This window comes from Tetrao urogallus (genome assembly GCF_951394365.1).
Source record: "Tetrao urogallus genome assembly, chromosome: 1".
Taxonomy (NCBI): Eukaryota; Metazoa; Chordata; class Aves; order Galliformes; family Phasianidae; genus Tetrao; species Tetrao urogallus.
Window position 1 is genome coordinate 92,514,266 of NC_136813.1, and position 264,275 is coordinate 92,778,540.

At 40.1% G+C, this 264,275-nt stretch overlaps 1 protein-coding gene across 5 annotated transcripts; it reads left to right on the forward strand.

The window, feature by feature from the left end:
• Positions 1-22,478: 22,478 nt before the first annotated feature.
• APP (amyloid beta precursor protein) lies at positions 22,479-225,021 on the forward strand (the record flags this gene model as incomplete). Of its 5 annotated transcripts, XM_079537866.1 has the most annotated exons (17): positions 22,479-22,535; positions 65,314-65,481; positions 93,233-93,362; positions 121,086-121,198; positions 122,837-123,030; positions 140,216-140,418; positions 150,090-150,257; positions 163,904-164,037; positions 170,607-170,681; positions 171,736-171,894; positions 180,794-180,922; positions 182,918-183,017; positions 201,629-201,850; positions 205,872-205,925; positions 214,548-214,648; positions 217,670-217,816; positions 224,920-225,021. In XM_079537866.1, 17 exons carry the CDS (start codon positions 22,479-22,481, stop codon positions 225,019-225,021), a joined length of 2,256 nt encoding a protein of 751 aa, XP_079393992.1. The 5 variants fall into 5 exon arrangements, with proteins under 5 accessions (XP_079393992.1, XP_079393993.1, XP_079393994.1 ...); XM_079537867.1 differs by lacking the exon at positions 205,872-205,925; XM_079537868.1 differs by lacking the exon at positions 150,090-150,257.
• Between the last annotated feature and the right edge of the window lie 39,254 nt (positions 225,022-264,275).

Sequence of the window (264,275 nt, forward strand, 5' to 3'; positions counted from 1 at the left end):
TATTGCTCTCTACAGCCTCCTGAAGGTTGTAGTGAGATGGGGGTTGGCCTCTTCTCCCAAGAAACAGTGATAGCATGAGAGGTAAGGGCCTCAATTTGTGCCAGGGGAGGGTCAGGTTGAGTATTAGGAATAATTTCTTCTCAGCAAGAGCAGTGCTGCAGTGGCACAGGCTGCCCAGGGAGGTGGTGCAGTCACCGTCCCTGGAGGTGTTCAGGAGCCGTGTGGATGTGGCACTGAGGGACGTGGGCAGTGGGCGTGGGGGGGGTGGGCTGGTGGTTGGGCTGGGGGATCTGAGAGGTCTTTTCCAACCTTCATGATTCTGATTTTATGACTCAAAGGCATTGACTTAGGCAACTCCACCACATGTCAGAATTCCCTAAAGCAGAGCAAATGAAGAAGACAGAGGTGTGAAGATAACACCAGCTCTTAGGCGTTAGGACCCAGCTTAGGAACTCCAAGTGCAGAACTGTATTGTGAGCATACTGTTCAACAACAGATCTGAGTACTAAGGTACAGATGCTCTGCAATGACATGTGGGTAGAGTTGTCTGAGCTTGTCCTGGAGTTGTCTGAGCTGCAGAAGGGGCTTTCTTCTTGGGGATTGTTGATATTCCAGATCTAGAGAGGAAGGACACCATGTTCTCTAACTTTCCCCAGCTGTCATCTTTGGGGAGCAAGATTGGTCTTTCTGTATTGTACACTGTATCACTGTCTAAACTTAACTTGTGCTGTTCTTGGCACAGGATAACATTAGCAAAGCACTTGTAATTCTTATCTGGTCATCTGAATGCTGGAAGTTTCTAAACCAGCCAGGCAAGAGGGAGGAAGTACTGAGAAAACAAGTGGAAGAATCAAGTTGTGTTTCAGAGATACTACTTATTGAATACACTAACAAAGAATCTTAAATCAGAAAAAAAAAAAAGAAATAAAGCATAAACTGCCACTGTAATCCTTACTGCCTCAAGGCATAGAGTTGCTTTTTGTTTTGTTCCTTTTACAGAAAATTCAGTTCAGTATGCCAAATTGAATTTGTGAGAATTTAGGCTAAGTGGTACTTTGCCATAAAAAATCAACCAATATTATTTATTGAAAATGAAATATGTCTTCTGAGGAGAAATCATTAAAGAATAAACATCTGGAAAGAGGATATTCTAAGGCTGCCATAGCTAAGAAAATTTTGTATTCTTGGGGAAAGGAGACCTATGCTTCTTGTTTTCGGCAGAAGATACTTCATATCTCTGTTGAATTTGTAACAATACAGGTGCTCTGTGTGTAGCAACCTGTGACAACTCATATATGGATTTATTCGTAACAGCTTTAGTGTTTTCTTCTGTTTATCCCCATTGAAGATCATGTCTCTTGACCTTGCTAACTGGAAACAAATACATGTTTGCGCAGCATCAACGCTTTAGATTTTGACAACAGAAGTTCTCAGTCATATCAGCACTAGGATGAAAAGCACCCTACACAGTCTTGTTGATCAAAAAAATTTTTTTCACTTCATTCCAAAATAAAAGATGAATCCTTGAGACACACAAGAAAATGCTTTGTCATTCAATTCCTTTGACTTTCCAATATGCACCCAGGTAAAAGGCACACACAGATTTACTTTCATTGGCACTGCTGCTGTTAATGTTCTGACTGCAAGCTCTGCTTATGCATTCTTTTAAGTGTGGTATCTCTCCTTTTTAAAATTCAGCCTTGCATTTGGATGAACACAAGTTGAAATTCGCTTATGATACAGAAAATTGTTGTGACAATTAATCTAAAGATAAACTAAGCAAACAAGTAAGAGCATGAAAGATGAAGGGTTAAGTGATTATGTGAGCAGAAGCTGGGCTCGGTATTGTAGCTGTTATAAATCCAGAAAACAACATACCTGCAAGGTGTTTTATGACTTGAAAAGCTATTCATTCTTTACATAGCATTACCATTAGTTACCTATGTAGGTTGTATTAAAATAAAGCCAGGAGTTAACTGAACCTTACATTTTATAGGTGCACGTTTAATTAAATTGTAAGTTTTATCTGAAGTAATAAAATACGAAAGTCATCTGAGTTAACACACAGCTTTACACTTTTAAGGCCTGAAATATCTCCAGCATCTCCATTCCAGGCTGTTTGGTATATGAGCCATAACATCCACTGGGGGAAAGTGCTAATCTCTGAACCTTTTCATTTGCAGCTAGGAAGCTATCCCGCTCATCATGCTGCTGCTGTATTAAGTGAGTAAATAAAATGGCTTCCTGTGCTGGAATGAAGTGAACCCACAACCTCAGAAGAAAATTCTCATAATCATTGCAGAGCACTCAGCATTGCATATTATTTAACTTTAAAAGCACCAATACAGGACGGTATTATAAAAATATATTCAAGCTGTCCTGAAGGATGCACAAATGTTTCCTGTTGATGTTGGAGGACAGAGGAAGACACTTTTACATAGGGAAACATTACATGAAAAGCCTTATTTAACCACATGTATGGTTTTTGCAGGGCTTTGTTTCTAGACTTTGTTTTTCATGAATAATTTTTCATTTCCCTCCCTGTTATAACAGGTTTTGCTAGAACTTTATCTAGCCCAGATAAAGGCTAGATAAAGGCTAGCCCAGGGAAAGGCCTCAAAATAGGCATCAGTACATCCCATACCTACTACTACAGTATTGTTTACAGAAAAACTGAACTTTTGCTCAATGTGTATTTCTAGGCTGTGATTTTGCCAACTCAATTTAGGGAAGTTCAAATAGTAAAGAAATTCAAGTAGTAGGAAAACGGATGACCTGATCTGTCACTGCTCCCTTATCACAGTTCAATCACTCATCCCTTGATTTTTTTGTGAAAAATCTAAGGGATTTAGCTTAGTTCCCATTTAAACTTCTGTGAATCCCCCCTGTAGGGGGTTAACTAATGAGGTCTGGCAAAACTCTGCATTCATTCAGCTCTGCAGTATTCTGGTGGTACCACTGTTAGGAGACTGGGAAGTTGTGTGGACTACCTGCTGTCTGTCTTGCATATCTGGGGAGCGTGAGCTAGACAGGCACCTACCAGGCCCTGTCTATCATTCCTTTGGTCATGGCTGACACCAGGACTGCTCCTACCTCCAAGAAGGGTTTGAACTCAGAAAGTCCGCTGGTGGGCACAGCTGTGCCATGTGGAGCCCGTTGCTATACATCCTCTGCCTAGGCTGACCATCAGAGAATGGGGATGCACCACATGTAATGAACATCTCAGAATAAAAACAGAGTTGAGCCTGTTTTCACTTATCATAGAATCATAGAATCACAGAATCATAGAATCATAGAATCATAGAATCATAGAATCACCAAGGTTGGAAAACACCTAAGAGATCATCCAGTCCAACCATTCACCTATTCCCAATAGCTCCCACTAAACCAGGTCCCTCAACACAACATCCAGCCTTTCCTTGAACACCCCCAGGCTCGGTGACTCCACCACCTCCCTGGGCAGTCCATTCCAGTGCCTGACCACCCTTTCTGAAAAGTAATACTTCCTCATGTCCAGCCTGATTCTCCCCTGCCGTAGCTTGAAGCCATTCCCTCTGGTCCTATCACTAATGACACGAGAGAAGAGGCCGACCCCCAGCTCACTACAACCTCCCTTCAGGAAGTTATAGAGAGCAATGAGGTCTCCCCTGAGCCTCCTCTTCTCCAGGCTGAACATTCCCAGCTCCTTCAGCCTCTCCTCATATGGCCTGTGTTCCAGACCCCTCACCAGCTTTGTTGCCCTCCTTTGAACACGTTCCAGGGCCTCAATGTCTTTCTTGCAGTGAGGGGCCCAAAACTGGATACAGTACTCGAGGTGCAGCCTCACTAGTGCTGAGTACATGCACATGGTTGTGCATGGACAAGTCAGGACTCAAAAATGTATTCATGTAATGCTACATTATCAATCTGTCAAACTCTGACAGCAGAAACTGTGCAAAATTTTTAAGATAGAATCAGATATGGTTGAAACTTATTTATCTTTGACCTAGCCAAATGTTTGTGAGTGAAGAATGATCTGGACAGAACACATCAAGAAGCATTTCTACTGAAATTAAATACAGAATTTCTTTTGCTAATGTCCAAGATGATTGTAATCAAGAGGATTACAAGGACGGGTTCAACTGAAACCAAGTTACTTCACTTTCTCTTCAGGGTCTGGTGTATTTTGTGTATTTTTTGACTGAGTGGGAGAAAAAGAAAGATATAACTTTTTTTTATTGCTCTCTTACAATTAATTTTCAAACTATGATGACTGTGCAGTCAATTCACAGCACTCGTAGCTGCTGACTTCCCCACAACCCAACAGAGACAACAAAAACCTCTACTGAAAGAGATTATCTGTATCCTGGAGATCATTCTTGATTAATAACAGTAATGATTTCTGTTCATCATAAGACAGAACACATCTATCACACAGATAAACAATCTGTTCTTCCTCTCTGAAGCACTGCTTGTAGGTGTGAAGGAGACTGTTGAGGATTCTTGTTTTGAAAAGCTTGGACAAACATGTCTAGCTGAAGTATAAGACTTCATCCCTCGAATACAAGTTTCTGTTGCCTTGGCTTATTTACTGCATAGACAGGAAAAAATTCATAGTTCTGCACCCTTGGCTGCATCAGAATCTCATAATATGCATCAGAATCTCGTAATCAGTGGGAGGCACTGCTGATTATTTAACTTTGGGGCAGTGAAAATGTAACTTTTGGCAATTCTTTCTAAGATTATTAGCTCTGTGAATCCTTAGATAAATAAAAGTGTAAGCTGACTCTTAAACAGCCACAGTTTGCTTAGCAAGCAAATACTTTGCACGATCATTCCCGAGAGAAATAGTATTACACTGTAACAGGAAATCACAGGTCATTTGTGTGAAAGTTCAGTTCTTGACTGCAAATTCTTTCAGAAAAGATAGTATTCTGTCATATATCAGTAATTGCATCCTGGGTTTGAACTTCAGAGTCCAGGTGTTCCAGTAATGTGTGTCTGGAATAATAATGTATTGCAGACACATTTTCTCGGCAAAGTTACATCTGGAATTTGCATGGATTTCTGTTTAGTTTATACTGCAGAAGAAGAGAGGAAGCAAGGACTATCTGAAGAAGAAATATGCTGTTATCGTGCCTGACCAGCCTACCTTCTCACTGGCAGAGATCAGTGGCTCTGCAATGAAAGAGAGAGCACAGGGTGTTGTATAACAGATCTGGATTGGGTAAATGGACAATAAGGTGGGTGGAAATTTGGCAGGATAACTGGGCTCAGAGGGTGGTGATGAGCAGCACAAAGTCCAACTGGCAGCTGGTTGCTAATGGCATGCCCAAGGGATTGATACTAGGGCCAAGGATGTTAACGGCTTTATTTACAATTTGGACAACAGAATTAAGTGTGTGGTTAACATGCTCCTTCCAGTGTAAATTATTCTAATGGTTATTTTTATTTAGGGATTCACAAAATAGGTAGGGCTGGACACAAGCAGATGAGGCACGGTGAATGTGTTAAGTCTCCTTCCTTGTAAAAAATGCTTATTCCTCAGCAGTGACTTGACAGTGTAAAAGTGGATTCAATAGCATGCCAACTTCATACAATCACAGAATCATAGAACTGCTCAGGTTGGAAAAGACCTTAAACATCATGGAGTCCAACCGCAACCTAACCATATTACCCTAACTCTAATAACTCTCCACTAAATTCCATTCTGAATTGGCATTACTACTGTTGACTGAGTTACTGCTCCAGGGACTGCCTTTTACATGTAAAAAGAGTCACTAAATAATGGCATTTTCTCTTTTATCTGAAATCGTAAGAGCCAACAAGATAGATAGCCTTAGTGCTGTTTCAGATGCTACTTTCATGTGGTTCAGCATCTCCTCAAGAGCTCTTCTTACTCTTCCACTGGCCAATGCACTCTTCTCTAGCACTTGCTTCAAAGCCCACATCTGCCACTTTTTCTCAAAAGTGACATAAATACCACTGCTGTGTATGATGATAAAAATACTGCCCCGTGGTAGATGAACAGTTTAGCATTTGCCCAGATTAAAAACAAATTTTGAACATTCAGGGGACAGCTGTCAGCTGGATTGCGTTTTTAATATTCTGAGGTTTGGAATCATTTTGGGGGGTGGGTTTTGTGGAACTCTGTACAGAATATCAAATCATAACAAAACAAAATCACAACAACAACCAAAAGAAACCCCACCAAAACTCAACAAAAATAAAAAAGAAGAAAAAAGAACCACTTTGGCTAGTTATTTCTAGATGCCTATTCCCACACTCGTCTTCCTATTTTGCTGTTCATATCTTCTGTTTTCAGTGTGCCTGACGTACACGATATGAGTCATCCCCATCACTTACGTTTCCTGACTAACAGCAGTTTGGGATGAGACTTTTTTTCCTTTCCTCTGACGTTTTCTTTTGGAGTAAGGGGCAGGGAAATATTTTAAAGTAAATCTAGTATTTAAAAATGTTGCCAAGCTAGCGTGGGAACTTTTCAGTGAAATCCAGAAAGGAACATATTGTCAGTTTCCTGCTGGGATTTGATTCTTCCATCCCAAGAGGAAAAGCTTTGAGGAGTACAAGGGCATTTCATTTTCCATACCATCCAAATTAGCCACAGTAACTTTTCTTTGTCTTCGCCATTCAGAATTTTACTCATGATGTTACTGTATTTTAAAATATCTTGAGCATTCCTTCCATTCACCTGCCTGGCCTCCTTCCTGTATGTTTCCTCCATGCTCCATTCTAATTTCTCGGCTTCCTTCTACCTGCTCCTGATTCCTTTCCATCTTCCTTGGGTGCCAAGTATCTAAATTATATGCTGAGAGAAAACAAGCATCTCATTGCATTGTAGAACCACATCGTCCTTAATGCCTACAGGAAAAATACAATTACGCAAGCACTCTTTTTATTCACTTGGAGAATTTTCCCCATACATATCTGTGTTTGGTTTTTTTTTCCCATTACATTTTTAGATGGAGAAGTGAGATCAAATCAATGTAATCTACAGAAACAACTGTAGATACAGATTCACAGCATCAAATCCTTGTCTTCTTATCTGGATTTTCTTTTGTTTTCAGATGCAGCTGCAGCTGAGATGAGACTGGAGCACAAAACCCACAGCAGAGAACAGATATAATTCACCTCAAAACAATGCAAGGCAAACATATTTGTTAATCTTTATGACATACAGGAAAACACAACTTTTATCACTCCATTTTAGTCACTGTCTCACGTTTTCAAAGGCACGGTCCACAGCAAAGACAGTGTTCTCTTTTAGATGTCAGGGAGATGGCTCATTAAGCGCAATCTCCTAGCAGCCACCTGAAGAAGCTTTTCCTTGTCACATCTGATGATGTTCAGTGCTTCCAGTTAAGTAATGCACAGTCTTATACCAGAGCAATATTTTTTCCCATAAAAAGTACTTCCATTAGTATTTTCTTTCCCATTCCTATTATAATATACACATTTTTTTAAAAGAGCAAGGTTGGGATTTTCTTTTTTTCCTTAAGACGTGATTAAAATTCTCAATTTTTTTTTTTTTTGGCTTCTTGCAGAGGCAGAGAATCAATAATCACCTTCAAAAAGAATGCGCGTCAGAACTTGACAGAGTACAATGCATCCCTATCATGCATGTGTGCCTCAGACTGACTCCACATGACTACTACTGTCCCTTGTAGCTTAACAAAAGTTAAAAAATAGAAAGGAAAGGAAGGGAAGGGAAGGGAAGGGAAGGGAAGGGAAGGGAAGGGAAGGGAAGGGAAGGGAAGGGAAGGGAAGGGAAGGGAAGGGAAGGGAAGGGAAGGGAAGGGAAGGGAAGGGAAGGGAAGGGAAGGGAAGGGAAGGGAAGGGAAGGGAAGGGAAGGGAAGGGAAGGGAAGGGAAGGGAAGGGAAGGGAAGGGAAGGAGAGAGAGAAAAGAATTGAAATACAAAAATTCTGAGTATAGGGCTTCTGATGTACTTTGAAGTTAGCAGTTCATTAAGTGTACCATTCTGGTGCTGAAACAATTCATAAAAGATTTATGTTCTCCAGAAGCATTTATCATGTAATGACAAGAACAATGAAATGTCCCCTTTTTAAGAATGTCATAAAAGATGAGTTTTCTCTTCAGCACCCAACTACAGTGAAGCTTTATGATACAGATGTTGCAACATCAAATAAGGAATTGCCAAGTGGACAACTGTGTCTTGATTTGTATAAAGGACATTCTACCCACAAATTCAGTTTGCTGGGATAGGAATTTGAAGGTTTTAGCTGGACTTTACAATTCATGCTAAGCTCTTGTTTCAGTCATGCTGCTCATCTTAATAAACCCAGTAGCCAGTTAACTATATAACCTAGAAAGTTTTTACTGGGGGGGGGAGTTCCTTGTAGGATTTAAAAATATATATATTAGCCACAGCAGTTTAGGGGGAATTTTACTGAAACTGTTGTACCTTTATAGTCTCAGGGAGGGGCAGAGATGTTGGTAGCCTCTCCTCCCAAGTGCAAGCAACCTTACTGAGGTCAGCAGAGCTCATTGTTTCATTGCTCAGAGATATGTACTACTTGAAAAAAAAAAAAATCTTCATTTCAATGCATTTATTCAAGTACTTGGAGTTGTGCACTCCCTTAGAAGCCTTCCTGAATGAAAATTTTGAGATGACATTCTTTTGGTTGCCTCTGTCATTTTCTACTTGGCACTCCTCTTCCTCACGAAAATGATTGGGTTTGCTCTCCATCATCTCGATGAGTAGTTATAAACATATCCACAAGTCTTTGGATGCCAATACAAATGCCAAAAGTGGCAAAATAATGGTACTCCATACTCCTTTAGATGGCATTTTCACTTTTATTGACAAAATCTTGCTCTTTTCATCAGCCACACTTGTCCATTTTGATTTATTTTTATATGCACAGCTTTTAGCATCATAATGAAATATTATTTACAAAGTTAGATCCAACTAAACATAGGTGGAAGTATCTAGAAAGCAGGAGCACTATTCAAAGCACTGACTTTAAAATATTTATTATTTGTGAAACATATTCATTATTCTTGGCTTGTCTCTGTTCACTGCTGTTATTTATCTTAACACAGCCCTCACTTCAGTGTGAACTCAGTCTGCCCTATAGAAAAAAAATCTAAATGCTTTAAATCACAATCTCACACTAACAGTAAAAGATAATATCTCCAGTTTGTTTCGCCTGCAAAAACGTCTGGGCCAAGAGGACTGCCAAAACTCATAAAGCTCTTACGTTACCTATTGATTTATTGGCATGAATCTATCATATCTTTATATGACGTTTACTGGTGTTGACTCCAGTTCATGCCAACATTAACTTCCTTTAATTTTAACTCTCTGTGTGTACTTGGATATCTTTTGGTAGTGGAGATTTTTTTTTAGTTTGGTATGTTTATTTTTTTTGCTGTTGTTTTGTTTTTTGTTTTTTTAAAGGAAATTGTATACAAGTCTGTCTTCAAATTTGGTGTACAGAGAAATGGAAGATCTGCTCAGGTTGATAAGAATCACGGAATCACAGAAACACCAAGGTTGTAAAAGACCTACAAGATCATCCAGTCCAGCCATCCACCTATCACCAATAGCTCTCACTAACCCATGTCCCTCAGCACAAAATCCAAACATTCCTTCAACACCTCCAGGGTTGGTGACTCCACCACCTCCCTGGGCAGCCCATTCCAGTGCCTGACCTCTCCTTCAGAAAAGTAATATTTCCTAATATCCAGCCTAAATCTCCCCTGGCACAGCTTGAAGCCATTCCCTCTAGTTCTACCACTAGTTACACAAGAGAAGAGGCCGACCTCCAGCTCACTACAACCTCTCTTCAGATAGTTACGGAGAGCAATAAGGTCTCCCCTGAGCCTCCTCTTCTCCAGACTGAACAATCCCAGCTCCTTCAGCCACTCATAATGCCTGTGCTCTTTCTGTTTTCAATATTGAGATTAATGCAGACTTGAGCCTAAAGAGATATGTCCCAGTATCTTCTTACTTGACACTGTCATTACTTCAGACAGTCTTTTTTTTTTTTTTTTTTTAAATATAAAAACAGCATTGAATCTCTTGCTATAATGAGACCAAGCTCTTTATAGTACAAAATGTAATCAGCCAATTTCCATTACTATCGTGTGTGACAGTATGACTTCATTCCTAACACAATTTACTTAAATTGAACATTTTGGCAGATGTGTGCATGAGACTAGAGGAGCATAACTTCTATTAAATCATATCCTGAAACAATAACAGATTGTGTTGTAGATCTAGCTATGGAGAAGTTTCCAGCTCTGCTCATAACTTATTACACGTTATAAAAGACATTAGGAAAGTATACCCAGCAAAAGACTGAAAAACACTCCATAATCTGAACAGAAATGACATGCACAGATAAACAAGGTGATTTGTGATGAAGAGGCTTACATAGCATTGCTTTGTAGTCAATAAAGGTCAGTGAACATGTCCTCTTGTAGTGATTTCAGAGACACGGATGAGAGGAAATGAACAATCCTTTGGTGAAAAAATGTCTTTTTCTTCTGCTTTTCTGGACTCATATACTGTCTTCCTTCAGATAAACGATAAACACAAAACACGACTGTTGTCTCCGCAGATAGAGAACTGTGCAGTCACTGTGGTGTTTTTACTAATTATTTGTGTATGTGCAAATGAGTTAGTGTTTGCTGTGTAGTACTGAATACAGGTAAAAGAAATAATCCTAGCCCTTGGACTATAGTTGTACAAATGTCTGAGAAATCTTCATTTGATTCATTAATAATCCATTAATCTGTGATTCATTAATAACATGCTCCAACTCTTGCCTAAACACAGGGGTACTTACATGGAAGAATGCACTTGAAGATGAAGCAGAACTGTCAACCACAGACCAACATAGGCAGGCCAGCCTATGCTGGGTTGAGGGATGAGTGCTAGAACTTAAAATAATCTGTGGAAAGTCAGAATGACTAAAATCTGCAGTTTTCACAAAGTTTATTTGAACTTTATTTTTCATCTTCTCAATGGGATTGTCTGGTCTAAATCTAACAGATTTCATCTGGGTTCTTTCAACTTGAACTGTGTCAACTTTATACTACCAAAGGGCAAAATTATTGCAAGTGCAGTATTAGATGTGAGGCTTTCTGTACTTTTGACAGTTGTTGGCACAAACCTAAAAGCAGAATTGGTAAAGCTCTTGGAATGAGTCCAGAGGAGGGCCACTAGGATGACTGGAGGTCTGGAGCATCTCTGCTATGAAGAAAGGTTGAGGGAACTGGGCTTGTTGAGCTTGGAGAAGAGAAGGCTTCGGGGAGACCTCATTGTGGCCTTCCAGTACTTGAAGAAAGCGTATAAACAGGAGGGGTAATGGCTGTTTATGAGGGTGGATAGTGATCAGACAAGGGGGAATGGTTTTAAACTGAGACAGGGGAGGTTTAGGTTAGATATGAGGAAGAAGTTTTTTACACACAGGGTGGTGACACACTGGAACAGGTTGCCCAAGGAGGCTGTGGATGCCCCATGCCTGGAGGCATTGAAGGCCAGGCTGGATGTGGCTCTGGGCAGCCTGGTCTGGCGGTTGGCGACCCTGCACACAGCAGGGGGATTGAAATTAGATGATCACTGTGGTCCTTTTCAACCCAGGCCATTCTGTGATGCTATAAAGCATTATTGGTTCTTCAGTATCTGGAGGGAAACGTAAACAAACAAACCAACAAATAAATCCGCCACCACGGCAAAGCTAATTACATTCTCTAGACCTTGATTCTGTAGTAAACTTCACTATTCAAAAGTGAGCCTTCAGGAATTGAAGAGCATTGAGTCAACAATGTCCTTGTGTAACTATTTAACTTCCAGCACACCAGAGGCCTCTCTGAAATCAGGAGGGCTACTTGTATGTTAAATATTGGCCACAGTCGATGTATTGTTGACTGAGAGCCAAAGGACATCTCACACATGGTTATTCCTTTAAATAAAGCAACTGGATTTAGCAGCCAAAAAAAAAAAAAAAAAAAAAAAAAAAAAAGAAAAAAAAGTCTGCTTTGGGAAATGATGAAGTAGAAATCTACCTGAATGAAATCTACCTTGGCTGATAAAATAATTTCTTTTGGGAGGGGGTTATTACTTATAGCTTGTAACTTATAGGCACTTCCATTAGAGTTCTCGTCTACCTACTGAGAGTGTGAAATGCCATTCATATAGGGTCAGTGGTGTCTAATGACCTCAGAAATTCCATAGCTGTGTCACCTGGAGCAACTGAGCTGTTCTCCATCACAAAGTGTTCAAATTTGCCTAGATGTTTCTTGCGTTTTAGATTTCTAGTGGAGTAATTCTTATTTAACTTTAGTTTTTAAAATTAATTTTTTTTTTTTTTTTCCACTTCCATTTCTACTAACAGCCCCTCTTCATTTGAATAAATATACAGATGGAAAGCTATTTTCAGAAGTGCTCAACATTGGCTTACATTCTGTGGAAGTCAGCAGTAGAACTCCTACTGACTTTTACTTGGGAGTGGAACTATGTCAACACTGAATGGTTTTGAAAAGCACAGCGTGTCATTTTGACTAATGCTGCCCAGGTATAATGTGAATATATTAAGTCAAAACATGTATTTAAATATGTCACAATATTTTCTGTCCACATTTTCTCCTTAACATGGATGCCTTGCCTGCACAGGCAGAGGCATACCACAGAATAAGTCGAATACTTCCTATAGATACTGCTGCTTAATTCAAGCTGCTGTTACAACATGTTATATAGCTTACAAAGTTTAGCTAAAATGTGTTTGAAGTATACTAGCCATGTGCATTCTCGCTGCTATACGTAATTTCTTTCCTTTTGTGTTTTTTCTTAACATAGATGCCTGAAGGAATTTAGGTAATTTGTAATTGATCTTGAACAGTATACCATTAACATCTGAATAATAATAGTAGATAGTGCTGTTCCACAGGAACAGGATAAAAACATCCTTAATATGGTGATTCCCATGTATATATGTATGTATTCACATACATGTGTATGTATATATATAAATATGTATGGTGGTAATTTCAGCACATTGATTTTTAATGCCTCTTCCCATCTAGATTCCGAAGAATGAGGCTGCGGTTCCATGACAATTGAAGCCTACGTAGATTGGGATGACTGCAAAACCAAATCTTATCCCTGAAAAAGATACATATTTCCACCAAATCAGCTTCTGAGAGGACTCATTATGTAAGTACTGGTGCTGGAGTATGACAGAAGATGGAAAAGCCTGGGTTCTTGGGTCACTTGCACAATGGTTGGTTTAGAGGGCTGTGCAATAGCACCAGAATATCTTCAGCATTCCTTAACACGAATTGGAGACCTGAAGATTGTTCCCTGAAAAATCTGTCCGATATCTGCTAGTTCATAGAAATGTGATTGTTTGATGATGATGAGAGAGACTTGGATCAGTCTGTAAGCATGTAATAAGAACAAGTCCTTTTTTCTTAGACTTTTTTCTTACAATTAAGTGATCAGGATGGTTCAGTCAGTTTTGAATGTCACCAATGTTGTTACAGTAGTAACATGTGGGTTCCATCAACCCATGTGGTTAATGGGAATCAGGATCTGTTTTTCTTATCTAGATGTATAATTATGCCTACAACTGCCTCAAGAGAAAAACAATTAAAAATATATATGCAATAGAAAGTGTGTATTGCATACAGATTTATATAAGTACGTACTATCTATTTAATATAATTACATATGTAACAAATTTCTCAGTATAGATACAATATTTAAGTGGAAGGAGGAGAAAAAAGAAATACATGCTTTCACAATGTGACAATAAGCATACTACATTTGCTACAAAGGCATAAGAAACCAAGTGAAACAACTTAGAAATTGTAGCCAGTAATGTTGGATTTATCTGCTTACTTTTCTCCTTTTTTTCCACCAGATTTTGGAGATTGGCCATCATAATTTATGCCCGTTTATTACTTTCAATATGTTTAGGATTGTAGCCATGCTATTATATATATATATATATATATATATACTGTATGGTTATTATGATAGAAATATTTGCTGTTATGTTTTTAGATGTTGCTATTTTCAGTATAACTTTTCATTAATTCTCTGCCATAAGAATTTCTTTCTATCTCGTAAAACAGAACATCTGTTACATGCACTCCTGAGAGTATCACATTCCACATTCAAAGCGAATGACATATATTTGCCACTTCACCTATGCTGTACAACCATTGCCACCTTTTAAAAAATGTGGCTAGCGGTTCTGGCTATTTAATATGAGAAACAGTTAAGGCTCCATTTGGGGCAATGAATGGGCAAGTCAAGTCAGGTGACATACTCAAAATAACCTCAGAGATTTCAGAATAATTTCTCACATTTTCAAAAATCACTTTAAATGAAATTAAGTCAACTTCAGGCAAATCACTGTTGAAAACAGGACTAGGCAAGCTTTACTGGATATTAGCTTTTACAGTTTGTTGTGACTCACTCTATGATTATGCAGTGCAGTTGTTCGCAATCAGCTGAATTGAAAAGTTAGTTCCCAGGGCGGTCTTTCTTTTGTGTACAAAGATAAGCTTGCATATGCAGGTGTCAGAACCTGTTCTCTCTATCACACTGTATTGATGTTTGGAGGGGGAAAAAAAAAAGTCTGACATGACACTGATCATCTTTAACTCTGCATATTTCTGTGCTATTATAAAAGCAGCCCTATCACTCTCAACACTTTGCTGGTAGCTCATTATAAAAATGCAAAGAATAATGTCAGCATCTCTGTTTCCATGAATATTTTGACATTCACACCTCCGCTGATGGGTGCCTGAATAAACAAGCCACGTGAGCTGCACAGGTGTCTGGGACCCAACCCTAGCCCTAGGGCTCCTGCTTCATTGAGTGCTGAGGTGGAAGGTACAGCAGGTACAAGCTTTGTGCAGTAGGTGTGATCATGTTGTGACACAGGGTCTGTGTGTTAGCAACTGAGGAGAGAAGCCTTGCTTTATCTTATCAGCATGCATAGTCTGGTTTTAAAGCTTTTTCAGTGGAACCAAAATTGTTCCAATGAGTGCCTTTCACAAATGCAACTGCATGGGAAAAAAACTTCACTTACTCCCCTACTCTCAACATGTTTTGGAGTCTCTGCTCTAACTCAAGGAATAAGGCAGACATACATCAAATTAATTTGAAGAAATATTTTAAAATTGTGTTGTTGAGAGAAACAGTGAGGTGATTACAAAGCACAGAGGATCTAAGAATGGCAGTATTTTTGTATACAGAATGGTCTACAGCTCTTCATTGCAATTCCACCCTTCCCACCCCTCCCCCCATCTCCTTCAATACAAAATCATCCATTGCAAAACTACTCCAGTCACTGATTTACATGCTTGTGATCAAACTTTCCTGCTTCTAGTACTGTGAGCATTTTATAAAGGATACTTGCAATTCCTAGATGGACTCAACGTGTCTGCTCCCATGCTGCTCTGCAGCTGCTTTATTATGCTTCTGGCTTCTCAAAAGTGATTTCAATTATAGGACGAGACTATAGAAATTGAATCTCTTAGAAGAGCTCACTAATATTTTGATGATCTAATCTGCTTAGCTGCACTGTGCCTTATGCTTTGTGGAAATGCCCATATCAATGTTAGTAGATACAGCTAATTTTTCAAGGCAAGGTTAGATGATACTGGTCCTTGCCCCAGAACAGTATCAACTGTCCCACCAAGCTGCCTGATTTGTACTGTGTCATGTGTGCTTGTTAGCCTAGACATATGATGTGGGGTATCACATAGAAGATGAAATATGCCATGTTCTGTAGCTGCATGCACTTTTTATGAGGATACTTTTTTTTTTTTTTTTCCAGCTTGTTTCCACTTTTATAACAATATCCCACAGCTAGGCATTACACAGGCTATTCCATGATATTCTTTCTCAAGCTCCTAATATGAATTTACAAATGGAGAGCTAGGAGAGTTACAGATGCACTCTTTTCCCCCAGCCTCCTACTCCTCTTGCTCAGAAGTGGCATAACAAATGCTGCTATGGCACGGTACTGGGAATGCAAACATATTGATATTGTAGTGGAAAATTGTGGCAGTTGCAAGAGTGAAAGCCCCAGGTAGTTTTCTGGAGCTAAAGCACAGTCGCAGTCATTTACAGCTCCATTGTTTGACCCTCAGCAGAACCCATGGCCATTCAAGGGCTTTCTGTCTTACAGACAGCTCTTCAGGGAGTGAAGACACAGAAACCAGTGGCAGCTATGCACTATCCCTGTACCTGTGTAACAGTTTCTTGGATCGGCTGCTTTTTGCCCGTATTTGAAGTTCAGGCTTATAGCTTGAGAGACTTCCTTGTAGCTTGTTGAACATTGATAGAGTTGCGTTCTAACCAAATTTGTTATTACGTAAAGGCCTCAGACTTCACTTCCTCTAAATAGTTTCTGTTTACTGCTTCAGATTTTCACAGCCTTCAGAAGAGCTGCTCTATTTTTTCTCCAGGGACAGCTGAGGAAAGTCTAAGTTATGTGGTGAAGCTTCCTATACAAGCAAGGTGAGGAATGAGGATGCTTTTATTAAAGTTTTTTTTTTACAAGGTTGTTGTGTGTTAAGTGGGGCCTGCTACTGTTCTTAAATTTATAGTTTTTGTTTTACCTATTGCATACTAGCTGAGGCTGTCAAAATCAAGCTGAGCATTGTATTCAGATCCACAGGTGGTATGATGGTCTCCAAACATCTCAACCTGTTGTGTTAGCAGGCTGAAAGCATTTCAGGATCTAAGATACTATGCTGAAAGAACCAAAATAACAATGTATTTTTTCATTCTGTACAAAAGTGCCCGGTTAACTAAATTCAGAATCTTAAGATACATTTTGCAAATGTGTATCCACGTACATATATCTGCTAAATTCCCTGTTTCCATTTTTTATTTCAATTTCAAGACAATTTTGAAATAAATTTTTGTACAAACATCTCGTTGTGCCTAGCCAGAGACCACTTCTTAACTTGAACTCCATTTGGGCATACGTGGAAGACTTGTATGGCCTGGAAAAAGCCATTACAAAAGCTCTAAGCTCTTTGTTTAATAACTTCGCTACGTTCAAGAACAGTTGATTGATTTACCAGCAGCACCCTTCTCTCTTGTAAAATGTCTGTAAAAGGAATAATCAGTATACTGATACGTTCAGTCATATAGTATGGAGGAGAGGAAATAACTGGAGCCCTACAGCTGAGGGGAGTGTTGGGAATTCCTGGTCTTTGGAGAGGGACAGGCAGATGGCAACAAGAAAGCTCTGGCCAAAGCTGCAGAAGGGCCAGTCCTTTAGAGGAGAATCTGACATGGACAAAGCTCTATAAACCTTTGTCTATGGAGACAGGGGCAAAGCATGATGGAAAAACAGGAAGGGACAAAAAAATAAAAATAATTTAAAAAAAAAATCTCTGAGAGACAGAAAATTACTTAATGACTTCTGCATACTGCTAAGTGCAATCAAAGATTGAGAGAAATTAAATACAGCCTGTTAATTGACTCTATTTTAATTAAATAATGATTTGGGACATTAGCACCATGAACTGCAATGTTGAGTCTGAGTGGACAAAATCATAGTAGAATAAGCTGCTGAAAAGAGACTGAGAGAACAGTAAGTATTTCATTTAGCAACCTTCCCAACATGTACAACAAGTTACATCCAAACTTTTGGTTGCAGGGGTGCAAATTGCTAAATGTTATTTGCATAGTTGCTGTGCAGTTAGATGCTCTCAAGGGTTTGCTTTAGTCATTCAGAAATGCTTATTGTTCTCTGAACAATGAGAAATATGACTTGCCTGAAAAGAAATTTGCTTCTTGTACAGTAGGGTGAATTTTTTATTTATTGGGAGAGAGCTGTTTGTACTGAGTTTTTTGGATGTAGGATAGTGAAGAAAAATCACACCAGAAAGCCTGCACCTGCAATAATATCCTGGTAAATTGCCCACACAAAGGCATGGGACCAAAAATATCTAGGAAGGTTCAGGGTAAGCACTGGGAAAAAAGAAAAAAAAAAAAGAAAAAAAAAAGAAAGAAGTTAAAGTTAAATCCAGATTCTTCTAGGAACATTTGCATCATATAACAGTTGAGTAAACAAAATAAAGGAGACTGAACTAATTGAAGAAGCAGCCATTCTGAACACCACCTCCCTATTGACACCACCAGCAAGCAACAAAGGGAGGAGCCATAATAGTACTGTGTTTGTTTGGCACGGAGTGGTGGCTATATGTGTTCACATCCTAATCGCTAGAGCAATCGTTGTTGTTCGCAGCTCCATTTCATTTCCTTGGCCGAGCACTCCTGGGATTTTGGACTGTGATCTCATTATTTGCTTGGCTCTGCCATTCGTTGCATTATGTACCTGCTCCAGCAGATATCACCAACTCCTAATACTTCTGTGCTACACAGAACAAATCATTTGCATTTGAGTAGGTCGCTATGGCTACTGGCTACCTACATCTGTACAAGCCAAAAACTAAAGGTGCTCTGCAGAATTCAGACAAGGATCGACTGTTCAGTCTTTGAGATCCTATCCGCACCTATTGTTATTGCCAACAGCACATACTTGTGTAGGCTTGATTAGGCTCAATCTCTCTCTTCCCATTTTGGATTAATATTTAGAGACTCTTTCTCAGGGCTGCCAGCTGACTCAAAAGGAAAGACTGTCTCTAGAGGACACTTGTATGACAGTAAGCAGATTAATTATACCTGCAGTGGTTGAAGGTGAATCATGAAGCCTAAAGGTTTGCCATTAAAATTAATTCCATGCTATTAGAAAATACAAATTCCTGCTGGAGTTGTCTGGAACAAATTGCTAATTTATGTGTAGAAGTTCCCAGAGTACAGAAGAGCTCCTTAGCTGGGACCAACGCGGAAGGTGCCTATTCAGTAAAATTCAACTCCTCGGCTTCCAAAGGTTCGCTCAGAAATACTAACCTTAGTGCTTTGTTCTGTTCCCTGCATGAATCACAAAGGCAGGGAAACAGTGTTATCCACGGTGAAGAAAATGTGGAGACTGAAGTGAAGTGACTCCAGAATGAGACAGTGAGTCAGCATTAAAGGCTGGACCAGAACTCAAGTCTGCCAACATGCAGCAGTGAGAACAAAAGAAATCATCCTAGTGAAAGCACTGGCTGTAGTGTTATCCTGAAAGAATCTGACTGAGGAATCGTCCTTAGTATGAATAAGATACAGCAGAGGCTGATAACAAGAATTTTGCTGGTGTGCATGATAAGAAGTCTCCATGATGAGAAACTCAGTGAACATTAAGAAATGGCATGTATTCTATAAAACCACTTGCACACATGAGGAGACATCTGGCAATGCTGTGAATGCATCCGTGCCACAGGCTGTCTGTTTTCTGTTTAGGACTTGTGTAGGAGTCCTCCAATTAGAACCATGGGAGCATTAAGGGGAAATGTGTTGCTTAAAATTATTTGAATGTTCAAAGTCTATACTGCTTTTTCCTTCCCCAGTAAATACCTTATCTTAGCTATTATGTTGGGAGGGGAGTTGGAGAATACTGAAATTTCCCTGTGTCCCCTCTCCCTTATGAATGGACTCTATTTGGTGAGAAAGTATATGTCTGATCCAAAAGCATGCTGCTTTGGTAATGGCAGCAAGGTATTGGTGCAATGGAAAAACAATTTATTTATTTATCACTGTATTTCATGAGGTTATGAACCAGACTATGGTATTTTGTTGTCTTTTTGGGAATAATGTCGGCATTTGTAGGTAAGATCAACTTACTTCATGGGTGTGCTCATAACAAATTGTCTAGATTAACAATGATTACATATACATCATATATTAAAGGTAAAAGTCTGTATAATAATATTTGGCATCATTTGCACAGAAAGATACAGAGGCAGAGCACAAAAGTGGCGAAAAAATGAAGACTGATGTGCATGCTTGGTCATTGTTTTGAATGCTATTACATTCAGATTGAATAACAGAAATCACATCTGGATATAGTTTGCAATTGTTTGCTCAGATTATCTTATGTACCCCCTATCATTCTGTTATCCAGCCTGTACTGCCCTCTTCTTTGGGAATATATACTCATTACTCATCCTGCTGTGCAGTGGTAGTGGTTTTTGTAGCACTCCAGCTATGACTAATTCCAAGGCCTGGTTATTTCAATCCCAAGAATTTCTATCCAAATAAGACAGGTTAGAGAAAGCAAGGCAAAAAGCACACTGGACTTTCTGTATAGATACTGAAAGAGGAAAGAGAATGGAATATAGGACACAATTTCTTTGTTTTCTATCAGCAGATCATCTCTTGATTTTGTAGACCTTGCAAATGACTTTCAAAGGGGTCTTTAGTTATGGCCTTGGCAAGTCTTGTCACTGGTTTGTATTAATGGGCTGAACCTACATCTTAGGCCTTCCTGAACCTTTGACTTTTCCACACATTTTCACTTGAGCCTGTACCACCCTGAGGTGTGCGATCTCGTGGCTCTGCCCTTCTCCCAGTGAAGGGCAGAAGGGGCCCACCACGAGGGAGGATGTAGGCTTGGCTCATCCAGAGAAACTGCAGTTGAAATACTGTTGGGATTCAGAGCTAGGAAGAAGTGCTTGCAAAGAGCTACCAAGCCAATAATATATATAATAGAAGAGTGACATGAATCTATTTTGGTCTTCTATCCATGTGGAAGCTGGATTCTTTTTTTTTTCTTTTTTTTTTTTTCTTCTTTTTTTTTTTTTTTTTTTTCAGAACTTATAAAGAGCTTCCTTCTGATTGCCTCCATTGTTTCTGGGAAGAATTGTTTTTGAATGACCTCCATCAGCTCCAGCAGGATGTTGCTGATTTGCAACCACTGCGCTGCCTTTCTTCTGGCTGGGTTTAGAAGCCAACTGGTTGGGAACATTTGCATAGTAAATCCTTCCCTAACCCCTTAAAGCCATACAATCATTATCCTAACAAGCAGATAACAATATTCAATTATTACAGCTAAACCTGCCATTGTTGTTATTTAACCAATTTTAATTTGCAAGTTGTGTTGTGTCATGGGTCTATTTCTTAAAAGCACCTACTTAATTACACTGGGATATACTTCACATCTGTACACAGGGGGAGGGAGGGGCCTCAGCTGTTAGTTGCCAGAGACCGCTCAAATTCATTGAGTGTGACTCAAGCAATTCCCCAAAGCCAGTGTACACTGTCAGTTCATTCATTTGTATGAGAAATGTCATATTTGCATGAGAATGATCTTCTGAATCTAGAGCTTGCCTATGGGGGTAAAATGCTGTGGAGCTGAGGTGCCTTCCCAAATATTTCAGCCCGCCTGACCCTGCAATTGTCTGCTTCAGTCCCATAAACGTCCCTCTGAATCAGATGAAGCTTGGACTGAGTCTCAGTGGATTTCTGCTTTGACTTGAAAAGAACATGGACATAAGTCTGCTGGAGTTCAAAATGCATTTGGACAATACTCTCAGGTGTAGGTTTGGTGATCTATGTGTGTCTCTTCCAACTAAGTGTAATCTGTGGTTCCACAAGAAGAGTGCTGAGGACGATGCAGCCCAGACTTCCGTCCCCAAACCGCATGCTTGGGAGACTTCACTTGTCCCTTCTGTGACCAGGCTGAACTTCCCTGTTGCACAGGAGGTCTGTTAACAGTGTTCTTGTGGGCCTTAGTGGGAGTAGAGAGCCTGCCATAAGGTCAGCAGTTCAGACAGAACATTCCAGGTAACATCAAACTGGATTTCATAGAATTATAAAATATTCCAAGTTGGAAGGGACCCAGAAGTATCACTAAGTACAGCTCCTGGCTCCACACAGTGCCACCCAAAGACTGTATGTCTGAGAGCATTGTCCACACGCTTCTTGTACTCCAGCAGCTTGGTGCCTGTTTCAGGGCCCGACAACCCTTCTGCTTGCAAGCCACGTGAAAAAGGACTGAAGTTCGATTTCTTCCTCGTTCAGCTGCTGTGAGACTTAGTTCAGTCAGTGCTCCTGTGTGCATTACTTCTCAGTGACTTCCACAAATTTTGCATTGATCTTGCAATTAGCAGTAAGCAAAGCAATGCCGGGGGTCACTGCTATCTTGCCAGCAGGAGGCTGAGGCCTCAGTTGTGCGCTCAAGTGTTTTGGACACAGATTATGTATTGTGTGAGAGGCTGAGCAGGCAGACACTCCACCTTCAAGACATTCTAAGGTCTGCCCGGTTCTCCGTAGGACAGAGCCCGGCCCCGAGGTGCTTTCACCGCACAGCACCGCCCCGAGCCGCAGCGGGCCGGTGCTGCTCCGCCCGTGCGCGGCCGCTAGGGGTCTCAGCGGGGCGGGAGGGCCGGGCCGGGCCGCGCCGCACCGCCCGCTCGGGGGCGGGCCGGGCCATCAGCTGACCGGCCCCGCCGCGGCGCTCAGTGGTGCCGCTGCAGCTCAGTCGCTCTCCTCGGCAGCGGCGCGGCCCCGCGGATTTACTGCTGTAGCCCAGCGCGTCCCGCCGGCCGGCCGCCCTTCTCCCTCCTCCCCCTCCCCTCTCGGCCGCCGCGATGCTGCCCCACTTAGCCCTTCTGCTGCTGGCCGCCGGCGCCGCCCGGGCCCTCGAGGTAAGCGGGGCAGGGGGCGGTCGGGCGGGGGCTCGCTCCCGCCGTCCTCCTGCGCCTCCCGAAGGCTTTGTCTGCCCGGAGCCGCCCCTGCGGCGGGGCTCGGCGGAGGTCCCCGGTGCCTGCCCGGCGCCGGAGCGTCCTTCCCCGGCCGCCGGCGAACAATAGGGCCGCTCCCGCCGAGCGAGGGGGCGGCGGGGGCAGACCCGAGGCAGAGAGAGAGGTCGGCGGCTCTCGCGCATCGCTGCCACCCGGCTGCCCGCGCCCACCGCTGCCTTCGGGCTTTTCGGGGGGACGGTGCGCGTCCCCGGGGGTTCCTCCGCCGATGGTCGGGGAAGGGAAACTTTGCCGTCCGGGCGGGGGGCGCGGGGCCTCGGGGGGCGGCGGGCGGAGCGGCGGGCGGGGGAGGCACCGCTCCCGCCCCGTCGCGCACCACCCTCGCAGGTGCGCGGGGCGGCGGCGAGGAGCCCCCGGCGGGGCTGGCGGGGCTGGCGCGGCAGCCGGGCGGCGGGGACTCGGGGCGGGGGCGGTGTGCCGTGCCGAGCCGAGCCGTGCGGAGCCGCGGGGCGGGTTTCCCTGCGGCGGGGCGGGCTGGGGCTGCGCGGCAGCGACGCGCGAGAAGATGGCGCCGCTGCAGTGCAGCAGAGGGGCGCCGTCATGCGAACGGCGGACGGCCCGGCCGTGGGCGGCATCGCCCTCTTCTTCTCCTGCCCCGCTGCCCCAGGGCAGCACCGGCCCGGCGGCATCCTCCGCTGAGGTCCCGGTGGGGCGGGGGCGGGTGGGCTCCTCTTGTCCCCCCAGGGCTGAGCGCAGAGGGCAGCCGGTGCCGCCCGGTGAAGGTGTGCGGGGAGCCCTCTGCTCCCAGCCTCTTCTGCCCCACGAAGCCCGCGGGACTGGCACCCGGCGCTCAGCCGGGACCCAGAGCCCGGAGCTCGGCTCGCTGCCGGGCGGAGAGCCGCGGGACCCGGTTATTCTTGGGGACCTGCCCGTCCCTGTGCCCGATGCTGCTCTTCCAGACACGGGCTGGGAAACGCTGAGCAGGGTTGTGAAGAGGCTCAGGGCTTTATGGCTTCCAGTTATAAAACTCGTTTGGGTGTTAGCTTGATGCAACCGTTTGTTGCCTGAAAGTAACAGAAGGAAATCTCTGCCTTGGGTGCTTAGATGGAGCCAAATAAAGGAAAACAGAATTGGAACAGTGCTTTAGGTAGCAGTGCCCGTCGCTGTGTGGTCCATTGGATCTCTCTGTCCCTAGCCTTAGATGTGTGTGGATATATATATCCATATATATATATATATGTGGAAAAAGGTATAAAGTTGGAGGCACTGTATAAGCACTTACAAGAAGGAGGGCTTGGGTTTTGCATCAAAACCATTCTGAGGAGAGCCTGCATTCATCTGCAGCCCCATCCTTTCCGTGATGCCTGCTGGAGTAGCATCCAGAATTTTCAGAGACGTTCTTTGCCTTGAAGTAGTTGTTTAAATGGGCAGCAATGTTTGTGCAGAAGCTTTCCATCTTGTTCTGCCAATTCATAACAGTGTTTGTGGCTTTGCAGTTTTCCCCTTTTTTTCCTGTTTGGTGGTGGGTTAGTTTCTAACATCTGGTAATCTTGTGATTAATCTTGGTTCTTTGTATCTTGATACACTGAAGGTTGATGATTTGAACAAGCGGCTGCTTTTATAATATTTAAATATTTCATAACAGGAATTGCATGCACACATTTACCGCACTTGCATTGTCTTTGTGTGCTAAAGTGTGAAATTTTTGTTTGAATTAGATTTGAGATCTCATCTCCAGACTCAACCGTTTCTCCTGCCATTTTAACAAACGCCAAATGCATTTTGGAAAGCAGCAGAAGAACCTATCTGTGTTTTCAGAGGGCGTGTGGTAGAAGGAGAAGGGAAAACAAGAACAAAATTAAAAGCCTTGCAATATTACACACAAGAAATTCCATTCTTAAATTACGGGTAGATTAATATTCTGCATCTCTGAAGGAAATACACCATAGTGATGCTACAGCGATGTCGCAGTTGCTTAGCATGCTACTTGCAGCCAAGTGAATCATACTTGGAGGGGGTAGGAAGCCACTGGGCAATTGTTACCATTTAATTTCATCCTATGTATTGTCTGATTTCAGTAGGTAAATGCAGTAGACAGTAGCTGTGTATTTGAGTGAACGATCTCAGTTTAGCATGTTGAGATTTCTTCTAATTAGCACACAATTGGGGTGTCGATTTGTCGTGCCTAGTACTGCTGTAGATCCATGTTTATAAACGGGACTCTCGTGCCAGCAAACTGAAATGGAATTACTAAGATACTGATAGCATACAAGCAGGCCCTCAGGAAGTAAGCTCACAAGAAGCATATTGCCTGGCAGCTTTTTTATAAAACTGTCTAATGCTGTGATTTCTAAGCTTTTATTTTTTTGTCTCTTTTTAAATGGAAGCTCCAAGTACTCGTTTCTAAATTGTTCAGTTTTAAGTAGATCTTTGAAAATGACTTCCCGTAACATGGGCAGTAAAGGAAGCTTTTCTTTTGCCTCCATTACAGAATTTGAGTTCTTTCTTCTGCTTCAGTGTTGATTCTTCTCTGGGAGATGGTTTTGTTTTTTTTTTTGTTTTTTTTTTTGTTTTTTTTTTTTTGTTAAGAGATCCCCTTTGAACTTCCTCCTTAAAATTCTGCAATGGCAGGGCAGGCATTATGGATTCCGGTGCATTGGCAGTCAAATGGATAAATTAAAGGAGGGAAGAAGGGAGCTTCTCCCTCACTGCCCTCCTTGTCTTTTAGGTTAATGAGCAACAATTTCTAGACTTTCGTTCTCTTTAGATGTGTTTTCTGAAGGGAAAAGTCATCAGCTGCCATACTTCTCATAGAGCATGTATGAAGGTGACAAGATTGTGAAGATTGTGAGATTTTTTTTTTTCTTCTCCTCTCCCCCTCCACCATTAGCTATTTATGGGACAAGTGTGGGTGACCTTTCTTAACTGCTTTAATGAAGCAGTATTCTGATTTGCAGGGGAAACCAGTGGGAAGTGGAGGTCAACTTCATGATGGCTTTTCTCTTGGCTTGTGTTTAAAAACTGTTGGGGACAAATAGTTTGTATGTTTTGCAAAGAAAAGGTACAAAGATTCCTTCTAATTGTCCATCCTTTTAAAATACAAAGCTTGGCAATGTACTTTCAGAGCATAAATATTTCATTTAACTGTTTGATGAACTGGCAGGTGTTTTTCTCAACAGAGTCATTTCTCAGTGGCTCAGTAAAATAATTAATGCAAGCTGTTGAGTATGGAGAATTGTTCAAGAAATTAGTTGATAGGATCACAGGATTTCTCAGGATGACTCTGGTTCAACCTCCAAAAAAGGGTCAGTTCTGGATGCTCAGCCAGGCTACCTGGGGCTTTCTCCAGGCAGGTCTGAAGATAGAGTTCCAAAGGCAGAGCCTAGGGAACCCTGATGAGTCCATGGTAAGGTTGGCTTATCTCTGGATTGAGGTGTTCCTCTAGGCTGTTGTGTATTTATTTTTTTTTTTAAGGCATTATCTCTAGGCTTAACTTACATACTTGATCCTCAAAACTTATGACGCTGCACTTTAATAAAGTCTGTCATAACTAGTAGTTGGGTAAAAAAAAAAAATGTTTGGTTAAAAGTCTGTTTGTTCATGTAAATGTACATGCTTGCATCATGTGTACATGTGCACATTAAAATCACCTAATATGTCAATGTAATATACACAAACGTGTTAAAGACCCCTTATGTTAGCATATTTCATGTATGACATTAACATTGTTGTGTGTGTATGTACATCACATTTTTGTGTTGGCTGTATTCGGACAATCTAGGCAATGAAGAAACAATTATTGGCTGCTACTGGTAAGCATATAATAGGGTTTGTGTATGGTAATATGTTCATTGAAGTTGTTAGGTGATCTATCTAGTACGGGTTTAACGCGTAAGTCAAGGGCTGTGCGTTATTGGATTTAAACTCAGGGGATTTTGGAAAATCCTGTGGTGTAAGAAGATTAAAAGTAAAGCGAATTGAAAAAGTACCGAATGACTTTCTGTAAGCTTGGTTAACTGTTAGAACATGTTCTTGTGGTGAGAGTTCACAATGATCATTGACAGGCTGAGCGTTGCCAAGAGCAGTGTTGATAACAGGCGTGAGCCTGGGCTACTTCTTAGAAGGGACTGTCAAAAGAAGACGAAGTACTGCTCTAAATTTATTTTTGAAACAGGATGCAGTCAGTTTGAGGAGCCTTTGCTCTCAGAACTTGGTCTGGAAACTGCCCTTCTTGCCTAACTTTCCTTCAGAAGTATCCTACAATTGAGGCACACTTTCTATCCCTTTCAATGATGTAGGGCCAGCTGAGAGTACAAACCAGTAATGCCTGGTGCATAACTTTGAGATTTCAGCTCTGAATAGGTCATGCACGTCCCATTGACTGTTTTGGGATTTAGTTGTGAAGCTTAAGTATTTGTTTTTATGAGTTAAAAAAAAAAAAAAAAAAAAAAGCCTTCAAAAAGCTACTTTGTTTCTTTAATGTTGTGATCTCAAGATGCGTCGAAGTTCTGAAAATATCTACCACTTCATGTGAGAAATTAATCCTACAGAAAATAAGCCAAATGAGAATAATGGCCTGCATTCACAGGGACCAGATGGGATAGCAGCCAGTTGGTGTGTGTGTACATAAGTGTTTAGCTCCCAGTGTAACAGCACTGTAAGCACTGTGGTTTCCTCAGCTGTGAAGTAGGACTTCTGGCTTGCTGTGTTTCTCCCTTGTCCATGCAGAAAGTTCAGGAGAACCCAGTCTTCTCTTGAGGACTTCATATTAAAGGGGAAGTGTAGACTGCGCTTGTTTAAGAGGCTTCCCAAGGGAAGCCAACGTTCTAGTCAACTGCTCACCGATTGTGAGACAGCCAAGCTTTAAACGTAGGAGCATGTGAGCCAGTGCACTTTGTGGTTTGTAATCCACTTGGCCTTTTCAGGCTGGAGTTAAACTCTGCTGTATGGCTGGCAGAGGACCTAGTTCAGGAGCTGGCTGCTTCAAGCTGCTTATTTTGCTTCCACCAGTGGTTTCTGCTTTCTAAAGTCAGCCCGTTCAGCTCTCACTGACGACTCCCTGCTGGTTTCATGACCCTGTGCTGTGTTGAAACAAACAAGCTGTGTGTTTTTTTGGTATGTCTCTTTTTCTGGCAGATGCTTCTGAGACCTGAGTTAGAAAATGGCCACAAGCAGTTGAACTGGCCCAACCAAAAGAGCAGGCAGATGCTCTGGGAGAAGAGCCCCGGCCTCTGAAACCACATTTTCTGAAGTTGATGGAGCAGTGTTAATTAAGGTGTTGGTCTCTTTGCCTCCCTCTGGTGACCTGTGGCAGGACATGAGCAGTCTTTTCGCACTTGACTTCTCTTTGGTTCCTGATTGTTAAAAGTTAATGTCAAGTCATTGTGAAAGGCAAAAGCTCCTAGGAGCTACATTCAGGGATGGTTAGTTCCATTCAGTTCCTACTGACCCATTTTGAGCTAATCTAGATAGGAATTCCTTGTTCACCCTTCTCTGGTTTATCCTTCCCCAGAGTAGAGCTTATCTATTCAACCACAGCAGATAGCATGTGACAGGAATGGGGCAAAACTGGTTGTACTAGCTCGTAAAAGCATTTCAAAATTGCTCCCTTTGAGAGCATGCCATTCTTTAGATCCAGTATGGCAGTTACTATTTTTTTATGTAATTTCTTTAGGATTTCATAAAACACATTGCACGTCTAACAGGAGCTTAAGATAAGTGAGCAATACACTGTATTTTGTTTTGGAAACTATGTGAAGTTTAGACTTTGATTTCTTTGGAGCTATGAAACAGGGACTTATATATACACACACATACAGTATGTATACTTATATATACAATATACACAATTCAGGTTTAGGTAATACAGTTACTTGGTCTTAAAATGGGTTGTCTTTATTTTTCTTATGGTGAAGATGAGAATTGTCTCCTCACCCATCTCTAAGATTTAGAAATAGTATTCATTTGATGCAGATGACATAATAGAGATGTAGGGGCAGAACTTGGAAGTTACTTCCAGTCTCCTTGACATGCCATTACATCGTCTCTGTGCCTGCAGCAAACATTGTCAGCATGTCTTAAAGATTGCTCATTTTGAAGCTTTAACCCTGTAAATTGAGGCCCTGCAAAATGCTCTGTCTTTTCATCCATTTTTTTCATACACAGCAATATAACTTTGAGACAATTGACTTATTCTTGTTATGGTTAGTTGTGTAAACTTATTTGTCACTGGAGTTTTAAACTGGTTTGGAATATGGATTACTGAGCTAATAGAGTAGTTCACTTTTCCTCATCAAGGGTCAGGCTGCGTGTAAGGAAAAGGTTCATTACCAGAGATCATAGAATCACTAAGGTTGGAAAAGACCTAAGAGATCATCCAGTCCAACCGTTCACCTATTCCCAATAGCTCCCACTAAACCATGTCCCTCAACACAACATCCAGCCTTTCCTTGAACACCCCCAGGCTTGGTGACTCCACCACCTCCCTGGGCAGTCCATTCCAGCGCCTGACCACCCTTTCTGAAAAGTAATACTTGCTAATGTCCAGCCTGAATCTCCCCTGCCGTAGCTTGAAGCCATTCCCTCTGGTTCTATCACTGATGACATGAGAGAAGGGGCCAGGCACTGGAACAAGCTCCCCAAGGCAGTGGTCATAATACCAAGCCTGCTGCTGTTCAGAAGGCGTTTGGCCAATGTCGGATGTAGGGTTTGAATTTTGGGTCGTTCTAGAGTTTGACTTGGTGATCCTTGAGAGTCCCTTCCAACTCGCGATATTCTGTGATTATCCAAAAGGTAGCTTGAAAAACAGTTTGTTCCCTGTGTCCTGCCTTAAAATACAGGTATTGGAATTCTGATGTTCTTTCTTGATAAAGTTTTGATAGTATTCATGTACTAAGCTTCTCATAAGCTTGATTCTTGGCTTCAATTTTTTTTTTATCATGATAAAAGCTTATTTTTATACACATACAGCACCTATATATTTATTTACACTGGGAAGGATGGTTATTATTTAGGGGAATTTAAACTGAATAAAAGGAAATGTCTTTTTATAGTATTTAGCAGCCATTTACTTTTAAATGGTGTTCAGCATTTTGGTATTTTATTTTCTTACAAGCTTTGTAAATTTAAATATAATAATTGATTAATTGTAGTTGACGAGTAGTTACAGTATGGGAATTAGTGATTCATTTTTTTTGTGTATGTGTAGTGTTAGTAAGCATCTAGGCTTGCAGAATATGTGGTAAACTGTGGGGTACTTTTGAAACTTATTTGATATTTTTCTGCAGCTCTGCTGTGTGTGCTTTTTCTGTCTTCTGGCCAATTCTCTTAACTAGGTGATGGAATAAAACTGCTTCTAATGACTTGACTTTCATCATTCTAATTCCATTGCTGTTTACTTTCACCAGTTCTACCTTCAGTTCCATTAAGTCTTGGAAGAATAGTACTGATCTGAAGTTGTTTCACAGAATTTTAAAACTTTTTGTTTCACAAAATTTTAAAACTTGAGGATGTTGAAGTTCTCAAGCTGTTCTTTCAGTGTTGCTTCTAGAACTTAACTGCAAGCAGCTTGCAGGTGAGGACTTGTCTATAATCTTGACATCCAGGAGAACGTGACTAATCATGAAAATGACACTCTGCGTTGTGGAGAAAGCAAACAATAAAAACCCCAAACCCTCAGAGTTCATTGTCTGAATTTTATTTGGAATATTAAAAACTGAAGTTGCAAAAACTAAAATGTCAAAGAGCAAGTGTGGGACCCAGAGCATCCATATGAGAGAGAGTTGAGGGGAACCTCTGGTAGTACATTTTGCCTGGACAAGGAAAGGCTGTTTAACTTCTGTTAAGATTTTTCATTTCTTTTTATTTCTTACATTGGCAGTACTTTTTTTTTTTTTTTCCCCTGCTAACCTGAACATTGAAAAGCCAGTTTCTCATCTTTGATGTGTAAGGTATTCTTGGTCACAACAACTTGGAGCTGTTGAGGTGAAGTGTTTCATCTTCCTGTCATGCCTGTGTGGATCCATGTGAAGATGACATCTCTTTTAAAACCAGCACAAAGATTTGTTTATTTGGGCTGTAACCTTGCTTCAATGCATGGCCAGCAGGAGGTGTTGGCAGGGTCAGGAGGCAGCTGCAGATCTGGGCCTGCATGGCACCCTGCGCAGAGCCACAGGCTCACTGAGGCCCGTAGGTGTTGTTAAAGCCCTGTGATGGTTAGGGGGCTTCCTTAGAGCAGAGGATCTAAAGTCTTTCTGAAGGCATTCAGAAGAAAATCCTGGGTACAGCTGAGCTTTGAGAGAAAGTCTCTGATAAGCAGCAGGGTGAAATTAAAGTGTTTCACTTTAAAATAAGTCTAAACTGTTTCTAAAGAGATAGGATTTGTGCAACAACTCTAGATTGGTGTTAGTACTGTAGTTATACACGAAATTACCAAGTTCCTGCTTGAATTTAACAAAACTTGCATGGGCAGCAGATGGAAATGCTGAAAATCAACACCCAGACTGTGAAAATCCAGGCTGCCCTGTGTGGTGTGGTCTCCTAGGTGGAAGGTTAGGTGCAGGGCTTTGCCACGAGGGACAGTGGGGACTCAGCTGCATGGAGAACTTGAATGAGTATAGCATGGATTTGAGTTGACCTTTTGTAGCGTTAGTTGAGAGCTTGGGGCTTCTGAGCCCAACCCTGAAGAGAGCCCATCTTCTCCAGGGAAGGGCTGACAAAGTGGGGTTTGGTTTAGATGCTAGCAGTTCTGAGGGATGGAAGCTACTTCATTTACTTGTTTAAACGTTAGCTCTGGAGGTAAAACCAAAAGAGAAAGATAACCTGTAATTTATTAGAAGAAAGATTGAGTAGTGCCTTAATTGCCTCCACAAAGAGGAAATAGCAGGAAAAGAAAAGCCTGTCAGCTAGTGCTGTCTGGAAGGCATTCAAATAGGAAATCATGGACGTGTTTTTAATAGTACTGACTTGTGGTGAGCTGAGAAAGGAAATGCGTTTTTTGCCTCCAGACTGGTGGCAAAGTAAGAGTAAAGACTGAGTGACTGATTTTTCCAAAGGGGTAAATACAGGATATTGGGCTGCATCATGGCAAGCAGAAGTGCAGTAACCAGTGAGGCACAGGAGATGAGAGCAGGCCTCTACGTGGTGGGATTTAAATTCTGTGTTCACTTGAAGATCCCACTAACTTGAAATGCACAAATGCACCCTTGGGGAATATGGCAGTGTCCTGTTGTGGAGCACTTTTTGGCTTGCAGGCACCAGCATTGATTGCAGATAACTGTGTAAGTTATTTGCTTGTTGATTTTAGGGTATGAGCTTTGGTGTTACCAAAGTGCAGGTACAGCTAAGTGCTAGACTTTATATATATATATATATATATATGTATAAAAATAGATATTTAAACCTGTTGAGCCACCATTTCCTGAGGGAAACTGCATAGCATGGTTTGGATTTCAGAGGTGTTTGTGCTAATATTTACGAATCTCCTTGAGAAAAAACTTATAAGTGTCTGCTCATAGTGTTAAATTATGATTTTAAAAAAGTGATATGTTGAGCTTTCTCAGTTCTTTAAACAGTTGTTACTGGTCCTGCTGAAGCAAGAGATGCCAGAGTAGAACTAAACACAAGCAAACTGGATTTCTCTGGTGCTTTTGCCACACCTGCTGACAGTGCAAAACAGGTTTGGAATTGGATCTCTTCATTCTGTGTGTTCAGATTGCCTCCATAACTTCACTAAGCGAGTTTTAAAGAAAAATGGAAACAAACTGTGGGCAGTTTCCTGGGGTTGTGAATGACTGTGTTGGCTGAAAAGTACTTACACATTTTACAGGATTCTTGACTTTTAAGTGTCTGTTGCTGCAAAAGATAAAAATCTTGGGAGGATTATCATTAAATAGTGTATCTTGAGTGATATGTCCCAAATATTTAAAAAAAAAACTGAGAGCGATGCAAAAGGCTGCAAGAAGTTTTAGGGAATACATTCTTTGAACTGGATTGCAGGCTCTGTGTGTCTATAAAATACTGCTTTTTGATCACAGGGAATAGCTTGGTTAACAGAAATTCTTAGAACTGGAGAAATGTGGCTGGCACATCAGAAACTTTTAAGTTAAATTTTAGTATTGTGCCCTTCCCTCTGGGATCTGAGAGATTTGGGGCATCTTTAGAAATGAAAATTCTTGTTTGTACTGGACAGTCAGAGTTGTCCTTGAGTCAGTACTATCTTTGTCAGATCTTTTTAGGTATACAGCTGCTTGTCTTAGTCTAACTTCCTGATTTCTTGTTTGAGTAGAAACAGCACAGTACACGGTTAAACAAAAAAACCCTTCTGTATTCCTTCTCCAGCATCTTGGCTAAACGTACAGTGTCAATGGCTTCTAATGGAAAGGCTGTTCTTAATCACGTCAGCAGCCAAATAAATAGGTGGTCTGTCTGAAGATGGTCTGCAAAGGAAGAAAAAAGGCAGAGTTGTTAGGCCGCTTTGTGATGCGTGCTATGAAGAACCATACTAGGTGGCTTTCCCAGGGTGATGGGGAGAAGTGGTGGATGGTATTGGTGAGCTAGTGAATTGCCTGTGAGAATCAAGAAGAAGAGCAGAGAGGGAAGGCCTTACAAATACTATTTAATCTTTGTGAGAGGTGGGGAGGCGCGGTAACTCTTCCTTGTTAAAATACCTCTAGATTTTTACCTAATGCGTACCTTGTAGACTCAGCCTTCCATTTGCTTTGTTTGAATTTACAGTATATGTTAGAAATTACCAATTGTTCTTGCTAAACCAGATGGTAAAGAAATTTAGAAGTTATGTTCTTTGGAGTCAAAAGGAGTAGAAAAGAATATTTCTAGCCACCTGTTCCTGTGGTTTCAATTGTGTGTGCGTAAAAAGCACATAAAATTTCCTTGGGGAAGTGCCATTGCAGTATCAGTCCCACTTGGTCAAATCTCTTACAGTACCTAAATTGGTATAGTGTTGAGAATGCCTAAGGTTTTGTATTCAGGGGATGCATTTCCTTTGCCTTTCTGCTTGTGCTATAAATGAGGAAACTGACCTAAAGCAGGAGTGGCATGCAGTGCCTGCCCTGTTAGGTTTTAGCTCTTCTGAGTCTGTATGAGGATCTTTGCTGGGCATGGTCATTACTTTTTTTTTTTTTTTTTTTTTTTAGCTAAGTGTTACTTAGTTAAGGTTTCGTATTTTGGCAACACCTTTAGGTCTTTCAAAGAGAGCTCACCTATGTAATCAGTCAATCTAAGTATCAAAAATAGTGGAAAAACATAGAAATGAAATAGATGAGCACCTACAGGGTTTCATCTTTGCTAACAGATTTTTATACACCATGCTAGTGATTTGTTTTAGTCTGCTTACAAACTTTTCTCCCTCTCTTTTCTTTTTAAAAAAGTGTTTCTGGTGCCCAAAATAGTAAATGTGCTTTGCTGTCTTTTTCTTTTCAGTCTTAACCAACGCCATGTGCCGTACGTAGATTTGACTGTGTGCAATGCTTAGATTTGTTTTAAGCATGCTAACCTGATTCCCTTATAAGCAGTAATAAAGGGCAAGTGGTGTGTGAACTGGCAATGGAAAAGTGAATTGCATGAGTTTCAGTATAGCTTTTTTTTTAATAGAATGCACTGGTTTTATTTTCAAAGGTAGCACTCTGATTATGAATTTCTGTTGGCAGAACAGAGTAAGTAATGCAATTGTACAGCTTGCAATGTTTTGATTAGGTGTTCAAAATGCTTATAAGAATTGCTGGGTCACCAGAACTTGCAACAAGGCAACAGGGATTTTTTTTTATTTTTTATTTTTTTTTTGAGAAATTGCTTGCTTTAGAGCTTACAGCAGAAGTATTGGAAAATATAAGGTGTTTTTTTTTTTTTTTTTTTTTTTTTTTTTTTTGATGTAGCTAAAAATGCTGTATTAATGGAGGAGAATTTGTCATATGAAATAAGAGAGCTTCATCTCAGTGAGTTCTCAATCTTTGGTAAATTTTTAATTTTGTAACTGATTTCCATGCTAATGTAAGGAAATTTCATTATTTCATGAGGAAAAAAGCCAGTTTTTTTTTTTTTTTTTTTTTTTTTTTTAAATGTATGAATAGATACTGCATGTGTTATTTAGGCAGGTTTTTACAAATCAGTTCCCCTCTCTGTGGGTTGTTAGATGCATGTACATAAATCCTTAATGCCTTCCCCACGCTGAGATGTTCAGGAGCTTACATTACCTGTAGATATCATTCTGAGTTGGATCATGGGTTTGGTTGCCTGAAAGCGTTTGAAATATGCAGCTTGGCTGTACTTGAAAGTACTCATGTAACAAATACTTGGTTAATGTTGGGTTAGCTGACACACCCATGGCTCAGAGTGGTTTTCTGTCTCTTCCCAGTTCTTAATGATGGGAGGATATGGGGAAGATGCTTTAAAAATATATGCTTTTTTTTGCTCTAATTACCACTAGGAAAGGTGGTGCTTAGTATGCTCCTGTGCTGACAGTGATACTGGGAAGTCTTTCCAGCTTGGACTTGATCTTCTTGGGGTGTCCTGTGTGTGCTGTCATACCTGCTTGGTCTTTGCCTCCCTTCTTTGGCCCTCGTCTGCAAGGATGTGGTGGATGACGTTTGTGCTATCTTGCTTTGAGTCTTGGTTTGTGACAGCATGTGAGCATACTTGACATGGCTTGTTGTTTTCCATTCTCTGGAAGTGGACGTGTGCAGTTCCCACACAGGTTATTTTCCTGAGGTGTCAGGAGGAAATAATTTTCTCTTGGTGAAGCTTGGCTCTCAGGATGTTCTCTTGAGGTAGGGGTGACTAGTACTGGCTGGTAGCCGTCTGGCAAAGTGCTACCTGCCCAGAGAGTAGGTTTGGCAAAGCGCTGTCCTTCTGCTATTAGTCACATCTTTTCCTCAGCTTTGCCTGTGTCATTAGAAAGGAAGGTATTCCTGATGGTTCTTAGCAATTATGAGCGAGAGATTTTTTTTTTCCCCCTAATTTATACTACACATCTGTTCATACTACAAAGCAGTGGCTGTCAATTTGCCAAGTTTGTAGACTATTTCTAATAATCTGTTTCTTGTTGATACTGGTGGCTTCCTGCTGCATCTGTGTTGGCATTTAAGTTTGTCACATTGGTGCATGAGGTACCTACCGACTGACAGTGCAGGGCTTGGTGCAGTGCTGTGGGCTTAGATCTGTGGCATGGAGCCCTCAGCTTTGCTCTCTGGGTTGTCCCATATCCTCTAGCTGCTTGCTAACATAATGATAGCCAAGGGGATGGCAGGGCTGACCAGGTCTTGCAACTGCTTCGCTAGAGGCCCGCAGTTGGACTAAGGTAACACAGTGGACTGTGGTCATAAATGTGAGCATCAAACTACTTTGAAAAGCACTTTCCTTGTGACTGGTGAACAAGGGATTTCCAACTCTTATGATTCCTAGCACTACTTGTCCAAAAAAGGCACTGGAGCTGCCACGCATGGCCAGGTGTTGAGGTTATGCCCCATGTCCAGCTGCTTCTGTTAGGGCTCAAAGGGAAGGAGGCGGGTAGAGGGAGAGGGGGAGGGATGGTGTTAAACAGATGTTTACAAAAAGGGAAATCATGAAAGTCATTGCATTTATACCTCTCCTCTTTTTGTAGGCACTTTTCTCCACTTTTTTGAAAGTGGTACTTAGCCATTTGGGAGAGACTGCTTAAAGCAATCCCTGCTGTAGGTGAAGTCTGAAATGGCAGGGCAGGCTGCTGTGGTTGCTGTGTTTGTGTGTTGATGCATATGCACACACGAGCGTGTACTAAAGTTAAGCAATGCTAATGATGGCTAGCTCCAGAGTTCTCATATGAGGAAAGAATCAGGTAGGCAGTGCTCATTAGGATCTCTGAATTTGTGTTTGCTTACTAGAGTGGAAAATAAGTCTGGGGTTATCTTTGACAATGCCTCTCATGTTTCCCCCCCAGTTAATAAATAGTACATTGCCTCTTCTCCTGCAAAGTCATTGTTTACATTCATCCTGCTAATATTCTGGAGTTTACTTTTAGACTAATAAAATCTGTTCAAAGATGGAGTGCAGCAGCTTAGTCAATACCGTGTGAGAAGCTTTATCAGCTCTGTGGCATTGAGAGAAATCACAGGAAGACAGTGTGCATGTCTACAGTTGAATGTTTCAGTTCTCAACAGGAAACCCAATAAATGAGAACACCCCTGGAAAATCTGTTTGTTAGGATTTTTTTAGCAGTCTAATTTGAAACTATTTGAATTGCAACTTACCTGTTCTTCTGTTGCTATTAAGATAAAACTAACCATATACTATCCGTTGCAGATTCCCAGTAGTCTTTTTTTTTAACGTTTTATTCATTATTATTTAAATTTAGAAGAAATACAGCTGTTGTAATCTAATTTCAAAACCTTTTTTTAATGATCAATTACTTAGGACCCTAAGCATTTTGTAGCAAGACATAAAATTTTACACTCTACAGCCTTGAAATGAGATTTGAACAGAACCATGGTGTCCTATGGCAACTGCTATAGGTATTTTGCAACACGATGCTTGGAAATGCAAAAGGTAAACAAGCGTAAAAGCCGTGGTCAGTCATCGTCTGGGCAGTAGTCCCAGTGTGATATTTCAGGGGTAGATGCATGTTTGTTTATTTATTTATAAAAGTCATCTGGAGAGCTTCAATTTTTAGTCTCGTCCTGGGAATAAGGTATAAATGCACACTGTGTGAGGGCTGTACCCTTTAAACAAAGGATATTTCTGTTAATTATGTACTGGGTGTGCCAATGTCAGATGCTTTAAAGCAGTCAAGTTAAATGTGTACCTGTTACAGATCTGGTCTTGCAGGTGGAATAAATGAGTGGGTGTACCTAAAGGATATTCTGCATTGACTATACGTGCTGTGTTTTGAAACGGAGTGCACTTGCAGACATTGAATGCATGCAGTGTGCACACATCTCTTCTCACCAGTGGTTTTCAGCGTGCCTTGCTCAGTCCCGGTTCCTGCTGGAGGAGGCGTTCTGTCCTACCTGCAACTACAGATAAATGGGGCTGCCAGCGGTGCTGCCAGCTGGGCTCTGCTGCATGTCAGGGCCTTAAGCAAGGAGAGAGTGTTGGAGCTGTAGGAGTATGAAGAGGAACAGCTGGATATGGCAGCTCACACTGAGTGGCAGGTTTCCTCCTGCAGGAAGAAAGTGATGTTTTCAGAAGTGTAATACATCTTAGCAGATACAATAACATTGCCACGGAAGCATATCTTTTACTCGTGGTTTTAAGGTGGAGTTGCAGTTTGTTCTGCGTGTAGGTTGGCAGTGGAGGGGAAGCGCATGGAAGTGACTGACAAAATGCAAATGTCAAGTCTCCAGTTCTTTTCATAGATGAAATGCTGAATCTTCTGTCCATCTTGGAGGGAGATGTGTCAAGTTTTGTAAGCTGCGCTACTGGTTTAGTCAAAACATTCCCTAAAGGGTGATTTTTGGTTTCTGGAAATTAATGGGAACAGAAATTCTTCTAACCGTTATGTTGGTGTGTTATGAATAGAATGAAGTTAGTAAGGTTCAATATTGATAGATGGTGATGTATTATTATAGGAATGAAGGGACAAGCGAGATCTTATTTCAGTAGTCAGGAGCAGTTATATATAATGGTTCTTGCCACTGTCCATCTTGCCCGGTTGATTTGAAATGTAGTCTGAGGTTGGTTGTGCTTATAGGTACAGAAAAAAAACAGAACTGAGATTGGATGGCATAAAAGTAGTGCTTTATTCTATTTAGTCAGACTCCCAAATCTAAATATAAAAATAAATAAATAAAAATAAATAAATAAAAAATAAATAAATAAAAATAAATCTAAATCGGAGTCATCACTCCGACATGAGCACACTTCCTATTTATATTTGGTTTCAGACTTTCTGCATCACACAGGAGTGTCTGTTTGTGTCTTGAGCACTTACAATTTATTGAGGCTGTTGTTCTGCATTTTATGGTGATACCAAGGGAGGCAGATGACCTCGGTCCTGCACTCCAGGGTGCCTGATTAGGTGTTTCCGGCCTGCTCAGCATGCATGCATTTCTTCACAGTGCTCTGCTGTTCACAACATGCAGAGTGATGCATCCAAGCCAGCCAGGGTAGTGTTCATTGCAGGCAGCTGGTTTGGGGCATATGAAATAAATAAGCAAGTCATTAAAGACTGGCAAGGATCCTGTCAGCTTGGAGCCATCCTTTTCAGCTCTCCTGTTAAGTCTTTCTGACATGCGGGGGAGGGGCTGCCCTTTGCACAAAGCCAAGGGAGCACTGGTGTGAGATTGTACTGTATTTGGTCTTGAGAGCTCTTGGGCCCCCTCGGGTGTGGTCCTTCAACAAGAAGAAAAACTCAGAGTGGTTGAAGTACTGGCAGGCAGTGTGCAGGCAGCCCAGTGGGTCTGGTGTTGCCCTCAGAGATGTCCATCTGTGTGGAACAAAACTTGCTTGGAGAAGTGAGCCTGACCTGTATTGAGGACGCTGAGAGGCTTAGGTCTCCATTTGCTCTGCACCATCATTTGAAGGGATGGGGCTGCAGCCTGTTCTCTTGTTGCCCTGCAGTCTGTGGGCTAATTTGATGGATTTATTAAATTTTCTACACATGTATTTCCTCTTCCATAGCTATGCAAGCACAGAGTCTGCTAATCTAGGCTGTTGAGCATTCAGAGAACCTGAATATGTTTGCTGAAATGCATCAAAACCTTGGATGGTGACACTGCGCCCAAAGTGTTTTGGCAGTAGTGATGTGTGAATGGAAATCCCAGTGCTGGGTGGGATGCCCTGAGGCTGGTGGGGCAGTTCCAGCCTGGCCTGCTGTGTCTGGGGACTTGCAGTGGCTGGGCTGGCAGCTAGCAGGGAGTACTGCAGTGGGAAGATGTGGAGATGGATCTGTTCACCTTCCCACGGCCATGGGTTTGCTTCAATTTTGAGGTTCCTATTTATTCCAAAGTTCTGGTTTTACTGTGCTACACAGGTCTTTGTTTCTCCCTCCTTTTGCTCTCATCCTGGCTGAAAGTGGATGTTAATTAGTCTGCTGTTGCCTGTCGCTTGTGCACACGGGCTGCTCTGCACAGGCTCTCGTGGTGCTGTGGCTGTGCTGCTAGCAGCTCAGGTGTGGGAGCTCACAGGTGCCTGGATCAATGCGGCCTTTGTAAGCAGATAGTGTCACCCTGTGTGATCCTCTTGCACTTGTGTCCTGGAGATGACTGCAAGCATCGATGCCTGCCTGACCGCAGACAGGTCTGTTGTCTGCTTTTTGCGATTGGCTGGTTGATAAGCTGAATGTGGAATTGGAAGATACAGTTATTTATCTGTAGGAAAAAAAAAAAACCAACAACAAAAAAAACAACTGCTGATGATGCCAGTGTATGTGTGCTTGGGTTACAGTTCTGTAGTTGCTTGGAATCGGCTGCTGCAGCATTTCAGAGGCTGATGCTGAAGGAGTGGCCTCCCTTGTTTGCATAGCCAAACTGCTTCAGCATCCTGATGTAGGCTGCCTGGTGGCCAGTGCTGTTCCTCAATGCAAAAAGTGAAGAATAGAAACACTACAGAGTTCTGTCTTAGGTTATTCCAAGGTCTGTGAGCAGCCTGATGCTTCATGGCTGACATGGGAGGCTGGGCACTGCCCCAAGTGTCCTGCAGCTGTTCTGTATGAGGAGATGGGTGGAGTGGTGTCCCTGAATCTTACATGGGCTGTGTAGCACCACATCTCAAGTTCTGCTTTATAAAATTTTTAAAATAACACACCTTGTGTACGTTCTGACTTTCATCCTTGGCAAAATGGCAGGAGATCTGTACTTCCCAGAAGATTTGGCTGAGGTGTTGTAGGATCACAGAATCATTAAAGTCGGAAAAGACTTCTGAGATCATTTCATCCAATGGTCCACCTACCGCCAATGTTGCTCACTAAATTCTGTCCCTGATTACCACATCTACGTGGTTCTTGAATGCCTCCAGGGATGGTGACCCCTTCCCTACGCCAAGCTGACGGATAGGTATCTCAGGCAACATATGCACTGTGAGGAATAATGCTGCCTTTGATTCTTCAACTTTGTTATTATTAAAAGTAACTAACTTTCATATATTACGTGTTTCCCTCCTCATCCTTGTCACTGAACGTTTTGAACAAAACCTTTTCTGTAGCTGTTCTTTAGAAATATTTTCCTTAAAACTTTTAAAGAGGATTTAATTAATAGCCATTTCAAACTAGATTTGGTTTTGTAGCCTTGAAAAGTTTGCAAAAAGCTCTCAGTTTAGGAAGGAAATTATTTTGGTTAGTTATATTAAGGTCAGATTTGATAGATGAATTAATATGGAGACATGTCAGCATTGATGACAATACTATGTTCCTTTCCAATCTCTTAATTCTGAAAATTGATTTAAAGGAATAAGACAAAGAAATAAAACTGGGAAACAAATGCTTTCTGCAGTGAGGTTCAATTGCTGTTAGAGAAACTGGCTTTTGGTGGTCTACTTCATTCTACTTCTTGCATTTATTTTATTTCTCTAAAGCCTGATAAACACTTAATCTGGTGCTGATTTTGTGGTTGTTCTGCTTGGGTGTGCTGGTTCATAACAAAAGCTTTCCAGAGTTGAATACAGTATTATAGAACAAATAGTTGTAAATAATTTTGATAATCTCTAGCCTTTTTTTTTTTTTTTTCCAGCTTTTTAAGAGACAACAGAAAGTTTGAAGGTAAGGCAGGAGGGAAGGGGGAGGAAATAAAAAGGGAAGTTCTATATAGGGAAGGAGAGCATGATAGCTCATGGTTTCAAGCATTCAGTGCTGAGGAAGGAAATGGCATTCCAAGTTGAGATGTGAGCAGAAGCTGGGAGATATCTGTTGCATGCTTAATGCTGCAGTGCTGTCTTTAGTTCAGTAATATTACGTTACTTAACCGGTTATTTGTAGCTGCTTGCGTCCCAGTTCTGAAGTCCCTTCAGAGCCTTTTTCACCTCTTCCTTATTGCGTTTTCTTTCTGAGCAGAGCCTGAATATCTGTGGCTTCTCAATGGACCTATTGTTGTAAACAGTATTTTTGTTACAGTTGTTCCCTTTCTGTTGAAGGTAAGAGAAGAAACGGTCCATTATGTAGAATGGCTCCATTTTTGATCCATTATAAACTTTCCTTAGTGAAGAGAGTGGAAAGATTTCTCATGTTTCATTTACCCATGTGCATTTTTTTTTAATATGATAATATAGTAAACAATTAGTATGTGCAAGTTCAGAGTTAAAAAGTCAGATGTCTAATGGTGGTCTGTTCTGAGAGTAAATACTTGTTTTATTTATACTGTGCCAGAGACCTAGGAGTCCCAGAAGGCTGAACGGGAGCTGGGGTGATGAATGCTTCACTGCTGTAGATTGTTTGAGTAGAATACAGAACAAGAGAACAAGTTCTTTGGCAGTGGTCTGAAGAAGCCATTTGGTAAACAACTGATTTGAGGCGTGTGATTTTATAGTCGTTTGCTGTATAGTAAAAACAAATTTCATATCTCCAAGTCTGGGTTTATGGAAATAGTTTTGTAAGATTTTCAAACTCTCTAGTTAAGCTTTCTGTCTTCAGTGGTGTCATTTGAGTGAGGTGATGCCGACATTGCGCAAATCACAGCGGGTTTAAGGTGGTGATTATTTTTAATAAGCTTGTCACATTAATACAGAAAGCAAAGAAATGAAAAATTGCTGCCATGCATTGTTTGAAGTCTGAGAATTTTTATCTACTATTTCTACATGTCCTTTAAAAAAAATTAATTGATGTTAATGTTGTCTTCCAGTCTACATTTGTACAGATAAGTGTTATCATAGAATCATAGAATCCTTAGAGATGGAAAGGGGACCTGTGAAGGCCATCTAGTCCAACTCCTCTGCAGTGAACAGGGACATCACAGCTAGATCAGGTTGCCCAGGCCGTGATCCAGCCTTGCCTTCAAAGTCTCCAGCGTAAATGACATCTCTGTTCTGTTCCAGTGCTTCACCACCCTCACTTTAAAAGATTTTTTCCTTATATCCAACCTAAATCTATCCTCTCTGAGCTTAAAGCATTTTAGACAAAATACACACTGCACTTACATGTACGTTCATAGAAGGTTGCACGCCTCTTCCTTGACACATAGGCAGCATCTTGAAATGGAGCCTGCAGCTCATTCGATAGAAGAAGAATGCCTATAAAAGTTATTTGTCTCATTTGCATTTGTACTATATTTTCAATGTCCATTTTCGTGAAATTTCAAGTGTTATATTGGAGAATTGGACTGTAAGTACTGCAAGATGCCTCCGGAGAACCAATGCAGCAATGGGTTGCTTCTGGCCTGTTCTTTTTGTTTTTAACATACTGAGATACGTACTGTATGTATCAGCATACAGCTGGCATTCTTCTGTGTAACCTGACTTTAGGACAGTGATCTCAAATTGCAGTTTGTCTGAAAGGTAAAGTGCACAGAGGAGCAACTGTAATGTAAACTGTTCAAACAGGGATGGTGTTTCAGTGAACTTGCTGCTACTGTTCCATATTTGTTAACTAAGTTCTGACTTCAGGATCAGAATGTGAATTACAGCTGATGATGTTTAACAAGTATGTAAAAGCTATATCCTTGTCTCTGTAGATAATAAGGAGAAGGAAGTGCTTTACCTAATGTCTTCTGTTCAAAAACCAGCAGTGGGATGTAAAAACAAACAGAACCACTCAGCAGCAATAATCTAAGGAGGAAAAAAAAAAAAAAAAGCATTGCAAACCCATCAGTTTCTCTTGTTTTCCTGTTTAGTCTAGGAAAGAGTACAATATCCCAACAGTCTCTCTCCTTTGTAAACTAGATCTGACAGGATAAGCTGGGCCCAGTGCAGCTGCAAGGGTAGCCAAGCAGCTTTAGTGGGCACACAGTGGATTTGTGGGATCCCCCCCAAGCCCCTCTTCACAGCTGCCTCCAAGAACCTCTCCAGATTGCTATTCCTGTGGCTTGTTACTTTGTGCTGCAAACCCTAGTGCAGGAAATCAAGCAGTTTATAGTGCTTCCATTGTTGCTATCTGTACAATCATACACATACTCTGTATGATTGTTGAAGTGGATCTGTGGTGTCTGTTTATTCAGGCTAATTGCCTTTGACAGACTTTAATAAGAAGATAGTTTTGAATCAAGAGTGGGTAGGTGTGTTGGGCGACTTGTATCTTAGCAATAAGAAAGCTGTCTGAGCTAGAATGTAATATATGTGTGAGGAAAAAAGGTTTTTCAAGCAGGCCAAAAAGATCTTGTGACATGACTATCCTGTAACTTTCTGAACGTCAGTGAAATGGTGCAAAATGCCCTTCTACCCTTCTTTTTTTTCCAAAAGCTTGACATTTAAAACAAACCTACATTTAATTTATTCTTCTCCATAGTATAGGAAGAAAGGTATGTTGTAGACTCTATGGGTGAATGTATTCTGAAGTTTGCCAAGAAGATGAAAGGGATGCATATGAAATGCAATTCAGAATCAATGTGTAAGGACATAACCTGGTGAATACAGTAACTCACACTTAGCTTTTCTGATTAGAAAGTGAGAAATTGGTTTAGATAAGTTATCATAGTAGTTTGCAAGTGGAAATCAATAGAGTAGCAGGTGTTTTCTTAAAGTGTTAAGATGGTGAGGGGAAGAAAATTTACCAATACTTAATAGGACTTTTCTGAAATATTCACTGAAGGTCAAGGATTGGAAGGGACCTTGAAAGATCATCTAGCCCAATCCCCCTGCTGGAGCAGGAACACCCAGATCAGGTCACACAGAAACTTTTGATGGCTTTTGATGTCTCTAAAGGAGGAGACCCCACAACCTCTTTGAGCAAGCCTGTTCCAGTGCTCTGTTATCCTTACTGAAGTCATTTCTCATATATATGTGGAACCTATTCCAGCTTGCACCTATTGTCCCTTATCCTATCATTGGATGTCACTGAGAAGAGCCTGGCTCCATCCTCCTGACACACACCCTTTAGATATTTATAAACATTAATGAGGTCACTTCTCCTCCAGCTCCCTCAGCCTTTCCTCATAAGGGAGATGCTCCACTCCCTTAATCGTCTGTGGGGCTCTGTGCTGGACTCTTTCAAGCAGTTCCCTGTCCTAATATTAGTAGTCCTTAACTGTTGTCACACTGTCTCTTCTCTTAAGGTTACTTTGTTTAGATTTGATACTTATTTTTTGCCTGTATGTAACAAGAGTATTATCTGAAACTAAGTATGTGCAGTTCTGAATATATGTTTGGTTTCCTTGAAACTATTTCATCTCTCAATATAATTGTAACAGGGAAGGTTTTTTTGGTTTTTTTGTTTTTTTTTTTAAAGAAAAAGTTGGTGTGGACAACTTGCTTGCTGTTTTGTTGGCAGAGGAAGGAACCACACAGTATATACTTGCTTTCTGGGGTCAGCCAGGAAAAAGGGTAACACCACTGCCTCAACAGAATAAAATAATGTACCAACCAGATCATTGGTTGGAATGAGCAAGTTTAAGGACCTCCTATTTCATATTCAAAGTAACGTGATTGTGAAAGACTTGCTAATTTAAAGCTATACCATCAATAAAGGTGCATTAATACATTTAGCTTGCTTAAGCTTAGGTTGAGTGCAAGCAGGAGAGCTGCTGTGCCTTCTTATGAGTGTTGCCAGGGCTTCTTTAGCCAACCACTATGCTGCTTCGGTGCTGCTTAAGATGAACCCTCCTGATGTCTCAGTGAAGCCTTGCCTGCCCTCCTGAATCTATGGGAGAGAATTAGAAGGAATGTGGGACAGCTGTAGGAAAGCTTCTCATCTTCTCTTGCTGTGAGCTTCTGGTAGGTTACCAGCTGGAAGCAGAATGATCCCAAACACACAGAATCAGAGAAGGGCCTGAGTTGGAAGGGACCTCAAGGATCATGGGTCTCCAACCTCCCTGCTACAGGCAGGGCCACCAACCTCCCCTTTTAGTATTAGACCAGGCTGCCCAGGGCCCCATCCAACCTGGCCTTGAACACCTCCACAGCCTCTCTGGACAGCTTGTTCCAGCACCTCACATAGTAAAGAACTTCTCCCTGACATCCAACCTAAATCTTCCCTCCTTCAACTTAAAACCATTTCCTCTTGTCCTGCTGTTATCTACCCCGATTCCCCTCTTGTTTGTAGGCTTCCTTTAGGTACTGAAAGGCTGCAATGAGGTCAACCCCCAGCCTTCTTTTCTCCAGGCTAATCAAGCCCAGCTCCTTCAGTCTATCTTCGTGGGAAAGGTGCTCCAGGCTTCTGATCGTCTTTGTGGCCCTCCTCTGGACCGTCTCCAACAGCTCTCTGTCCGTCTTGTATGAAACTGTTCAAGTCGCTGATCTTTTCAGCTAGCTCATGTTGAAAACACCAGGTAATTCTTGGTGACCGTGTTTAAGAAGGCAGTAGTTGAGACAGTCCCAAAGCTGACGTGAAATGGGAGACATTGGACATTATGGCTCTGTGACATACTTTCAGGTTTTCTTTTTATTCTTTTCTTGCTTGTCTCATGGCATTTCCAAGGAAATCTGCCTAAATTATTGCAACTGGTATTCTAAGCTGCTGCTTTCAGCAATTGAGCAGAGCTGAAAATAAGAAGGAAAATGTGAAGTGAGCCTTTGAAGGAGGAAAATAGGAAGACAGCTACAGGTTGCTGTAGAGTTTTTTAGCCCGTATATGGAATAAGAGCAGAGTTTCAAGGCAATACTTCATGTCAGCCAGGAAAGACTCCAGGATTGTGCTGTATTTTTTTAGTGGTACTATTTCTGTCAACCTTTCAGCATAACCAGTGAAGTGACTCAGTTATACAAGATAACACGTTGGGTTGAGTGTGTGAAAACAAACGTGTGCAGCTTTCAGAGAGTGTGGTCTTCGAAGGTGAAAAACACAAAGAGGAGGCAGTGCTGCAGGTTGGGGCAACAGTTCTGTCAGTGTAGGTTACAAGTGATTTTTAACATCATCTATGAGGAAAATTTGAGGACATAAATCACTTGCGTGTTGCTGCTGAGTAGAATTCAGGTCATGGATAGTTTGTGTTCCACCTCTAGTACTCTGAAATTCCTGGTGAGGGGTCAGTATCACTGCTTAGAGTCTTCGGGTGTTGTATCAAGTGAAATAAATGTTGTTTCTGCTTTCTTGCATGTTATGACCTAGTCTTGTAATAAGAAGTGACAGCCATCATGCTTGTTAATCAATTACTAAGTGGAAAATAAAATTTCTTGTAGTCTCCTTATAAGGCACCATTACTGTTCAGTAGGACTTTGTATTCTGGTGCTCCAGGCATGGTAATCAAGCACAGATTTTTCTTCCTCTGTGTGGCTGCAGAATGCATGACATCCTTCTCATTGTGACTACTCCTTGTTACGTCTTAGTAAGGCAACAAGTGAGGAGTGGGAAAGCATCGTATTGCTTCTTCATTTATGGCAGCAATTATCAGGATGCTGCAGCTGATGTGTTCTAAAACACAACGTTTTATTAATCTTCCAGATTATTCAATTAAAACGCAAACAAAAATCCCCACAAACAAGCCACTGTTTGAAGGATTTATGTTCAAAGTGACAGTCATATAATGGAGGTATTGACAAATGTTAGATTTTCATCTTGCAGTATGTGGTTCCAAAATGATTTAAAAAACTGGAGGTTTTTTCCCCTTAGGAGAAGACTAATGCTTTGGTTTTTTTCTGCTTAATGATCTGTGGTTTTAGTCCACTTATTGGTTAAGAAACAGTACTTCATCTTTATTAAGTCTTCCTATTTGGATCAGTTCTTTCTTATCTGATGACAGTAGTTAACAATGAATAATTTTTTTCATGTATCTGCATTTTTTGAGGATCTAAAAGTGCTCTGAAATTTCATCTTTCATAAGTCTGTTAAATTCAATTAGTGTGAATTTGAAACGGTATTTAAGGCTATTTCTTTTGGATGCAATACTTGTCAAGATCCTTCAAATTAATTGCGCATGAGTATCTTCTTTTCCTACTTGTCAGGACTGAGCACAGCTGCTGTTAGTGATTAGACCCAGCAGAGCTTCTGAAGTTCTTTATTTAAAAAGAGAGGGGAAAAAAAAATAAAGCAAACAGCCCGCCTCAGCATCAACAACAAAAATAAAAATAACCCTGAATTTTGCCATCTAGTTCACCTCTTCAATCAGTCGTTTTCTGTATCCTTGTGTGAGTTGAACATCGTAGTGCAAACTCCTGATGACTGTACCTATGTGTTTGTTTTGTGTAAAAGTAAGAGCTGTTTTTTCATGTTTGGTTTTCTTTTTTTCCTTACGTTTTTCTCACTTCAGAGTAGTTTCGCGTTAACTAAGCTTCTAGACAATCCCTACTACTCTCTTTCATTCAGAAGCGATAAGAACAGTGCTCTGGAAGAAAGCCCTCAGACTGTAAGATTTAGTCCCTCCCTAAGCCTGAGCAGCACAGATGTATGTAGGTCACGGTGCTCAGTAGAGCTTGGTAAAGTTGGAAATCCAGAACCCACAGTGCTCATGTGTGATATAAATTGGAAAGGGAAAACCGACAGTGTCTTGTGCTGTGTTTTTCAGTGTTTGGAGCCACAATAAAAAAAACAGTAAGGATTTTTGTGAAGACAAGGTATGGAAGAATTTAAGTAAATCCTGTGTCTTTGATGCACGTATGTATATACGTGCTTTTAGATGCAAAATGTTTTTGGACTATATCATAAGAAAGCTAGAAAACTGAAGTGCACAAGTCAGAAAAAATTAAACACTTCCGTAGCATTTGTCTTAAAGTATGGCTGTCAGGCTTGGATTTTTTTTCTTTTGTTCCTTACTGCTTCCCATATATTATTTTTTGTTTTGTTTATCTTTTTGAATTTTATCATGAAGTTTATGAAGTCAGAGATTTTATCTTAATTAGCTTTCTCTGTGATTGTTGTGTCAACAGAGGCTAATTTGATTCTGGCCTGATAGAACTTCAGTTGAGGGTGGGTTTGCTTAGTTTATCAGGTTAAGCTGTAGACCAATTGGCTGGTACAGTAGTTCCTTCATTTTATTATTTCCAATAAGGTTAAGACTCCTGGTTTATGTGATTTGCCCTTGTAAGTCTATCATGACCGTGCAGATGTTGAGTAATCCCTGTGCTGAAGGGAGAATTTGTGATGTGATTCATTGTGCAGCACATAGCCTAGCCTACTAAACTAAGTTCTTTTCTCTCTATCTTCATTTGCTGGTTCACTTCCTTTCCTCCTATTTTTGCTTGCTAGTTGTTGGAAGTAATAGGTACTTCTGAGTTGGAACAGAATGATGTGAAATCCATGCCTATGGCACATACAGTATAGTAGCATTTCATGTAAAAACGTGCAAATTGTAGAAACCTGAAATGTGCATTCTTGAGATGATGGCAGATATTTTGATTTTGTCTTCTTTCTCAAAATCTTAAAAACCTTTGTTTTTCTCTCTTAAGCAACTCAAAGTCTGTTTCCTTATTACTTTCATATTTTTCATGAATATTTTATGTATACAATAATGCTGGACTTCTCTTTGTTGTGCTAGTTGAAATTAAATACGCAGTTTCTGTCAACTAGAGCCATAATGGAGAGTAGAAGAGAAATGGTTTCATCTGCAAGTGCAGGAGAATTGGGCATAGTGATGGTTGAAGGCCAAGTTTTCTTTTTAAAATGCAGCATAATTATTACAAAAAAAATACCACTATACTGATAATTGCTGTTAGGGAAACCTGTACTGAAAGCAGCTGCTCAACAAGAGCAGCTGTAGAGAATAAATCTTGTGTCTAGTGGGACAGTAGGGCTAGGGATTTTTAAGAGTAATAGATAATGGTGAAGTACCCTTTAATATGGAACAGGATCTTTTTTGGCATGAGATGCCTGTCAACGGTTTATGGGCTGGTCCGGCCCAGTTCCGTGACCAGCAGGGCGGAGGGATCTGCGGATCCGCGCCTCTGGGAAAGGGGAAGCAGGGGACCCCAAAATACTTGAAAACAACAGCACTAATCTGAGGTGGAACAAATGATTTTACTAAATATAGTATTAGTAAAATACAATGAGAGAGAGAGAGAGAGAGTCTGTTTGAATTGTATAGACCTCACCACAATGCTGGGGTGAGAAGTGCAGTCCAGTTGAGTGACTGAAGTACAGATGGCAAAGTGCAGATGGCGAAGCGCAGGCAGCGAAGAGCAGGCGAAGAAGAAGGATCAGGTGACCTTGCATGGAGTTATATCCCCTTGCTGACCGCAAAGCCTCCTGGGGAAATGTAGTTCTTCTCCGTCGGACGAACATTCGGCAGATATCAAACCCCACCCCCAGTGCATTACATGATGTTATGGTGTGGAATACTGATGACCAAAAATCATAAAACCATGACAGATGCCAAGTAATGCTTTACTAGTTTCCTTCTTGTCACAGTACTGATGTTATGGAGAAGCAGAATTTCATTCCATTTTTATGGAGTGAGAACTGAAGGTCTGTCTCAGCATGCAACTCAATCTCATGGCAGCTAGTGTTAGGCTTCCATACGTGTCTTGAAAGTAGTCCAGGTAATTCACTATGTTGTTTAATCCTAGTGTTGACGGATTAGTTCCTTCTGGCTTGTTTATGTTGGTGCTCTTGAGAGCTAAAAAAAGACCTCTCTAATTAGAGACATGCTGGCATCCTGGGTAGCATAGTATCTTGGGAAGGATCTTATGGAAGTGCTCTTCGTTGAAACAGTCATTGACTCCTCACCTTGCCAGAAGCTGGCGGTTAAAGCCAGCAAATGCCAGAAATATCTTTATTCATCTTCCTGTTGTTTGTAGAACGAAGTTAGGAAATCAGTGATAATTTTAGTAAGCCAACTCGTAGGACAACTTGCAGAGAGGAATTAGTGTCTCAGGCTGTAGTAGTCCTGCGGCAGGTGAAGGCGAGGGGGACATCTGGCGTATTTGTGGAATGCTGTAGCAGTGCAAAACAGCTGACAAATGCTGTGCGTTTAAATTGGCCAGTTACATCTGGCTTCTCACGTGGCTGTGTTCAGGTGCTTGCAGTTCATCCAAATGGCAGCAAAGGGGGTTATCATTCTGGGTATTTTGAAGAATGCTGTTTGCAGTGTGGTCCGTGGAGCAGTTACTTCAGCAGTGTAAGTGTGTTGAGGTTAGCTAACCAACTATGTAAAAGAGTAATGAAAATAAGCTATCACCTTATTTGTTGTACAGTTGATGCATAGAGTAGGTCCTGGGTCACAAACAGAACGCCAGCTCTTTTGGTTATTGGGAATTGCTGAATAGTCAGACTGCAACAGGAGAAAAGTCTGCTGAGTAGGTGGGCTGTGCTTCTCTTACTTCCTGGAGGAGTTTGCAAAGTGAGCTGTTTATTCCACTGCAGTTATCTGTAGATCTAGAGCAATTAGTTTACTAATTCAGTGCTTCTTCCTACGCTAGGGAAACTCTGTAAGCCTGCAGTTTCTTCCAAGTCTGTAAAATGTGGCATCACTTTTTCAAGGAAGTTTGTTTCAAGAAAGTTCTTGTGCTTTCTATACTTCAGCTCATTTTAACTAACATGTTGCAAAAAATACGGAATTTGTGTAATATGTCAGCCATAGGAGAGTCATAATTGGAAGTGCAACTTGGGTAATTTGTTTCCCTGCTCTTCCTTTCCTTTCCCTTTAATTCTGTGAGCTGTTGAGTATTAATTCATTTTATGGATTTGAGGTAAAATGTAATTATCCTTCAGATTAGCATCCTCTTATAATCTGTCCTTTTGCAGCCCAAGTTTTAGCAGCATGAGTTGGGAAAAAAAAAAAAAAAAACAACAGTATTGGGGGAAAAAAAAAAAAAAAAAAAAGAAAAAAAAAAAAGTGAAGATTCCATAGAGAAGAATTGTTCTAGCGTGAGATGCTTACTCAAAGTGCTGCAAATGTGATGGATGAGATGTGAAACTGTGTTTTTAAGTCAACAGCTACTTCAAATGAATTCTCGAAAATGGAAGACATTCTATTAAAAATAAGTCAATAAGTTACTGAGCACTGACATTTGAGCTATATAGCTCATTTGAGGAACTGACATTGCACAAATGTTAGCTTGTTTATCAAATTTGCCAAACCAGAATAGTTCCTCATACACTTTTTGATCTGACAGGTGCAATTTAAATTCATTCAATGATAGAGTGGTTCTGCATAGTATTTTCCTTTTTACATGCATCCCGTGCACACGTGCACAAAAATAGTTTTATTATGTAATTTAGACTAATTTAAGGTACCGTTTTGTGAGGGGAAAAAAAGGGCTTTAATATAGATGAACACTAGATCTTAGGGCTCTTCTATGCTTGCTTTCACTTTGTAGTTTAAACTGGACAGGCTTTCTGGTGATCAGTTTAAATTCAATGTCACAGCATTTCTGCAAATGTAGGTATGCCAAAAGAATTAACATTTGTTATATGTTTGTTCATAGAATCACAGAATCGTTATGGTTGGAAAGACCAATAAAGTCATCTTGTCCAACCATCGACTCTTGTATGTGACCACTCATAATCAACCAACTCAGTTGATTAGGATAAGTAAATGTGTCTTTCCTCAAACTTGTGCATCTGTTGGATTGCATGTCTTTTTTTTTCTTTTTTCTTTTTCCCTATGCAGTAGAACACATGGAGGACCATGTGGCTTTTCTCACTGGGTCCCACGTGCATGAGGTGAGGGCTGGAGGACAAGGCCTGGCCTGCTGTCCTGTGCATTGTGTTGCTTGCATGGTCCTGGAATCACAGAATCATTAGGGTTGGAAAAGATCAGCCTATCCCCACCATGCTCACTAACCATGTCCCTCAGTGCCACATCCTCAGTGTTCTTCAACACTTCCAGGGGCAGAGACTCTATCACCTCCCTGGACAGTCTGTTCCAGTGCATCATTATTCCTTCTAAGAAGAAATTTTTCCTAATACCCAATCTGAACCTTCCCTGGCACATCTTGAGGACATTCCTTCTTGTCCCATCACTGTTATCTGGGAGAGGAGGCTGACACCCACTTTGCTACACCCTCCTTTGAGGGAGTTGTAGAGAGTGATAAAGTGTCAGTTCAGCTGTGACCTAAGTTGCACGGAGATGAGTGAAGCATGTTTCGTGGTAATTTTTTTGAGGAGATAGGCATTTCTGTAGGGATGCTGGGAGACTCATTGACATTGTACTTGTTGACAAATCTATGCTAAGTATATCTTTTCTTTTTAATACATTCATAGAACTGGCACAAAAATCTAACTTAATCTAACTTGTGTGACTTGCTGGGAATTCCTGATTCCCTTCTTTTCCTTGTCTATGCTCAGGGATGTTGATTTTTTTTTTTTTTTTTTTTTTTTTTTTTTTTTTGTAGCTAAAGCTTAATTTGTAAGCCTTTCTCTCATGAGTATTTTTCTGCAGAGGGGTGTGAACTGAGTCCTTGCTGCACTCATTCTCCTTCATACTTTCTATTGCTTTCAACTACTCTGAAGAAATCCTTCAATTCGTAGATATATGCTTCAACTTGCATATGCAAATTTTTTTTTTTCCTACCTGAGGAGGGTTTAAACCTGATCTGGAGTAAACATAATGTATGCCTCAGGAACCTGTGAAGGGTAAAGGTGAGGAGGGCAGTCAGTTGCCAGAAGACAGCTCTGAGGAAAACATCCTCTGTGGCCTTAGGAACAGTCTTGTTTTGCGTGTATTTGTGGAGCGGGCTGCTCTGAAACTGCTGCAGAGGAGTGGGCAAAGTGCTGTTACAGTGTTTTTTTGGGCTATTTGTGAAGTAGAAGAGCAGTACAGAGGTGTTTACACTTGGCTTAAATAGGATATAGTTACGGCAAATAAAAGCTCTGGTTTGCTAGGAGCTTTTTGGTAAAGTCTCTTTCTCAACCAAGTTCCTAGTGCATTGAACTTCTGAAAAGCTGGTGAGTTTTTTGTAAAGCAGCTGGGAGTCTGCAGCTGAGAGGCAGCCCTTTTGTTTCCTCATGGCTGGAAACATTTGTCTTCCAGGAGGGAACAGTTGTGTGTGCAGTTCTGCTGAGCAGTCAGTAGAGTGGTTTTTTGACCTATTAACTTCCCACTGATTGGAAAAGGGGAAACATAACCCCCATTTTCAAGAAGGGAAAAAAAGATCCATGAAATTACAGGCCAGTCAGTCTCACCTCTGACAGATCCTTCTGAATGCCCTACAAACTAACATGGAAAATAAAGATGAGGTAATTGGTAGTAACCAACATGGCTACACCAAGAGCAAGTCATACCTGGCAAACTTGGTGATCTTTTATGATGGAATTACAGTGTCAGTAAATAACGGAAGAGCAACTGATGTCAACTACCTGGACTTCTGCAAAGTGTTTGACACTGTCCTCCTGCATGACATCCTGGTTGCCAAATTGGAGAAAAATGGATTTGGTGAATGGACCACTCACTGCATAAGGAATTGTCTGGATAGTTGCACTCAGTCTGTTGTGGTCAATTGCTCAGTGTCCAAGTGGAGACCATTAATGACTGATGAACTTCAGGGGTTGGTGCTGGGGCCAGTGTTATTTAAAATCCTTGTAGGCAACATGAAAAGTGGGACCAAGTGCACTATTAGCAAGTTTGCAAAAGATACCTAGCTGAGTGGTGTAGTTGAAATGTCATCCAGAGTGACCTGGACAGACTTGAGAGGTGAGCCTGCACCAACCTTGTGAAGTTTAACAAGGCCATGTGCAAGGTCCTGCACTTGGGTTGGGGCAATCTCAAGCACAGATAGAGGTTGGGTGGAGAATATCTTGAGAGCAGCTCTGAGGAGAAGGATTTGGGAGTGTCAGTTGATGAAAGATTGAATATGAGCCAGCAGCATGCACTTGCAGCCCAGAAGACCAACCATATTCTGGGTTACATCAAGAGAAGTGTGACCAGCAGGTCAAAGGAGGTGATTCTGCCTCTCTTCTCTGCTCTTGTAAGACCCCACCTGGAACACTGCATCCGGTTCTGGGACTCCCAAAACAAGAAGGACATGGAGCTGTTGGAGCAGATCCAGGGGAGGGTCACGAAGGTGATCAGAGGGCTGGAACACCTCTCTCTGAGGACAGGCTGAGAGCTGGGGCTCTTCAGCCTGGGTAAGGGAAGGCTCCTAAGAGACCTTATAGCAGCCTTCCAGTAGCTGAAGGGGGCCTACAGGAAAGCTGGGGAGAGACTTTTTAAAGGGCAGGTAGTGACAGGATGAGTAGAAATGATTTTAAACTGGAAAAGGGCAGATTTAAACTAGGCCATAGGAAGAAATTCTTTGCTTTGAAGGTGGTGAGACACTGGAACAGGTTGCCCAGAGAGGTTGTGGATGCCCTCTCCGTGGGAGCACTCAAGACCAGTCTGGATGGGGCTGTGAGCAACCTGCTCTAAAGAGATGCGTCCTTGCTTGTAGCAGGGGGATTGGAACTAACATGATCTTTGACATCCTCTTCAACCCAAACCATTCTATGATTCTATTTTTGTAGTCTGACAACAGTAATTACTGTTTCTATATTAACATTATACAATGAAAACTGTTCCTAAATTATTCATGCTGATGTTGACAATCTCTTTCTCTTGTGATACTGTCTCTAAAGAAAATTTGACAGATGGAAAATTTTCCTTGCTTTTAAAGGCAAAGCGACGCCTTTAAGCTATGGGGAAACAATAGTTTGGTATTTCCTCCTTTTTAAATTTGGATTCTTTATTTATTTTTGGCTTGATATCCTTTCCTTTCTTCTAGAAGTTATTTCCATTACGCATCTGAGAAATCTGGCTATTGAAATAGCTTTTTAAGTGTTTATGTTCCACATGGTTGCATAAAAGTCTAGGAGGAACATCACTATCATGAAAGCTTAAATAATAAGTCTGGTAGTCCATGTGCTGTGAGCTTGAGAAAAGTTGGTAGTTTACCAGTGGACAGGAAGTGATTAATTCCTGTTGGATGACAAGAGCCTGTGTTAGAACTGTGGATTTCTGAGGTTCAGCAGCCATCGTCACTTGTGGGATGCAGAGCTTTGAATGTGTGCAGCCATAGCACATCAACAAGGCTACCTCCTGTTTTGCCTGCTAAACATGTAAAGGAAGGTAGAGAGTCTTATTGCACACTTCATTTTTGTCTTTATTTTTTTTCATAATAATGATGAGCACACGCTTCAAAGATAGGATTTATTTTAGTTTTTTAATAGTCGTAGAGGAAGCACATTGCCTTGCATGCGAGTTGGTGCTGTGAACTTTTCATTTCCTGAATGTGGTCCAAGTTCTTGGAGGAAGTGCAGGCATCGTTTCCAAGGGTGATGTGACTTGAATGTGCTTGTTCTTCACAGTATTTAGATTCCTTTTAGGTTTTTATCTTCAACAGGTACTCAACTACAATACAGAATACAGAACTGCAATGGTTGACTTCTCGATTGAAGGGCTGGAACTGCTATTAGCGTTAGAAGTAGGAAGCAGGGAGACCTTATTCTAAGCACCTTCTCTAATGAGAAGGTTATTTGTTGTTCTTGAATAAGCTGTAGATATGGAGGTTGTTACTGTGTCCTCACTGTGAAAAATAATTGCAATTGGAACAAACTAGTATAAACTAAATATGCTTTAAAGGCTTATGGTAGTGGCTTTGAGTTAGTATTTGCAGAATGAATGATTGCAGCCTGTATCAGAGAAGCCCTTTTAAAGAACTCAGGAATGCTTTTTGATGTTTTAGAGTCTAATAAATAGTACACACAAGGTCTGATGCTTATTTTCATGTTCTATTGTAGTCCTTCTTAATTATAAATGAATAGCAGGGTTCTGTCTCTATTGAAGTATTGTAATTTCAGTCTATTGATGGAAAACCTCTCAAGGTAAAACCTTGCAGTCTGTATTTTTTGAGCATAACCTTAGTTGTGAACAAAGACAGTGCTGTTGTTGAAACTGGGATTATGGAGAGCTGTTAGCAAATACATTAATTACTTTCATAGTTGCAGAAAGCAGTGACGCTGAATGAATGAGAGGGCTATACTTCCTCTTAAATAATAGTGCTTAATTGGAAAAGCTTTTGCTGTTCAGATACAGAGTGAAAAAGAAATCCTAAAATTACTTCTTTTAAGGACCTTTAAGGTTTATTGTTTGTGTTTTTTGTCTTTTTTTTTTTTTTTTTAATTTTATTTCTTTTGTAATGAGTTAAACTTCTTTCAGTCCTCTGTTCTCAGCTACAAAAAGCCTTTTTGAGCATCTTGGAAATCGTGCAAACTGCAACTAGCATGCCCAATACCCTGAAGCATCTGCACCTCTCCTCTGCCACATTTGTTAAATTTGGTCCAGAAAAGGGGGAGCAAAGAGGGCTATCTGTACCCCATCTTCATATGGGGAGGAAGTTGTTACCCAGGTCTTTTAACTCTTGCATGATGTCTTTTATTAAAAGCAAATGTTCTGGCATCATATATGTTTGGAAATGACTGCTTTCCCTCTCAAAACAAACCTCAAAGTGCTTGGTTTTGAAGACAGGCTTTAGTAATTAAATTGCTTCATTCAGGCGACTTACCTTGTTTTGTCATACTTTGATTAAGCTTGTAAATATTAATTATTTGGCAAAAGATAATTGGAAAGAAGCTGGATTATGTCTCCTTTGATTATCCAAAGCGCTGTGCATAGAATAAGCAGCTATATACCTGTTGAGCTTTCTCTTATGGAATCTTTTCCTGATGCCACTCTTTAGCATTTTTCATGTGATTTTTTTTTTTTTTTTTTTTTAATGTTCTCACCTAAAGAAGCATTTTGTATTGAGGTGGTTTTTTTCTTTCTTTTTTTTTTCTGTGAGCAGGCAAGATACTTTTCAAGTATAATGTTCTAGTAGTTTTAATTTCTTTACTGTCAGATATTTTAAGCACTTGAATATTTAATTCCTCAAAAAGGAAACACAGCAGGGAAGTGTGCAATAAGGTGCAGACAATTCTGGAAGAACTGAGTATTGCAGCTGAAACACTGCTGAAATGCTGAAACTCTTCAAGGGAGAGCCTGCTGTCAGCACTGCTCACTGCACACATAATATACTATCAGCACTTCCAACTCTTATTACAATTTTGCAATTTGTTAATAGATCTGTAACAAAGGTAGTAATTTTCTATATCAGAAAGATCAGTTTGATGCTTTAACAGCTTGTGGTGTTAGATAAATATTTACACAGTTTTAAATAAGGTCTATTTAGGTAATTGTTTTCAGGATCATTAAATTGCCACTTTGCAAATACCTGTGTTTTCCATTTTGGAAATTCAATTCTGATGGAGATGCCTTATTTATTAAAGTGATGAGAGTAGTAGTAGTGTTTTATTTGGTCTTTGAATACTGTGTCTATACTGCAAAAAAAAAAAAAAAAGATCATGGCTGTTATAGTTCACTGGGGACAGCGTGTTAATTGATCTGTCATTTAATAATTTGCAGCAAAAAAGCATGTGCTGCTACTTTGAGGTTGTGCATAAAGGAGACAATAATATATGATCACAGCTTCATAAATATACCCACAGTTTCCACTTTTGCAGAATACTAATAATGCAAATAGTTGGTGTTAGTGTAATCTGTGTTGCATGGGTTATTTTTTGGGAGACTAATTTGCCCTGCAGCTTTTGGATTAGTCAAGGAGAGATTTCCACCCCAGATATTATTGTAAATGGTTGGACCATAGCTTTATGTTATTCAGTGTAACTGTATAGAAGCTGCTTGTCTGGGTAGATCAATGCTCTAGATTATTTGATCGTGTTGTAGCGCAGATAATTTTTCTTGGCAGGCAATGAATGTAAGTCAATTAAACCACTGGCTATGAAGAAAACTTGAGTGATGCATAAAATTTGTGTATTTTAGCTGGATAATATACCACTGACGTGACCAGTGACTCATTAATTCAAGTGTTTTAAATGTTGTGACATTCCATATGAGGCGAATCACTTTCACTACATTGAGCTTTTTCTCTCATTTCACTCTCTTGCCTATTTCTTTAAGTTGATTTTGTTCGAGTGTCCAATGCTTTTGGAAGAAGTGCCACATTTTATGTTCAGATAGGGTTGTTCAGTCCTCCTTGTGATAGCACTGATGTTGGATGTATCTGAGAATGGTTCCTAAGCTTGTATGTTATCAGCAACTTCTGCAGACTAGAGACTCACTAAATTAGTAATCTTTTATTTTTAGCCTCACTGTGATTGTGAAGCATCATCACAATCCAGTCCCTGAGGGCAGGAGGCAGGAACAGAGCTATTTTTTCCTCAAAGTGCTGTGATGTTTGAGGCCTTTAAGACAAACTTGATAGGAAGAGAGATAGTGTGAAGAGAGCTGTTTCATTCTCTCGATGTGATACAAAATGTGACTCAGTCTCTTAGCTGGAGATTTTCAGGACAGACCCATCAGAAGTTTTTAGCACACCTTTAATTCCCTATAGAGTTTTTGTAGCACAGTCCTAATGGAAAATTTAGTTGGGGTTTTGGGAAAGGCTTAGTGTCCAAATGGCAGCATATAGCCTAGATGTGCAGTAAGTGTTGTCAGCTGTGTTAGACAGTGTTTGGTGTTCAGTGCAGCTAACTTAGGAGGCAGAAATCTGCAGCAGGCCTGCCATAAGAACTGAAGCTGGAAAGTCTGTACAAACCCGCAGGATGTGTAGGTGAATTTAGTAGAAGTGAACACATCTGAATGTTTGCAAGTATCATGGTTTCGTGTTTTTGCTTTTCGGTATTCCACATCACAACATCATGAAGAGCACTGGGAGTTAAAGTATTAAAGCTCCAATTTCGGGTACCTGTCCCTGTACATCGCAGAACTCATGGGATCTGACCCTCCCGGGTTGAGCGGTCTCTTACTGCCTTGCAGAGGGTACTGGAGGGTGCTTTCCTAGCCGTACCAGGCTTTTCAGGTTTGACTGAATGCTCTCTCCTATTTTATTTGATTTATTAGTCCAATATCATAATTAGTAAAATAAGTTTTCCTCCATAGATCGTTGCCACTGGTGTTTTTTCCTTCCTTGAGCCCAGCTCCAATCTCCCTATCCTTTTTCCCTTTTCCTTCCCAGTTTGTGGGACTGGGGGGGCCCGGGGGCCTACTGCCCCCATGTCATGGGCATAGATTGCTCTAGTTTACTCCGTGGCAGCAATATATGGAGTAATTTTGTTAGAATATCTCATACTTAGTGCTTTATGTACCTTTTTCCTACTGGTAGATGCTATACTGAGCATATTAGCAGAAATTCAATATAATATGAGGTCAGAAACTGGCCTAAGGCCTTATCAGCTTGAGTTTATTTGTCATGTTGAAGCTTTTTAAAACATCACAACTCATTGTAGTTTAGCTGGAAAAGACTCCTGGTGAGAGAGGAGGCACAGGCAGTGAGTGTCAGAGGCTCCACAGCTGCCAGTCCAATGTGAAGCTGCCTTAGGAGCTTCAAGGCTCTTCTCATCTCATCAGACTTAAAGTTAAATAGCAACAATCCTTATTGAATTACAGAATGGGTTTGGACTGGAAGGGGCCTCGAAGCCCACACTGCCTCAACCCTTGTCCTGAGCAGGGCTGCCCCCACCAGCTCAGGCTGCCCAGGCCCCCATCCAACCTTCCTGCTTCTTGCAGACATGTTATTGTTTTTCACTTTTGCTCTGGGAAAACAAAAGAAGGCTGCCTGGTGTACAGGCCTGCCTCTTAGGGCTGCATAAGAAATGGGAAGGAACTGAAACATGTGGCATCAAATATTCTTGAGTATCTGTTATTTAGCATATGGTTATTGGTCCACGTGGTTATTGTGGACCAAGTACACAGTTGATTTTTAGCTTTATGGGTTTCAGCCTTTTGCCTGTGGGTTTTGTTACAGTCAGTAGGTTTGCAGAGAGAAAAAACAATGTGTAATGCAATGCGTAGCTTAATGCTGTAGCCACACTTTGTATTATTTCTGGGATCACAGTTGAACAGTTTGTGACATAATCACAGAATTGTAGGGGTTGAAAGGGACCTCCAGAGATCATCGAGTCCAACCCCCCTGCCAAAGCAGGTTCCCTACAGCAGGTAGGGAGACAAATTAGCTTTTGGAAGAATAGGAGTAACAGGGCTGAAAGATGCTTGCAAAATGGGTGAAGGGAAATCTTTATGCTGTTAATGACCTTCTTGTTCAGGTTTCAGCTACAGGCCCAGAAGAAGCTCTCTAGGTTTCATGAGGCCAAGGTCAGATCTGCTAATGCAGTTAGCTTTTGCCTTCACGTAAAGGAGTGTTCTTCAGATTGGCTATTGTGTTGGCCACCACCTGTGCATGAAAGACACCATCAACATCCCTGTTTCTGTAGACTTCACAGCAGGTAATTTCTTGAAAAGCAAGAAGCTGCTGGTTTTCAATAAAAGAAAGTGCAACAGCAGACCAACTTCTTATTTTCTTTATAAATGAAATATCAGATAGCAAAAATCTTGGGTTAGAAATGTATTTCATAGGCAGAAATAGCATGAAGTCTGTCTCAAAAAATGAATCTGCCAGTTAAAACTTGTGCAATGGAACTGCAGGTTTCATCGGTAGCGTGCTGAAAATACAGAGTATGAAATTGTTCCTTGTTAGAAAAGTTGAGAGATTCATAGCTGAAATACCTGGTTTGCACTGTGGCAGTATTCGCTTACCTTCAGGTATTAAATAGTTTGACGTTGCATTGTTGTTTTGTTTTCCTCAAGTAAAATGTTCTAAAAGGTGATATATCCATTCTAGTTGTTTGCTTGAAAGCTCTGATCTCCAAGGCAGGGATGTGACAGACAAATCCATTAACCCGCCATCCTTGCTTAAGGGCATCTAAAGGAGTTCAATTTCAGAAGCTGAGATTTGCATTATTCATGATCATGATCTAAATGCTTTAGTTCTGTTTACAGTGTCTGTTAATTGCTCCTGTATTTCTTTATGATTAGTAACTTTTAGCTGTCTTAATCAATAAGATGAAGTGCTGTGCTGAGCAGTTAATTACGATGGCCCTGTCAGCTCAAAATAAAGCAAGCTAAATGTGCTTGTGGCTTGTTTGAGTAATTGGATTAAGCTAGGAGAAGTCTTGTCTCTTCTGAAGGGAATGAGGTTTTAAGTAGACAGTCATAGGCTGTCCTTTTAGTTAAATTGATAGCACTCCCAGCAAACTGCCACATTTTTTTCCCCCAACTTTAGTTGGAGAAGGTGAAGGAAAAAAAATCAAACAAACCAGAAACTTCTCCATAAATTTGTAACTTTTTTTTTTTCTTGGCAAGGTCACACAGTATGCTATCTTAAGTCTGCTACTCATACTTTATTCTTCTAATAGAGGTACCTGTTGGGTTAGTTGATGGAGAAAATTGAAAGTGTTTGCGAGTAGAGACCACATACCATATAGTGAATGACTTGGTTCTGTTTCATTTGAAGTTCTGGTTGAGCTATGCTGCATTTGTGAAGAAAAAAAATACTTGGGAGGATTTTATGCAAGTGATATACCACTTTTGAGGTGCTCTGAAGTTGCTTAAATAGTAATGTAATATTTCTACTTATCAAGGCAAGCTGGATAACTTGTCCGTTTGTGGAAAATTCTCTAATTTACTCAGTGGAGGGCAAGGGATGGTTGACTGTTCAATTAAGTAAAAGTGGTTTCCTTGGTAGAAGAAAAGCTGAGGTAGGGAAGGGAAATCATTGCCAATAGAGCAGTTCCTGTTTCAGTTTTTAAGTTAAATTACAATAACATGTTAGCACCTTAAAGAAGGCAGGAAACTAAATGTTCTCTCCTTTTCAAAAACTAAAAGCTGAAATGCTTGTTTTAATTGTGGCATTTTAACTTGCACTGATAATCTAATACTAAGAGTAGTTAGATGTTGACTCAGTGTTTCTGGCCGCAGAATGTTTCATCACTTTAAGCATATGAAATTCATTCTTTTTTGGTTTGTTTAAATGAAGAGCAAAGAAATTAAAGATACTGGATTTGTAATACCTCTTGTAAAGGAGTCTTTCAGTTTCTTCAGTTTTTCATGAATTCTTAATGATTTTAATTTTTCCCTTGAGAAATCTTCTGGCTAAAAATTAAATGTAAAAAAATAAGCATTTAAGCATAAGTGTCATACTCTACCATATCTTGAACGTGACAGGCTCACTTCTGGGAAGTGAATGGCTATGAATCCCTGTTGTCTTCTCTTATAACAAATGTAACCTGAAGAGGAGACGTGTGTGTGTGTGTGTGTGTGTGTGTGTGTGTGTGTGTGTGTGTGTGTGTTTTGAGTTTCTCAGATGTACTTCCTGCAATATATGTTACCAGGTAGACAACTCCTAAGGGCAGATCTGGTGGAAAGAAGATCATCTGATATGCATTATTGATGAGGTCTTTCAGAATGTTATCAGCTAATCTACCAGCCTTTGCTGTACAGGAGGAAGAGGCCATGCCCATTCCTCAGTGCTGCCTTCCCTCCTACATGCTGCAGGCTGTTTGGTGCCTGTGATCCTCCAGGGCGTAATCTGGTAACCTGGGAGACAGCTGGCCCAGAAAAGGAGGAGGGAGCTGGGAGAAGACCAGGCTTCTTTCTGTGGGGTTTTAAGATGGTAGAGTCCACAGATTGTGCATGGAGATGGCTGGGATGCCCTTCATGCATCTGGTTGCAGCAGGTCTACAGGGTTAGCTTGGGCCTGGGACCTCAACCTCATAGCAACAAATGGTGAGAACTGAACAAAGTGGAAGTGTTGGCAATGCAGCCTTACCTGTCCCCTTCTTAAGCAGAGGCACACTGTGGAATAGGCTCCCCGGGGTGCTGGTTGAGTCACCATCCCTGAGTGTGTTTAAAAACCATTTGGATGTGGTGCTCAGGGACATGATTTAGCGGAGGGCTGTTAGAGTTAGGGTAGCATGGTTAGATCGTGGTTGGTCTTGATGATCTTTAAGTCTTTTCCAACCTGAGCTAATCTATGATTTTCTAGTACTTCAGTTTCATTTAATTTCCCAAAGGATTTGTTGCTTTCAGAGTTGAGCGTAGTGCTGGTAGAAAGGGAAGGCACAAAAGCAATAAGCCAGGGGATGCTCTGGGTGTTACAGTGACAGTCTGTTTGGCCTAACCGTGCAAGGAGTGACTTCCCTTAGTTTTATTTCAAGTATCAAATAAGCATTTAACAATGCTAATGCGGCTTCTCTAGTCCTGTTGGCAGCTGTCATTTTATTTTGGCAACGTTCACATCTCACACAAGATTTTGCAAACAGTTTTCCACTTCTGTTTGGACAGGAAGATGGTGTCTCATTTATTTCATAGGGGTAGATCAAAAGGAGGAGGGTTAGCTCGATAGCTGGAATTACGCAGATATTCAGGTCTTTTCTCTTTAATGAATGAGAACGATGGGAAAATCCTTTCATGGTGTATATTTGTGTGTAATGATAGTAATAAACAGCAATTTCACTGGACTGTGAGATGGAAGGATTCTAAGGTTGTTTATATGGTATGAAAAGCTCCACAGAAATGACTAAGAAATGGTAAAAATGAATCTGTGCTGCATGAGACGTTGCTGTGCCACAGGAGCGGCAGTGAGGAGTTCACCTCCTGGGTGATGCCTGCTGATTTTTTTTCAGCCTCTTCTAATCCAGTTCACAGTCAGTGCAGCGTGGCCTGTCCCTGTTCCTGGCTGGGAGCAGATTCTTCAGCTGGTTTTGGACATGTGTAACCTTCCCAGGAGTTTTCACTCAGCTTCACTGTTGTGGTAGGCCTGCTGATTTTTTCATTTCAGCTGCTGATTTATCTACTTTTAAAAGGCTTTGTTACCCAGGCAGTATCTTGAGATTGATTTCAGCAGTGGTGGAGATTAAGATGAATTAGAGGGCAGGTAGGGTGCACCTTGGGGATAAAGAGAGTCCTATGGCTTTTTGAAAACAGGACATTTGAAATTGTTTCCTGTTTTCCCTGATCCATATTTTGGGAATTTTGGGATGATTTTTATCAGTGATCAAAATGGGTAGGTACAAGTAACAGTGGAATAGAATCTTTAAAATGTTTAATTGAATACAAGTGTGTTTTTTTTTTTTTTTTTTTTTTTACCTTTCCAAGTTTTGGGAAGGAATAATGTAGATTGGATTCCACGGATGTTGCTTGTTTTTTCTTCTGCTCCTTGTGCTGTATGTAAACCAATGCAGAGGTTTGTGAGTGAGAAGGATTGCATTCAGTCCAGAAATCATTGAGGCTCAGAGCCCCATGTAAGGAGGGAGGCTGCCAGGTGATGTTGGGTTGGGCTGGGCACTGTCGTGGCAAGGAATAGTGCTGACTTAGAGCATCTCATATTGTGTATTTTAATATTTGGTTTGGTAGATGACATTCTGTAATTTTATTGAGCTAGACTCTTACCATTCCTGTTTGATAGCGCTTCATCCAGTGCATTTTAAGGCTCAGTCAGAACAAAGCTTAAGTGTAAGCTGCCACTTCTAACTCAGGAAGTTGATAAGGCATGACATGATGCATCCTCGGTGTTCAACATGTAAATGAGCTAGAGATGCTTTTGAAAAAGGTTGTGTTGTTCTTCTGGTAATTGTTGGAGACTTTTCCACACCTCCCAGCACCAGTATACTAAGTACGTTTTGAATGTTAAGTTTCTGTAATCAGCTCTGAACGTTGTTCTTTGTTTAGCTGACATTGATGAGGTAGTCGAGGGTCCTGAAAAAATTATTTACAGCTTTAGACCTTGTGTTAAATTATTGCGTGTCTGAATTGCAGTGGAGATGTTATTTAAAGTTCTCAAATTTGCTCTGTTCAGTTTCTGTCTTTGTGGCCATGGATGGGTGAGCTTAGGCTTTGATTCAGGCTTGCTTATGTTGTTATAGCTTTAGAAGGACTGAAATGTCAAAAGTGAGAGTAAAACTTATTTTTTCTTCTCCTTTCAGGTGCCTGCTGATGGAAATGCTGGATTGTTGGCAGAGCCTCAAATTGCCATGTTCTGTGGCAAACTCAATATGCACATGAATGTTCAGAATGGAAAATGGGAATCTGACCCCTCTGGAACCAAGACCTGTATCGGCACTAAAGAAGGGATTCTGCAGTACTGTCAGGAAGTAAGTCTTTTGTTTGGGAGTATGTGTGGTGTTTCTGTTTAAGAACCTACATGCAGGTGCTTACAGGAGAACTGAATCTCCTTAGAGATCTTCCCTTTCTATTTTTCTCTTCTGCTCTATTGCCTTTTTGTCCTTCTGTCCTCTGTTTTCCCTAGAGGCTGTTAAAACAGCTTCAGAAACTGGCTGCAAGAAGATTATTGAGACTATTGTTGGATAATTTTGTCCCTGTCTTATGCCTATGGGGTGGCTAACTTTATAACTCAGAAGTTCATTGTACATTTATAAAGCATTTAAATCAGTTTATTTAAAACACTTTTTTTCATTCTGGGCTGGAATCTTGGAAGTCAGCTTCAACCATGTCCACTATCATTGTACCATCATAATGAAATATTCTGGGTCACTCCGGAGTTATTGGTCTTTGCACCACACTGAACCATTCAGTTTCTTAATAGAAAGAGCTTGCACTACAGATGAAGTCACAATGAACAGTTTCATATTCAAGAGCAGTAAATTATTACCCTCTCATTCATGTCCTAAGAACAGACTGTGTATCTAATTTTGTTTTGTTCCCATGCTGTGATAGCGTGATGACCTTGTGCCAGTGTGTGACAATTTGAAAAGAAAATGTGGATTTCATGCCATGAAACAAAAGAGCACGGCTTGAGTTGCTTTAATCCTTACGTCTTTTTATGCCATCTCTGCTGTTGGTTTTTTTTTTTTAAAGCAGAGGTTATTGCTTATTGCTATAGCAGTAGCTGTCTTGCTTCCTAAATGTCAAACCAATTCTTGTGAAAATGCCTCTTTAAAAAGCAAGATAATTCACACTTCAGATCTTTCCTCTCTTAGCGTCTTCATCCCTGTCCTTTCACCCATTGATTGATTGTTCCTTCTGTTTCTGGCGATGTTTTGTTCAATTGTTTGAGGTTGGGATTTATGGTCTTGAATAAAAATTTTAAGAAAACTTCTGGTGGATATTAAAATGGATACTTCACCAATAGCTTTCTCTTAGTAAAAAGTATTGCTTTTTGAATAATAATATTTTTGCCTACTACTAACAAAAATACCAAGCATGACATGCTGGTGGGGTTTAAAAGGCTGCTTCTTGTTTTTCACTGTCTGCTTTGAGTTATGTCAATGAAGTTATTTTATGCATAGTGAGAATACTGAGCATGGGGAAAGGAATAAGGAGATGAGTGAATAAAAGCCCATGAGGTAGAAAGTAGTTCTGAAGTTACAGAAAGAAGTACATTAATTTAGAGAAAGGAAGCAACAACTAAGGCAGGAACGGTTCAGAATTGGCAGTGCAGTTACAGATCTAGATACAAAAGGATTCCAGAAGTGCTGAGAACTGTAAAACTCAGCTGGATGTCAGGTGATGTAGAAATTTTGCATCATAGAGAAAAATGCTCTTGTTTAATAAATAAAAATGATAAGAGAAGCAAAAGCAGTTGGAAGGCAGTTGATGTGTACTGACAGATGACAAATGGATCAATAAGTGAAATCATTACTTGCACGTAAAAAAAAAATGTTCATTGTGACAGCAGCCGAAAGCTGGCACAGGCACTCAGGGTGTGGAGTCTCTGACTTCAGAGACTGGGATTGCTGAACCAGCAAAGGACTCGAGCAACTTGGGCTTTGATGTGAGCCCTGCTCAGAGTAGGGGGAGGTGTAGGTAATCTTTATAGGTCCCTTTCATCTTTTTTTTTTTTTTTTTTTTTGTGAGTCTAAACATTTTTCCCACTGGAGAAAAGATTGAGAAGAGAGCTGCTGTTATTTGGGTGTAGAGAGTTACATATTTAACTACAGTGTAGCAATAGCCTTGATTGATGTGCTGATTGTTCATTAACTTAATACTAGCTTATCCATGTTATGATTTGCTTAGCTACAGAGACACTTCAAGAAGTACAGTGCAGTGGGGTCAGTATGTCATAGGGCATGCTGCTGGCTGATCTGCTCCCTATAAATGGGAGAGGCATCTTAATGGTTTTAGTTTCTAGTTAGTGGCATAAGATATCAAAAGGCTAGAGAGGTAGTAGGCATGGGAATTGGAGTGAAAAATCTTTCCCTCTCCGTTGGGCGAGTTTGTTCATGGAACAAACTTTGTTCTGTTTGTTCATGGGAAGGTGCTGATGTCCTGCGTGATCCCTTGGTTTCCTTCTCACCTGGGCTACACAGTTCAGCTTGTAGAATCGACAGTGGTGGAGACAGGACAGGCTGCTATGAGATGCCAGAGCATTGGGAGCACCACTACTCAGGACAAGGCTGCAGCTGGTTTGGGGTGGGGAAGAGTCATATGACTTTAATGTCTAATAAGTTTGATGCTGCTAATGAATACAGAAATTAGCAAATACTATGAAGATGAGATCTACTGACAAGATAAAATTAAAAATCAGGTTGAAATTGATCCAGCACTGTAGGATAGACCAACACTCCTGGTTTTGTACAACTCTGTCCCATAGTGTTTTGTACTTCCCCTTGTCCTTGTGACCATTTCTGTAGCATGGTAGGTTTGGGTATGGCCAGGAAAAGGCATTTCTGTCTTGCTTTTGTTTAACTTCCTTATGACCTGAGAAGAGGAATGGGAGAATCTGGTACAAGCACCATCTTCTATGAAAGAAAGGAATTTGGAGAATAGCACTAGTAGGTGCAAGTCAGACTGACTTTTCAGCTGTGGAAAAAGTCTTCATGCTTAATGCTCTATATACTTTTTATCCTGGAAGTAATAACTGAGGTGACTGTGGTTTTCCACTTGCCTTCTGCTGTTTACCTTGGCTTTGTTAATAGTGTTTGCTGTTGTCAGGCCCAGGGAATGGGGCAAATGCATATTTTCCTATTAGCAGGAGGCAGTAAGCATCCAGATTATATGGTATCACTTGCATTGGAACAGAACTTGGCTAAAATCTCCTTTCTTCTTAGTTTTGCCAAATACAATCTATTCCTTCCTTTTTTTCTCCAAATAGATGACAACTCCTTTTTGGGATGCAGTCTTTCTCAATACAGGCAAAGGTTAAGTTTTTGTACTCTGCTAATAAAGAAGACAGGTACTCTGCCTGGGCATCATGGCAGCTCCTTTCCTTCCTCAGTCTGGCTGGAGCAGCAACTGATGGTACAACAGGTGCTAGGATACTATGTTTTTTTCCAACTCTGAGCAGAACGTTGAAATGACAGGGAGCAGAAGATGATGAGATTTTTGCCTGTATTTCTAGTAAGAAGTCTGTTCTATCCATCATGTTATTCTACCTAGTTTTTGTCACAGGTACCTTGTGTAAAGTTCTCACTATTTCTGTAATGCAAGAGATGTTGCTCTACTGCAATAGATCCCGCACAAACAGCCTGTGCACCCAGTTCCTTTCTTCCATGGCTTTTTCTTCCATGAAGGTATCTTGAAATCAATAAATGAATCTCCCCTATCATCAAAATTTATTACAGCAGATGTGTTTCCTTATAAGTGATTTCAAAAGGAGCTTTTCTTTACAACCCAAGGCTGGAACACGTATGGAGTACAGAAGGACTTAGATTTCTTCTCTGGAGAAGATGCTACAGGTATCCTTGCATATTTTCCTTGAGATTGTCATAACTGCCTCTCCTTGGCTGTTGCCAGTGTAGGTGGATTTTGGAAGTCTTGATGGAGGAAGTAACAGTAAAGGAGCATTGCAGGGCAGAAAGGGAGGAAAAAGTAATAAGCAGAACCACCTACGTGTTTTAAGGGTATGTGTTGCTTGTTGTTTCTTCTCATTTTTTGAGTGGGAGCTCAGTGCAGTATAGGAACTGTCTGGATTTATTTTTGAATAGAGCATCCTGCTGTTAAAATTTGACAACTCTCAGACTTATTTGAAGGGAGATGGAAAATACTTGAATGCTACTTTCTGATTTTTCTTGAGTTCAGTTAAACTTTGTTCCTAAGCTAACAAGAAGTGGTTCTAGAAGCAGGGCACACTGATCTCTTCTACCCTGAAATCTGTGAAGTCTCTTGTGTTTTCAAGACAAACTAGGTGAAAATTAATAACACTGGCTTGTTTACTGAAGAGATAGCTACCTAAGCACTGGTTGCTTTTCTTTTTTTCTACTTTTTTTTTTTTTTTTTTTTTTAATAGAACAACATCAAATGTTCCTGGGTAGAGTTAAACACTGTCTGGAGAGGTACAATTTATTCATACATGGTATCTTCTAATCTCAAAATAAATAGCATGCTGAAAATGGCATGTGCCTGAATTGCATACGGTTGTCAAATGCAAGCGCTGCTGGCGCTAGAACAATGTTTATTCAGGTTGCATTAATGTAAATGGAGTGGTTACACCTGTGTTTGTGCCGGAAGCATTAGCATGTTGTGAGTATACTAGCTGACACTTCAAATCAAGCCATCGGTCAATCTAGGCCTGTTGCTGACACTGCACTACCAGCTCTTTGAGAGGGATGTTGAAAAACCCTGCCATTTGTAATTACTGCACTACTAGACCCCTGGGGGAAGCTGCTTCCCAACAGCCATTGATTGCAAGTTAGCTGTGAAGCCCTGGAATGTGGGGACCGATGCTCCTGGGTTTTGTTTTTTGTTTAGTGGGAGAGACTTGGTGTCCCCATCCACAGATGTTCAAGTGAAGGGTGGCAACAGCTCTGACATGGCACGTTACTGTGGAAGGAGTGTGCATTTTGGAGCAGGTTCTGCTCACTGAAATCCAAACAGCTGCTTATCTTGCTAAATAGTTCTCATAAAACCAAGCTGGAACCTGCCCTTTGGCAAAGTACATATTTTCACAATCACGTGCATATGAGGAGACGGAAGTTAATTTAGGTGTGTTCAGCTCCCTGTTCAAGTGGAAAGAGGGTTCAGATGAAAAATATTGTGGTGTATGGTGTACTATATTAACAATTTTAAGCAGCTCTTACATGCTGGATTTTTATGTTTAGTAATTAGCCTATGTTATAGAAGTTGCTTGAGGGGCTGAAATTATTTTGCAATCTGCGTTGAATTCAGTGTCTAAAATAAGTTGTGAAAGCAACGCTATCAGCTGGCAGAAAATTCACGTTGCCTAATATGTATCCACTTTTTCCCTTATTTAATTTGGAATTTCTTAACTCCACTTAAGTGTATTTGGAATTTAACAGAATGGAAAGGAACTGTCCTGAAGATTGTTTTCAAAAGCAAATCAAAACTATAGTATAAGTTGTTTGAGTGTAGATATTGCTTGTGCTATTGACTGGATGGAGTGTAAACCTAGGAACTTAGGGATGAATGTGTTCCCTATAGCCAGCAACTGGCTCCCTTGTAGATAGTTGGGTAGAGCTTGTAGTGGCTTCCAGACACAGAATATCTGTGTTGGCTTCAAGAGGTGTTATACCTCGCATCTCTGAATGCACACAACTGCTTGGGATCTTTGTGAGGTCATGCATGTATCCAGTACTGTCTTGAAGATCCAGAGCCATGTCTTGTAACGAATGTGTATTTCTTACAGAATTCCTTCCCAGAAATTAAAAATGAATTCTAACTGCACACTGCTATGCTTTAGCTGTGGGGTTTTTTTGTTTGTTTTGTGTGTGTATGTGCTACATGGAGCAGAAAACAAGATAAATTAAGATAACGGATAAAGCATTGTAACTATTGACAAAACAGTGTTGACTCCAGTTATCATTCTTCCAAAGAGGATGTTCTTGTCTTCTGCTCAAATCTAAATCTCCCCTCTTGTAGTCTGTAACCATTTCCCAATGTCCTATCACAACAGACCCTTCTGAAAAGTCTCCAAGTCCCCTCTTTCTGGAGGTAGGCCAAGGAGTCTCACAGCAGGCTAACTGTCCCATCTTCATTTTGGTTTGCTTGTTTGACTCCATACTGAAGGAAGAGAATCCTTCTGTTCTTGTTGTCCTGGGTGCTGTGCAATTTAAAATTGGGCAGGCAGACTGATAGCAGCACTTCCAACTCTCTCTTGTCTCTCTCTTTATTGAGAGCTACAGGTTTGTTAAAGGAATCGTTGGACAGCCAGGAATGCTGATGCTTTTTAATATATGAATTAAAAATAAGGCTTTTCTTGTGAGAGGTGAATTTGAGATATAATGAAAATGGTCTTGCTCCTTCGATAATGGTTTCTTTCTGTGGTATCCTGTCACTTTCATCCTAATATGAATTGCTGTTTCTGTCTAGGCTGTATGATGTGCTCTTTCTAATTTCTCAAACCAAATAACTATTGTATTGAAGATGAAATTGAGTTTTAAACTTGAGCTCCTTTCAACTAAGCTTTAAAAGCTATACGTTTTGCTCGGAAGAAAATGGTCCGTCTAATGAAAAGTCATGGAAAACATACAGATTTTTGGCATCACAGACTGTCCTTAAAACAAATGACATTTTAAAGGCACATGTGTTGGTGTATTCTCAGAGGTACGCAGTCAATCTTACAGGATTAGATGAACAGTATCTTAGTGTTCTTTGCATTGAGTTCTTTAGTTTTACTTAAATTTTAGTCCACAGGAAAAGTCAAATTAATTTACTCTGCCAGGGCTTGAACCTCATTTGCCTTAATAAAAGCTTAGATTTTGGAAATGCAGGTTCTGTAATGGGTGATGTTGATTGTGTGTTTACGCCTTAGTACATTCATAGTGTGACTGACTTGAGAAAGAGGAGCTTTCTAACCCAAGTGCTGTAATCTATTATTTAAATTCATTAGTCACTTGATTTGAAATATAACTTAGCATCTTGTAACATATGCATTGCTCTCCTTTGTTGTGATATTGATGAAGTGCTCTCTTTTCCCCATGTGGACTTTTTTGTATGACCTGAAAATAAAGGAAATGAAAAAAATCAATCTCAATATATTCTATTGCTTTTATAATAAATGTTCCAACTTCTTTTGAAGAAACCTATTTTTCTTAGGGTGGGAGAGCGATTCTGCTTGAAGGCTGAAGAAGGAAAAAGGATAAAAATACAAGTGGATTGTCTATGTAAATATATTTTTGTAAATCTGTACTGCAGTGCTTAAGGAGGGCAGCTATGCTGTGTTTTCCCCCAAGATTAATTTTAAATTTCACATATATGATAGTTGAGGTGAATGGCTCAATTTATTGCCAGATTCCATCAGCATAGCCTTTGTACCAGGAGTAGGATGAGATATTTGTTTCTTCTGTCCACTAAAACATGCAAGTATGATGGCTTATGTGCAGGGTAGTCCTAATGCCTTTGGTTTAGAATTGAACTAGCAGATAACCCTTTAGCACATGATCAGACATCAAAAGGCATTTAATACACTGAGTGTGCAAAAGACAAGGGAAGACATTAAAATATTATCTTTAGTATGCTCTGCTTGTGTCTTGCTCTGTAAGGCTATAAAGGGACTCACTACTACACTTCAGCAAGGTCTCTGTCCATGCCTAGGGAGAAGAAAGAAACTCAGTTAGACAACCCTTGGCCCTGCTGAAGCCCAAGAGACTTGAGGGCTATGTAGTGTTAGATGGGATCTGCAGAAATGCTACCTCTCCTGCAGCTGTGGTGTTGCATGGAAGATGTCCTGATGGGGCTGAGGTAGTGCAACTCTACTGCTGCTTTTCACCATTTCACCATCCTTCTGTATAGAGCGATCTTAGTATGTTGTCTGTTCTTCTAAGATGCATGTCCCCTGACATATTGCCCTGTGTAGCTCTAAGATGGACTTGCATCAGCTGTTCCTTCAATAAATAATGTTATAAGCTTAAGATACTCCAGGTGTAAAGTGCAAAGGTCACCTAAAGTAAAGAAAATATGTTACCATTGCACATCAACTCTTTTGAGAAATATCTATGCTAATCTACTTTCTCCACCTTTCCAGATGATGGTTGCATGGGCATTTTAGTCTGGCACAGATCTATCCTACTTTCCGAAAGGTCATCTTGGGGTATCTTTAATTCCTGGCACTTTCCACTGTGATGCAGTTTTTATTCTTCAGAGGATGTTTTCAGAAGTAGGTCAGCTCCTTGATCCAGCTTCTGTGTTATTGCTGGCTCACAGGGGAGTGTTAGTGGTAAATGGAGAAGAGATGGAATGAGGCAGGAATCATGCCTTGGCAACCTCAGATCCGTGTCCAATTAAAGGTACTGAGACCATGGCCATAGCATCCATGAATCTACCTCTGTAGATGGATGGGATGCAAGTGTGATTCCTTCTTGGGTTTTTTTTTTTGTTTGAGAGCTGTCTGGTTATGTTTTTTTGAGGGTGTGAGTTTATTTTTGAAGGTTTAGGAGTTTATTTTTTTTTCTGATCACTGTTTATAACTACATTTGTGCCTGAGCAGTGTGTGTTGTGGCAGCCTGTATTTTTGGATCATTCTCTTTGCTTGTGGAAGATCATACAGCTTTCCCATGCTATAACTTAATAGCTTTTTCCTGCAGTGGTAGCAGTATTGTCTTTTGGGGGAGCTTCTCCCTGTTCCTTTTTTTTCTCCTTTTTTTTTTTTCCTTTTTGTCTTTTTTCTTTATTCCTTTTTTCCTTTTATTTTTCCTTAGCCTGTGTGTTTTGAAGTATTTGGAAATCAGAAACATTGACTGAAGATCTGTTTTTCATCACTATATTACATATGAAGTTGATAAGTAGCAGACAGTGGGCTGATTTGTTTAGGTTAGCACAGAATCATTTCAAATTTAGAAGCCTTAATGTTCAAGTTAGAGGAGAAGATGCTTTATGTACACTTTCAATTGTTAGTTCTGCGGGCAAACATTAAAGAGAAAGACTGTTTCTCTTGCTCATAGCTTTGAGGCTGTGAGGAAGGTGATGATTGCTTGAATTCATAACAGGGCAATGCCCAAAAGTTGGATGGGGGAAATATTCTTTGATTTCTGGGGCATTCTGTGTTGGTTGTTTTTTTTTCCCTGAGCAGATTATTAACTGCTTCTATCTAAGCCATGCCATGACATGGTCATCTGGTTAGTGTTTATCCAATTAAGATATTATATAGTACTGTACGGAATGCCTGCTTTAATCTTCCAAATGCTGTATACCTCTATTTAATCAAAAATCCCACTGGTAGTCTGTTTTGATAAATGTGTGGTGATTACAGAAAATAATACTCTCAGTTCCAGATGGCTGCGGATTTAGTCATGGAGAGGTCTCTGAATACCTGGCCAATTACTGATTCCTTCACCTGCCTTTTCCTTTGCATGTATATAGAGTGATCATCAACAATTCTAGCAGAATTTTAGCTGTCAATTTTTGTTTCTGACGTGAGTGGGGGGAGATTTCCACTCAGGAAGTTTACAGCTAATGTTTGAAAATTGAAAATTTCCTTGTAGATCTTTTAGAGTTCTTGATGCCTCTGGCTTAATGGTGAGGCTAAAAAGAGAGTGCTGGGTGTAAGTTCCTTAAGGCATTTCCAGAATATGAGGACTGGGATGAAACCTTGCTAGGGAAGGCAGAAACTGTCCTTCCCTTCAGTATAATCTCCTATTTTAGTTAAAAGGGGTTGTATAGTGTTTAAAAGATGGATCCTAACATCTGTTAAAACATCAGCTTTGTATTCTATTCTCTTTTCAGCTGATAGTGTGTGTTTTTTTTTTTTTTTTTTTTTTTTTTTTTTTTTTTTTTTGCATAGATGAACACACATATCCCAGAAAAACAAGCCCCAGGAATTTCATTTTACAGTAATACCATGTTTAATGCTTTTACTCTGTCTAGGTATGAAAATTTAAGCACTAATACTGTTAATCTGAATATGGAGAAACAGTCTGATATAATCTTTTATCTTGACAGTTTAGTTTCTTTCTATAAATATTATCGTGGGTCAGGAAATTGTTGATCCTATGGAAATTCAAGAAGTAATAAGGAAAAAAGAAACCAAAAAAGAAACAATATATCTTTAAGCAATTAAACAGTTTTATCATCTAGTGAAATGAAATTTATATGGTTCTTATCCAATGTCATATATCTTCTTCAACTGTGATAATTAAGCACTTGTAAAACACCTGATTTTCTGCATTCATGATTTGATTGATTCTATGATTTTAATTCTTCCTCTTCTTCTCTAAAGGCAGCTCTGTGAAACAGTTGTGGTCATAAGCAGCTTCTTAGCAAGGTTGACTTTCAGATGCACCATCTTTTGATGCCTTATTAACTCTTTTTTATTCATTTATTTTTGCTTTATCTTATTGCAACTAGTTACAGACTTTGTTAATCTGTAAGACCATTGTAAATCTGAGTTGGGTTTCAGTAAGTGTTCCTCTACACATCTGTGAACTGTTGCAGCTAACATTGTTCCCACACAACTTGGCAAATTTGTAGTCTCCATGTAAGAGGAAAAAAACATTCATTTAAGAGCTGGAATTGTGTTTTTGTATTTAACCAGAGATCTAAGGGATGGTAGCAAGATTGATCTTACAAAAGCTGAACTTGTAATACTGTAAATTGATGTGTGTATACTTTTTGGTATTTTAGAGGAGTTTCTCATTGAAACTCTCATTTGTAGTTGTTGAGTAGAGGTCAGTGGATATGTCAATCTGTAATTACTTGCTAAAGTCTGAAAGATGGCTTTGAGTATTTTAGTGCTGGTATGGGTCAGAGCTGCTAAGCTGAGCAGCAGTGTGATGCTTCGCTACTGCTATTTTATTCTCTATTTTAGATATTTTATACAAGAGCATTCATTGGTTTGCATATTTGAAACACCACAGAGGACCTGGGACTTTCATATGCACAGCCAAATTTTGTTGTTCCCAAACATATCCACTTTATCATACTTCAAATTATGGCATCTTTAACTGCAGTAGCTTCAGATCTGTGGAAAGAACAAACAGTCTCTCCCATGAGATAGTCAGATTGCTTGAGCTAATTTTAGTGTTTCTTATAAAACTAGCAGTTAGGAATGCTGCTGCAGAGCATCTCAGCAGAAATGTTGAGCTGAAGTGGTACATGCTGTTGCAGAAGGAGTCAGTTTTGTTCACCTCCTCCTCATATCTGCTCTGCCACATTTCAGCATATGTCTGATCTTGTGATGAGGAAGTTTAGAGAACTGAAGTGGCATGAAGCTCACCCCCACAAGCAAATAAAAAGGATCATTTTCTCTCTTTTTAACCAGCTTGCAGGGTGTTGGAGGGGCCGAAGTATTAATACGGGGAGGTGACAGGCAAGAACAGGATTTTATTCTGACAGCTGACTGCAGAACTAGCTTTGCTGTGGTGTTTGAACAGCCTTTGAAGGAGAAATACCTTAACAGTTTCTGAAGACAATACAACATTCTGCTTCTTTGTCCTATGCGTTTTTAAAAACATGCCCAGTTAATATCTGACTTTTACTAGCAACATTTCCCTGGCAGCAGGCAGTGTGAACAGTTTAAGGAAGGAAACAGGAGGAAATGATTGGCTTTATTAGGTCCTGAAAAGCACATGTTAAATCAAGCCTATAATGAACAGGTCACATTCTACATCATCTGTGGTGCAAATGGGGCTCTATAGCAGCAGCAAGGTAAGTGTAGAGCAAACAAATTCGAAATGCCAAGATCTGCAGGAATCTGTGCAGTAATGGAGGTAAAAGAAAGTAGGTGAAGGTAAAGAAATGTGAGCAAGGGTGGCATTTTTAGGCTGATGACAGGAGGAGAAACAGGAGAACTGACAAGTACATGAAAGACTAATAAATTAGATGTTATAAATTAATCTCCTAGCATTGATCTGAGGTGCAATTGTGTCTGTAGATCACTTGTTAAGCACTTCTTCCACAGGCTTGCCGTACAGTATTTTTAGAAATAGAGCATGGACCTCCACCTCAAATGCAAAGTCCCAACTGCTGCTAGTTTCTCTGCTGCTCTTGCTGGATTTTGCAGCTGAAGGTCCACCTGGCTACTCATAGCTTCTGCTGCTGCTCACTGGCTGGGAGCTGTGTGCCAGTCCCAGCTGCATCAGTCTCCTCTGCTATTTTCTAAGACCTCTTTGTTGCACTGTCTAGCAACCTGAAATCCTATCTGAAGTATAATGCAGTGGTAGATTTGTTGACTCCAAATTAATGGGAGGTATTTATTTATCATACAGTGTATCCATGTTGAAGAATTTTTTGTAGGATATGAGCTGAAAAGGTGTTGTAGAGCTGCATTGATAGCTTGGTGCAGAACTGCTTGCACTGCTCTAAAAGTTTGGCGTAGAGAGTTCTTTGAAGTCTTTGCAAATCCTTGCATTGATTTGGCTGCCCAGATTAACTTGGGAGCAATAGCTTCCTTTAACTGTAGTGTCTCACTTTTGGAAGTACTAAACAAACTAAAGCATATCTGTGTAAGAGTTACCCTCCTAAACAATAGAAACTGTTGAACCACAGAGTAATAAGGGAGATTGCATGATAATGTAATCGTGAAGATAAGAGCAGATCAAGCTTTGATCTACTTCTTTCACTTCCAGAATTCACAGCACAGCAGCAGGTGTGGCTCTGCAGGGCAGGAAATATTTCTCCCAGGATGAGCCAAAGCAGTATGAGGTGCTAAGGATTTTTATTTCTTCTTTTGTTAACAGTTCGAAAAAATTATTCCTTCAAGAAGTACTTGCTTAGAATGGTAAAATGATTTCTTTATTTCTTACTGTCAGCCCAATCCTGTGGACTTTGTTCCTGTTGGAGAAAGGATGCTAATGTTCTTTTAAAATTAAGTGTATTATATGCTGCTCTCATTGTGAAACAAAAGTAAAAGGAGAAATGTGGTCAATTATTATGCTTCCTTTTAATATTAAGTTTTCAGAGGATTTTGAGGAACTGATAAACTAGAGGCAATTGTAGTAACTGAAATGTTTGTATTGCTGCCACATGAGTTGGGATTGCTATAATGCCTCCATCACAACGACACCTAGAGCAACCTGTTTGTGTAATAATTAATGTAAAAATGAGATTTTCTGCTTGATTACTCTTCAGGATGTCAATCTGTTGAGTGCTCTTGTTGTATACATTTCTGATGATGGTCAGGTGAGTTTGATGCCAAAGGCCATATTTGACAGTACTTGTAAAATTGTATGTAAATCCCTGTTCTCGTTATTTTTTTCCTTGAAGCCTTTGCTGGGCTTTCCTATCCAGAACATCATTTTCTTTAGACACTTTGAGCTTGAGCTTTGAGTTGGATGCAGCCACAACAATCATGTGTTAATGAGTTGCCTCAAGCAACCAGTTAATTGGTGAATTGTTATGCAGGAAAGAAGAAACAGTAGCAGACTCTGATGGCAGATTTTCTTTGGAGATTGTGCCTCAGTGAGAATGGGATGAAGCTTTAACATAAATTAAATCCTATTGCAGGCTTTCTTGTTTTCATCTTCAAGAGCAAAGTGTACTACAAGTTTGAGGTATGTGGAGCTCAGAAATCTCTGTGGAGTTGGTGGGAGTAGTGGTGAAAACTATGGACTTCTTTACACAGATGCCTCCACCCTTTCCTCCAGTGCACATGTGCTTGAAGATGGTAGAAGTCAGTTTTGGGACTACCTCACTGAGATGGCATAATTTAATGGAGCAGTTCACCCAGGATAATAATTAGAGCCTGGAAACTGTATTTGTCTCACTGGCAGTTAGAGGTTAGGAAGAAATTCTCTCCTCAGAGGGCCGTGAGGCACTGGCACAGCTGCCCAGAGAAGCTGTGGTGCCCCATCCCTGGAAGTGCTCAGGTGGCCAGGTTGGATGGGGCCCTGGGCAGCCTGAGCTGGTGGGGGCAGCCCTGCCCATGGCAGGGGTTGGGACGGTTTGGGCTTTGAGTTCCCTTTCAATCTAAGCTGTTCTGTATGATTGTGTGATTTATCCTAATCTTCCCTTTGCTCAGTGTGCTTTTGATAAGTTGAAAATGCACACATTAATTCATCTTGAGAATTCAGCATCCTATGTATATTTCTCCATAAGTTTTGTTGGATGTGATTTGACTTCTTGTTATGCTGCAGCAGTGTTCATCTTTAGGGATTAACGTTGCTGTGGTCAGTGGAATAATTTGGAGCAATGTGAAGTGCTTCTAGTTTCTCCATTTGGCAACCATCCTAATCCTTTTGAAATTATTCTCTGTAGGAGAAAAAAAAGAGATTTTTATTTTCTTTCTCTTGGCTTTCTTTGAGCTGATGGATTCAATCTTCATGTTAGTGAAGTTGGTGTCAGGGTTCCCATTGACTTCAGTGGAACTGGCGATGCAAGGCTTCAAAACAAGTTTTGCCATCTGTGTGGGAACAGACCGCAGGAGGAAGACTGCTGGCAAGAAAATGTTTAGCTGCTTTTTTGGTGGGGGATGGAATGCTGAAACAGTTTGTTCTTTGCATGCTTCCGAGTTGCTTCTGTGAAACGTACAGATGCCTGTAGACAGCCCAGTGACTTGCTCTGGTCGCACAGGAGTGAAGTGTGGCTTGGAGGAGCTGTGAGCTCTGTCATGAAATAAATTGAGCCTGATAGTTCTGTGGTGCCACTGTAGTTACAGGGGCTCATTTTCTCTTGAATGGATTTTTATACTGGAAGAATGGCGGTAAGATCTTACAATTTTACTGACAACTGTGTGTTACTTAGCTAAATTGCCCTGAGAGATGCTGTAGGTTCCTGAGATCCGTGGCTACTTGGGTCTGTCAGAATACAGGTATTCTGTATGTGTGTGTGTATAGATGACTGAAAGAGCAGATAGGAAGAAATAACACAACTCTTAATTGATTTAGAGTTGATATGAATTAAAAGCTTGCAGTGCAAGGTCCTCTTTTTGAGAGTGAGGATTGAATATTTACAGGTGTTATATCCTAGTGATAACTGCATGGGCACTTAGCATCAGGATTTCTACACACTTGAGTTAGAGTGTTAAGCAAACAAAAAAGTATTAGTATTTGAAATTCATGGCTGACTTCATGACAGTGTAGTTTTGAAGACCACAGAAACAGAACTGTAGTCCTTGCATCCCAAGAGCAGTGGCTGGCAGGGTGAAAGAGGTGATTGTATCCCTCTGCTCTGCCCTCATGGGGTCCTGTCTGGAGTATTGTGTCCAGGCCTGGGGCCTGCAGCACAGGAAGGAGTGGAGCTGTTGGAGTATGTCCAGAGGACAGCACAGAGATGATCAGAGGCTAGAGGGCAGTGAGGCGCTGGCACAGCTGCCCAGAGAAGCTGTGGTGCCCCATCCCTGAAGGTACTCAAGGCCAGGTTGGATGGGGCCGTGGGTAGCCTGAGCTGGTGGGGGGCAGCCCTGCCCAGGACAGGGATTGGGGCAGGGTGGGCTTTGAGCTTCCTTCCAACCCCCACCATCCCATAAATACTTTGCTTAACCAGTTCTGACAGTTCACTAATCAGCCAAATTGGACAAAACTGCCGTGTCCTTGGTTGTACTCCCTAAGGGTTGTTCCTTGCTGCTTCCTGACATTTGAACCATCCGTGGGCTAAGACAGTTCTGCTGATCTCCTGCTGGGATCTCTCCTGACACTGGGCACCTGCTTGCTGAATGGGGCTTCCCTGCCACAGCACCCAGGAACCTTCCTCAGGTACCCCATGGGTCTGGCAAGCCTCACAGCACTCTTGTCGCAGCACTCAGTGATTGCTGCTGTTACGAGTTTTGCTTTAAGATTATAATAAAATGATTTAGTTTGCAAATGTATTAATGTAGCATTTAAAGCAAAGTAGTAATTGTATGTTTGCAGGAGGAGAGGGAGTGTCTGAAATTGCTTTGTATTTGCTCTGCTTTTAACAGTATTTCACATCTAACCAGGGGTGAAGCTCCTTTGAAAAAAGGGGGGAAAAAAGTATTTTAAGAAGCTACAAATGAAATGTATGCAGTTGAGAGGCAAAATTATTTTTTCAATTAAAAATGTTCTGTAGTCCTATTTTTTCCTCTTAGTTACTAACACATTTAATGGAAGGATGCCTTTGCTGAACTGCAGGAGTGCTTATCTTAACAATTTTCCATCCAAAAAAGAATCTGCAGTCAGTGTATAAACTACTAAGAGCAATTGAAGTCACAAAAGTGGAATTGGCTTCATCCTCTTTTTAAAAAGCAGTTATCAAATATATTATCGGGATGTTTTGTTTCTGACACATTTGAATAGTTAACTGTTGAAACACTTCAAACGGTAACAGGAAAAAACTCTTTCCTGTCCACCTTCTATTTAACATCTTTTACAATCTGGAAAGAAGCAACAACACCCAAATTATTTTCTGGCTGTGTTCTGAGTATCATAATTAAATACTATAGCTTATTGATAATGAGATTTTTCTGGGATTTTCTTGCTATAGTTGCTTGCAGTGTCCATACAGACTTCAGAAATAGGAGGTACACGAAAGTGCACTCTTTTGAATTCTCGACTCAGACTTTTCTTTACTGTCCTGTATTTTGAGCTGGTGAATGAATTTGGAGTTTGCTTTTGGGAATTGTTTCCCCCTCCAATTCATAGACACCTTTTTTTTTTTTTTTTTTACCCCCCCTCCCCTCCAGCATTAGCAGTGTGAGTGGAACAGTCTGTTATGTGGCATTGGTGTTATTTAAATTAATGTTTTCTTCCCTGTTCTGCTTTTTATGCTGTGTTTTGCTTGATGTGGGAGAACTAGCCTTTGGAGGTGGTGGCAATGGACCTGAGAATAGCAGTCGTTAGATTTCTGGTTTTAACTTCAAATCCATTGCTTTGTTGTGGGTGAAGTCTGCAGGCTCTGCAAAATTTGTTTGCTGTGGTACCAGAACTTCATTTTATAGGCAATTGTTTCAAATGTAACAGTTTCTCATTATGTAAATCTTATCGTTCAATGAGATCTTCAGTAGGATGAAGTGTGCTAGGCATACAGTCATCTCCATTGGAATTCTGTTACAGATAAAAGATTGTGGGGGCTTTGCTTTTCGGTGTAACACATGTGGTAATGCCCACTTCATTTCTTGCTTTGCTGTCAAACTGGCAGTCACCCCAGATTTCGGGGTGCTGTTTTATTGGGAGAAGCACTGACTGAAAGCTTTTCTTCTCAAAACAAAAGGTGGCTTGGAGCTGTTCTTGTTAAATAGCCACCTGGATGTCATTCATGGCTTCAGGATCTTGGCTTATTTCTTTAATAGATTCTACGATTTAGCATGAAATGGAGATTAGTGGATTTTCACTTCTATTCAGCAAGTGGAAAATGAAGAAGCCAACTAGTTTATTCAAGCCAGAATTCTTATATCTTCGAAGATGAACAGCCAAGTTTTGTTGCAAAGGCATTTTCAGGTTGCAGTTGGTACTGGGTCTCTTCATACACATTTTTCTCTCCCCATGTTCCCTAGGGGAACTGAGACATTGCGAAGCAGAATGAGAGAAACAGTAAGTACAGTTTGTGAGTATAAGTGAATTATTTAATAGTTAGTGGGGATTTCTTAATATCCAACTGAATATTATATTTTAATAATGTTTTGTAAGCTTTGTCAAAGACTTGATGCTGTTCCATGCAGGTTGCTTCCTTAGCAGACCTCTTCTTTGTGACTTGCTGAGGCCTCCATTGCCTTCCCTTCATTGCAGAGCTCTTCACTGTACTTTTATCTCCTGCAACAAGGACATGTGGAATGAATTTCTGCTGAAGTCTCAGCAGTGTTTATAACACATCATTTTGTTCTTTGTTGACTGAGTTCACTATTGTTTTGGAGAATTCTGAAAGCGCAGATGCAACTTCTTTATATATCTGTTTTAGAAACTAAGTTATTTCCTTGGATTATTGATTTTTGTTTTCTTTTTCCATTTTCCATGACTCAAAAGAAATGGGTCATGTGGAAGTTCACAGAAGATAGCAATAGTTAAAAGGGTGGAAAAAGAAGGAAAGAAGAAGGAAGGGAAAAAAAATAAAAGGAAAAATGAGCAACTGTTGTGGAAATGTTCTGTTTTCTTGAAGTGTAGTTTTGAAACTCCGAAAGGTTTTCCAGTAGTACAGATCTTGGTGAATTGTTTTTTTAGGGGAAAAGTCAGGTATTGTAAAATGAAGTATTGAATAAATCTGTATGGATCTAATGAAGCTGAAGTACACTTCTTCAGCTTATTCTACTTTCAAACAAGGGCGTACGTACTACAATACCAGAATTTATTGTGCGTGTTTTGGAGCACTGTTGTTTTAGAGAGTCCCCTATATGAAACAGACACATTCTGAATGGCAAAACAGTGAGCAAATCTCTGTATTGGTGTCTACTTCAGATTACAATTCCCTTGAGTAGGTAAGGCTTGAGAAATGCGCAGTGACATTTTCAATAGGTGAATATTGATGGTAAAGTTAACAGTATCTGAGATAAATTTAGTCATGATAGTAGAGGTAATAAATGCCTGATATATCCTCAGTTATGTATTCTTCCCAGATCAGTGTCTTAGGAGAGCAGTTTGTAGGCAGAATGACTGCATTTGTGCAAGAGAGTGGTGAGGCATTTAAGACTTCTGTGGACCATATCTTAGGAGTACTTATGAGAATTACTAGAAAACTTGGGAAAAAAGCCATGAATTTATGAATATTTGTGAAGAAAACTGATTGGGAATGGAAAATTGTGTATGTAGTATCAATTTTATATTGACATTAAACGCTGTTCGTATTTCAAAGTTGTACTGTGTGTACAGTTCAGCATATCTCATATTTAACATACGCATCTTATAAAAATTATAAACCAGAAAATTATCACTGCTTAATTTGGAAGGAGGAGAAAGCAGTGTTGTCTTCAAGCTACTTGGGTAATTATTCTAAGTGCCCTGTCTTAAAGGACTAATTCAAGACACTGAATGCATATTCCTATGGTGTATACAAACGGGAAACATTATGATCTGAATGTGTTCTGATTTGCTCACTGTATTTGCTTGCCTGTGCTTAACTCCCCAGTTTTTAAGGTGAGGGTATTGTAGTATATCAGGTAGCCTAATTGTTTCTCTAGCTTGCAGATTTGCCACAACCCTTTTATGTATTCTTTCACTACAGAACTAAGCCAAGCTGAACACGTGGTTTTCTTCTAACCTTGTATTGTTGATTCACATTCTAGTTAGGACCCTGAAGTTGATTTCAGAAAAAGAGAAATCACAGCCTTGATTGCCTTTTGGGGCATGTGAGCAACTGAATCTAGCTCTTAGATTAATGAATCACCCATTGGCTAGTTCTGCAGTAAACTCAAGAATGCGTAAATTAATTAGATTATTAGAAATGAGTTCCCAGGCCTGTTACTTTGTGACGATTCTTGCATGGCCCCGAGGACAACTTTGACATAAAGTAGGTCATTTTGTGAGCAGTAGAACTCAAGATAGTTGAACAGAGATTTTTTTTTTTCTTTTTTTCCTCCCAGTATAGTATTATAGACTTGATGCTACTGTTGCGGTATGTCTTATAATGGAATCTACTTAGCAAACAGAAATAACAATCCAATCACTTATAGCCAAGTATGTTCTCCAGGTAGGTAGTTTGATTTGAAATGTAAGTTACACCTTATTAATGTTGAAGATTTTTTTTTTTTTTTTTTAAATGCAGAGGAGAAAGAAACAGTAGTTTTCCACATATAGTCATTTTCACAGTGCTAATTGATTATGTAGTTCAGTGCCTTTGGAACGCAACCCCATCTTCGAGCAAAAAAATTGCTGGCAGAAGCTCTAGCTCTTTCCCTACCATTACTTTCTGAAGTTTATTATGCTTCAGATGAAGTAATGTTCTGTCTTTGTTATGACAGTACAACAAAATGTATGTACTTTTAAAATTCTCTTTTAATTCTTGCTTTTTTGAAATAGCATTCTTACTAATGGCTGCTCCTGATGATTCATCTCAAGTCTCTGAGCCTTTATTGCAGACTCTTGGATGCTGTTATTAGCCAGCAGTCTTATTTAATCATCCTCCTTGTATGCTAGCTGTTTTATACAGGTCACTGTCAAATTTTATATTGATATGATCAAGAAAGGAACTGCTGTTGCCTTCCTCCCATGGACATGTGCTATGGAGGGGTGGCAGCCGGTGAGAATCCCATGAGATGGAGCCAGGCTCTGGAGGTGCTTGTGCTGTCGCACTTTCATTTCCCTGTTGATGCTGTGCTCCATGCAATGTTTCAAGAGGGAATGGGATGGCTGAAAGCTTCTCTTGTGCCTAAAGAAGGTGAGGGGTAAGAAGTTGACCTGCAGCCTTATTTCTGCTTCCTTATGTTTCTGCCTTCCCTGAATACTCAGCACTCAGAGAAAGCCAGCGTGGGAGCATGTGATTAAGTCTCTGCTAATGTGTGGAGTCCCATGTGTAGTTTAAGGTTGAGCATGCTTCTTCAGGTCCAGCAGGTTTTTAAATGCTTTAATTACAAGATAAGTAGTAGTTTTCTGTGAAATTCCAGATAAAAACACATTAAGGATTTCTAGCAGAAGGGAAACATACTCATGAAGCTGCTTGCAGTCAAACCAACCCAACTGTCCAGTGAACTAAAACCAACTCATGTATCTATGACCCTCAGTGCTACAGACGCTTGGAATACCTTACCTGTTCTCTCTCTTTGCCCCCATTGACATCACTGCTTGTGGATAATACCTGGTTCACTATCTACCTTTTCCATCCTCCATACAGACTCGCATACGATGCAGCCCCACCCACCTAATTGTTCTCCGTATTTTTTTATTTCTCCCTCTCCTCTCCTTTAGGAATTTGAGGAAAAACAGAAAAGACAAGGAGGTGGTGATTGTGAAATGAGCAAGTGTGGCAATGTGCATGGTTCATTTCCCATGAAACACAACAGCTGCTGTCTGTAGATTTTGGTCCTCAGGGGCTGCCTGGAGTAGTCAACTTGACCACGTAGCATGGCCTTCGTGTCAGCAAGTTGATTTTTTCCCTAAAGCTTGCATCGCATCCCTTCCTTGCTTGGCAGTTCAGAAGTCTACGTGGTTGCATGTGTTATCAACATGTGCAATTCATTGTCTTTTTCTTTTCTCCTCTCTGTTTTGTCAAGAAGTTCAAGAGAGAGTCTTTCCAGACGGTATGTGGGTCTTTTTTAATGGACATTTTAACTTTGTTGTTTTCAACCTTTAAATTACATGACTGTGTAGCAGAAAATACAAAAAGCAAACAAATCTAAGTATAAATCCTGACTTGAAAACCTCTTACTTCTCGAATCCTGAGTCTGGGTTTAGATATCAATCAATGAAGATCTAAAATTGCGGAATACCAGGATGCTTGATTGTAATGTAGAATAATAGTTGTAAAAAAACAGAAATCAACTAGAATATTTTGACAAGAGACATCCAGTAACTTGAGTCTATGTACAGCTGCCTGTTTTGCAGATACCCTGTTCTCAGTCTTGCAATCTGTTTTTCAATTGGGTTTGGCAGTGCTTGTGCTATTGCTGCTCATGTGATGCCACTGCTGTTGCGGTTGACCTGGGTCAGCTGGGAGTCTGCAGTGTTGCTGTTTTGCAAGTTTTAGACTGGAAAACTTGCAGAAATAGTGTGCACGGGGACACCAAAATGGGTATTTCCTCTGACTGGACATGCCAAATGCTTTGAAATGAGTGCAGCACGTCTGCTTATTACTGTTCTGCGATATATCTATGCAAAATACTGGGAAGCAGCTGGTGTTTTGTTCCTTTTTTGTGGCTTTAATGTGTAGGCTGCTTTCTGCCCTCTTTTTAACAGGAAATTCCTCAGCAGGATTTTTTTTTTAAAGACACACTCTGGAAAGGAATAGTTTTAATCTTATTAATTAGTTTTAATTAGCTAATCTAGAACTGAAGGCTTTTCTTCCTCAAAATTGAAGCTTTATTTAGACATCCTTCAGATTATGCTCACTGTCAGAGTGACATATTCCACAATTATAAGACCATTGCATTCCTAAATTTTACTAAATGCAGGCTTTTTTTGTGCTTGCATCAACTGTTTGCAAACTACCTCACTGAAAAAATTAAAAAAAAAAAAATCTTCATTCCATTAAAGCACAAAGGCTGATAGATAATACCTGACACACACCCATTAATTTTTTACAATTTTAAATAGCTAATTAACAATTTCAGTGAACAGTTCTAAATACTAAATTGATATCAACATTATAAACACAGAATATTAAAAGTAAAAAAATCTCGTGGTCCAGTTGGAAGGAAACTTGTACAAACGAAGGGGGGATTTGTTGCTATGACTGTAGTTAAACTGTGTTTCAGTTACCTTCAACTTTAAGTAAATCAGAACATCCAGGTTAATCATGTTGCTGAAGATGTTACTACTAAAACCACCTCATTATTTGTTCTGTCTACAACAGGAGTTTCTTAAATTCTCATAGCTACATGTATGTTGATGTGGTCTACCTAGACTTCAGCAAAGCCTTTGACACTGTCTCCCACAGCATTCTCCTGCAGAAGCTGGCAGTCAGAGGCTTGGATGGGTACACTCTTGGCTGGGTGAGGAGCTGGCTGGAGGGCCGGGCACAGAGAGTGGTGGTGAATGGAGTCAAATCCAGCTGGCGACCGGTCGTGAGTGGTGTTCCCCAGGGGTCAGTGCTGGGGCCTGTCCTCTTCAATATCTTTATTGATGACCTCGATGAGGGCATCGAGTGCACCCTCAGTAAATTCGCAGATGACGCCAAATTGGCTGGAAGCGTGGATCTGCCTGGGGGTAGCGAGGCCCTACAGAGGGATCTGGACAGGCTGGAGAGCTGGGCTGAAGCCAATGGGATGAGTTTCAACAAGGCCAAATGCCGGGTCCTGCACTTCGGCCACAACAACCCCAGGCGACGCTACAGGCTTGGGGCAATGTGGCTGGAGGACTGCGTAGAGGAAATGGACCTGGGGGTATTGATTGATGCTCGGCTGAACATGAGCGGACAGTGTGCCCAGGTGGCCAAGAAGGCCAATGGCATCCTGGCTTGCATCAGAAACAGTGTTGCAAGCAGGAGCAGAGAGGTGATTGTTCCCCCTATATTCAGCACTAGTGAGGCCGCACCTCGAGTACTGTGTCCAGTTTTGGGCCCCTCACTGCAAGAAAGATATTGAGGCCCTGGAACGTGTTCAAAGGAGGGCAACAAAGCTGGTGAGGGGTCTGGAACACAGGCCATATGAGGAGAGGCTGAAGGAGCTGGGAATGTTCAGCCTGGAGAAGAGGAGGCTCAGGGGAGACCTCATTGCTCTCTATAACTTCCTGAAGGGAGGCTGTAGTGAGCTGGGGGTCGGCCTCTTCTCTCATGTCATTAGTGATAGGACCAGAGGGAATGGCTTCAAGCTGCGGCAGGGGAGATTCAGGCTGGACATGAGGAAGTATTACTTTTCAGAAAGGGTGGTCAGGCACTGGAATGGACTGCCCAGGGAGGTGGTGGAGTCACCGAGCCTGGGGGTGTTCAAGGAAAGGCTGGATGTTGTGTTGAGGGACCTGGTTTAGTGGGAGCTATTGGGAATAGGTGAACGGTTGGACTGGATGATCTCTTAGGTCTTTTCCAACCTTAGTGATTCTGTGATTCTGTGATTCTATGTTCCTACCTTTTCAGTGGCCTATATATTATATTTAGTTTTTAATATCACTGTCACTGAGACAGATTTCAAGCAGATTGCCAACTTGTCAGTACTTGATAGATTTAGGCTGAATTTGCACCAGTTCTTAAGTATCATGTTTTAGGGAGATTGGACGGTGAGCTTTTGTTGAAACAGGAGTCTTTTTTTATTGTGACATTAGGGAGTTGAGAATTATGTGTGAATTCAAGTTGACTTCAACAGCTGTGCCAGATGCTGATGCATAGGGTAAAAGCGAACCCAAATGTGTGATGTAATTTAAGCTAAGATACCATGTGTAGGTACAGCAAACAACTGAAGGATTAGGGAAAAGGAACAAAAAGAAATGATAACAAGAAAATGTATCTGCTTCTGACTGGTGGCATGTGATGGTGCTCAAGCTAACGTACATTTCTGATTTGGACTTTCAAGTGTGGTGGAGCGTGGCTTGGGAACCATGTCAGCCAACTCCCTTAAGACTCTGGGATGCCTGTCATCTGCCCCATGGACTTGTACATATTCAGTTTCATGAGTCGATCTAGAACTTGCTCCACCCTTACAGCAGGGGAGGGTGTGCTTCCTTAGTTCCAGCCTAGAGACTTAGCTTCAGGGATCTGAGAATCCTGGCTGCCAGTGAAGACTGAGGCAAAGAGATATTAAATGGCCATGGGCCTGTCCCTGTTCAGCTCTGTGGATTAGTCCTGGAGCTAGGCACTTCCCCTGCACACGACACGTGATCTCACTGCTGCTTTCTGGCTTGCCTTTGAACACATTCCAGTTCATCCCAGTCCTTCAGAATCACTGTCCTGCAGCTGGGCCTGCTATTGCTGGAACAGCTGTGACCATGCCCGGTGCCTCTGCGTGCCTGGAGCTGTGTAGACTCTGTTGCCCTCAGTGGTGAGCTCATGCTCACCAGTGGCTGTCCTCAGTTTTCTGAGGTGATGCTTCCTGAAATAGTCCTCCTGTCCTGTGGGAGAGGCCTGTGCTCCCAGCGTCTGAATGGCTTGGGAGTGTGCATGCAGTCTGGCTGTGTGGAAATGCCTCCTGCCTGACTCCAGTCCTCCTCGCTGACACTGGAGATTGCTGTGGTGCTGACTTGTCCACAGCGTTATTTTGATCTTTTTCTCTGCCTCCCAATTTTGTGTCATTTTTTTCACTCTTTCCTTCCAGATTTGTTAATAACTATGCTGTTGAATAACACACATTCGATTAGCATCTTGTAACGTGACTCTGTCATCAATACCTTTGTGTATAAACAAAGCTACTTCTGTTAAGTACGCACATTCATGTTCTACTTCCATTCCAAGCATCATCAGGCTTGAGAGTGGTGAATGTAAATGTAAAAAAGACCACATTAAATTTTGAATGATCTCAGTGCAGAGCCTTTTTTGGTTTTAGCTTTTTAGCTCAGTTTAAAGACATTTATTCATGGAAATGGAAGGTTGACTTCCATTTCATCCACCACTTCTTATAAAATACATTGGAGGTATTGCTGTGCAACAAGTAGGGATAAAGATGAAATTTTGTAATTTTCTGTAATTTTCTAAAACTCTCACTCTTGACTATCCAGAGGGAACAGTGGCTCATTAGAGACACTATAAATAAATACGAATCCTATTTTTCTATGCCACTAAGTAGGTCCCAATTAAATTCAGAGCAAATATCTTACATAAGTCTATCTAGGGGTACTTTCTTCAGTGCATGTGGTTTACTGGTGTAAACCTACTGACAGTGACATACAAAGCATGTTTTCTGTTTTGATGGGTGGACAGAGCTTTGTGTGAGCTGTCAAAGGAAATAAGGAATTTGGTAACTGATGTAGAAACAGAAGAAGCTTCCTTGTATGTTTTATTCCTTGTGTCATTCTAACACCATTAACTCCTTATAATTTGGTCTGACATACTAACCAATAGTTAAAATTACGGTTTCAGGAGATAGTGAAAGTAAAAATAGTGTACCTTCCCCAGTCTTATTGTTTCAATATGAATTTCATGCACTTATTAGAAATTTACCTCAGGAAAGCAGCTTAATATGTCTTTGTTCTCTTGAATCAAGGTTCTGTTTCCACTTGTTTTAAAGCTGTGCACACATTCTGTGTATGCATAAAAATTCCAAATAACTTCTTAATTTTTATTTTTTTTTAATTTTTTTTTTTGTTGTTGTTGCACCCTGGCCCAACTTTTTTGAAAATTCTTAATCTTTTTTATTTAAGAGATTTACTTCCTTCATATGTGACGGGTGACACTTAACCCTGAGAAATGTTAAAATGGCCCTCACGAGAATATGTCAGTGACACCATGTGCTATATGGAGCATGTGGCTTGTGCCAGCATCCAGTGTATGTGCCTGTAAACTCTAATTATGCAGTGCAATGTCTGGGGATGTATAAACTGGGAAGATTGTAGAGTGATGGTGGTGATAAAGGCAGAGTCTAAAGAAAAGTAAAGCTTTGTGTTGCGTCTTCCTCATTAGCTCTTGAGGCAGCTTTGTTGCCTTACCTCGTACTATTTTCACAGCAGTTGAGGTGTGAAATTTCCTGCTGTGGTGGAATCCTAATCCATTCCGGCAGTGCTGTTACTGAGTGTTGAGAGCATGAGCATGTACAGACCTGTCTGGTAGAAATGGGGAAACAAAGGGCAGAGATAAGGAGATTGAAGAGGACAGGTAGCTTTCAGTTAATTTGCACCTAACTGTTTCCATTCAGAACCCTGTATCTGAAGCAGAGGGGGAGCAGTAAATTCTTCTGGAGATGCTTCTTGCAATTATAGTGAAAATGCTATATTTGCAAAATAGATGTTGACCATCAGCTCTGGTCACCTGCTGGAGAGTAAACAAAAGAGAACTGAGCCACAATCTTCCAAATTTAGAAATGCTTTCAACTAAATTTGCAGTTCTCTTTTGTGGGCTTCATTTAAGTGGATGGTCTAGTATGCTGGGTTAGCATAAAAGATTGCATGTGGGAATAAGGCTAATTTTACTTTATTTTATTATTTTATGTATTTTTTTTCCTCAAAGAGGGCTGTAGAAGTTCTTGTTGTGATTTTCCAGGCATTGACTTTGGACTTCTAGAACCCACTCAACTCAACTCTCTTCAATTCGTGTTTTGTTTCTTTTCTGTAGGATGTTTTTGGATCATCTGCAATTAGTTGCTTTTCTTCTGTGTTGGTAGTTATGAGTGGACTGTAGCTTTTGGTCTACCTAAATCCTCAGATTTGTCATACTCAGAAATTGTTAAGGATTTCTTGAGGAAAGGTGAAGGAGAACTGGTGTTTTCTGAGTTTAATGTTAGGGCTGATAGGCATCTGATCTGAAAAATGAAAAGTGAGAACCATAGGCTAGAGTAGCAAATGTGTTGTGGTATGCTGGAACTTGGGAGTACAGAGTGGCATAGCTGGGACTGAACACCCATGCTAGCATACTTTTCAGGCTTTGCTTTTGTTGAGCTGTAGCCTTGTTTTGCAGACTAACCATCCATTAGTGGCTGGGGAGGAAACAGATGTGCTTCTGGAGCACATCTTCTGCTTCAGTTTGATCCAATGAGGAATCCAGTTTGCATGTGCTAAAAATTCTTCACAGCACGATCCTCTTCATAGTGAGAGTAGTGTGTTTCTTATGAACTGAAAAGCTCATGTAATAGATGCTTTCTGTATGAGGTGACTGGGAGGTGGGTCTGTGCAAAAGTTCATTGTCTTAGGCTTGTCCAAGAAGTCAACAGAACAGACCAGAGAAGGTGATAGTGACAGAGATAATTTGTAAAAAAGAAGTGTCTAAAGGTCAGAGGGAGATAAAAAGACAAATATGTAGTGTGATTGAAGTTGTGGCTTCCCAACAAATTAGTCATCTACTCTGCTGATGGTACAGTTGTGGATAGAGAAAGATGTTACAGTATTAAGAATAGGCTGGATTTTGATCTCAGCATTCAGGGAAAATTTGAAAGACGTTTATATTGGTGATGCAAATGTAAATGTGAATAACTGATTCAACAAAATGAATGCTGTGCAGACTGCTGTGGGGAAGAGTATGGTGTTTGTCAAAATAATTATGAGAAACATAAAGAGCATGCTATTAATATATGTTAATATATATTGGTCCTAATCTCTGTATGAAGTTTTACAAGGACTGTGATATCCTGGACTTGAAGGAGACGGTATTTTAGAAACTTACTGAGATAATTTTTAGCTAAAGGAAGTAGCCAAGTTATATTTTGACAGCCAGCTGCTACTACCATTGTGTTCTGAGCTGGCATGTTTTTTAGTGATGAATAAATGCACCAACTTTTCAGGTAAGTGTCTATACTCATACTATGAAGTAAATCAAAATATACAGCAGAAGAGGGAGAAGTTAGGAAATGGAGTGTGGTGCTAGAATATGCATTTTACCTGTTCTGTGACCCAGAGTGCATATTTGTGGTAACATTTTTCAATTCCTTTTTTATATTTTTAATGTTAGGTTTACCCTGAATTGCAAATTACCAATGTTGTCGAAGCCAACCAGCCGGTTACAATCCAGAATTGGTGCAAGAGAGGGTGGAAGCAATGCAATGGACACCCACATATTGTGGTTCCCTACAGGTGTTTGGGTGAGTGGTGGTCTTTTTCATGCTTTTTGATGTTTCTATCTCTTCATGAGAGTCTACAAAACTATTTTTTTAATCTCTCTATATTGCTGTATTTTCTGAGGAGGGTTTTGTCTTTTGTCGAGTCCTTTGAAGCTACCTTAAACAGAGAGAAAATCTTCTTGTTCTTCCTGATTCTGTTTTCATGAGTGACTGCAAACCAGGCTTCTGCTTACTCCCCAGAATTTGTCACTATAATCTCTCCTTTTCTCCCACATAGACAAGTCTTTGTTTATAAGCTATCCATCTCTTCCCTGTATATATACTGCTGTCTTCTATTTGAAAGCCAAAAGGACTATGAAATCCTGTTTCTTTTCTGCAGCTTTTTTTTTTTTTTTTAAGCAATAACTTGCTTTTTTCTCCTGACTCCTAGGTGGATGGAAGTTCATTTCTTTGTTGTTTGGGGGTTTTGTTTTGTTTTTTTGGTACATGTGTTAACTTTTGTTAGCTTCCTATCAGCATTCAGAAACTGAAAATCACATTGATTTGGTGTTTTCATTAATATTCTTATCACATCTTTCTCTTGAAATTGTTCCACATGCTGTTTGAATTTGCTGCTTTTACCAGTGTTGTTTGTATCATGTCATGGATTTGGCTGCATAGAGTTCAAAGTTGGAGTTTCTGTCCTGTTATACTGGGGCAGTTAAAATCACTTTCTAGGAAGCATCTCAGACTAGTTATTCCATGAAATGAATAATGAACGAAAGAAAATACAGAAAATATGCCATCTTTCTAGAATTCTTGTTCATTTGTTAGGCTAGCTCAGACAAGTAGCACCCTGTGCCTGATACAGAGAGGGTTAATGTGCCAACTTAATTACACCAGAACTGCAAGGTGACAGATAGACACACGACTGCTAAGAAGGCAAAACAACAGATGTGAAAAATAGGTACTGAGAAGTATGAGGGAAAAAATGATTCAGTAAAGTTTCTAGGTCTGATGTTTGATTTTATAAACATGAAACATGTGTTTCTTGATCCACAGTGTATAAGTATGTACTTGTTGATGCTACTGCAGATAAGAATGACAAGACTATTCTAAGCGTTGGCATTCAAGGGGTACCCAAATTCAAGATGTTTTCTTGCAGGGATAGATCTTCCTCTACCAAAAAATTCAATTGTATGAAGGAACCTGCCACTTTCTGAGTGTTTTCCAAACCTTTGCATGTATTATGTCGATTACTCTTACATCAAATTTTTTAATGTTAGATGTTTAAAAGGTCATCTTCCCATTTGTTGCTGTGTTTTCTTTAGTAGTCCATAGTCAAGATAAGGATTAGCATGTAGAGCAAGTAAACTTTTAGAGAAAGATAATTGTTGGGCTGAACTGCAGTCTCACCTGGCTTCAGCGTTACCTATTTGATCAAATTTCATGTGAATCTATTCGAACATTAAATTGCAGAATGTAATATAATGATGTTACAGAGGTGATGAAAGAACATACTAGAGGATGTGTGAAGTCTAATTTTTATTATTTATTGTATTGTAATCATAACTAAAGCTCTGAGTTATTTTCAGGGAAGTATTAGGCTGAGGACTCTGCATATTGATGTGAATTTGGTCAGAGCCCTGGAGAACTTACAACTTAATTTAAGATAAAAGACAATGTCATCACAAGAGCAAATGAATATAAATTGACCATGAATAAATTTAATCTGGAAATTACAGGGAAGTTTCTGCAAGGGCAAGGAGCTCTAGTAGTTTCTCGGTAAAAGGAATAGGAGTAAGAAGCCTAGTAATTTAGAAGGAAGTTCATAAATTTATGAACAGCATTATGAGCAGTTGCCTCCAGGTGTGATGAACTGGTCTTGGACTTTTAAGATACTTTTCTTGTGCTGCTGTTTTGAAATGAAAATTTATCAAGAGTTAAATGTCTGCAATCTTAGGTAGCAAGTGAGACTTTCCTTGCTGAAGGCAAGAATTTTAAAAGCATTTAGGTAGCTCATTTCCAATAATACTTTGCTCTTTAACTTTTATTCTACGTTTAAAAAACATATATGCTGTTTTTTGCCAGATTTCTTTGTAACCGAAGTTCACGCAGTTGTGTTTACCTGCATTATGGATGTTTGAAATCCTTCCCCTATCATACTCTTTGCTGTCTGACTGATAGAAACAAAATCCTGAGCTGAGGCTGATGTTTGTGGGAGTAGTATGGGAAGAGTGGCCACATTGCTATATCCACTGGAGGAATGGTTGCCAGTATCTGTTATTTCTCCATCAATGCTCTGGTTGTTATCTGCGGTCCCTCAAGGGGTAAAACAAGTTTGTCTTTCATGCAATAAAAGCGCATTAGAGGGAAAGTCCTTTCCTGTTGGCTCATTGCCCTCATGGTGGTAAAGCTAATGGTATGATGAACAGGCCCTGTGAAGAGAGCACGAATCTCGAAGGGGAAGGAAAACAAAGTGTAATTTTTTAATTACTGAATAATGCAGTTTGAGTAAGTATTACACTGCTTGTCATAATGCCTCTTCAATATTAAATATATATATATAGTTTTAAAAACATTGAAATAATAATATTGAAATAATATGTAAATATATTTATATGTTTAAAGTTTGATCTTATTATCTCTTTATATGTATGTTTGCTACCCTTGATATGGTTGGTAGTGGACAACTTCAGAAGTAAGGCTCTGTCTGTAACCTTTCTGCAGTAATCTTAGTACAAGGAGACCTTTGATGTAAACAACAATCAACTAATAAGAAATAAAATGCCATAAAAAAGCTTGCCAATGAACAACTGATGGCAGAGTTGCATAAGCGTAATTTCCTGTTTTGTTTTTTCCCTCCCTCGAGACTTAATGGTAAACTTTATTAAAACTTTTTAAAAGTTCTTTATCAATAACCATTTTCTAGCATTAAAAATACTATATTGATGTGAAAATCACCTTTAGAATCTTCAGTCAGTTTATCATTTCTCCATCTTGATATTTGTTTTCCATAAACGGTTAGAAAGACTGAGTGACAGAAATATGTCTGCTTTCAGGCCAGAGCATCTTCATTATCAGTCTGCATTCTGATCTTCAGTCTTGTGAGGTGTGTAGTGCATGTATCACTGCGGCACTTGACTGCTCTATTAGCTTTTCTTTTCAAGACTCTTCTGTGGTAATGTAGCAGTTTGTAGCAATACAGTTTTGTAATATTGGTAAGATTTATTAGATTGCACAGGTTCATATTTCCTTTTCTTGAGCGGATGCAGCTAAAGGATGCAGACAGTAATTAAAGGAGGCAAAATGACAGCCTCTGACTTGAATGAGCCATGTGCTTCTGCAGTGACTACAAATGTTCTAATTGAACCAAAGAAGAAAAGCAGTATCTCTTATTTATTTTCAAGATGAGATTTTGTGCTGTTGTGCAGGGCTTGACAATATTCTTAAAACTACAAGCTTTGGGAAAGTGTTCTCATGCAATAAATTTCATTCATGGTGTCTCTCTTGCATGCTTCCAGGGACATGGGCTACTGTACAATGTCAGTTCAATGAGGAGAAAAGGAAATTGTTGATTGAATTCAAGTTAACTCTGTGAACATACTAAAGGCATTTGGCGCAACGGTGTTTTTATTTTTATCTTCATGTTTTTAGAAAATGACATCTTCAGGTGTGCTTATTATAGCTTGAAGCTGTTACCCACCTTATGACAGAAATAGGAATCTATTTAGGTTGCTCTTCCTCTTTTTCTTTCTTTTTTTTTTTTTCTGTCTTGACAGCAGTCTGACACAATTCAAAAGAGATTTTTTAATTACAGAGTTTAAAGGGTTACATTGTACAATTTGAAGGAGAAATAAGATGGTTGGCATAATCACAAATGTGTGTTCAGGCAAAGATGGTGAGCAGTGAAACTAGCAGGCTGTGGAGTTAAAGATCTGCAGTGTTTTTTGGCACTGTCTGCGACTGTGCGTGCTGGCATCTCCAAACCTGCAGCATGCAGAAAGCAGGCAAAGTCCATGTGCTCCAAAATGGTGACATAAGCTTACTGCGGGGTTTCAGCAAGTGGTGCCAATAAGCCCATGATTACCACTTTGTTTTTTAAACTGTTCTAGAAAGATACCCTGGCTATGATTTTGGCCTCATTAAAAGTAGAAGCAGCAGGAAGGCAGGACTCGTGCATGGGGACAGCGTAGATGAGCAGTTCTGGTTTGTTTTCTCTTCACATCTCCTGTGAGAAAAAGCAGCTGGTGAATCTGTGTAACATGGGCTGTGAAATGAGGTAATTCACTCCATTTTCCAGGCTTGCTGCAGGAACAGTCATCCTTGTCCCAGCGGTGCCATTCTTTTAAAACCTTGGATAAATGTATGGCTACGCTTTCCTGAATAGATGGCATTTCATTAACTATTGGTGAAATATACCCTAGCCTATCTGCTCATTATATGCACCATAGCCTTGGGGAGAAAGGAGAAGCTAAATTACATAGATGTTTGTGGATATCCACCAGTGATGTGGGGTGAAGGGGAATTACCAGGGCTTTGATTAACTGTCCTGTGTAAAATGCTTGTGTGTTCATGTGTGACTGTTTTGTTGTTCCTTTAAGGTATGCTGTTAAGTGCTGTATGTTTAGGCAGCTCTTGAAGAAGGATCCCGGTGTACTGAAATGTCATTAAGTATGTAGTCTCTCTCAGTCAAACTTTGATTACTTACAATTCGTAAACAAATGGATCAGGTGATACAATCAGTATATTTTGCTGTTTGGTTATGCAGTGAAATGTTGACTTCAGTTTCCGGTTTTAACAAAAGCATCTTTGAAAATATGTATTACTTTGTCGTGCTTTATTACTCTCACAGCTTGTAAAGTTAACCACTCGTTGATATCAGACAAAAAGCATGCACAGGATTTGATGCACGTGCCTAGCCAGTTATATCAGAGTGAACACTAGGGTTATGCCTGGAATTAATAATTGAAATAAATATATATGTAGTTAACAGTGCAACTTGTTCTGGTCCATGTGGTATTTCGCTTGTGGTTTTAACAGTGGGATTTGTTCATTAAAGCATGTGAAATGCCTGTTTTCCACTGCTGCCTGGCAGTACTGGCAATTCTTTTCTCTCAGCCCACTGCATAGCTCACCTATTTCCAGCTGTGATGGCAAGCTGTTTTTCCAGACACTTAGGAAGAGCTCTCCACTGCCTTCTCCATGGAGTAACTAATCAGCAGAATGACATTAATTGCCTGTCCCTGTGTCCCGCCTCTAGCTTGCCTCAGTCTCCATTCAGCCATGGGAGTCATGCAGACAAGCCTTGTGTTGCACACTCTTATCCTAAAATACAAGATGTGCTTATTTTCAGCCTACGCAACTGCCTCACGTCTAGATTTTCTGACAGCACTAGCTGACAGGAGGGAGAAGATCTCGAAGACTGACAGTCTGAATTGGTTAATGAGACCATGGGCAGATAAATCTGTAGTGAAACGGGAGGCACATCTACACATTGCAGTGCTGCTGAGAGAAATCCTGTAATCTCTCTTCTTTGCTCCATAGTGGACAATACTCCTTCTGCCAGTGGTGCTTTTGACACGATGCTGGTGGGCAGGAGAGCCCTGCCTGTGCAGGCTGGGCACATGATCTGAGGAACAGCGAGACCTGTGAGCATGCAGCCTTTCCTGCTGCAGTGCAGCAATAGCTCAGTCTGCCTCGCCTAGCCCTGTGCAGGCCCAAAGCCACACTTGGCTGGCATGCTGGAGCCCCTTGGCGTTATGCCAGCAGAAAGAATCTTCTGTTGCCATGCTCTTGATGCTCAGCTAATTGCAGCAAAATATGGGGACTCAATTCATCAAGTGTCTTCCTGAATGCCCTGCTCTGCAATGGTGTAATTAAGAGCATGGCCTGACATGCTTTATTGAATAGAAATGGTTTTCCATATATACCTGAACTCAATTGACCTGAATTTTATGGTCAGCTGCTGTAGTAAGAAGGTGGCTGCTAAGCATCAGCTGGCTTTACTGGCCATTTTCACAAACGACAACAAGTTTATCTTTTCATAGCGATTCTCAGCAGCTGCATCATCTCCTGGTTTATTGTAGTGCCTTTCCAAGCTTTTTATTCATGGAGCAGGACTGTATAGACCACTAATGTGGTACTGGCATGCTTCAGGGACAAAGCACCATTCACTAGAGGAAGGGATGGGGAGTGGGCAGAGAAATCCTGAATGCAATCTCTCATCAGGCAAGTGAGATCTTCCTCAGCCAGTAACAGCGCCTGCACTTGTGCCAAGCGTTGATTCAGCTGCTTCTTAGCCAAGTTTGAGCTGGAGATGATGAAACGTTGAAGTGAAGAGATGAAGCAAAATTAGCCTGCTGTCAGAGACCAGAGAGCACCTTTACATATAATTAAATGTAAAGTATCTTACTTTTGTACAGCGTTAGACCAGGAGTAAGTCTGAGTTCTTCTATTTCTGTGCATTTTTAGGGTGTACGCAGGTTTTACTTCCTTAGTAACTGGAGTACATTTTAATTAGAAATGGATTTGTGGAATAAGTCAAAATGGAAAATCTTTTCTAATGTTGTGAACGTAACAGATCTACAAATCTACTCCTGAAGCAGCAACAATAAATTCCTTTTAAATAAGTGTGGTAAGCAAATGCTTCATTTATCACTTGAAAATGTGATAGGGAAACCAGAGCAGGCAGTGTATACACCTGAACAGCAGCTCACAGGAAGCAGTCACTGATTTGCAACGGTCTTGTTAATAGCCAAATATTAAAGAAAGCAGTAAAAATTGTAGTTTTTTTTTTTAAAAAAAAAAGTTTAAAAAGCCCAGGCTGTTTTGAGTTGTGTAAGAGCTTGAGAAGGTAAATTAAGTTTTCTTCTTGAATGACCAATCCTAGCTGGACCAAGTTTCTGTCTCTTCTGACTCTGGGCTATGTGAATGTCAGACATTCCTCTTTTATCCTCAGTGCTTTATGTAAAATGAGCTTACCGCAAAAGGTGTTTCTGAGAGCTTTGCTATGGTTAAAATGTTAATGTCAGTGTCATGTGGTCAAATGTCAAAAACTGGAAAATGGAAAGCTAATCCATGAGCTTCATAAGCTCCATGAGCTTATGCTGACCAGTCTGGGACTGTACCAGTGCTCAGCCACTGCTGTAATCCTGATGCGCTGCATGGTGTTTTGTTTCTGCATCCTGTTCAGTCATGATGCAGCCTTCTCCCTTGCTTGCTGTTCAAATCCTGCCTAAAGACAAAAATCAGTTACTTCTCTGAAGTTCCTCTAATCTTAAATGGGCACCTTGGAGACAATTCTAATATCCTAGAGGTCATGAGGTAAGGACTGTTAGCCCTATTATATAGGTGGAAGGCTGAAGAAGGGTTGGATGATGCTTCAAAAGGGTTGGATGAAGCTTCAAAATTAAAATTATCAGTTACCAGTTGGCTTCAAATTATAAAAGCCTTGAAACAGTGTGCACGTATGTCTAACTATACGTGCAACAGTTATTCATGAAGTGTACACGTCTTTGATTTTAAGTGTGCATTCACACATTTGCAACCCATGAACAATGTGTGAAGCCACTGCGGAAGTTTCATACCTTGTACACTGTACACACCCAGCTTCAAAACGGGAACTTTACATCTGAGGATCTTTGTGCTGCCACAGAGATGATTCATTCTTTTTTGGGTGTTTCTTCCAAAATAAAGTACTTAATTTTGCCATGGGAGAATTCTGCTAATTAAAATGTGTTGTTTGCCTGGTCAGGAAGGAAAGATAGGGAGGGGGAGAGAAAGGAAATGTACATCCTGTCACGTGTCGTTAAATTGATTTACATATGGAGCATCTTCCCACAGATTTCTGCTCTTCCTAAATATGTTCTGTTCTCAGGGGGATTGAGTGTTGCTAGCAGATTTGATGCAGTTAATGACTGCAAAGGAGGGGTCAGTGATGGGAGTCACTGGATATTTCTAAAATCTTCTAAGGAAGATGATAAAAAGTGGATTTTATCACTTTACTGGGGAGAGGCAGGGCACAGACACCTTGGGATATTGGCTTGCCACTGAGTATGAGATTGAGGAAGAGGCACTTCCATTTATTTGAAGGAGTAGATAGGCCAATAGATAGTGTGTCTACTTTGGTTTTTCAAAAGAAATTTAACAAGGTCCATTACCAGAAGCTATTAAAGAAATTAATCTACCATGGAATAGAAGAGAAAACTATTATATGGCTAAATAAGGAAGCAAAAAAAAGCTAGGAATTAATGGTCCGTCCTCAAGGTGGAGAAAGGTCAATAGCAGAATCTCAAAGAGATCAGATCTTATGCTTGAGACATGCAGAGTATTTGTGGGTGATTTTGAAAAGGTGGTAAATTATGTGGTGACCCATCTGCTAATGTTACAAAGCTATTTAGGGTATAATTAATAAAGGCAAACTATGAAGAATTTCAGGTGGTTCTCTGATATTGATTCACTGGAGCTAGACTGGCAGGAGAAAATCCGTGCAATAAAGACAGTGTACATGGGGGAAGCGTAAAATAAATTAATCTTATTTTAGTAGATATGGTGATACTTTGAGTAGCCCCTAACCACTCTAGAGACTTCAAGTATTAATAGCTCTGTGAAAACACTGGTTCTTTAGTGTCATAAAAACCCAACAACGTAGTGTTAGAGATTATTAGGAAAAGGGTTGGGAGTAATCATAGAATATAACTGTGCTACTGTGTCAACTGTGGGCTTATCTGGGCTTACCGACCCCTGGGGAACACCGCTTGTGACTGGTCACCGGCTGGATTTAACTCCATTCCCCACTGCTCTCTGGGACTGGACCTCCAGCCAGTTCTTTATCCAGCAGTGTGCGCCGGTCCGTGCCGTGGGCTGCCATTCTCCAGGAGAATACTGAAGCTATCCTTTGAGAATATGAGCAGCCTTTCAACAACTGCTTTTACTGTACTTGAGTTGCATGTTATGGCCATTTTGTTGTTTTCCATTGCTTCCAACAGTATCACTGTGCACATCTAACTTAGAGCTGGCTTTCTGTTTAAGCTCTGTTGCTTTGAATTTAAGTTCTGAAGTAATTTCTAGACGCGGTACTTTTTTTATCACAGCACTAGCACCAAGAAATCAGAATTAGATTTTCTGTAAAGTGTAGATTGCTTGAAGAACGCAGGAAAATGTTTCATAATTTACTATATTATAACCTACAGTATTTGTTTTTTGTTTGGTGAAAGTTTGTTTCTAAGAGTTCATCTGTAACCTTAGAAAGAATTAGTAAAATGACTTTAAGTGCTGTAAAGAACTTGGTTAATTTTCAGTGAAGTATTTCTCATAAAGGACGCTTTGCCCTTCAGGCAAAAAGGGCTGATAAAGCTAGATGTGACAGCACAGCATCTTGGCACTTAGCTGCTCTGAAAGGAATAAGTCCTCCATCATTGGCAGGGAAAGGCATGGCAGCATTATGGGGCTGTGCACTGAGTGCTGGAAGTCGCTCAGGCCTATCACACATTACTTCATCATATCACATTGCTGAGAGCCTCAAGACAAGAGAAGATATATGTTGTGCTGGCCAAGTTCATGCCCAGCCTTGTCCTCATGAAGTAGCCTGCTGGGATTCAGAGGCAGCAGGGCTTGTTGCTGTTCTTTGACTGCGTCCCTAGGGTAAATGTTACAGCACTTCACAGTTGTGTAAATATCCAAAATCTGTGCAAGATGAACATGCTGACATTTGAAGGTCAAACATGCTTCAACACTTCTAGTCCCTTAGCTGCAATTGCAAGCATCTTTGTCATGTGAGCAAGAATTCCCTTCGGGTTCTTTACTCTTTCACATGAAAACTTGTACTAATAGTCAGTGATTACAAAATAAGATACTGTGACAGGAGACATTTTGTATTCAAATGTAGCTTGTTATTTTCATGTAGAAAATGTCTGCAATGGGAAACGTGAAATCTTGTTTCTTTTGAAACTTTTCAAATTTGAGCACAAGTTTTGTTCACTAAGAGTTGAGCAGACTCAAGCAAACAGCCCTCCATCCTGCCACTCTTCCAAAAAAAGCTGAAAAGTAGTATCTTTTTTTTGAAGGAAACTTTTTGAGTCTGTGTGAGATGCTTATGCTTACTGACCTTGTTTACAGGTGGATGGCTGACAGAGGAACTGAAAGGCTCAGTCTTCACTGAGATTTCCCTTGATAATACACCCCGTCTTTTTTGCTTTCACTGTTTGCTGCTGTGCCTTGAAACCCTATAGCAGGTGTCCAGTCCCCTTCCAGCAGACCCAGGATATGTTATGCTGAGTTACAAGCCCCTTCTTTCTTGCACTCCTGTGTGAGTCAGAGGAACTGGCTGATCCAGAGCTACTATGTTGGCCCTTAGAGGCTATGGAGCCACCAATGAGGTAGTTTTATATATTTATTCTCTGCAAGGAGACTTTCATTGGTTTTATTTGAAAGGAACGGTACAATGATTTTCCATCTTTGTGCCTTCCTTGGGTTAATTGAGAAGAAACATGCCTATTGTAAGCAAAGTGGTGGAATGTGGAATCTGGCTGTAGCAATGACCAGCATGGTCCTAAATTTTCTAAACTCCATTTACTTATACATAGATTATACCAGCATAATGCTTAGTAATACCAGCAGCCTACATGATAACAAAATAAAAGTAAATAGTTTTAATACTTAATTAGCTTGAGGAATTGCTACTGATTTCAGTGATTGCAGTATAGTCTTTCCTTCTAAGTGTTTTCATCAGTATTAACAAATGTATGAGTAGTTCCCTATTTAGCTTTTGCTGTGGATCTAAACTTTATTCAGAAATTTTGAGCTTTGCTTCTGACCTCCAGGTTGATAAATAATGGGATTTTTCAATATGTTCAGAATCAAATGGAAAATTTTCATGATGATCACTATGGCAACATAAAGGGGACTTTAATTCCATTTGAATATGTGAACCCGAGGCTAATACAAAGTACTTTGATTTTATTAGAATGTATGAATATCTTTAAAAAAGAAAAGTCCTAGTTTTTCCTCTTAACCTGCTGTTAAGTTTTGTTTCGCTTTTTTCCCACTCAAGATTTTTTTTAAAATGTACTTCTTTTTTTTTTTTTTTTTTTTTTTTTTTTAAGGTAGGAGTTGTTGTTTAGTTCTATACTTAAGCTGATGCACTTAACCTCCAGGCTGGATGGGCCTTTGAGCAGCGTGGTCTTGTGGGAGATGTCCGTGCATAAAGCAGGGGGGTTGGAGCTAGGTGATATTAAAGGTCCCTTCCAACCCAAACCATTCTGTGATTCTAACTTGACAATTAAAAATGCTTCCTAGTTGTTCAGTTCGACATACTGAAAGGCTGCAAAAACCTGTGCTAGGGATAATGAATGAGGATCATGATTATTGGAAATGATTTACTTTGTACGGTAAGATCTTTGATCTTTTACTCTCGTTGGCTTTGTTGGAAAGTTCTTGATGGGTAAAATATTTCAATTACCCTACTTTTTTATTAGATCATTGCAGTTAGGTCAGAAAATAGAATCATAACAACTTGATATCAAAGTTAATTTTGGTAACACAAATTAATTTTGGCTCTGTAGTAATACCAGCTTCTACTTCTTTCAGCAGAAGGTGCTCTGGCGAATACATAAGGAAAGTCTACTTCTTAGGAAGTTTGATCCTGCATGGCTTGAAGGAGTCTGCTTTTCATTTTAGCTTTTCTGTTTGCTGTACTTCATTGAATTGGTTTGTATATGATGTGTTTTAATTAAAGTTAAGCCTAAGACACATTTTCTGAGTATCTGTTATTCTCAAGCTATCCTTTTCCCCTCTTGTGTGTTCTTAATGTGTTATAAGATTAATGAATATTTAAGATTGGGCATACCATGGTGGTATTTTTTAAATGTAATTTCCTTTTTTTTTTTTTTTTTTTAAGAACAGCCTTCAGGAAGGCTTTCTTTGAGTGAAATCCCCTCTAAGTTTTGCAGGCAACCTCAAATTCTGCTCCCTGTATGCCAGGAAATTTTTATTACATCTGTTTCGTAACCTGACCAAGTTTGAATTGAATCGTGCATTTTTACTTCAGTCTGGGAAGAAATGAAAGATTTGGGGCAGGGTTTCCATTTTACAGTGTCTGCAGTACCAGAGTGGTGCCAGCAGCCATCTCAGGATGCTTTTCTAGAGCAGAGATGGAAGCGAGCATTCAGAGTTTGATGGATGTAGATTGGTCTTTCTACTGCCTGTCCACCAACCTCCCTCTTGAAGCTTGTTCCTGTTAACCCAAGAATGGCAGCCAAACATCTTGAAATACAAGCCAAGCTAATTATCTAAATGAACCCCAAGTTGCCTTTCAGTAGAAGGTATTTAAAAACTCAAGTCCCTGATCTTGCTGATAGTATGGTTATAGGTGTGATAACAGTGAGGGCAGGCTGGGGAAGGGCAGGGGCCTGTCTTATTGAGAGAAACATTGACCTGGGTTGGCCTAAGTCAATCTGAATTGCATTATTCCCAGTTTTTTGAAAATATAAGGTTCCTGTGCTCATCATTTAGCTACTCAGAATATTTTTTGTTAATTACTGTGTATTTTATATTTTTAAAAATTGAGGGAACTTGGAAAATAAAAGATGTAGCATGTATATCACTGCCATATTACTGCTGTAGAGCATTGAAGTGAAGTGATAAATCTTTTGTAGCTTTTTTCCTATTTCAGGCTGGGGGAGAGTTAGATCAAACTTCATTTTAGTTAGTGTGGACTTCCCCTCTGCCTGGCCATTTGCTCTGTTCTTTAAGTCAAAAACATCCTGATACGATTTTTTTCTTTTCTGTTTTGTTCTGTTAGTGTGGAAAATGAGATGTTTAGATTAAAGCCTGATTTAATCTTAATCTAATAGTTTTTCTGTAGCCCACCCAGACCTTTTTGGTACTTCACTTGTTCCCATTTATTAGCTAACAAATATCTCTCAAGTTGATTTGGCATATTATAAAAGAGTAATACTGAAGTCTCTCACACCTCTCCTTTATGTTAAGCTTTGTAAAATTATAGGCAGTTCTAAAGTTTCATTTCAATTTTCAGTTATGTAACTGCCCTCATAATTTACAATGTGTCTCCTATGTCAAGGTAGCTTTAAAGTTCTAATAAAAATGCAATATGTAATTTTAACTTAAACTCTAATGCCATTTGTATTATGTACGAACAATTGGCTGCATGTAGTTCCTGTTATCTGGTCTGTTACAACAGAATCAATTTAGAACGTTTTTATTCACATTATCAGATGTAAAGCTCTTAAGAAAAATGTATTCTAAAATAGTAGGAGCTCTGCTGAGGCCAGCTAATTGAGATAAGGGAATTGGAGAAGAGGGAGAATGCCTTTCTGAGCCTCACAAATGCTTTGAGAAGCCTCCTCTTTCCCTTTGTCCTCCTACCCCCATCTACAGAGAATTCCAAGTTCTCTGAGGTTTCTTGTTGCCCTGAAATTCTGCAGTTGTCAACATGAAAGAGTGTGAGTGGTGTCTTTGCTGTGTTGTCTTGGTCTGTATGTCACACCAGGTAATGCAGACTAACTCATGCCCAGGCAGTCCTCTTTCATCTGTAGGTGATTTTTGGAATGCTGATGCTTGCAGCTGCCTCCTGTTTTTAATTCTTTTTTTCTACTTCCTTTTTTTTCCTTCTTCCCCCCTCCTTCTCTCCCCCCTCCCCCCCCCTCCTTTTTTTTTTTTTTTTTTTTTTTTTTTTTTTTTTTTTTTTTTTTTTTAACGCAGAATTTGCCATTATTCCCGCAAGATTGTGTTTATCACATGATTAGAATAGCTGGAGATTGAATGGGGGTAAAATAGCACCTTTGGGCAAAAATCTCTTGAAGAACTCATTGGAGTTGCTTTAAGCAGTTCTTCAGAAAATGAGTTTTGCCAACTGAGAGTCAAAGTGCTTGTTTTACTAAATTGAGATGTCAGTTCACTTTACCCTTTTCTCTGATGTAGGAGGTTCCAATTTTTGAAGAAGAATAACCATGTGTGGTGTAAGAAGTGCTCGAGCACAGTCACTATCCCAGCAGACCTCTGGGAGGGGCTTGCTGTGAACATCTTTTGCACTTTTGTGGCTTTCAAAATCTGATTCTGATTACCTTCAAAGGAGTCCCCTTCCTGGTATCATGTGTAATTACATCCAAATAGAATATGGGTTCTTCTGAGTTTCACATATGAAACAGTTTGACCAGCTTACTGTTCCCTTTTTGTGGGAACTTGTAAGAAGTGTTTCAGTTCAGTGTGGTGCCTTTTTCTGTCAAATGTACAAGATATAAAATATTCTGCTTTTGATTTCATTAATGTCACTCTTGTGTTGTCTTATGTTGGACAGATTCATTTCCTTTAAACTTTTTTCAGTGTTGATGCTAGACACTTGGAGAGGAATCTACGGAGCGTTTAATTTATAAGCTTTTATTAACCTTTTCAGTTGCATTGCAAAATGTTCCATCCCTGTGGTTCTTCTTGATTTATTCAATCTAATTTGGTCATCCTTGCTGTAGGTCTATAATATGATGTATTTACTGTTCTTGTTCAGTTTATTGTCTTCCTTCTGGTTATTCATCTTACTTTAAAATCCATTTACTCCATTCACTCTCTCAAATTTTTGACCAGATAAAAGACATTTGAATAAAACAATCAATGTTCTGATAGCGTGGACTAGGCTTAGACACTAGGCAGCATTTCTGAGCCTAAAGTCTGTGCAAATAACAATTGTTCTTTTAACATATTGCCTTCAGTATTTGCATGTAATTTACAGTTTAGCGTAGTCCTTGGGGTAAGGATTCTGATCTTAATGGAAGATGATCTTGCATGCTAATCCTGACTTGATTTCTATCCACAATGACTCATTTGTACAAGAGAGAGAAAATCAGACAAGTTTGAATTGATCAGTTACTAAAATACCACTACCTTATGCCAGCACTTGTTTATTGTTGCTGTGTTCAGTGAGTTTAATTCTTGTAAATGAAGAGTGAAGAGGAACGCTTTTTGTCCTAAAGTAGAGTGGGCTTTTTCTTTTTTTTTAATAAGCAGTAATATTTACATAAAATCTTTCACAAAAATTGTTGAATTTTACACAATGCTGCAAGTGTGCTACACTGACTTCTGGGCTATTGTGTGCTCTCACAAGGAGGACTAGAGATATGATGCAGAGCTCTTGCCTGTTAATCAGAGCAGCTCACACTATCAGTAGTTGTGGCAGTCATTACTACCACGTCAGAAACCAAAAATTGCATTTTTTTTGTTTGTTTATTTAAGCTACTTTCTAATATCTGAAGCTGGTGCAGAACTATCTTCCTCGTTTACCAGCAGAAGGTGGTGCAAGAAACTCATTCCGTCCACTTAAGAATGTGATGTTGACAGTTGTGACCATCTTGTTTTGTTTGTCCATGAAGTTGAATCAACCATCACTTACTGCTGTTTGAGATAGATAACAGAAATATAAGCTGTGTTGTTCCCCTTCTGTAATCATACAGAGTATGCCAAGTTTCCTGTGAAATAGGAAAAGCACCACCTTCTCTGTGATACTGTGGTTTGTAATAGCATCAATAAACTCAGACTTCAGGTTGCATGAAGGGTACAGAATAATGACATTTTGAAAGCTAGTGTGATAGGACTGAAGTCAGAGATTTTTTTCAGGTTTGGGTTTTTTGTAGTACAGTATGGGGAAGTGGAGAAGACTTAAGGGATTAATGGAATCATAGGCCAGTCAGACCAGAAAGGACCCCTGGAATTCTTATGTCTTATCTGCTGCACGAGGCAGGGCTTGTATTTTCACCAGATTACTCAGGGCTTTGCCTGGCCTGGTTTTGAACACATCCAAAGACAAAAGATTCTACAGACTTTCTTGGCTGTTAGTACTGTTGTGGCTGGGATGGAGTTAATTTTCTTCATAATATCTTCTATGATGCTATGTTTTGGATTTGTGATGCCTTTTTTCTCGTGCTTGTTTTATCTCCGTGACTTTTTTCCCTCTATATCCAGTAAGAACTGTCTTTTCATGCAGTGCACCACTGCAAAACAGCTAGTTCTGTTGGCTTGATGATGTCCCCATTGGTATGAGTGGGCAGGTACTAATTCACCTGAAGTTATGAGAGCAGGACTCTGCACTGAGTAAGTCCTGCTTCTTCAGCCTCTCCTTGCAGGCAAAGGTGTCCCCAACCCACCTCTGTCTATCTTAGTGACCACCTACTGAACTCAATCCCGTTCATCAGTATCTTTCTTGTACTGCAGTGCCCCAAACTGTACACAATATTCTAGATACAGTCTAGTGAGTGCCAACTAGTAAGAGTGAATCAGCTCTCTCAGTCTATTTTCAACTTCTCGCAGCCTAAAACACTGTTGGCCGTGTTTGATGTCAGGGCGCACTGTAGGCTTGAGAACATCTTCTTGTTGTTCCGCTAGAGACTTTCTGCAGAGCTGCTCTCCAGTTGGCCACTACCCAACCTGTATCATCACTAGGACTTTTTTGCTTCCCAGAGACAGGGTTAGGCATTTGTCCCTGTTGAGTTTTATGAGGTTTTTGTCAGCTTATTGCTCTAGCCTGTCTAGGTCTCTCTGAGCAGAAGCTCTGCCTGCAAATGTGGTGGCTCTTTCTCCTGGTTTGGAGTCATCTGCAGATTTTAAGGGAGCACATTCTGTCTCCTCCATATCATTAACAGAGACATTAAACAACAATGTAAAAACCCTTACTGCAAGATGAGTAAAGGTTTTGCTCTAGAGCAGAAACACGTTTTGGTGGGTAATCACTGCTGTGCTTATCTGTAAACTTTGCAAAGCCCAAAGGTGGTTTCCTGTTTTCCCAGGGCACTTGTAACACAGTGAAGTCTTTCAACTACAGGCAGTAACAGTTTGAATAGAAGTTTTGTCTCAGCAAAAAGAATATTCAGGGCTCCATGGTTATGGTAACTGATTGCTTAGGCTGTTAATAATCAGCAAAGTATTTCTGCTAAGTTGGTCTTCAGCTGCTGTGTATTCAGTTATTTATTCACTCATCAGATCCTTTGCACAAGAAGATATTACAGAAACAATTGCAGTCTGATTTGATTTTATAGTGATTTCTCTTCTTAGCGAGAGAGAGCAAGTAAAAAGCATGAATTAAATTACTGTTGGAGTAAAAAGAATCTGAATTTTATAATGAAACATTTAGTATGAAGGTGTTTAGGAGGGAAAACAGAAGCAAAACTGAAATATTACTTCAGGAAATATATTCTTATTTGAAATCTGATTTGTTATTGGAATACTGGTGCTTGAAACAGCCTTTGATGACGAAACCTTAAGGCTGTATGTAACACTTAAATTCTTTCCAGCTATGTTTATGGTCATTACTTCTTCTAGGCATCAATGACTGGTGGAGTTTTCTCTAGCTTTGCTGCTAATACCAGATGCTTTACCCAAATTACTAAGGATTGCCCATGAGAAACATCTCGTCACGTAATAAAGCCAAGCATGTTGGGATTACTGGTCCCAGCAGTGCTGAATTGTTTCTCAGTGTCCTGTTTTTGTGCTATCTAACCATTTGATTGGTGTGTTCAGCAAGTCACTAGTATGACTAAGTAATATGTTAGTAAAGTAATTAATCTAATTACCTCTGACTGTATGCTGTTTCCAATTCAGAGCCCATTTTCCAAATAGGTTTTACATAATCAAGTGCGGTGTCACTTCAACCAGAAGGGAGGCACAAAACGTTAAACTGCTTGGAGATTTGCACTTACAGATCTTGCTGCAAAATATGTCTGCTGCCTGCTGTGAGAGAGGGAGCAGAAATGGTAACAAGTGCTTTTAGACTTGTCGTGTGTCTCAGCAGCAGCAGAATATGGTGTTAATGGCTGCAGTGTTAAAATTCATGTATTCAGTAACATTCATAAAGCATAATCTCTTTTGAAATTCAGCCATACTATTGCTTGGAAAAACCTGAGGGCAGCTGGAGGAAAAATAAGGTTCACAAATATGAATTCTTAAGATTTGGAGCGTATCCACTTTTGAGAAATGCAATTAAGTTTTATTTGGTACATTCACTTGCATGTGAGAAAGATCATTAAAATGGATCCTGCTGTATGGATTATTTTTATTAATTAAATCAGGCAGTTTTTATAGTCATTTCTCAAATGATTTTTTGTATGTTTTAAAAGCTGCCAGCTTTTGTTCTTTTTAGATGTTTTTGAAAACTGACTTTGTTATAATCCTACTGAATATGGAGAAGAGTAAGTGTTGTCTTGAATAAGCCTGGCAGTGGGACTACACTGCACTGACTGTTTAACAAATTGAAAACAAGGGCAAATTCTCTTTATTTTTTGTCTTAACTGATGCTGACTGGCTGTTAGCAAACATCAGTGCAGATGGGAAACCCCACTATGGTGCAAGAGGAGGAGGTCCAGCACCAGTGACTAAATGCCTGCTGTAAACAAGCAAGTATTTGAGAACAGTACATGCTGATCGTAAAGAGATGCACCTCCTCAGCTTTTCCTTATCTTTTTTTCCAAGTTGCTGTTGCCAAATGCTTCACCTGAGCATGTGCCTGTCCAGCTCTTCTCACCAATGCGGAGTATGAAAGAGGTGTGGGGTGGTCCCATTGCTGGAGAGCCAGCTGTGTGGCCAGGTGATGTCCAGTACAGATTTGCTGCTTTGTTGCCTGCTGGGGGAACCATGGGCCCTTGATGAGGCTCTGAGAGCTCCCTGTGCAAGCTTGCTGCAAGCAGCTTCTCCCTCTGTGGGGTTTTTTTGGTATTTGCTTGGTGCTTAACCCACACCATGTTCTTGTTACTGAATGTCCCACCTTGTGGTGATAAGAGAACTGTAAAGGAGCTCATCAGAGAAGCCAGAAGGCAGGCGGCAATTAAAATTTTGGGTCTTGAACCAAAAGAAACAATTTCACAAAGCCAACCTAGTAAACAAAAAAGCAAAAAAACAATGACAGCAACAACAAACAACCCTGAAAACAACTGAGATTTTTAAATAAAACAATAATCTGACTCAGGCTTCTTCTTAGTATCCCTGATCATTTTTTCCCTGTTATTAATATCTCAAGATTGGGTGAATGATTGTGGTGTGGAGAGCGTTTAGTCTGTGTACCAGCAATCTTTCTCCACCCTTCATTAAATGAGTTCTTCAGGTGATAGATTTGCTTGGAGCGCTTGCAGTGCTAACAGGTATGATGAGGCCCAGGGCAGCGATCCTGTTTCCTCCTCTTCAGCCTTCCTGGGTTAGCAATCCTTGATAGCATTGTTTCTACAACCCTAGTTAATGGTGTCTAGAAAGGTGTCCCTTTAAGAAGAAAACTGTTTCAACTCATTCCTCAAATGCTTTTAGATTTCCATAGTGTTATACTTTTTATACTTATATTTTACCATAGTGACTCAGTGGGTAATGACTGTGAGGACCAGAGATGTGCTTGGTGGTAGCTTTCAATAGCAGAGTGCTGGGAAAATAAGTGGCTGTGGAGAACCAAAGGGCTTCATGTAAATGGATTTAAGCATTGGATGATGGCGAATTGTTCCATGTATAGTACTGCCACAGAAGGGGGAGTGTGAGCAAAGGATTTCTTACCTTGGTAAGAGAAGCTTTGAAGGCACCAAGTGATGTGGTGCAGTCGACTTGCCTGAGACAGGATGCCTTCCAGAGGGACCTAGACAGGCCCCAGCAGTGGGCCCAGGAGAACCTCATGAGGTTTAACAAATCCAAACACAAGGTCTTGCAACTGGATTGTGCAAGCTGGGGTACATAAGGGTAGGACACAAACCTGCCAAAAAGGACATGTTGGAGTGTCCAGAGCAGGGCTGCAAAATGATTCAAAGGATGGAATCACCCCCCTCAGAGGACAGGCTGAGAGAGCTGTGGCTGCTCTGGAGAAGAGAAGGCTCTAGGGAGATCTGAGGGTGGTCTTTTAGTATCTGAAGGGGAACTGTAAGAAAGAAGGGACAGATTCTTTAGCTGGATTTATTGTGATAGGACAAACTATAAGAGGGGAGATTTAGACTGGATATAAGCAAAAAGTGTTTTACAAGAAAGGTGGTGAGGCAGTGAAACAGGTTGCCTGTAGAGGCATTGGATGCCCTGTCCCTGGAGACACTCAAGGTCAGGCTGGATGGGACTCTGAGCACCTGATGGAGCTGTGGGTATCCCTGTTCGATGCAGAGAAGTTAGATTAGATGACCTTTAAATGTCCCTTCCAATTCAAATCTATGATTCTGTGGTAAGTGTTCCCAAATTCTTGCCGTTTTTTCTGCTGTACCTTTCTGGTAATAGGAGATTTTTTTTTTTTAATTTTTTTTTTTTATTTACCTCCCCTCCTCCCTACCATAGCCTTATCTCCCCCATACTGAAAAGAAAATGTTTCAGATTACCCTTTTTTGTCCACAATAACTTCTGGGGGCAGGGAGCATATGATACGCTTACGTTTTTTTTTATCCCCTGTACTCCCTTTCTGGACAGAGATGGTCAGTGAGTAATAATGTTGCTGTGTTTCTTTCACAGAAACTTGATGTAAAAAGCTGCATAAAGACGGGATGCTTTTCAAACAGAATAACAGCAGGCATCTAAGAGATAGCAGGCATGTAACTGCGTATTCCAGACAATGCTGTGTAAACAACCTGAGCATCCTTTCTTGTGGAGTGTTTTTGTCTTTGCAAGTGCCACTATCTTGTTTTCCCTCCTGTTTTTTCTTTTATTTTGGTTGTGGTACAGGATATTTCAAAACTTTGCTTTTGGTTCTACTTTGGGACTTTATAAAAAGTCTTACTAAATCTTCACAAAATTATCTCATTAAACCTTTCACACTTTAAATCTGTTCCTTAGAGTTTTTCAGTGCTGGTTTGTTTTGTTGGTTTTTTTTTTTCCTTCTATGAATTCTACTGACTGTTTTGTGTAGGTGAAGAGATTTCCAATAAGTTCTTCATTATCCTGTGTTCTTTTTGAGGAGTACTGTTATTTTCTCTGCACTACCGCAGGCAGAAAAATTAAGGAGACTTTTCTAATTTGCCTTAGCTCTCAGCACCTTTCAGCTTTTCATTGCCTTCTATTTTTATTCCACTGCAGAGGATCTGTTTTAGCTAGACAAACTGCTGTCAGCTCAGGATGGGACTTGGAATCCTTTAAAAAATAAATAAATGCGGCAACCACCCACAAGTGGCATCTTTCACTTATAATCTTTTTTACACTGTGAACAGCTGGGCTTCAATCCACAATGCATTCCCCAGTCCTTCAGAGCAATTGACCACATCCTACTATAGATTTGTTGAACGGTACTACTGTGATAATTGAGTAAAAAGTAGAAAGGTGGGACTGATTGTTATGAAGACAGCAGGGAAAACAAATTCTGTTGGGACTACAGAGAGCAGAGGGGAGGGAAACAGAAGCAATTAAGGATGTTGTGGGAGCAGGTGAAAAGATCTTTGCGCAGCATCACAGAGGAGCTGTTTGACTGAGACAGGATGGAGTCGAGTTCTCCAGATTGACATGTGTAGTGTTTTTGTTATTTTTGCAGTTCCCTACGTATTTCTAGGAAATTGAGCAGCATTACAGAACTGTGGGGAAGAGGTTTATATCTGCAACAAGTACTGTCATTTATGGCAGAAACTTTGAAGATGTGATTGCTGCATTGAGGAACTGGAAAAGAGCAACTTGGTCCTGAAATTTCTTGCCTTTCTTGACTGGGCAGCCAGTTTTTGGGATGATTTCTCAGTAAGTCCTAAGTTAGAGGCTGTGTTTTGATTTGTGGTGCAGAGCAAGAAAATTTGTCCTTCTGAGTCACTGGTCCCTAGAGAAAGCAAACCAAAGAGAAAACCCTCCAGATGGCCTTTTGGGGGTGACGTTTGCTGCTGGTCACACTGATAACAAGTTCTGATAGGCTGTTTGGTGGTTTGTTTGTTTTTGAGTTTGTGGGCCATTTAGGGTGTAGGAGTTAGGAGAAGGAATCCCAACATGTGACCTAACCCACAAGGTTGGGTTAGTGGGCACTGGCACAGTTCTGTTATGTTGCATTAGTGTGCAAGAGAGGGGCGTAACAGGCATCTTGCTGTGTTCCCTGAAAGACTTTCCACAAAGATGGGTGAGAGCTGTAGAAGAAATAATTGAGCAGTAAATGGGCTTAATGCTTCAATGAGCCACAGAAGTGCTGTAGATTTTGAAGAAATGTTTGTGTGCCTTGTCTGTAATGATGCTGGAACATGTGATGATGTGCATTTGAATTTTCTTATGTGTAAACAAATGTATCTGTTATTGGTGTAATGCATGAAATATGAATGATGCTTACATTCAGTCTGGAAAGTAAGCCAATTTCATAAAAAAACACATTCAAGCAAAAAAAAAAATATCAGGGTGAGCAGAAATTCCATTTATGTCAATGATCAAAGAGTTACAGAGGAAGAAGGAAGAAGGTAAGAGAATAACCCTTCTTCTGTACAGAACCTTATGAAAACAAAAACATAAAACACTGAAAATTGCTTTGAGGTGCAGCTCTTATATGGTTCATTATTTCATGTGGACAAAAGCATTTTAATGGGTTGTACCTAAAAAGTTTTAGCCCTTCGAGCCCAGAATTTTACCTAAGGTATTTGGATTTTCCAAAAACTATGGCTGAACAGCACCACGGTTGGGACCTGATGTGCATTTGCTGGTGTGCATATTCAGATGTCATTGCATTCAGTACAGTGGATCTTCTTTCGCCTTGATCTTGTGTCACCAGTATGGTCATATATTGTGTGTCACCAAAGAACTTGTGAAAAGCACATTATCAGGATTTTTCAAAATGGTTTTCAGAGTATTGAGACACTAAGTACAGCTAAGACTACCAGTTTTTAATCGCAGAAAGTCAGAAATTTTTACCTTTTGTAGCCTAATAAATGGACAAATTCTGCAGATGGTGAACGTGGTTTCCTTGGGTTGTTGCTTCAGATGTATTTGTTGCTACGTTGCACAGCTGAGTGCCAGCTCCTTCCTCCTTCAGCCTGACTTCTACTGGTGACTGTCTGTGTTTTCAGCACCTGTTGATGCTGTTCTACGTGTTTACTGGAGAAAGAAATACAGTGGGATGGAGTTTGATTGCTTCCTATTTACCGATACTAGTATTGGTAGTCATTCATAGGTAAAAGCAAATTACCTTTCAAATGACTACAGATGGGTTTTTACTTACTTCCTAAACACTGCTTCTCTTTAACTTTGAAATTGGAGAAATCTCTGAAACCTCTGTTTACCGTGTGCTGTTTGAAACCCTTTAAAGCAGACTGAAGGACTTTCGCAGTCTGCCTGGGCACACTCATGCTGGAGTGAGAGGAAAGCCGTATGTGGAGCAGGGCCAGTGCCACCCCTAGGTATGGGGCAATGCAGTGCCTCATCAGAGCAGTCTCCTCCTCTTCACCTGTGGGTGCTAGGTCAATAGTAGGTGCTTGGACAATACTGGGACTTGTTTGGTATATTTCTAGATAGCTGTGCTTACTAAATCATTTGCCTGAAAAGCAAAATGTGTTTTAAAAGTAAACTGTCCTGTGAGTAAGACTTCAAATGTCATGCTTTCTGCTATGTAAATGTTACCCTTAATAGTGGCACTTGAAGTTAGGTGACTGAATAAATGTAAGGGACATACTTACAGTAGGCACACGAGCTAACAAACATGCTGAAAGCTGAGCTGTTGCACCTATAGAACAGGGCATCACAGAGCCCATGGGCTGGGAAGGGCTTTATCACTTGCTGCCAGTGTCCTGGCATGCGGCTGCCTGGTGTCATCCATGGGAAGTCATAGGAAAAGACACATTTCTTCCAATATTCTTTTCAAGAATGTGGGTTTAGACACTTAATTTTGTAATTCATTTCAGCAAGGCCTTGTGCTCACTGGTGGCACTAAAAATGAAGCCACAAACTCTAGCATTTGCACTGTATTTTCATGCAAAAGTTAGAACAGGCTCCCTTTAAAAGTACTCCCCTGAAGATAATTTGAGCATACTTATTTTTTGGTTGATATCCCAGCCATCTGCTAGCAGGTGTTTGGTTTCATCATAGATTTGGTTTCATTACCTTTCTCATCTTTGCTCTCTTTTTGTGTGATGTTGGATGAATCCTCACATCCCAACTGTTTTATGCAGTGGATGGAAGATCTGCTGACAGTACCTCACACAGCATATGGCATTTTCATTTTGAATCATTTTGCCCTGATATGATATCTACCATTTGAACAGATAGGGCAGACATGTTCTTGTAAATGTGCTTGCTTGCTGAGCCTTTTTCTTCCTAGAGTAGATTTAAAAGTCTGCCTTTGCTAGAATCCTTTTATTAGAGGCTGAATCTTAATATACTTCATAGTCTTTGCTGGTTGAAATACGTATTTCTGAACTAAAACTTAAGATCTTGCAGCACAAAATCTGTTGCTGTTCCGGGAGTATTTTTCAGAGAATATGGGATGTCGTTGTCTGAATGAAAATAATTCGGTAGTAAAATGTGGCATTATAATCTGTGCCTGTGATCTGTAATGTGTGGCAGAGCTGTCTTTGATGCATGTCAACTGCTACACTGTTGGTGTCCGCTGGGATGTGGCAGTGTGAAGGCTGCTATAAATGTAATGGAAAATTGGGCATTGGGAAGGAGATGAACTGAGATTTGTAAAATGAAATTAAGCTGTGATTTACAACGTTAGCGTGATGCCTTGCAGTGATGTGTAGCACTTAAGAATAGACAGTGAATACAACAACTTAAACACAGCTGTTCAAAGACAGAGGTTTGAGGTGGGAGCATGCAGCTTAGTTCCAGAAGAGCAAGCAGAATATTCTCTACCTTTGGCTGAATGAATTGTAGGCACAAGGCTTTTTTGTGGTTTTGTTTGTTTGCTTTTAACGTGGTAACTTGATCTCTGCCCGAAATTCCCCTTCTGGGCTGTTTCTTCCGGAAGGGCTAGAAACCCAGAAGGCAGAGCAGGCTGCTTTTGTTCAGATCTTCCCTGCAAGAACGGGTAAACATCTCCTGAAAAACAAGTGGTTATTCTACTTGCCTCTTGGATTTCTTGAGGGAATTCAGTGATTTATGAACTCATCAGGAGACAAACTGTGCCGTCATGTTTTATTATTAGAGTTACCTCAGCAGACCACAGATGTAGGACTAGAATCAAAATGCAGGAGACCTTGAAAAATACAGAAAAATACAGAAAATAGGGATAAATGCAAACCTGACAGCAGTACCAATGGTGATGGTAATACCACCCCTTTGTGGTTGGGGTTTATCTTTGAGGTAAATTTTGCCAGTCCTTCTGCCTGTGGAATTCTTAACATTTTAGAGCTCATTGACATTGGTCCTCACTCAGGAGGCACAGGATTGTTCACTCTTCACGTCTTTATTTCCTCTGTGCAGTCTGTGGGTTACTTGTTTGAAAAATCAAACAGTCCTCAAAGGCATAGTGACTCAGCAGCACTGAAAGTTAAATGAATACTGAAGTTGTACAGATAGAAGCCTGTCCACAAGCCAAATGTATTTTAAGTGCTACTTCCTGATGGGCTTGTGTTTCTGGTAGACTGGCCCAAGCAAAATAAATGTTTCAGTTATCAACTGAACTTAATTCCCCCCATCAAACTGCCCCTTGAGCAGGAATTCATTAAAGCAGCAAAAAAAAAAGCAAACCTGAAGCCCACCAAGAGCAAAAATGCAAAGCTTTACATTTAAACTTCAGAAATAGTTGTAAGAAATAGAATTTTAAAAGCTTCCAGGGCATGCTCTTTTTATGTGTTGATAAAGCTCAGAAGACTCATTTGCAAAGTTGCATGTAATTCTGTATAATGAAGGAGTATTAGTCCAAAAAAATGCCCTTTTCCCCAGTTGCAGAAGTTAACAGGTGTGTTGGTATCTGGACTCTTACGCCTATGCGTATCTGAAGTCAGATGATAAAGGGTTGCTCATGGTGTTTATGCAGAGCTTCTAAATTTTCATCTGTTTCACTGGAGTAAAATGAATTTTGTGATATCTGCCACTTTTGCAGGATTTATTTTGTTTTCTAGAAATGTTTGCCGTAAAGACAAAGCTCTGAATGCTTTGTATGCTTGAACAGGCAACAACATGTAACTGCAGGTATTTGTGAAAGGCTCTGTCCTGTGAGAGCGAGGCAGACGTGCACCATAAGCAGAACACCCATGTGTTTTCTTAGTGCTCAGATACTTGGCTAAATGGAAGCATTATCCGTTACCTATGAGCTGAATCATTGTGGGGGTGTGGCAGTATATGACTAAAAGCACATTTATTCACATTTCAGTGTAGGATTTAAGTATGACACCACTGGCGGTACAGACTCCATTAACAGAAGCTGCAAATTTTGTATTCCGGATTACCAGAAAGTGTTTCAACTCATTATTTCTACAAGTTTATTCTACATACCTCCAGAAAGCATTTCTGTTAATAATTTGCAAGCAGTAGAGCGTGTCACACAAGGGTAAAGGTAATAAAATCCTTTTTCCTAGTAAATCAAGCAACTGAATTTAAAGACTTGAGATCAAAAGCACTGAAGTAGAACAAGGAACTTTGTGTGAAAAGTACATCCTGGTGATTAGCAAAGCTATATGCCTGTATTTGCTGAACTGCGCTTTTCTCCCAGTGCAAGGGGATGTTGATTATTTTTAAAACAGACTTTGTTAATATAAGCTTCAAGGACTGTTTCATCAGGTCCCTTAGATGACCCTCTACTGAACAGTAAACTTGCAGTCATCTCTTTCCAGTTCATTAACTCATTATTGTGTCCATTCAGCCATTGGGACATCATGGTTTGTTCATTTAAAACCCACTGTAGTTTTTTGGAGATTGCAGACAATTGCTGTGGGGAGCTGATCACTTATGCCAGCTGAGTCATGTGCTTCACAATGCAGGGTCTGTTCAGTGTGTCAACTTTTCAAAAGCATTCTACAGTTGTTTATTTTTTTTTGTTTTTGTTTCTTTTAAAACATTTTTCAAGGGTTTGGGTTTGCTTAATTGTAAAGCCAGAACTGTACAGGATTAGTGATTTTAGTCTAAGGAATTGTGTTATTCATCAGCTGAATTTCTTTTTAATTGTAAGCATTGAAGCTGTGAGTATTATGTACTTCAGTGGTGTTCTTGTTGCTGTGCTACTGCTAAAGGCAGCACAATTTCTTTGTTCAGATCTGTCCATTGCAGAGTCCTTTTTCCCCTACTCTGGTCAGATCCAGGTAGGCAGGTGACGATGAGTCATCATGTTCCCTGGCTTCTGGTTCTGGCTTCATGTTCCCTCCCTTCTTGGTTAATCTGAATTCATCTGGCTGATGTAATGAGGCTGCAAGAGAGAGTCTACATCACAACAATAACTCAATGGACTATTAGTACCGTAAATACTCTAAGATTATTAAAAACAATATGTTAGGATAAGATTTATTCCATAATGGAAAAACTATTAATATTTCAAAGCACTTCAGGCCCCTTCCCTACATGAGCCCTGCGTAGATGCAGAAACAGAGCATTGTCATGCCTCTCAGCATCTTGTGCTAGACTTCCATGAGCTAGATCCCGCCATCTCCTAGCTTCACGTTGCACCACACGTCATCAGTGGGTCCAACGTATTTCATATAGCTCAAGTGGAAGTTGCCATATTATGCTAAACTTTCCATAATCCAGTATCAAAATCAGATCAAAGTCAGGAGCATTGTGGAAATTCAGAAACTGCACCGTTCTTTGCAAGCAGCCCTGCTGCTCATCCATGAAAGCTGGCGTATACCAACCAAGAGGTTTAAGAGGATGAGGAATTAGATGCAAAATTACTGTTTATTATTCATGGGTTTTTTAATTTACTATTATTTCTTCTTTCAGTGGGCGAGTTTGTGAGTGATGCCCTTCTGGTACCAGACAAGTGCAAGTTCCTTCATCAGGAAAGGATGGATGTGTGTGAAACTCACCTGCACTGGCATACTGTTGCTAAAGAGGTATGTTAATCTGCTTTTCTAGAACTGTATCACTATGCTGAGAATGAGCTGAAGTTACAGTAGTGATGCTGAAAAGAAATTAAAAGGATGCTTATGAATGGTAGTGTAAAAGGCTTTTTGTTACACTTAATAAAAATTGTGCATTATTTAGCATGAACCCTATTTAATAGCGTTATTTTTCCCCATGTTCCATTATCCACGGTGTTTTCTGCCTCATCTGGCTTTCCTTGCAACTACTGGAGCTAAAGATTAACTGATAAACTTTAATTGATGAAGGCTATGCCTTTACTGCTACCATCAGTTGGTGTCATATTCCTATGCCAGCTACTTCACAGGGCCTCAGGATGCAATATGTGAAGTTCAGCATAAAAGTTTAAGGAGACCTTGTGAAAAACAGAACTGTACAAAGCCATCTTGCAGTCAAGCACAGAGTTCAAATTTTCAGTATTTTAACTGAATACAGAAATGAACTTAGATACATATTAGCAATTGTAATACTATATAATATCTATATCTAATATATACATTGGCCTCTTAAAATAAGTGTTTAAGGCACCAGCCTTCATGTACGGAAATTCTAATTTTAAATGTAAATCTGTCTTGCAGTGAACTGTTTAAAAGCATTAATAGCCCAGGAAGACAAATAACCATTCTGCCTTAAGGTTTTATGTGAAATAGAACATGTGAGAATTTTGAGCAGGAGCATATTGTGTCACCATGTATGTGGGAGGTGATAAGTCCTTCCATACAGGCAAAGACAGAAGAGCAGGGGAAGGAAGGTCTTGCTGCTTGCAAAGGTCATGGAACGGTTTGGGTTGTAAGGAACCTTTAAGATCACCTGGTTCCAGGCTCCTGCTATAGGCAGGGACATCTCCTGCTAGACCAGGTTTCTCAGAGACCCAACCAGTCTGGCTTTGAATGCCTCCAGGGAGGGGGTATCCACAACTTCTTTGGGCAGCCTGTTCTGGTGTCTCACCACCCTCACAGTAAAGAACTTCTTCCTAATATCTAGTCTAAATCTGTCCTCTTCTAGTATAAAGCCATTTCCCCCCATCCTGTCACTACATGTCCTTATAAAAAGTCCCTCCCCAGCTTTCCTGTAGGCCCCCTTCAGGTATTGGAAGGCTGCTATAAGGTCTCCTTGGAGCCTTCTCCTATCCAGGCTGAAGAGCCCCAACTCTCTCAGACTGTCCTTATAGGGAAGGTGCTCCAGCCCTCTGATTGTCTTTGTGCCCCTGCTCTGGACACAATCCAGCAGCTCAATGTCTTTCTTCTATTGGGGGCCCCAGAATTTGATATAATATTCCATATAGGGTCTTAAGAGAGCAGAGTAGAGGGGCAAAATCACCTCCCTCAACTTGCCGGCCTTGCCTCTCTAGATGCAACCCAGGATATGGTTGTCTGTCTGTGCTGCAAGAACACATTGCCAGCTCAATGCAGACACAGGCAGGGAGCTACCAACAGTGTAAGCAGTAAATGCAGAGGTGATGACTTAAGTCATGTTTCAAAATTCAGAGAACAAGCAGCTCACCAACTTCAACCTCCTACAGCTGTACATGGCCCCTTATTTTCTCTTGAGATTAGTGACATCTTTTTCCAGCCTCCTTCATGACAATGTTGTTACTTTATTTTCTGTAGTCCTGTAGTGAGAAGAGTATGAATCTGCATGACTATGGCATGCTGCTGCCCTGTGGAATTGACAAGTTTCGTGGTGTGGAATTTGTTTGCTGCCCATTAGCAGAGGAAAGCGACAATCTTGACTCAGCTGATGCTGAAGATGATGATTCAGATGTCTGGTGGGGAGGCGCAGATGCAGACTATGCAGATGGAAGGTAGGAGTGGCTTTTTCCCCTTACCATCTTACAAGATATGCCAAAAATCTGTCTGAAAGACCTCATTGTTGAAGGAAGACTCCTTTCTATGAGTGAATTTGCAGCTACAGTGGCTAAAATAATTTTTTTTAACCTTCCACGTAAAAGCTTATTGCTCATACAGTTATTGCACATTTTATGCTTTTATCTTTTTTTTTTCAGTTAGAAGTATTGCCATATTTATATGAAAATGCTTAATTGCATGAATTCTTGACTACTAATTAACAAATACTGTTATCTAACATGCTTCCTGTGCAGTCTGGGGGCATTGCAGCAGATATTTTAGCTGCCATTGCTGTTGGAGACTTTGAAATATCTTCATTTATAATAGGCGTTAGCTGTGTTGTTTTCTGCTGTTAACTTCTTAGTGTGATTTATAGAAGAAAATCTGTTTTAATGTCTAGCCTTTGACAGTAAGACTAATTAATATGCTTCTGCTAGAGAAGGAGGTTTCCCTTGCAGCTATTCCATACCATACTCATCTTTGCCTTTTGACATTCCCTATGCACATATGTTAATTTTGACCCAAATGTAAGTTCTGATGGTGTTGTGATTGACTGGTCCAGTGCTGTCAAGAATTTCTCATACAGCTCTCTTTAGCAGATTAGATAGCAGTTGTGAAAGCAGAGAACTAAATTCAAACCAGTACTGGAAGATGAGTTTCTTCATAAAACCAATATTTAAGTACAAATTATCTTCGTACTCCCTAGACGTGAACATTTCATACTGTGCTAAAAAGGTTAGAGAATGCAGTGTTTCTGCTTCTTAGGTGGTGATATGGCAGTTTTTGCAAATAGTGATGGCAAATCCAAAACTTGAGTCAAATTATAAGCAATCTCATGGAGAACCATGAAGGCAAACTGGGACCAAATGAAGTGTTTAATGCAGAAAGTTAACAGTTCGTAATTGTGAGTTTGGGGATTGATTTGAATCAATTGAAATTGAGGACTTTGTAATAATCTTGATGAAAATAAGCTCAGGAATAGGGTGGAGGTGAAGGACAGAAATTAAGTTGCTGTAATATGGTGTAAAGAGATGACATTAAGATAATGAAAAGTTAGGAAGACTCTTCATGATGGGCATTTAAATATTCCCTGACAAGGTATTAGTTTGTGTTGCAAGGAAGAGTTCTTCTTGAAAAATGCAGTAAGTAAAAATAATTTACAAATTTAAATTAAGATTAATTAAAATGAATATTTTCCTACTATAATTTTCAGTCTTCTCTTGTAAGTAGATGAGTGAATGGCATGAGCTGTTGGAAGCAAGACATCTCTATCAGGCAACATTGTATATTCCCTCTCCCAATGTTCAGGATTTTTTTTCTGACCTAAGCTTCCAATAATTATCAAAATGTCATGATTTATAACCTTTTGGTGTGATTTGCAAACTAACCTTTGGAATGTTGCTGTGTCTCACATCTTTGTTTTCTTTGATCTATGATTATAAAATGTTCTCTTAGAGTATGAAATTAGCATATACTTCATCCTGATTTGCTTTTTCCTTTGTGTATATATATATGTGTGTGTGTGTGTGTGTGTGTGTATATATATGTATAGATATATATATATACACACACATATATATCATATATATATATGATAGAGAGATAAGATAGATCTGTCTTATGTTTGATCTACTTTATATATTGTATATAGTTATTATTATAGCTGTACATACAACTTTCATGTATCAGTTCAAAGTTTCCTAAAATATTTCAAATGGAAGAGCACACAAGGTTGTATATAAAATTGTTTTGTTTATAAAGCAATTTATTTCTGTTTTTTCATGTTTGTCACAGAACATTTACCTTACTCTTCTGTTTTGTTGTTCTTGAAGCAATTTAATATATGAAGAGAGTAGTTCAGGAATAACTTCAGAAGTTCTTTATCCTCCGGGAATAGGAGCTGGAATTGCATTTCAAGCAATTTCTGAAGTTCCAAGCAAATATTGCTTTTTTTTTTTCTTCACCTCCCGTACATGTGCATACAAAAGAAAAATGAAAAGATCCTTTTATGGGCACTTGTACTTCAACTGCAGATGAAGAGCCAAGTAATTTGTAGTTCTCTTATACTGACTCATTCGTATTTCTTGCTGCCTCTTCAGCTTCCTAACGGCCTTTAAACCATGTGTACTGGAGACAGAAATACTCTTGAAATTTAATCATATTTAAAACAAAAAAACCCAAAACACAGCAAAACCTCAATTCTTCATGCAGTAGTAGGTGGTAGTTCAAATGTTGTATATTTTTGTATATTTTTATTTGTATGTATATCCATCCATGCATATAAAAACATATGTTTTAATAAGTATATATATGCCTTAGTGCTAAGCTGATTGTGAAGAACAAAGGAGAAGGGAAGGGAAAAGTACAGGAGGATATCTTTCAATGCTGAATTCCCAGTATTTTATGCTATTAAAGCTACATTGTTTGAAATATCTACTGAAGTTTTTATTTTTCATCTTAAATCATAGAATCATATACTGGTTTGGATTGGAAAAGACCTTTAAGATGATCTAGTTCCAAACCCCCTTCAAGTGGGGGTTTCACAAGAGCAGAAAAGAGGGGCAGAATCACCTCCCATTGACCTCCTGGTCATGCCTCTCTGGATGCATCCCAGGATACGGTTGGCCTCCTGGGCTGCAAGCTCATATTGCCAGCTCATATTGAGTCTTTCATCAACTAACATCCCCAAATCCTTCTCAGGGCTGCTCACAAGTCATTCTTTGCCCAGCCTATATTTGTGCTTATGATAAATATTTGATCTTGCACTGACAATGTCTGTCTCAGCCTGAAACCTTCCACTTTGCCCTGGATTTGTTGTTGGCATTCTGCAGAATTTCTATTGCAGCTCTTATTGAGCTGATTTATTTTTCTGTTTCTACCCAGAAGTCAGGATTTCAGGCCAGTACTGCATGAGGACTTCTGTGGTTTTTATTGTTCCATTAAGATCTGCCTGTGTGGTTTAACCTCAGAAGCTTTTGCCGTAGGTATTTTAGTATCTTTTTTGCTCAGAATTGGCAAGTGGTACAGCTGGAACAGAACTCATTCCTTGCAGTGAGGTGGAGACCATTCTGTTACTGGTGACCCTGACTATAGGATTAATCCATGCCATTATAAGAGTTTATGGAGACATTTTGAGCTACAGCATCATCACAAATGGATGTACTGACCAATGTGAGTCTGACTGACCTGCACCTCAGCATGAAAAGGACATGGCTTGCGTCAGTGTGTCACTTCTTGGAAGTGCTTGGGAAAGGGATGGAGGATGTTTTGCCGTGATGGATATGGCAAATTTCAGTGAGGCCAAAATGGAGATCTGCTGTGCTTTTGAAATGGTGTCGTTGTGCTAGTCCTGAAATAGTGTGCAACTAAGCCATTTTCAGTGGTGTTCCTTGCTGTTATCCATACTTTAATTAAACTTACCTTGAAGACTGCCTGAGGGACAGCCAGGTGCAGGTATGGGTTCTCAGTATAGCTGCAGAGATCTCCATTTATAGCTGCAATTCAGACAAATGACCTACAAGCTCTGGCTGCCCTTGAGAACTCAGCACAGCCTCATGGCCTCCTGCCCATACCTGGACACTTGCTATGAGCTTTTGGTTGTCCTTGATACCTCAAGCTGAACATCTCTAGGAGTGGTGGTTGAGCTGAAAACTTAAGATCTTCTCTATCCACACACTTTCACGCATGCTTCTTCTTGTCTTCTCATCACTGTGTATCAGACCTCCTGTGCTTTCCTTGCAATCTGCAAAATAGGCTGCTGTCAGTATCGCTCTGTTACACTAGGGAAACAAGCGCAATGTTGAGGGTTATATAGAAAGCGTTTCTTTAGGACATGAGTCTCATGGCTCAGAAGGACAAGATAGTGTCCTAAATTCAGTCAGGTGTCATTTTATGAGACTATCTGAATTTATTTTCAAGGTTTAGAATAGAGGATTTAATTTTCTCATTGTTTTTTTCCTTGACAGGTCAAGCCAAATTAATTTTGTCTGTTCAGTGTATGTTCATAATGTATGTTCAGCCTGATTTAATGATTTGGGTAGTGTAGTAAATGTGTTGTCGTGCTTTGTGTATTTTGTAAGGGCTTGGTTTACAGTTTCTCATAAACTTCTGCCAAGCGAAGTTTTATGGCTTATTCATACCTGCCCTTAGGATTTTTAAAGCTACAGTAAATAATTCAAAGGAATGCAATCCATTTTATGCTGAAAATTAGGCATCTGTGAAGTAAAACCCAAATAATAATTTATGTTGTATAAGGCGGTGGTCATGTTGTGTCCTGGTTTTGCAGTGCTCATCTCCCACATGCTGCAAAATAAATGGTTAAAGCTATATATACTTTTTTTTGCTATCTCAAAGAACTTTTTTTTTTTTTTTTTTTCCAATGGCAGGCATCTGGAAAAACTGAAATTTCTTAATTGTCTCCTTCACCCATAATCCAGACAATCCTGAAAAGCTTTTAAAACCAGACATTTTTTCCTAATGATGAAAACAGCATAGTATATGTGACTCCTATGCTGAATTGTTTCCAGGTCAGACATTGTGCTTTTAATTGTCTGTTTTCTGCAAGCACTCGGGGAATAAAAGTAGCAGAGGCTTATAAAACTGCTCTGCTGAGTACCTTTACAAAGACTCTCTCTTGACATGGAGGAGCTGTGCATTTTGTTTCTTTCACTTTTTAGCTCGTTTTATACCTTTGTGACTCAAGTGGTACAAAGATATCAATGCATGGTTTTACCTACTGTCTTCTTTTCATAAATGCCTGCAAGTTAACATAAAATGAGTTACAATGGATATTCCCTGGAGTGTTGTCATTAAATCAGTCTGTGCGTTTAAATTGGCCACAGTCATTTAGTGCCCTGACCTGCTGCAGCTGCACAGAGTCCTCCTTGTATGTTATGCTGTTACCTTGACAGAAGCTACACAGGCCAGACAGGCAATTTGTCTACTTGTGGAAAATATTTATGAAAAGTTCCTGAGTTAAACAGCGACATGTAGCAAGTAATTGTAGTAGGCAAGAAGTGTTGAATATACAAGAGTCGATATAATAATTTTAAAAGCCAAATATTATGGGCTTTTGTCATTTCTGTGCTTGAAAATTTGTCTTGCCTACTTTAGGTGGAACTATGAGCAATTCCAACATGACTCCCTTCTTTGGGTCTGTGTATCACAGAGCAATTGGAGACTTTGTCCAGGCAAGAGCCGTTACTTTTTATCAGTCTTTCTTATTTACAAATCCGACTAATTCTTCAGTCTGTTTGGCATTTGAACTACCTCTGGAAGAAAGAAACTGATCTCTGACATGGAGAATATTTGATGAAACTAGAAGATGAAAGTGGTGATGTCAACTAGTTGCTTCCTCCCATTTCATAGAATCACAGAATGGCCGGGGTTGGAAGGGACCTCAAGGATCGTGAATCTCCAACCCCCTGCCACATGCAGAGCCACCAACTTCCACATTTAATACTAGACCAGGCTGCCCAGGGCCCCATCCAACTTGGCCTTGAAACCACCAGAGACAAGGCATCCACAGCCTCTCTGAGCAGCCTGTTCAAGTACCTCACATAGTAAAGAATTTCCCCCTGACATCTGACCTAAATCTTCCCTCCTTCAACTTAAAACCATTTCCCCTTGTCCTGCCATTATCTACCCTTGTAAAGAGTTGACTCCCCTCCTGTTTATAGGCTCCGTTTAGGTACTGGAGGGCTGCAATGAGGTCACCCATTTCAGGGAGAGATTTCTGTTTCACTTCTCTGGAGGACCTCAGTGGTCAGGCCTTCAGCCTCGTATGTTGTGCACCTTTCCTGTGAGTGCATGTGCAGCGAGGCAGGCTCCTGTATGTGGATGGGCACCTCTACTGCTGCGGCGTGGGAGCTGGGTCTCCAGCATCCTCATGGGACCAGCTGCAGGCCTGAGGGGGCTCAGCCTGCTGGCTGGCTGTGCACACTTGCTGGTGTAGGGCTGCAAGGGCTTTAGGAATGAGATTCCTACTGCTTTTTAAACCCTTCAATTTCTACAGGTTCACTCGTAGTTTAGCTAGTGTGCCGTGCCATTTTGTGTCTTGTCCATTCTTCCCTCCTCCCATCATTTCTACTGTTAGTGTTGTCCTGCAGTGTTGAGTGAAAAATCAGTAGCTTAACTGGAACCAGTTCTGGGTCCAGAACATATGTCTTAAGAATATAGAAATAGAATATCTGGAGTCCTGAAGGTTTTGGTATTGGAAAGCTAAAAACAGTGACATCAATTGAGAAAAAGGAAGGTGCTGATGCTAAATTCTTTGTTGGAAATAGTCACTGGAGGAAAAACAAAATTAACGTTTTGTCTCTGTTGAGTATTCATCTGTTTTCAAGCTATCATATTACTTGCATTAAAATAAACAACGAATTATCTTCTGTGTAAGCTCTTTCATTAAATTGGAAAGCCAATTTCTAAAATGTCAGTGAGAAATCCTCCAGTGGGAATCTTCTAAATGATTCTTGGGAGGAAAAAAAAAAATCAAAACTAATTGCATCCACTCCTGAAGCACAAGTAAAGTTGAACTAGATCTGAAACTGACAAAGGGTCTGGACTGCAGATTCTGACTTAGAAACAGGAAATTACTTGCTTTTGTGTGGATAAACAAGATTTCCCTTTTTCTGTGCCGTGCCAACAGGCTGTGTATACCCCTAAAATGTTCAGGAAATGGAAATTCATGCCAGTGGTCCAGGATTTGCTTTGAAGGGAGTTTGGCCATCTGTGACACAAGAGCAGGGAGGGATGCACCCAGAGACAGCGTTCTCCTTGACTATCGTAATACAAATTGTTCTTAATTGTGGGTCAGTGATCTAATATGTACACAAGAAGTTACAAACTTGCTTATTATTAATTGCCCTCCTCCCCAGATTAACTTCAATAGAGATTAACAGCAATTGTTGAAATAGGTGAACTTGATGTCATAACAATTGTCCATTGCCAAATTGGTATTTTAAAGAAATGGAGTTAATGGAGGGGAGAGGGTGTGGAAGCTGGTGTGATTTTTGAAAAACAGTATTTCAGCTAACTGGTCAGAAGTTCATATCTCCTTAATGTTTGTAGTTAGAAACTGGAATAACAAAGCATCTTATACCTGTTATAAAACACATCTGAAAATACTGTTTGTTTTAACACAGCTGATATTAATGGTACAGCTTATCTAAGAACTTCTGTTGTTCTAAGTATTTTCATGATAAAACTTAATTGCTTTTCTTTCTAAATTTAAGTCATTATCAAGTAATAGGCACAATATTACTGCTTATGCTGAATATCTTTTCAAGTATTTTGTCCTATTAGCATATTCTGTATATGATTAGCATATTCAGTATGCTATTAGCATACTGCGTCTTACATCCTTATGTTAATTGTTTTTGTCTCTCATGTAGACAATTTCTTAATACTTAGATAATTTACAATGTCTTTTAATAGCATTTTGTTCTTTTTCGTGTGGATGTTGTTAAAATTCAGAAAGCACAGGAGTGTTAATTGCTAATGACTCTAGAAAGGGTGCTAAGTGTTGGATTTCTTCTTAGGATGAGAAATTTCAATGGAATTGATGAAACATCGTGTTGCGCTGGGGGGTAATTGCATCGATGCCGAGTTGGCAAATCTAATCACCATTTGAGTATAAAGCCTTAACAGAAATGATGGATGAGACTATGGGTGGAGAGAATTAATCTAATTGAGAAAGTGATGAGTAGGATATATCCATGCTTTTGTGACCCCTTATGAGAGCAGTTTGCTAGCTGTGCAAACCGCCTATAAGATTTGCATGAATGTTCAGCCTTTTTTAAGGAATTTAATGGTGTCAAACTTGGATATTTAATAAATTGTAGACTTTGAGAGAGGGATGTTGTTTTTAAGACCCCAAAAAAATGAAGTCATTTCTTGCAGTTATTTCTTTAAGTAATAAGCAAAAGCGTTTTAAGCAAAAATGTTGTCACTTGTCCAACACTGAAATGTTGGAGCAAAAGGTTCCCTGTATACATTTGTGTAGTAAGCAGCCCAATAAACTGTTCTGACATTTCTCCTAGATGTTCTGAAAAGTTCTTGTGACGTAAAGATATGTACCATTCCATCACAAACAGTGTGCTGTGTATTCTTTGTGAAAAAATATTTGGAAGTGAGAAATCTGCATTTGGGTTTTTCAGCTTGTATTGTCACACCAGGATATCTGTGTGCCAATGGATTCGTAACTGGTTATTCGTCCACAAAGTTAGCCAGCAGTTCCTTCTCTCCTTTACCTTTCAGTGATGGAGGTTGTTACTGTGGTCTACACTAGAAATATGAAATCAGTATTAGGATGCTTTGTGGAAATTTAAGAATTCCATTTCTTGTGAGGCTGTGCTATTACAAATGCCGTGTAGTAGAGCTTTTTCTGTAGTTAATACTTTTTTTCTCCACATTTTAAGGCAGGCTACATACGTACTTCCGAATATGTGGATGGAAACAGTAAATACTTTTCTATTTTGCTGACAGAGGATATTTCTAATCTTGAATGTTTTTGGCTCTCGTTGCACGATAACATGCTATTTCTTCACACGGGATCTCTGTTTTTATCACTGCTGAGAAAAAATAGCAGTGAAATTGTGACTTGAGTGAAAAAGAAAAGGTTAAAACAGTAAAATTCTGACCTGGTGAAGAGCTTGGTCTGACTGTGTGAGTGAAGGGGATCCCCTCAGCAGAAAGTCTGGATGCTTGCAGAAGATGCTGGTGATAGGTGCATTTAGAAAAGTTAAGATGGCATGTTCTTTGAAAAATGTTAGGACACATCTTAAATTGAGCATCCAGGGTGCCTATGTGCTTCGGGCATTTTTTGTTTGCTTTCCCAATTGTAAAACAAAGATGTTCTTGCAGTTTGGGACTGTAGTTGCCATGTGAGGGTACTGAGGTGAAGAATTCCACAGACAAAGCATGTACTTATTTGGTTCATAGTTCATACTGAGTACCTCAGATAAAGCTGTGAGATAGCAGGTTAGACAAAGAGACATTGAACAGTTCCTTCTAATTACAGCAGAGGTTTTACAGAAACAAACGTTTTGTAACAGATCCAGGGGTTCCTGCTGATTCTCAGGCTGGCTGAAATAGGGCCACGCAGATGACTTTCACCCTGCCGTCTTCCATCACATTCAGTCTTAATGATCTTCCACTGTCAGGATTTTGAATTTATTATTTATTAAATTTCAGAAGGCTCTGTGATTCTGATGGATTTTATGTGTTTGTAAACACATTTCTAGTTTTGAGTTTCTCTGCCTTTTATAAGATGTTCTGTTTAAAAATGAGATTAAAAGATCTTTAGTGCAACTTCTTATTCTTTCTACTGGAATTAATGAAAGCAGACAATTTTTTGTTATCATTGTTATGTGTAAAGGTAAAAAAAAACAAACACTATAAAATCAGGAAGATGAGAGACATTAAAAATCACATAATTCTGTTGTTTGGTAAAGTCTTAAGAATTCAAAAGCAGCTTGTGTAATACTGTGAAATAGCTTAGTTCATTTTTATTTTTTTTTTTCTGTTAGGATAGGTGAAAATATACATAATTGCAATCTAAGAGTAAGGAAAAATGAAAGCGAAAATAGAAAATAATTAGAATTTACAAAATGAATGCTGCACAAATGCTAAACAGTGTGAATCTCTCATTATGATTTGGTATACGGTAGAAGATGCCCATCTGAATTCTTAAAATTTTATCTGTACCTTAAAAAGTGTTCATACGTGCCCAAATGCCACATCATTTCTTCATGTTGTGAGATATCTAATTTATTTGCATAGCTTAATCCAGGCCTAATGAAAATAACTAAGGGCATTTTAAGCAGTTTCTGCTTTTGGGGTCATTTACCAGGCAGAGCAGAAACATGGCTAAGGTATCTTGTGGGTTACACTTCTGATTCTGTAGATCACTGTAATTTTACATGCTTTGACGCCAATAAGCCATTTAAAAGATCAGGTAAGTTGACTGGGGGTCTGGCATAACCCTTTTCTGTCCTGGAACTATGCCTAATCTCATGGCTACATCACAGTTTAGTTCCTGTCTTGCTGTTTCCCCCCACCCTGTCCCAGCACTTGAGGGAAAAAGACATTTTTGGTGCAACTCCATCCTCCTATACTTTCAAGGTGAATGCTGAAATCTTCATTTTGTGCTTGGTTTTGACTTTCCCTCATCTACACTAAAACAAAGTTACTCTTGTTCACGTTTACTCCTCTGGTGCTCATTTTCACGTGGCTAATATACTTACTTTTACCTTGAAGTTAAGTAGTACACCAAAGTTAAATATTAGGAAGTACAGTGATGTGAGCACTCATGTTCCTAAGTGCACCCTTGGCTTAGTTTTGAGCGTTAAGTAGTTCCTGTGTTGAGTCATATGTTTAATTAGTGGCACTGTTGAGAAGAATGCAGTGTGTGCAGTGGTAGGTTCAAACCTGGTTTGTGAGAAAACTCATCCTTCAGTCAGAGGAATGCATGCTTTGGATAAATGCTAGGTGGAAAATGCCCAAACCTTTGACTTGCATATTGTGAGGAAATTTGTTTCCTTGCTTGTTAGCTTTCTAATTTGCTTTTAATCAAAAGCCTGGTAATTAGGCCAGGTCAAGTGCACTCATTTTGTTTGGATTCCAAGCATTTGTCATACTCTTCTGTGTTCCTGTTTTGTGTTTTCTGTGAAGATATTTACTCTTAAGAGGTTCGCAGCTGGATCTATTTCCAAACTCACATTTAAAGAGCTTTATGCTCTGCATCTTTCCTATATACTAGAATGCATATCTGTGTTTATCATTAGTCTTCTGGTAGAAGCAAAGTTGTACACAGACCGAATACTTGAAAATCCAGTCCTGTCTCATGTTTCCTGAAGTTCATTTTAAAAGACCTGAAGAGGCTATAGAAAAGCATGGGATGGTGGCACCTGCAGCTGTCAGAGTTAAGGATTCATAAATGACTCCCAGCTTCCCTTGCTGGGCTGGAAGAGCAAAGGCAGCAGCTTATGTGCGGAAGCTGTCTGTCATGTATTAATTCCTGCAGCTGTCTAGAGCCAACGTGACATCTCTACACCTGCCTGAAAGGCGGTTGTGACAAGGGTGGGAGTCAGCCTCTTCTCCCAGGTGACAGTGAGAGGATGAGAGGAGTGGCCTCAAGCTGCACCCAGTGGAGGCTCAGATTGGATATTAGAAAACATTTCTTCTTAGCAAGAGCAGTGAGGCAGTGGCACAGGCTGCCCAGGGAGGTGGTGCAGTCACCTTCCCTGGAGGTGTTTAAGGAAAGCATAGATGTAGTAGTAAGGACATTGTTTAGTGGGCAGTATTGGTGGTAGGTTGATGGTTGGAAGGATGATCTTAATGTGTGTTTTCCAACCTTAATGAATCTGTGATTCTAGTTACTCAGTTTTAATGGCTAAAAAAAAAACAAAAAAAACAACAACAACCACAGTGCAGATGGAATCTATTTGCGTTAAAATAGTTTCAGAAGTCTAGTGAATGCTAATCTTTTCAGATTTCAAAACATCTGTCTCTCACACCTTTTCATTCCTTTTGCACCTAGTGATGAAGTATGTTCAAGTTGTTATTTGGCAAAATCGTGCCAAATGGATGAGAGTTTATTGCAAACAAAGGTGTGAGGCACTTCCCCAAACTACTAATTAGTTCTTAGTTATTTGTTATTGGCAATTGAAAGCTTTGCCAAATTTTTGTCTGAAGGTAATAATTACAGACAGAAATCTCTTCTTAAAACATAGCTTGTGATGAAGTCCCATGAGTCCTAAAGCACAGTTGGAAAGAAAACTAATTGCTCTCTTTATTTGTATTCTGTTTTTGTCTCCACTGTAGGGACATTGTATGGAATACTAAAATCAAACCTTCATCTTCTTTTTCTCATTTCTTGATCAGTAAGTGAGCATAATTCACTTTCATTTGTTTCCTTTTACCAGTCTTCCAGTTTTGTCTTCAAGAAGAAATGGGAATATGCTCAATTCTGAGTAAAGTGAAACGATATGTTGGTGTCAGTTCTTACTGAAGTGATGGGTTAAGTAAAGAAAGTTATTAGATATGCATAAACAGAACTATGCTTTAAGCACTGTTTGTAACTATGTGCCTAGATACATATTGAAAGTAGCTGTACAGTGGTATGTCTTCTAGAAACAGAAATATGCCCATTGGTATGTTTTTATTTATATCAGTGCTGGAAATGGAACTTGCTGCCTGAAACTCCAGTGCCTCTGCTGCATCAGAAATAGTACTACAACTGCCGAACTTGAAGTAATGTGTTTCATCACAGATAGGAATGTAGATGATTCCTTTTAACAACCCACTGCACTGCTTGGATGCTTGAAGGAAGTCTTATTTCCATGATAAAGGAATGAATTTTCATATCCCATATGTGGGGAGATAGGAGCAGGAGGTTCAAAGCCGCTGTGACCTCTGTGTCCACTATTAAAGGAAGTGGTGCTGCCTGGTCTGCCAGAAGTCTCTGCTGACAGCAGAATGAGGTACAGTGATGTTTTGTATGAAAATAGCAAATATTTTCGTGCCTGTGTTCAAGCCTCAGAATTAACCTCCATTGTTTACTGCTGAATTGTTAAATTTAGATGATGATAATATGGCTTTAGAAATCTGTGAACTTGTCAGTGTATCAAGAAATATTTTTTGAGCAGACTTTGAAAAATGCTGTCACCAGTGCCACTTAAGCTAAGGCAAAATGTCAACAGTGTCTTTTAAACGAAACACTTCAGTCTGTAGTGCTAATAAAACCCTGCCTGGAATGGCATCGAGGGAATATATGGAAATGTTAAGATACTGCAAAGAAGAAACAAAACTGAGGCATACTCATAAAGCAGAGAAGGTAAAATGTAATAATGGGAATTAAGCACACCTGCTACATATATTAAAACTCAAAGATTTCTGAGAAAAATACCAGCATCCATATTCACCTTGTAGTAAGCTTCTGTTGGAAGAAGGTGGATGCTGAGGTGAGAGGTGTGCAAAAACTGTGAGGCACTATGTCTGTGGGAAACAGCACTGTGCAGGTGCTGATGGAGAAATGTGAAATGGTTCTGGAGCATGAGGTATGACATGAAGAAACAGAGCTTTATGCAGTGTGCAGCAGGGAGGTTTTGGCACCATTCAGAAAGTAGACGCATCGGTCCAAAAGCTGAAGTATAACTTAATTCTCTGTTGTTCCTTTTTGTGCTCTTTGGGGAAGACTCAGAATAGTAACAACAATGAAGTCCAAAGAAATAAACCCAAGGATAGTTATTCTTGTTGTGTTACAGGAGGTGTAGTACCTTTCATAATACTAGAAGTGCCAACTCCAGCTCCTGTCTTTGTGACAGAGATCCGTTGGGACTTAGCATTGTTTATAGACACTAAACCTATCTTGAAGGGTAAGGCTCAGTGTCCCCTTACTGGCAAACACTGGGATTCTTCCTCCTCACCAGTGGCCCTTGGCCCCTGAAGAGTGATCTTAAGCTACTCACACATTATTGCTTTTCTTGATCATGTTGTGACCGTTATCTCTTAGCAGATGTTATTTTCTGCTTGCACTGCTAGCATGTGTGCTGTGATTGAGTCTTAGGAGAGCATGAATTAGCGTACTTGCATTGATTTCTGATGTAAACAGTTGCTTTTTTTATTGTTAGAGCTCGCTAGGGTATGTCCCTCACTGTTTTATGTTTGAGTGGTTTGCTCTGTGTTACTGTGTTGTGTAGCTGAGCATAATACTAGTCCCATTCTGGTATTCAGTTTCACTGAAGAAGAATCCTATTGAGAAAGTGCAAAGCACTTTTCCCCTTCCACTCTTCTTTGAACATCAGGACTAATAGGGAAGAGAAAACCTTGCAGAGCCCAATTTCAGGTATCATGTTTCTACAAGTATATAGCAAGGCTTACGTTTCCATTTAGGTATCAAAATCAACGGCAAAAGCACTTTTATTGTGTTTTTATTGTTCCTTTTTCTTGTAGCTTTGGCAGTAAAATAAATCCTGCAAAATACCATTTCTGTGATTTGAATTTTGCCATATGTGTTGCTAGCACAGATGCAGTTTTTTAGGAATGATCACAAATGGTATCAAGAATCTAGCACAAAAAATCTTTTTTGGAAGATTTTTAGAATATTTTCAGGAGCCTGATTCTGTCAGCTTTGACTGTTGTAGTCTTCTATTATTCCTGCTTAAAAAAAAAAAAAATCACGCAAAAACAACCTTCTCTGATGTACAGTTCTTGGAGCAAGGAGCAACTCATAAAGGGGATGCAGGTTGGGGCAACCTGTAGTCAGGTTCCCTATTTCCTTCTGATAAATCGCTAGATAGGAAACCAGGGACTACTGTGATGGTGAGCTGAAGCAACTGCTACATATAGAGAATTTTCTTCTTACATCCTGTCTCCGTCACGCCCCCCCTTAACACGAAAAGCTTGGCCTTGATGCCGAGTTTCCAGTAGTCTCCATGCTGGAGACTGACATAGTTAATTGCTGTGTAGCTAAAAACAGATGGTTATTGGATGCATGCATACAAATTGTTTTTGAAGTAGCTTTCCGTATGACTAATTGACTTTCCTTTTTGTTTGTTTGTTTCATTAGTGTGAGGTGTTGAGTGATTGGACTGGAGGGTTGGTTTTTTATTTTTTTTTTTTAACTTTATGAACTTGCCAGTATCTGAGAGTAATCATTTATGTGAAAGGAAAATGAAAAGTAATTGCACTTTCCTAAAAGTTCCTGTATTTTTAGCTCAAATGAGGGAGAGAAAGAGAAAGAGAGAAAGAGAGAGTAGCTTTCTGTGAAGTTGAAAGGCATAGTCTGTCTGATGCTCTAGATCAAAATCTGAGTGCCTTATACTCAGCACATCTAGTTTGAATGTCTGTAGGTAGCCAAGACTAGAAACTCCTTAGCTTGAAGATCAGAAACAGTCATTAGAACTTAAAAATTCATCTCCCTTTGGCTATTCAAAGGTTACGGTGTATGTGTAGCAATTATTTCATGCTCCTAAAAAGGTTTAATGTTTTGAAATGGAAACAGAAGAATTCTGTTGCTTCCAAAGGATTTACTAAGAACGAAGATGGTAATTTTGGAAATACTGAGATTGGAATGCCGGAGGAAGACCATATTGTAGAATTGCTGGAATTTCTAATTTAGTTCTTTGAAATGAAAAACTAAGAGAAGAACCTGGTGATTTCGTCCCTTTTTCAGTCTTTCCCATGTAAACAGAAATCACTTTTGCAGACTCTTCTGCAATTTAGTTTTACTATTCCCATTTTTGTAGCCTGCCTAGGCTTCACTCAGTGGAAAGCTGTATTATTTAATTCTTTCCTGTGTTTTGAAAGGCCAGTTATTTTGTGAATGAGAAATAGAGAATGCATGCTTGTTTGTATAAAGTCTTAACTTATTCCTACTAATCGTGCTTGTGGCATACAAGATTCTTTTCACTGTTTCCTAATTTCTTCCCAACACTTTTTAAAAGACCATTCTATCCTCTTTTTTGCTCTGAGTTTACTCTCAAAGCTGTACTGGACAACATATTGTAAAGTGAAACGTTACAGTCTTAGTCTTCAAAATGAAGTGTAAGAGGCAAGGTGTTAACGTCAAACAAAAGGCTGTTCAAGCATATGTGATGCCATGAAAAAAAAGCTGCAAAACCTCTTGTGTATGATAAAAAGTCACTGCATGTTTGAATATTTAAAGATAATTTACTAATTAGCAGTGAATTTCAAGAAGAGGACAGATTAACTAATGTGAGACTTTCCTACAGCTGGTGCTGAGTTAGGAAATCTTCCAAAAACAGCAATAGCAGTCAGTAAGTGTATGTATTTTGGCCTATTGCCTGTATATCGTTCAGAATAATGAGCAATTCTGATCTTCTTGATGCATTAAGCCACCAAACATGTTTGGTAACTGACTGCAGTATTCCTTCTTAGTGCTGAAAACTGATTGAACTCCTGCAAATTTTACATTGCTGCAGGAATTGTCGTTTAGGATCATTTAGGATCCTGTGATATATTACGAGGTTTAGCCCAATAATTTGAGGTTTCTTCATGAGCTCAGATGTGTGCTTACATTTCATACAATCATGGCTTGGGTTGGAAGGACCACAGAGACCATCTAATTCCAACTCCCCTGCTGTGGGCAGGGTTGCCAACCACCAGATCAGGTTGCCCAGGGCCCCATCCGCTATGTGGCAGCTTAGTACCATAGTACTATAGGCCTTGTGGTGTAGCTTATCTGAGCTTGCCATGCTGAGCGGCTGCCTACTGGCTAAGAGAGGGGTCTTATCAGGAAAACCCTGCAGACTTCAGCATTTGGTCAGTGCTTCTTGTACAGAGGGCCAAAACTGGAAGGCTTTTCTCTCTTTCTGGATAATTAGGTCCTTAGTGTTGCTGCTGTGTCCATTGCATGCTTTGAGGTGCCTGAAGAACACAAAACCACAGAGAGAAGAGCTAGCAACAGTCAGCTGAAGAATGAATTGCAGCAGTGTGTCAGCTACCCCCTCCCTCCCACAAAAAATTTGAACAATGTCTTTTCACTAAACCTTGTGGAAACTGCTTTGTCCACAACTCCCTTAATAGTGGCTTTTCTATTCACAGGATACTGTTGTAACAATAGAATGAAACAGTCATTTGTAGACAGTTAAGGGTCAGCTGGATGCTTGGTTTGACACTGAGTTGTCCTCTGAGGATGACAGGCAAAGTAGCCCACAGCATGTCTTTGAATTAGGTGTCTCCTGGGTGAGAAAATCCTGAGGAACTCTCTGCTTTCATGCGTGTATGAGCTGAGTGCATTTTGGGCTAATTTGGGCTTTTTTCAGACTACAAGTTGATTTGTTGATGGCAGAGTGAAGCAAGCGTATTTGGAGTGTTATTCAGCTGTCAAAATATGGTACTGCTGATGAGAATTCTTTTTTCCATCCCTGTGTACAAAGAGGAGTTCCAGTCTGGTATCCTGCAAGTTTTCTCACAGCATTGCTAATGCTTTTTTTCCCCTCTGATTTCTCATTCATTGTGGCATTTCAGAGTCCCTGACTATCTATGTTGTTTTATTTAAAGGTGGAAGAGGGAGATGAGGAAACATCTTCCTGTCCTTACAGTGTAGCCTATAAAATGTCTCACTTAGCACTTTGGAATCATTGTTGCCGACTCATCATTATAATCTTCTTTGTTTAGCGATGATAAGGTAGTAGAAGAACAACCAGAGGAAGATGAGGAGCTAACTGTTGTGGAAGATGAAGATGCTGATGATGATGACGATGATGATGGTGATGAAATTGAAGAGACAGAGGAAGAGTATGAGGAAGCAACAGAAAGAACTACCAGTATTGCAACCACTACTACCACAACTACAGAGTCCGTGGAAGAAGTTGTCAGAGGTAAATTCATGGGCAGTTAGCTTGTGGCTGGAAGACTGTTCCTACTGCTTTGTACACTTGCTCTTTATGACAAGAAATGTTCCAAATAGCAAAATACTCTAAATTGCAGCATCATTTTGTTTCGTCTTCTGTAATTTGCAAGTTTAATCCCCTCCCCTTTTCCATTACAAGTATTTTTTGGAAGTGTTTGGTCATTGTGTATGGTTTGAATAGTAACGGAAGAAGTGTTTCTGGTTTGTTTGTTTGTTTGTTTGTTTTCAGTTGAAGTACCGTTCAATAACTTGACTGCCATGTGTAGCAGTTAACACAGAAAAGTTGTGTATGGGATGTTTTGCATTTGTTTCAGAATAGTGTGTCAGTTCGAAGCAGGAACTTGCACCTTTTACCCCAGTCAGTAGTCAAAGCAGCACAGTATTTTTAAAGGCCACACTTGTCCTACAATATGTATTTAAATGAATTGTTCTTATGTTACTATTTTTATAAGAACGGTAGAATATGATGTAAATATCTGCAAAATAGATAGTGATTTTTTGCAGCACTTACAGCACTACCAGTAAGGGCTGGAGATGATGACAGAAGATGAGATTAAAAAAAAAAAAGAGAGAATTTGGGACTTGCAGGAAGCGAAGACAAAATGAGACCAGACAGTAATCCATGGTAGTGTGCTTGGCAGAGCAGGTAAGGAAAGAGGGAGCAGAGGGCTCCTGGCTGTGATATCTCACATGTGCTTGTGACAGAAGAGTGCCAAAGAGAAATGCCTTGGAAAAGGGAGTCTTTCTTCATTTAGTTTTTCTAAAATTCATTGTCTGTGTAGGTAAGCTCTCTCATCAAAAGCATTAATGCTTTAGTAAAATGATTTGCAAAAATGTCTTTCTAAGGCTGGAGAAGCTGTCTTGTGTCTTTCTGTCTTATATAACTGTCTGTTGAGTGTTTTGCTCAATTACTGGAGAGCCAGTTCAGTGAGAATGGAGTGGGAAGAGATTATATTTAAATCTTTAAACCAATTAAATGCATTTCCATATGTGAGCTTTCACCACCTGGGAATAAAATGCCCTGTTCTGAATGGAAAATGAATATTGAGGAGGAGGGGGAAAAAAAAACGAGCACTTCATTTTAATGGGATTTTGGATGAGTGGAAATGAGGACAAATTAGGTAGAGCTCGTTTCTTTACTGAGGCTGACATTTCTACAAGGTTAAGATGTTTAGACTTCAGGAAAATAATATGTAATAATATGAATGTAAAATATAAAAAAGAAGAGGCAAACTATTGAAGCCACCTTTCAAAAATCCCTTAGAAATGTACATGCTTGCTGGCTACAATGCAAAGCTATTGTCCTCTTTCTCCCAAGTCTAAAATTTTTCACCACAGAGAAATGAGAAGAGCAGAGAAAAATACCTATTGCTGCAGATGAGGTGAGGGCTGTCTGTTACCAGTATAAATTCCTGGCACAGCTCTGTCCCAGCCCTTCATACTTTCTGACCTCCAGCCTTCCTGTGGCATGGAGAGTGCTGAGGCTGGCTCTGAGTGCATCCAACTGAGCTGCACCATGCAGAATGCTTGTTTATGTCCCACAGAATTTATCATCTTAGCCCTTACTCCTACTTCTGTTGCTGTGCTTGAGAGAACACTTCCCTGAGGGCTCTGTGTCCTCCTGATACTGCCAGCAGGTCCGTGCAGAAGCTTCTGCAGTAAGCATCCACCGTTCATAAAACGTGTCCTAGGATGCTCTTCACAGGCACAGCTAGTTTTATGTAGAGTTTATGAAGCTGTGGCTAGTACCAAGTCATAGCATTAAAGAGCACAATGTGTAGATTTGTCCCATTTTAGAAGCTTTGCTTTTCAACCTGAAATCAACAAAGACCAACTGTTCTAAAACCATAAATTAATGTCTAACTGAGTCCTTTCTCTCCCAAATCAATGGAATAACTGCCATCAGCTGTAAATAATTGAAAAGCATAATGTAATGTTATACTTTAAAGACAACTAGTACTATTGTAGAACCAGTTTGTCAGACGATTTTATTTCTGTACATACTTTAATAAATAGTGACCAAAATAGCAATAGTGCATCTATTTGCAAACTTCTTTCCCGTGAAAAGGAAGTTATGATCTTGTCTAGAGAGTGAGCGAGGTCACTGACAGGACAGTCTTTTCATTCATTTTTTATAAGCTACAGTCTTTATTTAAAAATGCGAATAAACTTTTCCTAGCACAGTACTTGGCATTATTCACTTTCCTGTGTTTCCTGAGGGACCATTCCTACTCTCAGTTCATATGGAGTAGGGCAGCAGACTGAATTCAAACTTCCAGGTCTGCTCTTGCTGGAGTTGAGGTGTAAAATCTAGCTGATGGTGAGTCTGAGGTTGCAGGGATCCACAGAGTTAATAAAAATATGTATTTATCTCTGTTGGTCACTGGGACATGTTATCACTGAATTTGTGGTCAAGAGAGTGTGGCTTTTTTATAAAGCCTGCAAGAAATCGATGGCTCTTGATTCCACACAGGACGAGGGGAAATGGCCTCAGGTTGTGCCAGGGTAAGCTTAGGTTGGTTATTAGGAAAAACTTCTTTACAGAAAGGGTTGTTAAGAGCTGGAATAGGCTCCCCCAGGGAGGTGGTTGAGTCACCATCCCTGGATGTGTTTAAAAGCCGTTTGGATGTGGTGCTCAGGGACATGATTTAGTGGAGGGTTGTTAGAGTTAGGGTAGGATGGTTAGGTTGTGGTTGGACTGATGATCTTTAAGGTCTTTTCCAACCTGAGCAATTCTATGATTTTAGACGGAGCAAGGGAGGTGGCTTTTTCTGGTGGCCAGGTGTAAGCAACAGAGCATTCTGCTGCTGTCCTGGCTGCATAGCGGATTTTGTGGAGCTGTTCCTGAGCCATCCAGGCTCCAGGTAATTCTTACAGTGTGTGACTGAATAAGCAGTTGCTCTGCTCTTCAATCATGTGCAATTGTTTGTGATTTTTTTTCTGCTCACCTTCAGCATAGTAGGTGATACAAGAAATCAGTGTCTCTTGGCTTACAACAGAGAATAAGCAGTTTGGATGTAATGCTTCCTGTCAGCATAGCAGTCAGTCAGGTCTCATTTAAAGGAAGGCAGTGGGGTCAGTGCAGCAGCCTGCAAAAACATTTGGCAGCCTCTTTGCATACCTGTTAGCAAATGTGGAAGATTCGGCATAAGCTTGGCCTGCCTGCTCTAATATGTAGTGCTGCCCTTTAGCAATCAGTTTGGTATTCCCTAATTCTGCTGAATTTTTTTAAACAGTTAGGAAACAGTTTTATCACTGATGCTTGACATGGTATTTTTACTATGTTTGCAATCTGAAGTTGCAAGCAGGAGATCATATGCTGGCTTCCTAGCAAGAGAAAACTAGCCTGATGTTATAGCTCCTACCTTTATTGATCTAGTATATTTCTAGTGTACTACACTTTTTTTTTTTATTATTTTTTTATTTTTATTTTTTTTACCCCTGCAGATTTATGTGTCTAAAAGATTTGAAATCCACTCATTGACAGTATTTTAAAGGGAGGTTAACCCTGGTGGCTAGACCCATTAGCTGTAAATTTGGGGATAATATTAAAAATTTTAATAGCTTTAACTAGATTTGAAATGTTATTAACTTGCCTTTAAATTAATACTTTCTTGTTTTTCATTTCCATCAAGGCTGTGCAGTATGCTGTATTTGGAAAATGATAATGTGTGGATGTATTCCATATTAAAAACCACTCGCACATTGCTATCCAAATAGCGCACATTAATTTAACTCCGCTGTGTTTTATTATGAGATTTTCATTAAGAATGATAATCTACTGTAACATATGAGCAGGATCTGATAAAATTAGCCTAATGGATTTGCATTAAAATAACTGATAGCTTTTGGTTAAACGTTATAATTTAAAGCACCGCTATTCCACTGCAGCAGAATACTTCAGAATATATTGCAATTAAGGAGAAATCTTTTTTATGATTTACTAGTCTTGTTGATGGAAAAGCAATGTATTATTAATATTTTGGGTCAAGTGCAAATGTGGTAAATAGTAAACACAGTAAGTCTTGCCTTATGTAAGGTCAGAATATCGGAGTGTGGTTTTGCTTAAATTATATTCCAATAGAAGAAATCCTCCAGGAGCCTGCTTCCCTTGATAGAATGTCATTTTACTATATCGATGCAGATTTAAGCTTAATATTTTCCTCTGCTGTGTAAAAAGACTGGAATGTGCTTTTGAACTAATCCTCAGATTCTTCGTGTCCTGCCATGTTCACATGATTATGTTGTTTTTGTGGCAACTATCTTTTTTGAAAAATATAGATAAATTCATGACATTTTGTTGGCCTACACTTGAAAACAAACGGGAGTTTTTGTTTCGGTTCTGGCCATCAAGACTAAGTATTTGACATCTTGATTCAAAGTGTAATTGTTTTACACAAATAAATAGAAAACATGCTTTCATGTATTAGTTCCACATGAAAATTGTGAGGCATTATGTTCTAGAAGTGCATATCTATTTTTTTTTTCATACATTAAATATTCCCCTTTGGTAGAATAAACATTAGAGAGAAAAATCCAGTCTTAATGGCTTGCAATGGGAAGTACAGTCTTCAATTTTGAGGAGGACTATTTTCCAGGTCTGCTTTTGGAAGTCTTAATTTTGCTTTTTCTTTTAACTTTATCTATAGAAAGCATTTTAGTGGTTGTGTAACTAACGCACCAACTTTATTACTAGAACATGTGCCAGCTTCCCAGCTGTCTCATCCTAATTCCAAAAACCTCCTATGAAATTAGCTTTTGTCTTTGAATACTCAAACTAAAATTTGGCTGCCTTTTCTAAGTATATATTCAGCACGAGGAGGCTTTGTCTCAGTGAAATTATCTTTAAATATTCCCTTTGATTAATTCATTGAACAAAACAGTATCATTCCATTTTGGAACAAAAAGTCTAAGAAAAACAGTGCACATTTATTCTTTAACTTGTCTAATTTTTCTCAGCTAATTAAAGAAACTGAGACTAATAGAGATACGTGTGTATTAATATCTTCCAGCAATAGTCTCAGTTCCTGGACATAATAGTCCACTTATAATGTTATGTACTAGCGTGTAATAAAGTGGAACATATACTTCATCATATGTATTTGAGTAATTTATTCCTTTATTCTTTCATGCATTAATTGATTACGTTGTTCTTTAATGGTAAAATGTAAAATATAGAACTGTGGTCCCTTTTACTCAAGCAGCTAAGCAAATCACTTGTTTGTGTGGGTATGAAGCACAATTTGAATGGATACTAGCATGGACAAAGCAAATACATAACCAGTGCTAGTGAGGTGGTTAACATCATCAGCATGATTTAGTTGTATGCATTTGCCATTATTGATGTTAAACTTGAAGGGCAGGTAGTATGGAAAAGGTCAAAAGGCTTCATATTTTCCAATTCTGTGGCTAAATTAAAGAGTGCGTTATATTTTGGAAGCCAACATGATGAGAGCTTTCCAATGTAGCATTAAGGTAGAAGATTTTCAGAAGTGAAAACTAAATATAGGACCCAGCTTCCAAGAAAGGTCTGAGTTAATTTACTAACTCCTCCTGTTTGTCCCTTCTTCCCTTAAATTACATCAAATTTAATTTCCTGTTTAAGGTTTGAATTAGGCTGTACCAGCGTTTAAATGAGCTTAGTTCTTAGATCACTTAGTTCTCTTAGATCTCTTAAGTTTTCATAGCTTGCTTAAATATCATATAGAAACTCAAATCCTCCATATCAAGGAATCGTAATGATTGCAGTGATAGAAGTATGTAAATATGTTTGTTTATTTTTTTTTTTATTTTATTTTTCCTATTAGAATCTTAAGCTGTATTATACATTCTTCTATTGAAAATGCTGGTGTTCACAGAGAAGTGTTAGTCTCATGCAGAAAAAAAAACCGAAAACACCAGGCCTGCAATAGAGATTTTGAAATAAAGCAATTATTTGATTTTGATTTAAAATCAGTTTTTCTCAGGGAGCAAAGAAACAATTGATATGGCAATAAAAAATTCTAAGATGTCATTCAGAGGCATATTTTTTATTTTCCTTTGTAGAAATTGATCACCAAAAGTACGTAGAATGCACATACATTTTAATTAGCTTTACTACCAGCATTTTAGTGAGTGAGTGTTATGGGTGTTCTTTACGTGAAGCCACTATAAATTAATGCCCACAAACTTGCAAAATGTTTTTGCTTTCCCCTAGGATACTGCAGCTTATCCATTTCTAGGGAAAAAATAACAGTTAGTGTTCATGTTGATTGTAACTATATATATAGTTTTATATAAATATATATATATATAGTTTTCAGTACATCACTTTATGTATTAATTTAAGACGAAATCGGAAAACTTTACCACAGAACTATCTTCCAGAGATAGTTCCATCTCCCTGCTTTGTTAGAAGCAGCCCTTTTTGCATTAGGAAGCTGGAATATGTGTAAGAAGCTCCTGATGGGGAAAATTGAATTATTCTCTTCTGGTTATCTCAAAAATAACTTAAAATCTAATGTTTTAGAGGGAAGAAATTGGCAATTGTAATCCTTGGTACAGGGCACAGGGAAGGTGAGATAAATTTTACTGTTGCAGCAGGATGGTGCGAAAACTGTACGTATCTGAAAGCAAAGTTAGAGTGTAGACCAGTTATGAACCTGAACTGTGCCAAAGGCTTGTCCTTTTTGATTATGTTTGGTTTCATGGAGCCAAAGGCAAAAAATGCATCTTTGGAAGGGAAGAATGAACCAGTTAAACAAAACAAAGCAAAGCTCATAGTACTGTTCTTGATTTTAAAAAATTGTGATAACAATTAAAATAGAATTATACTGTGGCAGAATGTATCTTATCTTTAATCAGTTTTCAACAACAAAATTAGTATATGAAGCAAAGACAGCTTTTAATTTTTTGATGAATCATTTAGCAGTGTATGCTGCCTTGCTGCTAATATCTGTGAAAATACCATAGCTCATACATCATAGGCATTAATTGCTACACTTAGTTCCAGTGGATGAAAGGGAAACAGGACATGGATGGCAGTAATTTTTTCTTAGCCCAAGAAAGACTCTTGAGTTTCGCGCTTCATTGCCCCATCTTCTCAGTTAGGGCAGTACAGCTGAAGATTAAATGTGGCTTCTTTAAATTGAGCACAATTGATAGGGATATGGAGAGGCGTGGAAGGAGCATTTGTACTAGCAACAGGAGCAATCAGGACCATTTTTCTAGCACTGAAGGTGGCTTAAAAATGCATTCTTCTGAAGCAGGGGTTAAGGAATGCTGCTCTGAACCCTTCACAGAGGGAGGGTGGTGACGCAACTGGGAAGGAATGACAGCAGTGACAGTTGCCTACACACAGCAGCATGATTCCTTCAATTAGGGCAGCCATGAAGCAGTTTACTTCTCCTGTTTATCTTTGTGTAGGCCATAAACTGTTTGCACAGCACACTGTCTCACTGTATGGTGAAGTAATTTCCATTTAGATCTCAGCAAAAGCAATCTGATTGCCTGTGCGGGCTGGATGGAAGGATGTGCCAAGGGCAGCCTTGTGGGAGAAGTCCCTGCCCAGAACACTGGGCTTCTGTCTTACTCTTCTTAATGCACTTACCCTGTGCTTGCCAGAATGCTTGTCCAAGTGCATCTTCACGTGTAACACATATATGACTGACTTGAGATTCCAGAGAGCTAACTCCTTGTTACCACTGGCATTAGTTATTTGATGGATGATATTACTTCATTTTTGCACGTTATGTGTATGTGCACAAAATCTCTGTTTCTATTTCTGAGAGCAGTGCACATAGGAAATTTCAAGCTAAATATATGAACCATTCCCATCTTGATAACACTTAACAGTACAAAGTGAAATAAATCAGACTTCATAGCAGAACTATAAAAGTAGAAGGTGCTTATTGCGTATGTGGAGGTCAGTCCATAGTCAACTTGAATTAAGTGATTTCTAAAGAAAGACTGAGTTGTTGAGACCTTTGCTTTTTGAAATGACATTTCCTGTCAGCAGACATTCTCTTGATTATACCTGTCTCTTTCATGTCATGAGTCACTATTCATTTTTAATTGACACATGGCAGCTCTTCCAAGTCTGTGCAAAGTTATCATGGTGTGAAGGTTTGACTGTATAATTGGATGGAAGGGCAAGATGTTATTCAAAAATAAATCTGAGGAATCACTTATTTACTAAATGTGGTATGTAGTTAATCTTACTGTTGTATAAAATTAATTGTAATTAATATTCTTCACAATTAAATTTGTTTTGCTTTTTTTCTTAAAAACGGCTTGATACAGAACCATAACATTATTTGTAGTACAGCTAACAAATGCATATGTGGATCTGTTTCTCTCAGAGCTCCCTAATATTGACTCATAATATTGCCATATTTGCATAGATATATGAAATAAATTCACATATCTATAAATAAATCCATGAGTAAAATTTTGTTATATATTTAAGAGCAGGCAGACACTGGCTACCGATGACAAATGAATATGAAATCCATGCAGTCAATAGTGGCTCTCCCAGGGAGGGTTGCATTGCTTGTCACTGGTCAGGAGAGACTGCCAAACAGAACTCTGCATAAGCGGCATCTGAGAGGTGATGCACTGATATTTCTTTCTACCTTTCAACCCTTAGGCATCTGCCTTCCATGAAATTCAAATTTATGCAGGGAACTTAGATGCCTCTAGTGAACATGTTAGTTTCTGTGCTGATGTAGTGTGTGGGATGAAAGCAAATGGGGGATATATTGCTATTTGACGTTACGCAGTTTTTATATGATGCATACATAGTATGTTGGAAGATTGTGGAGGCTTTTTTTTTTTTCTTTTTTTCCTGTTTGGAATGCTATTGGTAAAGGGCTGTACGCTTACTCCAAATTCCAAATTGCAGACAGAATTTCCTTTATCTTCCTTTCATTTGAATAGTTTGATTTTCCCCTCAGGTTTTCATGTGTTGCAGAATATAGGCAATGACTGTGGTGGCTCACAAAGAAAAAAAAAAAAAACCAACTTTTTTTCTTAAAGTCTGTTTTTTTTCTGTCTATATTCACTGGGGATGAGATTTCCTCCTATGGATGGAGTAAAGCTGTGGCAGTAATTTTACGTATAAGAGCCCTCCAGATACAAATTACAAACCCTATACTAGGCAGGCTGCAAGAGGGGGTGGTTTCTTCAGCGGTGATTGTATATAAATTGGTGTCTGAGGAGGAATTATTTTCCAGTATAACTCCTATATATTTTATTTGCGTAGCTAAGTAACTGAGTTTGGAGGTTTGCATTGCCACAAGGAAGAAACTGACTCGCATGCTTTCAGATGCATCCTTCCGTGCATATGGCTGAGGTTATACCCTGGGCTGGAAGGAGCTCAGACTCTTCCAGCAGCAAAGCCTAAACAGGCTTGGTACTAAGTGGGCCCAGCAGCACAAATCTGAACTGTTCAGAATTTGCCTGCATCACCTCAGGGATGGTTTTAGAGAATAAGCATTGAAGCACCCAGCAGTTCGTGTTTCTTTTTCCTAGATGCTCCCTAGGTACACCTTGATCCTCACACAGGGATGTTGAGGTGTACCTTGGCACACTGAGTAGATGGAAGTACAGGCAACGCTGTTTTCATACTAAATGTGGTTCCTCTGGGTCTCCTGTGACTAGAGGTGTGCTCTGAACAAGCTGAGACGGGTCCCTGCCGCGCAATGATCTCCCGCTGGTACTTTGACGTGGCCGAAGGAAAGTGTGCGCCCTTCTTTTACGGCGGCTGCGGTGGCAACCGGAACAACTTTGACTCGGAGGAGTACTGCATGGCGGTCTGCGGCAGCGTCCGTAAGTGCACTGCCAGCCCATTGCTGCCTCTCTCCGACCGGCCCTGCTGCTTGGGAGCGGGCCTGGGCTCACACTAATCCTGCTCCTGCTGCCCTCGGTCTGTCCATCTTATCTCTAGAGCTTGTTAGCTTCTTGCTAACCCAGCTTGGTAGCAGGTGCCTTCTCTGCCCTCTAGACAGTCTTGCACATAGCCGGCCAAAAGCCTAACACTTCTGTAGATGAAACCTTCTCGCTCAGTTTTTCTTCATCTTCTGTCAACGCCTACTAACATTTCGTGAGTCCCTGTTTTTGCATGTGCAGTGTGTGTATGGGAAAAAACTTTAGGGAAGCCTCAGGTAAGTTTAAAAATGGCTCTTTACACATTGTGTTTTCATGTTTCTTTTTTATCAAAGCAATATCAGCACATGAGAATATCAGAAGAATTATTGCCACCCATGGAAGAAGTGAAGAAGTCTTTTATTTTTTTTCTTTCTTTTTTTCCAGTTTGATTGAATACTTAATATGCATTTGCAAGGAAAAGGGATGAAATGATTTGTTTTTTAGGTTTCCCTGAGGGCCAAGATGCGCACAAATGCAAATAAACCTCCCACTTACTTTGTTTAACATGCCATATATTTTAATGATTGTTTTTCGTGAAGAAGGAATGTTTGCACTGTGATTTTGGTTTGGGAAGGATGGTTTTCCCATAGCAGAGTACTGGAGCTTGCATTTCAGTTCAGCAGTCCCTGGTGCTCTCTGTTTCTGTTTACCTCATCTGCGTGTATTATTCGGAGAGCTACAGCTGCCATTTCTATCTGAAACGTTAAAGGATGATTACATATTTTGCTGCTTCGCCTTCTCAAAGGGCAGAGAGGAGAAGAATAGAAGGAGCATATTAGGACTGCTTTATTAAAGTATTTTCCAAGCAGCTTGTTTTAAATAAGAAGAAAGCTTAAAAATGCACTTGAAAGCATGCAAAGTCATGACAAAGTGTGGCGTTTGTTTTGTGAAACAGAGGAGCTGTAGTTTATTGAAGCTGGAGTAAGGGTGCTCATGGAGGCAGGATTGCTACACTGGTCCTCAGCTGCGGTTCATCTTGGTGTCTTTTAGAGCTACTCAAGGCAAAGTTCCATGGAGACTCCACACTAGACTAAATCAGTGAGCAGGACTGATCAGCTTGTGCAACAGGAGAAGATGTAGTGAGTGTAGAGTAAAAATATGCTGCATGTTGGAATGAGGACTAATACATTTGCTAAAATAAGTAATTTTTAAACTATTAAGTTTCTGTCCTACATGAAGTATTTCCGGAGATGGATAACATGGTTTTCTCTGATTGTGAGCTCTGGGACAGACAAGGAAAACTAGGACTTTGTAACAAGAGTTAATTTAGGGCAGTAGTAGAAAAGAAGAGAATCTTTTTGAAGGAATGTTTCTCCAGTGAAAAATGTGGTATTGATGGGCAGTTATCTGTAGATATGGAACAAGGATGGAAAAGCTGACTGAATATAGCTGTCTCAAGCTGAATAGGGACATAAAAAAAAAAACTCTGTCAAGAGAAAGGTATTGAACAATATCCATAGGTCAGTTCACCTCTTGCACATTTAGTTTTAGGTAGCTGAGGTGGGGCTGTGTTTACTGTTATGACCAACAGAATTTGTAAAGGATAATTACTTTTTTAGGCATGTGTTAGGTGAGCATCATGCCTAAATGATTGCAGACTCAAAGACAACATGGTAGCTATAAAAGCAATAATAGAAAATAGCTGAGAAACCAAAGCTTTTGCTACTTTGCATCTGGAACTATTCCCAGTTAGCAGGTAAAGGATGATAAAAGTGAACAGTATTTACCCACACAGAGCTCTAAGTACTTAATGAGTTGGCTACAATGATATGCAAATGTAGGGCCTCTGAAATGACATCTCTTGTTTCTAGGACAGTACCTGTTCCTTTGTCCAGAAGTTTGTTTTTATTTTGTTTTTGGGAGGAGGAGTAGCTTTCGTCTTTATACCTCATGTCCAAAAAGGTAGGATTGAAGAAAAAGTAACTTGGCTTTTTATACTGTGCACTTTTATGGTCAGTAGAAGAGTTTCAAAAAGCTGCATGCACTGGTTCTTGGTGGAAAAGGTAAGTATTTTGATCTATGTTGTTGGAATGAAGAATTATTACCTTTGTCAGCATTACTCAGAAACATAGAAGAAAGCTGCACCATAGCATAAATAAGGACTTGTAGCAGATCTAGATTCTTTCAAGATTGCATTTTGTTACACTTCCAGTTTTTTTTTTATAGATTTGCTTTGACTCCTGCCCTTCAAGCTGAGCCATATGGATGCATTTCTTTGTCCAAATCCTGCAGTGAGGCTCTGTGCTGACTCAGAGGTCTCCTTACATAGTGCAGCTTGCATATGGAGCTTCAGTTGCTCACCCAGTTCTTCAGATCTTAGTTTCGTTGGCATTCATATGGCTGTGAACTTACTACATATAGATAAAGATGTTGCTGACTAAAGAGCAGTAGAATCACAAAATAGATTTCATGAGAGTTATTCTTACATAGTAAAACTTGAAAGGATGACTCTTGATTTGTTGTATTGCTAATACGATGACATTTCTTGTCATATACAGGTTGTAGGTGGAATTGTAACACTGGATATTTTTACCAATAAGTAGCACAGTTTACTCTAGGATGAAATTGAGATGAGACTGCTTAGATGTATTTCCCAAGAACCTCATAATTGTTTTGCAGAAAATCATTCTGCTACAAAGGAGTGACCTTGTCTGTGTTCTTTAAAAAGTGTATTACGGATTGAATTGGACTTGGAAATGAGATTTGTCTTCACTTTTTGGCAGTGAAGGATGTACAGCCTGTGCTCATGCTGTTTGAGAGGATAAATGATCTTTTAAATGATTCTTCCATAGCATGTAACATCAGAAATCAATGAAGAAACAACTTCTATATTAGTTTATAGTATATTCATTAGGATATTCAGATGAGCTTAAAAGATTCCTCTTCTCTATCTCACAGAAAACTTTTTCCTAGGTTCAATTCAATAAAACAATGCCAGGAATGCTAGCATTTGTGTTCGTTACATATGTGTCTTAGTTTACTTTGGAATCCTATTTTTGGTCTGTGTCATTTTCTCTTTTTGAAAAATGCAGTTAATATAAGTACTTGAGCAACTTGGTTTAATTGCTACAACTGGCGGTGAGGAAAAATCTAGATGGTCTTGTCTTTTAAAACAGATCTTACCGAGGATTTGTTCTTGGTTTTCCTCAGTACTTTCTCAAGCAGCTTTTGACTCCACAGGGTATGTTTTCCAAGCTATTTAGTTATGTTCTTGTACCTATATTTTCATCTTAGGTCCAAGTGTTCCATATGCTGATCAATTCTTATTTCTGTTATTTAAATATTTTGGTTTTATTTGCTGTGTCACTATCACCACGCTGTTTCTCATTATTCTTCATCATTTTGCTGGGGGAAAAAAAAAAAAAAGGAATGAAAATTATTACAGGTCCTGAATATGATACATTTCACTGCTTAAGTGACATCTTGTCTTTGAAATCAATCCAGTGGTGAATGTGATGGATTGCCTTTAATGGGTTATAGCAAGCCTTGGATCAGGCACCTCCAAGCCCATTAAAGGAAAAGAAAACAAACAGGACTGAAGACTTTCAGTACAGAAGTCTAGACCACTGCTTCCTTATCTGTCCTTTGTATTTCTTTATGTCACCCTTGCCTTAATCTTTCTATTTGGTTTTTATGCCCTTCCCTCCCTCAGCTGTCTGCATTTGTACTTTTTTATTTGCTTCATCATTTATTTCCTTCTCTCCAATGATCTCATTTTTGTTGCTCCCTGGTGTCCTGTATGAACCTTCTCAGCCTCTGTTAATGGAATCTGAAAGCGCATCTATCTTTGGTGAAACTGTAGTTTGCTTTGTGGCTTTATGGAGAGTAGTATGGGCAGTGGCTGTGTTTCTCTCAAATAGTTGCTTAAGGATGAAAGGGTGTAATATGAGTTTTAATTTTCTTGTATTGCACTGCAATTGGACTGAACAAAAACCTGAGGAGATTGAATTGTCAAGAATACCTACAGACTGTGAATAGTGAAAATATGTATACTGAATACTAATATCTGAACACAGTCTATGGAAAAAATGTTTTTCTTCTCCTTTGTTAAGTCTCTTAAGGAAGAGACTTTAGGAAATCTTAAGTCTCTTAGCCTTGATCTGAAAAGGTGATTTTGTCAGGTTATACAGAGCCTTAGGCTTTCTCTGCTATCAACGACTATGACGATGCTCTGAGGTCTGACAAAAATAATTTGTGTGTTGGGTAGGAGTTAATTCTGTCAAATTTTCACATTTGTCACCCTGCAACACTGGAATTGATATATAATTATTCTAGAAATAAAAGGCTTTAAATATCTTGTTACCAGTTCCTTCAGCTTACCAGACTACACACTCTCTATTGATTTTTAATATTTGACACTATCTCCAGTTTCTATTCAGTGTAAGGACTCAAACTTCTACTTTGTGCCTAGCCATAATGGCCTCTTTGAATTTATTAGAATCTATCAGATAGTTAGCTCAAATATAATGACCTCAAAATGGGTATATATTGACAAGAGTAAGCAGAAGATGATGAAATGCTGTTACTGAAGGAATTAAATTATTGTCATAGTGAAAAGTAATTTAGTGTAAGATTTTTTCACTTGTTTATTTAATAGCTGCTAGTTAAACATCCTTAAAGCTGTAGGAAATACATATTTTTAAAAACTTTTGAAATGATGTTAATGTTCCAGCCCTAACTTGGAGATGTGTGAAACTTAGAGCTCTTAAATACGCTCAATTTAATGGCTGTTGCATACAACACTGCTCTTTTCCAGCTTCTGTAGCCATAAATTCAGAATGCCATGGAAATCTTGCTGCACTGTTTTCATTTTTTTTCTACAACTGCAGCTGAAGGAAGCTGTACTCTGGTAGCACTGTTTGTTTTTAAAAGCTTTGATATACAATTGAAATAATCTTTTATTAAAACAGGGACTTTTATTATTGCAATGAAATCTGGTGGCTTAAAATACAGGAAACTGTTAGGTTCCAGTACTATCAGTTCTTCTTCTATGTTCCCTCTGAAGTGTAGTAATAAATTCAAATGTTATCATGTACTGCTATATTCTTGATATCTTACATCACGATCGCATATTTTTGTATGGATTTAGGTACAACAGTATTTCTCCTCTGCGCTAAATACAGTAAACTTACAGTTTCTTAAATCTTTGGGTACGTGTCAAATACTTTATTGAGTTTCGAGTTGAAGATATGAAGAGAATAAAAGCTACAATTTCATAACGTGCATGAAATTTCATGCTATCTAAATATATACTAAAATATTGTGTGCAAGATTAAGACTAATATGTGGGATCCACTCCTACTGCTCTTCTTACAGGCTGATTAGTACCAGTCCTTTCCTAATAATTGATGAGTTCTTTTTGTTTCCAGTTCATGCTTTGAAGTGAGGGAAAAATACACAACCTCTGTCACTTTGCAACATCCAGTTTAATTTCTCTTCCAAGCTAGTTTATATAATAATCTGTTCCGTTTAACAGCTAAGACTTAGGAAATGATACTCCAATCATTTCCTGTTGTCAGTAATTTCCTTTACCTATACACTGCTTGTTCAGGATCTTGACATCTCTCCAATTAACAGGAAGTAAAATACTTTGCCAGTTGAACTTGCATGCCAGCTTCTACTTCCAGAGCATATAATAAGTGATAAGGCATTAGAGAGCTGCAGTGCATTTGGGTAAGCAGAGTGGTAAAATATACTGAGTTACATAGGAGGAATGCTTTAATCCTTTAATATACGAAACCATTGCTTGTTTCATCTATACAATTTCAGAGACCACTTGAGCTTGAGGTCAGATATGAGGCTTAAGACAGAAAGCAGCCCACATGCAGAGCACATTCATCTGAAATAACTGCCACTGCCCTTTCACTGTTCTTGAGGTTTATGGGATAGTTGGCAGGCCTATGTCTATAAAAGCAGTGGAGCTTGCAAGTTAATTTGTGCCAGGAATGCATCTTTTTGACAATGCACTTAGTGCTGGAAAATATTCATCACAGCAACTGGCTGTAATACCAATTTGTCACAGCACTATAGTATGCATAACTTAAAATACAGAAGTCTAGCGCTAGCATTTCAAATTCTAAGTAGTGCTATTACAAGGAAGTATCTCACGTAATAAGTACAAAATCTTTTATTTGAATGAATAAAAAAAATTACTACAATTCCTCTTATGCCAGTCACTCTTCAACAACCTGTTGCTTTGTTGGAAATGCTCTTTGTATTCAGTTGTCTTATTGCTCCCCAAATTAGCAATAAATGGGACATTACTTCACATAAATGTGTCCCTTTCCTGCCATCTCTTGCATGAATTGCCTGTATCTGCTGGGTTTTATTTTCTCTGGTATGAAAACAGAACCGAATCATGCATCTTGATGAAGTTGAGGCTAATTTCAAATAGTGTAGATGAAATCTTAAGAAAAACATATTTTTGCAGTTCATTGTGAGTGTTTTACATTTGTCATTTAGTGCCTAGGAGCAATAACTGGATGAATTCCATTATCTGTTAAAATTGTAAATTTTAACTATCATTTTTAGGGAATGGAAGTGGATAACTTCTGTTACCACAATTTCTTCACCTGTTTCACCTTGCAATTACTTTTCACCCTTGGTTCATGTGTGGAGCCAGTGCCTTTTTTAAAAGCAGTTGGATAAAGCTTTGGATTGAAAAAAGAAACATTTGAAGTGTGCCTAAACACATTTCTTACTTTTTTTTTTTTTTTTTTTTTTTAATAATTCCTTCATCTTTTTTTTCTCCGTGTGTGTGTGTGTGTGCGCTCTGTGGAACTTGCTGTGTCTTAGTTACAACCTTGGCATAAAGGAGTGTTTGGGAGAATTCCTTTGTACTTACTGGCAGCAGTCTGATTTGGTGTAATGTGAATAATTATATGTTTTTTCCTGATAAATATTTAAATTCGTGGTTACAAATCGTAATAGAAGGATCGTGGTGCAAAGTGTTGCAGAGATGTCTGTGAGGCCATCAAAGGACTGCCCCTCACTACGAGAAAGACACGGAGGCCCAGGAGTGTGTTCAGAGGTGAGCAACGAAGCTCATGAGAAGTGTGTAGCACAAGTCTTATGAGGAGCAGCTGAGGTAACTGGGGTTGTTTAGTCTGGAGAAGAGGAGCTCAGGTGCTCTCTGCCACCACCTGAAAAGAGGTTGTTGGGAATCAGCCTCTTGTCCTGTGTAACTAGCAATAGGAATGGCCTCAAGTTGCACCTGGGGAGATTCAGGTTGGATTTTAGGAAAAATTTCTTCTCTGAAAGAGTGGTCAGGCACCAGCTTGGGCTCCCCAGGCAGGTGGTGAAGTCACCGTCTGTGGGGGTGATCAAGAAATGTTTAGATGTTGTACTGAGGGATATGGTTTATTGGGAAGTATTGATTGACAGATGAATGGTTTGACTGGATGATCTTGGAGGTCTTTTCCAACCTTGGTGATTCTATGAAATAAAATTATAACATATCAAAGGAAGATAGGAACAGTCTTTGCAATGTAAAGTTCAAAATGGAACATAACTTTTAAGCATGGTTTTAGCCTTGATGGGTAATAAAAACAATGGAAAAACCCATATATTAAGAAAGGAAAGTGTATCATGCTGAATACTTGGATTGGCTTCTCCTTGGTGTGTTAATTCTCTTCATGTCACCTCTGCCTGAAAATTCTTTCAATTAAAGTTGTAGACATTTTTAAACAATGTGCTTTCTACTCTGCTTTAGGAATATTCATCTAATTTAAAAGAATTTTGGAAATTAAGAGACTTCCTGAAAAGGAAAGCCCCAGAACTGCTGACCCTTTTACTGTTTTTGAAATTGATCCCTAACTATAATTATTACAGAGCAATTTTTAATTTGGTAGAAAGATGCATATACTTTTTTTTTTCTGACAATACGATATATTTCGTTTGTCTAGTCTGTTAGCCTATTTATGTCTTCTGAGTCCCCAGTACTGCAGTCAGAATTCCTCAGTTTTTATGAAGAACACTTTACTTTCAAGGACTTCTGTGGTGTCTTAAAGGTAGTTGTCAAAACATGAGGAGAAAATAAATGTACAGGATAAATAAAACCCAGTGGAATGATTATGATCAGACTGAATGGTAAATATGCAGTTGAAAAGGATGGACCTTAACATCAATGAAAATCGTAGTGGGAATTCATATTATTGTAATCTTTGCTGAAAATTAGAAAGGAATTGAGTGATCTGAAGGACAGGGATTCCAGGCTCTGATCATAATCAGCACAGTTCACAGTTCTGCCATTAGCTTCCAAGCAGGAAGATGGGCTGGCAATTCACAAGGTGAAAGATCAGGCCCTCAAAACTCAGTCTTAAAAGTACTGAACAATTATGAAGACTGATGATAGAGGATATTCATAAGGTTTGTGTAAGCACACGGAAACTCTTTTTCCAGAATTCAAAACAGCCCCTCTGAGTCTTTGGGTTACGGTTGTGTCTCCTGCAGTTCATTATAAAATAGGTTTTTGAGGCACTAGGTGGCATTATGGATGTGATTGCAGTCATTTCTGGAGTGAGAACAATTGTCCGTATTTATAATGCAGTAGATCGTTATTTACGTATCATGTATAAATACACTTAGTGTTATGTGCCATAGTATTGATCTCAGTACTGAAAAACATTCTTGTCTGGCACTTTCTGTCCAAGTAATTAAATTATGTTAGTTAAACATACCTTCACAAAACTCATCCTCGTATATCCTTTTCCCAACATATATTATAATAATTTTCTTACATTTCATACAAGCCTTTTCCAGTATTCATTTGTCTTATATCATGTAGCCAGTAACTTACTTGTTTTGTAATAAAAATGTAACCAGCATTTTCTTCTACTGTTGTTTAGAGTCCATTCGTTGGATTTACTACTGCTCTGTAACAGGAGTAGCTTATTCACAGAAGAATGGGTATACCGTCTTGTAAAGCTGTTCATTTCACAAGGTAGCAGTAGCAATAAAAGAAAACCTTGCTAAAGATACACCGCAAGCGCTTGTGATTGTCAGAAGTGCTGTAATTAGATGTGATCACAGAAAGCTTTGATCTTAATCCTTCATTAACATTGATATGGCCGTTATGTATGTGGAAATTAGAAGCAACGAATGCATTCACTGAATGCTGCATAGTAGTTGGGTAATGTTCTCGGTACAAACGGCTTCCCATATTGCATGCAACAGCCACACTTGTCCAGAAAGATGGCATCTACGTACCTCCTATACTTTAGGTCTGCATGGTGAGTAACTCTCATTCATTTCACTGGAGATACTGATGTGGATTATTTATTTTTATGCAAAATAGGACATAGGATCTGGAAGAGGATATTTTTTCAAGTTTTTTTCTTTTTAATATTTAATAATTGTTAGATAGCAAAATGTATTTAGAACATAATTTGGCTTTACTATTGAGCCCATGTCTCTACAAATGCTAGGATTTTTAAGTGTAATTAAAAAAAAAAAATCTATGTGGGAATTGACAAGTAGAAATTTGAAGAAAATGTCATCTGGTACTACATTTTTTCCACAGCTATCAACACACACTTGTTGATCAGTCTACAAGCAATATACTAAAATGAGTTGAATTAGAAAACAAGCAATGCATAGAAAATAAAACCTCCTTCGAAAAGCAAATGTGGTCAGAAATGAGATCAGACTACAGATTTTTAAGGAATCCTTACATGTATCTTATGTCTGACCAAATGTTCCCAATGTACCATGAGAAAACATGCAATACATCCGTAGAAATAAAACTCCCAAACGTGTTGGAATGGAAAAGATAGATTTTGTGCCAAGAGCCATTAAGACATTAAAATGTTTCTGCTATATTGCAGAAGGGAGGCTCAGTGTTTTTTGTATTTCTTTTCATTTGAGACAATGGGTTTCCAGTTACTGTTATGTTGGAATCACAAGTCCTTTAAGCATACTGTAGGTAATACACTTTTTAGTATTAGATGGAGAAGTTCTCACATAAACATTTACATGCTTTGTAGATAAGAAGATCAAAATCTCGTAGGGTTATTTGTTTTTAAGAACTGATTATTTTGTCAAAAAAATGCTACTGATTTCAGATTATGTGGATAGCTAACCACTCATAAGAGAATTGCTTTAAACCATTTCAAACCGTTATACCTCAGTTACTTCATTCTGATAAATTTACTGTTAGAAATCTTCTCTCGAGATTTTCTAAATCAAGCTGGTATCTGACTTAGTTCATGTATGAGTGTAAATGATGAAGCTTCTTAACATAACTGAAATTAGACCTTTATTGTACTTCAGGCCTCGACTGGTTTTGAGCCTGGACTGCTTTATTTGGGTTTAGACATTAAAAAAACTCTTTTGCTATCTGAATTCTTTGTTCACCCTTTGGAATTTTCCATTCCTCTGACCCTGCCTTGGTAAGTGTCCTGTGTATGGTTGGAAAATCTGCACTGGAGAGGCCACATGTGCAGGTTGGGAGCTTTTGATAATCAAACCTTAAGTGTACAACTGTCTTAACTGATCTCACAAATTCTGGTGACCTTTTTTTCCTGTTCAATAAATTAAAGGTTAAATTTGCATAATTTATTGGACAGTTATTTAAATCATCACTTCTTTCCATTCATATTTGTACAGACTTAAGGTGGGAGTTGCATGGGGAATTGTAAAAGATGGGAAAAGATGGAGAATTACATGCTAGAGCTTCTCCCCATTTCTGCCCTGTGCCAAAACCTGCTGCTTCCTGCAGAGGATGGCTTAGGCAAGGGCAAATTTTCTATGCAATGCCCAGTGTAACTGCAGAACTTGCTGCCTTGCTTGCCTAACTATGTTGTGAATGTTAAGTTTTATGCTGGTTTGAAGAGAAAAAAATGAGAGTCATGGAAGACAAACCCAGCAGTGTCAGTCAAATGTCACAACAGCGTATTACGTTTCTCACAGATGCCTCCGGGCTTCCAATGGGCATAATGGGAGAGTGTTGCTTTAAACTTGTCCAGCTCATTCCTAGGAGTGTTTGGTTAGCCTGTGCCAGTAAATAATAGTACCTTGCAATTTAGTGCTTTTAAATTTCTCCCTGGTTTTAAGTAAACTTTTATTTTGATTTTTTTTTAAGTGGAATTAAAATGTACTACACTTAACTAAAGCTCCAGGAAAAAAAATGAAGATTAAATTAGTTTGGTGCTTGAGAGATTAAAGAGGAAAGATATTTTTAAATACTTTGTGCCATCACAGAAATGTTTTCGCTCCATTCAAGTTTTGGATGAGTTGTTTTTGGAATTTGCTTTCCCCAGTGGTTAGAGCCATTCCTGCCAGCAGCACTGCACCCCAACAGGAACCGCTTCCTACACTTGTGCACAACTTTAATGCTCTAGAAGTCTTTACTAACTGAAAGTTTTGGTCTTAAAATCCAGTTAGACTTTTTGTGCACATGGGGGACAATAAGCTCATGGATCTGATTTTTCCAGTAGTGAAAATACAGATGGCTAACAGGAGGTTACAGATTAATGTATGCACTAATAGCTGTCTTCCACTGACCACTGTACATTAAAGACCTGGCAGAGGAGATGAGATTTGCAGAACTCTTACCTGACTGCCTTGTAGTTAATTTAAAAATCTCATTTAACTCTTCCTTGGTTTGACACTTGGAATTGTATATTTCTAATACTGCAATCACTCATGACTCATTGAAGATGAGTTCTTATCGTGAAAAGTTTAAAGCAAAAGCACTTTTATGCTTTTATAATGGTATTATAGGATTTAAATTGTCTGAAGTTGTAAGAGACACTAAATACTAAGAGTAGTATTCTATTTTTTAACTTTTATAGCTTGTCATGAAGCTTATTTGCTTCTGTTTGTTACAATACTTAGTAATATACAGGTTTATGAAATGTATAGCTTGCAATTAAATATTTTTGAAACATCTGAAAATGATGGAAGGATAATTTTTGCTACCTGTGCTTCCTCCACTGGATTCCTTGTAGATTCCCATCAACAGCATCCTAAAACCATCTGTACCTTTTACATGGTCGTGATATCCCAAATGCAATCAAGGCCAAAGGTTTTCTGGTCATTGTTTTGTTTGTTTTTGTTTTGCATTTGAGTTTAGACATCTAATGGAAGATTAGGTTGTATATTAGTTTAAGATTTTATTAAAATTTGAGGATGTATTTCACTGAGTGGTGAGGCACTGGAACAGGTTGCCCAAGGAGGCTGTGGATGCCCCATCCCTGGAGGCATTCAAGGCCAGGCTGGATGTGGCTCTGGGCAGCCTGGTCTGCTTGTTGGCGACCCTGCACACAGCAGGGGGTTGAAACTGGATGATCATTGTGGTCCTTTTCAACCCAGGCCATTCTGTGATTCTGTGACTGACAAATGGGGACCATGTACTTATAACTGTTGATTTAAAGAAAAAAATATATATATATATCAGCCAGTGTGTCTTTATATTTCAACATATTGGGGAGAGTAAATATTGGTTGATATTGCTCAGTCTAAACTTCAGATTAAAGTTTGCTTCTTCTGAACACTTTGAGGTTGGAGGATGGAGCCAGGGAATTCTGATGTTTTTTTCTTACCTGTATCAGCCTCCACAGCAGAATGTATTACCTGTGTTAGTAACCTATTGTATGTGTAGTCACAGGAATTTAATGAAATCCTGTGCAGCTGTGTGTACAATCTTCATTTGCTTTATAAGTTTTTTAAACTAAGTTATCAGTTGTTGAACAAACTGTGACCAGGGAGATTAATTATAAAATAAAGATCTTTAGGGGCAATGTAGTAGAAACAAAATGGTCAATCATCATTAAAGAATTTTTTTTTTTAATTGCTATTATGTCCATAGCACAAAAATGCTAGACTGTTTAATCTAGGAGTCTTTGGATGTTACTACATAATTAAAGGATGGTTGCTTGAATTACCCCAAATGCACTTCTTTCCGATACCGGTGTGATAGGCAGTGCCTAGTTATCTGACAGGAATGGGCAATCATTAGCGCATGCTTTCTGATTACTTCCAGCATCTGTGAAGGGCTTTATTAGTCAGAGTTGTTACAAATAAAGTAAATGCCTATGAGGCCAACTGTTATTAAGGGAAGGATTTGAAGTATTTCATTAGGGTGCCTTGAGGTCCAAAGGTGCTTTAAAATGTATTAGCATTGGCACTAGTGTGTTACAGTTTGCCTTTTAAAAAATACACTAATATACACAGCATGTCATTCTGCAAAGGGTGTTCTGCAATTTTATGTACGTTAGCACTGGGCTTTTTTTTTCCCTTGTAATTCTTTCCTTTGGCAATGGTTTCTAACTTATTTGAATGATACTGCTTTGCTCATTCTGAAGAGTTTCTCCTGGATTATATAATGGGAGGGAAATCTTTTTACATGTTTATATGTATTTCTTGCATGTACTATATCTGACTAAACCACGTTGTTATTATTCTTCTCTGAGGTTATGCTAATGGCTTTATTCTGATGGAAATTAGAACAGATGTTTCTTTCCTGGTTCAACCAAATTTTATCTGTACTAAAGTAGAATTCTGCTTTTTTTTCCCTCTCCCTTCCCTCTCTCAAAATTCTACCTCAGTCCCTACCACAGCTGCCAGCACTCCTGATGCTGTTGACAAATACTTGGAGACACCCGGGGATGAAAATGAACATGCTCATTTCCAGAAAGCCAAGGAGAGACTTGAAGCTAAGCATCGTGAAAGGATGTCTCAGGTAAGAGGGGATCTCTTTGTCCACGAATATGGTAGAGAGCTTTGTCTCTCAAGTCATAAGATGTTTTCATTTTCCTGTTTCTCAAGGCTTCTGTGAGGTTCCCTGCCCATTTGCAATGCTGTAAATATACCAATTACTACCTTTCTGAATACATCTAAGAATTTAGTAGGCAAGGACAAAGGTTTGTGCTTGGATTACAGTTGTAAACCTAAGCTGCTACAGTTATTTCTGCTGCTAAAAAGGAAAAAAAAGTCTATTAACAGTTGCTCTCATCTTTTTGAAGATATTTGGTTTGTAATGTTATTCCTATCTTTAAAGAAAGAACTTGACCACTGTTATTTATCCTTCTTTTGCAGAGACTAAACTAGATTGCATGTGATTAGCTTCATTTTCCAGGTGTATGTATACATGGTAATGCCCTGGGGTAACTTAAGCTTGTATATATTTATCTAATGCTTTTGAGCCTCAAGGTAACATAAAATGCATCTAATGCCAAAGCAAAGAGAAAAAAATCAGTGCTTTTGATCTCAACTAATCCAACTGACTCAATCCTTTTTATTTTCCTTAAACCAGAGGGTTTTGTGTAGCCTGAAACTATGTACTGTTTTTAATCTTATTGAACACTAGGAGATGAGCTATTTATTCTTTCAGAAATGGAGTTTGTAATAGAAATACCAATAAAAATTGTGATAGTTCTACTTCAGTAACAATGAAGAAAAACTATAGAAGGTTTAAAGGGCAGCCTGTGATATAAGTACTTTTTTTAAGATGGATCAACTAAAAAGAATTAATGTAGTACAATTCAGATGAGCTTTGAATATCATATAGATACTTCAGTATATTTTTTTCTTGTAACTTTACCCTCTGTTGCATTTTCAGTTTCTGTATGTTACTGAAACATTATCCATTAGCTTTTCACTATGAAGTTTGACTAAGCCTGAAATTAGACTCAGAAAGTCTCCCTTACTAGCACTGTAGATATATATCTTCTTATAAGTAGGCCAGGGGCATCTTACATGAAGCAGTTGTTGTTTGAGACCCCATACAGTAGATATGACACGAGGTAGCAACATAAGTGTTCTTTATCTAGCCTCCACTTCAGAAGAATCATAGCAAAAAGAGGGCATCTCTTTCTTACGAAGAGGAAACTGATCCAAATTAATGCTTGTTAAAGTGTTAAAAGTCTGGTCATATTATCTTTTCCTTGGAAGTTTAAACAGTTTCGTGGAGGTGACCTGTAACTGAGCTGGTAGCAGGAAGGGGTGCAGCTGGAGACTAAGCTCAAGAGCAGTGTGGGTCAGCAGGAAAGCGAGCTGGATGAGCAGTAGTTAATGGGACAAAGATGTGCTGTGCTCCCACTAAAGCAGCAGCTCATTGCAGCTGAGACATTTAGTCCTCTGCAGCCACTTATTCCCTTCTCTTTCCTGAAGAAGCCCTTTTAGGTATGCTGTCAAGACAAGTGCCCTGAAATGGAAGGGCAGTCAGTAGGGAAGGCAACCTTTCACAAAACAGTCCTTGAATTCTCTGCTTATTTTCAGGTTTGCCTCTAACATTAAATATGCAGTGTAAAGATTGATCTGAGTAATAAAGGGCAGTATTTCTATTTCTACGGTATTTAAAACAGTGTATTTATTTTCTACAAAGCTGAAAGGTTTGTGCAGAAGAAGTAATGAAATACATAGGAGAGAACACTGTCAGTGCTTGAGGCTAACAAAGCTAACTGGGAAAGCTACTGAACTGCAGCTGCAGAAAACTTGTGGGTGAATGCTCTGCACATTCAACCATGTGCATTTGGGGGAACTTTATAAATGAATGCTGTGGTTCAAGAGTCTGACGGAAGATCATGCTGGTGCTGCCGTGTGTTCAGCCCTCGTTAGCACGTTCCCAGCCATCCTTGCTGTCAACACTAATGAGCATACAGCTGTGGGGTGAGGCAGGTCAGCTCCCTCATCTCATTGCCACGTCACTCTTATAAAAAAAAAAAAAAAAACAGCTCTGGACAGTTCAGCAACCTAAATCAGATCTGGGAAAGAGCAGCACAATAGGAACCTCAAGAAAGACAGAATTGATCTGTAGTATGCCCAGGCTGATGATTAAATTGCAGTGTAAAGTTATATGTCTTGAGTTGTTTTTGCATATGAAGTATGCAAAACGCCTGCAGAGCTTTTAAGAAGAAAATTCACATAAATTTTTAAAAATTAGTTTTTGCCACTGTGAGTAATGTCTTGTACAGCACTGAACTAACCCCTCCCACTAATTGTTCTAAGAAGAAAAGATCTTCTTAGCAGGTAGAAGTAGGTAGAAGCTTACCAGTCCATGTCTTGTTTCCAGTGGGAACTGTGATGTCTTTGTGTCCCATACCAGTCTTCTTCTCTGGCCATTTGGTTAAAATTTGGGTCTTACACTTTTTTTTAAATCATGAATTTTCTTAGCATGCTTTTAATCAAAAATTAACTTGAAGTTGTTACTTGTTATATTGAAAATAATGCTGAATAAGTTAACTGAACTTTTGTGTCACGTTTTTCTTTAAAATTAAAGATTGTGAGACTCTAGCTCTGCCCTCCAGCTGCACTAAATATATTTATTCCTTTTTGTTTAGTCACATAGTAGTTCAAAGTTTGTTTCTTTCAAAGCTGAGAAGGAGCAGGAAAGTCCACTCTTACAGAATGTTCTTTTTATACAGTGACCTGATACACCTCTAGTTCACGCCATTTAGATCCCTTCTGCTCTTAGGAGTCCATGCCTTCAGACCACCGAGTTTTTCTGCCTTTATGTCTGCACACACCAGGGGGAACAATGCTTATAAACTTTTCTAGGCAGTATTGTAAAGAACATTACATCAGCATATGATTTCTAACTTTTCTTGGGTTTCCAAATTACCAGGACAACTACATTCCCATGCAAACAGGGCAACCAATCGCATGCAACATTTAGATGTTTGCTGTTCTTTTATATGTAACAAGGAGAAGTTATGTTTATTTATCTCAGGCTACCCTAGCTGTTTCCTGATTTGGTACAATCCTCCTTTTTCTCTTTCTTTTTCCAGATCGTTAACACAGTACAATGCCCTCACTTAAACAGTTGCTGGTAAATAGCCTGGTGAAACCAAATATTGAATCTTACTCAAGGGAGCAGTATATTTAAACTTTTTTTGTTCTCCTCAGCAAAACATCTTGAGACATCCTGGAGGCTTGAATTTATTCTTCCAGTTATATTACTATTGACAGTGTTTTGGGGATCATACTGTGCTTAGTACTTAAGACAGGAACTTAATGATACTTTGTTTCTGACAATAGCCTTACTTCTTGGAATTGCAGTTCCAAGGCAAGCATCTGAAAGCACTATGGTCCTCAACCTGGCTGAACATAAACGCAAAAGCCTAGTGTTGGGTTCAAGATTTCATTGAGAGGATAGTTTTAAAAATGAAACACAAAGTGGGTCTAAACCAAAGTGTTTGATCCTGTTTGTCTTAAAAAGATGTACAGAAAAATGTATTGTTTGTGTCTAGACTCCTGGGAGAAGAAGATTAAGGCCAAAAACAACTCAGAAAGTAATTTCTCTGTATTCAGGCTTCAGTTAATCATGGGCTGCTTACTTCACAGCTTCTCCCTCAGTATACGGTGTACCTACATTAAAGCATTTTTGGAATAAGCCTCCCTTAGTAAATGAGAATAAAAAGTTTCTTATAAAATAAAAAAGTACACTTCTTATCTCATACCAAGGGCATGACCAAGCATGACAGCAGTCAGTGTGTTTGGAGGGGTGCCAGAGTGTTATCAGAGCTCCTTTATTTTATCAGGTAGAGTTGCATCAGCAAACCCATAGTAGCTGATGGTGTTGATCTGTAAGAGGACATGGGTAACCAGAGTTGTCCGTCTGTTCAACAGCACTAAGAGTCATTGCATGCTACTTGTTCCCACATCTTTGAGGTACTTGCTGACTTTTAGCACCATATTCCCTGGATCTCTCTGGCTCAGCTGTTTTGTGTGGGAACTCTTTCCTTCTCTAAAACTGTTAGCTTAGTTAGGAGAACACAAATACCAACCCACCCCCAGTTACACTCAAGGCTTTTTGAAGAGATCTAATGATGTTATTACCAGGAAAAGAGTCAAGGCTTAAGTGTGCAAGAAAATCTCTTGACAAACATAGGCATCGTATTGTAATGGCTTTGTCAAGCTAACTAAGCAAGCCTTAAGTCAAGGACCTCTTCTGTTGTGATTGGTGTAATCCAAATGCCTGTCCAAAATTCTTTCATTGCTGTATTCTTCTGTGCACCACTGTAAAAAATGTGAATAAATTCTACTGGTTTCAGTGTAATGAGATTTTGTACTTAGCATTTCTCTTAATAGAGAATGACACTTTTCTTGCATCCTTTCTCCCTCTTGCTGTCCTCTACGGCCCAATTTCTAAAGGAATCTACCAGGCAGTAAGTCCCAAGTCCTGAAGAAGTTTGACTTTGAAGCAGCTTGCTTCTTAAATCTTAACCAGAAATTGTCATTTTCCTGGTACAAATCAGCCAAACCTTGGAGAGTTATAAATCTATATGGCTTTGATAGGTCTATGCTTTCAGTAAAAGAGGATAGGTTTATAACTGCACATAGAACAAGTTCAGCCTTTTCTGTGCAGCCATATCTGAAGAATGATTTTTTTTTTCCTTTCTGCTTGATGGTTTTCCATAGACCTCAGTGGTACGTTTGCTAATCACTCATAATTCTGTAAAGGTATGGCCTTCAGTAAGAGCCCATAACTTCCCTTGGTATTAGCATTTGCCCATAGATATCTGTAGGGCAACTGTTTAGTTAGTTAGAACAAATCCACACGCTCCCTCCCCACCCACACTGCTTTCAACTGTTAAAGTCTTCCCAATTGCAAAAACAAAACTCAAAACGGAACTTCTGTAATCTTTAAATTGAATATTATTTCTGCAAACAGCCATGTTGTTCTGTGCTTTTTTACACAAGCCATTTGTTCTTGCACTGGAACTGGACACTGAATCCAGTAATTTATATTCCTCCCAGCTAGCTGTGTAGGCTGTCAGTTTATCATCCCGCCTTCAATGCTTTAAAAGATTTAAAGAAATAAATAGACAGGGAGACCTATTCTAGCCAAAGGTCTCCTTCTTGCATTATCCATAAGGCTTGTTTTCATCATGTGGATTAGCAGAGTGTCTTTGTCTTTATGCTTTTCAGGATTATTTTAGGCATAAAATGGCAAGGAATTGTTGTTCTAAAAACCCACTGATGCTCATTCAGAGTGAAAAAGAGTATTAAACAGATGTCAGACATGAGATTTGCAGACATAAAAGAAGGGGTGGGAGAAGAAAATCTGAGCTTTGCTAGTCTAAGTCAACGCTCAAGTTTTAACTGGTATTATTTTAATTTATGACTTGAATTAATGCTGGGTTCTGGGTCATGTCCTGGCACTGGTGATGTAACAGCTCTCTAGAAAGATGCTGTTTGTGATTGAATTAAGATTTCTCGGCCATGACAATGGTATAGCCTAAGTGCATAATTAAGAGATGAATACCTAATGCACCCTTAACACAGATCAGCACTCCAAACACTAGTACATTTTTTCCAGAATATATCATGACACTCTAGCTGGCTTTTTGCTTTCTGCTTTCCTGTACTGCTTTGTTGGAGAAGGATTAAAATCTTCTGTGATTGAGGCTTAACTTGCAAGCATGAGACACAGCACTTTGTCTTGTCTTTGGTATTCATTCTGGTAAAATTTTAGTTATGTGTAAGAACTATAAGCTGTTCTTAAATCCCCATTGGAAAGTATATGTTTGAGAATTTCTGTTACAAATGGTATGAAAGTGTGTTTTCAGGTAAGAATGGGAAGGAAATGTGCATTTTGAGAAATGGCTTTTGTTTCTTCTGTCTTTTGACATTGTGCTAAACCTTCACATAAACAAGCCACTTATCTGTGTGCACTGCATTTGGTGACAGCAATTGCTCCATCACAAATTTGATCTGAAGAGATGGCTCTCTAGGCATGAAATGAGGAAGGTCCCTGACAAAGACCATGAGAAGGTTTCAGATGTAATAAGCAGCTAGTTAAGAGTAATATTTGAGAATTTCAATTCTTGAAATATTTGGCACCTAATTCTGAACAGGCTGACACAAACTGCATGTAGATCTTCATCTGCCCTATTCAAAGGCAGATGAGATAGTCCAAAGCTAAACATTTTTCTGATGCACCCAAAACTGTCACATAGAATGAGTGGAAATTTGCTCCTTTTGACTACAGATGGAAACGTTTCCCTTTTTGTCTGAGATGAAAATGATCTGGTGCGTTCACCCATAGAGATTCCACTTCCTTTGCTTGAAGGTTGACTAACATCTGTGAAGTTATGAGAGCTTGTCATGATGTTCAAATACTGAAATTCGGTCTTTGTTTAAATTAATAACAGGATTCTACCTTTGTTGCAATTGCTTTTTTGTAGCAATGTAAGGAGGGGGAGGAATATAAAAAGATGACTGTGTGAACTACAGTGCTTGGCAGTTGCTGAGTCCTGAGATGAGAGAAGAAAATTTGAAATTCACACTCCTTGTTTTGTTTGTTAGGTCATGAGAGAATGGGAGGAGGCAGAACGCCAAGCAAAGAACTTGCCAAAGGCTGACAAGAAAGCTGTTATTCAGGTAAAAAAGAACACTTCTGCAACCTTATCAACTGGGACTGCAGTTAAAATGCAGTGGTTGTGAGTGGTGATGTAATTTCAAAACATATTTACATGAAGATTTACTGTTATTTTCTGCTCTTACTATCTTTGTTTCCAGCTGTGAGAAGCTGCTGGTGTCTCTGCACTTATCACCCAATCCCTGGAACAAAAGTGCAGAAGAGAGAATTTTGACTTCTCATCAGTGAGAACTGACAAATCAGTTCCCATAAGGCCTTTTCAGAATTTAGGCTGTGATAAACTAGTAAGCTATGGGATGTAATCTCAAAGCAGATATGGAAAATATGATTTGAGGAAGGAATCACCATCAGTTTAATCTGGAAGAAACTCCCTGCCAAAAAATCTTTTATACGAAATTATATTATAATTCAAAAACTCTGACAAGCCAGACACTACTTGAAAGCCACTGTGGCTGTGCTAGGTATTATTCAATACTGCTAGAATGATCTCAGTGCAAAACTATAAAAAAGTAACATTCAGAGTCAGACTGCTTTGCATATTAAATCCCACAACTTTGCTCTCTCTGCATTATATCCACTCAAGCTTTTCCTTTAATGGAATGAGTCTGGATTCAATTTTTCTTCCTGGTGGCCAATTTATAAGGAATTACACTGACTCTGCACAGGTTGAATTTTTTTTTCCACTACGTAGATCTGTTTGTAAAGTCACTTTGACACGTGGAAAGCCTTTGTGATTGCAGGAGATGAAGTCTTGTCAAACTCCATCCTTTTCTATACTGAATTCCCTAACACTAAACACAGTCACAGTGGTTGTGTGAAGGATACACTGGTGGTTGTGCTGAACATGTAAGGAATGTTTGACAGATTAAAAAAAATTGTGGCCAGGTATTCAGAAGCAAGTCCTACTGGAATCAATAAGAGGGACATTCAGCACAGAAGTTCTAGAAACCAGACTGACGTGGAATTATTTTGGCAATTTGCAGGCAGATTTTTCATGTCTATTGTTCTCTGCTGGTGTCTTCATTGCTTCTGTTGTGATGAGTGATTTTTTTTCAGCATTTCCAGGAGAAAGTGGAATCTCTGGAACAAGAAGCAGCAAATGAAAGGCAACAGCTTGTGGAGACTCACATGGCACGGGTGGAGGCCATGCTGAATGACCGTCGCCGCATTGCTCTGGAGAACTACATCACAGCGTTGCAGACTGTCCCACCCAGAGTAAGTGCAATATCACCATCATTTGGCTCTGTCAAGGTCAGTCTAGTCATCCCATGGAAAAAGAATGTATACCAAATAAAGACCAGCAATGAAGCACTGACTGTGCAGTATCTACTGCAGCTATCAGACAGTTTGAAAGTTTAAAGTTTTGACATATTGTGTGCACACAAATACAAACACAGACACGCACCCTGTACCTACATGTAGGTAGATACCTACATACATACACATAGATACCTAGGTAAATAGCATGAAAATGCCTGAAATTGTAGCCATTTGCAGATCCTGATAAAGGATGCAGTCATTCTGAGTGGTATGCAGTAGGATGCTTCTTTAGGTCAAGAGGGAGCTTAAGGATAAAGGATACTTGTGTTCTTGTTTCATATACTGAATTGTTTAAACGTTTGGTGGAGGATTTTGGAAGGATTGTTGGATGGTGTGAAAATACCCCACTGGCAATTCAAATTTGGCTGTTTGATATGATGGCTTTTAGTGCTGTAAACACTAAATCCAGAATGTGGATTTGAATGGAATTATTAAAGACAATATATCTGTGATGTTTTTGCTTAATCTTTAAACAGCCAGTCTATAGCCTTCATAAAAATGAGAATCTTTGTGAATCCTATGGGAAAACAGTTGAATATTTTACATAACTCTCATCTCTTGAATGCTTCCTAGATGGGAAAAACATTATGTGACTAAAAGCCTTTTGAGTGATTAGTGTAAGATGGATCCACCAGTTCCTAAATCTGGTCTCACAGGAAATCACATCAATATTGACTACCCTGGTAAAATTATATATTTTAAGTGAATTTCCTTTCATAGAGAAACCTGCTCATTCAGAGAGCATGGAAAAATGATCGTAATCACAATTCTTTATCATCATCAAACTTCTTCTCCACCTCTTGCAAAACTGTGAAGTAAAAGAGTAATCTTGAGTTGCCTGTCTGTCACAGAATAGCTGTATGAAGAATTAGTCAGTATTTTACAGCATAGTGATTTGTTGAAAATGAAGCATATGTGTATTAAATCGGGTGGAGGATGTTAGTTGGTCTGACTGTGAGATGCTGTGTATTGTAATCTTTGACTATTACAAGTGTAGTGAAGGGCTTGGACTCCAGAGTTTTTTTTTGCAAGTTACGGGCTGGTATGCAGCTTTCTTTAGGAGATAGATGTCTGCCAATCAGAACTGAAAGTGAGATGTTTGAGTTCACAGAAGGGCTGCAGGTCCTGTTCTTCTGCTTTGTGGTTTTGAGGAGTTCACCTCAGATGCAGTTTCACGTTTGGCTTCAGGCAATCAGCTCTTGATATGAAGTTGAGCCTTGTGTGATTGTAACTCTGTCTGAAAACTGTCCTAGAGAAATTATTCTGTTTTCTTATCCAGTCAGAATGCCCTCAACTCTCTCAGCCTGTCTTGATAGCTGGGGCACTCCAAACCTCTGATCGTGCTCATGGGCTTCTTTGGACATCTCCAACAGATCCATGTCCTTCTTGTATTGGCGTCCCCAGAGCTGAACACAGTATTCTAGGTGGGGTCTCATGAGAGCAGAGCAGAAGGGAACAATCACCTCACTTGCTTCTTTAGATGCAGCCAAGGATACGGACTGCTTGTGCACATTTCCAGCTCGTGTTGAGTTTTCCATCAATCAGCACCCCCAAGTCCTTTTCCTTGGGGCTACTTTCAATCCATTCTCTGCCCAGCATGTATTTGTGCTTGGAATTACTCTGGCCCACTTGCAGGACCTTCCACTTGGCCTTACTGAACTTCATGAGGTTCACATGGGCCCACCTCTCAAGCTTGTCAAGGTCCCTCTGGATGGCATCCCTTCTCTCCAGCATGACAACCACATCATATAACTTGGTGCTGTCCGCTAATTTGTTGAGGGTGCACTCAATCCCGCTGTCCTTGTCACTGACAAGGATGCTAAACAGCACCTGTCCCAGTATGGACCCCTGAGGAATACTGCTCATCATGAATTTCCACTTGGACATGAAGCCACAACATTTCAAGTGTGACCATGCAGCCGATTCCTTATCCATTGAGTTGTCCATCTGTCAAATCTTTCCTGTTTGAGACAAGTATGTCGTGTTAACTACTTTGTACAAGTCTGTACTTAAAGTGGTAAGGTCTCTTAAATAAAATTAGAAGAATATTAGAGTTTAAACTGAAAAAGGAGTTGTTTTTTTTTATTGAAGTACGTGTGTTGGCAGGGGAAGTAGTGTTTTTCATGTGCTGTTTAATCACTTGGATGTGTTGTCCACATATCCTATCTCTTCTGCAGGAGTTTTTCAGATGTTACATGGATCACTGTCCATGCCAGTGTCACAAGAGCTTGTCAGGACACCACTCTGAGCAGCAAGGGAGTCAGGAAGTTCGTTCAGAAATGAATAACAGAAATGAAATAACGTAACTTCAAGGTCTATTACAACATAATTTTTTGTCAAAACGAAGTGCTTGTTCTGTTGTTTTCTCAGAAGCACTGTCATGCAAGATGCCCAGAAAGTTAAATTTTATCCTCATCTCTACTTCCCAGTACAGCTTAACTGTGCTGCTGTATTCTGTTGTCTTTGAAAACAGGGTGTAGCTGTTCAGTATCCGGTGTCAAAATGCCATATTGTTTCATCCCACTTGATGGTCTTAGTACAGAAAAGGAGGATTAATGGCAGTTGGAACTAATACGCTTCTACTTTTTAAAACAGTTGGAGATTTTCCCCTTCATTTTGGAAGTTAAATAGAAGAATTCAAATGCATCAGTCTCTGCAAGCAACTTGGTTCTATAATTTGCATATATTTCCTTTCTCATGTGCATGTCAAATTTATTTGGATTTATGTCTCCCTGTTTAATCTTTGTTGGTAGCAGAGGCTCATTCTCTGTGGGAAGTCAGGGGGAGGAGGTGTGGTGAAAAAAAATGCAGTTCACAGTGGTGAAATAAAGGGTTTCAGAGCAAGGAAACATACAGGAAATCTATGAGCAGTAATTAATTAACTTCCTTATATTTTGCACAGAGTAAAATGAGCATATAGTAATTAAATTCAGTTTAAAATGTTTCTCTTGCGCTTCAGAACTGTTTCACTAAGATGCAAATTACTGCTGTTCAGAGCAGGGATAATTAACATCAGCCCTAGCTTGTACATTAACCCATTTGAATTTATTTCCTGTATATTTTCTTGTTTCCCTTAATGTCCTTTCTAGTACCATTTGTGCCCTGAGTTTGTTCCTTTGGTGAGAGCTTACTGTGGACTGAAACTAGTCATGTTCTGCTATTTGGACTTGGAAGAAAGATCTGCAGAAGGGTCCTCACTCATTGCTTCTGTGTTCTGGAAGTTCGAAGACTTTTTTGGGTCCTGCAAGGTCGCTGGGGAAATACACAGTTGGAGGCAGGGAAAAGTATAACTGCTGATCTGATAAAAATCCTTCCATGCTATAGGAGAGATCAGTCCAACTTTAATACTCCACTCTCCATCCTGTTCACCTAAACATGTAAAGTTACAATTTCTCTGAAGTTTTGTGCTGAATTTTGTGGGATTTATAAAAATAGACAGCATGGATTTTAGCTCAGCTTTTAAACCAGGTCAGATAGAGAAAGATGGTTGCTTAATTCAGGTTTTCTGAAGCTTTTAGGTGAATAAAACCACACTTCCTTGCTTTTTCTCTAGTCTGAGGAGTTGAGCGTGTGGTATAGTCATGCACCTCATCTTGCCCAGTAGGATTTCTCATATGAGCAACTAAAGTCAGAGAGGCAGTTCCAGATGGATATTACAGTCTGCAAAACTTTGGCAGATTCATCATAACTAAAATCCAAAGTTTTACAAGAGCAGACACAAAATTTAATTTGTCAGAGTTGAATAAATTTAAATCTTGTAAAAGCAAATGATGAGGTGGAATCAAATACTGTTTTCACTTTGTTCTTTCTCAGGAAAATCCTTGAGAGAGAAGGCAATGGGAAGTTTTGAGTGCTAATAGCAATGTATTCGTTATGTGTGGTAATACACTTTCTTACAAACCAGCAGAAATATTGAGAAGACATCTTTAACTCGACATAAAATGTAGGATAGGGGTTTCACATGAATGAAAAGTCTTTCTATCATCCTAGCCAGCCATCCTTGAATGTTCCTAAAATGAACTGCAGTTCCAGTATCAAATACAGCCCATGAATCAATAACATAGCAGTTAAAATGCATACCTAATATAGTATATAAGGTATCCTTAAAAATGGAATGAAAAGAAAAAATTGTTGCACATTTCAAGAGCAGTAATCAGAAAGGAGTGGTGATTGATGTTTCTCCAAAGGCAAGATGAAATATTAAAATACAGCATTGTGGATCTTTCCTTTCTGGTTTAGAGTGAATTTTGATCAAAATGACAAGCCAGCTCAGAACTTTCCATAGAAGTTCCATGGCACGCAGACATGGGAGGTTGTATTTTAAATACACAGAAGTGCATTCGGATGGTTTTCATGTTGTTTCTCTGCAGAAAGTATTTTGAATTTCTACAGAGAGAGCGTAGGTTGTATTTGTAGCAATCCAAAATAATTTTGATGTTTCTGTTTTCCAGGCTCAGTGAAATAGCACTTTTTCACAACTCCCTTAAAATCCGAAATGATAAGGTAGATTCTGTGTAGAGGTCATATATGTGTATGCATATATGTGTATGTACAAAATAAATGTGTGCATATTTTACCAGTTAGAAACTGTTCTGCAGTTAGAAACTGCATTTTAGACCACATGTATGATTTAGCGAGGTTGGGATTAGGAGTAGACCAATGGGTTACATTGTCTTGTAAATGACCTGTAGAAAAAGAATTAGGTTTTTGTTCTCTAAATTTTCAGATGTGAATGAACCTATCTTATCTACATTTCAAGGAAATCGTAATAGCAGCAGAGCCAAAACTTAGAAGTGAGAGAGAGTGTAGAAAAAGCTGTGAAAGCTGTAAATGATTTTAATTGTTTTATAAATAAACAATAAGTAACATTTTCTGCTGGCTACAACAAAACCAAGCTAAATCCTTGCTGAGACCAGCAGAGAATATAATCAACGAAATACTCACTATTTAAAATTGTGTTTGAACAGCTTCTGGTGGGCTGCCTTCTGTAGGGTTCTTCTACTGTGTTTGATAAACCAGTACTATCAATCTAAGTCATGTTACAATATGAGTATTGTCTTCATATGGCTTATGTGTGCCAATTTATTTCCTCCAGAAATTCTGAAGTGCTTTGAAGCATTTAATTACATAGAATTTTTGCCTTTTGAAATGTCTTAAAAGATGAAGTAGAAAGAGAGCCCTTGTTCTCCAGTAGTCGATACTGGGAACGCCGCCCACGGTAAGGACAGAACAACCCTTGGCCAGCAGATCCCATTGGTGTGTATTTGGACATAAACTGCAACATTAATATTATTATTTCATTGTTAAAGAAGAATGTCAGTGATCTTGTCTCTAAACTGATTCTACCTGAAATTAAGGCACCTTTATTTCATGCTGATTAAATAGTCAATGGGGTTGGGATTCACCACTGGGTAGCAAAAGTTGCCATCAGTGATTTCTGCTTGTGATGCAGTGATTTAGGCTTGTCTTGTACAGCTGGAAACCTTTTAATAGGTTGTCAGGATTGCATCTATATATCCACCAAAGAACTGCTTTACTAAGAAGAGAATAGATATACTAAAATACAGTCAGATAACAGGTCATCTGTTCATCTGTTACAATAGCTTGTAAGAGGACTATGATCTGGCTGTCCTAAGTGTTGGATAAAAAGCAAATGTGGAAAAAGTTTCATGGGCATAAATGACATGTCTAAATGTGCTTGAAATAGTTCAAAGCTGCGTGTAACAGGAGCCTTTGCACTACTTCACTCAACATTACTGTATGTGTGCTTATTAGATGTGTTCATGTTATTCTTTACATTGGCCTGAATAATAAATATGTGCCATGCTTATGTGGAGTTAAGCTTCTTTCTAGTCAGTTCAGGGTTTTCCAGTTCTCAGTAAGCAATATTATTCCTATCTAAACCACATTCCTTGTGAACTGATACGCATTCTCAATTTGGTGCTGGATCCTCTTGCTCAGGAAGTCACCAGTCATTCTGGTTACTAGCTCAATTGCAGTTGCCAGAAATGTTGGCCACTTATTTAAGATAACTAAAAACATGCGGATAATGGAAGTCACATTGGGAATATTCTGGTCTCTTTTAGAGGAAAGCTGATAAAAACAAGCTGATAATGCAAATACAGCTGGAAATAATAGTATTATTTCATGATGGTTAGATAGCCCTGGTGGCTGATACAGGTTAGTTATTCTGTGAGATATTTTTTTATGAGCTAGCCTGTGGAGCCATTCCTTTCCTCTGCTAGACCACTTAGTGTGGCTGTTCCACTCTACCACATTACAAGAGTTCATACCATCACTTTATACAGGAGGTTTGGGGGCAAATCCTGCTGCCAAAAAGTATGTACATAAGTGTGATTTCTAAGCAGAAGTGGTTCACTTCAGTGTGGAGATGGGATTTGGGATTAGAGGTATTTTTGCTAATCCACAAATTTGTTCGAAGCTTGCAAGCAACAGATCTGCAATTCTAGGCATAGAGGAGAAAAATAACTTCTGCCTGTTAAATTTGGTTCTTGTTTATGGTATCCACAGGTGGGTATGAGAAGTCCTGCAGAGGTCTGTGACTACTTGGCACCAGCCCTAGCAGTTTAGCCTTCAGCAAAGGCCCTCAAAGTCTTTAGCCAATAGCATTTCAAAGTTGTGGGAAAGATTGGAGGTCTGACCTGATCTCTATTGCATCTGGGACATTTAATGGCTATTTTAGGAAGTAAAAGCAGAGCCATTTTAAGAGGACTCTTCTAAAAGTAATGCCTCATATTACAGTATATTATATTGGCCCATGACGTCAGAGGCAGATGGTGGTATGGCAGTAGAAGTTGAGCCTTCCTACAAATATTCTGTTACATTTCACTGCCATGTGACAGATGGCAGCATAGGGGCAGTCTGACACAATGGCATCCGACGTGGAAGTGCATGTGAATCAAAGATGTGTCATTGAATTCCTCCCTGAGGAAAAAATGGCACCCATTGATATTCATTGACACTTGCTGTACATTTCTGAAGACCAAAAAGTGGATCTGAGCACAGTGAGGCAGTAGTGATGACAATAGTGGGTCGTCTCTGCTCGTGCAGATTCTTATGAGGACAGCAGGCAGGTTCTAGTGAAAATGTACAGCTGATGGTGGTGACTGTGTTGAAAGATAGTGTTCTGTAGCTGTTAGTTTGCTCTGTCAAATGGTGTTATTGTGCACTTTGTATCTGCTGTACCTTCTATGGAAATAAATAGGAGGCATTACTTTCAGAGTGACATATGTATATCCTTCTGGCATTAGACATGACACTTCAATTTGAGTATTCCTTGAAGAAATAGAAATTAATCCATTTCTCTTTAATGTACACAAACCTGCTATCTTGATGTGCTTCAGGGGAACAAATAATGAAATGTCAGGAAAGGGAACAATATTTTCTGTCTTCAGAAAATTACTATTTTAAACCTTAGTGGTCTTCTAGCCTTTATTCCTATAAACTGTCACAGCTGGCATTTCATTTTGTTTTGCCATTACAGTAACGTTGTAGGGATTGCTTACTTTTCAACATTTGTTCATGGCTTCTTGCAACTTCATCGCAGGCTGTTTGACTTTTGGTAATTTGGAGTTATTTTCCACACAAATGAATTTTCTGTCATGGAACTACTGAGTTTAATCCTTTCATTGGGAATGATTTCACATCTCTCTGAAAGATCCTCATATAACCTTTGTTTTACTTTCTTTGGACATCTTAAAATCTATTGCCTCTCTCAAGCAAAGAAATTCTTCAAGCTCTATGGCTTAGTATTCATATCTTGTGTAAATGTTAAATTAGTTTAGGATCTATATTTGACCATGAATCTAAGTTCCTAAAGCTTCAGCTTCGCCCACAGTTCTTTCTGTTTCAGGAAGCTGTGCACAGAGCTTCTGATGCTTATTTTGTTGCTTCCCCACCCGTTCTTCTGGATCTGTACCAGTACCCAGTGAAGCTGCTCCCTTCTTCTGCTCATTCTTTAATTTCCTGCACAGTAAGATCACCATTCCCTTCCTTCTCACCCATGTCAACTTAATTTTTCTCACTATTTAGCAGCTTCAGAAAAAATACACAAACACAACCAGGCATGCAGATTTGGTGAGGGGGGCTGGATTTCCAGAGTCACCCTAAACACTGAGTTAAAAGTGAATGTCTTAGTTTCATGGTAGGAAAAACTTCCCTTCTTTGCAGTCTTCACTGCTGTACCATCAGTCTGTGTATATTTTTCATGTTCCCTTCAGCTGCAGTTCTCCTCTCTGTTCATGTTCAGTTGTATGCCTTGAGGCATATAGTTAATGGCTTTCAGTAAGTAAAACCACCTGAAATGTATACATAAACTTTTAAATCTGATACCCAAGTTGGGTACTTTGAGAACATGTGTGCCCTAAATACCTCAGCTATTCCTTTCCTCTTTGTTTCTTCTGCTCACATAGCAGTATTAGCAGGACAGAGCAGTCTTGAATTTGTTCAAAAAAGTTTTTCAGTCAAATCTGTTTGATTGATCCTTGGCTTTGGTAGAGTAGTGCCTTCAGATGATCTTCTCTGCAGGTGCTGAGCAGTTTATTAACCTTCTGGTTTGATTCTGGATGCATTCTATTTGATAGATGATACTGTTTAATAAAACCAGTTTTAGTCTTTTGCAGTTTTAACTATAGTTAATAGATGTCGATCTCAATTGAGCATGCAACGTAATAGTCGTTCTGTGCTCCTGTTTTGGGGCATACCTCCAATGTATGGAACTAAAACATGTGTTGTTCTAAATTTAACTCATTTATTTCCTGTTTCTTCCCTATAGCCTCGTCATGTATTCAACATGCTGAAGAAGTATGTGCGTGCTGAGCAGAAAGACAGACAGCATACTCTCAAACACTTTGAACATGTCCGGATGGTAGACCCAAAGAAAGCTGCCCAAATTAGATCTCAGGTAATCCCCACTCAGGGTTGGTGGGGTCACATTTCTCATAACTACTGTGAGTTTTCTGTCAACTTACTTTTTAAAAAACATTTGACTACTTTCTGTGGGCAGTTTCAGGTGCAATAAAAAATAAACTGTTTTCCTGCAGAAGATCAAGACAAAGTGATGTAGTAGTCATGTGGGTGTAATTTATCTTTTGAGAAGAACTGAAAAGCAGGTTTTCTGTCCGTCAAAACAGTGAGCCAGTCATGAGCACTTCCCAAGAAGCCATCCAGAGCAGTAATGCCAGAGCCTTTATTACTGCTTTGGTAAATAATACCTCGAGGAAAATGTTTGTAATAGATTTAGCTAACACATATGGTTATGCTTCACTCAGCTGAAGCAGCAAAACCAGAAGTGGCACAGCCATCTGACTGCAACCAGCCTTTTTGTAGTCATTGCAGAGGTACTTGTAATGTCTATAAATGTGATTACTGCAATGCACTCGAGTTTAACATAATTTTTAAAATGTGCATGGTAGTTTGTGGCATTTTAACTGCTGAATGTTACTGCAGTCCTCAACGTGTGTGTTTTGGAACAGCTTTTATGTTATCTTTGTAAATCACGGAGGGTGAGGAAGCAAAAAAACGCAAGATATAGCTGGCTTTCAAAACAGCAATTAAAATTGTAGGCAGAACGGATAAGCTGCTAAAAGCGTGTGCTGTAATATCTGCAGAATCTGCCTCTGTTCCAGCCATGCAGTTATGAACTGATTGGCATTGCTAAGAGCCAAATCAAAACCATATACCTCATTGAATGGCATGATTTGCATATTAGAATTATGAAACAGCTATTTCAGCCAGACTTGAGAATGGAGATCATGCTAGCTTGAAATTACTAGAGTTAAAAATGCACACTTCTAAGCATCTTCTGCAGCAATCTTGGTTTTCTCTTAAATACGATAGCATGTCCTTTTACATTTTACATTACTTTAATTTCTAAAACATTGGATTGTTAAATCACAAAAACCAATGGAATTTTGCAGACTACAAGCTGTTTGGCAGCACATATGAAGAATGGAAAGTAACATTCAGATACAAGAAATGCAGTTATTGTGTTGTATATTGCCATAGGAATGTGTATTTCCATAACATCTTCACTTCTTGAATAGGTCAGAAGGTCGAAGGAATGTAGGTTGAAGGATCTACCAGGGTGTTTTTATTTCAGTGGAAAATGGAAAAACAAAATTGTTCAGAAGCATAAATTTTTTCACTGAAATTGCTGCATGTAACCTATTTTCCTGTTTGGGCTTAAAATTGCCTTTGTCAGTAGTCTATGTCTTCCAGAATGCACCTCTGTTTTCCTTTCTGTTGAAGAGAGGTGATACCTGCAGAGTACCCTGGGGAGGATTATTGTGGGATGTTGAAATTCTACCCGTAGCAGCATGGAGGCACAACCTGAGGCAACAGAATCACCTGGGACAACACAATAATGCTTCTGGTTGAAAATATTTTTTGAAATGTTTTCAAATGCTTTCAACGAGAGCATTCAGTCTTTCTTCAGAGAGTAGCTGTTTCTTTTTGCAGTGTTAGAATAAGGAGAAAAAAAAAAAACCAAAAACATTATGATCCAGCAATCAGTTGCGCCTCACTTGGCTTGAATGGCATGCAGAAGATTACAGTATTGGGCAAGTGTACACATTATTGGAGAGTAAATGAGGCTGTGAATTTCTGCTACAATAGTTGTTTGTGTACCCCCACAGCGAATGTAAATTCTTGCTTTAAGTTATTTCATTCCCATGGTGTTTCAGGTATTTGCTATGGAGGAATGTCTAGCACACTACTTGTGTAGGAGAGGTGAATATCGCAATGCATTTGACAGTTTCAGCACATGGAGCATATTATTCCTACTTCAAGTAAAAACTGTATTGCTTTGCAAAAAAAAAAAAAATTTGTAAAATTTTTGATAATAGCTACTAATAATAGTATTAGTATTCCCCTCCTTAAAATATTTTCATTTCTTTAGGTTATGACACATCTACGTGTGATATATGAGCGCATGAATCAGTCTCTCTCCTTCCTCTACAATGTGCCTGCTGTAGCTGAGGAGATCCAGGATGAAGTCGGTATGCAAACTGCTAATGTAGAAAAACAAAAATATTCACTTGATAAGAAATCACCACTAAAAGCTAAATTGCAGCATCTCACTTCTATTGATACACTGTCCCAGCTTACAAATAGAACAGACTTACTTATGAATTATGAACTATAATGAATATAAACTTGTGAATATGAACTATCAGACAGACTAAATGGAAAAGCTTGTTCATAGTTTCCTTTCACAGCTTTCCTGTTTCTTTAAAAAATGCAATTTCATTATCATTATATATAAACTTCATTAATTCCTGTGTAATCTATGCAGTAACATAATCATACAGCCTTTGTTGTTAATGTATTCCCTGTAATATGTTAATATACATTTGGAGCCTCCATGCTATATGGAAGCAGCTGCTAACAATCAGTAGCTTTATTAAATCCTTCCTAGGTTTGGATATTTAATTTGATGTGGCATTTACTTTAACTGATGCAGTCATTTGGGAAATCCCCCAGCTAAGGAATAGTTACGTTCACAAGAATTTGAGAAAAATGTAGGTAACTACTAGAGGTTAACAAATACAACTTGGAGTATCTTACCAGTCATGCATTTATTTGGTAAATTTGGTAAATTCTGTGATTATTTATGGAACAAGGAAGTGAGCGGTGCCATTGCAATAAGGGTGTGTTGGACAGAGAGTGGTGGTGGATTCCCCTGCACCCAAAGCACAGGTTAGGAAGCAGGTGTGTTTACTTGTAAGATAACTTTAGAAAGTGGGAGATGAGCTCTGAAAACAGAGCTGGGGAGGTGGTTATGAGACCATAAGGAGAGAGATTAATTCAACTACATTCTTCTGTTATTCATAGTTACAAGGCACAAACAACAGTCTCAGTTTGCAGTTGCAGAGAGCTGTTCAAATAAGACCCTTATTGATAAATTGAGAGTGCATCATTTCTGCGGGAAAAAACCTGCTGATATTAGGTATTGGAGATACTCAGTTGTTGAGTTTGTTTGTTTGTTGGTTTTTACTCACAACTGTCATTCTCGTGGTTGTATTTTTGCTTGAAGTTTCAATTTCTTCTATTATTAGTAAAGTTAATGCTTATTGGTGAGGACATTCATCTTAATTGTCTTTCCTGAATACTGAAATGGAATAGGAATTTCAGAGGCTTTGAAGAGACATGGGAGCTGAAATCTCTTAACTGCTAAGTGGTTTACAAAAATCTGACTCCTAATCTCAAGTGTAATACTAGTTTTTAGGAGAAAAAAAGGCTAAAATTAGGAGGGTATTATGTCCTAATAAAATGAGAGGAGCTAAGAATTTAATCAGTCTCTGAAGAATTTTTTCCCTACCTTGATTTTTTGGGGGTGTGTGGTTTTGGATGTAGTATAATTTCTTCAAAGCATTGCAAAATGCAAAGCAATGAAAAATATGTTCTTATATTGGGAGTTATTAGGCAGCAAAAATTAAAGACTACACTATTAGAAATGGGCTTTATTAAATAAAATAATTTGCAGTGTAGACAAGGAAGTTTATTCTCTTCCAGGATTACCATCTTGGTAACATTGACTTTATATTTGATTATACATGTGGCTTTTAGGGAAAGTTCTAAGACATCATTCCTTTCTATTAAAGAAGACAATGTCTTTCTAGATTTAAGCACAATGATGAGCCAGCTTCAAATCTGTTCTGAAATTAATGACCTTCTTAGCCTTGGTACTCTTCTTAAATGTATGGAAAAGGAGATCTAATACTGTTGCTAAATCTGTGAAGAAGTAAGGTGCTAATAAAATTGTACTTTGTAAGGTTCCCCAAGAAATACTACAACTATCATTAAAAAGACAAATGTTTTAGTAAATACCTTCTTTGGAACTACTGGCTTAGAAAGTCCAGGCTAGTGACCAAGTTGGAAAATACCTAGGTAAAACTATTGCAAGCACCCAGCGTGTGACAAATTATATGTGAGGAAACGGTTGAAAGTAGTTCTTCTCTCAGGCTGCTGTGATTCCAACTGAAATGCCTTATGTTTTAGTTGAGTTTCTTTCTTCATTATGCTTTTGGTTGCTAGTTCCACACTTGACTGCAATGTTCTTGGTGAACAGTTTTCACCTTGAGGAGTGAATAATCTTTGCTTTAGAATACATAGTTCTGACAAAATTACTTTTTCACTAGATTAAACAAGTGGTTCTATGAGCAGCAAGACAGACAAGATCTAGTTTTCTGTGAATTTATGTTTTAACTCCTCCACAATAAGGTGCCACTTTTGGCTAGATCTTCTCACTGTTAGAAATATTATGCCCATTTTGTACAGTTTCTCCATGACTAGCTGTTGACAAATCTGAATGTCAGGTCTTCATATATATGTGTATGTGTATATATATACACACACACACACATATATATATGTGTGTGTGTTATGTGTATATGTGTATATATATATGTGTGTGTGTGTGTGTGTGTGTTATATATATATATATAAACTACAAATTAAACTAAATTGATTTTTTTCCTCATGTCTGCCTGAAAGACTGCTAACAAGATTTCACCCTTGAGAAGTAAGTGGTGTTCTTGCAGTGGAAATGCATGTGGAGCTGAGGTGCCCCCTTATAATCTCTGTGTTGTTTTTGAGATCTTTATGCAGTGAAGTTGATTATATGAAATAGAATGCAGAGTTGTTCCTGGGACCTGGTGATTTCATGGGCAATGTTTTCATCTTCAGCAGTCTGAAGATTACTTTAATTGGTAGCTTGTTGATTGTATGAATTGCAGTCTAACAGTTGGACATTCATGATTTCCTTTAAATAAAATATATTTTAGAAGTTTGTAATCTCAAAAAGCAGATTTAAGTCATAATTCTAAGGTGCAGATTCCAAAATACCAAATCCAGCTTTTATTCTAAATGCAGCCTTTTCAAACATCTTTATCATTAACTCTAGATGGTGCACCTTCAGCAGGTTTGCAGATGACACTCAGCTGAGTGGTACAGCTGATGAGAGGAAGGCATGCCATCCAAAGGCACCTGGACAGACTTGAGAAGTGGGCCCACACGAACCTAATGAGGTTTGACAAGGCCAGGTGCGAGGTGTTGCACCTGGATTGGGGCAAACCCAGATGTGTGTACAGATTGGGAAGAATTTATTGATAGCATCCCTGCTGGACAAAAAGATGGACAAGAGCCAGCAGTGTGCACTTGTTTGCCCCTAAGGCCAGCTGCATCCTGGGCTGCATCAGAAGAGGGGTGACAAGTAGGAAGAGGGAGGTGATTGTCCCCTTCTGCTCTGTCCTTGTGAGTCCCTGCCTGGACTACTGTATCCAGGTCTGTAACCCCCAGCACAAAAAAGTCATAAAACTGTTGGAGAAGGTCCAGAGAAGGGCCACAAAGACGATCAGAGGACTGGAGCACCTGTCCTGTGAGGGCAGGTTGAGGGAGCTGGGCTTGTTCAGCCTGGAGAAGGTTCCAGGGAGACCTCATTACAGTCTTCAAATGCTTGAAGGGAGCCTATATACAGGAAGAAGACTGAGTTTTTACAAGTGTAGATAGTGATAGGATGAGGGTATTCAAACTAAAGGAGGGGGATTTAGGTTAGCCGTTAGGTGGAAATTCTTTCTTCAGAGGGTAGTGAGGCACTGGAGGCTTCTGGAGAAGCTGTGGTGCCCCATCCCTGGAGGTGCTTAAGGCCAGGTTGGATGGGGCCCTGGGCAGCCAGAGCTGGTGAGAGGCAGCCCTGCCCATGGCAGGAGCGTTGGAACCGGATGATCTTTGAGTTCCCTTCCAACCGAAGCCATTTTATGGCTCTTTGGACCAGCAGATACCATGGCAAGAAGTTAAGATAAAACTTAAGACAATTGTAGCCCTTGTGAGCAATTTGTTTGTGACCTGTTTATGTTTGTTGGATTAAACAGAAAATGACTTAAGTATATAGATGCATAGGAAGACCCACAAGTACTTTGAGGAATAGAAAGCATCTCTCAAATGAAGCAAGGTTTTTTTTTTTTTGCTGCTTGGCATTTGACAAATATGTAATGTGGAAGTGCCACATCAGGATTGCAGGAATGCATTTTTGCAGGAAATTCAAGATGTGTAAGGAAGAATGCTGCTGCCAATCTAGACTTCAAGATGAGGCAGAGGGATAAACGATCAGTGCAGCAGTTGCAGGGAGGGGTCTTTCTGACTGTGATTTTTATGATGGAGCTTGGAAAACAGGCAGACATCTTGTTTAAGAGACCATTTATCACTCTGGCTGCAGGTGATTTCTCAAACTGCAGTGATGCAAATGTGCTACAAACCAAGTCGCTCTCTGCAACTGATGTAATCTTTGGCATTAAATAATGTTTCTCACAGACAAGGATTATGAATATAAATAAAAGAGCGGCCCAAAAAATCTGAGAAGTGAGATTTGGACGCTGCAAGATAATTTACCTACCTTGCTCCTTGTACTCTGCTTTTCCCTCTATAACCTTAATAGGTATACAACTTCAGAGAAGCAATGGTGGACTTTTTAATAGAAATCAGCAGTTTATTTTAGCACATCTTGCTTTAAATCCTTATTTGATTAGGCTGCTTATCCATGTATTAAAAGGCAGTTTATTACTGGGAGTGGCATAGCCAGCACTGCTTCCAAATAAGAAGCTACAACAGAGTTCTGGGTATTAGTCAAATGGGTAGGTAATGAGCTGAATATTTAATTGTCTTTGCTGCTCTGTTTCCAAACTGATGTCCTCAAGTCCATGTTTTCTAGCCCCCTACTGATGAAATATTTAGTACCACCTAACTCAGCAGTATCATAAGTAACCCTGAGCCATCCAGTTATGAGTTATGAGCAAGTAATAAACAAGAGAATATGATTTCATTTGTCCCTTGGCAAATAAAATCAAACTACCATTATCTTATTATTCTGTTCCATTGCGCCTATCCTGTTCTTCTGTAGTGCACTCATTATATAGCAGAGGGAGTGAACAAACACAAGCAGACTCCAGATTGTTACATGCATTCAAATGCATACAGAAAGTGGTGGTTCATGTGCCATTTGAATTATTTGCATGCTCTAGGTTAGCATTTGAGCAAGAGAATTTTGCCTCTTGACATTTAGTTCACAACTTCTGTTAATATTTGTAAGTATTTTTAGAAAAAGCTTGACAGCTGTAAGTATAGGACAAGGCACAGACTAAAAATGTTTGAAGATTTGCTTTCTTTGTAACCGTTTCTCTTTAACTATCAGATCCCTATACCAGTCAGTTTGCATCTGCGCAGGTAGTCTGGGTAACCAGACTACACTGAACTGCTGTTACTGAAGTGCTGAGCTACGTCTGATACTGAAGCATTTCTAAAACCGTTTATTTTCTAGCTGCTGATTTACTTATGGTCAGTCCCCAGCCTTGCTGCATTTCCTGCTATAAGCTTTATTAGAATGCTTTTCTCTGTTTCTTTTCTGGCATCCTTCTTAGGAAATTGGGATGGCATTAGCTGTTTGCTGCAGGCTGACAATCCAAAATGAAAACCACTGTGGTTTGGGAATTTATTTTGCAGTATCAAAACAAACCCTTGAGGTTTTCCCAAAAGCAAATTGTGTATCTGTTCCAATTGGTGCCATTTCTTTTGTGATTGTTTTCCTTATCTTTCTCTTAAAATGTTATGATTTGAATATATAGTCAGGTGATGTCTTTCAGACCACAGTGGAACTTCTTGGCATCTCCTTTTTTTTGAGACTCTAATTAAGATTTAGCTGAATGAAGAGAAGCCCATCTTCAGAAATATTTAAAATCATTGAAGTGATGCTTAGGATTTCTGCGCCTTTATTTGAAGTTGGGTTGCCATATGTAAGGTATCAGAATAAAAAAGGGAAGTTGACATGTACTATATGTGTCAGTAGCTTTTAAAATGATGTTGTAAGGTATGGTAATAATATCGTTCATATATCAAGTAAGAACGGTAATTACCTTATGACTCAGTTTCATTACATTACACTATAAAATATTAAGGAGCTTCTTGAAAGTGCTTAGTGGTCATGAAGATGTTAGGTAAAACTTAGGGATCAGTTCTAGTCTTCCTTTTAAAACTAGGGGTGAAAGTACTGGTAACAGTTGTTTGATACAATTCATGTCGTGTACCAGAGTAGCTATAGGGTCTTATGTTGTTATTGCTGTTGAAGGAGAACAGGGGTGCTGAAGCATGGATCATAAATGAATAAGCACCCTAGGATTTTTCTGTACTGGAGCAGACTAAGTGCAGTGAATCAGCACAGAGTAGGATAGAAAATTGTCATCTGCTGTGCACCTCCTAAGCACAGTTAAGGTTTTGCACCAGGTTTTGACAAACCTGCTTAATTAAGTCACTGCAAATCATCTGGAGTCTGCAATAGTGTTTTAACCCACATTTTGTAGGGACTGTTTCAGTTATCAATATTTACATTCTTGTTCCACTTCTTCGTAGTATAAACATGGTCTGTGACCTTGAAATAGACGATGGAGAATTCAGCTTGGTCGTTACACTGTCTGTGAGTGGATGAAGAGTCAGAGAAGAATTATTTTTCTGAAGCAATTCCTCTTTGTTACTAGTTATCCATACTTTCCAGTTCGTATTTCTTCTTGTCTTTTTAGATGGAATCAAATGGAGTTGAACTTGTCACCTAGAATAAGATAAATGGCTATAAATGTCTGCAGCTGCAGTAGTTACAAAAATCTGCAGTTGAAGAATGTTGGACAATTCCTGCTAAGTTTTTGTGTTCTCCACCATTCCAGAGGTCACATTTGTTACCTGGAGTTGTAGTTTCTAAATTGTCCCAGGCACTTGTCTAGTTCTTAAGAAGCAGCGTCTTTGATTTTGGATGCAAGAAAATGTCATCTTTGCCAAATCATGGGCATTGTATTTCCCCCCCTTAAAAATGGCACATTTTTCCTTGGAAGTAATTCTTCTATTCAGGTTTGATGAATGTTTCTACACCATAGAGAAAATTCTCCATGAACTCAGAACGGATCTTCTGTAAGTAGCGCACTTAGGTGCAGGTCTTAACCTAAGGTACTGTAAATCCTATGTTCTAAGGTTCAGCAGAGAGTTTCTGTGTATTGGGCTGTATCATACAAACTTTCTGTTCCTCCAGTTCTGCTCTGCTGCCTTTGCCCAAGAGAATAATGTGATAGGAACAAACAGTTGAATGCAGCCTTCAGCGAATGTAGTTTTGCACAGATCACCCTACAGTGATTTCCAGTACAAACTGAAGGCTTCCAAAGAAAAAAAAATGAGTTTTCTATGCTGTTACTCTTTATTTTTTAATCTTCCTTGAAATCTTATAACATTCTTTTGAATAGATGATTCATTAGTACTCTAGCAAAAAATATATTGCTAGATCACAAACCAAAGATAGCATGGAGTTCTTGCACAAAAGCAAATGAATTATATACTAAAGTTTGCACATTATCTAGGGTGGTTTTATGTGCTTAAATACTGACATGTTAAAAGCCTGCTGGAATACTTACAACCAACTAGGACTTCTTCCACCAAAGGACATTGATTTTAAAATCATTTGGCTAGTTTATATATATAATTCAGCTTTTTTAGTTTTTTTTGCTTCATCATAACCCTACAGGATGTACTAAGCCACCAGTTTTGCCACTTCATTCTCTAATGTTTGAAATACAGCTAGATATCATTGAGCTGTTTCTTGTAGTGTGGCAATGCATTCTGTTAATGAGGGGAATCAACCAATGCCTTCCTTTACTATGTTGCATTTTAATAGGGAAGGGTACTCACCAGCTGGAACAACAGTCTGTTGCTGAGCCTTTGTAAATTCTGCACTCTGCAGGCTTGGCAGAGCTGATGAACCTGTTACTACTCCAGGTTGGAGACTCAACTCTTTCTGCTAGTAAAATATGTCCTCTGCTGCAACTTTGGAGAAAAGGAAAAAAAAATTAGGGAAATAGATCCAACGTTTTCCTCTTCTAAGCCTCTCATGCTTTTCTGTCCAGTTTATTTAACTGTCTTAGAAAATTAGGCAGAGAGTAAAAGATGCTAAGAATAGATCTAAATGCACTTTGCTGACATTGATGTTCTCAAATGCTTTCATTAGTAGCATGCTATATCCTCTCCATTTTTTGTAGCTAAATGGTCTGTCGTATCTGGTCATGAGCATTAATGTTCTTGAGGAAATATATGAATCTTGATTTTTGTACGTGCAAGCCCCCTTTTAATCTCATAAATATCATGAAAACAACTTTAGGCAGTGAAGGAGCCAGCTTTCTCCAGATCTGCAGATACTGCAAATGAAATAAATGGCTGCGAAAGGTTTTCTCCAGTCATTTCACATGGCTCTCTTTGAAGAGAACAGAGTTGTAGAAAAACAGTGAATGTATACGTGTATTATTTTAAATCAATATACTGAATATGTTTGGTACTAGAAAGCTTTGTAGGTCACCATTAACTCATAATTACAGATATGTCCATAGACACATATTTGATTTGATTTACTTGCTCTTTGGTATGAACACAAAGAAAAGCTGGAACACTCATTTGCGAGATGATACAAACAAAGTACATTATGGTACTGAAATTTTTAACACATTGCTTAAACTGGGACCTTTCTCTAAAGCCTTATTTACTGCTCTGAGAAGCAGGATGGCTTCTCCCAGTCTTTCTCTTTGTATTTCCTATATTGCTTCTGCTGCTATGTTTTAAGGAACTAATGACTTATCATGTGCCAAATTTAAAATGTCATTCTTTCATCAGATGGATGACAAGTCTGAAAAAATCTTGAAGTTGTCCACCTTGCAAATCCAAGAGAATGTTGGTGATCCAAGAGAAAGTTGGCTTGGAAGTGCTTGACTTTGTGAATATATAGGTTCCATTCAGGTGGAAGAGGCACTAGTTTGCTGAATGCATTTCCCACTTACAGAATTATCAATATGCTTAGTTATTGAAACTTTCTTGGGTTACTGACTATGCATGCAACTTAATTCATGGATATGTGTGCCTATAAAAGGCGAAAGTGTCTGGAATGGATAACGATGAAGTTTCATGGCTGTTCCGAAAAGGTTTTGGACTGTGGGGAGATGAAATCTTCACTGTGCTTGTCTATCCCAGCCTTTGTTAATCAATGGAGACTGAGTCACATCAGCCAAACTCCTCTTCCTGTCACCATAGATTGAGTTATTAATGCAAGTGTCCATGAGTGCTGAAGTAGCCCAAAATCATAGGAGCACAACCACTCCAACACCAGCTTCCAAGTCTGTCTTGCTGCTGCATTACAGATGTCATTGAGTTTAAGATCAGACTCCTAACAGGGAGTGTTTGATTGTGAAAGAAGCAAATTAATCATCTTAATTCTTACTTGCTATTAGATTGAAGGTATCCACTCAGAACTTGTTACAGACCATCTGCAAAAGCTATAGAACTAGTGTGTCAGTTGCCATTCCCACAGCAAGTCTCAGGAATTGCTATCCAGAGGAGTTTAAGCACTGAAGTCTGAAATGTACAACCATAAGCAGACGCCCTGAGGGGTAGATCTATGTATGCCTCTAATGCCAATGGTGTGCTAAATTTTACTCTACTTGACCATGACTATCTTCACTTGTGTTCAGAAAAAATTCACATGTGCTTACTATAATCAAGAGCATCTGATATATTCTTGCTAGGCAAGCTCTTACTGTTCGGCTAAAAAGAGAAAAAAATTACTGAGGTAAGGATATTTGACTTTGCAGAATGTCTGGATTGATGGAAATATTACAGTAATCTCCACAATTTAGTTGCCATGCGCATGGGATTACAAATGAAGCAATTTTTCATCAGCACAGCTTTCTCCTGCTGTTCAATTCTCATATGCCTAATTTAATTGAAAAATGAATTGTGCTTGCTATGGAGGGAGTCCAGTCCTCTCACTCTTCTGCTTCCTGCTATTAGAGCCTGCGTATGAGATACAGTGTACAAAGGTGTCAGTACAGACCATGTCCTCCTACATGTATATATTTGCTATGTTTAACAAACATTTTTCTTTAGAATACTTAGCCTAAGTTATATTTAGCCTATCAAGCGCTAAAACTGGACTTAGAAATAGGCAAAATATATGTTGTCTGAAGCAGATGCTGTGCAGTTCCATTTAGTTCTGATTTAAGTTACTGTGAGTGAGTCAAATATACAGTGCTCTCTTAAGTCCAAGGGAATCAGACACAACAAATTAGAACTTCAAAATGCTCAAATGTGTGTATTTTTATGGAATATTTAATGGTTTCCAAGCTGTCCAAAGAGTTTGGTACGCATCAGAAAAAAATAAAAAAATCTGTGGGATTTGTATAGTGACCTGTAGAAGAGTTTATATAAAATAATAGGTAACTTCTTTCAGGTGTTAGAAGGAGTTTTAGGCTGTATTCTAGTTTTGGGTTTTACCATCTATTATAAGATTGGCAAATAAATATGGCTGATAGTTAAATAACTTAGATATAAATAGCACAGTGCCTGATGTGGATCGGGATTATGCTATATGAGGGCTGCTCTAAAAGTACAGCTTTCAATTATATTGTGCTGGCCCACAACATCAGAGGTGGACAGAATGGCGCCTGACATGGCAGTATGGATGAAGCAAAGGTGTGTCACTGCATTCCTCTATGCAGAAAAAATGGCACCCTCATTCACTGACTCTTGCTGAGCATTTCTGGAGACCAAACAGGGGATGTGAGTGCAGTGAGGGGTGGGTGTTGCATTTCAGCAGTAATGCCAGCGGTCACCTCTGCTGGTGCAGATTTTTATGAGTGCAGCATGCAGGCCCTTGTTCATAGCTGGCAAGAATTGTGGTGACTACGTTAAAAAATAGTGTTTTGTCGCTGAGAATTTGCTCTGTCAGACAGTGTTATTGTGCTCTTTGTTGTCAGAAAAAAATGTTCCATTTGTTGTAATGGAAATAAATTGGAGGCATTAGCTTTGGAGCAATCTCCATACAGTGTATATTCTTGATCACAAAATAGTTTCAATTCATTTTTTTCTCCAGGTATTTTTTTTTAAGTACCGTTTTGCCTGAGTTGACGTTTGGTTGTCATCATCTTACTCAGAGAGGAACTTTTCACATGCTAGAACGTAGAGATCCCAGTCTCTAAAATGTGGTGCTCAGCATAAAAAAAGTTGTACTCTATTCAAATTTTATACCAAAAGGAATGCTGCAACATGGAAGTAGCGTTTTTTTTATGTTTACTCCAGAGCTTTTGTGGCTGTGAATAGTGAATTGTCTCATGGACAAAATTACTACGTTAACCAAGTTTAATGAAGTGGATGTGAGCAGCAGAGAAACAACAGAAACGGTTAAAAAGTCTTGAAGTCATGAAAGTGAAGAGCAGTGTCTTTTAGTTTTATTTAATGACTTTTTTTTTTCCAGAGGTAACATAAGCTTCTGGTGTTTTTCTGTCCCACATATTTTGTGCAATACTCTGTTTTTAATTAAAGGGGAAATGCAGTCATGATTTAGATGACTCACTGTTAAAACAAACTATAAATGTGCACCTATGTATAGCCATATATCAATATTTATCTACAGTGTATTTAGCTGTTGAGTAGCTAAGAGCTTACACTAATTACAGCATTCTTTCACTGAAGGCAAAGAATTCCACAGCAGCCTTCATACAAAATAGGCAGAATTTCAAGAGATTTATAACCAGCTGTGGGAAAAATGGCAGGTGGATGTTTCTGATTCTTCACCAGTGTAGTGGTGTGGAAATTCTCAGGCACTTCTCTCCAAGCCTCTCTGAAATTGCACAGCCACGTACAAAACTGAATTGGCATTGCATTCCATCTCTAAGGGGAAAACCTCGGTCGTATTGAGATTAATCACTGCATAGTAATAAAACCAGCTGGTAAGTGTTTTGCTGAATTGGGTTTTCCAGACTTTCTCATGCTTTGAACTGTTTAATGCCAGAAATTTTTTTTGTAATATGATCCACTTGTAAGGCAATCAATTTGTATCTAAGTTAAACATCTTTTTTTTCTCTTTTTTCTCTCTCTCTCTTTTTTTTTTTTTTTTTTTTTTTTTTTTTTTTTTTTTTTACAATTTAAGTCAAATGAGTCCGAGACGCAAATTTAAGTGGGGCATTATTACATGCATCTGTTTACAGGAGGGTACTCATATGGATTGTTTTTATAATACGATTTGGGAAGCGTTGAAATCTATGTATGCTGAAGTGGCAGAAGCTGTAAGAAACAGAAAAAAATGAAATTTGTAATTTTTTTAATGGATTAGAAGCATTCTTTTTATATTACAGCCATTCTTTTTAATATATTTCTAAATATTACAGCTGTTCTCAAGTTAAGAGGTGTATTTTCTTTAAACTTCAATTTTTAGACAGCGGGATGTTTTTAAGGGCCCTGGGATGGTTCTTTTATTAACTTACTTCAAGAGGAAAAAATATAAGTCAGCTGTTTCATGATACCTCAAATGTCATTTTATGAGAACTTGAAGAGCCTTTTCACCTTATGGAAAGACATTGCCATACACATAAGAATCTTCTAAGTCTGAAAAAGTGCTGCTGCTACTTCTGCTATTTACTTTTGCCTTAGTGGTGATGTTTCTACAGAACAGAAAGTAAGAACTGTGAAATGCTGTTTTCCATGGTGGTTGTTCTTTCAGTCTCATTTTAACCCCAACAAAGACATAATGCAGTGTAAAAGTTTCCAGATAAGGGGACCTGTGATGTAATTCCACAGGCTAGACATAAGAAAGTTTAGATCTGATGGATCAGGTAATGAAATTTCTTTGTCAGTATAGATCAGACATTATAGGCAGGGTTCATTTCCAGTGTTTCACAGGATTGATATTTCTCATCACTCTTTTATCATCATCTTCAAAGCCTACAGACAAATGAAACCACTCATGCCTTCCTGTAGACAGGTCGCTTTTAATAAAGTTGTCATCAGAATCAATTCCTAGATTATATTTGTCTTGTACCACTAAAATGCATTAGTTCAACACTGAACAGCACATAATTATGTTTTGCAGCTTGATAATTATGACATCTAGCAGTATGCAACATCGTCATATGATACTTGATTCAGCAGAACACCTTAAAGTAATTACATGCTTGGAATTTAGTGGAGCTTAGCTCTTTATGGCTTGGTACAACCAAGTAGGATTAAATTTAAGCACGTGCTTGAAATTTCTTCTAACTTGGACAGAGGCTGGAGGAAATAGACACTATTTCCTGGCATATTCTTTCCTTTCATCTCAAAGGAGAAAATCCTGCTTGATGCGATAAACTTTGTATGTGAAACCTACAGGATATACGACTGACTTAACTACCTTGTAGAATCTGCATTCACTGCAGGTACAGAAAGCACTTTGGAATGGAAAAGTTACCTATGAAATCCTCACTCATGGTCAGATCCTCACTTTGCATTACAGAGTTGCTTACACAAGCCTGTAATTCCCATGTGTCTCACTACAGGTGTCTTCTGGAGAAATGTTTGTGCTTCCTGAATGTGAAATACATTTGTTTGTTTGCATTAGTTTTGTGGCAATACTACCAGTATAATTGATGTTTAGAAGTATGTGTTGTCAGTTTATACAGGAGCTCTAATACAAATGCAGATGTTCAGGTAAATAATGTTATATTTTGTTTTAAAGTATTCACTAATACAAAGGCTCTAAGGAGGTATTGTTTTAACATTTACCAGTTTGGGATGTTTTGATTTATATAGCTGACAAAATTCAGACATTCAGATTTAGTTAAAAACTAACTATATTACATCCATGCTATTTCTTTGGGCAAACACTTGTGTTGAGGATTATGAACTGTGGCATACTGAATTAGTATGCCATAAAGTAGGCCTAAAGGCATAAAAGTAGCCATAAAGTAGGCATACAACTGAAAGCTGCATCTAACCATGTTACGTCTTACCACATGCATTATTATAAATGATTGTGTAATTGCTCTTAGTAATCCTAATTATGACATAAAACATTTGCTTGATTTAAACTATCTTCCAAATGGTATAAGATAATACATGTGCAAATGAAGCAATCACTGTGACTCAGATGCTCCTAATTTTTGCCATTGGGAACAGTAAGGTGGTTGCTGACACTTCTAAATTTGTCATTTTGAAAACGTGCTCAAAAGCAGCTATAACTTTGAGAGGACCACATGCTTATTTGTCAGTGAGTGCTGACTGATAAGGGTGATTATGAAGCAATACGACTCTGCTTTTGCACCAGTTTATTTGAATTGGTTCCCAAACCTTTATTTGCTGGATCGATATGCAGTCTATCACGTATATGTGGTTTTTAAAAGGAAGTTTGCTTATGGAGTGAAACTATGGCATGTATGTAATTTGAAGGTGTCTTAATTAGTACTTAGGTGTTTTGAGTGCATTTCTGTTCTAATTTGATTTTAAACCTTAAATTGACATACAGAACTTCCAAAATTCTAACTAACTACCAATTTTGAAGTTACTTTTTAAGCATATACAAGAATTGTGCTTGCCATAATGAGGTCAGAGCTTTTTGTCTGTAGGTATCCAACAAAAGAAAATAAAGCAAAGCAATGATGTAAATACTTTGGGAAATTTTAAATACATAATTTTGGAAATTTTAAATAAATAATCATTTAAGTAAAAATGATTACTTGAAAGATAATTAGTGAACAGCTTGTGTTCTAGAGCAGCAAGTAAAGATGTTCTCTGTTAAACTTTTTTCATTGTATCTATGCCAGCTAGGATTACGTACAGCAGAGTCCAATGTGGTAAACAGTATTGTATACCAACAAAGTGTGACAGAATATCTTGATCTGTGTTGCTCTAATAGTTTTGGCATGGTATTCACTATTAAAGTGCTCTTACAAAGCCAATCTGCCAAGGGTATGGTCATGGGATATTGTAAATGAACTGCTTTCAAACAACCCAACGTCCACCAGATGTTTCCAATGAATTTATTTTCTTCTGCTCCGTGTTTCTCTTTTCCAGAGAAGTAGAGAAGAGACTAGTCTAGAAAGGAGTTTGCAGTGGTCTTAGTCTTGTATCTAATGTTCCCAAAGATATTTTGCTTCAGTTTTTCTTGATGCTACTGTTTAGTGGTAATAACCCATGGGGGAATGCCCACAGTGAGTGTAAGAATGAGTGAAACTTCCTTACAAATGCCAGTAAGTCTAAGAAGTATTTTATTGAAGAGTGTAACTGAGCCTCTTTCATCCTATGAAGGACGAGTTTGCATGCCTGAAGGTGGCTGTGCTGCAAATCCCAGGCTTCCTGTTAGTAGAGCAGTTGCACTTTCACACCAAAACCAGCTGCTGGGAGATTTGAAGTCTCAACTTAGTGGGTTTTTTGTTGTTTGTTTTGTTTTGTTTCGTTTTGTTTCTGTGAAGTTGTGGTTACTGTTGAGCTGTGCTCTCAAAATGTAAAAAAATGTTTCAACATCCTCCTTATTTTTCTCTGGCAGGACTTAACTGAATGTTACAAAGAGATAATGAGTAGAGCAACAAGTCTATAATAGGAAGATTGTCATGAGGGTTTTTGTCTTGTTGGTTTGAGGGGAGATGAAATTTTGAAAAGCAGCCTAGAATCTGTATATTTTCAGCGCCTAATAATGAAGACATTCACTGCACAAAGAAAACCCCTGAAACAGCCTTGAATGCACATCCTAGCCTCCAGCTGCATCTGTACTCTCTACTTATTTAGGGAATTGTCTTTTGTGGGGTGGGGAAATTGAACTGGCAACTGTGAGGAAGGGAGGGAGTACTTTATTGATGGGTAACAATGAGGCTATATGGCTTTCCATTAGCGTAGCTGGTGATGCAAGTAGACATCGATACTTTGAACAAAATCAACGCTGAAAGAATCAATCTTGGGATTTGCCAGCTAGCATCAATAACTGGAAATCCTAGGGCAAACTTTTTTAACAGCTCGGAGATTGAAACAATTGTTTGCAAATCGTTTACTCAATGCAGACTCAGATGCCTTGGTCTGATGGACTCAAGCACAGTTCTTAAGCCAAGAGCTTCTCATTTTTCACCATAGTTCATTGCCATCGTGTCAGATGGGCTGATTCATTTTGGCCATTGTCTCCCTGCTTGTCAAGTGAATGCAATCATAATCTGCTTATTGTAATATCTGTTTGCCTCACGCGAGTTGGTTGAAGTTTGTGTTGTGTGCCACAGCTGAGTAGCAAACAATGGAGCCTGCAAGAGCTGGTGACAACTCACACCCAGTTGGGCAGCACTGAGAGCTTTTACGTACTTGTCCCTTGCAGCCTCTGTAGCGACAGTATTAATGATGTGAGTCTGGCACTCATCTCTGCAGCTCGATGGGTCCTCCTGTGTTTCTGCAGTGGCCTTCCCCTTGAGCATGGGTCTCCATGCTGGAGAGCAGATCCTACACCCCCTGCTCCCTCCCCTCCAGGCATGTTACTCTCCAAGGGCAGGAGCTGTCTGTAGGTCACACAGTGTGCATCAGCAGAGAGAAACAAGGCAGGAAAAGCATTGTGCTGGTGCACAAGTCATGAAGGATTGACACTACCTGGAGAAAAAAAGGGGTGTGCGAGGCACAGCACCTCTGTGCCTCTGCTGCCGAGGCTGCAGCTCTCTGCATCTGTCTCACAGAATCCGCAGGCACTGGGAGGACAGAGAGGATGAGGCAGGTTGTGCCTCAAAGCAGTTTCTGGGTTGCAAGTGCTTAGATCCCCAGTGATACTCATCTTTTCTGTGATCAGCCATAACTTGGTATCATAATGTGCTAAGCAGGTGTTACCCCTGACTCCCTGCAAGGCACCCGGCACTTGGAAACCAGGCTTTTTAACATCTAGCTCCTTTTTTGATAAGTCTCATCTCCTGCAACTAATAAAAATTAACGTATACCATGTGATACAATGTCTGCTTAGAATATCAAGTTACAACTTATGAAATAATATTGTTTTCAAGAAAGTGAACATGAATGGAAAAATAATTCAGTGTTCAGCAGGAATTGTGTGCTGTCCTACTAAGTCCTTCTTATGAACAAATTCACTGACAGAATTTAATTTTCTGTACACATTAACAGTAATGTTGGCTTACTGTCTACTAATGTGATTACTGCTTCAGTAGGAAAATTGGTATTGAAACGTCAATTTGCAAGATTTAAGACCTGTGCTGGCCCCAGGGTTTGGGTTGTAACTTTGATGTTCTGACTCCGGTGTAGTAGTAGTTTCATCAGCTCTAAGAGATTTATATATATATTTTATATATCTAGGCTTTGCAAAGCCGAGATATATCATCACTGAGAGAGGTAGTGAAGCAGTGCCAAATCTAATGCTCTTGAGTTGGTGGCAATCCTTGTTGAGGGCTACTGTGTAGGTTCTGTTTGCTGCTGTGGTGGTATGCTGTTGTGTACGCTCAAGAGGGAAATATGATTGAAAAGATTTCACTGATGTCTGTAAAGCTCTGGTGTATTTAGAAATGTAGATGCAATTTCTCATTGGTGATGCTAGGAAATGAGAGAGCCCTTACAGAGCTACGTAAACGGTCTAGCAAAATACTGTGATGATTCCTGTCCCTGATTTGCTACAGGTTTCATATGTGGATGTGAAGCAATAACAGTGACTTGACTTAGTCACTAATGAATTCAAAAGAGAAGCAAGTCCTAAGAAAAGCTTTTGTATTATCAACTGTCACGTGTGTACTCATGTGCAAACACTTGGACTTGACTAGTGTTAACACTTACAGGCTTCAATTCTGAACTATTTAGAACTTTCAACAGCTGCATACTAAGTATGTTGATGTATTATTAGCAGTTACTTACCTTCTTCATAGCACTTGCTTACTAGAAAGTGGTTTTGTGCACCAAGTTCCTTCAGAGTATGTGCAAGTAATGTACCTCTACTGAAAAAAAAAAAAAATACAACAAAGGAGAAGATCAAGAGTGGATGAACTTTGATCTAAGAAAGGAGTTGGAATAATGAAGCGCACCCAAAGAACCTTCAAGCATATTTTTAACACTGAGTTCAATAATCTGTTGGAGTTGGAAAGTGCTTTCATTGTTCTCACTTTACTGTAGTCCCAAAAGAAACCACAAAAAAAAACCAAAACAAAACGAAGTAGATAATATTGCAGAGCTTTAGATCCTGGTTGTTTGTGAAATTTTATGTACAGATGCTTATTGCTTATTGTAATTTAAGATTGTTAGAAAAGAACTATTTCCATGTTAGTAAAGTTACATCGTTAAAAGAACAAATGTTTCTTCAGATTCAGTGTTATAGTGAGCCCAATTTAATACAGTAACTGTTGCAGTGATTTAGGATTTAAGAACAAGGCTGAGCTTTTGTAAGTGAGCATTTCAAAAGAAGGGAAAATAGCAAAGACAGTCTTTCCTGTGGACCTCTTGCATGTTGAGGTATGGGAATGTGTTGAGTTGAAAGGAATTGATTTGTGCTTCTTTTAAAAGAAATGGGAAAGAATCTAGGGACTTGTGAAGCACACGCTGTGATCTGTGGTGTTACGTGGGTAACAGTATGGAACAGTTCTGGTTGATGTTTAAAAAATGCTTTACTTAGCAGTGGTACTCCTCAGAGTTTCAACTATTCCAAATCTTGATGTTTTTCTTTATCATGATAAAGTAGGTCTCATGACTGTAAATTTGTACTACAATAACCCTGGAAATAGATGCTCAGAAATGCAGTTTTTTTCAGATCATTTCTGTGTTCATTTCCTTGCAGATGAATTGCTTCAGAAAGAACAAAACTACTCTGATGATGTCCTGGCCAATATGATCAGCGAACCCAGAATCAGCTATGGAAATGATGCTCTCATGCCTTCATTGACAGAAACTAAGACCACAGTTGAACTTCTCCCAGTGGATGGAGAGTTCAGTCTAGATGACCTTCAGCCATGGCATCCCTTTGGTGTTGATTCTGTTCCAGCCAATACTGAAAATGAAGGTAGGAACAATAGTGGGAGAAACCACAGAGTATTCTCAACTGTATTTTATGATGATTCTTTCATTTTATTCATTGAAAATCGGCATATTTCTGATGTAAGAATGGTAAAGGTCTCAACTGTGAAGTTTTAGAACTGGTCTGCCTGCTGTGTCTCTTTGATCAAATAGTTCTGACTTAAATGCCAATATAGTCACACAATATAATTCAGAGTTGAACTTATTTCTCTTTAAAAACAGATAAAAATAAATTCCAGCATCTTATGAGTATCTTACAATGAGAATGAGCAAAGGCAGATAAGTTGTCAGATGTGTCATGATAGAATAAATGTTTTCATTAAAGAGCTTTTTATTGCTGGCATGAAAATGGCTATAGATCTAATATGTTGGTTTTGGGTTTTCTTGGTCATATGGAATGTACTGCACAAATATTTGTGTATACACAGCAATGCAACTAGCTAGTGATGATGTCTTCCCTGAGGAACACTTTATGTTGCTCATGGGCAAATGTATTGAAGTGGCTGCCTAATGTTTTAATAATTAATGTATAATCTGGAATCGGTGGTTCACTTGGGTGCCAGAGCCAATTAATTAGAAACATAAGGAACTCTGATGATGTTGTTCAAGTTCCTTTTCTTGTGCTTGTTTTCCTTTACCAGTTCAAGTCCATCCTCATTAGTGCTAAGTTAATCCCAGCAGTGGAGGTTTGTTCCTGCAGAAGAGTGCTAGTTTTACAAACACCAGAGTTACAGAAGTTTTCTCCATGTAATTCTGTGCTTTGTGGATCAAGCATAGCTGGGCTGTGCAGACAGTGAAGTATTTCAGATATGTTTTGAAATCACTGGTTTAGCTCTGCCTCCTCTGAGAGTAAGTTTTGATCGCACACCTTGTTCAGTTCTCTGTGAGTGAGTGCTTTCCTCTAAGTCTCACTTCAATACAATGTGTGAGAGGCTGTGGGCTGCTTCATGCTTGCAGTGAAGCAGGAACCAGTTTTGTGATCAAAGTGGGTAATTGCCAGGTGTCAGAGAAGCCAAAGATCCAGGCTAAGGTGCAAGCAGAGGTCGACTAATAAGTTAAATGGAAGCATATTGATTACGAGGGGAAGAGAAGAGAGTGGGGCTAAAATGAAAACATCAAGAAGTCAGCAGAAAGGAGATGGGCAAACTCAAATGGACTGGCCAGCCATAAGAACCTGAAGAAATGGTGGTGAGGACTCTGGGCGTATCTGAAGGATGGCTACAGATCCGTTATGTGCTGACTGGCTGAGAGCAACTGTCTGGATTGCATGAGATGCTGACAAGTAGTACACACCTCTGACCAGGCTGACATGCTAAACTTCAGTTTCCTGGTGAATAAGCTGTGGCTCGCTGTAGTGCAATTGTTGAGGCTGACTGCCAGGAGCAGACTATGGTCCAGCTGGTGGCATCTGTCCTGTAGGAATTTTCCAGTACATCTCTCACTGCAGCATTTCACACAGTGGAGACATAAGGAAATCCATTCTGTACCCACTGTCTGCTTTCATTAAACTTGAAGGGGAAAGAAAGAACACCTTTTGAAGCCTATCTACTCCCTTCCCTTCCCAAATGTACTGGTTTCAGTCAGCGATTAAGAAGTTACTGGGTATACAGGTGCACTCAGACATACAGTTAAATCCTTTTTTTTTCTTTGGAAACCAGACTAAGCTCAGAATTTAATAGTGAAAGGTACATTCTTCAGTGTGATGCTGAATTCACTTGGCAAGTATTCTGAGTGTAGTTACCTTTTTAAAATGCATGACAGCGAATAAGAATAAAAATTCTTCTGCCTTGAATAACGTACTGTTTAATTATGAATCCTTGTGTATTTTAATGCGCTACATAATGCAGCACTTCTTAATGTTTACTGTGGGAACACCTTATAGCTTCTAAGACTTTAAATTGGTTTGGTTGTTGTTGGGTGTTTTGATACCAGAATTGTTTTTCCCATGAAGTTCCTGCAGGCAAACAATTTCATTAGCTCAGTCATTATTAACATTTAAGTCCGCACAGTTGAAAATCATCTCATGGCTTAAACCCCTGCAAGTCCTTCTTGTTTCCCGTTTGACTTCTCTGTCACCAATCAGACAGTACTGGCAAATAGTATTTGTGTTATTTGGGTCATTATTTCTACAATACCTTTTTTTGCTCTTTAGATATCTTCACTGTACCCTTGTCCATAGTATCAGAAGTGGAATTCACACTCATCTTTTTCCTTTGTGTTCGTCTCCCATCTTACTGTTCCAGAATCCCAGGATGAACAGTGCCATTTGTCCTCACTTCCCATGCCTGTTTTTCCTCCATGTCCATGGTCCAATCTCAGGCTTTGTTCAAATTGCTCCCAAAAACTGGTGTTTGTCTCGTTATAATGTGGAAAGTAGCACAAAGTAAATAACAATTGAAACCTTTTTCTACTTTCACCATCTCCTAGGGTTTCTTTACATAATCTGTTTTTAACACAGTAAGATCCACTGATGCAGAAAGTGTTTTGTGTTATATGCAGTACTGAGCAACTCAAGTGAGTTAAAAATTATTGTGCTATAGAAACCTCAAATACTGTAGAGCGACTAACTGTTGCAGTATTATGATTGTTAGCATCTCAGGTTGCTGGGAGATGCTGAGCACAAGAGCGAAGGTCGGAGAACCAAGGACCTCTGCTTCTGTTGGATGAGGACTGAGGATACCAACACCATCAAGAAAATCACAGCATGTTTAAAAGGAAGGGCCTGTTGCCTGTGAAACCTGCTGAGCAGTTGCTCTGGCATTTACCGGAGGACTATCAGCAAGTTGCCAGTTCAGGTGTTGATACTGCTCTAGTTTGGAAGCTTTACATTTTTAAAAACTCTTTAGTACCAATCCAGAGTGCTGAGAGCTCAGGCTTCCTCAGTGCAAAGAATAATTACACTATATAAGCAAGAATTTTCTTTAGTCTGGCACACTGGATAAACCCTAAGCTAGATAAATTCACCTCATTTTAGACTTGCATTACTGTCAAATTTTTCAGTGGTGCCATTGATATCTGAGAGGCAAGCTCATTGGATCCAGGAGCTAGCAGAGCAAGGACCTGGGGTCCACTTCCTCCACAGTCACAGCACTGCGGCTTGCTTTTAATGAACCATCCATGGAATACTTAGACCAACATGTAATTGTGGAAAAAAGCTGTACCTAATGCAGCCAGAAAGTCTCAATTTCAAAGTATGACCTGCATACAAATGATCAGTAGAAAATACTTCCAAAAATGCCTTCAATTTGTCATTTCCTCCCATGTCTGTTTTCTTTCATGACCTAATCCCAGGTTTCACTCAGAAACATTAACTGTGTATTGAATTGATAAATTGTCACATAATCTTACAGTTCCATAAATCTGTTTGAAATTTTCCTCATCTAAACTGCATGTTTAGATGAAAGGGTAAGTTTCATGCAATCAGTTTTATGCTATTTTTTTTTCTTAATTAGTTAAAATAGTCTAACAAGATATTGAAAGTCTAGCATAGCTCAGAGCATATTGGAATGGAATATTGAGTGTAGTTTTAAAACATGCCTTACTTTTTTTTCAAACCTTACAGCTAGTGCTGTAAAGAATCCTTATTAAAAGGAATAAGGAGTCAGGATTTGGTGGGTTTGTAAGTCAGCTTGCAAGAACTCATGGTGTCAGTACTTGCTGCCACTTCTAATCAGCTGACTGAGAGATGTCTGCAAGTAAAGAATACAGTTTGACTCTTCAGACAGAAAGTCTGTGATCTCAATAGTTTCTCGGTTTAAGCTGTAACCAAAAAATGATGTAAAATTGACACATAGCTGTGGAGCTTTCTTTGGATGTTTTGTGCATCCCTTCTTTTAATTTCCATCATTAGTTGAAGGCAGATCTTCTCTAGCTGTTGCTTTTGTAACTTGTTTTATGCAGTATGTCTCTCCTACACTATCCCAAGAGATCAAAAGTTGAATTTATCACCTTGATGCATTTTGCTTATTTTCTGTTTACTTTTTTGTTTCTTTTCTGCACTTCCCCAGTTGAGCCTGTTGATGCCCGCCCAGCTGCAGACAGAGGACTCACCACACGACCAGGTATAGAATTTGCATGACTTTTACCTAACTTGTGTTTTCCCAGCATGGTCTGCTTGTGCTGAAATAACCACCTTTTCTTTGGTACAACCCTCCATTTAAATGTAATGCTATATCACGAACCAGCAGCTGGTACAAGTGTTTGCACACAAAACCCTGCTGGACTGTGTGAGTGCTGTCTGTATCGCAGGTGTTCAGTATATGTGCGTGCAGGAGTGGGGCCCAGAACTGACACCCTTGGTAAGCTGCCAGACTGCAGAGAGCACAGAGTTTTGCAGTGTATGAGGGAAATGTCTAATGCTCAATGCACGTCTGCTGTGTTTGTAAATTGTGACTGATTTGTGTCTATCACTTAGGAATGCCGGGGGACATCAAGATATTTTTTTTCAGTGATATCTGTCTTAGATAACTGCAGGTATCTAAAAGTTGATATGTGTATTGTCCCTCTGGATTCAATTAAGGCACCTCTAGACAATTATTCATGCCATTATAGTATAGGAAAAAGTGATTATTTGCCCTCAGTACCGTAGATACCTGTATCTTCCTGGTCTGACTAGCTTGAGTCAGGTTGCAAACATTTAGAGTTGCTGGACAAATTCAGGTCTCAAAAGTAAAAGATTGTTTTTCTTATTAATTTTCTGCTTTCTAGGTTGTTTTTCCCTCATCTCCACTTAGGAATACCTTGAAATGGCTGATTAGAGCAAGCACAAACAAGCTGTAATTTCAGCTTATTTTCCAACACAGATTAGATCTGTTTATTTTAGAATCAGAATTATTTCAGTGTCACATCATATTTTTTTTGTGTTATTTCTTTCTTCAGATGAGATCAAACTGTCCAATCGGTCTTTTTTTTTTTCCCCTCCCCCTTCTCCTCCAAATTTCCACTGGAAAGCATTATGGGCAACATCTTAAAATGTTTAAATCTTTCCAATAATTCGCTGATATTTACTGGCTGCAGTGAATGGTACAGTGGGGAATTAAGTAAGACCATATGTTACAGCAGTTGGGATGCACATTGAGGCTGGCTAGATGACATGTTCCTAGCATTGTTTTAGGAGGCTGATACCTGTACTTTTGCTTGGAGTCTTAATTTTGTGAAGAGAACCTGGAACCTGGTACAGAGCTCTCCAAGTATTCAAGTTTGTGATAATTAACCTTCAATCTCCATGAAAAATCCCTTGTTATGAGGCCCATATTTACTGCTAACAATTATTCCCTTCTCTCTCTATTACCATCCCCCCTCACATACAAGTGATGGAAATTGCTGCTGTCAGTTCTTTAGAGGAAGAATTTTTCTCATGCTGCCACACTCCAGTTTCAGAAGGAAATAGGATTTTTTAGGCCATTGTGTCAAAGCTTGGTGTTGGTTGGGGTTATATAAACAGCGTGAGGAGTATGGCTAGCATTCTCTATGAGAGGTAAATTGTCAATGTGTAGGACAGCCTAGTGAAGAGCTGTAAAAACATTTTAACATGTGGGCATCATGGCTTGAAATTTCCAGCAGATACAGGAAGTTCTGCATTATGGAAGGAACATGGACAAAAATTAGTAGTATCATCCAGAGGCCTTTGCAGCGGTTGTTGCATTGTAGCACAGTTTAAGTGATGCTGAGGCTGTTCTGCTTTTGGCAAAGAGATTGATTCCCTCCAGGTGAACAAGGATGCACATGAATGTTCCTCTGTGAAGATGAATAGTCACTTCACTAGAGAGGTTGAAATCTCTGGCTGTTGTGCCTGCATTGCAAATTTCACAGCATCAAGAATCTTACAGTAGTGCTAAATATATTGTAATAGATGCAGCATTCCTGGTAGACCTTATATCTTTAATCACCATGTCCAGCTTCTGCAAATTTGTCCTTACTGACACAAATTCTAACTATAAATACCCATCTGATTTTCCATCATCTTTTAATAGCAACTTATCTGTGCTAGAATTTCAGTTTAACAAAAAACTGGTATCAGTCTGAGTAGCTGTCATAAACTAGCAATTGTGCAAAGCAAAAGGATGGTGAATTAAATAGCATGAAATACAGGGAGATTCTGACAATTTAAAAATTACTGTGCTTTAAATTTGTTGTACTTGTTAATTAAAAATAACACATCTTTGCTAAAGGTTAAATAAGGAAAAGAGGTTTTTTTTGCAGTCACTGTACTTTTAGTGTAGTCAGTTGTACAGTTTGGAGCTATTTGTCAGGAATGAAAGTCTGACAAATGAGGATATTATTACAGAATGGAAAAGTATTAAAAGAGGGCCTGGAGTCAGATTAATACTCACAGCTGCTTATAACTTTCTGTTTTAATTGTCTGCATTACTGTTGATTTCCCAAAAGCTTTGCTGTTGTAGTCTTGATGTTTCATTGCAAGCTTCTAATTGTTTTGCTCAAGTGAACTAGGTGGTTCCCTGCTTCTTCAAGGCTAAAATACAGCTTTCGTGTCAACCTGCAGTAGACCAAACCTGGGTTTAAGATCAATTGAATGTTTGTTAGTTGCTTTGGGTGTTTAAAACCCTTGGAGAAACTTGCCTCTTGAAGGACCAACACAAATGTACAAACACACGTCCTTTTTTCCTTTTTTTACTACCTTTTACTTCTTCTGCCCCATACGTCATTACTGCAACAAATACTACACTTTTCTTAACAGCTCAAGATCACACAGATGAAATTTGTCCCTTTCCTGCAAGAGATGTTGTTTGGTCATAGGACAGAAAGGATGAGCAGAGCAAGTACTTAGATTTTTGCAGTATTTATAGTAGTTAGAGTCTTGTTACTTCATCACATAATACTCTTTCTTTTTTAAAAAAAAAAAAAAAAAAAAAAGGGAAAGAAAAAGAAGAAAAAAAAACCTAGCAGCCATAAAGCAATGTAAGAGAAAAGGCTGGAAATGTGAAGAGTTGCCCAATTCATAGCAGGAAAGGACTAAGTGTAAAGTGTTTGCTAAGATTCAAGTGGGATTGGTGTGAATCTCCATCTCTGTTGCATTCCACCTTGCCAAGCAGCAGCTGAAGCTTGAATTCAGGGGGAATCCCTGTTTTCTAGTGTAGATACAACATCTGCAATGGTTCACATTGGCATTTGAAAGGAAGCCTAATGCTTCCATACATTTTCTTTCCCCTTTTTAATTCACAACGGTGTTAACAAAAACAGAGTTATGCCTAAATCTGTTTCCTGTCATCTCCTTCCTGAGAAGCAAATAAACAGAGTGAATAAAAAGGTCAAAGAGAAGGCAAATATCTAGATGTACTAAGCGGTCATCATTGAGCTGTGTTTATTAATATACCATGAAATGTTAAGAGGTTTATGGCATGTTTCTTGCCATTTAGAAATGACTTCATATAGGCAGACAGTTAGAAGAACTCAGTCCAGTCTGAAAACATGGAAGCTTTCATAGGAAGAGCTGGTAATATGAATACCTCTTACAGTCTGAGAGTTTTTTCAGTATTATTTCCTTCTCATCACTTTTGCAGGATAAAAATTTATCTTTTTTTTTTTTTTTTTTTTTGCAGCTGAATTTTGAGTAATTATTGGTAATTTTGTTTTGTCTCTATGTAGAGAGAGATGTAAAAACGTCTATGAGAACACGTGCGGATGCTTATACGCAAGTTCCCTATTATCCATGTTAACTCAGCAGGTCTGATCAGTGGGAACAGGGGAAAATAGAGGAATAGAGGAACAACTGAAAGATGTGCATCAGAATGGATGTTGCTTAATAGCAGCAGATTTTCTGAAGTTCAAGGGTAAAGAAAATAGCCATAGCTCTGTTCAGGGTGGATCATATTCACGTGTTGAACAGCTGCAGAGGCTCTACAAACCTTATGACTGCTCTGCAGAATCATTAGCACATATGCTGCAGTCTGTATGAGGTGAGGGCATGGAGCAGCTTAGGAAATTATGTATGATTTTCTTGCTAGAAATTGCCAGGTCTTTCTCCGGTCTTAGTGATGTTAGTTCAATACAGTGCTCTTAAACCAACTATCTTCAGCTACTAAATAAGAATCTTTAGTGGATTTTTTTATTAGAAAATGACAGGCTCTAGCTCAACAAATCTCTTAAGACTCCTTAAATGTAGTTAATGCGCATGGAGTTAAACATTTTTCTGAATTCTGTGCTTAGATCTTTATTGCACAAAGCATTTAAAAATGTGCTCCTTTTCCCCCCTCTATGAAGAGACTATCCAATTCTGGCAGTTTCTACTGTACTTCACTTGGAGGTTTGATTTTTAACTCTAAATCTGGAAGACCTTAGACATGGCTAAGATTGTTTCAGATCTTTGCAGAACAAAATCTTACTAATCTGCCATTTAACCGGTTGGTGAACTGGTCACAGGCAGCGTAGCCCATGTTCATTCTTGTCCTTCTTAAAGCTTAAATAGAGATTTACATGAGCAGAAATTCATCTATGTGAGACTAGAATGTTCCTCATAGCAGCTGCCTTGCTTTTTTTTTTTCCTTTGGAGTGGTTTTTAACTCCATGTTTTATTGTTTGTTTGTTTCCTGTAAGGGCAAGGAACAGTTAAGCTTATATACACTGCTCTTTTTGGTGTTTGGAATGTATGTTTGTGCCCAAGTGTGTATGTGTGCATATGTATAAACGTGTATATGTTTAAAAGCAGCTAACACTGCTAATTAAGGGCAAAATAATTAAAAGACCTCTATTCAACAAACCTAGTTATTCATGAGGAAAACAAGAAAAAAAGCTAAATCTTACTCTGCTTCATATACAATTGCAGTTTTATTTTATCAAAGTATAAACTAGCCCATTTTGTTGGATTTTACTGAATGCTGTTAAGACTCTGGTTTTGATAGCTAAATAGTTTTTGTCAGTTTTACTAAGAAGATGCAAGTTAAAATATTTACCAGCTGCACTGTAGCGTTTTAAAATTGGAGTAATTAGGAATGCAACTCCCTAAAGACAGTATGTAATTTAGAAGAAAAAGCACTAATAATTATCATTAGTTGTGAGTTTGCAGTGAGGCTGTTGCTCCCATTTTTCTTCTTTTATGTTGGCTTTTGTATTTGAATGAGTACAGTGGTCTTAGCTGTTTGCATCACATACTTCCAGTAAGACTTTCAGAAAGACTCTAAAGCTTTTCCTTCTGCTACTTTTGAAAAATAAATCTGAGGTGCTTCTGTAATTCCTGCTTGTCGTGTTAGGCTCTGTTTAACTGAAGCCACACTGTCTAAGGAGCTTGTTTCCAATAACTGTGGTCAGAGCCCAGGAGCAGTGGTACCTAAGTCCATTATCATGCCTTTGGCAGTGGTGCCTACAGAATAATTAGAGATTTCACCTCGGCCTTAGTACTACTAACACATTCACTGAGCTTTTGGCAGCCAGCATTTGACAGACTTCCAGGACTGGCAATCATATTTTCACTAACAGTAACCCTAGTTACTGTTAGTAACCCTAGATGAACCTTTCCTATTTGCATTTGTTCTTTTGTATTTTGAATGTTCTTATTATTTATGCCAATGAGTTCCACAGTCCAGTTTTTCATTGCACTTCCTTATGTTAATTTTTAATCCACCGTTTCATAACTGTGTTGCTATCCTGTGCTTCCATAGGAGAAATAATGAATCACTTCTTGTAGATTTTCTCCTTGTCATTCACGGTCATGTAGATGTCTGTAGTGTCTTTTTCCAGTTTGAATACTCCTGATCTGTGTAGTCATTCCTTGTCCAGGAACCTTGGATTCCTTGTCCGTACCAGTGATTGTTTCCCTGCTTTGTACATTTTCTAGTTCTTCTGTATTCCTGTGTGGTTGAGTGTCCAGAACTGATAGCCGTATGTAAAATGAGGTTGCATCATTTGTATAGTGGTGTAATGACATTTTGTTTTCTCTGTTCCTTCATAATTACTTCTGTCTTTCTCTTTGTCTTTTTGACTGCTACTGAGACAAGTGCTCACAGAAAATTATCCACAGTGACTCCAAGGTCTCTGTCCTGGGTGGAACAGAGCCAGTATAGAGCCCATTGTGTATGTATAGTTAGGGCCTTTTTATCCCTGTGTGCACCACTTTCCGTTATATCAGTATGAAATATCCTTTTACTTCTGTTGCACACTCAGAATTCACAACATGTTTTTGCAGTTCTTTGCAACTGGATTTACTTTGACTTTTTTTTTTTCTTTTTTGTCAATAAACTTTGTCACTGCACCATTCACTCCATTATCCAGATCACTTCTACAAGTGTCACAACACAAATTCTTGTGAGACCCAGCTGGTAACCTTCCTCCATTGTGAAAAATGGCTGTATATTTACACTTTCTTTCCTGTCTTTTAATTGGTTATGCAAAGTGAAGTAGGACTTTCCTTTGTAGTTCTTCCCTTCTTGGCTTCTGCCACAGCTTTGATAAGGGATCTTCTCTGTTGTTTTTGGAAATGGAGATTCCCTCTGAGGCAGATCACTGTTTCCCATGTGCTTGCTAACTCTTCATGACACATCAGAGAGATTCGGGAGCAGGGCTTCTCTCTACAAAACTCAAGTTGATTCTTCACCAATATGTACATGTATGTATACGTTCAAATCAGTATTTTCAGTGAATTTGCCAGCTGTAGCAACTGACTTGTACAATTCCCCCAGTCCTTCCTCTGGGAGAGTTTCCCAAACTTGGTGGTATGGCCATTGTACCCAAGGAGCAGCCAATGTGGCCATGGACAGCAGCAAGCACTGGGAGCAATTAAAACTGTGTGAAACACTGCTTTTTCGTTATTGTTTCCCCCATTTAATCCTAACAACAAAGAAGCAGGGGGCTTGAAGGCGTGAGCCTCGGTGTGTCCAGATGTGTTCTCATTTTCTTCACTTCTTGATGAATGTATAGGGGCTATGTTTAGATGATGCACAAAGAAGAGCAAATCACATTCTTAGTTTGGAAAGCTAACCATGGCTGCTTCAGGTATAGGCAATTAAATCTCTTTGCAGGCACCACGTGGATTTTATTTCCTTCATTTCCATTTCATTGACAGATCATCATGGTTTGTTTCCAAACTGCAGTTCCTTAAGTACTTCACTGTTCTTGCATGTAGAAATGGCCTCTTATGTATAAGTGTCATAATATACTTGTCAGTAAGTGTAATGTGGCATCAAAAACCAGATGCTTAATTAAAAAAAAAAAAAAAAAAAAAGAGAGAGAGATATTTGAAGTGTTTTGTTCCTTATAAAGAAGGGGCAGTTATGGGGCAGTTGGGTTGCTCAAGAAAATAACCATAAATAATCTACTGTGTTAAGATTATTCTTGTTTTAACCTTCGTATGATTTATTGTGAAAAACAAGATCAGTACCTCAGAGTGAGATTGTCAGTGCAGTCTGTAGAAGCTCCTGGGAAGGTTCTCACTGTCTCGTAATACAAAACTAAGTCAGTATTTAATGGAGAAAAAAAAAATGCACAAAGGCGATAAAGGGGGAATAATGCTTTCATTCAGTGCTACTTCAGACTGTGAAGCTCATTGGCACATCAAAGTCTTCAGGATTGTATTGACAGTCTGGAAAGGTGATGGAACTCAATTGGTATCGCTAAGAATTTTAGAAGAGGTTTTTCCTCTGCGTCAGAGCTTATGATCAGCCCAAAATATTAAGAATCAGAGGGGATTGGTAAAATACTAAAATAAATACTGGCAAGGAATATGAACCCATTGGTTCTCATCACATTGGACAGTGAGGAAATAACTTGTAATAAACACCATGTTTCTGCAATGTTTGGACCTCCAAGCAATATAAATACCAATCAGTTGTACTGAGAAGGGGGTTAGCCAGCTATGTGACTATCCATATGTTTTCTGCAAGCCAGAGCCAGCTTTCTGGGACAGAACATTCATAGGTACACAGAAAGGATGCACTGTTCAGCTGTTCTAAGTCTGGCTCACTCTCCAAAGACTACCTTCCAGAGAAAATCCTGCTCTTCTTCCCAGTTAGGCAAGCACAGCATCTTCCCATTGCACCTAAGGGGAGAACAGGTCTGCAAACTGCAATTAATATCTCTTCAAGCTGTCATTACTTGCTTTACTTTATGATTCTAATCATGAGATAAGTTCTCTCCTTGGCAGGAGTCAATTCTGAGCAGTTTGAAATACATGGGTAAGAATTCTGAAAACTTCACAGGCATTAATAGTGAGTTATTTATGCATATTTGCATATAAGATGCAAGTTCAAAGGAAGCAAGAAGATAACATATATGTGGTTGCCCACCTCACACTAGTGGTATGTGTTTTTAATTCACAGCAGCCTGAGCTTAGGGAGGAAAGCAATTTCAGCCCAAACACTAAATGTGCTTGACATGGCTAAAGAGGCTGTCAGAGCAGATCCATCTGCATCCTGTGAGCCAGTTCAGGAGACCTTGTTGGTCCCTGGCAGCTTAGCTCTTGCTGTGTTTCATACTGAAAGCCTTTGATGCTTGTACCAGCATAGCTGCGGAGGATTAAGGAACACTAACAGAGGAGAAATTTTACCAGCTCATTCTGTGTCACCTCAGTGACTCATGTGTCAGACGTACCTCACTTTCCTCCCGGTTCCCTTTCACGTTGCATCACACCTCCTCCGTGTGAATGGTACCATTGCCTTCTGCTCCTGTAATGGTGGAGGTAAGCAGAGTGCGATGAAATGATGACTCTGACAGAATGTCTCTGTGCTGCAATGCAGGTTCTGGCTTGACCAATGTTAAAACAGAAGAGGTATCTGAAGTAAAGATGGATGCGGAGTTCCGACATGACTCAGGATATGAAGTGCATCATCAAAAGCTGGTGAGTGAACAAATGGTGCTCTGTACGTGTGCTGTGAATTGCTGATTATTCCTGAACTTGGGGGCCACTTGTGGCCCTGTTTCCTCTGGGTTGGGTGGATGCTGAAACTGTCACCAAAAATTTTCACGTGAATAGTGAATGATTCTAGTGATTCTGTCTACACATGGAAGTAAAGCTGGAATAATTTCAGTAGTGAAAATAAGAGCCAGTAATTCTTACATAAGAGGAAACCCTGGCCATTCCTGCCCTCACACCACTACGTGGCCGTATGTGTATTTGGGCAATACCTGTCCTGCTTCTATCTGCCTTTGTCACATAACTGAAGCGAAGAGACACAGGGAAAGAAAATGCTACGTAAGTTTAAAACGAAATAAGTCGCATGGAGACACAGCATGGTGCAGCTAGAAATAGAGTGGCTCCTATTCAGGAATAGACTCCTGTTCTCTCAGAACAGATGGGAGTAGTGCATGGAGGAGCTGAACTCCATGGAGCAAAACTTCTCATAAGATCCCCCACTTGGGATAAGAGGATGCTGCCTTAGCTTTGTGCATCTGTGCGTTTGGTTCCATAAGCTGTATTAAATTACTAACAGATTAAGGGCAAATAGGATAAATAGACCATTCCTCCCTTGAACTGCATTTCTTAAGTGTACAAAAATAACAACCAAATTCAATGTAAGTAAGAATAAGCATCTTCTAAAAGCTTTTCTTCAGTTCCTTAATAAGTAATGAAGTACAGCAGCGTCGACTTTTCTGCTTCCTCTTTTGTAAAGGTACATTACACGATGAGATTTCAGTTCCGTGACTTTCAGTATCATATTAAACTTGAAAGCTTTTTTTCTTAATATATTCTTAAAGCTAAGTAGTGCTGAAAATTAAAATTAACATGGGACTCAGATTTGCATTTGAACTAGGCAATCACTGTGTGAAAAGATATTCTGCTGTCTCTTTGATGCTGAGAACTGAGAATTCCCAGTTTGATGAGCTAATCCAAAATGCATTAGCGCTAATTTGGGAGATTCTGGCGTGCTTAGCTCAGATGACTTAAACATCTTGATGGAGAAATACCGTGTGAGTTTACTGAAGGGAAGCAGCCTGCAGAAGTGCATTTTTAGACACTTGTTCGTTAGTTATTGATCCTGCATCACATACACTTCCCTGCAGCAATCTTTAGCGTTTAAGTGGTTTGATAGCGGCCGTTTGGAGCTGCCAGCTGGCCCTGCCTGTGGTAGCTGATGGGGAATGCACTGCAGGCCATGCACTTGATGCACTTGTGCAATCTGTGTCAAGCTTAAAATGGGACCTTTCATGCTTTTTAAAGCATTTAATGCTGTGCTTCTTGCTGATAGCTACAGCCGTTATTTAAAAATCAGTAAGCAGTTCTCTAGGTTATCTTTTCAATTGAGACCAAGGAAGGAGTCTGATGTTGTTGAGAAAGTACTGGAGCACACTGCTTATTTACTGCATGCCATATCCTAACTGATCCCCTTCTCCATTAGCTTTAATTTAAAAGCAGTAAGCAGAAAATTCTTTCATCTGTTTTTAGTTCTTTGCCCTGGAAAGATTTACTGTCTTCTTAGGATATTGCCTTGAATTCAGCTTTGTATTTTACATGCAAACTTCTGAAATTGCAGTTATTTTCTCCTTTGTGGGTGCTCACATTTTAGCAGAACGTTAAATTGATTTTCATGACTCAGAGTGCTTAAGGCCTTCCTCTGTTGCACGTATACATTAGCTGGGGCATTTCGCAGTGCTGTGAAATAGCATGGCAAGGCTTCTGTTCCTGTGCAGGTGAAATTGGGAGAAGAAATTATTACTTCACATCAACTTATGCTAACGCTGTCTATTGTGTGTACTTTGTAGTGAATTCTTAACTTTGTTGAAATGTATTTCTTGCTTACAACTAGGAACAATATAAATATTTATACTGCTGTTTTAATACCTCTCTGAGGAAGACTGTGTTTCTTAAAGACTGCAAATGTTATACAGCTCATTATAATTCTCAGCTGGTTTCCTGCTTTCCTCTGTATTTTTGTTAAATACTTGTCAAAGTATTTAGTCTTTCAGAGTGAGGTCGTCTTACAATTCTGTGAATGTAATTTATTCTCTAATCCTTTTTGCCCATTTTTGTAAAAATAATAATAATAAAGGCCTAATATTGACAAGGGGACAAAAGCACACATAAATGTAAAATAATCCAGTGTTTATTTTGAATACAAAAGGGAACAGTGAAAACAATTGCTCACATTTCATATCTGCTCTTGTTGCTAACAGCCAGTCTTACTAAATGCGTAGTAAAGCGTCTTGCTGTCTGCTGATTTCCCTTATCAGTACATACAGTTCAAGTGAATCTTCTTTGTTTTCCACGCGACTGTCACATCATGTAGGTCACACATGAGTATTGTCTCCATCCGGGTGTAGCTCATTCTCCTTTGCCCTGCAAAATCTTGCTGTGCCCCTTGCCTGGTCACTTAGATCAGTATGCTGTGTTTGCTGGATCCTTGTCCCTTTGCTGTGAGAATTTTTTCCCAGCTGATTGCATGCCAGTTTTATTGTTATACTGCAGGTCTTCCCTGCTCCCTTACTGAAGTGAGATGTAATCCAACAAGTTTATGAACACTTTCACGATCTTCATTCTTAATATAAAGATATGTGTATGCTGCTTGGTCAGCTCTCTACAAGAATATCAGCCATTTTGCAATCATCTTCACTTGCTTACCAAAAAAGCCACTACTCACACTTCTGTTGTCATTAAGTCCCATTCAAAGCAGAGAACGGGAGATGAGCCTTCCCCTTAGCCACAGAACTACACCAAAGGCCAAATAATTTTCCCAAATTGCTTTTGTACATCTTCTCCAACTATGAGGGCTTTGCTGTACAGTGAACCACTTTTGAATAATTCAGATTATATGCAATGTTTATTTACTGATACTCCATGAGGCTTTTTATTGCTGTGTTCACTGGAGAAGTTAACCAAGCATTCAGGTGTTTATTACCTGCCTTCTTTTATTTTTCCTTGTAGGTGTTCTTTGCTGAAGATGTGGGTTCAAACAAAGGTGCCATCATTGGACTAATGGTGGGAGGTGTTGTCATAGCGACAGTGATTGTCATTACTCTGGTGATGCTGAAGAAGAAGCAGTACACATCTATTCATCATGGGGTTGTGGAGGTAAGAGATAACGACCAAGCACAAGTGGTGTCACGTGTACAGCAGTCAGAATGTGTTTACAAAGAAACCTCTGCTTTGGCTGGCCTTACGCTCACAGCCTGAGAGGTTGCATCTAGCACAGAGGAATTTAATTCCCTCATTTTGTATAAACCATGTTAAGTTGGATGCAAAACCACAAAAATCTATCGTGGATCTGTACCAGACCAGTCACCTCATAATGAAAAAGTTGATCGTATAGGAAATGTTACAGTAGCTAATGATCAGATATTGCACAAGAGGAAAAATCTATTTTTACTGTTGGTGGGAATTCATGCACCAGTTTTCTTCATTTACTTTGCAGATAAATGTATGAGGTAGATCTGCTGCGGACTGTGCTTATGCTACAAGAATTTTCTCTGTACAGATACTTCATTGCTTTTTGTTCTCTAAACCAGATTTACCTTTGCCACAAGCAGATTTTGATTTATGAGTAATCTGAAGCACATAGATTTGAGAAACACAAATAAAATACAACACTCCTACCTGGGATTTAAAAGATGAAAACACATGTGTCTTCCCAACCTACCAAGTACATTTCTGGTCAATTTACAGGCATATAAAATGCCTCCTATGTTGCTTGGTTTTAAGAGAGAATCTCTATACAGAGTAAAACTTAAATTGTAAGACCCAGAAGGGGAGTCCTGTAGTGTTTTTCCCCTTGTATATCGATACCTGTATATCAATTTGCAGTGTCAGTACCTGATTTGCAGGTAATACTTATATCAGCACTTGAGACGCTTAGGATTTTATCTTCCAAAACTGGTATTTTAAATTTTAGATTGAAACCAGGTCTTGTTCTTGTCAGCAGTTACATTGGTTTCAGACTGAGTCAAATGAGCATTGGATTGGTTCTTCCTGGATACATATACACTTCATAAGGCGTATAGACCATAATTTGGGGCATTGAAGGGTCTTAAAAATATTTGTTAACCTTTGTCTTAAGTCTGTGTTTGCATGTTTCTATGTCCATGCAGTCACTGCCTGTTTGGTGTGAAACCTCCTAAAGAGATGTAGCTGGAAGAGCACTAATAGTTTGGGGTGGGACTGGAGCATACAGCAAACCATACAGAATTTTGGATCAAATTATTGAGAACAGCAAGCAAGAATCTTGTCTTTGACTTTCCCTATGATAGTTTCCAACCCATCTTGTAGAAAATTCAAACCGGTTTTAATTTTAAACCACTGACTTCTGCTGCCAATGGTTATATGTCAGCTGAGGTGTGAGGTTAGAATCAGTGCATTTCGCTGCCAAAGCAGCATTCCTGGGGGTGCAACACAGCACCAGAACAGAGCTCATGCTGAGCTGGCACCTAGAAGTGGTGGAAGGAAGCTCACAGCTGCTCATTGGGTTTGCCTCAGCTGAGACCCTCCTCTGATTGAGTTTAGTGACAACAGAAATAGGTCAGGAAGCTTCTTATGCCAAAGCCCTGAACCAGACATTGAATGAGCACATATCATTGTGGCAGTAAGGCCTTAGAATTTCAGGTACGTTTCTCCTCATGGAATGATGTGGCAAAAATAATCATAGATTTTTACGAGCTTTCTTCAGTGGTGGTGAACTTGAAAATATGGGAGTAGAAAGAGCAAACCCAAGTTGAACAAGTAATTCATGTCAAAATTACAGCATCTCTTAGGAAATAAAAACCTAGAGCATGAGGTTCTACTGAAAATATTAGCTGATATTAGCACACCATAGATAGTGTTGCCTTATAGATTTCCTGCATTGTGTTTGGTGCTGATAGGTAAGATTGATTCTGCATTCTGCCAGGCTTGCTCTGTAGTCTTGGCAGATTGTATAGCTTCGTTGTGTTTTCCACTTGCTAGAAAGAGACAACATCTTTTATTGTCCTAAGTTGTTGTAGAAAATTTTATAGCATGTACTTTGAGAAGACCACAACATGCAAAGAACGTGTAAAGTAGATGCTTAATATTAAAATGCTCTCAAAATTAAGCTTTTCCATTCTAAAGAGGATTACTGTATCTTTGATATGGCAAGTAGAAAAAGCACAAAAGAGCAGAAACACTTGATGTGAAAATAACTGTATGTGAGCTCTGGGTTGACTATGTTTTAACAAACCTTGAAAGCTGTTTGTTGCATGTCAGAAGTTACTGTGGGAGTTTGTCTGTGATAATGGATGCAAAATTACAAAACAGGTCCTATTCACCTGTATTCATATCTTCCAAAAAGTCAGCTCAGACTGTCCTACCTGTTCTCGTCTCACTGTAATTTCTGTAACAAGAGTCATTATTAAAAATCCTGTTAGCCTTTTTTTCAAGTTCTGGAAAAATATTTTTCCTATTTTGAAAAAGTGTCATACTTTCTTCAGGTCTGATAACAAAAACGTTTCAAAGTGGCTCAGCCTCCCCAGGAAAGGGACTGCCAGAATAAAGTGAATGAAAATTCACTTTGAATGGTTGAAAATTTCTTGCTGTATGTGTACATTGCACTCCAACAGGCATGTGGAGGATTGCTTTTGCTGGGGCACACTCTTCAGCCATCTCTGTAAAAGAAGGCAAAAAAAAAGACCCTCTCCTCCTGTGCTCCAGACTGCAGCCAGCTGTGACAACTCACCCTCATCTGATATCTCAGCTTTGAAGCTCATTTGTTGTCTGTCACAGCAGCAGCACCTCCAGCAGCAGCTTGTGTGGAGAAGCAGTGATAGAGGGCTCACAGGAGGAGCAAAGGAGCCATTACAATTGTTGTATTACAGCAATACAATAGTAATGGCACCTTTGCTGTTTCTTCTCTGTTGCTACTTCAAATTGTTGTGTATTACAACAATTGTATCCACATCTCAGTGACCAATCTGCAGATGTGTATTAGGCAGCATCCACTTACCATCATTTAAGGAACAGTATAGTGTTGGTCACAACTCTGAGTGCTGCAAACATATCCTGTCTGGGATTTTCACCTTTCCCACGTGTGTAGAGGCAGCATGGACATTTTCCCGTACTATTGCCATCTTCCTGACTCCATACTAGGAGTTTCTGCGTGGAAGACTAATAAACAGGCTGGAGCAGGAGAGGATAGATGGACAGTCTTTAAAGAGGTTATCTACCTGACCTAGCTGTTTTCTCAGGAGACACACGTTGTGGAAGAGAGAAATGCCTGGATTGCTTCTCTGCGGCATGAAAGCACCCACACCTCTTAAATGCCGTGTTCAACTTCTGCCACCTCTATAATGGGTGCAGAAAGCTTCTTGAAATGGTAAAGGGCTTTAGTGATGTACTGAGAAGGAGATAGCCAAGGTCAAGGTGTGTCGTTTGACAGAGCAATACCTAGGACAAAGGCTGAAGGAAAAGAGGAACGGTTTGTCAGTTGAAATGGGTAAAAGTGAGTAGAAGAGGAGACATTCAGGATGAGCAATAGTGCACGTAGGTTGGCAGTGAGATGGATGAGTGTGTGGCTGTCAGCTGTAGGAAAGAGAAGCAGCACTAGCACTAGTCATTTTAAAGGCTAAAGGGGAAATTTGAAAAAACGAGTAAGTCTGCAAGTGGAAGCCTCAATAAATCCCTTTCATCTCTAAATGCCATATTTCAGAGGTTATTGGACTTCCTCTGTGAACAAGTTATAAAAGTGGAGCTTTTTGGTACAGAATATTGTTCAAGGATGTTAAAAATTCAGTCTGATTTCTACCATCCTTCCTCATATTTTTTCCCAATCTCTTTCTCCCTGATTTTCTTCCAAGTTTCTCATCTGTTATTTTCTCTCTTCTACTTTCTCTTCCTTTGATTCATTTTTATTTATGTTGTGTTACCTTTCCCTGTTTCTTTCCCACAAGGAGGTTATGCTGTGTGCTTATCATATCTCCTCCTCCTGAATAAGAAGTGATGAGTGGGAGGCTTAAGCTAATACAGGTTACAGAGTTCTGAACAGTGTTTGTTTGGAGCTTAAAATGGGAAGAAGTGCAGCACAGGTTCTGGGACACCCTTCCTTTGCATCCTGTCCCAGTGGGGGGAGCCTCCTAGAAAAAAAAATGTTCTCAGGCATGTATTGATACTTGGAGATCCCTGATTGTATTGATTGGAGATCTCTGATTTCTCAGCCTACCCCCACAGCTTCATATAACACTGGTGTTATGCTGGAAGAGAATCTTGTAGAGCTGTCAGTGGGTTTAGTTGTGAATTGTGAGGCTCGCACCTCTTGATTTGGGTCAACACCAGAACTCCTGTAATGCAGCGTTGCCGTGCTCAAGAATCATGGCTGACCCAGCGTGATAGCAGCCCATTCAAGAGCAGAAGGAAAGGTTGCTTCTCCTGTGCATTTACATTGTATTCTTATATTCTGTAAGTGCTAAAAAAAAAAAGCAATAGGAGCACTTGTAATTTTCCCTGCTTTGTTCTTCTCTTTCCTTCCCAGCTGTCTTGGTGACAACAGCAGCAGTGGCAGATGGCGTATGGTGACACTGACACAATGGAAATAGTTGATGCTGTTAAATTTGCATGGTCCTTAAGGGCAAAGATTAGGCCTTTGTTTGTGTTTATACAAGACCTGTATTGAATGGGTTTGTTAGACCCTAGTGCTGTTACAATGAAATACTTACATGAAAACAAGCAGTCTGCTGCGGCATGGTGGTAGTGTCAAGGAATCACCAGAAGCTGATTCACTGCACGTGGTTATGGATGGTGTGTCAGCGTGGAGGGAAAAGTTGGCTTGGAAATGTGATTGCGGGGTCTTACTCTGGCTGCTGAGGTGCCTTGGGATCTGCAAATAGAGGTTGAAGAGAAGGCAAGCTGTGAAGTTCTCAGGGTTCTCCTGTCCTTGATGGATTGAAATGGTTGTTGGCAGCCAGGCACTCTGCCTATATGAGCAGGCCAAGGGAAGTGTGTATTTTGTCAGCAGAAAAGAAAAAGATTGCGTCTGTTGCTTCTGGAGAGGAAGGGAAGAAGGCAGGGGAAGGACACAATTTCCCCCCTGATTTCTAGTGTAAGGGAAATCTGGAAAGTGATTTAAGGCAAGAGCACCATTTCTAAACAGAACCTCACTGCCTGAGCCCATGTTGCAGGAGGTGAAAAAATTGATTCTGGGGGGGCTGTTTGCAACAGCTTTCAAGTAAAAACAGTATGTGACCTTTCAAGTTGTGTGTTTCACCTTAGTGTGTAATTATTGTATAAGAAGGAGATTTCACAGAAAATGCAGCACTGACTGGAACATGGGTGAACTCTTGAAGGGGAACATAGAAAAATGGGTTCAGGGTTAGCAGCTGATCTGAGCAGTCATATATACTTGCCACACATAGAAGCATTTCTTCCCTGAAGTAATTAAAGACTGTCAGTATGGAAAATGTCTCTGCGAGGATCCATTTTCTGGCGGCCCTGCAGGAAGGTGGTATGAGCGTATAACGTATCTCAGCAAGGGAAGGGCTACAAAAATAAGCTGAGCAGTTTGCATTGTCTCAGGCATGGAAGAACACACCTTTTAACTTCCTCCAGGGTATCAAGTAACAACTTGCAGACATCCATAGTCTGCCCTCACCAAGGTGAATATTGTAGAGTAAAGTGAGTACCCAATATAAGTACTGCTCCTTTATTATTAGAAGGCCAGAGTAAGCTTGTCTGCTATATAAGACTTCTTCAGAAAATATACTTTCCATTACCCAAAAGGTTATTTTTATGCCAAAAAGAAATGGCTATTTTTCCTAAAGGTCACTGCTTACAGAAATCCACAGGAAAATGTCCATGCCCAGTATTTGAACGTAGAGTCTTAGGCACCTTCCTGATATTACATTTTTGACAGTTTAAAATTCACTTTCTACCTTCTAAGAGCTGTCAAACACCAGAGATGAAAGAACAAATGAAACAGCTGACAAGCAGACTTCTTCAGGTGTGTTTTAATAGCTGGTGGTTGGCAAGATGGCCGTGCCATGGCTGGGTTTGAACACGCCGCAGATATTGAGCTCCCAGCAGAGGGAGAATACCTAATAAACATTTAGAGTCAGCCCTTGCCCACTCTAATTGGCATTTTATATTACTGTAATATTCAGTAAAGAAGGAAGTAATTTGTGGAGCAGCAAATATTCAGTGAAGAAGTCTTGACTGAGCTGTCCTTATGCCTGTCTTGCAGGTAATGTAGAAAGGTCAGTTTTTGAAGTAGAAATACTTAAGCAATGAAGATGTGTCAGACCTCTGGTCAATAAGCCTAACCAAATATGACCTTTGAACCAGGGAAGTTGGTTTCAGAGAGTGCAGTGAGATGTTAGCTCACCCTCTGCCTGGCTGCTCTGGCTTTCCCCTCAAACCCTCATTTTGTTTTTGCCAGTTAACTTTTAATAGCCTTCAGACCGTAGCGCCTATAACAGATCTGATTACAGCACAAATAGAAAGCAGCCTCAAGCCACTTACTTCTGCTGCTTCTATTTTCTTTTTTTTGTGAGCGTTTCATTTTGCGACCAGTTGATCGCAAGTGCAGATGCTGTACATTCTCTAGGAGAAAAAAGAGTAATGATAGGGAACTAGCAGAGAGATGTGAAACATATCCCCTCACTACAAGAAAGACGTGGAGGCCCTGGAGTGTGTCCAGAGAAAGGCAATGGAACTGTGAGGGATCTGGAGAACAAGGCTGGGGAGTGGATGAGGGAGGTGGAGTTGTTCAGTCTGGAGGAGGCTCATTGCTCTTTACAACCACCTGAATGGAGGTTGTGGTAAGGTGGGGGTTGCCCCCTTCTCCCAGGAAGCAGTGATAGGATGAGAGGGAATGGCCTCAAGTTGTGCCAGGAGAAGTTCAGGATGTTAAGAATAATTTCCTCTCAGCAAGATCAATGAGGCAGTGGCACAGGCTGCCCAAGGAGGTGGTGCAGTCACCGTCCCTGGAGGTGTTCAGGAGCCGTGTGGATGTGGCACTGAGGGACGTGGTTTGTGGAGATGGGCTGATGATTGTAGATCTTAAGAGGCAACAAAATTGGTGAGTTGGGTCAGCCTGTTTTGCAGTCCCAGCAAAAAATTAGTTTGCAGACTGGTTCCTGTTGCCCTGTCTTTTCCTGGGTATTAATCTTGGCTTTGAGGAAGCATGAGGTGTGCTGTGAGTAGAGCAAGGATCTGAGCTGGTTTCCTCCTTCCCACAACAGGTGGATGCTGCAGTGACACCGGAGGAGCGCCACCTCTCCAAGATGCAGCAGAACGGCTACGAGAACCCCACCTACAAGTTCTTTGAACAGATGCAGAATTAGGACACCACAGCAGCCTCATGAGTTGGACAGCAGAATGATTGCTTCACTGCCCATTGGTGTTCCCTTATAGAATAATATGGAGAGAAACAAAAACACTCTGTTTTATTATTTACTCATTATCGCCTTTTGACAGCTGTGCTGTAACACAAGTAGATGCCTGAACTTGAATTAATAAAATCAGTAATGTATTTTCTCTCTCTCTCTCTCTCTCTCTCTCTTTACATTTCAGTCTTTACACTACATTATTAATGAATGTTTTTTGTGAACTGTAAAGAGTTTAGCTGTATTTAACTAGTGCATGGATAGCTTCTCTTTCCCAATTATTTATCACGTAGCTCCTTAGCCAGTTGTATATTATTCTTGTGATTTGTGACAAAAATTAAGTCCTAATTGAAATATGCTTTAAGAATGGATGGGGGATGCTTTCTGTGTCTGTGGGGTTTAGCTGCTTCTCTTTGCCGCGCGTTCTTTTCTGATCACTATGCATTTTAAAGTAAAATGACATTTTTTAAGAAGTATTCCGGATGGGTTATTGAAATTCTTTTCCTCTGCAGTTGCATTTTAATGTACAGATTGTTGCTCCTGCTGTATTAGTGACGTAGAAATCATGGGAATACACGTTTGTTTCTTTGTGCCTGTTTTATGTGCACACTTTAGGCATTGGAAGGTAAACCTTATTTTCTTTTCCATGTATCTTTTTGATCTTTAAAAAAAAAAAATATTAAAAAGAATCCCTGTTAATTGTGAGCACTTCTGGGGGGGAAAAGTGCCTGCTGGTCGAAAATTAACAGGGATCCTCTGCAGGATGATTGTACAGAACCATTGCTTATGAATTGATAGCTTTCTACACTGTGTTACATAAATAAATTAAGAAAAGAACTTCTGGGCGAGAGTTTTCTTTGGAGGCAGAAAATGGATTCTGAAAGCCACTGAAGCAGGGAGACTGTGGGAGAGGGGTGGGGAGAGGTGTTCCTGCAGGGACAGCAGCACTCTGGCCTGACTGGTGTGGGGGAAACAGCAGTGAGACTTGGGGGCAGAGGGGCACTGACATACCTACCCTTATGGAACGTGCTTTTTTTTTTTTTCCTCTCTTTCAGTTTGTATAATAGTGTTTTAATGTAAACAAATATATCCCTGAAAGAGCCTCCCTGTGCTGTTGTGTTTCTGTGCGCAAAGGAGCAGCCTCTTGCCTTCTCCTCTATCCCCAGCAGCAGTGTGGCTGCGACCAGCCCGGCATTGTGCTGTAGTATTAGATGGAGGCCCAGGGGAAGAACAGTGCAGTCAGTCAGTTTTTTTTTCTCCAGAACACTATGCAGAGCTGCAGAGACCACAGCAGTGTGGTGATACAGCTTGCTTGTTGCATGGCTGCCCTCTTGGTGCTGCCACCAGTTCTGTTTGTGCAGGCAAAAGCCAGAGACAGAGCAACAGAAAGCGTATCCCAGCTCAGGGATGCATGGCCTTAGCTGTGTCCCCTCCAGTATTACAGCTCTCACTGGCCACAGAAGCAGAGCAAAGCCATCAGCCAGACTCTGGTATGTAAACCCCTGCTTGGCACCATCTGCCTGTGGCCTGCTGGAAACGTGGCTGAGGATTTGCCCAGAGAAGCTGTGGTGCCCCATCCCTGCAGGCGCTCAAGACCAGGTTGGATGGGGTTCTGGGCAGCCTGAGATGGTGGGGGGCAGCCCTGCCCACAGCAGGGGTTGGAGTGGGTGGGCTTTGAGCTTCCTTCCTACCCAACCCATTCTGTGATTCTGTGTCTCCCTTCATTCCCAGCCCTGCTGCACAGGCAGTGCACACTGCCCTACACTGCAGAGCCCACCCTTCTGGAGGAGTGAGACTTTCATTTAGTGAGACCACAGCAAACAGACCCAGTGAGCTTCCAGGTGACCTTTCATGGAGTCCTCCAAGTGACCTTAGAGATCTGCTGGCCGAGCTGCAAGTTGAGCAACAGGGTAATGCCAAGAGGTGTGTGTCTGCTAACAGACGAGATAAATATTCTCTCTCTTCAGAAAAAAATAAAGCAGGACTGAGGGGAGCCAGGAGTGAAGACAGCAAGATAATATCCAGGGGAGGACTCTTGGTAACCCATTTTGCCTGCAGGCCTGAGCCTCTTCTCCAGCATCACCTGTGGCATTCATGTCCATAGTGAGAACCACGTGGCTGCACAGCTCAGCAAGAGGTAAGATCTCTTGTCACACAACAGGTGGTGGTGAGCAGGGGCCCACAGGTGCCAAGAAATCCACCAGAATCAGAAATGTTTTGTTTCACAAATTTTTGGGGCAAGACTCTCATTCGCCATCGTAGATCTTGTTACAGAGGTCCCACATGCCCCCTGGAAAGGATTGTGTAAGACTGCCTTCTGTGCACATGTCTGCTGTCACTGGAGAAGATCCCGCTTCAGGGGGAAGGCAGGAAGTAATTCAATTTAGTGCAGTCTCATTAAAGAAGCATTATCAAAATTCCTTTCAGGAGAAGCTGGAGTAATCCCTAAGACATAGAGGGCCACCAGCCTTTAAAGCAAATCCCACTTATAATACCATAATCCCATGCAACCCTGGTTAGAGAAAAATGATTCCAATAATAGTAGATAGTTGGGTTTCATGGTGAAGGGTTACGTGGCTGGTGAGACACCAGTGCTTCCTGCTCATGGACCGACTTTTAATTAATCACAGCATTACTGCACTGATCAGGCAGTCAGTTTTTACAGTTCTATCCACATAGGCACACTTGAAAGAAAGGCAATAAATATACGCCTTGGCGTGCACATAAAGCACAGGAAGCAAAGAACGTTCCTTAAACTTCAGCACTAACCCTCCTGCAGTTGCTTCAGGCCTGAAAGCAATTTATCACAGCTCCCAGGTAATAGCAGCAGTCTTCTGCCTGTCTCCAGCCATGCACGCTGCTTATTGTGGAAAGATTATATTAGAAGTGAATAAAAACAGCCTGACAGGCCCATAAAGCAGAGAGGCTGACAGGAAGGCAGCTGGGCACCTCGCTTCCAACACAGGATGGATGAGTATGAGTTGCTTCAGCAATAAGCTGAGCCATGGGCTGGGAGCAAAATTCCTCTCCCCAGCCCTGAGGAAATAATGCTTAGGGGAAGAAAAAGTAAGATGAACATATCCCCATGGCTGCTGAGCCGGTGGTACAAGCGATAAGGAAAGTTGTATCATTATTTTGATGGAAACAGGGTAGGGAGCAGTTGTAGGCTGGAATCCATGGGTTGATTTGGGGCCAGGGGTGCTGACTGCAGGATAGTCTATGGAGAACACAGCGCTCCTCACACAGTCCTATCATCACCATGCTCCTTATATATGCATTTACCAAAGCAATTTTAGCACCATTACTGCGTGGCCTAGGAGCTTATCCTTGTTGTTTAACGGGTTTGTGGACAGTGGGTGAGCTGCTGTTAAAATGCTTCCAGACAGCAGGACTGAAAATACCCTAATGACAGATGAGGATGGATGCAAACAGCACTGCCCTGCATCCTGCTGTGTTCTGCGTAATTGTTCTGCAGGGGAACGGGAGAAGGGGAGCGTCCACACTCTGCCAGCAGCCCTGCGTCCTGCTGCAGCCCGCAGAACTCATCCCCACCTTTTGGCTCCATTCCTCAAAGGAGTCAGCACTGAGCCTTTCCTGCAACTTCTCACAGCTCTGGGAAATTTACTTGGCAGACTGCATGGGGAAATCCCTTAAGCTTCCAAATGTAAGTATAGGGATTTATTTAGAGGTAATAAAATATTCTGGCTTTAATTGGATTCTTAGTTAAGGCTGAATTTGGACATTGCATCAGCAAATGCGTGTCCTCAACCTCCTATGTCTCCTGCCCATTTCCTATGGGATGGCTCATGGGAGAAATGCAACCAGAGCAGTTTCAAATAGAATATCACCTAAGTCAAAAGGCAGACATTCCTCTTTCGAAATGTTACTAAAGAAAATAAATATATATAGGAAAAAAAAATGGATGGCATGGGGCTGAGCAGCTGCTGCAGGAAGCAGAGCCCTGAAACAGCCACACTGATGCAGTGGGCTGTCGGCAGGATGTAGTGGCAGCTGTGTTGAGTCCAGGTTGAGCCCATCTAACCAAGGTCAGTTGTATCCTGGTTTCTATCAGAAGTAGTGCAGCCAGCAGGAGCAAGGAAGTGATCGTCCCCCTGTACTCAGCTCTGGACAGCCCACACCTCGAGCTTTGTGTTCAGTTTTGGGCCCCTCACTACAAGAAAGATATTGAGGCCCCAAATCATGTCCAGAGAAGGGAAATGAAACTGAGGGGTCTGGAGAACAAGTCTGATAGGGGGAGAAGGTGGGGGAACTGGGATTGTTCAGTCTGGAGGAGGCTCAGGGGAGACCTTATTGACCTCTACAGTCACCAGAAAAGAGATTGTAGTGAGGTAGGGTTGGCCTCTTCTCCCAGGTAACGGTGATAGGACGAGAGGGAATTACATGAAGCTGTGCCAGGGGAGGTTCAGGCTGGCTATTAGGAGAAATTTCTTCTGATGAAGAGCAGTGCTGCAGTGGCACAGGCTGCCCAGGGAGGTGGTGCAGTCACCGTCCCTGGAGGTGTTCAGGAGCCGTGTGGATGTGGCACTGAGGGACGTGGGCAGTGGGCGTGGGGGGGGTGGGCTGGTGGTTGGACTGGGGGATCTCTGAGGTCTTTTCCAGCCTTTATGAATCTGTGATTCTGTGGTTGCTGGCTGCCATACCACATGTCCCTCACAACACCTAAATACTGCTTCTGGCCAACGCTCTGGGAGCACTTCCGTGCAGCATCCTTCTTCCATTTAATTAAGGTGAGGGCGTTGGGATAAACTAACAAAAAGCAGTCTTTAATTTGGTTGAATATACACCAGTCCTACAGGAGGACTGAATTATCATTCTAAGCGTGACTTCTATCACAGAATACAGTGCTTAAATGCAATGGTTAAACAACACAATGCAAATCAGAATGATAATTTTACAGATTCCTCAGGGCTTTTCCTCCACCTTCTCTATCTTTTTGGCAATACTAATGAATCAGAATTCAGCATGATATGAAAGTTGCTGCTGATCTTATGGCTAACGCTTTACAACATACATGCAGATTCAGCATTCAAATGTGAATCCTGGACAGAAGAGTACTCTCAGTACTAGGACAGGTTAGTAAATGGGATTTTGGATTTCTCCCTGTAATGCTGTGTCAAAAAAGCATGTGAAAATTGAAATCTATTGGATGGCTGATTCACTTGTCACAATGTAGCAGAAATGCAAAGTCAAGACCTGAAGCGCTGATTGAGCACCTGGTGGGAAGGCAGGGCCAACCCTGGGGAGCTCAGGTGCAAGCAGTGCACCTCATTTAAGGACAGGCAGTGGAGGTGAGGGTATCTCATCTTGAGATCCCTGCGTACCTAAGGCTTCCCAAAGGGAAGCAGCTTTTTTCCTTTGTTTCTTCTTCCATAGCTGCTGTATTTGGGCTTATCCTCACTTGCTGCAGCCTGGGACTCTGCTGCCCTGCTGTCATTGCTGTGTTTCCCATCACATTATAGTGTTACACACAGCGTTGAAACAGAAGGGCCTACATGTGCTGAGCCTCAGAGTGCAGTGAGGTGAACAGGCTCAGGGACAGTGAGCTGCCAGACCCAGCTCACCCACCCTGCTGCCTCTAGCTGCACCCTGTTGACCTGCTCACACCCATTGCTCTTCAGCAAATCCGTGTCACCCCCACTGTAGGACAGCAGCACTGGTTTCACCACTGCCCTTGGGATAGCAGAGTGATAAAGAAGCAATGAAAGCAGGCGCATCCGAGCCATGCTGCAGGCAGATATGCTAAAGAAGCTGGGACCTTTTGTGCTGTCTTCCCTGAAGTGTAAGCTCAGCCCCGTGCCCATGTACTGGCTGGCATCCATTCACTGTATTGTAAATAAGAGATACAACTATTCACAACTTCAGCAAATTAAGATTTTGCCTCACTGTAGTTTATATTTTCTAGTGATAAGCCCTGTGACAAAGGCCTTTCTCAGCATGTGCGGCACGAGAGGGCTTGAGTTCTCACCTGGAGTGGTTTCAGACACTTTAATCCTGGCCTGTGCAGTGAGATGGATGTTCCTCACTAGGAGGAGGATAGCATATGTCATCTGATAGCATCCAGTTATACGAGGGTGGAAGGAATGAAAAAGAGTCTAAGAAGGTTGCTGTAAGGCAGTCATGAATTTGGGGTTGGGTTTTTCATCCAGATTTGGGTAGATGTGGTGTTCTATGTCAAAAATCTCTCCCATAAAATAAACAAGGAGCAAAACCACCACTTCAGCTCTATTTTATGAGCAAAAGAGTAAATCTTGCACAATTTCTGGCAGAAGGAAGCATACAAACCTACTTTCTGGGGATGATTTATTGCCTTCCAGAAAGACGAGGCAGAGTCAGAGCTCTGAACCCCTGAGGATAGGGAATAAACACCCACATCCTCATTTTTCTTTCTGGCTTGCTCTGGAGGGCTTTCCACTCATTATCCTGACTTTCAGACTTCATCAGAGACTCAGGAGCCAAGCACATTAAAAAACAGCTTTTATGTGCATCACTCTTCTATTGATCTGCTTAAAACCAGGAGCCCTGGCATACAGCTTTGATAGCCATGTGTGAAAGATGTGCCATGTTTAGTTGAAAGAAGGAGCATTCTGCAGCATTAGCAGTCCTATGCATTCCAAACATGTGCTTGAGCAGTGCAAGGTCCTGAGATTTCAATTTATTATGCATTCTTATCTGCCTCCTAGTTTAAGAATCTTGAAGATAAACTCGCATCTCTCAGCTCTCAGCTGCAGTCACATGGACTGTGATGCTGCGGTGGAAGCAGGATATTGAGAGCTCCAGTCCATCACCAGCCCCAGTGAAATTCCTAATGCTACTGAATCTGATAGAGCAAAAGATGGCATTGCTCGCTTGGGATTATAAACTTGACATTAAAATAGACGAAAAATACCAAAAACCTTCCTCGTCAGCAGAACCAGGGAGGTAATCATCCTCTGTTACTCGGCACTGGTGAGACCACACCTCAAATACTGTTTTCAGTTTTGGGTCCCTCACTACAACACACTGAGGCCCTGGAGAGTGTCCAGAGAAGAGCAGCAAAGCTGTGAGGGGTCTGGAGAATAAGTCTGATGGAGACTGGACGAGCTGGGAATTTTCAGTCTGGAGAAGAGGAAGCTCAGGGTAAACCTCATTGCTCTCTATAACTACCTGAATGGAGGTTGTGGTGAGGTGGCAGTCAGCCTCTTCTCCCAGGTAACAGTGATAGGACAAGAGGGAATGGCCTCAAGTTGTGCCAGGGGAGGTTCAGGCTGGATGTCAGGAACCATTTCTTCTCAGCAAGAGTGATGAGGCACAGGCTGCCCAGGGAGGTGGTGCAGTCACCATCCCTGAAGGTGTTCAGGAGCCTTGTGGATGTGGCACTGAGGGATGTGGGCAGTGCGCGTGGGGGGGGGTGGGTTGACAGTTGGACTGGGGGATCTGAGAGGTGTTTTCCAACCTTCATGACTCTGTGATTCTGTGGTTCTACAGCATTCTCGTGAAAGCAAATCTAGTTAATGTTTGTAATATTGGTAAGTTAGCATGACTAAAATGCACACGTTGAAAATGTTATACCTATATGCAGGAAAGATACCAAGTGTCAGGGAGTTAGACTCAGAAGCAAGCATGAAGATTCAATTCAACCCCGGTAAATTCTCTTTCGTAGCCCACAAGTATGCACAGACAGAAATATAATCAAACAATTTCTTCTGCTGGTTGAGAAGGAAGACAGAAAATGCTGCCTATTATTTCTATTTTGAAATAACTGGGAGCTGTTTGAGGTCTACAGCTCTGTGGCTTTATAAAACGCACAAGATTCTCATTACCATAGACTTTTCCATTGATGATTTGAAATTAATTGAAATACACAACTCAGGAAATTCGGAAGTCCATAATAAAAATAAGCCTTGATTACACAGTCAACTATATTAAGAGTACACACTTGTAGATGCATCCCTATGAACCTATAATTATAATAAATACTAAATATATGCACTGTGTAGGCAAGCCAGTCTTAGCTGAATGGCATTTTAAACGGCTCCATATGCTTTTGACTAAACTACTTTGTAAATGTGCACAATAAAGTCCTCAAGATCTTGCTACTGCATAATATCTTCTTTGTTTTTGCAGTGATGCAGACTATTACACACTCAAGAACAAACTCCAGTTCCATTTACAACACACAAAACCTTGGGTTTATTTAGACTTCTGCTTTGATTACTTTTTTCCGACTTGGCTGTAGACAGCATAAGCTATAAACTCTCCCAAAATGTCCTTTATTCTTCCCTGTTCTGATGGAAACTAGCTGGTCTAAAATTGGTGCTTCTTCAATAGTAAATGATTGGACTTCAGCGAGCACTGTTAGCCTTTCCTTATCTATAAGCAGAGGTTTTGATTACTGCAAAAGCAGGCAATGTGTTGTCTCTGTAAACACTTCACATTTTTCATTTTGTACCTCTTTCAGTTTGAGAATGCTCAGCCCAGCACAAGCAGTAAAGAGCCTGAGTGAATGACAAGGAGCCATGCTGGCAGCAGCTGGGAGCACACGGGTCTCAGTATTACTAAAGCAATGCAAGCTTTTCCAGGTTTGAATTAAACAGAGCTGTTCAAGCAACTGGAAAAGAAAGGAGGGGAACCATGGAATATAAAAGCTGTTCTGAAGGAAATGAGTCCTGCGATGCATAGGAAACTTCATGCTTCTGCTTTTGATGAACAGAAAGCTGGTGAGACATCTGGCTCAGCCTACCTTAGCAATCAATGCAGTGTAATAAGTGTGAATCTGCTGATCAAAGCATTTGGTCCTGAGGCATCTTGTGTTCTTACTGCAAATCAAGTTCAAGGTGTTTATTTCAGTGTCTACAATCCAGCCTCAGGGCTAAACAACCCAACTGCACACACGGTCTGACACTTTCAGAAGCCAAGTGACCCCACCAAACCCTGCCTCCCCTCCCTGAAGCCCCTTCCTGAAAGCATCACGCTGTCCCTTGGTCCATCTGCTGTTAATGTGTCACTGCTTACATCATTTTGTGTACACATCATCTCTCTTTTGAATCTTACTGCCAGAAAACCTCTATTTCTATCCTTCCTGAGTGGCACAAGGCTGGACTTACTGTCCTCCTCCACCATGTTCAGGCAGTGTGACTTGCAAGTGGCCAAAGGTGGAAGCTAAACCTGTTGTGATGGTAGGCGGAAATCTGACATCAATCATCCTGGACTGTGTGCTCACTAAGGATGAGGACAGGTCGGATTTCCTCTCAGGTAAGCACTGTACTGAGACTGACCAGGGTCTGGAGACTTGTGGGAACATGTCATCCTTGGGGTGCCCAGTCAACATCCAGCTTTTGTGTGGGATGGACTACAGTCAAGACCATCGATTTTGAGTGAAGACCGGCATCTTGTGTCACCTTTTTTTGGGATCTCCTCCCTGGGATCAGAGGAGCTACTGCCCCTGGGCATTTCTCCATGCAAGTCTTGCCAGTTAGACATTATCCAGTTTGAAGCAGGCAAGACTATCTCGAATACAACAAATCTCTGAGAAACAAACACACCAGTAGGACAAATGGAGGCTCTTGGGTTTTTTTTCCTTTTTCAAACACCCACATTACAGTTCTTAATGAAAACACTGAAGTCAATACAATTTCTTTTTCAGGTGTGAGGCACAATCAGTCATTCTTGCTTTCTCCTCCCCTCCCTTTCCACCCCTCCTTCCCACTCTGCAAGAAATGTTAGCACTATTCTTGTAATGCCAAGGGATACCTCAGCTGTTCCTGTCTTCTGGATGGAACAAGTAAAACACACGTTCAAACAAAAGCCAGCTCAGCAGGAATATAGATTTGGTTTTGCCTGAAAAAACAGATTTTTTTTTTACCCTTTGGACTGCTCATGAAAACTACATTCCCCATCTAACAAGAATGCTGAGCCGATCTCTGAATTTACCAGGCACACCACTAAAAAGCCGAAGTTGGATTAGGTCTTCTTATTTCCATTCCAGCCATGTGAGTCTAGGCCAAGCAGTCTGTCACTGCTTTAATGCTTTACAATATGCATTTTTGTCAAGAGAGGTCAGTGGAGTCAAGTAAAGGAGTCATCTCAATCCCAAATTTATACATTCGGCTGCAGAAATGAGAGAGAAGACAGCTATTGAGGTAGGATAAAGGGCTGTATTTGTTATAAAACTTCTCATAGCTGCACAAATGATAAAGATACTAGCTGGGGAGCTATAACTTTGGCCTGAAACAATTATCACTGTCCAGCCTCTGTATTCCTCTCGCTTACTTTTGTCTACAGTGAAGGGCATCTGCTTCTGTTCTGTCTCTCCACTGATCATTGTGGGTCTTACAGACCCAGTCTGTGTAGGTGTAGCCCACAGCTACCTCTAAAATGAGGTAAGATGAAACAGAATAATGAAGGCTGTTAAATCTACACTAGTTCTACAGCAGAGCTTCTAGTTCAGAACTGGGAGCAAGAGTAACAAATTAGAGCAAAGTAGCTAGCACAGAAACTCTGTAAAACAAGAATAAACGTACTATGCCTTTCCCAGCCAAAAAGAACCCCATCTGGTAAACTTAATGGCAGAAGAGTCTAGTTCTAGAAGGGCTACAAGAAAGAAGGGGACAGACTGTTAAGCAGGGTCTGCTGTGATAGGACAAAGGAAGAAAAAGAAAAAAGCAGGAATTCCTACAGGCACCAATTTATAGTCTTTTTCTCAAAATACCTGGAGAGCGAGGACATTTTTAAAGCTTCTGATGACTGTCTCAGAAAGCTTCACCTGACAATAAACATTTACTGGTGCAAGACAGCAACATTTTCTTCTTTTCCATTCTGACTGTGAAACACCACCTTTACTTTTACGCCTACAGACTACCAATTAGACAGATGGCATGTGGGTGCTGCTTATCACACTGGAGGAGAAATTGTAGCACACAAGGTTCAGGGTACAAATTAGGAGGTTGGCTGTCCTATGTGCACCCTGTGGGCAATGAGACAGAGCTTCCAGGGATGCATCAGCAAAGCTGGACTTGAACCCCCACTGCAGTGGAGATTAGATCCCAAGCTTTCCCAGGCAATCAACCGTCTCTGCACCAGCTGTCTGCAGGCATAGAGCATCACAGGCCCTGGGTCCCTCAGAAATAATTATATCACAACTAAATAATAGCTGTGTTTTAGAAATACAGAAAAAGAATTGCCAGTTTTTGTAGAATATGTGCAAAAAAGATTACGACGCTAGAGTGGGAGGAAGGGGCAGGAGAAACAAAGACTTAGTGCTCAAGCTGACTACCAGTCTGCTGCTTGAAGTGCTAGTAAGAGTCTTCCTTCTTCCCAGGGAACCAGGGAGACCTAGACAAGCTTTAGCAGAGGGCCCAGATAAATCTCATGATGTTCAACAAAGCCTAGCACAAGGTGCTGCACCTAGGTCATGGCAATCCCCACTATCAGTACAAGCTGGGAGACATACAGATAGGGCACAGCCCTGCAGAAAAGGAGCTGGGGGTATTGATGGATAGCAAAGCTAGACATGAGCCAGCAATGTGCCCTCACAGCCCAGAAAGCCAACCATATCCTGAGCTTGCCTACATAGCCAGCAGGGCAAGGGAGGTGATCCTGCCCCTCTACTCTGTGCTGATGAGACCTCACTTGGAGTACTGCACCTCTCAGTACAGGAAAAACGTAGACCTGCTGGAACGTATTCAGAAGAGGGCCAGAAAAATGATCCAAGGGATTGAACACCTCCCCTATGAGGACAGATTGAGAGAGCTGGGGTTGTTCAGCCTGGAGAAGGCTTCAGGCAGATCTAAGAGCAGCCTTTCAGTATCTAAAGGGGGGGGACAGACTCTTCAGCAAGGTCTGTTAAGATAAGTCAAGAAGAAATGGTTTCAAACTAAAAGGGAGAAGATTTAGACTGGATATAAGAATAAGGGTTTTTACAATAAGGGTGGTGAAGTACTGGAACAGGTTGCCCAGAGAGTGGTGGATGCCCCATCCCTGCAAACACTCAAGGTCAGGCTGGACAGGGCTCTAGTAACCTGATCTAGCTGTAGGCGTTAATGTTCACTGCAGGAGAATCGAAGTAGATGGACTTCAAATGTCCCTTTCAACTCAAGTAATTCTATGACAACTCCAATTCTCTCTGTGAAGAGAAACGGAAGCAGAGAATAAACCACTGAGATTAAATGGCAGTTCCCTGGACACCTCAGCTAGCTGATTACCCACAACAATGTTGAGTATTACATATGATTTTGCCTGCTGTTAAGCAGTACACATCAACCAGTGCGTGCTGTATAGGTGTGTGGAGAAAGACCCATGGGGCAAAGCAGACCAAAACACAGCTGGAAAAGGAAGTCTGTCTAAGGCATATACATTCTGCTGCCTTGTTCTTTGAAACACTTCAGATTAACACACCTCAAATCAACATTAATACTGAAGCTATGAAAGCAGAAATGGTTGCATATGACAACTTTTGGAAGCTTCAGTAAAGAGACAGACAAAAAATAAATGTAACATGCACCACTGTCAGCATATCACAATTCTATTTTTAACCTCTTAAAAATGTATTTACACATACATTAGCTATATACTCTCCTCCTAATGCTAACAAGCCAGCAATCTTTCCCTCATATGGAATGTAGAATCATTCCATCCTTAGAATTGGAAGGGACCTTTAAAAGTCATGTAGAAGCTCATCAACCACTCGGTAAAAGGAAAGGAAGCTACTTTAGGAGAAGCCTTGGGGTGAGGTATGTGAGGGCTTTCAAAGCCATCACAGACTGCTATATCCACCACCTTGTTCACAGCTGGAGCTCAAGGGCACCCGCTGAATCCCATGGGTCATTAGCCCCAGACAGGCAAAAGCAAGTGCTTGTCTACACCACAAGCAGCCAGCCTCACTCACTGCCTTAGGAGTTCCTGGAGACACTCTCCGTATCCACAAAGGGGCTAGACAAATTCATCAATAACAGGTCCATAGATAAATACCAAATGGACCCGATGAGGACATAGGCTCTTACAGCCCAAACACAGTGCCTGGAAACATGGGGAGTGTGAAGAGGAAGGACTGCCACTGGTAGCTGGGCTCACATGCACTCTGCAAATGGCATCTCCTGCTGGCTCTGTCAGAGCTAAGATGCTGGGCAGCCAAGATAGTCCATTAATCCAATTCAGCAGGGCATTTGTCACGTTACAAATAACCTTCCAAATAAGTACGGAAAAAAACCCCAAAACCTTCCCTGTGACTGCAGAAAGTATGAGAGGTAAAGACAGCATTTGCACTCCTGGGAGTTTGAGCAGCACTGGCCCACCTCAGAAGCTCGTTAATTACGCTGTTAAGCCCAGTGCCCCCAGGGGCTCTCCACAGCCAGCCAGTGCTGGAGGAACATTGGGGTAGTAATATTTCAAAGTAGGCTGACAGCAGAGATCACTGGCAGGGTCATTTTGCTGCTGTTCTCTCTTGCTCTAGATGCACTAGAAAATGAATATGAGAATTCAAATGATAGCAATTCTGGAGCAGGAGAAAGAACCAAAACAGAAGAATAACACTGCAGAGCTGACGAAGAAGAAATTCTGACTTAGATGTATGCACTTCAATGTCTTCATCGGTGATCAGAACTCTGGGAGGTACAAGCACCATTTGCTAACACTGAAGGTTGGGGACCAACTGCTGAACCCCACTGCAGATGGGGCTAAAGCTTAGACATGTGGTTTAATGGGCAATATTGGTGATAGGAAGACAGGTTGAACTAGGTGATCTTAGAGGTTTTTTCCAATCTTATTGATTCTGACTCTATGAAATGAACCAATCTCCAAATATAAGGTATGAGAAGGACCTACTTTCTTTGTTTGCCCCCCTTTTTCTCATCACTTACCTGTATGACATGACCAGCTATACTCACCCTGACTTATACTCTTGTTGCATGCTTCTTGCTCCTTTTTTACCTACAGGTGCTTTCTCACACTAAAGAATCTTTCAGACATGGGAATACCTGTTTTATACCTGTATATGATTGGATGGAAAGTACCACGATAATAGCAAGGTAGCAAAGGTTTTGGCTACAGCAAATGAGAAAAAGCTGAAATGCAGCAACCACGGATGCAAAACTGAAGGAAAAGGGCTGCTTATCTTTGGAAGGCCTCAGGTACACAGGGATGTCCACATAAGATCCCTTCATTTCCACAGCCAGCCCTTAAATGAGGTCTGGAAAGGGGTGAAAGGCTCCACCCCTTCCAGTGTCTCAGGTGCACTGCATGCACCTGAGCTCCCCTAGGTTGGCCCTGCCTTCCCACCATGTGCTCAATCACTGCTTCAGGCCGTGGCTTCTGCTACTACACCATTGCTAAAGTACTGTGGCATTCAAATCCCAGCTAGGATGTGTATGTTCTAGTTGGATTTGTAGTGAAAAGGAGTAAGGTAGATTTGAAACAGTACAAAGGAAATATCTTGGGCTTTCTGTCAGCTACAAGTCATTTTGCTGGTGCTACCCAAAGCCAGTAGGATGCTACACTTGCAGATACTATGCAACAGCTAGGAGCTAACTCTCTTCTAGGTGGACCAATCAATGGAGCTTTCTGGTTCCAAGAAAAGATGTGGAAGCTATAAGCCTCAGGGAAGGAATAGCAGGCAATTGCTCAAGAGGCCTATGGAAAATTAATTCCTTACTAGTCTCTCAAACTTTTCTCCCTTTCCTGCCACCCAAGGAGGCACTGGTTGGTCCATCAGCAAGGATACTGGAGCTGCAGGCTCAGACACAACCATGCAAGCCAGAAATAAGTACGGAAAAAGGCTTGCTGGACTGTTGAACTATTTTCTCTATCTGGAGAAAATAATACTTGATCATTACAGAAAAGCTCATTTTGAAATCCTATAGCTAAATCCTATGATTTAACCCAGTAATTTTCCTCTGAGCTTTTCTGGGAGGAGGAGTGTAAAGGTTAAGTTGGGCTGTACTCCACTCTCTTTCACCCTGCACTTTCTCCCCACTTCCCACTATGCTGGGCACTGTGACCATGCAGCCATCTCCTGCTTTTGCCTGCTTATACATACAGCCTGACCTCCCCTGGGTTTCAATTCTTTTGTCTTCTATGGCTTTTACAGTGTTGATAATATAAAACCCTGGGAAAAAAAAAAAAAAAAAAAAAAAAAGGTCTCATTAGTGTAACACTGGAATGAAGCAACTGCATGCAAAAAAAATGGGAGGCAAAGAAACAAAAATGCCACCTTAGCTTTACAGGCTACCTCTGTAGAGAGAACTGGTACACCCTGCCTCCAATAGCCTGTGCCTTAAGCATGCATGGTAGGGAATTTACCAAGATGCCACTGCTGTAAAGTCTTTGCAGTACTCACAACAGGACCCAGTTACTCTTTTTGCTCATCCCTTAGAAATTTGATGTGCTCCCAAAGGTAGGCAGCTGTGTATGCAGTTACAGCACTGTCACAGGGAACCAGAGCCCCTGCTGCGCGCTGCTGGTACAATTGCCTGGAGCAGACAGGGAACATTGCTGCATGTCTTTTCTTGCAAAGCCTTTCATAAGGCTTACTATGAACTGCCACGGGTAGTCAACGTTATAAAACACCTCCACATTTGGGGCAAGGAGGGAGGAGGATGACAGGATAATGAGGGAGAATTGCAGGAACAGAACTGTAAAGTGGCGCAATAGTTTCTCACTCCACTGCCAGAGGAGAGTGGAGGCTACTGAGCAAAGGAGGGCCATTTGCTGACTGAAGAGAGCATCATGTTCTGGGCAGATATGTGCAGTTTGTCCACTATAGGTTAGACAAGGACTATGGCTGGCAGGGCAGCAGCAGTGCATCTGTCATCCTTGTATTCTCATCCAGTGGCACAGTATCCTCAAGCAAACAGCCCCCCAGTGTGGTTTGGTTTCAGTGTTTTTGTTTTGTTTGTTTATTTAGTTAATTTTTGAAAGCAATTGCATGGCAATAATCTCAGGCATTTGCACCAGGAGCAGTAGTTAATCACAGAATTGCAGGGTTGGACCTCAAGAGACCATAGAGTCCAACCCCATTGCTAAAGCAAGCACCCTACAATAGCTCGCACTAGTAGGCATCCAGACCCAGCCAGATGGGTCTTGAATATCCCCACAGAAGGAGGCTCTGCAGCTTCTCTGGGCAACCTGCTCCAGTGCTCTGTCACCCTTACCATTAAAAAGTTCTTCTGCATGTTAGTACAAAACTTCCCATGTTCAAGTTTTAGGCCATTACTCCTTGTCCTATCACTATACACCACCAAGAAGAGCCTGGCCTCATCCATTTGCCTCCTATCTCCCTACTTCTAAAGGTTTATCAGATTCCCCCGCAGTCTTCTCCTCAGGCTGAACAGACCCAGGTTAGTCAGCCTTTCCTCATACAAGAGATGCTCCAGGCCCTTAATCATCTTTGTAGCCCTCCACTGGAATCCTTCCAGGAGATCCCTGTCTTTTTTGAATTGGAGAGCCCAGAACTGGACACAGTAATCTAAACGTGACCTCACCAGGGTAGAGCAGCAGGGGAAGGATAACTTCCCTCAACCTGCTGATCACATACAAGATCATAGAAACACCAAGATTGGAAAAGACCTCTAAGATCTTCCAGGCCAATCGTCCACTCATCACCAATATTTCCCACTAAAACACATCCCTCAGTACAGCATCTAAACATTCCTTGAACACATCCATGGATGGTGACTCCACCACCTCCCTAGGCAGCCCTTTCCAACACCTGACCACTCTCTCTGAGAAGAAGTATTTGAGGCTATATCCTCTCATCTTATTGTTAGTTACATGGGAGAAGAGGGCGACTCCCACCTCACCACAATCTTTCTTCAGAGGGAAGTAGAGAGCAATAAGGTCTCCCCTGAGCCTTTTCCTCTCCAGACTAAATAATCCCATCTCCCTCAGCCACTCTTAGTAAGACTTGTGCTTCAGACCGCACACCAGCTTTGTCGCCCTTCTCTGGAAATACTCCAAGGCCTCAATGTCTTTCGTGTAGCGAGGGGCCCAAAACTGGACACAGTACTCAAGATGTGTCCTCACCAGGGCTGAGTACAGAGGGATGATCACCCCTCTGCTTCTGCTGGCAACATTGTTTCTGATACAAGCTAGGATGACATTGGCCCTCTTAGCCACCTGGGCATACTGCTGGCTTACTTTCAGTGGAGCAACAGCTGACTGATGACCCCCAAGTCCATTTCCTTCACACAGTCTTCCAGTCACTCTGTCCCAAGCCTGTAGTGTTGCCTGAGGTTGTTGCAGACAAAGTGCAGGACCCGGCACTTGATCTTGTTAAACTTCATCCCAGTGGCCTCTGCCCAACGATCCAGATCCCTCTGTAGGGCCTTCCTACCCCCAGGCAGATCAACACTTCCTCCCACCTTGGTGTCACATGCAAACTTACTGAGGGTGCACTCCATCCCCTCATCCAAATCATCAATAAAGATATCGAATAAGGCCCCAGTATTGACCCCTAGATGAACAGGGGATTTTGCCCCCTGGGGAACCCCACTCATGATCAGTAACCAGCTGGATGTGACTCCATTTACCACCATTCTCCTGGCCTGGCCCTCCAGGAAGTTCGTTACCCAGGAAAGACTGTGTCTATTCAAGCCAGGGGCTGCCAGCTTCTCCAGGAGACTACTGTGCAAGACAGTGTCAAAGGCTTTGATGAAGTTTAGATAGATTATGTCAACAGCCTTTCCCTCATCCACCAGATGGGTCAGTGGTTCATAGAAGGAGATCAGGTTGGTCAAGGAGCTGCCTTTTATGAACCCATGCTGGCTAGGCCTGCTCCCTTGGTCCCACACATGCCGTGTGATCTCCCTCAAGATGATCTGCTCCATAACCCCTCCTGGCACCAAGGTCAAGCTGACAGGCCTGTAGTTCCCCGGATCCTCTTTCTTTCTTGTAGATGGAAATACATTGGCAAGCCCCCAACCCTCTGGGACTTCTCTGATAGATAGTGGAAAGCAACTTGGCTTATCACCTCCACCAGCTTTTTCAGCACCCTCATGTGGATCCCATCTAGCCCTATGGACTTGTCACAGTCCAGGTGGAAGCAGTAGGTCCCTGTTTCCACCTGAATCACGGAGGGTTTATTCTGCTCCCCATCTGAGACTTCCAGATCAAGATATAGAAGGCAGATGTAAAGAAGGCTCGTCCTCAGTGGTAACTGCATCCAGTAAGGCATGAAGACTCTCCTTAGCCCTTCTGTTACTGTTAAAATATTTGTAAAAAAATTTTTTTTGCTCTCTGTTATTCCAATGGCCAGGTTGAGTTCAAGCTGGGCTTTTGTCTTTTAATTTTCCTCCCTGCACTTCCTAACAACTTCTTTGTACTCTCCTTGAGTTGCCTGTCCCTTCTTCCACAGGAAGATTCTCTTTTTCTCCTGGAGCCTCAGGAAAAGCTCCCTCTTCATCCACACTGGTCTTTTTTCTCACCAGCTCATCCTGTGGCATAGGGGAATAGCCTGCTCCTGAACCTTTAAGACTTCCTTCTTGAGGAGCGACCAGCCCTCCTGGATCCCTTTGCCCTTCAGGGCTGAATCCCAAGGAACTCTCCCCACCAGCACTCTGAACAGTTCAAAGTCTACCCTCTAGATGTCCAAGGTAGCAGTTTTGCTGCCCCCCAACCTGACTCTTCTTCACTAAGAATCGAGAACTCTACCACTTCGTGGTCACTCTGCCCAAGACAATTCTCCACCAGCCCTTCTCTATGAACAGCAGGTCTAGCAGGGTACCTTCCCTGGTAGGCTCTCTTACCAGCTGCGTCAGAAAGTTATCTTCCATACACTATAGAAAAAGAGCCCCACCAGGATGTCTGCTTTGTTGGCCCTCCCTGATCCCTACCCATAGAGACTCAACCTTATCATTTCTAGCCCAAGCTCAAGAACATCAAAGCACTCTATAACACAAAGAGCCACACTACCACTCCTCCTTCTTTGCCTGTTGTATGGGAACTACTGAATCACAGCCTGAACCTCTAATTCATCACCTGTGGCAAGCAATGAGTCAACTGTGGGAGCTGCATGAATCTTCAAGCCTCTAGGGTCACCAGAAGGAATGAAATGGCATCAAAGCATTCCAGTGTTGCTATCAGTTTATGTATGACACCTGGTAATGGTTTACATGGGACTGATGGAGTGTAGGATGGACCTGCACCTCACGACTACATGTCTCCAGCAATATCATTGAGCAATGGCCCATGAAAGAACACGAACCTTCACCAATCATCACTCATCTTAAAATTGTGTCAACATACATCGTGATGGGAAAATTGTATAAGCATTGCAATGTGTCAGATTTCTGTATCAGGGAAGAGTCACCCTTTAGTTCATGCTATGAGGGGATAGAGTGTATGAGAACTATTGAATCATGGCCTGAACCTCTGATTGATCACTTGAGGTAAGCAATGAGTCAGCTGTGGGAGCACAGGTAAAGGCAATTCAGCTGTGTGACCAGAAGGGATGGAACCTGGCAACACCTCTCCTAGACCCCATTTAAGGGTTGACTGCCAGCAAGAAAGGATTTCTATCTGGAGATTGCTTTTCTTGGAGTCTTTTTCTGTGAGCCCAGGACATGGGTAAGCTTTTCCATTTGTTTCTGGTTATCCCTTCCTAATGTGATAATCCTTCCAGCTATATGCTCTCTAAAGACCAGCCTAACTTCTCTGTATACTTGTCAATTATACATCTGTATACTTATTGATTACACACCTGTCCTTTCTGAAGAGCTTACAGCCATCCATTACAGCACTCCAGTTGTGAGATCAATCCCACCATGCTTCTGTAATGGCAACTAGGTCACAGTCTGCCTGCCCCCACAGTGATTCCCAGCTCCTCCCATTTGTTGTCCACACTGAGTGCGCTGGTGCAGATGCACTTTAGCTGAGCCCCTTGCCTCATCCCCAGTCCTGTCATCATTCCCCTTATGTCCTGCAGGCCTGATTTTATTCCCTTCCCCCTCCATACCTAATTTGAAGCTCTCTCAAAGAGCCCTGTCAGCTCCTAGGCAAGGATCCATTTCCTCCTTTGAGACAGCTGAGACCCAGCTGCAGCCATCAGGCTGGGCGCTGAGTAAACCACCCCATCGTCAACACAAACCAAGTTCTTGCATTTGCACCAGCTTCTCAGCCGTTCAGTTAAGCGATGGCCTTTCCTACCACTGCAGGGATAGAGGAAAACACGGCCTGTACTCCCGCTACACCTGCTAACAGCCCCAGACCCCTGAAGTCCTTTCTGATAGCCCTCAGGCTTCTCTCAGCCACTTCACGGCTGCCGGCCTGAATTACCAGTAAAGGACAACGATCAGAAGGGTGCATCACACGAGGCAGTTCCCCGAATTATCCCTGGCCCGCTCCATGCAGGCAGCACCCCTCCCTGCGGTACGGCCGCAGTGCCCTCCGCCGGTCTCAGCAGGAGCCGCCTACGGCAATCGCCCCCGGTCCTTCCTGGCCGGGGCAGCCAGGAGGTGCGGAGAAGACCGCCTCGGCCTCGACAACCTGGCGGGTGGAACTCCCATCGCATCCTCACTCACCGCTCCCTCAGATTCCAGAGCCTCAAATCTGTTACGGAGGGGCACCCGGGGAACCGAGGCAGCTCGGCACGAGGGCCGCCTGGGACGCTGTACAAACAAACCGCGCCGGCCGCCCGCGCTGTTCGTGCCGCTCCTGCTCCGCTTTTGTCACGTCACAACGCCGCCGCCACGTGGAGGACAATGGCGCCGAGCTGTTCCCTGACATGGCGGCCCTTCAGCCAGCTGAGGCCGTTCCCTGCTTCGGCGCGGAGTGTGTCTGCTCCAGAGCTGATTACCTCGCCGGAAAAAAAAAAAAAATAAAAAAATAAAGCCTATTGGCTCGTTGGCCTTCTTATCCACAAGGGCACACTGCTGGCTCATGGCCAACCTGTTGTCCACCAGGACGCCCAGGTCCTTCTCTGCAGAGCCCCTTTCCTGCAGGTCAGCCCCTAACCTGTACTCATGCATGCATTTATTCCTCCCCAGGTGCAGGGCACAGCACTTGCTTTTGTTAAACTTCATAATGTTCCTCCCTGCCCAACTCTCCAGCCTGTCCAGGTCTTGCTGAATGGCAGCACAGCCTTCTGGTGTGTCAGCCATTCCTCCCAGCTTTGTATCATCAGCAAACTTACTGAAGTTTGAACTGAAACTCTGTCCCTTCATCCAGGACACTGACGAAGATGTTGAACAAGGCTGGACCCAGGACCGACCCCTGGGGAACACTACTAATTACAGGTCTCTAACCAGCCTCTGCATTCCTGATGACAACCCTTTGAGTTCTGCCAGTCAGCCAGGTTTCAATCCACCTCACTCCTCTGTCCCACACTTCTTAAGTTTCATAACAAGGATGTTGTGGGAGAAAGTGTCAAATGTCTTGCTAAAATCAAGATACACAACATCCACTGCTCTCCCCACCAGTGATGACATCATAGCGATGATCTACCCAGCCAGTGATGACATCATATTGGTCAACTATGATTTCCCCTTGGCAAATCTGTATTGTCTATCCCTGATAACCATCATCTCTTCCAATTGCTTGGAGATGGCTCCAGAACAAGTTGTTCCATCACCTTTCCAGGTATGAAATTGAGGCTGACTGGCCTGTGGTTTCCCAGATCCTCCTTCTTGCCCTTTTTGAAGACTGGAGTGACATTGGCTGTCCTTCAGTCTCCAGCACCTCTCTCATTTGCCAAGACCTTTCAATGATGATAGAGTGGTTCAGAAATCACCTCTGCCAGGTTCTCTCAGCATAGGTGCATCTCACTGGAGCCCAGGGATTTGTGTGCACTCATTTTGGCTTGATACTCTCTAACTAGATCCACCTCAACCAATAGAAAATCTTCCTTTACCCAGACTCTCTCTTTTACATTCCATGATCTGGGATTCCTGAGGGCTAGTCTTAGCATTAAAGACAGAAGCAAAGAAGCATTCAGGATCTCTGAATCAGCATCCCCTGTTACTAAGGCATCCATTTCATTTAGCAGGGGGATCCATATTTTCCCTAGTATTCCTTTTACTGTTGACACACTTAAAGAAACCCTTCTTGTTATCCTTCACATCCTTTGCAAAGATTCCAAGAGGTCTGTAGCCTTCTTTAATGCATCCCTACAGGCCCTGAGAACATTCTCATTTTTTTTCCCAGGTGGATAGGCCTTTTTTCCACATTTCATAGGGCCTTCTTTCCTTGCTCATCCACACAGGCCTCTTGCCAACTTTCCTCAATTTCTAACTCTTAAGGATGCAGTTATCTTGAGCTTGGATGAAGTGGTGTTTAAGCGCCAACCAGCTCTCATGGGCTTCTTTACCTTCTACTGCTCTAGCCCATGGCTAGCAAGTCTTTGAAGAAGTCAAAGATGGCTTTCCTGAAGTCCAGGGTAGCAGTTCTACTTACTGCATTGCTTCTTCCGTACAAGATTTTGAACACCATCTTGTGATTGCTGCATTCCCCCAACCATCTTGTCCCTGAACAGCCGTTCCTTGTTAGTTGGCTCCTCCACCACCTGCATCAGAAAGTTATTATTCACACACTGCAGGAACTGCCTGGACCTTGTGTACCTGGCTGTGTTGCTTATCCAACAAATATCAGGATGGTTGAAGACCCCCATGAGAACCAGTGCTGGGGAACACGAGGATACTTCCAGCTGTTTGTAAAAGAACTCATCCACTTCCTCCTCCTGATCAGGTGGCCTGTAGAACACACCAACAGTGTCACCTATGTTAACCCATTCCTTACTTCTTACTCACTGCCTAAGAAATTCTTATCCTCTGCCTAACGAAGAACAGCAAGCCAAAGAAAAGGTGTGGGCTGAAATGCATGAAAACTCTCAGTGAACCCAGCACCAGAATGACTCACTCTGAGAGGGTGTGAGGACAGAGCTGCAGAGGGAACATAAATTTTTTGGGTAAGGGGGAGCACCTGAAAGTGGAGTTTTCATTAAAGTACAACATACTTCCACTCCATTTTCATTGGGCACTCTGGGTCTCTACAGGCCCTGATAGCCCCCGGGCAGAGGCAAAGGCAGTGGCTTTTCTTGCACTGTGTTGCAATTATCAATTTTTATATGCTACCTTGTAGGCTAAGTAATGTCCAGTGGCTGTTAGATGTGTCATAGTCTGGTGTCAAACTCCAACAAGTACTTCCTGACTGCTGACCTCTTTGCTTTTTGCCCCTCACTGTCACCTCCCTGCCCAACGGCACTCGGTACGGCAGGTGGGACAGCCTGGTGGAGCCCTATGTAGCTCCAGAGTACTACTCCTGACACTGATTGATGAATTCTATTTAACTGCAGCCTAGAGCACCCCAGAGAGGTGGCCAAAGCAATAACAGAAATGGAAATAAGGTTCTGTAGACCAAACAAAGTCCTGAGGGAGACAAGGAAGGTAGTTTTTAAGCCCGTATGGTTACTGCTTCTGATCTTTCTTGCTGTGGCAGATTACAGTAATGTAAAATTCAGGCTTGGTGGTTGTGGTTTAGCAGAAAAAAAAAAGGGGGAGATACATTTGTGGAGACTGAAAGTGAAATAAATCCTTTCAAAGAATAATTTTCAAATATACTTCATTGGTAACCCATCCATCAGTATCAATGAGCTAATGATGTAGTATCAGGAATTGTCATCCTCTGAAAAATAACTCTTCTGATCAAGTGCGACGTCAGCACAGAAGGTGATCTTTTCTGAGAAGGAAGTTCTGGTCCCCTGAGCTTCCCTCTGGCTGTGTTACAGAGATATTTCTAATACATACCAATTCACTCAGACAAGGGGTTGGCACAAGCCTCCTCTGTGTCCTGCTGGGCTCTTCGCCCGTGATCACATTGCCCATCTCTCAGTGCAGCCTGCTCTTTCTCCATAGACCATATAAGCCTAGAAAACCCCCCAAATAAGCACAGTAGGCAAGAGAAAAACCATGAGCAGCCCAACTGTGAGGAGAACAGGACCAGTAGCATGGGCAGGTCCTCCCCAGAGCACTTGGGACTCCTATGTCCTGGTCCCAAGTCTCATAGCCATCCCTCTCAAGGATTTTTCTATATACTTGGGAGGAAATGCCTAGTGGTTGTAGTCTAAATCTCATGGGATGGTGCTTCTGGGGCACTGTTTTCCTCTGGGCAACAAAATTCATTTTTGTTCATGCTGTGAGAAATTTATACCAGCCCCACATTTTCTGTCAGCTATGTACTTTATACCCTGGCTGCTGCAGAGTAGGTTGAGGGGAGAGAAGTGAGCCAAGATAACTTCCCTTCTCTGACAATGACTTACTTGGGTGGCAGATCTATTTTTTTTCCATTGAGAAGGCTGACTGAGAGCTTTTTCAAGCAAAATATATTCATTTCCGAAAAAAAAAAAAAGTTTGGCTTCAGAGGTTCTAATGAAAAAGACAGGCAAACCCCAAACCATGCTTTTTCCTTGGTGAATAAAATTTTTTGTTAGTGAAAACCTAAAACTGATAAGCCAGCATTGATGCCGACATGGAAAAGTTTCTTCTTTCCTTTCTGGCCATGTCCTTTTATCCTCTAACTCAGAAAAATGGAGTATAATATGCCTCTTGCTCTCCAAAGACCTGAATAAATTCAAGCAGACAGATGTATAATGAGGTTTATTTAACAGACCCTTTTATACTACAGATGTTTCCACAGACAAGCATGAACGTGGAATCCATCAGTTTCACAGGAAGCTCTTAATACCCACTTGAATTTAAAATACACACTTAAGAAAAAATTGCATTGTATTTTAATAGCTGTGGGTGACTTTGGAGGTTGTGAACACAAGGAGACAAGTGGGTGTATTAGCATCAGGCATTAATTCCCATTTTAAGTTCTAGCAGTGTGCGGCAGTCCTTGAACTGTCACGGTGCAGCCACTGCTTTTCTGATCTTGAGAGGGCTTTTTCCGACCAGAAACTAGCAATCATAGCAAATTCTATTGCAGTTTTATTAGTCAAACAAACACCCACTGGAGACCACTGTTTTCACTAATAGCATGCTAACACATTTGGTCAAATCCCATGCGTAATGCCAACAGAGATTTAAATGATATTTCAAAGTTTAAGCCAAAGCTCATTTATGCCCTATTAGGGTCACCTCTGTAGGGGCCAAATTTCACAGCAGTGAGAGGAAAGAGGGGAAATAGATATCCAGCACAACTAACACAATTAATTGGTCAGCTAACTCATCCATGAATTGCTTTGAATGAGAGAATTCTGATGGAATCCCTTTACTTACAAAACCACTGATTCTCTTTTCTCAGTGCTTGTAAGGAAAGACAGATACAAAAAAGCACTCCTGATGACAACCACACATTCATGTGCCTTCCAGTATGGTGGGAAATGCATTTGAGCAATTCCTTATGGCAGCTTTCACACTGTTCCCAGACACAAAAGCAACCTGAAGGCAACTACATAGCCCAGAGGCATGGTCTCACCTTGTGCTGAGGGTCACTTCATCCATTTATCTCAGCACTGGCTGAACATCCACTCTGTATCCTAAAGAAATGTTGCTAGCCACTCATTTCCAGGCTGCTGCCTGAGAGCATAGCAGGGCTCTCTTATTTCAGTTGAATGAAATGTTTGCAGGAGAAATTTCTCTGACAATCTGTGTTTATCACCCTTCTGTTACACAATACACAGTCTTTTCAGCATTACTCAGTCAATGCTAATTTAATCTTCATTGCAAACCTTTATATCTAAATCATTCATATCTCTTACAATACAAACGAATTTCAAACCAGGTGTTGCAGCATAAGAATTATTATTACGTGGGCAGCTTGTGTGTGGGAGAATATTTCATTATCGTTTTAGCTTCTTTGTTCCCTCAAGACAAAGAATGGAGAGGTCAGGCTGTCCCAGTGTCCTTTGAGAGATGTTAGAAGCAAAGATTTTGCTGAGCTGCTCCGACAAAGGTGCGTGGCAGCAGGTTGCCAAGACAAAATATTTCGCTTTGCCTTTTTAGTATATGCAGGCAGTGGTCTGAGAAGCCTCAAAAATGCTTCAGGGGATTTTGTGACTTTTTTTCTTTGCACAAAACTTGTCAGAAATAATGGTCTTGTAGGAAAACAGGATAACCTTGATTGGATATTGGCTCCTACTTTATGACTGTGTAGAGCAGTGATTTCTAGCTGCATGTTGTCACATGAAAAAACACCCAAAACCCAAAGTTTATCACAAGGGTCTGTTAACTCCCTGTGACTAAGGAACTGGATTTTTGTGCTGTGCTGCCATAGTGACTGCCTCTGCATAGTCAGAATTGAAGGAGAATGGACTTCACCTTGACAAAGGCAGCTTGAATCTGGTGATGCTGTGAAAGCTGCTCTGAGTATCCATTTTTCTGCATCAGGCTGCCTTCATGCATGGTCTCAGTCTGTCAGTGTTGCTTGACATTGGAGCCTGGAGAAGACTGCTGACATCAGCCACACAGAAAGCAATAGTGTAAGTAATGCACACAGGCATCTGTTCCATTTTGTTGCTTGTCTCAAGAGAGAGGATTCTTGAAAGTCCAGAATATGCTGTCTATGAGTTCAGTATGATCGCAAGCACCATAGGAAGCTTCTAAAAAAGAAAAATATCACAGTTTTAATAAAAGACTAATGTGGTTGTTGAAGCAAGGAGGGGACCTCATCTCTCCTTAAACCATAATGGGTACAAAATGTAAGACTCTAGTTTCTATGAATTACTTCTTACTAAGGCACTTCAGCACACTAATCTCGGCAAATAGCCATCCCATTGTATTTTCTCTCTAGGCATCCACTAACCTAGCCTCCCACTCCCATGCTGGAAGAAGAAGTGGCTGCTGCTGACTGCTGAATTATAGGCTCTGGCATTGCCAGGATGACATTTCGTAACAACAAAAATATTAACAAACAAACAAACAAAAGGAAAGCAACTGAGAAAGCATCTGAGGGGAATAGGATGTGTTTTCCTTCCAACTGCTGTACATGCGACAGCATGATACCCTCTAAGACAGCATGAGCAGGAGATGGTGCCAACACACAGCAATGAGCCACCTACCGCTTCTCATGGAACTAGATGCAAGCAGGATCCTCTCCAATCATCTAGTACTATTGCCAGCCCAGGTATTTTAGCCTCAGTTTAATTTTAGCAGCTGCTGGCAATCAGGAGGTGTGGGCAGTTGCACACTGTGCATGCCAATGTCACATAACAGTCTTGGCCAATCCTTCCCTTCACTTTCCAAATTGCAGTTCAAGTAAACTAATAAAGGAAAGCTTCAGGTATGAGAGCTGAGGTTGCCCCACTGCTTCAGTCCTGTGCCGTGTCTCAGGCTCTGATCCCAGAGACAGTGGCAAACCCAAGCCAAGCAGGGCCTGTCACTTGTCCAGTGTGTTTATATGCTTCTGTTCCCATATAAACTTCTCCACTGAGTCTGTGCAACAGCTTACAGGGACACATAATTAAAAGGATCGCAGAAGTAATCAAGCTGAAAAATAACCTTAACAAAATATACTGTGAGAGTTATTTTAAATAATGTATCTATTCTGTGCAAATACCAAGCATGCCTACTTATACGTTATGTCATATAGAGTTGTAAACTATAGTATGTTAGCTTTTAATATATCTACTGCAAAACATCAAAACTTGACATTTCTAATTCAGACGAGTTTATTGCTGTGGTTCGCTTTCCACTGAAGTACAACAACAAAACCCCACTTCATAGAGCCTCTGCCATGCATTCTGCTAGTTCTTATTGCCCCCTTCATTGTTGGGACTCCAGGTCTGATCTCATCACCTTAAAAGACAGCAGCCTACACACTGTAGTCAGGACAGAAAATGTATTTCATAGAATCACAAAATCATTAAGGTAGGAAAAGACCTCTCAGATCCCCCAGTCCAACCACCAGCCCACCCCCCCCACGCCCACTGCCCACGTCCCTCAGTGCCACATCCACACGGCTCCTGAACACCTCAGGGACGGTGACTGCACCACCTCCCTGGGCAGCCTGTGCCACTGCATCACCACTCTTGCTAAGAAGAAATTTCTCTTAATATCCAACCTGATTTAATGCAATGAGCAAATCTGGGCAACAGCAATGATGGCCCCCCCAAACAATCAGCCTTTTGACCTTCCACCATCTGCCTGGTCTGCAACCTAATGATGAGAGAAACGGCCAGGCCAGGGTGCATGCCCTGCTCTCAGCTGCAGCCCCAGAGTGATCTGCCCCTCCTCTCATGGCTCCCATGGCATGGCACTCACACACCACGCTGTGCGGCAGTGTAACGAAAATGACTTTTTAATAAAAAAAGGCCCTGATTTTGAAGCCAGAGGTAAAAAGATCATAAATCTTTAGAAACAGCTCATTAGGAAGCTGGAATTAAGCACAAGTGTGTAGGAATTTTAAAGATGATATCCTAATTTTTTTATTTAAATTATTAGTACTGCAATCTTCTATTAATTTCCTTCTAATTTGTGTATGGACTTAAGAAAAAAATACAGCCCCCATCCATCTTGTCAGACACATACATTCAGGATTTTAACAGCAAGAGATTGAGAGCACAAGCCCAGGGTTAGTGCAGAGAAAGCTGCAGAAGGACCCCGCTGCCATGGGAAGTCTGAACGCCTCTCATTTTGTAGCACGAGGCCCACAGATCCTTGTGGCCTCACAGTTCCTTTTTTCTACATTACTTCAGCTGAAGATCTTCGAGCACACCGCTGAAAAAGTCAGGGAACAAATCAGAATTGAGAATAGAGCGTTGCTGATGTGCACTGCATCACATGCAAAGAGAGGGGCAGCGCTCCTTCCTGCAGCACTTGTGCTGGTGCAAGTGCCACTGTCTGACACTTTGCCCCAGGGGAAGGGAGAAGTGCTGGGATTCTGAACTTCCTCCAAATAACTGTCCTCCCACTAGTTCAGCACAATGATCAGGAAACATTAGAAACCATCAGAGTTGCAAGAGGGCTGTGTGGAAGGAAAGGACCTCGGGGTCCTGTTTGGTGTTGCGCTCAACATGATCAAGTAGAGCGCCCAGGTGGCCAAAGAGGCCTACAGCATCCTGGCTTGTATCAGCAATAGTGCAGCCAGCAGCCAGCAGTGATCATCCCTCTGTACTCAGCTCAGCTCAGCTCAGCTCAGCTCAAGGCTGCACCTTGAGTGCTGTGTTGAGTTTTGGGCCCACAAGAAAGACATTGAGGCCCTGGGGAGCGTCTAGAGAAGGGCAACAAAGCTGTTGAGGGGTCTGGAGGGGTCTGGTCTTATGGGAAGCAGCTGAGAGAGCTGGAGTTGTTCAGTCTGGAGAGGAGGAGGCCCATGGGAGACCTTACTGCTCTCTACAACCACCTGAAAGGAGGTTGTGGTGAGGTGGGGGTCAGTCTCTTTTCCCAGGTAACAGTGATAGGATGAGAGGGAATGGCCTCAAGTTGTGCCAGGGGAGGTTCAGGTTGGATGTTAGGAAAAATTAATTCTTAGGAAGAGCGGTGAGGCAGTGGCACAGGCTGCCCAGGGAGGTGGTGCAGTCACCGTCCCTGGAGGTGTTCAGGAGCCGTGTGGATGTGGCACTGAGGGACGTGGGCAGTGGGCATGGCATGAAGCTGGACAGTTGGACTAGATGATCTTAGAGGCTTTTCCAAACTTTATGATTCTGTGATCTCTAGGTGTGTCATTGCAGAAAACCACAGCACTCTTTTAGATAGGAGGAGTGTAATTTTCACAGTTGCAGAAAGGCTGGGTGAAACATAATCACTACTGGTTGATCCAGTGCATTTGTTGTTCAGTACTCTGGGAGATGGGGTTTGTCTGAGGGCAGGAAGGTGAAAGCTCAGTACCCACAAACACCAGGCACAGATGGTGTGAGGAGGAAGAGCAATGCAATCCACATGGAGATGTGCGAACAGCAAACCTCAGGAGAGGTCAGGTGCAGCATTGCAAACAGGCAGCTCTCTGCTGGGCTTTGTGACAAAGCTGTGAAGCAGCATGAAAATAAAAATCCAGTAAAAATGGATTTGTACTTTCAAGAGCAGTTGTAACAGAATCCCTGCAAAGTCAGGCCAGAGGCCCTGAGAGTGTTTTGTCACTGTAGTCCTTGCCTCCATGATGGTTTGTAGCAAAACCAAGCATCTTTCTTATAGGGAAAAAAAAGTCTGCGACGTGATGCTGGCCACACGTGCCAAGACTCACCATTGTTAATGACTTCTTTACTTTCAACTTGATACATCTTTTTTGCTAGTTTCCCAGCCTTCTTGTGTTCCTTTGTGCATTTGCACGTCACCTTACCAGATTTTTCTGGGCTTTGTTCTAATGTGAAATATGAGCAAGTAATGTGCAAAGCATTGGTGTGCATTCATCATTACCTCTTTCCCAGATTTAATTCTCTTGACTGCATTGTTCACATTTTCTTGGCTGGGAGCACCCTTGCCAGTACCTTTAGGCTACAAATATCCACTGATTCCCCTGAGACTTGGACCACACGGAACTTCCCCTGTAAGACTGCCAAACACCCATAGCAGTGACACTTTCCGTGCTCCTTGCCTTGGTATGCATGCAAGCTACCCTTGTTAGCATTTTCTACTGAGAGCAGCCCCATCTTGGCCTAGTGGTTTTGAGGAATGGGTCTGCAACAGCCCAGGGGTAAATCAACCCTCAGGGCATAGAGCCAATGCAAGGCAGAGCAAAGGCCCTGGCAGTCGAGCAGGGTTAGGGTTAGGCAGTACGCCTGTGTCGGCACAGTGGGACATGCTTGCCTTAGTGAGAGTGAGCCAGCCACGCTACACAGGACAGTGAGGACCTTCTCCTTTTAGCAGGCTCCCATTCCTCACGGGGAGGACACAGGTTACCACACTGGTGGGTGACATCACTCACCCAGCCCCAGAGTGACAGAGTCCAGGCTGCAGTGGGGGCAATGCCATCAGACAGCATAAGCTGCCGGTGAGGGCAGAACACTGAGTCCCATCGCCTTGGAAATGGCTCTACCATATGCACGTATATATTGACTATAACCTCAGGATGTGTCCTCTCAATTCAGAGCATCATCAAATTTTATAGAGTGCTGCTGTATTGGAATTCATTGTCAGAGTGACATCAGCTGGGAGAAGCTGGTACTGGAGCAGAGTTGCATTTCAAAGAAGTTTATATCCAACAAAAGCCAAACTGCTCCTGGTTCTAAAGCAGAACATCTCAGTTATTCCAACATCCAAAAATCCTGGGCAAATTATAACTTCTTTTAATCCAAAAGCAACCGATGACTTCTCGCTTCAAAAGAGTTACCCAGATTAATACCAAATGAAGGACTTCAATTATTCATGCGAACCATAAATTCTTTATAAATTAAATTAACAAGAGAAAACTAGAGAAAAAGAGTGAAGCACACACCGGTGAAAGGACAGAGCTGGGTTTTTCTCTTTCAGTCTCATAGAAATGAATCTTCAGCAGATGCTCTCAGGAGGTTGGAGCTGGCAATTGCCATACCATAGGGATGGCTGGTTGGCACAATTCTTTCATTTCTGGTCACTGTATTTTAATATTTTAAGACTATCTGTTTCTTATTAAAAGGCAAGGCAGCTGCAACACAATGCTAAGTGATTCAGCATATGTTTGTAATAATTTTTGTTTCTGGCTGGCAACGTATATTACACGCAAGAACATAGCATATTTCATATGATCTTGGCATGGATCAGGATTGTATTTCTTTCTGACAGATATTAACAATTGCTGTAAAGTAAATTACCTTAGATAATTCTGGCATTCGTAGATGAGTGGAAAACATACCAAGATCTTCTTTGGAAAGAAAGCATACTTCATTTTCAAATATATGATAGTTGAGGTTGAAGAAATCCTCCTCTGAGAGGAAGATGGGTAAAAAAAGCCTTGGAGACTCAAAACCCACGTTGAAAGATTTGTATTTTTCTTGCAGCAGGAGGCTGTAATCTTTATGGAAATTTTTCAGCTGAAGAACTTCATAGGTGCAGTTGAGCTTGTCTTTTGGGAAAAGAAGCTGCATGAACTCTCACTTAGTAATGCCTGTGGTGTATGCTGCCCTCTAATCTATTATGGATTTATTGAACCACAGCATTGACAGAAGGACTTCGGATAATGATTGTGTTTGGTGACTAAAGTTGTGCAGTTCTAACAAGTGATGGGCATTTTCAGTGCCTAAGGTAAGTCTTGCAGAGGGAAACTGCCACTTCTTTCATACAGAAAGCTGAATACCCAAAAGGTCACAGGAAACAAAGCTTTCTAGCCACAAGCTAATTTAAGAAATAGCCATGAAAAATTGGACCGCATGCAGCAAGTCTTTTGGGAAAAGGGAGAAAGCTGAGATTCCCAGAAGAACATCACTCCTGGGCTTTCCTTGGCACCAACACCCTTTGGTACAGAGACAGGTGCTGAGCTAGCATGTTCCCTGGGATTACTGTCAGGAAATGGAGTTGTCTTTAGCTCATCCATTTCTTTAAAGGAGTTCCAAGGTGATAACACAAAAGGGAAGGTACTCAGTGGAGTAAATACCTCCAGTAATTCTCAAACAATTAACTGAAGTTAGATTGAGCTGAAGCTTGCTTGTTTCTCAGCAGCAAACAGCATCTGGCCAAAGTTCAGTTTTGTTGCTGGTTGAAAGAAAATTATAATTGCTAGTAGCTCAAGCAATAGAAAATTCCAGGAAAAGCAGAGAGCATTGCAGCACAGTTCTCTTTTGCAAGAGTTCTTCTACAATCACAAAGCCAAATACAGTTTAGAAGAAATACAGATGCCCTGGTATTTAAGAAGCTCTGGAAACAAAGGCTTTAAATGGGCCACAAAGTGTTTAATTGGTCAGTGCTCTAATATAACACTCTGTTGGAAAGCTGACTGGTCCTGGAATGAATCTGTTACCTGGAGTTGAAAATAATTCTCCATGGGACATTTGAAGTTTAATCAGACCAGGTTTTTCAAAACCCTGTGCCGAAGCCCACATAATGAAAAATGTTTCTAGCTGAATGCTGTTAAAAATGAAAGAGAGAAACTACTCTTTCTTGCCCAAGGATGTAATGAATTTCAGTTGCTTCAGTTCTAGATAGCAAGGATATACACAAAAGCTATGCTGATGCTGTCTGGTTTATTTACATCTGAGATGTGGTGCCAGCAGGAGACACCTTCTGCCTTACAACACCAGGACCACTTTCAGCCAGCGGTCAGCATCAGCAGAACTCATCGCTTTTTCTCAGACAAATTAGGAGTTTCTTGTCTTCCTTACATTTTAGTTTTCTGGTGATGTTTGTTCCCCCCCCTCCCCCCACTTGCTTGCGTGTACATTCAGTCAACATCAGTGCTCTACCTGCATGTAAACACAGCTTATTAAATAACATTCCTATCCTCAGTCAAAATTTCAGGGTACCTTTGCACCTCTAAGGAAAACATTTTTATTTCTTTAGTTTTTCTCTTCCATCTCCTAAAAAAAAAAAATATATATATATCTATATATATATAAATAAAAGCACTCCTCTATTTAAGCTTCCTCTATGGAATAGTGAAGTCCAAAAGACACAATACTATCTGACCAAGCAAGGATACAAGCAAAAACCCACACAATATATAGAACCATAGAATCATTAAGATTGGAAAAGACCTTCAGGATCATATAGTTCAAGCGTCAGCCCACCCCCAAATGCTGACAAACCACATCCCACTGCTATATCTTGAACACCTCCAGAGATGGTGACTTCACCACCTCCCTAAGCAGCGTGAGCCACTGCTTCACCCCTCCTGAAAATAAATTGCTCCTAACACCCAACCTGAACTTCTGTACTTCAACTAGTTCTGTAGTTGAACAGTTCAGCAAATGGTTACTCCACAGCTGCTGGCAGCACCAAGACTGACTTGTGCTTTGTTTTCCTACAGAGCAAGCAGGCTGATTTTGGTTGGGTATATAAGTTCTTGCTTGGGTATTCAGTCTCACAGAACTTGGAACACTTCAGGGTTTTGTAACCCTTTGAGTACAACAGTCCCAGGGGTGGAAATATCGTAGAGCAGCAAAGACAGACTTTTGTTCCTAATAATCTTACAATAAAAGCCTTCCCCAGCTATCTTTTTCCCTTTGTTCTTACAGAGCTCACTGTAGGGCTGGTGGATTATGCCTGAGGACATGTTCAAGCTCCTGTTACAACTCCTAGTCCCATGGTGGGAACAGTTCAGGTCATTTTTATTAGGAAACCAAAGTCCCATTATGGGTATATGTATTTCTACACAGTTCCTGTGAAGCCCAACACTTTTGCATGCCTGAGGACACAGAAAATGTACTCCATCTGGGAAAAAAAAAAAGTTTCTGCAATAAAACCTTAAATAAAATCCTTAATTAGGATTTTTTCTAAAACAACTTTAAAAAAAAACAACTTTATTTTTTGGTCTCAGTCCTGAAATAGACAGAACTGTCTCTCGCAGATGTCTTCCCCTCTAATTAATCTCATCTCTTTCACTTTCTTGCATTGTCACATTTTCAAACTTTTTTTTTCCATACACACACTTAGCAGCTTTCAAGGTTGGCTGTCAGTGGTGGGTTTGTTTAGTTCTTTTTTTTTTTTCCCCCATTACTTTTATTAATCTATTTACTTTACATACACTTATATCTCACTGCCTTCTATAACTGAGGCTTCTTGCAAGCCCAGGTCCCATGAAGCATACACCTTGAGAGTGAGCATACTGAAAAACCTAGGTTTGGTAGGAAGAAGGGGAAAGCAGTTAACTTTTTTTTTTTTCTTAAACCCAAAATATACCTTTCCCTAACGGGGAGGAATTACAAACAAGCAACAAATCTTATTTTCAAGAAACAGCTTGCTTGGTGCCAAATGTGCTTGCTTAAATTCTAATTCATGAAACTATTTCTCCTTGCTTTTGATTTGTGAGTTCTGATACATGGAAACACAGCTCCTGAATGGTAATTTCTTCCCTTTAGATTATAACACAAATTACAAACCTAAGATGTGTTAAGATATCAGATCTATTATGGATAAAAATACAGTTTCTATGAGTTTTCACACTCATCAGAACTACAATGAGATAATCAAGTGTTTCTCCTGCAGCTTCTAAACAATTCAATACTGGCAGCCTGAAAGCAACCTCAAAGAAATTAACCTCATGTTTTGAACATCTACTATCCAGCAGTCCCTTTACAATTCAAGAACTGCTAGGCAATAAAAAAAAGCATTTCAGACAACTTCAGCTGTTTCTGGTAGCATTAGACAAACACCTAAGTACAACCATTTCTGATACCTACCTCCACCTTTTAACTACTTTTTTTTTCAGTAACAGCTTACAATCGTTCTCTTATTATCTTCAAATTCCCTCCTTTCATAGATTGCTATGGTGATACTACCTCATAAAAGAACATACCTGGATGTTGCATGTCACAAACCCCAAACACAAGGATCAGACCCTCTGTTGAGATAAACAAGAACAACTCCATAGGTTGCAGGCATCTTCTGGCACCATTGCCATTACTGCCATTTAATCCAGGAAATCAGTGCCACAATTATTTTAATTAGAGGCAGATATCAAATATTTGTGGTTTTTTTTTTTTTTTCTTCACCCTTCTCAGCCTTTTTTTTTTTTTTTAACCTTTTCAAATTATTAATGGCTAAAACATTAACACTCTCCAATTACAAGCTGGTAACGTTTCAGTTTGATGCCTGGTTAGCTGCGGGTACTCAACCTGAAATACAGATACAAAATGTAATAGAAGCATATTATTAATTACTGAAGTAATATTGTTTAGCATAATTCATATTACAAATTACTTTCTCAAAAGAAGCTACACAGCATCAAGTCAAATATATTGTAGAAGTCATAATATTGTGTTGCTAGATGAGCAACACAACACGTGTGATTTTGAAGAGCACACTAAAATCCCCATTGCAATTGGTATATTTCCCACAAACCAGAGCAATCAGATCTTGCATAATGCTTCCTTCAAAAAAATTCTGCCATGAACTCCTGTCAGTGGACATTTCATTTCACCTTTCACTGATCAGGCAATGGAGTCCTGTAAGCAGAACAAGACAACACAACTGATGGCTGTAAGCTGTCGATCCATAATTCTCTCCGCTGTTCCGATCAAAATATGAATCCCAGATCAAACACAGATGGACATGAAGATACTAATTACTATGAGCACCAATAAAAGGTCATCATTGCACCACTGGACATTGAGCACATTTAAACGCGCTTTAGAAGGCTGACAAATTACTGAAAGTTCCTCAAAATGCCAAGGGAAACAGAAACATTATTAAACTGAGCAATCTGTTCAGTGTAAAGATGAGCAAATATTTCAGTGCTGAACTTGACAGTCTATATGGATGAGATAAGAGGTACAATGAGAAGATTTCCATCAAGATACATTTAAAAGTAAGGTAATAACTGTGTAAATAGGATTTGATCTTCTGAACAAGAACAGAGCTAACACTGGAGTTCAAAGGCTACGTGAAGTAAGGGAGACTACAAGAATGAAGAATAAAAGTCCTTGCTGGGATGCATTCATTTACCGATTAATATAAATCTTTCAATTTTAAGCACTCCTAAAAGAACAGAATTACTGTTTTCCCAGGATCCAAGACGTCCTACTGTTGTTTCCATCATTATTTTTTATTATAGCCCCATTTTAAGATTTGCAATTAAGATGTTAAAGCAAGCTGTTACGAAAACGAGGTATACTGAGTTCCAGTAGAAAATACACAGGCAAGTATCAAGTCAAAGACTACACAACTTCAAAAGAAAAAAAAATTATTTGCCTTCTTTCTGTAACTCATTTGTGATCTTGGAAGTAACGAGAATGCAATGCATACATTAATCCTTAAACCGATCGTGCATGAATATTACAGACAGCCTTCTGAAAAATTAACAAGTCAACAGACACTGGCTGTATAACATTTTTATTTTACTATATTGACATTTTATGCACAAATATTTTAGAGTAAAAATAACTGTTTCATGTAAAATTACCAAAAAAATGAAAAACACAAAACAAATACATAATTATCAGCAGAGTATAAGTGTCTTTATTTAAAGAGTAAAAAGTATGCAAAAACCTTCTCTTTTACAAAAAAATTGGGAATATTCTTTCTATGTTTTTATCTGGCAGCATCAGAACAACTCTTGACAGTATATTCTACATCCTTTTTTCACTGAAGACATCAAGTTAGTCACAGGTTTCTCCCTCAACTACAGAAAATATGTCAATGATTTTATACTGTTTGAAAAATTTCTTCTTTGCTAAATTAGAACAAGGTGGAAAAGTAGATGACCAAAACAACCCAAAGAACTGTATAGCTACTGAAAAACTTCCAACTAACAAGCAGATGCATTTACAAATCAAGTGTGATATCAAAACTTTCCCCATACCATGTATGAAAGAACATTCAGGGGGATAAATAATTGATATTACATTTAAACTTCAGTTTATCCTACTGCAGTCCAGTTAGATGTAGTAAATTATTTTTGTGGGTTTTTTTGAACTTTTTTTATACTGTATTTTAACAAATAGGCTTTTCATGAACTCTGCTGAATAGAACTAGCAACTTGTATTGGACTTCTGTTTAGTAAAGGCATGATGTTATATACATAGTTGCTGCCACTGAACTATCAGCTTCACCTTACTCTTAGTAAGCAAATCTATTTGCATAAGTCACCTTAAGCACTTGCCAATTGGTGGAGTTGGACTATTTTAACAGCAAATGTGGACCGATGGTTGACTTCTAGTGACAGACACATACTTTGCTCATGGCTTAGAAGATTTCATTAAAAAAAAAGAAAAAGTCAACACGCTTAGTTGATGGAATACTTTTTAAGCACCCAAGAATGAAAATAATATTAAGAGTTGATGAAAGAATCTGTCAAGAAAGCGTTATAGTTATGGAAGTAATAAAAAGGTAAACTAGAAATGCATGCAAGTTTTTTAATTAATCAAAAGCTATCTGCAAATGAACACGCACCTATAAAACAAACAGCTTTGTCCTCAACCCATCTTTAAAATAAAGATGAATGCTCTGTTTTCTGCCCTCTGCCTACCAGTAAGACTACCAGTAAGACCATTCCTTTTCAGCCTAAGAACAACCACCCAGTACTCCAGTTCACCATGTAAATACATTTTACGTTTACAAAGTCTCTGTACAAGCACTTTTTATTTAAGGTTTAAGGGTAGCTGAATTAAAAGGTTTTCCCTTAAGCATTTGCATTTTAATTAAATGTGAAATGTTAGTGGGAGCAGGGTACTCAGTTGTAAAAAGTTTGGAAATATGCCTTATAACAATTACAATGTTTAATAACAACAAAGGTGTGTACTAAAACCATACTATTTTCAAACATCAAAAGAAACAGTCATAAAAGTAGAAGCTCAAACATTGCAGCCTACTTTTTACTGCACTTTCGTATGAAGTTCTCTCTATACCAGTGTCTCAAAATTCAAAATATATTCCAAGCATTTCTATTCATCATCCATACTTCAAATTGTACCCAGCTCTGGAGCGCGCATTTGGCTTATGAAACTTCAGAAACATCATTTGAAGTTCAGAAAGAAATTAATTTTAAATAAAAATTACACATCTTTGCACTTTTATATATGTCATTCTGTACAATAATTTGGAAATTAAATTTCAGTTTTCTTTAAAACTACTTTCAACTTGCATTTTGTTTCTAATGAGCAAGGGACTAATGACTGTGATTAACTTAGTCTTCAGTCACTAGGGTTGACTATCATGCAGGTATAAAGCACCTGGCAGAACTGAGCACAAAAACAAGCAAACAAACAAAACCCACCTACAGACTACTCTTTGGGTGAGGGATATTTTTTAAGTTTTCAAATCACCTGATGGGAGGATGGTGGGGAAAGAAGTTTTGTTTCATATTACATGGCTAGCATCAACAAGGTGTTTTAACAGGTTGGTACTTGCCCTCATAAATGCAGATTATCTACATATTACAGTGAAATACTCATAATTGGCTTTTCACCTAAGCCAGATCTAAACCTGGATCTCCTTCTTCAGCACAGATCTTCAGTTCTGCCTTGTCTTAGTTTCCTTTCCTTATAAACACAGAAGTTATTTGAGGAACCCGATGCTTTGTCATGTTTGGTGTGCCTTTCAGCTCTGCTTGATTAGGTAAGAGTAACGAACATTTAAGGTTCATTTAAGTTTAAAAGCATCAAATTCAATTTGGTAGCTCAGCAGAGAACAAAAAGCTGGAAAGAACCAAATCCAGACAACTGAGCAGCCTGTGTTTACTTCATTTTTGTTAAAAAGCACTGCAAAAATGATTTTGTAGAGCTGCGAACG